The sequence below is a fragment of the Dipteris shenzhenensis genome, chromosome 3 (genome assembly GCF_047967505.1).
Source record: "Dipteris shenzhenensis isolate YYH24624 ecotype China chromosome 3, Dip_SZ_1.0, whole genome shotgun sequence".
Taxonomy (NCBI): Eukaryota; Viridiplantae; Streptophyta; class Polypodiopsida; order Gleicheniales; family Dipteridaceae; genus Dipteris; species Dipteris shenzhenensis.
The window spans coordinates 57,899,532-58,187,889 of NC_141598.1; the positions used below are offsets into that span (position 1 = coordinate 57,899,532).

General features: G+C 44.4%; 3 protein-coding genes across 6 annotated transcripts; 2 read left to right on the forward strand and 1 right to left on the reverse strand.

The window, feature by feature from the left end:
- Nucleotides 1-2,216: 2,216 nt before the first annotated feature.
- Nucleotides 2,217-51,055, reverse strand: LOC147904069 (BRCT domain DNA repair protein). Of its 2 annotated transcripts, none has more exons than XM_087370352.1 (11): nucleotides 49,837-51,055; nucleotides 42,843-42,935; nucleotides 42,619-42,720; nucleotides 7,096-7,358; nucleotides 6,523-6,654; nucleotides 6,301-6,423; nucleotides 6,065-6,216; nucleotides 5,686-5,931; nucleotides 4,896-5,049; nucleotides 4,523-4,766; nucleotides 2,217-2,859 (listed from the first exon to the last, which is right to left on the reverse strand). In XM_087370352.1, the coding sequence occupies exons 1-10, from the start codon at nucleotides 50,030-50,032 to the stop codon at nucleotides 4,548-4,550; spliced, it is 1,680 nt and encodes a 559-aa protein (XP_087226478.1). In that variant the 5' UTR covers nucleotides 50,033-51,055; the 3' UTR covers nucleotides 2,217-2,859; nucleotides 4,523-4,547. The 2 variants fall into 2 exon arrangements, with proteins under 2 accessions (XP_087226478.1, XP_087226477.1); XM_087370351.1 differs by having other exon boundaries at nucleotides 2,321-2,859; nucleotides 5,686-5,939; nucleotides 6,070-6,216.
- Nucleotides 51,056-72,902: 21,847 nt separating this feature from the next.
- On the forward strand, nucleotides 72,903-220,260 carry LOC147904070 (dual specificity protein phosphatase family protein). 3 transcript variants are annotated; one of them, XM_087370357.1, is made up of 11 exons: nucleotides 72,903-73,103; nucleotides 73,198-73,287; nucleotides 73,598-73,779; nucleotides 74,049-74,256; nucleotides 84,562-84,738; nucleotides 140,409-140,569; nucleotides 140,933-142,025; nucleotides 142,114-142,260; nucleotides 190,240-190,470; nucleotides 219,399-219,556; nucleotides 219,743-220,260. In XM_087370357.1, exons 1-11 carry the CDS (start codon nucleotides 73,080-73,082, stop codon nucleotides 219,987-219,989), a joined length of 2,718 nt encoding a protein of 905 aa, XP_087226483.1. In that variant the 5' UTR covers nucleotides 72,903-73,079; the 3' UTR covers nucleotides 219,990-220,260. The 3 variants fall into 3 exon arrangements, with proteins under 3 accessions (XP_087226483.1, XP_087226487.1, XP_087226493.1); XM_087370361.1 differs by having other exon boundaries at nucleotides 190,243-190,470; XM_087370367.1 differs by lacking the exon at nucleotides 190,240-190,470.
- Nucleotides 220,261-263,045: 42,785 nt separating this feature from the next.
- Nucleotides 263,046-265,149, forward strand: LOC147904071 (11S globulin seed storage protein Ana o 2.0101-like). The gene is made up of 5 exons (XM_087372381.1): nucleotides 263,046-263,346; nucleotides 263,483-263,676; nucleotides 263,793-264,167; nucleotides 264,297-264,514; nucleotides 264,720-265,149. Exons 1-5 carry the CDS (start codon nucleotides 263,046-263,048, stop codon nucleotides 265,147-265,149), a joined length of 1,518 nt encoding a protein of 505 aa, XP_087228507.1.
- Nucleotides 265,150-288,358: the final 23,209 nt, after the last annotated feature.

A 288,358-nucleotide genomic window follows, 5' to 3' on the forward strand; every position in this document is an offset into this window, starting at 1 on the left:
TCTCCTTGATTATGCAGGCTTTTTGTATATATGGCTTAACTGCTGTTGGTCTTCATGTGAATTTTCAAAAATCCAAGCTATTGACGTTGCATGATAAAGACTGACATAGTCTTTTGTGGCCTGGGGAAATTGTTCCAACTTCTCAATTGATTCGACATCTTGGCTATCCTCTAGGTTGGGAACTCACTCGTTCTCAACAAACTGATTGGGTGCTCACCAAGTTGAGGACAAAACTTGAATATTGGAAGCTTGCAACTTGGCCATTACATGTTCATTTACGAATAACGCAATCCATTTTGATAGCATACATACAATTCTATCTGCCCCTCATCATGTTTACTAAGGCAGATCTGGTTTCCTTTATTTCTGCTATCATGGAGATTTTATGGTGTTCAAAAAATGGCAAGAAAAGTCTCAGATTACTCTCTATGCATCGTATCTGTTCTCCAAAGATGCACGGGGGTTTGAACATACTCAATATTTAAATGCATATACTTGCTCACAGGAAGAAAATGATGTTGCAGTTTATGCAAGGGGATCAGCCTTGGGCTTTCATGATCCGCTCTCTTTTGTTGCATATTGATACTTCTGCATTTGGGCATTGGCAACCTACATAGTGGGATTTTCTATTTGGCTCTATTCAAGGTAAGATCAAAGGCTGCCATTTTGTCTCTTGTTTGCTTCTTGATTAGAAGCACATTTTATCCCACTTGGAATGGAATGGCAGGGATTCTTTGTCAAGAAATTCCTTGACGGCTGAGAATATTTATTGGTCCAAAGTATTCCACCCTCCTTTGGCCATACAAGAACCCGGGTGTTCTTAGTTTATATCTTTCAAAGGTATTTCTTCTGTGGCGGATGTACTTCAAGATGATGGCACTCTTTTATCTTTTTCTCCGGCTGCTAGCAAGTATGGTTTGGGAGCTCATTATCGTCCTTTATGGCACAAAATTTCAGAAATGCTTCAACCTTTCTTGCCGGTACCTCATTTGGAACTTCAAGATAGGCTTGAGGATTAGACTCTCCATTCTTCCTCTTCTTCAGCCCATCCTTTGAAGCTCTCACATATCACAATGCCTTCTCTGTATAAAGTGTTGTTACCTCCGCCTTGGGTTTTTGACAAAGCCAATTCTGTTTGGCATATGGATCGCCCATCAAAGTGGTGGAGAAAGCGGCTGCGTCTCCTTTGGCATTATAAAGTCCCTCTTCGGCAACAACTTTTCCTCTGGAGAGTCCTACTTGGCATTTTTCCATCTGGTCAGTTACTTGCGCAGACATATTGCCCCACCTGTTTACTACAGATGTCTACATTTTGCTGAATCTGTGCTTCACACTTATGATCAGCCGCTCAACACCATGTCAGCACAGTGCAATGCCATGTTAGCAGCCAAATGGCAGTTGATGGTTGGATCAGACTTCCAGTCTGGTCACGCAGATTTGACTCTGAGGTTGGTCCAATGGACTACCCTAGTTGGTCAGTTGAGGGACCAAGAGGGCCTATATAAGGACGGCCCCTTGGCCTCTCCATTCATCTACATTCCAGGCTGTTGGTGTAGCAGTTCTCAGCAACAGTTCAGGGTTGCAACAGATCTGCCCCATCCTTGCTATCTACAGGTTCACATACAGGTTCCGAACAATGGCAATTGAGGTTTGCATCGCTCTCATTCGTCAAGGGATTCAAGCAAGATTTCCTACTGTTACTTTTGAGAAGTTCTTCTGGTTATTTGATTTTCATCCCACTAGACAAGGTTTTGGTTTATTTTTTGTCTGGGTGCGCTACTGGGCACTTTGGACTCTATTGATGGACTGAAATCATAGAGCCTTTGGTGATCCTACTTTTCCATCTTTCGTTTTTTTTCAAACGATCTTTGCGGCAATCGTTTTATGATTGCTTTCAGACTCATTTGATTGATCATGATGTACATATGGCTTATACTGAAACTTTCAGTTGAGTAGTAGTTACTCCGCTTTTGAAGTAATTATGAATGTAATTATTTCACAGCAATAAACGACAGACCAAAGGATCTACGAGGCTGAAAGAGCCTGATACAAAGCATCGAATGGGCTCTGAAGTTTATTATAATAAAGTCTTTGAAAGACCAAAGGATCTGCGACACTGAAAAAAAACTGATGCAATGAGCTGAATGGATGGGTGGAGCCTCTAAGCGGGCATCAACACCCAAGACAAATACATGTTTTCATGTACTTTACACATTATTTATTTTACACATTTTAAATAAGTGAGGAGCAACTCTCAGGATTCACCCTCAGTTCTTACATCCTTCAAAATGTAACATTTAAGACCATGATTCATTGAAACTGTAATTAGCCTCTTGTAATTGAACGATGCATATTAGCTCAATAAGAATTGTATTAACATGAAGCACAGCCTTCTGCAAGCACATGTGCATTGAGCTGCTGACACTGACAAATATTACTACTCTGATTTTTATACATTTTTTTCCTTGCAATACATCTTGGCTAGGATATACAATAATTAAATCATGAAACAAGACAAACACCATACAACAAGATGTTTCTCAGATACAGATCAACAAAAACTCTTATCTACTTTTTTCATCCGTCCCTTGAACCATCAATAATTTTCCCTGAACCTAGATTTTGTGCTATGGGCCTGTCTATGTAATAATCTTCAATATTAAATCTCCGAAGAGCCAACGGGATACTTTCGCCACCTAGGCAAGGCTACAAGAACAGGGGTTGCTGCCTTAGGTTTCGTAATCGCACCTCTTAATAAGGCCCTGGTATTGTTTGGCATCCTGTATAAAAGAAACCGTAATATACACTAGTAGTACAATTCTGTGGATCAGTCATCTGTAGCCTGATACACTGTTGTACCTGCAAAGTAGACATCAACCCATGAAGCTCTACTGATAATATCACACTAAATTCTCAAGAAACCCCTTCCCAAAAGGAAAGCGGTGCTCTCTCTCTCTCTCTCTCTCTCTCTCTCTCTCTCTCTCTTTGCAAGAAGCAGTATTCATTAGAAAAATATACGTGCATAGCTGTCTCAAAACGAGATAGCTACTACTCAAAACTAAAAACAGTAGTAAAAAATGTCTAACTACACCAAAGGAAGGTCTCCAAGAGAATGCGCATCTTGGAGAAATCGATGCAAGGAGGAACAGAAGAAATGATAAATATCCAACCAAGAGTGCTCGTACAGTCGAATGTTATAGCATGATATAACGACCACAAAGCCCAGTAACGGCACCAACTGAAGAACTGATCATAATCAAGGCTAGAGAAATATCTACCGAATAACCAAAACTTCCTGCGAAAGGCTCTCTCTCTCTCTCTCTCTCTCTCTCTCTCTCTAGCTCTGAGCACTTGATATCTTCATGCCACTCTCGTGCTATTTTGCTATTTTGTACTAATATAGCATTTTAGTACTCAGCAAGGGCCTTAGTGAGCCCTTTGCCCCAGCCCACAGTGGTCTGTATGAGCTACTTGATTCCGTACTTTGTCCCATAGGCCCGCGAGGCCTCTTGTGGATGTTAATATATCTTTCTTTCTTTCTTTCTTTCTTTCTTTCTCACTCACTCACTCTTTCTTTCTTTCTCTCTCTCTCTCTCTCTCTCTCGTTGATGATGTATTTTCCTTTCGGATGATTTTGTGTCCCATAGGCCATGTATGGCCTTCCGTGGACCTTTAATAAAATTTCTTTCTTTCTTTCTTTCTTTCTCTCTCTCTCTCTCTCTCTCTCACACACACACACACACTTTCTTTCTTTCTTTCTTTCTTTCTTTCTTTCTTTCTCACTCACTCACTCTTTCTTTCTTTCTTTCTCTCTCTCTCTCTCTCTCTCTCTCTCTCTCTCACACACACACACACAAGCGCACATACATTGTGCAATTTAGAAAAGCTACCTGTAGAAATGTAAAGGCATGCATTTAGGCAATGAGCCACAACTCATAGACCGGGCTAGTGCTCTCTCTCTCTCTCTCTCTCTCTCTCTCTCTCTCTCTCTCTCTCTCACCCACTTAAGGACGCAGAGTTCATGCACAACACGGAGAGTGACTAGAGCACACACGATCGAGGTTCAATCTATCTCTGCCCTCCTCAGAGGGGACCGACCGAGACAAGGAGTCACTCTTAACATAGCCCATTGGATGCAAAGGTCGAGGAGACGCCACAGCGTGAAACAGCTCTACAAGCGCAGATCCAGGAGATCTTGCAGCCCACTGGAGAGCCACCACGGTGCCGGGATTTGGTTTCTGAGTTTGTCTCTCAGCTCCAGCTTTTGTCTGAGCTTTGAGCGCTATAGCTTAGTTTAGCATAGCTCTCAACAAGGGCCCTAGTGCGCCCTTTTCTTCAGCCCTTTGAGGCTTGTATAAGTTTTTTTCCTATTTGGTGTACTTTGTCCCATAGGCCCATGAGGCCTCCCGCAGACGTTTAGGCTCCCACGGACATGAATCTCTCTCTCTCTCTCTCTCTCTCTCTCTCTCTCACACACACACACAAACACACACACACACATTGTGCAATTTATAAAAGCTACCTGCAGAAATATGAAGGCATGCATTTTAGGCCGTGAGCCACAACTCATAGACCTGGCTTGTGTTGTCTCTTCCAGATCGTTTGAGTCCTTCAAAACTTTTCCTGGCCCCCAAAAATTCACACCTTTTTATGGGAATAGAGCCTTTCTCTATAGCTTCTCTATCAGCATATGCAGTTCGTAGTTTGTCTGCATGTTTAGAATCTGAATAAATAGCCACTTCCACTTCCCCAGGCGACATATGTTCCTGCAACCATGTGAAATCAACATCTATCCAGAGAGAGAGCATATTTTCATTGTCAGCTACAAACTGACTGAGCTTGACTGTATGTATCAAAAGGAACCTGAAATGCTCTTTACGTTGGTAGAATCTTACCTGATAGAAAGCCCATACAAGTTGTAGTACTTGTTGTCTTCCAAAACCCTTCTCACTGAAAAATGTTCTGGATGAAGGACCAATTTCAGCAAACCGATCTATGGGGAAAAGTATTGTCAGGAAAGGTGCTTTGTACACCAGCTCCATTTTTTCACTGTCATAAATTGAGATGCGTCGAAATTAGTAGATTTTCCTTAAAAAGAAAGAGTGTACATATAAAACCTCACATGAAAATGTAGCTGCTTAAAAATAAGAAGTCAACGAAAACACATTGGCTCTTATAAGACAATGATTATTTAAGTTTGTATGTCAAGGCCTAGTTGCCAAAATGGCTGTGTCTTTGAAGGATATTTTACAACGGTTCACCAACTGGTCAACCTCAGGAAAGGTCAAATAAAACAAGAAGAACCAACCACCTGTCCTAAGAAAAACCCACTGAGGAGGGGAATATCTCCATCTCACAGCATACTCTATGCTGACTATTTGTAAAAGGATGCTTTCGACAATTGTTATTTAATTCAACATTGCATCAAAAGCCCAAAAGTTACAAAATGGGTCATCTGAAAAGCCCTTTTTTGTCCCCAATAGAAGTCCATTCATTGCAACACAATGCTTATCCTCCTGTTCCCCAAAGTTGCATAAAAATCTACCAGCGGCAGCCACAATACCAGAGCGACAGCAAACAAGCCTATTAGGCACAAGGAAAATGATTTCCATCCCTGCCCAGATTTTGTGCGTCCTATGGAGCAGCCATGGTTCTCAAAAAGCCCCAAAATATTTCGATCATTACCTCTCACTCATTGGCCTTGTATAGATTGTATCCTCTGGTATGCCGCTCAATGCTTGCCTGTCTTGTCCATCCTCACGAGCCTTGAATCGGTTACAGACTTTCTCAGAAATTTCATCCTCTATTACATTCCCAACCGGAGTACCACCAGAGCTATCAATATAGAAGCATGCAGCCGAGGGTGGCTCTGTGATTGACCAGCATAGTGATTCAAGAAGGATGCTTGGAGTAATTGGTCTCGGTATTGTTCTGCACGGCTACAGAGAAAACCACCTCTCAAGATGCGTCTATCCAAAAGTTAAGAGAACTTTCTATAGCTTAAAACCTAGAGAAGCTTCCTTCTTTTACAAAAAAAGGTTCAATCAATACCCTAATTCTGCACCTTACTTGCATGCGAGGACCACGGCGCCTTCTCACAGAAGCTTTTGCAGCATTTGCTTTCTCTTCTCGTTCATGTATTTTAGCTTGCAGATTCCACTCATAATCAGGTTCACAAAGAGCTAAAACCTTCCTTCCGTGGATGTTACTGGCATCCTGCATGCAGATGTCTTGCCATAATGAGATCAAAATCAAAGAAAATTACCTACATTGCTCACAAGAGAACCACCATGAGCATACCTTCAGAACATGGCTTTTCTGTGTGGCATCAAGCAATACAGAAACATGCCTAGCCAAGTCTGCTGATAACTGGACTAGACGTTGAAGGTGTCTCTCTCTCACAGACTTCATCACCCACAAAGGCTGCATATTCATCACATGTACAGGTCATTGCTTGTTACCTCTACGTAGCAGTTATTTGACATAACTCACACGATCACATACAACAAATGCAATAATTACCGTGACCAGATTTACGTTGAACCCCAGATACTTCAACATGAGACTCCCTTCACATACAACATGAGTCGTCTCAGACCCAATGAACCAATGGTCAGCAAAAGATGCACCCTCCTTTACTGCAGCTTGGACTACCTGAGGAAGGAGTAAATTGCTTAGGGTTCATACAAATATACCAAAGGTACAAGTTACATCCAAATTAGTTACATAATCTTACAGACAATGAAACATCATGAGTACTAGTGCAAAATGAATCAACTCTTCATTACATACTAAATGTAGTTAAGTCTCCAAAACAAAGCATTGTGCTTTAAATTCTTTTAAAAATGATCTCATGGGATCATCCTTTGCATATGCTGAAATTTTCCTTCTTGCCTATTTCATTTTTTCCCATCTCCTCACCAATTCGTCACTCCAGCTAAGAAGCTTCTTTGCTCTATACCCAAGACCTACCTGCCTTTTGTCATACTGCTGAAATTTTCCTTCTCGCCTATGTTGACAAGCTTCTTTGCTTTCGTCTCAGAATAAACATACTGGAAATACATTCTATTGAAGTGATGAAAATCACTTAATTACCTTTGCTTGCAGCTCATTTGATGAGTCCAAATCAATGAAGAAGCGCATGCCTGAAAAGAGGGCACCATGTCTTGACAAGTCTTTATCCCAAGGTTGGGAAAGAGACTGTAGTGGAGGGTTAAATGATTTGCTTTCTTGCTGAGGTAAAGCAGGCAAACAAGAATGCTCTCCATTCGTAATTCTAATAATATTGGATAACCCCTCAAGTGGAGCCCCTATATTCACAAGGTTTTTTGCATTGTAAAGTGATTCGTCCAACCTTTCTGCACAAAAGAGCAGTCATGAGTCACAACGCAAAGGACAGATATTTTGACATTTAAAGAAGAAATAACAGGATTGATGCTTTACAACTCTAGTTGTTAGTAAATATTATCAAGATACTAGTTCCTATCTTTGAAGACGGCTCACTCAAATGTATGATGTGTTCCATCCTAGACCATAGTAATATTAAAGGCTCCCAAGTACGGGAAACAACTGTAAAAGCAGCTTTTCACAGTCACAAAGATTCATAGTCAGATCATATGCCAAAGTATCTGCTTGGCCTCTCTACATTCATACTGCACCTTCTCTGCTCCTGGATATTTGAATGTGTCATATACTGGAGGCCGAAAATCATGAAACTATTGGCAGGCGTATTGTCTATAGCCTTTCATACAGGACGTTCAATTTCCATATAAAATACTGGAGAAGGAACACTATAACGTCTCAATTGTGCAAGAAATGGTATATAGTCTTATGACCCTATTTACGCTTCCTGTCAGATGTGTAATTAAATACAATAAAAAAAGGCCCCCAATTTAAAAAATAATTGCTTGGGGAATCTTATTCCTACCTATTTAGAGAGCCTACCTGAGGACTAATACTTTACCCAAGCCTTGCAAGACTATTGAAAGCTCCTTGTCATTCTGAATTGAACCTTCTTTCGTTTGGGGGGGGGCAAGAGGGGGGAGGGGGGGGGATGCGGCTTTCGATAATTCTAACATTTTTATCAATATTATTACTCAAGAAGACTTCCATGCAGCTGGGGTAAACTGGAGACGCCTACTGATGTGGTATTGTCCAGAAAGGACACTGTTTGTCTCTGAGATATGTAGGTGGGCCACTAGTACTCCCCGAGAGTCCTGCTGGAAAATATCTAATCATGTACATCTAGCTCAAAACCTAGCTTTCGGTACCATGTTAGAGTATGCAGCTGAAAATAAACCCTCCACAAGCCACAGCTGAGAATTCTAGATTCTACTCTGGATGTGCACACATACATATAAATGGAAACCACGATCAGATCTAGAATAGACAGCAAGATATCACATACTTCCAGTTTTGAAACTGAATACAGGGCAGCCTTTACAACTACAGTAGAGAGTGTCTGGCTCCGTAAGCTACTCGAAGACCTTGACATTAGCCAGCCAGCTCCTACTACCATCTACACTGACAGCCAATGTGCTTTGGCTATTGCGAGAAACCCAGTGTTTCATGCGCGCACAAAGCACATTGAGGTTCATTATCATTATGTTCGAGAGCGACTGTCAGCTGGAGAAATACAGTTGTCCTATGTTCCACGGAGGAAAACTTAGCAGATCTCTTCACGAAGGCTCTACCACTGAAGTTTGAGGCCTTTTGGCATGCCTTACACTTGGCACCATTTATTATGTGATGCTGATCTCCTTGTATTATCATAGGTTGCTATATCCATTTTGGACGAATATGTGCAACCATGATATAGTTTCCAGGTATACCTAAGATGCAGGATACTTCAGCCATACCATGGAGGGGGTTTGTTAGCACTTAACCCTGGTATGGCCTTAGCCCTTAGGTTGACTTCACTGGTCAACCGTATGGTTGACTTTGGGGCCATATAGACCACCCCTTTGTACTTTCTCATTATCCATTTGCAAGTACTCACCTTTGCTTCAGCTTGTTGTTTGCTCCCTTGCATTCCTCTCTGTTTCCATTGCTCCCCGCACCCAACACTCACAAGTGCACGCCAGGGCACTAGAGAGAGCAGTGCAAGGAAGCAGAGACTGCAAGGTCTGTTCCAGCCTCTAGAAGTGCATGTGTGCACTATAGAAAGTGGAGACGGGGTGTTCTAGCAGGGTACAGCAGAGGCACTAGAGAGACCGGCAGCCCTTAGCCATTGTGAAAAGCTCAACTAGTGAGCAGATCTCATAGGGCAGAAAGGGTGTTCACCGAGAATTTTGAGCCCCTTCCATAGCCACTAGAGGTGTGCAGCAGATTGGCCAACACTGTGTGGCCTTAGTTCCAGCCCTAATGGGCAGCACCCCGCTTAACCTAAAGTGTGGCTTGGGAGTGCACCTTTTGTAAACATTTTAGGTCCTCTCTTTGGACATTCTTATCACTGTCCGTGAAAGCATGCAAGACCAGTGGAGACTCATCACCATGGAACAGCCCCAAATTTTGTGGCCTTCAAGTAACGGGAGACCCGCTTCATTGGTTTCCAATGTTGTGTACTAAGCATGCGCATGTACCTGCTCAACTGAGAGACGGCATACTAAAGATCAGGTCGGGTATGATATAAACAAATAAGAGCCCACAACCTACTGATAAAGGGTGGCATCAAAGGGTGCACTCCCACCTCGGAGGAGAAATGAAAGCCAGGCTCCAATGGTGTAGAAACTCGCTTGCAATCTTCAAACTGGAAGCGGTCTAAGAGCTGTCCAATGTACTTGGATTGACTCATCATTATACCCCCTTCAACATATGCAAACTGGATGCCCAAGTAATAGTGCAACCGGCCCATATCTATCAAAGCAAAAGATTTTTGCAAAGCTTCCTTGAAATCTGCAATTTTCTGCAAGTCTAGCCCAGCAACAAGCATGTCATCCACATATGGAATCAAAATCAGAAATTCTGATTCACTCTTCTGGACATAAAGAGTAGCCGCCGTAGGGCTGTTTTGAAACCCAAGGCACAGCAAAAAAGAATGTATCTTGGCATACCATGCCCGTGGTGCCTGCTTTAAACCACAAAGAGCCTTTTTAGGCCAGTATACCTTAGTTTCACACCCTGAGAGTTCAAATCCTGGAGGCTTAGTGACATAGACCTCTTCCACTAAATCCCCGTGAAGGAAGGCGGTCTTGACTTCCAACTGATGGACCTCCCAATGCCTGTGAGATGCAAGAGCAATGACACAGCGAATGGTCCTGATGCGTGAAGTGGGAGCAAATGTCTGTTCAAAGTCAACACCCAGCTTGAAGATTTCGTGAGCGCCCCTCACAAAACCGTACGTAACCAGCTGCAGCTCGCCAAGGTACCTATAGACTTCCTGTTGCCATGCTGCTGGGCATAACCTTTCGCAACAAGGCGAGCTTTGTAGCGATCACCACTACCATCAGCTTTGCGCTTCAATTTGTAAACCCACTTTGTGCCAATGGCACACTTGCCTGCAGGCAAATCACACAAGTCCCATGTGCCATTTGCTTGAATGGAATCAAGTCGTTGTCCTAGCTGTCCCTGTTGCTTCTTCTCGGAAGCAATACACTTGCGGCACTCAGAGATGTCATGACCTAGTTTCCTGCAATAACTGCAGCGTTCCTTCTTCTTCCCATCGGCGGGAGAGGAAGAGGATGAGGTACCAGATGTAGGTTTGGGCTTGCTGTAATTTCCCCCCCCTTTTCCTTTGCCCTTGTGATCAATAGCAAAGGCTTGATATGCATGAGTGGAAGCAAACCTGTTTTGGCGACTCTGCTCCTCCTACAAGAGTAGGGAAACAAGTTGATCAAAAGAATAGTGGTTGGGGCTACCCACGGCCACTAGTCAAAGTGTTGTAGCAAATCCCTGATACGAGTCAGGAAGCCCATCAAGTGTGGTACAATCTCATCAACATTGATGAGCTGCTCTCTGAAGTCTTTGACTTGTCAAATAGGCATCCATGCTGCCCCCTTCGCAGCTGCCTGCACAAATAAGCAACTCTAGCCTCATTGCGTATCTGATAAAGACTCGCCAAAGTGTCCCATGCAGCCTTGGCTGTTTTGCAAGACCTAATGTGAGGTGTAACTCTCTTGCAATTCATGGCAATCACTGCACGTGCATGTGCATCTCACTGATCCCAACAAATCTGTTCTTGTGTAGGAGGGTCAACCGCAGGCACAGAGGGAGTAGTGGTAGATGAACCAAAAGTGGCAGGCGTGGCTGCCGTGGCAGCAAGTGCCTGTGATGAAGAGACAGGTCTAGTCTCCGATCCAGATACAATTCCCCAAAAGTTCTTGGACATCAACGGGTGGCGCACCAAGTACAACCACATGGGATAATTGGTGCCATGAAGCTTGTCCTCAGCAGCAAGCATCCCAGAAGATTCATGGTTTGCCATTGCAAATGAAAATCCCCAAAAAAAAAAACAAGTGCCCTGCAAATGTCACAGTCTCAAGGCTACAATGCAAAGAGCTGGCTGCCTAAGTATCGCACTGCTTGCTGCAAATGTCAAACCAAAAATGACAGCAAATGTCTGCAAGTGTCAATGCCAAGATGGCTGTCACCACAATGTAAATATCCTAAGTCAAAGTACAGTTGACCATTTATTTGATCATAATTAAAGAGTTTTATATGTGTTAATTATGGTCAAAGAGTTCTTTTAATGGTCAAAGAATTGACTACGGTCAAAGATACTTGACTATGGTCAAGTAAGCATGACTTCGGTCAGGAAGACTTGGTTTATTACCAAGAGGGTTAACTACGGTTAACCAGAGAACTACAGAGCTGACTACGGTCAGAGAGTGTTGACTTCGGTCAACGAGACTTGGCATGCGCCAAGAGGGTTAACCACGGTTAACCAAGATGTGCCAACTTCGGTTGGAGAGACTTGACTATAATTAAGGCGCCTCGACCCTTGGTCAAAGCCTCTTAATTATAATCAAGAGTGTTGACTCCGGTCAACCAGAGAATAAATATATATTTTTATATTTGTTATGTGTGCACATGTGTTCAGTGGGGACGCCCACCGTGACTAAAACTAGTCCACAGTGTGTTAGTTGCATGCAAAGCGCTAACAATTAATGGGTGCCATGGTGGTGCGCTTTAATTAATTGTTGCAGGTACTAGGAAGAGTTATTTTCCTAAGCGCTACGGGAGCCTAACAAGCATCCAGGAGGCGGTTCGCGTGACCAAGTGCTTCGAAGACTCCAGAGTTGCCCTTAGTGGCATGTAATAGGACTTAGTCTAGATTTTTAACAGAAAAGTGATATATTCCATTCAAAACGAATCATACAACAGGTGGGAGAGAAAGTACTCTATCCCTAGCCTCAACAATGTGGCAAAAAAGCCATGGTGGTGGTCTAAAATGCCACGACATCCCAAAAGGGGTCAAATGAAAAAATAATGAGCATTCCCATGTCCTCATGAAGGATAGAAGTCTCCCACGAGCTGCCAAAGAGGTGCCTGTACACCGCTCCCACTGACTCCTAAGAGTGAAGATAATCTCCGCCCAAATGGAAGCAAGAGTGTCAGCCTCCGTGCATAAATGGCCCCCAAGGACAAAAGAACATCGCGAACACCATATCCGCCATAGAGTAATGCTGGAAATCACCTCCCAGGCTGACCCTGCAGGTGAAGTAGGCATGGAATCCTGAGCAGGTACACGTACCAAAAGTAAATCCTGCGGCTCCATGATGCTGACATCTGTGGGACCCCGTCTCTGGCGACGCTGCATGAAGAAACCGTGGACTCTTGGCTCTGACTCAAAGAGAGCAAAGGCTCCAGATCCTCTCCCCCAAAGGGCAGCACCCCATGTCATCAGAAAGGACTCGGATGTAACATATGAGAACAACCTGAATATACCTGTCCATAGCACTCTAGAGCTGGGGCAGCTCCATAAACAATGCTTACTAGATTCCTCTGCAAGCTGACAACGCATACACAAGGAGGGTCTACCCATCTGTTGAAGCCAAGTACCCACAGGTATACCCCTATGTATAGTGAGCCAAAGAAAATAGGAGACTTTCCTGGCTCTACTGATGCCCCAAAAGTGAGTCCAGTAGCTCAGCAAGAGCTCTGCAGTAAGTCCCTGTGCGTGCCAATGCTGTGAGGCAGATGGTAGGTGATGAGAGTCTCTTTGCTGAAGCCTGTAACTTGCCCTCGTCGAGCACTGGAAAAAGGGAAGAGGATGGCCGCCTGCCACCGAAGCAGGCCACGTCCACTCACCTGGGTCCCAGTCAAGCTCCGCGAGAGGTCGACCCTGAAAAATCCAAAGTCTCCATCTAGGATCCTCTGCAATGGTCAACCTGGAAGGATCTGTGGCCCATTCCTTACCCAGGCAACCAATGACCCTGACCCTCTGCCAAAGGCGCTCCTGTCGATCCAGGGGCTGAGTGGGATACAATCTGTGAGAGGAGTCCGACTCAAAATAAGTAAACGGTGCCGGTCCTAAACGAACTCCAATGCATAGCCCAGCCTCACTAAAACAACCTGACCAAGTAGAGATGGGATGAACATAGGCTGGATCTGTAAGCATATCCCTCCACTCCTGAGGAATAGCTCTCATGATCAGTAATCTGGTGGCAGCAATCTGTCCAAGTGGCCCGTGTCTCTCTGATCTCCTCCTCTAACATCTCCACATCTCCCCTGAACCAATCTCCGACTGTCACAACCCCCTGAGCATGCCATCTAGCCAAGCGAGTCCTAAGTTCTGTACCAAGGGAAGATCCCTGATACCGAACCAGGGGGTTATGATAAAGTGGCTGTCGAGCAATTTCCTCTCTGGAGGAGGGAACTGCTCTGATGAGGTGCTGTCGAAAATGATCCCATATCTGAATAAGCCTTTTCACAAGTGGTGAGGAAGGCTGAGAATGCTGGTCCGTCAGGAAGATCCAACTGACTCTACCTGCCCACTGGCCTGCCGCTCTAGGGGTGCACTGGTGAATCCCATGCAGTAAGAACTACTTCCACGGCTGATCTCCTGGAGTCAAAGCTCTAACAAGAAGTTTGACTAAAAGGGCTCTGCTAGGAGGATAAAGTGATAGTATCCCATGAAACCCTGGCCCTAGTGTCCTCAAAACCGTCGCCATCACTCCACAGAAAGTTCCGGAGCAATCTCCTCACCTGACGGATCGAGTCAGCATGAAAGCACCAACATGATGCAACGTACCACATAGTCGCTAGTAGAACCTGGTTGAGTACCAGCGCTCTTCCGGCCAAAGAGAGTCTAGCCGTACTCCAGTAGGCTAGCTTTCTCCGGATACTCTCAAGAACTGGGGCAAACTGTTGCGTTGGGGACACCTCAATGCCAACCTGGAAGCCTAGATATCTCGTGGAGGTGCCTCTGGGAATCCACACAAAGCCTCTGTCTCCTCCCCATGCTGGGGTATCCTGCTGAGCTCCAGTCCAGATGCCTTTTGATTTGTTCCAATTGACAAGTCCCCCTGAGGCTAGGCAGAACTTGTCAATTGAATCCGCAGCAGTAGCGAGACTAAACGCATCTCCTCTGACTGTCAGTGCCGTGTCGTCAGCAAACTCAGTGTCCAGAAGCTCCTGCTCCTGCCAGATAGGCAAATGGAGGCCCAAAGTGCCATGACTGGTAGCCTGCATAAAGTATCCCATAGCCTCTACTACGAAAAGGAAAAGGTAAGGTGCAAGCGGGCATCCCTGTCGTACCGATCTGGATAGCTGAAAGCCCAGTCCTCTGCCTCCATAGACCACCATCCTGCTAGAAGAGTGGGAGTAAAGTGAGGAGACCCAGGAAATCCATCTATCACTGAAGCCTAGCCTCCTCATAGTGCCCTCTAAGAAACCCCAGTCCACCCTATCATAAGCCTTCTCAAAATCGAGAAGAAGAACTGCAATCTCCTGCTGACTCTCCTTCGCCCAGTGAGTGGCCTCCCAAAAAGTAAAGATGTTATCCAAGATACTCCGATCTTGGACAAATCCTGTCTGAGTATTACACTTGTCAATTTAAAATGAGCTTGAAGCTCTTGTAATATGGATTTTCATGTTGGATTTTTCATGTAGCAGGCAGCTCTATGCTGAACTCTTGTAACGGGTTCTCTCTTTAAGAAATAAAATACCTTCGGGGGGGTCCAGCCCGACATGTTGTCTTGGGCCCTAGCTGTGTGTGTGTAGAGAGAGAGAGAGAGAGAGAGAGAGCTCTTATGAGTGTTTCTGCAGTAAATTATGAGCGTGAGGTTCCACGAGAGAGCTAGCGATTGCATAAAGAAATGAGAGTGTCTCTGTTGTCTTTTACGAGGGAGTATTTCATTGGTATCAGAGCGTAAGGTCTCATTTCCTTCCTAGGAAGTGACGATCCAAGTAAAATTGAAGAGTGCAAGCTTTGGCGTAGAATAGTGACAGCATAGCGTAAGCCCAAAAATTGAAGGTGTAGTGTTGATCACTAGCACAAGGCGGGCGGCATCACACGGAATACTAAAGTTATAGTGTATGAATTCCGTCATGCTGGTGTAGAGCTGCCAACAAAGTTGTCTGTCTGGAAGTTGATGCAAGTAGCGAACAGACGACGATGTGGCTATTGATAGCGCAAATGAGCTCCACTGCCATAGGTCCGACGACAGCAAAGGAAGGAGAATACGCCGGCGATAACTGATACGACAGGCGTCATATGCAGACGAGGAGCAGACGATTGCTTGATGCTCAGGGCGGACGGCTAGGAGGGATTACTGATGCTGTCACGCGGGCACACATGGTCCCCACGCAGGACGTAGTGTAGCATGGCGTTGGCGTGACGAGTAGCGACGAGATTCGTAGGTTCCGTCGACCATTTCCTTGCGCAAGGGTTGCTGAAGGGACTAGGGTGCCGGCGCGACGCTGCCCAGCCAGCCAAGGTCTGAAACCTTAGGCATACGTGGCTTTTGCTGACGTGGCCAGGGTGCCAGCTAGGAGTACACGTGGCTTGCACAGGCACTGGCGTGGCAGCCAAGCAGCAGATTACGTGGCAGACAGCTCAGCAGATCTGACACGTGGCAGGTGACGGGGCAGTGAGGACACCAGCTGATGTGGCAGACCCACATGCAGGGATGATGTGCATGCACGTGTGAGATGACCTGGCATTCTAACAGGTGACATGGATGCTAACATGGCTGACCAGGGGTTAATCTAACTCAACCTTGGTTAGTGGACTGGTTAGAGGTCCAGTTAGTTGACCCAACCAGTCTAGTGACTAGTCTGGTCACTGTAACCAGACTGTGACCAGTCCAGTTAGTCCAGTTGCAGACTAACCAGACCAGAACCAGTCAGTCTGGTTAGAGTAACCAGCCAGTTACTCCATCTGGTTACTGTCCAAAAAAAAAAGAAGAGACAGTTGCAGAGACTGTTTCTGTCAGTAGTCTTCACCTATCTGAGAGAGCATTTACTGTCAGAAAAGCACCAGAAACACAGTAAAATCAGAGATTTGCAGAATAAGAATATGCATGCCTTTGTGCCCAGGAAAAGATGAGTCAGATGCATTCTGAATGCTTTTTGCAATAGCCAGAAAAGGGTCAATATAGTTATTGATGCCTTGGCAACTTTGTGGGTATATGCCTTGAGTTGACAGCCTGGTACTGGCATAAGTTGTGAATGCAAGACACCTCTTGTTGAGGTAATTTTTCCCTTTGAAAAGCAAAGACAGTGTGCATCAGTTGCATACACAGTGCGTGAGAAACTTGCAGATCTCAGACAAGTTGAAGGAGAATGGCTCAATCACCTATCCAGTGGGATTCACAAGATAGGGATGTACATCCAAGACAGAGAAGTGTGCAACAAACTCAGCAAGAATTTGAGCAGATGGTACGCACTCGTATACAAGAGATGGAAAATCTCAGAAAGGATCCAAGGGCTCAGCATTTGTTTCAAGTAGAAGCTATGCCTAATGCAGCATATGATGTGCCAATGCCAGAGGCACACTCTTGTGTACAGCCAGAGAAAGAGAGATCTCATAGGGGACGGTCTCATAGCAGGAAGAGATCGAGGCATCATCACCGATCTCCTAGTCCATCACCGTCTACCTCGAGTTCGACTTCTGTATCTTCTTCTTTATCAGATAAACCATCAAGGAAAAGAAGGAAACACAAGAAGTCCAGGAACAGTAAGTCTTCCAGAGAGACCAAGGAATTCAAAGAGGGAGGTAAATCTGTCAAGTTTATGACCTACAATGGACAGTATGGTCATACAGACAAAGCATTGCAGTTTATCAGGCAGTTTGATGTTGCATTCGGTATAGAAAAGTTTTCAGAATCCTCCAAGTTAAGAATGGTCAGTTTGCACTTGACAGCGACAGCTAGTGCATGGTGGAGTGCACAGACCACAGATGGGTCAGCCCCAAAGAAGTGGAAGGACTTCAAGAAAGCCTTCTACCAGCAGTTTATGCCTAAACAGTTTAGAGATCATGTTCTTCAAGATTGGGATAGTTTGCATATGGATGCAGGAGATACAGTGGATGTGTACAACCAAAAGTTTTGAGATGCTTATTTGCAGGTTGCACCTTTCAAAAAGATCTCCAAAGGAACCCAAATGAGAAAGTACAGAGTAGGTCTCAGTCCAAGAATCCAGGCAGTAGTGAATGCTTTGGGGGCAAAGAACATTCAAGACCTTATGCATTCAGCTTCAGTAGCTAGTCTTGTGCCATTACAAGATCCATCTACAGTACTATCCTTGCATGCAGGACGTGCTGAAAGAAAGAAAACTGATTTTTCAAAATCAAAAAAGAAAGAGTATCCCAAGGTTGAAAAGAAAGGGTTTCAGCCTCAGAAGCCGAGGGGTACTCAGTTTTCAAAGTCATATAAAGGCAAATCTCCATTCACCCCTGAACAGATAGCTGAATTCGGTAGAGATGGGAAATGCTTCAAGTGCGGCAAAGAGGGGCATGTGGCTGCCCAGTGCCCAAAAAAGCCAACTTCGAAGGGAAAAGAGGCAAAGAAGCCACGGGGACCGCAAAAGCCAATGGCAGGAGGAATTCCTGACATACTGGGTCATGTTTCAAACCCAGAAGAACGAGAATTGCTGCTATCATGGGGCAAAGTCAAAGACCAGCAAGCGCTAATTTTATTTGATCCAGGGGCTACTGATAATTTCATATCAGAGGACCTAGCCCTGAGGCTAGGAATAAAGACGGAGGAGTTGGGCAGGGCTTTGGATGCCGATCAGATGTTCTGTGGGAATCCTGTGCCAGTCACTCCCTTGATAGGGAAGCTCCGTCTTCATGTACAGAGTTATGTGGATCAGGAAGACTTCTTCATTTCTCCACTGAAACATCATGATGTAGTCTTGGGAATGCCTTGGTTTCATCGCAAGGCAGTGAAGTTGACTCTTCTTGAAAGAGTGCTGAAGTTTGTGCATAGGGGAAAAAACCAGCGTTTAGTTGCCAGGAATAAAGGGGAGACTATCCCCATTGTATCTGATGTTACATGTGGTAAAGCAATAAAGTCTGCAATTTCCGCGTACATGGTTTTTATAAAAGAAAAAGAAAATGATATGCATGCTGAAATGAATGATGCAGACAAAGATAAGTTTCAGTTTCTTGTAAACTTTAAAGATTGCTTTTCCGATGCTTTGCCAGGGGAGTTACCCCCAGAGAGACCAGAAGATCATTAGATAGAGTTAATGCCTGGTAGCGAGCCACCCAATAGGCCCCCATACAGAGTTAGTGCAACTCAGCGAGAAGAGATTATGACTCAGGTGCAGGACTTGTTGTCCAAGGGGTTGATTCAGCCCAGTTCTTCTCCTTTTTGTTCCCCTGTACTGCTAGTACAGAAGAAAGATGGTTCATTCCGTATGTGCGTCGATTACCGCGCACTCAATAAAATGACCATCAAGAACAGATTCCCTATTCTGCGCATTGATGATGTGCTAGATCAATTAAATGGAGCTTCAATTTTCAGCAGGATAGACTTAAAGTGGCTATCACCAAGTGAGGATACAGCCTCAGGATGTGCACAAGACAGCGTTCCGTACTACTTTGGGGTTGTATGAATATCTGGTGATGCCTTTTGGATTAACAAATGCCCCAGCTACCTTCAATAGGATGATGGATCGTATCTTCCGACCCTACAGACAGTTCACTGGTACCTTCTTCGATGACATAATTGTCTTTTCTAAGTCCGAAGAAGAGCACAAGGAACATCTTGCTATAGTGTTTCAAGAGCTGAGAAATCATCAGCTCTATGCCAACAGCAAGAAAAGTGAATTCTTCCTGGAAGAAATCCATTATCTGGGGCATATAATATCCAAGAATGGGATACAGATGGATCCAACAAAGATCCGTGCCATTCAGGAATGGCCAGAGCTGAAAACTGTGCATGAAGTTCGAAGTTTCCTCAGCCTGTGTTCTTACTACATAAGGTTTATCAAGCATTTTGCGGATATAGCCGCTCCACTCCACAATCTTACTAAGAAAAATGCAGCTTTCACATGGGGAATTCCTCAAAAGACAGCCTTCACCACACTCAAGGAGAGGTTGACTACAAAGCCAATCTTAATCATTCCAAATTTGTATCAACCATTTGATGTGGATTGTGATGCTTGTGGAGAATGTGTTGGGGCTGCATTGCATCAGAATGGTCATGTAGTGGCCTGTGAGAGTAGGAGACTCTGGGATGCAGAGAGATATCTAGGAATCTATGAGAAAGAGTTATTGGCTGTAATCCATGCCATCCATACATGGAAGCATTATCTTTTGGGTGCAGATTTTACTGTTAAAACAGATCACCAAAGTCTGAGATACTTTCTAACTCAAAATTTCCGAGAAGCATATGAAATGGACAAACATGCTGTCAGTGTATCATTTTCAGATTGTCCATACCCCAGGAATTCGGAACACAGTGGCAGATGCCTTGTCCCGAAGACCCCAGGTCAATAATGTGACTATTGCTTATCATCACGACCTAGAAGGCATGAGGGAGCAATATGCTAGTGATGCAGATTTTGGTGAGATTTTACAGCAAATGCAAGAGGGACAATATTCCCTGAAAGATGGGTATCTAATGAAAGATGATTGCCTATGCATCACCCAAGAGATGAGGAAAAAGATTTTGGAGGAATGCCATGCACCTCCCTATGCTGGACACACAGGAATTACAGCAACAACTCTAGCACTAGAGAGGTGTTTCTGTTGGCTAGGGATGTGGAAAGATATACATCAGTTTGTTCCTGAATGCCTTACGTGTCAGAAAGTGAAGTATGATAGACGGAAGGCACCCGGCCTACTTATGCCTCTTCCCGTGCCTCAGGCACCATGGGAAAGTATTACAATGGACTTTATTTTTGATTTGCCAAGATCAAAGTCAAGGAATGATGGCATTTGGACTATCATTGATAGATTCAGCAAGCAAGCTCATTTCATTCCGGTTCGCAAATCCATAAAGGCAGATCATATGGCTAAGCTTTTCATGGCACAGATCTTTAAGCACCATGGTATGCCTAAGTCCATTGTCAGTGATCGAGATCCCATAATGACCAGTCTATTCTGGAGAGCTTTATTTGATAACATGGGGACGAATTTGAATTTTTCTTCTTCTTTCCATCCCCAGACAGATGGTCAAAGTGAAGTAGCAAATTCTACAGCATTGGATATGCTGAAATGCTACGTGGGTGACCAAGGTTCAGACTGGGAAAAGTACCTACCATTGGTAGAGTTTGCTTACAATAATATAGTACACAGCTCTACAGGGAAAGCCCCCTTTGAGGTCATTTATGGGAAGGTGATTTTGCCACCTATCCTGAGGACCAAGGATGAAATATTTGCAGCTGATCAGTTTGTGAGAGACCTCCAGACAGCTCACAGCCAAGTCCGGATAGCAATCGAAAGGTCTCAAGAGAAACATGAAAAAGCTGCAGATAAGCATAGGAGACAGTTAGATCTCAAGGAAGGGGATTAGGTACTTTTGAAGTTTGAAAAAGCTAGGCTCCGCAAGTTTAAAGGCAAACAGAAAGTGTATGCAAAGTTATCTCCCAGATACTATGGCCCTTTCAAGGTTACAGAAAGAATAAATGAGGTTGCATACAGGTTAGCATTGCCAGAGCATTGGAGGATTCACAATGCATTCCATGTGAGTCTTCTAAAGAAATTCCAGGGGCCAGAGCTTACAGAACCAGTATCAGAGGATCCACCAAAAGTGGATGAGCTGGAGGAGGTCCTTCAGCCAGAGCAGATTGTGTACCATACTATACGCAAAGGCCCTCAGGGCAAGGAGTTTTACAGGTATCTTGTAAAATTCAAGAATTATACGGCATTAGATGCCAAGTGGATAGACGAAGACATGTTATCCGATCATCCACAGCTTTTGGATGTTTACAAGGAAGCTTTTCAGTTGAGGTCAACTGAATAGAAGCCGAGGGGATGTCACCACAATGTAAATATCCTAAATCAAAGTACAGTTGACCATTTATTTGATCATAATTAAAGATTTTTATATGTGTTAATTATGGTCAAAGAGTTCTTTTAATGGTCAAAGAATTGACTACGGTCAAAGATACTTGACTCTGGTCAAGTAAGCCTGACTTCGGTCAAAAAGACTTAGTTTATTACCAAGAGGGTTAACTACGGTTAACCAGAGAACTACAGAGCTGACTACGGTCAGAGAGTGTTGACTTCGATCAACGAGACTTGGCATGCGCCAAGAGGAGGGTTAACCACGGTTAACCAAGATGTGCCAACTTCGGTTGGAGAGACTTGTCTATAATTAAGGCGCCTCGACCCTTGGTCAAAGCCTCTTAATTATAATCAAGAGTGTTGACTCCGGTCAACCAGAGAATAAATATATATTTTTATATTTGTTATGTGTGCACATGTGTTCAGTGAGGACGCCCACCGTGACTAGAACTAGTCTACAGTGTGTTATTTGCATGCAAAGCGCTAACAATTAATGGGTGCCATGGTGGTGCGCTTTAATTAATTGTTGCAGATACTAGGAAGAGTTATTTTCCTAAGCGCTACGGGAGCATTAGGAAAAAAGGGAGCTCATTTTGGGGCCCTGTAAGAAATTCACTATCTTCTCTTTTCTCTCTCTACAAAAGCAAGAAAATATGGATACTTGCATGAGAAATGTCAGTGTGAAAAGGAATAAATATATTCTTTCACATGCTTTACATTCAATGTTCATATAAGAGCAACACTTTTCTGTGCAGAATTTGGTGATTCTGACACCGCAGACGCGTCCGGAACGGCCCAAAACCCCAAGAATGGCACTGGAAACGCTGGAATCGGACATCCGGAGGCCCGAGGCCCGGAAACGGCCAAAAAAGGCCGAAAAACGCGATTTGTAGAAAAACGCGATTTGGTACTTTTGAGATTTCAAAAGTACCAAATCGCGTTTTTCTGCAAACCGCGTTTTTCGGCCTTTTTTGGCCGTTTCCGGACCTCCGGATGTCCGATTCCAGCGTTTCCAGTGCCGTTCCGGGGGTTTTGGGCCGTTCTGGACGCGTCTGCGGTGTCAGAATCACCAAATTCTGCACAGAAAATAAATTTTTTAAAGATTCAAATTAGATCACCTCATTAATGTGACATGCTTCTACGAACATATAGTACTATTTCTTTTTCTTATTTTCATCTTCTTTTGATGAATTTTCAACGTTACGTTGGCCCACTCCTGATTGGTTGAGAGCCTATTTTCTCTCTCTTCTAAAAGGCCCCAAAATGAGCTCCCTTTTTTCCTAATGCTGCCTAACAAGCATCTAGGAGGCAGGTCGCGTGACCAAGTGCTTCGAAGACTCCAGAGTTGCCCTTAGTGGCATGTAATAGGACTTAGTCTAGATTTTAGACAAGTGGCATGTTGCCAATTTGAAATGAGCTTGAAGCTCTTGTAATATGGATGTTTCATGTAGCAGACAGCTCTACACCGAACTCTTGTAACAGGTTCTCTCTTCAAGAAATAAAATACCTTCGAGGGGGTCCAGCCCGACATGTTGTCTTGGGCCCTAGCTGTGTGTAGAGAGAGAGAGAGAGAGAGCTCTTATGAGTGTTTCTGCAGTAAATTATGAGCGTGAGGTTCCACGAGAGAGCTAGCGATTGCATAAAGAAATGAGAGTGTCTCTGCTGTCTTTTACAAGGGAGTATTTCAATGACTGCTCAAACACTGAGCAAAATGCACAAGCTCTTCCCAAAATGACCTGCGAGAAAATGTATGTCCAATCAAAGGACCCCCCTACAGATAGCTGTCCTGCAAATAACAAGCCCAAAACAAGGGCCAAATGACTGCAAATATGTCCAATGCATTTCTGAGCTGAATTTGTCCCAAATAGTGGCTGTATGCCCCAAATTTGAAAGGACAAATGGGCCAAAACAAAGGGCAAATGCAAATAGACCCCAGTTTTGACTTGCTCAAGAAAGTATCACTGCAAATGTTAGCAAATTGAGAAAAAGCCCCAAATTTTGAGAGGGCAATTATGCCAAAAAGAGGGCGAATGTTGAAAAACCCTAAATTTTGCTGAAATTTTGCAAATGTGATTAGTCTCCTACAATGTGACTGCAATGTCCTACAAATGACAATGCAATGTCTACCAAAAGCCAGATCAGAACTGCTAAAAATAGCAAATTTATGTATTACGCACTCAAGCTGAGTGGAAAAGTGCAAGCAAATCTGCCAAAAGCCTTGTCCTATGCAAAATTGAAGCCCAATGTGAAAAGCCCAAATTTCTAAACAGCAAATTGCAACAAAAGAGGGTTAAAGCAAGAAAAGCCCCAAATATCTACAAATTTCCAACTCTGCCTGCAATGTCCGTCAATGTACGTGAAATGCCCCAATTTGTGACAAGTCAAGCAGTCAGAGAGTCAAATGAGATGACTAGATCTGCAAATTTAGTCTATGAAAAGAAAAGAGACGTTGTACAGAAAATGTATGCTGGTGTACGATAGGAATTCCTAAACCAAGCGTACTGCCAATATCTAAGCGTATGGCAGATTTATGCACCTGTACGGCAGATGGACGGATAGCATACAGTAGCTTGTACATGTAGGTGCAGAGGATGTACAAATAATTGCATGGACTGTTGGCGCCTTGTACAGGACAGGTGTCATATATTTGTACGGACAGAGGTACGACAGTACAGCGCATGTACATGCGCATGTACATATGAATCGTACAGTGGACCGCAAATGGCTGTGCAAACCTGTAAATCTTTACCGACGACCACATGCAGACTTGTACGGATGTGCATTGAAGGCGTTATGGCACTGATGTACGAGATGTACGTCTGTTTGGCAGCACATGTTGCGACACGCAGATTCTTATGCAGAATGCAAATACACCACGTTTCATGTGTTACATCAAATTCCAATTCACAAAGTCTAAAAGGTTCTATCCTAGAAATCACGGGCGATGGCACAATATCAATCCACCCAGCCAATCTCTGTGTAGCATGAACACATGGTCGTCACTTATGTTTGAGGCTCCTGCATGCTAATCCACAAAGCCCACAAATCCCTAGATGGATCTAGTATGCCACATGTCATTCTAGGGTATCTCTTAAATGCATCATTTACCCCTCTCTTGGGATAACATTAGGCACATTTACACATTAAATGCATTTAAGACCCATAGCCTTAGACCCATCTAGTCTGTGCCATGTCACTCTCATCAAGGACCTTGACATCGATTCCTTTGACCATTTACATGAAACACAATAAAATTGAGCATAACATTCCTTCCCTCTTCAAGTGTTAGAAATTACCCAACAAAGGGTACACACAGCGGAAGACTTATAGAAATGCCCAGGAGCTCACACGGTGTGGTGTGGGTTGTGGAATCACAAACTTCTTTACTTAATGTGCATCACATAGATGTGCAGACTCATCAATAGACAATGAACCAGCCAGATAGAGAAACCACCAAAATATATTTCCGTCCAAAACTATGGACACAATACAAAAGATATAGATCCACAGTCCCACCAATGGTGTGGTCCTCTGATCTTACCACAAGGTCCTTCTCCTATCAGCCAGTTATCTCTAGACTCCAGCCCGCGTGCTCCACCTCGAGCGTCTGTAGACTTTCCGTCTAGTGTGTTCTTCTCCACCTTACTGCCTGTGAATCAGCCTAAATGGGCAGCCCCTGCCAAGCTTTGTCTGCAGCACACAAGTCCCCTTGGTCCTCCTGAATGTAGGCTCCAAGATAACTGTTCCACTGCTCCAACCTGCTTGTGAATAGCTGCTCCAGAAGATGATGATCTCAGCACCTTGCTGCCCTAGAAGACAGCCAAGGTCCAGCCCTTCCTGGCTAAGTCTGCAGCCCTTCAAGCACCCTCTCACCTCTTGGATATAGGCCCAGAGGGTGGCTTCCTGCTGCTCCTTTCTGCCCTGGAACTGCTGGCTATGCTGGATATTGAATGCCCTGCCAAAGGGCTCCTTTTATAGGCCCCAAAGGGGCTCAAAACTGACCGACTTTGTCTGTCCATCAACCGACCCCACACCTCCCCATTTATGGGGCTGTGGGCTGCCCTTTTGGGGCTGTGTGCTGGCCAACTTTGATTGGCCAGCCGACCAGCTTGCTAGCCCTATATAAAGGGCAGGGTACTGCTTTATTTGCTTATGCAGGGGGCATTCCACTGGCCAGCCCATAACCAGGCCTATCTGGATGGCTATACCCAGTCCAATCAACCTATCTACACAGGCCGACCCTGCTGCTGCACACCTGCCTTCATTGCGCCATATCCAGAGCATGTTGCAGGCCATGTGCCTGCCCACAAACCTCGCTCAATAGCTCTCCATGTAGGCTTCTGTACCTCAGGATACCCTGCCAACCATGAATGCTCCAGATCTGTCCCAGATCCACACATCCAGGTAATCTCTCTTTGGGCACATCCTGCCCTAGGTCTCCCTCCCCCACGCTCTCCTCATTTGGGGGCTTATAGATGGGGAGGTGACCTTTCCAACATCAGGCATCAATAATAAAATCTGGGAACGCTCTCCGCATCCGATACATGGATTCCCAAGTAACCTCAGATAGAGATAAACCATGTCATGCAACCAACACCGTGGGTATCTTCCGATTGTGTACTTGCATTGTTCCTCGGTCCAAGATTCTTGTTGGTTTGCACCTTGCATTATCCTCTATCTCCTGAAACAAAACAACACGCTCGATTAGTGAGTCACATGGGTGCAAAAACTTCTTTAAACGAGAAACATGAAGGACTGGGTGCACCTTACAACCCTATGGTAATTCCAACTTATAGCCCACCTTGCCTATTCTCTTAAGAATTAACCACAGCCCACAATATCGGGGTGATAACTTAGCATACTCTCCTACAGTCAAAGGCTTGGAGTGTGAAGGAATTCTGAGAAAAACTTAAATTTCCTAACGGATCTGTTTTCATCCGCATATGCCTTAGCTCTATCCATAGCCTGGCGGATGTTAGCTCTCGCAAGTGCTAGCATATCCCGCATTTGGACTGCATAGTTCGCAGCACTAGGCACTTTCTGAGGTATTCCAACCGTGGTTGGATTTACTGGTCTATAACCATAGTTCAGCTCGAACGGGCTCATCCATGTAGAGGAAAGTTTTCTATCATTGTAAGCAAATTCTAATAGTGGCAACCACGTGTCACATTTATGCTGCCTCAATGAAACATATGTTCTCAGCATATCCTCTAAAACCTAGTTGACTATTTCTATTTGACCATCCGTTTCAAGATGATCCCCACTACTCATTCCCAACTCAGTCCTTAGAGCCTCAAATACTGCAATCCAAAAATGACTGGTAAATTTAACATCCCTATCGAACACTATGGATCTCCGTAATCCATGTAGATGAGATATATGTTTAATAAACAAATCTGCAACTTGTGGGGCAATAACAGACTCCCTAGTCGGAATGAAATGAGTCATCTTGGTCAGACGATCAACCACCACAAGGATAGAATCATATCTACCTTGTGTCGTAGGCAAACCAACTATAAAGTCCATAGAAATGGTCTCCCACCTACCTAGTGGGATTTCCAAGGGCTGTAAAAGTCCGGGTGGCTTCACCTGCTTTGCCTTACTCACTTGACACGAAAAACAACGTGTCACATATTCATGAATATGTTTTTTCATTTTTAGCGAAAAGAAATCTCATTTCACAAGATCATACGTCTTCTCGACTCCTAGATGTCCCGCATATGGGCTATCATGGCACTATTGAATGACTCTCTGCCTGAGATCATTCTGATTAGGTACTACTACCATGCCATTTCTTTTCAACATAACATCGCCTATGGTATATCTTGCGGCTTTCCTCAAAGTGCTGAACACTACTCTTAAGTGTTCGCGAAGTTCAGCAATACTTTTGCTGAAAATGAGCATTGGTAAGTCCAAATGGCATTGCCAAAAACTCATAATGTCCAAATCTGCTTCTAAAAGCGGTCTTATGCACATCCTCGACTCTAATACGAATCTAATGATAGCCACACTTAAGATCTATCATGCTGAAAATTATGGTCCCATGTAATGCATCTAGCAAGTCATCGATCCGAGCCATCAGATACTTGTGCCTAACAGTGATATTATTCAACGCTCTGTAATCTATACAAAGGCAAAAAGTATCGTCTTTCTTTCTCTTCAATATCACTGGCAAAGCAAAAGGTGAGAAACTGGGCTGAATCCGTCCCAGCTGAGCTTCTTCACTAAAACTTAATCTATAGGGAGGCCTATTTACAAGTTCTATCCCCTAGATAAATTCAATCTTATGTTAAACACTCCGTTCTAGAGGTAACCCATAAGGCAACTCATCCCTAAAACAGTCAAAGAACAACTCTGCTATTTGATCAGCCAACTTGGCCATCTCCCCATCTTGGGTAATATCAGTGCTAGCCGAAGGACCATCAATCGGCTCTACCGATGCTGTATAAAGATACAAAAACTCTTCTTGAGTTTTTCAAACTTTCATTACAGAAACTAATGGTCCCTGAGGCAAATCCCATTCACCTCGTAAAACATACAGCACATCATTCATCTTGAACTGATAAATGTGCTTTTTCCAATCTATGGCTGGATTCTTCCTAGAAGCCTTACCCAAGGCTATATCTGCGTGAACAAGCCTGGTCATTTTGAAATCCAGCTTCTCCACATAGTCTTGAATTCAAAGTTACAATTGGGTAACCCTTTGGTCCCATACTTCAATTGAACTTCCATCTGCCATCCTGACTGTATATGCATAGTCAAATGGACTAGTCTTTAATTTCAATCTCTTTACGAGCTTGAAGTTAATTACATTGTGCGTTGATGCGGAGTCAAACAACACAATGACATCATGATTGGCCATTTGCCCCTTCATTTTAATTAACTCTGTATCGCTAAAGGCTGTTAACCCCGTTGCTGTGGGCTTTGATAGAATATTATTAGGTCCATTGTTTACTAGCTTACCAACAAACACACTTAACGAAACAGGTACTAACCTCTGAGAAGATCCCGCTAGCTGAATCTGCATCTGTTCTGCTCTAGGACTTCCCTCCATCTCCACATCGCATTCTAAGATCACCATCTCAGCCATCCAATGATCCTTGTTTCGTGGACAATCTTTCCACTGATGAGACTAAACTTTGAAGGCATCCAAAACATAAGCCTTCTCTCCTCGCTTTCTCTTTTTACTCTGGTGTCAAAGAAGATTTTGACCAAGCCCGAGCTGCCATTGTTGTTTCCTTTTCTTTTCACTCTAATGGTGGTACTTGGTTTAGGAGTCTCAACTGGCTTCACCTACTTGGCTTGGCCACTAGGTTGTGAGACACTCCCTTTCTTCTTAAACCTAGTTTTATTTGGGTAATCATACCGAGTCCCAACCTGCACAAACCCACTTAATTTGTGTCCTTTGGCATCCTCATAGGATGGCGCACACTTCCAAATCTTGATTGAGGGAATGCATGTGCCAAAAATCAAATAAGCAGCTGTGATACCACTATTGGGTACGAGAAACAATGGAAACGGAGAGAACAAACAACAAGCTGAAGCAAACGTGAGTACTTGCAAATGGATAATGAGTAAGTACAAAGGGGTGGCCTATATGGCCCCAAAGTCAACCATATGGTTGACCAGTAAAGTCAACCCAAGGGTTGACGCTGTGGCAGGGGACGCAGTCTTCTCGATCTCTAAACCCGCTGAGATATATCCAGAGTGACCCCTCGTCTCTGTCGATCTCCCCTAAGAAAGCTGTGATAGGTCGGACCTCAATAGAATGTGCTCAAGATGCTCTCTGTCTCGCATGTGGTCTCCGCATCCCTCTCTCGACGGCACCGTGTCGGCGAGACATCTTTAGTTTCAACAAACCTCTTCTAGGAGCATGGACTTAATATACATATTTATCTCTCTTTGGTAATCCAAGCTGCCCTCACTTCCTCCTCCTCTACTCCGCCGTGTCTTGAAGCTGACTCAAATGTATAGAAGTATGTGACACGTCATTGTGTTGCCTAGTCACCTCCTACTGCTCTCTGATCTTTCATAGTAGTGTCTCCCTGTGTCAGCACACCTCCATCAACTAGAGCCCAATACAGAGCTGGTCATGGAAGTGGATCAATTGTGAGAGTGGACCGAAGCCGCTCCCATGCAGTTAGAGACAGCGGTAGCGTCTCCGGATCTCATAGTAGGTTAGGCAGGCACAAAGAAAATACTCCTCTATCTCAACCACCCCCAATGTGCATATCACACAGATCCACTGCTCTCTAGGTACACCTACGGCTCTCCTCGCCTCACTGATGATGAATCCCTCCTCTGATACTCTCAGGAAGTGGTTGCGATAGAACTAGATCTTGGTGGGGAGCTCTTGGTCCCCCCTCCAAGTCCGAGATGTATGGAGCTGGAGGAGATCGAACCGTATGATACGATTAAACTCATCTCATGGGATCGACTAAGGTGGCGCGTCCATGCTGTACTGAAAGGGGGGAAGTCTATCCCATCTAGATACCGTGCTTGGCAAGCCATGCGGACATACGTGCATACCATGTTGTCTTCCCTACTCTCTGCTAGTAGTCTAGATGACTCCAGGGCTAGCCTCAATAGTCTCCAATGAGATAAGTCCCAAACTTTGTGGAAGAATGCCACTGTCTAAAAGATGGCATCAACCTAGAGAGGTGTCCTGGCGAACTTTGCCTGTACTATCTCATGCGGAACTGAGGGCTTACTCCAAATCATCCTAGACCCCACAGTCACCTATAGCCGCTCAAATCTCCTCCACTCAGACCTTGCGATATCACCCTCCCAAAAGGATGTTGCATTCATGGCAGTCGGCCGCACTAAAGTGTCGAAGAGCCAGCCCTTTGTTGGTGAATCCTGAAAATGTGCCTAGAAACAATGTCTCTCTAGTCGGGCCAAAGCACTCCGCCCCCATGTGGGTCGTGACATGGCTACCTGAGTCATCGTGAAGATGGGTCCTTTGAAGAGTGCTCCCAAGTATGTGTAGGACTGCTCTATCTCCACTGGCTCACCTCGGCAAGTGAAGCTATGTCGGTGAAGCACTACGCGTGAGGTGTTGAAGATCATAGCCTTGGTCTTCCCAAGGTTGACTATCAGGTCTCTCTCTATGCAGAAAATCTCTAGGGCCTCCAGGTGTCTCTGCAAACCCTCCTCTAAAGATGATATGAGGACTACGTCATCAGCCTATAGCAATCTCTGTATCGTGAGGTCAGCCAAAAGTGATCCCTTGCTCCCTAGGCGGTCTATGAAAGATGTGATCTCATCAATGTCTGAAGAGAGAGGCAGCCATGTTTCACCCCTATCGTGCTCTCAACCCAATCAGATAAACCACCTAGAGCACGAACTCTCCCTCTGACAGACTTATATAGACTCATCACACCCCAAATCAAAGTCTCTGGGATTTGCATCTCATCTAGTCTCCTGATCATACGAGATCGTGGGACGGTGTTGAAAGCCTTCCGAATTCAGTAGACTTCCTGTTATCTGGACTTTGCCTCCTCACTGATAGCTCTCAAAGTGAAGATGTGATCTAAGTGATTGCTTCCTCCGGTATCCTGCCTGCTCTAGTGCCGGCTGCCCCCGTGCCTCTGTATGACTATTGATCTCCCTCTCTAAAACCGATCCATAGTTCTTGGCCAATGCTGGGCATAGAGAACATGTCCAGTGGTACTTGCATCGGTACATCATATAGAGAGCATGCATAAGTGTGCCACACAGTCGGATCAGTGATGGGGATGGGTAGCTTTCCCTCAGATTAGAAGCCCCCATCCAGTGATCGGGTCTCCTCCTCGAAATCATCTGATAATCTCATCCATTCTGTGTGTGAGAAACGCCCATCTCTTATGGCGTGTCAATCGTCGGAACATCCGTTGTGACTCAGATGACGTCAAATGACCCAGGGCTCGCTCCTGTGTGAGATGGGCTCGCGCATCTCTGCACTCGTCGTTAAGCCAAGGGTTTTGAGGCATCCTCCCATCTCGAGCCCATGTGGATCGGGTCATAGGGAAGGATTTGGTGGCAACGTCCTGTACCACTAAGGCAAGGGTGTCCGAGGCATGGGCAAGGTCTATATATTCCCCTAGTAGGGGCGGAAGCTCTGCCGCTAAGTGACTCACATATAGTGGGTCGAGGGCACGGTCAAAGTTGATCTGGATACGAGCAGGCGTGGGAGGAGCCCTCCCTGTGACTAGCATAGTGGCAGAGATATAGAAGGTCAGGTATGAGTGGTCAGCTCCGAGTGGGGGAGGGGGTACAATGAGGTCATGTACCCGTGAGGCAAAAGCTAATGGGCCCAATAGGTAGTCCACTGTACCTATCCCACCGCCATGTGGGAAACAAGTGAGACTCCCAGATGATGGCCATCTCTAAAGGCCATTATAGATTATGAGTTCGTGGACTGCTCCAAACTCAAGTAAGTACCCTGTCACATGTGGGGCATCAGCGGAGTGTCTCAAAATCCCGAGCTCTGCTGCATCTAGCTCGAGATCCATGTGGGGATCTCTCTCATATGCGAAGTCTATCAGGCCCACTTGTCTATCTCATGTCCGTGCATTTAAGTCCCCCAAAAGGAGGGTGTCTCCCTGCTTGGAGAACTCTGCGATGTCCTCATGTATCATCTCATATGGGATGTGTCCCTCTGCAGTGACCTCGCGTGCATATGACAACATGTCTGGGGGAAAGTAGCACACCGCAATGAAGATCGGCCGGGCATCTATTGCTGGGTACAGCAGCTCTGACCTTTTGGATTCTTTTGGCCATTTTTGAAGCTCTTTGTTTCTTTCTTGTGGTTCAAATTTCTCTCCTGGAAAATTCGAGCTATAAATTGATACCCAGGCATACAAGGTGTGTCGAAATGGGTCCCAGAGGGTCAGTTTTGTGTTTCTCATCTAACTTTGAGGTTACTTGTGCATTTTTCGGGATTTGTGTTGTTACTCTATTGCCTTGAGAGGCTGGACACTTAATTTTGGGACTGCCAAACTCAATTGCAAGCTGGATGCTCTGTGGAATGCATTAGACAGCTTTCATTTGGTCACAGAAGCCTTGGAATGCCTTGGGGGTACTAGTTTGTACTTGGATTTGGATGCCTATTGAAGCCAAGGATTGGCTAGAATAGTGGAAGTATTAGTGAAGCAAAGTACGAGGGTGAGCCATTGTTGTAAAGAGCACATTCCATTAACAGAAGTAATAAAGAAATACCAAAAGCGGCGCCAAAGCGTTTGGGGTCAATCATGTCCTTTGCGTATGGTATTTTTGAGCAAGGGCATTCTAGCCTTCCTTCCAGAGTTATAAAGTTTATTTCTCAATGGTTTTAACTAAAAGGAAGTGGCTGAAAGTGATGCATTATGGCTGTAGTTAATGTGGATGACAAATTAGTTGTGGATTACTGCCCTTTAGCTATCTAGATGCTGGTTTCACCCCGTCTTCCTTATCCCCTTATTCCCCTTGTCTACTCTTTCCCGGCGGATAATCACTTTGCCATCCTTGTAAGCAGCCCATTTTCCTGCTTCCCTCGCTGCCATTACTCATGTCATCCCCTCCCTTCTGTGCTCCTGCTGTAGAAGAGTGAGGTCATCATCCACGTAGAGATGCCCTCCTGCTCACGAGGGTAGATCTATCTACCGCAGTCCGGAGTTTCAGCACTAAGGGCCTTGTTGGTATCTCCATCTTCCCTACCCCCCAAGCTGCCTCACACGTAAGGTTGACACCCATCTTGATGAATAAAGCATGAGCATCTTCCATTGCGGTATCTCCCACTGTTAAGCCTCTAACCAGGACATTCAGTGCCTTGCTGGCCCTCCTTTTCTCTTCCTCTAACGTCTCAGAGATGAACTCCTTTTTAGGAGCTGCTGATCCCTTTTTTACTACTTCTGTCCATATGAAGGAGCTGCTGATCCCTTTTTTACCACTTCTGTCCACTCAAGCATCTCTTCTTTTCCCTTAGTGAGCTGTTGTGCGAACTCAGCATGTACGGTAAGCCTGCATGGTAGCCATCTCTTTCTTAAGAGCTGCATTTTCTGCTTTGAGCTCTTCCATGGCTTTGTTGCCCCCATCTGATGTTATGCCCTTCATTTGCTGTAGCTCAACCCCAAGTGTGTGTACTTTGTCTTGAAGCTTGGTCTTCTCACTTTCCCATCCTGCCCTCTCCTTCTCCCACTCTTCTTTCTTGGCCTTTTCCTTCCTCCATTCTTCTTGTACCTTCCCTCCTTGCTTTCTGATCTCAGCTAATGTCTTGTCCACATGCGCTTTCTCTGCCAATAAAGCCATATTTGTGTTCTCCAAATTGTCTATTTTTTCTATCAACACGAGGCAAATTTTGTTAAGGCATGTGAGTACATCTGTAGTACCTTTGTGAGCTGTCCCTGTCCCTGTAGAGATGGCTGCCATGGCTGTGTCCAAAGCTTGTTTTCCCTACGTGTCTGCTACACCCGCTCTTGTAGGCATGGTATCTTTGCAAATTGTATGAGAATGCAGCAACTTTTTGTGACTTACATGAACTGTGTGAGCTGAATTTTGGATTTGTATCTTTGACTTCTTGGTTTTTCTTGGTGTTTGCAGTCAGCAGTGTTGAGGGAGGGATCTGATAGCAGAGGGCAGCACACGGAGGCCCTAGTTCTTTGTACGGAGCATTTAGGTAGGTCCTAGGCTGCTACAGCAGCCAAGCTATGGGCTGCCATTTGTGACCCAAGGCTATTGCGCCATTGGCGCACAGCTCGCTAGCGGGTGCGCAGCGCTGGCAGGCATCCCACACCTACAATGATGTGGAGCAGCAGCCCTATGAGGGCTCGAAGGCAGCATATGCCTTGGAGGGGGTGTGGTGGCAGATCCTAGCAGGCCTGTGTGCCTGTAGCTGGCCTGTGCACCTTGGAGGAGTAGTCACGGAAGGTGGAGAAGGCCCGGGAGCCTTAGAGGTGTCACGGAAGGCACTGGGAGGCGTCACAGTAAGCAGGTCCAGCCCGTGGGGCCGGGAGGCGGGGAAGGAGGGGCTGGGATGGCAGGGAGGAAGGGAGAGGGATGGCGGGGAGGGAGGGAGGGAGGGGGTTGGGATGGCGGAGAGAGAGAGAGAAAAAAAATTAGAGTCTTCAGAAGACCGATGGGTCTATGAGACTGAAAGAAAACCTGATACAAATCACAGTAAGGGTGGAGCTACTGAAACGAGCATCATCACCCGTGCTGAATCCTAAGTCTGATCATACATAATCAAATACATCTGGATGTAACAATGAAAAGAAAAGGACTGGAGCGGAGCGGAATCCTCCGTATGTCATGTCACCCTGGCTGGTGCATAGCCGATCATGGGACACTGGTGCCCGTCAAGGGGTGCTGTGCGTCTCGATCTCCTGGACGAGGCTCGACGCAAGACCAGAGCCACCGTGACTCCCGTGGGACGTATCCCGGGTCTAAACAATGACGAAAGGTCCCCCAGAGTGATATGTGTGTCCCCTCGATGTCTCATGTGTCGTGCTGCGATCGTCGGGTTGGGGTCTTTGTCACGTCGACGGCTAGAGACTGGACGATCAATGTCACTCCATGGGAAGAACTCTGTGATCCTGCTCTGAGAGGTGTCTGATGATGTGGCCAAGCCCCGTCGCCTGAGTAAGTACTCTCTATGTCGGACTCCCTCGTGAATGAAGGCCGCGAGGCATCTCTGATCTGGGTAGGCGCGACGAATCTAAAAAGGAGCCCGGAGCCGTCTCTGAAGAGGCAGTGGTAGCGACCTCGAATCTCGTAGTACACTGGGCACCTGAAAATAAAATGCTCCTCCGACTCAACCTCCTGACAGTCGCACAATATGCATACGCGATGCTCCCTAGGAATCCCCTCTGCTCTACCGCTCTCTATGCGGAGGCGGTGTGATGATACCTGAAACTGTCCGATGGAGATCGTGAGTGAGGCATATGAAGTTCAGTGTACCCCGGTGGTGTGATGAATCCCTCCTCCGAAATGCGAAGACAGTAATCTCTGTAGAAACTCAGCTTCACTGGAAGCTCCCTCAGCTCCAACCAGGTCCTAAAGGTGTGTAGCTACAGGAGATCCTCTCGAATGACCTGGTTGGTATGTGGCCCAATCGGGATGGTGGATGGGAGTACCGGAGGGACATCTGAACTGTACTGAAAAGGAGGTATCCTATCGATGTGGAACCCTAGTCTCACAAACCATCTGTGAGTCTGTGCATACCAGCACGCTCGTCTCCCTCTGCTGCCAACCTCATGGAGGAATTGAGAGCCAACCATGGCAACCTCTGTCTCCCTTATGTGCAGTCCCCATATGATCTAACCCGGTGTAGATATGTGATGGTCTGAAAGGCTGCATCTAGCTAGAGTGGAGAAGCACCAAATTCGGCCTAAATGATGTGATGTGGTACAGACGGTTTCCCCCGGATCATCCGAGAGAGCATAAGGGTCTGCAAGCGCTCCACCCGTGTCCACTCTATCTCTGACATGTCAGGCCCCCAACAAGGGCTACCATACATACCGACTGGTCAAACCAAGGAGTCGAAGAGAAGAGCCTTGGTCCGAGGGTCTTGAAAGTGGGAGTGAAAGCATTGTCTCTCTAGCCGAGCCAGTGAGGCGTATCCACTACTCAGTCTGGCCTGCATCGCTGGTCTCATCGTGAAGATCGGGCCGGAGAAGATGACTCCCAAGTAAGTGTATGAGAATACGATCTCAACTGGTGACCCACCCAAAGTAAAAGTAAACTGCTTCCGTTGCACGTTTGCTCGAGAGGTGTTAAAGATCATGACCTTGGTCTTGCCAAGGTTGACCTCCAAATCATGGGATAAACAAAAATCCTGCAGTGCATCCAGGTGTCGCTGGAGCCCCTCGGGTGTGGACAACAAGAGTGCCACGTCATCTGCATAAAGAAGAATCATGATGATGATCCCGGCAAGTGAGCAACCGGTCCCTCCGAACGTCCCCATGAAAGTCTCAAGCTCATCGATGTAGAGGCCAAACAAGGTCGGTGATAAGGGACAACCCTGTTTGACCCCTATGGTACTCAAGATCTCATCTATCCAACCTGCGCATGTACGAACTCGGCCTGAGACTCTCTCATACAGTGCCATGACTGCCCAGATGATCTCATGATCAAATCCCAGTGTCTATAGGCGTGTGATAAGACGAGCTCGAGGTACTGTGTCAAAGGCTTTGCGGAAATCCACAAAGCAACAGTATAACCTCTCCTTTCGTGATCACGCCTCCTCAATGACACTCTTGAGTGTGACTCGTGAGTATGTGATCCATAGTCCCATGGTCTCACCTGAAACCGGCCTGACCCTCTGCTCTGAGCCCTCTCATCTCTGCGAATAGGCTGACCGATGCATCCAATACAGCTGCATAGATCTTGGACATCACATGTCCAATCATGATAGTCCTGTAGTTACTCGGGTCCATGGGACCCCCTACCTTGTGGATGGGGGTGATGGTGTTGAGTGTCCAAGTGCGGGGGAAGCCAAGGCATACAGCGTCATTGAATAGCTTTGCTAGGATCGAGGCTAACGTGTCGATCCCATATGCGATAAACTCAGTGCATAGCCCCTCGTGATCCTTAGCTCGGCCATTGTGCACTTTCAATGTTGCGTCCTTGACTCCTCCTCTGGTAAACAACATGCAAGTGGTGGGACGAGGTGTGTGTATGAGGTCTGGAGTGGGCTGGTGTGGGACATCATATAGATGGTGTGCATACATGTGCCAGACTCTCGTGTCGGTGAGGGGTGATGAGGACCTACGCTCAAGGAATCTCCGCCAAAATTCCTTAGAGTTGTTGCTGTACAAGATGTGCAGCAGCTCCTCCTCATTTTGCAAAGAAAAGCCTGCTTCTTCCGACGTACGAGACGTCAGTACTTGCGTACCGTGTCTGGTGTGTTCAAGAGGTGACATCTGGTTTCAAGTCGAAGCTGTCGGCGATAAGCCTTGCACTCCGCATCGTACTAATTGTTGCAGGGTACAGAACCAAGAGGTGGTGGTCTAGTGGACTGTGTGGTGTGGGGAAAGATTTGGAGGGCAGCCTCGGGGAGTGTGCGACTAATCAGGGCAGCACGGTCCTCTATGAGTGGTATGTGATCGATGTAGGTTAGGAGTCTGTTTAGGTGTCCAGAGTAGGCCGGTGAGAGGCTGTGATCAAAGTGTATGTCGTGGTAGGTGTCGTGCTTCCTATGTGGTGTGTGTGGTGTGGCTAAGCGTGGGGTGGCGATAGTGAAGAATAGGTATGTGTGATCAGCTCCTGGAGGGAGTGGTGCTACGGTGAAGTCGGTGATACATGAAGTGAAGGTAGGGGATCCCATGATGTAATCTACTACACTAGTGCTCCCCCCGTGTGGGAAGCAAGTAAAACCACCTCAGGAGGGCCATAGGTCGAGCCCACTGTAGATGATGAGATCATGTATCCTGCCCAAATCAAGGAGCGTGTGTCCATATGGTGTAACAGGCCCGTGTCGGTCCGATAAGGTCCTAGTCATACCTGCTCCATCTAGGTCCATGTCTGGCAGCATAATAGAGTCATCTCGAAAGTCCATGAGTGGTGCCTGTCGCGTACTCGTCCTGGCGTTGAAGTCCCCAACAAGGAGAACTTTCCCACGGGCTGAAAGGTCTGGGATATCCTGATGTAAGGGTGCATATGGCGATGTCTCACCCTCTTCTTGTGCCACTCTGGCAAAGTGGGATGTGTCTGGCGGGAAGTAGCATATTGCTATGAAAAGGTCACGGGTGTCTGTGCGTCGGATCCGGATCCACATGAATCGGAAGTGTACGTCCTTTCTCTCAATGGAGATGGCTCCAACGAGGGAAGACCTGTACAATACTGCGACCCCGCCTGATCCTCGAACTCCTCCTGTATCCCTCGTCTCATCCCTGAAGGCTGACTCCCATGTGTATCCACTGGCTATCGATAGTGGACGCTCTGGGCTCTGGTGTGTCTCCGTGTAAAAGACTATGTCTCGTCCTGTATAAGACTCCGAGGAGTTCCCTGGGTTTGACCATAAGGTGCCATTACAGTTCCAAATGGTGCAGCCTAGGGTCTCGGAAACCTGAGTCTCATAGGCCCCGTCCCCCTAGGGGGTACGGGTGGGAGCCCGATGGGTGACGGTCAACAACCTACCATCTCGGACCACGGCCCATTTCCTCTCCTTGCAGGCAACATCCCGCTGTTGCAGAAGACCTCGTCACTCCTCAATCTGTAGTGGTGTCAAGTCCTCGTCCATGGACAGGGTGGGATGCTCTCATCGAGAGGCTCGGCGTCGGAGTGTCGCTAGTCGAGCATGTGAATCTCTGAAGCGAATGACTAGGGGCTGCTCTCGGCTGGGATCTCTCCCAACACACCATGCTCCCTCTATGCCATGGTCGGGGACCCTCATGGTGGTGGTCACAAAGGTAATCGCCTCCTCCATGGGCGTCGTAGTGGTGCTGGTGTTGTCTCATGTGATCCCTCGTATCCGAATGTTGAGGGCCTTCGAAGCCCTCTGCTACTGCTTTTGTATGGCGGTTGAAACGGTTGCCTTTGCGGGCTCCCGTTTTGCCACATCCACCCATCTAGTCGTCTCTGCTATAGCCGACTGTATCGTGGCTATCTATGCCTCCATCTCTGTGACTGGGGTCCCTCCAGGCGCTGCTCTAAGGGTCCCGAGCTCCTCTCGAAGCTGTAATGTCATGTCTGAGTCCCTGGATAAGGGTGCCCTGCTCATGTATAATGCGGGCCTGCTCCTGGGTGTATCAGGCCTGCTCCTGGGTGTAATGTGTCAGCTCTACTTGACGGGCCCGGATGCTGTGTATCTCAGCCAATAGGGAGTCCCAAGCATCTGGCGGGGGCCTAAGATGTCCTAGTCCAGGTGGGAACTGGATCTCGAGAGGGGTTGGAATGAAGGTGGGATGTTGAGGTTGTACTGAGGGTGGGGACAGTATGATCTGGGTGGAGGAGTGATATGTAGGAGTAGCGAGGTCGGACGAGGTGATGAAGGATGGCTGACTGAGAGGTAGAGGTGATACGAGGGGAAAGTACTATGGAGCCATGGCTGATGGGGCCAGTGGTGAGGCTACTGGAGAGGAGACCTGTGATGATGATGCAGGAGAGGGGGAGGAGAGAGGTGGCGTAGATGATGAGGCGGATGATGGTGGTGAAATAGTGGTGGTAACCATGGAGGTCGAGGATGTGGTGAGCGGCATGGGCTTTGGGTGGGCCCCTTTCTTCTGGGCCGCGGTGCTGTCCACTGTCAAACCGCTCCGGTTGCTGCCTTTGTTCAAGTCCTCCAAATTGAGTTGCTTTTGTGTTTTCGCCTTGTCACCGTTCCCCTTCCCCATCTCCACGCGTATGCAGATTTGGATCGAGGGGTCTCCCGCCTAGTCTCCTGTCCTCATCCCCCTGGACCTTTATGTGGAAGTACTGGGGGACTGCAAGATGGCTGCCTTGGGATGGGGAGGGATACATGTCACATGCCTCAAGAAGCGAATACCGCAGGTTGAATGGGGTGAAAATGATATCAATAGCATCACGAACAAAAGTGCAGCTACTTCAGAGAGAGGGTCTTGAGAGTCAAGATTCTCAGACCAATACATAAGTTGAAGGGTAAAAAAATCTGCATATCTAAGGAGCTCATCCAATTCAGCTCAAACAAAGGACCATTGAACTCACTAAAGTGAAGGACGCACGTAAAGTGGGTAAATGGGCGGTGTATTGGGATGGGCAAGCATTGATTAGGGATTTCAAATCCAAAATCAAAGACTCTGTCGTAAATTGATGTTATTCAAGGCATTTTATGATAGTATTAGAACATAGCTATGCTTATAAACTAGCGAGGAGCTGCTTTATGTGCTCCACCGACTTTCTGGTTAACCAAATGAGTAAGTCACTTCTTGGTGTGTCTCATAGGCTCATGAGGCCTCTTCAAGACGTAAATATCTCTCTCTCTCTCTCTCTTCTAACCCCCCCGCTAACCCCCACGCTACCCCCTGCTACCCTTCTCGCTAACCCCCCCGCCCCCTCGCTACCCCCCCCCCGGGGTCCCCGCTACCCCTCTCTACCCCCCGCTACTCCCTCCGCTAACCCCCCCGCTACCCCTCTCTACCCCCCGCTACCCCCTCCGCACCCCCTCACCACCCCCCCTCCCCCCCCCCCCTGTTTTTTTTTCTTTTTTTTCCCGGGGGGGGGGGGGGGGGGGAGCAGCTTCGGCCTCCTGCAATCCCTTCTTTGCCCCCATAATGAAGGGAACACTCTATTGAATTTGTTGTTGGCGTCAGCAACCGTTTTTTGCTTGATTGAGCTTACTTGGTTGGTGATCATCTCAGTATTGTGCTGGTGGAGATGCATTGCACTTGTGTATAACCTCTGCAATGATTTCATGCTTTCCATTACTTTCCATATCCTGTATTTTTCTCCCAAGGGCTGCAAGTTGAAGCTTGAGCTCTCTAATTTCTTCTTGCAAGTAGTGAATTTGGTCTGAGATGATCCTCCATGTTTGGTATGTCTTTACATAGGGGGTAGGTGTCGACAAGGCTGAAAAAACTGAATATGAAGGCTTGTTTGTAGGAGTCGAAGTGGCAAACATCTTCATCTGGGGAGTGAGCTCCATAGTGGCCTGCATAAATCTGAGTGCCCCACTGCTAGCTTGGGCCAAGGGTTCAGCCCAACCTGGGGTGGTAGTAAAAAGCGTATATCTGTGAGCTAAAATACGAACTGAGCAAGAGTCAACCTGAGGACCTGAGAAAGGGCTGGGCAGCACAGCAACTTGGTACCGGGAGCTAGAGTGGCAGTGGAGTGGCGGCTCGATTGTACAATGATCCGCTATCAGATAAACATGTGCGGCCCCCTTGACCTAAGTTGAGTTGCCGCTAGCACCGTGACGACCTAGCCTATCGAGGCTGAGCTATTGCTAGCGGCGCAATGCCACAGCCCATTGAAGGTGGCTGGAGACGAATGAGGGCAAGCCTAAGTACAAAGAGACGAGAGGAGCTAGATGGGAGGAGCTTTTGACTAAACGATGGGGTCCTTCATTGGTCCAGCAAATAGAACAAGAACAAAGAGCAAAAAACTTGTACAGCCCACCAATGTGTGACTATCTGAGAGAGAGAGAGAGAGAGAGAGAGAGAGAGAGAGTTGGCTATAGCAAGCAACTATCTTTATTTCTAGCATGGTGTGAGGATGGTTGAGACTCCTTAGAAGAAGATCTCAGTTTAGATCTGAAGGGTGGGTACCTTTGCGAGATTTAGATAAGTGTGCCGTGGTCAAGTAAGGGATTGCAAGGTGTTTGTATCAATTGCATCTTCCTGTGTCTATTCCAGGAGATTCAACCCAAGATACATGCGAAGATTCCAAACTGTGGAAAAGCAGGTAAAGTAGATGGGGACAACTATTCTATCCACAACGTGAAGTTGTGGAGCCACTTGGCGGCAAGGAAGTTATGGAAGGTGGCAACAAAAGGGGATCTTAAACCCCAGGACACCGTGAATGCAACAAGAAAGGTAACAAAACTTTGACCAAGGGTAGTATTCGAGCTACATATCTGAGATAAATTCATGGTAGTAGCCTACTCTACCTAGAAGCTCCAAATCTGTTGGATGTTTACAAGAGCCGGAAGCTGTCGGGTTCACTCAAAATTAACTGGATCTACAATCATTCCTCTATAGCTTATAACATCCCCTAATAAAACCCAAAAAAACTCTAAACATGCACTTTTTTGGATTCAGAGCAAAGAAATGCATTTTAACAAGTTGAAGAGGCACTCTTTAGCTTCTCTACAAGAAGGTGTGGGAGTGCTGACAGTCAGTCATCCTCTGAGAGGAGGTTCCCAAAGGAACCTACAAGATTCAAGATCAGAACTGAAACACTTTCTAAAAGTATACGAGAACAGTGAAATGAAATTTCATTTTGAAGTCTCTGAGAGTTGCATCTTCTTACAGCATAAATTGCTTGCCAAAATAAAATTTATATGCACACCACGTCGTAAGTATGGGAGTACATCATAAAGAGGTTTATAAGCTTTGAGGTCTTACTGACCAGGCCTCTTTTATGACTCAGACTCGTTTACTGCTCATAGATAATACACGAAATGTCCTTACATATGTTGTATCTATTTAGACACTTCAAAAACAATCACTCACATTCATAATATGCACTCTCTCCACAAAAATCTACTCAATAGCTGATTGCAGGATAATGGACATAGAAGGGAAATGTGTGATTCAGGGAGAAAAAAAATGTGAACAGTCAGGAGCAATTTAAAATCAACATACCATTGTGCTTCACACAATTCACAAACCAGGCAAGTGTCACAACATAAAGTCCCCTTCTCAGTCCATGCTTTAAAGCATGTTCATATTTCCTTCCTCCAAAGCTGTAAGAGAATCAAGGATTGCTTATTTGAGACAGCACATTAAAAAAACATGCTTGTCAATTTAGTCAGCTTTAGCAAAGTCGAAAAGATTCTTTGAAAAGCTGGAAAGCTTTGCTGAGGATATTTGCACAACAAGGTGAGTGCACTGCGGATGCAGATCTGGACTATATAGACCACCCATTCGCATTGTGGCTTCCTGCACTTGTTTGCGAGCATCTGCACAATGAGTAAGGATAGAGTGAGGAGTCTGGCTATGGAGCTGTCAAAAAAAGTAACTCATTGCTGCATGAATAGTGAGAATGTACCCAAGCAAAGTAAAAATAACTGGACATTCTACAAATTGAAATACCAAAAATTGTGCTATAAACACTTTGATTTTCAACAAATTCTAGCTGAAGTTGGAGTGCCTATCAGACATCCAGAGCCCCAATGGCAATATGGATGTTATGGAAGCCTACCGTCACACTTGGCCATAGCCACAGGCTGCAGCATGTCATATGCTTGAAGCATACCTATCAGCTTCCAGCTCCCTATTTCAAGGCCTTTTAAAAACCATGACCAACAGCTAAAGAAAGTCAGCCACATAATTGAGGTGCAAATTGCATAGGCTGAATCACCCACAAGGTAGATATTCATGGATCTGAGACGCATGTTGCTTATAAAACAAAAAATGTGTTGGGGGTTTGATACTTATTTCCATGCTTTGATCAACAGAATACAAGTCGTACTTATAAAGGCGAATCTCAGTGAAGAAGCTGTGTCCACATCCATGGTATTACATTCATCCACCTATCTGGCATCAAAACTGCCTCCATACACAGGTATTCTTGTTCTGCACTAAAAGTTTTACCGAAAAATATTGCAACAAAACATAAAAGACAACATAGAAGAACACGGAAACATTGAATGCAGCAGATAACAAAATTTTATTGAAAACATCATTTTATAGTCCATTCGTTTCAAGACCAACTGGCACCTAGACTTTGCATCTATCAAACCAGGTTTATTCCCATATACTATCATCATGCAGTACGTGTAGGGTGAAGAGCATCCTAGACCATGCTTCAGTTTTGCAAATGAAAAGGGAAATTTGAGTGGACAATGAACACTAGTACTAGAGAGAAGAGCTATTGAAAATCCCAATAGTCAAGCAGATGCACAATTGAGGATATAAAGATCCAGCTGCCTGGGATGTCAACTTATAGGACAGAAACATACTAGGCCTGTATCATTAGAGAAGAATATGAGAAAACTTTTCTCTCTGAGCGCCAAAACTCAGGGTCGCCAGATAGCCTAACCTGGTGCACACAAATTGGGTATAGGTTTTAGTGTGTGTACCAACATCCTGGAATTGAAGGATGAAAAACCGATTCATAAGGTGGCATGACTCAAGGTTATATGTCCTCTTAGGGGCAACGTCATCAAGACTGCAGTAATTGCACATTTAATGACACCTCATTGTATACATGGTGTATTAACCTTAGGTCATGCTTTTATAGGAGGATGCAGACTACCTAAACCTAACCCGTTTTGATAGTACTGCAACCCTAGTTCCCTGCATAAATTTTTAAGGATTTTTTTTTACTAATATTTGATGCACTTGGCAGTTTACTCCACCAGAGTAATGAGGGTGTGATTCACAAGACACTTTGGGCAAAACAACTCTAGGGATTCCCCAAGAAGGTGAACAGCTCCACCTTGAAAGAAGAAGTCGAATCAGCCCTCGAAATGGTCACTTACCATTTTTAATCAATGGCAAAATACTTCACCAGAAAAATAGTTTCAATGAAAAAACAAGACACGACGGAGAAGCTCTTAAGGAGCTTTGAGTTCCGGATACTTGACAGGGACCAGTTGGTCGACTTGCTATTTCTAGTTAGTGGCCATTAAATGAAATAGCCAGAGTTTTTGCAATAACAAGTCTTCCCCCTGGATATGAAGAGGTATCAAGACTATTCATGGTTTGGGTAATACATCAAATCTCAATTATAACTTTAATTCACTTTATTTCTATTTTTATTTAATAGAGTAATGAAACTAAGTTGGGGCATTTTGAAGATGAAGTTACCATGCACAGGTAGCTAGGATCCCAGTAAGAGTCATGGTGTCTTTGAAACACGTACGAGATCTGCTTCTGATGCTCCTTTCTGTAGGATGGCGCTGTGAACGACATGAGGCAGCCTGATGCCGGGTTGCTGCAATGATGTTGTCTCAGATGGAGCAGGTGCTAATTAACCCTCCTGCTGACTAGAACGCCTGAAAATCAAGGACTCAATGCTGTCAAATACTACTATGAAGAAGAAGTCTATGATTTGCTGCTACCAGCACATAGCCTCAAATCTCTACACTGTCTTGTGGCTACAATCCCACGACCTGCCTCAACCTAGAATCTATGATTCCGAGTTCTTGAGCTGGCCCGGGGTGATCCGTATTACATGAGAGAGATGGTTCTATGGGTATCTTGCTACCTGAATGAAGTTGTCCTCGCTCAAGTGGAGGAAATGCTCCCTATAGAAAGCCATCTTGGTCCCCATGTGGCTATGGAGGAGAGATCCATGTCCTATGGATGTATACCTACCATAAGTCAAATGATGTGATGAGTCTCCTACTGTGTCATAGGCAGGAAGGGAGTTTCTAGCGGGTACTGATATGGTAGTAAATGATCAATTAACATGTCTTGCAATCGGAACCATCTGAAGACACATGCATACCAGCATTGTTCATCTCCCTCCGCATAGACGATGACAGGACCTTCCATGGGTAGTCTCTAATGACCCGCATAGGTCTAGCCGAAATGCTTGACCTGTTCAAGATAGGTGATAATCTGGGATGAGGCATCTGTGTGGAGGGGTCTCACAGCAAACTCATGCAAGAATCCCTTCTCCCAAATCATACAAGAGAGCATTATTACATGTAGTCCCTCAAAATCAGTCCACTCGTCCTCTACTATTAGAAAGATCACTGACCCGTCTGTGAGCCACCATATGAGGAGGGCGTGAGGATAGGCTAGTGGGAAAAGTTCCTGCTCTATGGACTGTGGTGCAGACTGTAGCACGCAGTCCTGGCTATTTGGGGAAGCTTGGAGAATGGACACTGTAGGCTGTAGCATTGGCTGCAGATGGCCGACAGTTGCAGAAGTGTGTGTACCGGTGGAGATGGCTGCAGCAGGGACTACCGGGGCAGCAGAACCTTGGTGGCAGATCCAGTAGACTGACTAGTCTGAAGGGTCTGTTCTGGTCGGCTGGATTTACAGGATAAAGTTTAACACAAATCAAAGTAGCCAGCCCCTGGACTCAACTACAAAGTAGAGCCTAGTAGCCCGTGATAGTATGCTTCTTATCTCCTTCCTCAAAGCCATAGTGAACAACTGATTTTGGAGGTTGAGCACTCTTGTCAAGTTACTCGTCTCATACGTCTCCCTCAAGATGGTCCAAGCTTCAAAAGTTGATCTGCCAGTTTGATGTGAGGGATCCCAAAATCTGCCATCATCCATGAAAAGTGCCCCGGCATCCTTGTCTCCTCACTCTTCAACCTCTTCAACATTTGCAGGTGTCACAATTTTGCTTGTAGCTTAGATCTTTGGCTTTCAGCTATGACACTATGGCGACCCTCCAAACTCTCCTTGCCACCCATATCTTCAATGGGTAGTTTGTTCCATCCAACATGCCCCCCTCCTCAAAAATGAGAATAGGCATATGTGAAGCCATGGGCATAGAGCAAACAAACACAAATTTAACACCCTGCACCAAATATATATCTAGATGAATCAAGGAACATGACCAAACTCATCCTCTGAAAACACAACACACTACAGTTTCAACCTCAAACTCCATCACACATAGCAGGGACTAGCAACTATGATATGCCCACCAACGTCATCAGCACCCTACAGTGGCTGTAGACTGAATCCTCGGAACTAGAGTCACCTTCTATTGAGTAAAGGTTCGCCTTCCTTTGGTTGTTTGAGTAGAGTGCGTGAAAATAACAAAGCCATGTGTCAAAGCATAGGGTCGCAACCCTCTACCACCTAGAATATGATGGTCCCATGGCCACTTGCTACTCTCAGAGCTCACTCACAACATGTGTACGCAAATTTTAAGGAAGAACACACTCAAATCTGGACGAAGACGCAGTAAAGGATGCAGTAATGTATTACCGTGCTTCACAAGGTGTGGAGTTGTCAAGGCACAAGAATGCTCTATGTAGGCAATCAATACCTACAGCCACAAGGCTGATCTGCTCCTATCAATGCTGCATAACTCTCTCCTCTGCAAGCCTTTCTGAGGCTTCATCATCGACGCTTCAGTGGTGAATAAGAGGGAGCAGGACAAACTACCCCCTTTTACAGATTGTGAGGGACAGCCTATCCCCCCCTTGACAAGCAAACAAGCCCCTTGCTTGGGCTGACCCAGATCTAGGGCCGACAAGCAGCGTCCACCCAAGTTCCAACATATCCACACTAGGGGGCAACCAGACTCTCTACATTGGCTGACCCCTAGGTGGCCTTGCTGGACCCCTGGTCAGGTCATAGGCAGGCAAGCCTGCCCTCTTCTTACACCCCTTTTGCAGGGGCTGGAAGCCCCCACTGCAGGCTGACCCTAAATCCCAACCTGCTGCTGCCAAATTGCGCATAGACCAGTCTGTGCTGGCCGACCAGAGCCCCTGCTCTCCTCATTTGGGGCTTACTTGAGGGGAGTTCACACTTATATTCTGATGCATGTGTCTACATGTAAGTGTGGAGTCCATTTGGTCCACACCACATGTAGGACTCAGAAGTGCTCATCAGAGTCTTTGGAGCAAGCAGATCTAGGCAGCAGCAAGGTGCAGAGAATAAAAACCATTGTTCAAGACCTCAGATGTGCTTCCAGCACAAGAGAAGGTGGAGACAAGGGTACCAGCAGGGTGCAGCATGTTGGAAAACACAAATACCCTTGCCTTAAGCTAGCATAGCTAATACAACGCGTAAATAGGCTAATGTCCTTGCAATAAAAATGCAAGACATCCAGTGCAGGATATGCCACGATACAACACCCAGAGTTATCTTGCTTCAAGGCTTCTGCAGATACAAGAAGATACAGAGCACACTTCAGATCAGAGCGGGAGAGAGAATATGCAGATGTAAAGCCAAAAGAGATATCTCATCTATAGATACGGAAATCTGTATAAAAAGAGCTCCCAAAAGTTAACCAACACCTGCAGCAAACATCCACTGAGATATGGCACCAACACCAGCTTTGTTCGCTCAACCCTCTGCTGTAGAACTCCTCCTGGATCACCTACCTCTTGTAGGCTTCAATACCTCTGCTGTAGAGTCCCTCCTGGATCACTACGGAGCTCTTGTAGGCTTCAATAGCTTGCTCTAGGATGAGCTTTGCATGGTGCTCCCTCTTGCTGACACATGTGCTCTCCTACTGCATATAGATATGTACCAGTGGTACAGGCTGAGGCCAGCTGCTACATTGAGCTTAGGAGTCCACCCTCAAGGGACCCAGTCTGGCTGACCAGACTTCTACAGACTGGCGGACCCAGTCAGTCCGCCAGCCAACCAGAACAGGGCCGACTGGCCCACCTGCGAATTCCTCCACAGACTGTCGACTGCAATCTGTAAGACTGCTGACTGCTGCAGCGTCTTCTGCCTACAAACAGGCCCTTCTGCTGGTGCCTTGTACTGACCCTATGCCAGCCCATCTGCGCACCTCCGGACAGGAGCCAGACTTCTGCCGATCTGTCAGGTCCCTTCCAGGACCTGTAGAGGCCCGGCCATTAGGCACCCTGTTGCTGGCTTTGTACCAGCCCTTCCGCCCTCTTGATGGACCCATGCCTGGGCATTCCACAGCCAGCACTAAAGATGGGCATATTCACAGCCTGTAGGACAACCAGCTCTAGTGGGTTTGGTGGCCCATGTGGCTGCCCCAGGAAGACTGTTGATTGCTGCCCATGTCGGCAGCCTGTTCACCCTCCATGTCTCCCAAGCCACTTTGGAAAGGCACATGCCAAGAGGAGTAAGCAGAAGTCTGGGCAATTATACATGGCCTCAGATCTAGCAATAGTGGAACAGCATCCGGCTGTCCACATAGTGTCGATAGTAAGTACATCTCTATTCAGTTTTGGTTGCCATAACTCAATGTCTATTCAGATCTGAGAGTGATATTTATTCATATACATATGTGCACATAAGTGAGAAGCAGCTAGAGTGGTATTTATTCATATATATGAGTGCACATAGAGTTCTTAGGTGTGATCTCATGGACGATTTATTTCCAACTGCGTGTCCTAACATGGTATCACAAGCCAGGATTTGAACTAGAGGTACATGCTTAGATTTTCTGACAGTCAAGCCCTGTTGCACTCGTCATTTGGGGTCTCAGACGTGGGCCTTGACACTTACTTTAAACATTCATTGGTATTAATTTGATATTAGAGAGGACGTGACACTGATGGAGTCCGTGAAGCTGGCCGAGGTGCACACACAATTCGATGCCTATGGCAAAAAACTTGAAAGTAATTACCGAGTTCAAGGGTGCGTACTTTCAGGCACACTGGACGACGCCATGTATCATCCATGTAATGTTGAATCCTATGAATTCATGAGTTAGAAGAACTCTCTAATTTAAACCGAGCAGCCCGCGATTGCTTTCAAGATGTTGCATTGCAATCAGTGCAGTACTCGAGGGGGGGGGGCGAAAAAGAGCACTCCTGGTTCTTTGATTTTGTGCGTCCGATGTAAGGCAATGGCATTGTCGATATATATCTCGATGACCAACGGTGCAGGCTTCTCCCTTGCCGCTCCTGGACCTCGCTCAAGACGACGTAGTCTAGTTTCAGCTTGCTTTTTCACAAGTGATCCATATTTTCGTTTCAAAATTAGAGCGGAGCTTCCTTACGTCCATTAACGTCTAGGCCCGACTTCCGCGATGGCGACACAACTATCAGAAGCAAAAATTGCATTCAAAAACACTAACCCGCGAAGTACATCCCACTGTCGTCACAGAGCTATAAAATTTCCACAAGTTCGTTTCCGCGATGGATTACCAGTTCAAATTTCGATAATTCAGACGAAAACATTCAGGGACAAGGGTGGACGAGGGACATTATCGTCACAATGACAAGCGCTCACCTTTAGACAACCCTGTAACGCAGATTACCAGTCCCTGGAACGGTCCGCCTGCTGTGCTTACTCCATGAGAAGAAGACGAAAGCGGAGAAGCTGGCATTGCTCTGCTGCTATGGAATAGAGAAGCTGGTGGCAGAGCGTTCGCAACCTTCAAACAGCCCACACTTAGCACGACCTGCGGCCTGCGGTCGCACATCATGAGCGAAGGCGTGTCTTTCGACACACGGCATCTCACAAGCAGACGACCGCCATTACAAAGACGACCGCTTCATGAAATTGAGAAGCCTGCTTTGCAATTGACGTCCTGAATGGTAGAAGCTTCAAGTTCGCCAATTACACAAGGGCCTCCGAAGCAGGAGAGTTCCTGTGAATAATTCCGAGCGAGGTGCAGAGTCGTTTCAACTTGCGTGTTGTGTTGCCTGAAAGTTATCGTTTCTGTGGTGATCAAGCACACAGCTGAAAGGATGGACGATAGTAGCAGGGCACGGCTGTCTGCAAGCGAACTGACTTTTGTCTTTCGTGGGAAAGACGACAGGAAAGGGAGGCAGGCGGTTGTCTGATTGATTCAGTAGGGGCAGGAGATGCAGGGAGCCTAAGAGGTCAACGATTGAGCAATATAAGCTGCATTGAATCAACGAAGCGCAGGCCGTGAGGATGTTGGTTGGATGAAGCAGTCAGTCACCTCCTGTCTCGCTCAAATTTGCTCTTGGAGTCTTCTCCACCGATCCACCATTAATGCTCAGAACAGAGCTGCATCAATCTACCGCTCTCTCTCTCTCTCTCTCGCAATCATCCGTCGTCTGATGAAATCTCGCGAACATCTGATGAAAATTTCCCAAACTATCTGATGAAATCTGGCAAAACATCCCGTGAAAACTTGCCACGCGCTTCGATTAGACCCCTCATGCAATTCCATCAAAAATCCAAAACGGAGAACGATTGATTGTCCTGCACAGCGCCGCACCTTTTCCTCGCTCCCTCGCCGGTTCCCGTTTGAATTCTGCGACTCCAAAGTCCATGGCTGGGCCTTCCCGCGCACAATCTCTTGGTCAAGGACGCTGTCTTCGTGCGCTCTTTGCAGAAATCTCGACAGGAGCAGCAGATTCACGGGTGAAAGGCTTTTTCGCAAAGATCCGTCTTTTGCTGCAAGCTTTTTACGCCCTGAGCTCAGATGATTCCTTCCCTCTCGTGATGCATTTTCAACCTGGAGATCTGTCGAACTCAGAACTTACCCAAGAATCGTCCACTTCGATGTACACTCGTTCACACCAGAAAGATAAGATTTATATAATTTATTTATTTATTTTTTAAACATCAGGCCACACGACCAACTCAACACCTCCACACGAGTTTTTATTTCTTGCCCGTGCCCAACCTTCCCATTTGGTGCGAGTTTGGAGCTTAACACATGCGTTTTTCCGCGTGAACTAATGTCTGAAATGCATTTTTGTGGACCACCTTACTATCTGCAGAGAGCTACACTCTTGCAGCGCTCACGATCTATCTACAGGGTGCTCCGATGTTTTTATTGGCGAGCCAACGATGCATTCCCACCCTCGTGTGCACCAAGCCCAAACTGAGAACTCATCAAGACCTACTTCCTCGTTGGGGGGGGGGGGGAGAGAGAGAGAGAGAGAGAGAAAGAGAGGGGAAAGTCGCTTTTATCGATCCTATGCAACACAAATCTAACCCACACTCCCACACAAATAGGCCATTCCTAGGGGGAACATACTTGGCGGACTTCAGAACAAATGTCTCTGTCCTACTCCTCACTTCCAACATAAAGAATCAAGTTCACTACACTCGAGAACTTCACAAGGTTGTTCAATTCAAGGGTAAGGGCAAGGACATGTGAAGTCAAGTCACCATCACATGGTGAGATGAAATATCTCACTACAAGACCCGTGTCCCTTCCCTCAAGTGTAGGTCTTGTGGAGTTGCCATGTTTGGAAATTTAGAAAAAGATTTAACTATATGTATTTGATTGTTAGATTCTTTGAGTTTTTTAGGTTTTCATATCGAGCCAAATTTTAGCAACCTAAAACTTTCACAAAAGTATGCGTCCATATTAAAGCGGTTGGAATGCAAGCGTGACAACTGTTTTTGAGCCAATTGCCATGCCGCAAGGTGGCAGAGCTCTGCTCATGGGAAGAATGCACTCCCAATCCGCTAGAATGTCCTTTTTATGCACCTTTGTTTACTCGAAGGTTGCATTCTAGGGATTCCCACTAGAATGTCCCTTTCTTGCACCGTTGTTTATTCAAAAATTGTATTCTATGTATTTGTGCATTTGTTCATTCAAAAGTTGCATTCTAGGTATTTGCACATTTGTTCATTCAAAGGATTCACATTGAAGCAATGTGGCTAAAACATCCATATCCTTGCAACAAAATAACTTGCTGAGTGAGTTGAGAAAAGCCTCCACACAACCTAAACAAGGAAATCGCCAATGGGCCAAGATTTAGGCAACAAACCTTAACTTGTAAGAATAAACTTTAACGACAAGAGATTGTCAATCAAATAATCCAACGGAAAATGAGAAAGTGTTACAAAGAAAAGTCACATCAATAGTGGATCAATGTCACATCAATGGTTCTCAAAGGTCTCGGAAATCACCTTGGACGTCTAAAGCATGGAGTGTTATTTCCCATGGTTACCTCTATTTACTCTAGTTCATTCAAAAGTTGCATTCTAGGTATTTGCACATTTGTTCATTCAAAGGATTCACATTGAAGCAATGTGGCTAAAACATCCATATCCTTGCAACAAAATAACTTGCTGAGTGAGTTGAGAAAAGCCTCCACAAAACCTAAACAAGGAAATCGCCAATGGGCCAAGATTTAGGCAACAAACCTCAACTTGTAAGAATAAACTTTAACGACAAGAGATTGTCAATCAAATAATCCAACATAAAATGAGAAAGTGTTACAAAGAAAAGTCACATCGATAGTGGATCAGTGTCACATCAATGGTTCTCAAAGGTCTCGGAAATCACCGTGGATGTCTAAAGCATGGAGTGTTATTTCCCATGGTTACCTCTATTTACTCTATTTCCCATTTTGTGTACCATAACGAAAGTTCATATTTTCCCTCTTTTTCCCCTCCCTGATATAAGACCTTAAGCAGAGCAATGATGAGAAGGGGATCATTTTTGTCAAAAGGAACAATGATAATCTCACCAAATTCACTTATAAATCAATCGCGGATACATGTATGCATACATATGTGAAGTGTATGTGTGTGCATGCATACTTACCCATATATGTATGATAGTACCATGGATGCACGTTGTAATAAATGTGAAGGAAACATGAGTGGTCTATAACTCCTATCCATCACTCGCAATGCTTCCAAACTTTTGACTTGAATCTGCCTCAATAGGTTTCCCGAATTGAAAAGTAGGGGACGGGTGGGAAAGGCAAGGGGTAGGAAAGAGGAGAGTGACTAATGAATTGAAAAATTCAATAGTTAGTGGAAAAGGAAGAAGGGGATGGGTGGGAAAGGCAAGGGGGCGTAAAGAGGAGAGTGACTAATGAGAATACCATCTATTTATGAGGAGACGGGGCCCTGCCCTCTTATTTATGAGGGCAAGAATTTGAAACACTTTTATTATATTTCTTTATAACATATTTGTCTAACTTAATGGAAAGACCCTACAAGTAGGTAAAGGATTCAAGTCCCCCTCTTATTTATGAGGGCAAGAATTTGAAACACTTTTATTATATTTCTTTATAACATATTTGTCTAACTTAGTGGAAAAACCCTACAAGTAGGTAAAGGATTCAAGTCCCCCCCTTTGCATCAAATTTTGAAGCTATCCCTTTGACCTTAGCTAAATTTGGATACTCCACCTTTGCACCTATGACATAAATTTAAAAAACAAGGTGGCAAAGCCATTGCGGCCCGCTTTAATGAAATGAAGAGTAGTTGAGATACTATTAAAGAAAGGCAACCTTTAATGCTCATAATAATGATTTTCTAAAATGGCCAATGTACCTACTTTAATGAAAGGAATAGTAGCTTAGGTAATACTGAAGAAAGACAACCTTTAATGCCCACTAACAATTTATAGCAATCTCAATTTTGAAAAAGTCGTGCTAACCCAATACACACAAAAACAAACATCTAACTAGATTAGCTTTTAAAATCCCAACTTTCTATAAACCCTCAGTAGGGCCGATAGATGCCTTTTCAATTACGTCTCTCCTTAGGTTAAGCTATATGCATGGATAATTTTATTGGTATGATCCATTGCAGGGGTGTGCACTCATTCAATACACGAGTGGCAAATGTTTAATAAGGTCTTTAGAGCATGGTGTGAGACAACATTGGACACAGATTGGAGAACCAACCCCAGCAAGATTGAAAGAATGGACATAAACAAGGCACGTTTCCCTAAAAGATAGTGAGGCTCTTTAATATGGATCTCACCAAAATGCTTAGCAACATGAGCTTCTCAAGTCCATAGTTTTTAGGAAATAAGTAGTCAATGAAAAACATGCATTGTATTCATAGTATGATAACATCCATCTATCTCTATTTAGCATATGTGTGTGTAATAATTATTAAATGTATCATGTGAATGATCTTGCTAGATTTGCCACTTATTATGCTTCGATTTAGCACTCTCTTTCACAAATTGCTCACAAATTGTTATCTCATCTTCTGCATGTGAGACATGTATTTAATTGTAAAGGTAAGACCAATAGACCCAATTTGGGAAATCACATATTTTTTCTTATGTTTTAATGTGTGAATTAGTCCTCTCAATTATGCATCTTACAATTCTAAATTTGGGATTTTCTAGACTTTTGATACTACCCAGCACTTAACTTCAAAATGATATCTATTGTAGCCCTAGCAATCTTTGATACTCCTCCATTTATCAACTACATGAACCTAATATTATTTCTCAATCTTACAATTTCAACTACATGCACCTAAGATTCTTTCTCCTTTACAATTTCAAGAAGGTAGTGGAAAGTAGATACCGATGCAATACTTGATGGAGTAACAATACAAAATGAGATTGTGTCCTACAATGTCGAACCTCTTGAATTCTCACACATTAAATCATATGCTTGTTTTGTTCCCTCTACAATCCTTTTCATGAACGGTTACCTTTATGCATCCTTTTCGAAGAGCCAACCATCTACATTATTCGTTATTCACAAAATCTTAAAATGTAGCGTGAATGGTTACCCTCTATACATCCTTTTCAAAAGAGACCAATCATGTACATTATTGGTCATCTACAAAATCTGAATATGTAGCGTGAATGGTTACCCTCTATACATCCTTTTCAAAAGAGGCCAATCATGTACATTATTGGAGGGAGTTTTTATTATCTGATTCGTAAATATCCTTATCGACTGCCTCACCACTTTGCATCACTCACCTTCCCTTATGTCTCCCCTCATAATCCTCTCAGCATCTCTCATGTTCCTCCATACTTCCCTTCACAATCCTTTCAATCTCGCGTTCAAAGCTCTCCTACGTCTCAATTCTCATTTGGCTCTCCTTTCTACTCTACTACTCCCCCATATTTGCATATTCTTGTATTTTCCCAAGACTTCTTCATCTCTCTCTCTCTCTCTCTCTCTCTCTCTCTCTCTCTCTCCACACACACACACACACGTATGTACATAGATGCGAGCAGGGTGTACATATACACATATCTATTTATGTACATCATATTCATAGTGTTGTGTGTATGTGTGTGAGTGCGTGTGTGCATGCATGCATGCATGTGTGTGTATGTGTGTATGTACATACATTCATATGTGCACGAGCATGTGTGTAAATGTCATACATAGGCATGTTTGTGTACATGCAGGCATATATAGGTAGGGGGTGTGTGTGTGTACGCGTGCACGCACGTGCAGGTGTGTACATAAGTAGGTGTGTGTCTACATACATACATCCATTTGTATGTACATAGGTAGGCGTGTATGTACATACCAATGTACATATGTATGTACAGAGGTAGGTGTGTAACTATGCATGTATATATGTAAGTGTATGTGTACTACATATGCACATAGGAAGGTGTGTGTGTGTGTACCTATGTATATACATAGGTAGGTTTGTATATGTACACACAAACCTACATATGTACGTGGGTAGATGTGTACGTGTCATACATAGGTAGGCATGTGTACATAGGGAAGTGTATGTACATACCTATGTACATATGTTCATAGGTATCTACATACATATGTAGGTAGGGGTGTGTGTGTGTTTGTGTGTACATGTATGTACATACTACATAAGGGGTGTGCACTCTCACCCCAGGAGCAGAGCCCTAGAAGCTCCTCCTACATCGGGGGCTTCTCATGAATTTTATCACTTATTAGGAGGTGAATGGTAGTAGTCTTATCGATGGATCTTTTCAAAGGCCTCTCTCATGGGGAAGGGCTCCACACTGGTATGCAGCTTTCTTAGGGTTCGGTGTCAATTGGCAATAGGGTTCATTTGGCCTCGACTACAATGCAAGGAAGAGTTTGAGCAATAGGGTTCATTGGGATCAGGATGGCTGCATGCTCGGGTAGTAGACTCACATATAGGCAGACAATGGCCCAGCTAGCTCTTTTAGGATGTGGAGTAGGCTCCCCATGGAGTCAGAGGCATAGTTGGGAGTTCTCTCACATCTCCATGGGGTAGGATAGCAGATGAGAGAGATAGATGCAGCAATTCGATGTGAAGCACTTCAAACATGGGCTGATGGCAAGTGGTTGGGTAAGTTTTCCAGGATAGGGGTACCCTTGCGGATCATGATTAGGCAAGGCAGTGTGATCAAGCTAACCTTTTTACAGTGGGACAGGGTGGACTTCTCCAGCTAGTGTGACTGAGGGATACCAAGAGATGGATGGGATCCTGGAATCAACCCATCTTGCATACTAAAGGAGCAAGGTTCCTCCCAATGGCACCTCGGGCTATGGGAGGGCCGACTCCATCGGCATGGGAGATTTAGTGGGATGCCGAAGAGTGGTTGTGGCCATCCAAAGTAGGCCAGACAAAGCAAGTGAAGACGTAACCTTCATGTCCTATACAATATGGATAGGATGGAGGCTCCAAACGGACACAATGACGTGGACTCCCTCGAGTTGCCTCAGGAGGTCAGATCTAGATGCATTTATGGTCTAGAGCCTGCAGCCGTGGAAGATCTCATATTTCTTCTAGTTGGCTACCAATGGGGGATTTCCTGTGGGCCCTTCACTTGAGTAGATGAGGGTGGATGGGCGATGCCACTACTACACGAATCAAGTTCTAGAGACAATCCCACATTACTTGTAGAGCTAGTTCGGGTCCCTATGGATTTTTGTGTTGCTGCGCACAATTTAGAGGGACTTCACTTGGAGTATGATGGCCTGGCTGATAGGGGGGCCATGCCTTCCATGTCAATGAGGTCTCCCTGTCCTACAGGATACAAGGGCAAAGCATCCATACAATTGAGCTACACAAGGTGACCCCTCCCGATTGACACCATCCTCTCTCGTTTCGAGAGGATCCAGTGTGGGAGACAATAGCCAACATCACAACATTGAACATCTAAGTTGCGCGTTGCAACCTAGTGATGGGCATGCACATTATTCCACCTATGGCTACTTTGATTGTCATTTGGCAAGAAATCATCTACACCATGTGCGCTATTGGGACCGTGGGACATTAGATTCCAAAGCGACCACCAAAAGGTGAGCGCAATTTTGTAAGGCCTCGCCTACAAGTGTTTTTTACATTCTTATGCCGATAGATTTTCACTAGATAGTCCTCCTTCTTGGTTGTTAATCCATATTTCAAAGTTTCCCTTGTCATTAAGCTAGGTTCTCTAAAAACGGGCTGGTCTTCTTTTAGTAGTTTATTTTTGTTTTTGTCTCCCACGGTTAGTGCCTTAGGGATAGTTGACTTGTATGGTTGAGGTTTCCAAGCATTTCTTTTCTTTGAAATTTTTTTCCTAAAAGCATGCAAAGAAAAAACAGTTTCCAAAGCAATACCATTATGAAATTCTATGTCAGAAGCTTGTCTTTCATGTGCACACTCATAGTATCATCCTTGACCTAACAATAATTAAGCAAGACTACCAAAGACTTAAAGTTTTGGCACTACAAATCACTTTTCTATGTATAATGGCATCGACTTTAGCTTGAGGGTATGGTACAAAAAGGATGCTCATAACATAAATTGAATTGAGCAATGCATATAGCTCTCATCAAAACAATCAAGGTGCTTATTTCTTCTTGGAAATCTTCTATTTTGCCATATCTTCCCTCTCCTTGTGCCTCTGAGCAAAGAAATCCTCTTTCTCATATTGTGCCCAGGGTTCACGCCTAAACTTGTGCTCCTCAAGAGCTCTTTCTTAGTCAGCAACCCACTTTGGAGAGCTCATCATAGCATGCTCCATTATAGATATTGGTGTGTATATCTATCCATTTTAATATGAAATGGAAGGAACAACTGTAGATACTAGAGAGTGTGGAGGACAATGAAGCACAAAATTATAAAGTGAGATCAAAGTGCAAGTCGGTAGCAATGACAACAAGTAGGAGACAAAAGGAAGTGCTTTCTCAATGACAACAAGGAGGAAATAAAAGGAAGTTCTTTCTCAAAGAGTAGGGAATATGACATTCTTTTGCAATGACAAAGAAGGTGTTGTCGTGGTGATGAGATGAGAATGTTGTTTTAATGCTAGTCAAAAGCAATTTAAAGCAAAGTATTTGGAAAAATATGCCACTGGTGGGTACAAGCATGAAGTTCTTGGAGAAAGGGTTAATATAATATCATATTCTCCATTGATTCTCATCATGAGAGGTAATACAATTATAAGCCAAGGATCACCATCATGGTGCATAGAATACAATTATAACTTTGAGACAATACATTTAATACAATTATATTGCCAAGGGTCGTCATCCTAGGTCAGATTTTAGGGCTCCCCCAAAATTGAGGGCTCGAAAAAGCTCACCAAGATTTGGGGAGAGCACTAAAATCTCAACATAGAAGTCTCACTAAGAAGTATTCCCCAATGCAAAGAAGCTCCCACTCTTTGGGGTTCAAATGTTTAGTTCACTTTTGTGGTCATGTGCTCGATCTCCTTGTGTCCATGCTCCCTCAATGCTATCAGCATGTGATAGCATGATCCACCCTTGAAATCTCCCATCCTCCCATACTCTCCCTTCTCTTCATACTCCTCCCCCCATCCCTCCTCCTCCTCCTCCTCCTCCTCCTCCTCCTCCCTCCCTTGTCCTCGTCCGCCTTCTCCCTTCTCCTCCTCCTCATCCCACCTTCTCCCCAACCCTAACCCCAAGAATCCATGAATCAGACTACCTCTACACTACTCAACCTTGAAACTCTTTCTCAAACGTGAAGTCATCCTAAATCCTATACCTCCATCAAACCTCATGAACAATAGTTTTTCCCACCTAAGCTCTTTACAAGGACCAATTTCCATGCTTTATCCTACACCTCTTAATGGCATACAACTTGAGGACCTATGCTACAATTGTGAACACCTATGCTACAATGAGAAATAATGTAACTATAGGTGACCAAAACCCTTCAACTTGAAAATGAGAGAAAAACTGATAACATTTTGGTGACACTGTCAAGGACCCATCCAACCCTAGAGGGGAGAGAGGGGGGATGATGGGAAATTGCAAGGAAAGAGGGTAGTAAGGGGACTATAAGGGGGCATAGGAGAGCACAAGAGGGAGGGTGAGAGAGTCACAATAAGGGGGTGGGAAGGGGGTTGTGAGTGGTAGTGGAGAGAATAGCAAGGTGGGGTAGTTGAGGGGACTCCGCGGGGGCAGGGGAGAGGGTCAGAGGGCAAGAATGGTTAATATAATATCATATTCTCATCAAGAGACATGTATTCAATTATATGGCCAAGTATCACCATTGTGGTGCATAGAATACAATTATATCTTTGAGACAAGTCATTTAAAACAATTATATTGCTAAGGGTCATCGTCGGTCAACAGAAGAGCACAAGAGGGAGGGGGAGAGAGTCACAACAAGGGAAAGAGTTGCGAGAGTGGAGTAGGTAGAGGGTCGGGGCAAGAAGGGGATTATGAGTGCTAGGGGAGAGGGTCATTTGGGTGGGGGGGGAGGGAGGGGAAGTTCAAATGGGAAGAAGTGGGTTATGAGGGGGGAAGAGTGGCTCTAAGGGGGGGGGGGGAAAGGGATGCAAGTGTGGGAAGGGGGAGGGGGAGGCGGAGGAAGGAGGGCGGAACAAGAAGGAGGAAGAAGGGAGAGAGGACGAGGGGGAGGAGGGAGGAGGAGGAGGACAAGGAGGAGGGGAAGAAGGAGGAGGAAGAGGGAGGAAGGAGTTGGAGGAAGTGAAAAGAGGAGGAGGAGGAGGAGAAGGGGGAGGGGGAGAAGAAGAGAGAAGGGGGAGGAGGAAGAACGAAAAAGGAGGGGAAATGCAAAAAAGGGGGAATGAAAGGTGAGGAGAGAAAACTAAAAGAAGAGGGGGACGGGAATGGAATAGGGGGGGAAGCAAATGAATAAGGGGGGTACTACAAAAAAAAGGGGGAAACGAAAAATTGGAAGGGATGATGAAAAGCAGAGTGAGAGAGTGAGGCAATAGAAAAGGAGGTAAGACACAAATGGGAGAGGAGGAAAATGGAGGGCAGGAAGGGGAAAAGGAGAAGGGGTAGATGATGAAAAGTGGGGAGAAGAGAGAAAGGAAAGGGGATGGGAAAGAAAGTAAAGGGGGAAGGGGAAGATAGAACGGAATGAGATGGTGGAAAAGGGTATAGCTTGAGTGGTAGAGGGGCTCGATGCTAGACGAAAAAGAGGTGGTGGACAAAAACATGGTGGGAGAGGAATGGTTGTAGTCTAGAGTGATAAGTATTCATGCCTATCATGTGGATTACCTGGGTTCATTCCCCCATAGTGGCACCAAAACGTTGTCACTCTTTCTCATTTCCAGCTTTGAGGGTTTTGGTCACCTATAGTTATGTCACTGCTCATTGTAGCATAGGTATTTGAAATTTTAGCATGGGTCCTCAAGTCGCATTCCATTGTGCCAAGGTGTAGGACAAAGTATGGAAAGTGGTTCTTATGTGAGCTTAGGTGGGGAAAGAACGGTTGTTCATGATGTTTGATGTTTGATGGAAGTTCTCACCTCCATAGGGTTGCAAGGGTTTAGAAAACGTTTTTAGGGATTAGGAGGATAGGGTTGAGAGATGTAACTAGGGGTTCAAGGTTGAAAGAGAGTTCTAGAGTTTAGAATAAGAGAAAATTGCTGGGAGAGGAATGCAAAAAAGTGGTGGGAGAGGAATTGTTGTAGTAGAGTGGTAAGTATTCGTGCCTATCATGTGGATTACCCAGGTTCTCATTCCCCCGCAATGGCACCAATTTGACTTGAAGCATGCATCAAACTTGATGCACTAAGAGCTTGGGACTTTCTTTAAACCATAATGTGCTTTCTTCAATGTGTATACCATATGTTCTTTTCCTGTCACCATTAAATCTTTTCATTCCACCTCACATCCTTGTAGTTATCGCACTGTTTACCTCGTCTTGAAGATCTCCATTGAGAAAAATGACTTGACATCCATTTGATTGACTTACAAATTTAAAGTACGCAATTTCAATCTAATTCTTGTCATTATAATTGTTCGTGAAAAGCTGCCTTAAAATATTCTGATTTGATTGATAATGATACTTTGCAAACCAATGTTTCTTTGCATCTTTCTATTTTGATTGATAATGATACTTTACAAACCAATGTTTCTTTGCATCTTTTTAGGTATTTGAAATTTTAGCATGGGTCCTCAAGTCGCATTCCATTACCAAGGTGTAGGACAAAGTATGGAAATTGGTTCTTATGCAAGCTTAGGTGGGGAAAGAACGGTTGTTCATGATGTTTGATGTTTGATGGACGTTCTCACCTCCATAGGGTTGCAAGGGTTTAGAAAACGTTTTTAGGATTTAGGAGGATAGGGTTGAGAGATATAACTAGGGGTTCAAGGTTGAGAGAGAGTTCTAGAGTTTAGAATAAGAGAAAATTGGAAATGATCTAACCTTCTCTTCCCCCTCCTCCCTCCTCCTCCTCCTCCTCCTCCCTTCTCCCATTTCCTCCTCCCTCCTCCTCGTCATTCCTTTTCCTCATCCTTCCCCTTCCCTGTCCTCCCACCTCCTCCTCAACCCTTAACCCTATGAATCTATGAAGAAGACTAGATCACCACTCCCTCTCTCAACCTTAAACCCATAGTTAGACCTCTCAACCATATCCTCCTCCTAAACACTTGAACCCCTATGGAGGTGAAAACCTCCATCAAACCTCATGAGCAATAATAGTTCTTTCCCCTGTAAGCTCATATAAGGACCACTTTCCATGCTTAGGCCTACATCTTTCAACCGAATATGACGCAAGAACCTATGCTAAAATTGTGAACACCAATGCTATAATGAACAATGGTATAATTGTAGGTGATGACCAATACCCTTGAAATTGGGAATGAGAGGAAAATCAACATTTGGGCATTGTTGCCAAGGAGGTTAGCGCTTGAAGCAAAAGCGAACCATGTGTTTGCTTGCAAGAAAAATAATGCCCTATTAAAACCATCAATGATAAATTATTCAAGGCAAAGGTCTACAAAAGCGCTTCCAATTACTACTAAAAGTATGAAATTTTGCTTAATTACGTGTTGCAAAATGGTGACTTACATAAACCAAATTAACAACTAGTTACAAAATTACATCTCTAAACCCACACATCTATTAAAGCATCTCCCCTACCGAGCCCCTACCCCTACGTCCTTCCCCATTCACTTTTGCATACCCCCTTCTCTTCTTGAATCTCTTAAATAACTTATTTTTAGTCCACCACCAGTTTTCCATCCACCATCTCTTTTTTGTCCACTCTTCTCCACATCAACTTCCACTTTTTGTCCAGCATGTCCACCTCCACTTTCTAGTCCACACCATTCCTTTTTTGCCACCTCTTTTGCATACATAGGTATACCCTCTCTTCCACCCTCTCATTTTGTTCTCTCTTCCCCTTCCAATTTTGTTTCCCTTCCCCTTTCCTTTCTCTCTCCCCTCATCTCTCCCCTTCTCCTTTCCCCTTCTTCCCCTCCCATTTTCTATCTTCCCTTGCCTCCCCAACTCTCTTACTCCCCTTTCTATCATCCATCCTAGTTTTTTTGTTTCCCACCCTCTTACTATCTTCCCCCTTTTTTATGTTACCTCTCGTTTCATCGCTTCCCCTCCCACTCTTCTTCTTTTTGTTCTTCCCACCCTCCTTCCATTCCCCCTTTTTCCATTGCCCCTCGCTTCTCCTCCTTCTTCCTCCTCTCCCTCCTCCTTGCTCCGTCTCCTCCTCCCCTTACTTCCTCCTTCTCCTCCTCGTCTCTTCTCTCAACACACCAACCAATCACGGAATTTGCAACAAAAAACATATCTGGAAAATGCTAGAAATTGTTTTTGGCATCTCAAAGTTGAACCTTCACTATGGCTACCTAACAACAAGCCAAAAACACCCCATGTCTCCTTCAACCAAGTTTGACGATCAAGAAGGGCCACATGTTGGGCATCTAGGTTGGGATTTCATTCAGTGCGCACAGCATACCACTACAAAGGGGAGAGACAGGACACCGCAAAAATGAGAGACTCCTTGCCTTTGGCCCCTTGCCTATTACAAGTATGTCTCTTCTACTGTACCCATTTCCTTACACGAGATTTTTTCCTATATAAGAATGTGTTTAGATAATTCTATATGTATTTCAATTATTATGGAAATTATTAGATCAAGAAATGGTTGGTAACTTAGTGAAGTGTGGTTAAACAACCTCTACATGTGGTATAATGATTAATAAGTTAGAAATGAAGATTTAACAAATTGTAAAAGGCCACACTTTTTCTTATGGAGTATCTTCAAATGGTATATCATCATGTGAATGATATAGGTATTTGTGTTAATTATATATTATCATTAGCGCAAATAACTACTTGTGAAAATTAATAATATTTGTCTCTAAAACAATGGCATATCATCATGTGATAACTAGGGTTGTGTAGGCAGCCTTTAGACTAGATTAGAAGATGAGACTCCAAGCAAGAAAGCACAAATAGAGCCCAAAAAAAAAAACATAATCTCAACAACAACAAAAAGCATAATCTCAACAAAATATAGTATTGCAAGATTACGGCTCTCTTTAAATGGCTTTTTGAGTAGCATGATGCCCTGACAAACGATCAAAAATTAAAACCACTTATCATCACTTTCCTTATTTGTCCTTTGCATTTATTCATTCATTGATCACTCCTTATAATCCACAGTCCTTAGTATGTATTCATTCATTGAGTGCTCTCTACGCTTCACAGTCTCATTTTTGTCATGGAGCACATAACTACAACTTGAAATTGAACTTGAATCCTACCCTTTTATCAAATGTTTAAATGAATGAGTAAAAATATGGACATGAGACATGACACAAGGTCCATTAGGATCTGATCCTACTTGCGAATGTCAAGGAGGTGATTTATTATTGACTTGGTGATGTCCAAAGATCATTTGTGCCTTTTGAGAATTGGAGCCCAACAAATACATTAATTAGGCGATGCTCACAAGAGCGGGGATTGTTAGGATAGAGCTTGTTGTCATGCCCCTGGTACATTGTCATACAGATCTTGACTGCGCCCCCTTTGAAGTCACAAAAATCTGAGACGATGGTGTAAGCTCCCACCCATAGAAATGCCTTGTTCACTCTCATGTCCTCCCCATGAGCTAGACCATGGTAAGTTGGAACGTGCATGGACTCCACCTAGTGAGTGCGACGGCACTTGATACTTTGCCAGAAGTTGCAAAGGGAAGTGGTAGGGCGGATAGTGGATTTTCTCTTGATTTAGGAGCATTTGTTCTCAGCAGCTTCGGACATCAGCCGGTGTCGACACCTGCTTCCGAGTAGAGGCCCAGAGGTGTGGTCCCCTGTAGTTGGTAGGAGTAGAGGAGTCTACATCTCAAGCAATGGCCCCTGAGGTATGTGATCAGGGAGAGCTGATTGCCAAACGAGTAGGGTGCATAAACGTGCATGGACTCCATGACCAGGGAGAGTTGATTGCTAGATGAGCTCCCATGTGGGTGAGTCCAAGATAGAGGTTCTGAATGTTTATGCACCTACCTGTAGACAATACCACCTTGCTTTTTGGATGCAACTGATTAAGTGCCTTCCGAATGTGGACTGCTAGATTGTTAGAGTGACTTCAACAATCTTGAATTTGATGAGGCCAAGTAAGGCAAAACTTCCTTTGCTGAGAGGAGATAAGTACCTAGGAGTAGTCCATTTTCACGATCCACGGTAGGGACCTGTAGAGAGGCACTGAGTTCAGCAAACTTCAACCTCCATTTTTCCTTCGGCCAGAGGAGGCATGACAACTTGATGGAGTGCCTTGATAGGTTTTATTTTGGGGATTGGGCACTGCACAAAGGAGGTGCCAGAATCCTAGCCCCGCCCCAGATCAACTAGACCAATTCTACTGCCTTCTTTATAATGACAAAGAAGGTCCAAGACATTCGAGATTGGGGAAATGCCTTTGGCTTTTGTTGGATTTCGAGAGGGTGGATAGCATGATACCTAGGGTGCCAGAGTGGGCATTGATGTTTTAACAAAGCAGTAGATTGCCCTAGTCTAGAGAGTGTTCAGCACAATAACCTATAATGGAGCTTGTCCCACCTCTCCCTAGCAGGCAAAGCTTTAGTGGTCAACCACATCATGGCCTGGTACATAGCCTCTGGCTGGTTCTTTGATAAGGGATGCATGGGGTAGCTTAGGCATTTGGTGTGCAACTTCTCATGGGTAGGATCTGACGGAACGAAGAATACTAAAGCTAGAGTTTCATGGCATATAATGATCATGCCTCAAGCACGAGGACACTTGGGCATCATTGATCTAGAGATGCAGCAGAGCTCTATGGGCAAGCTCCTCACCCTCCTCTCCTCCTCATCCTCCCCCTCCCCGTCCCCCTCCCCCTCCTCCTCCTTGCCCCCTCCTTCATCCTTCTTGTTCCCTCCTCCTCTTCTTGGCCCTCCCTTCTCCCCCTCATAGCCCTTCTCCGCCCCTCCCCCCACAACCCCTCTTCCCCCCCTCATAGCCCTCTTGCTCCCACTCGCATCCCCATCCCTTCCCCCCCTTTCCGCAACCGACCCTCTCTGTTGCCCTCTTGCCCTCCTACGACATTCTCTCCTATCCCCTTGTAATCCTTTTCCTACCACTCATTGTGACCCTCTCTCTCATTCCCTCGAAATCCCCTCTCCCTCCCTCTCGAGGACCTCTCCCTAACCCCATCATAGTCCCCTTGCCACCCCCTCACCATGTGGTGACCCTTTCCCCTCTCTTGTGTCCCTCTCCCTAGTTCCCTCACAATCTTCTTCCCACCCCCTCATGGTGACCCTCTTCCCCCCTATACTGGCCCTCTTCCCTGCCCTAGCCCCTTACCATGACCTTCTCCCCCTCCCCCCCAAGCAGTCACTACCCTCTTGCCCCCTCATAAAATTCCATGACCCCAACCCAAACATCAACTCACCCTAAAACACTAACCTAATCCAACCTAACTTAGACTACCATAACGAAACCAAAAACTAACCCTAACCTTACCATACCTAAAAGTAACCAATCGTACTAAATAATAGTTAGTCTAACCAAATAAACCTAGGTAAGGTTAGAGTTAATCCCAAGTTAGAGAAATCTTACTAGAGTAGTTAATCTTCTAAAGGCTAAGATAGATTCATACCTAACCTTAAAGACCAAAGACCCCTCAAAAGCCCTATTTTCACCCTAATTTTGACTAACCACAAATTACTTAATTGAAACCCATATTGGACCCAGTCAATGCTATTAACTTGATAGTGAATAACTATCCCCCTTGTTTTGGTTGTTTGCTTTCTTTTTTGCTCTAGTTGCTTGCTTGTAGTAGGGCTGAAGTTGCTCTCTTCACTTTCTTTGTTGTTCTCACTAGTTTTTGCTACACCCACTAGTTTTTTAAAAATGAGGTGTTTGCTTTGTTTTATAGGGGAGCTGGTCAAACCTCTTTTCTTGGGCTCCGAGATCATCTCTGTCTTAAGCTCTAGGTAAGGCGCTTCTACTTTTCTATATTTTTATTTTATTTTTATGTTGAAATGGGCATTTGCTAGCGCCTTAAGCGCTAGCAAATGTGATGGGTGTAGAACCCTTATCTCCCTTCACTCTCGCTCCCTCTCTTTCTCTTTTTCTCTCTTCCTCTCTTTTTGACTCTTTTCTCTCTTTCCTCTCTTTTATCTCTTCCTCTCTTTCCTATTATTTTCCCTCTTCCTCTCTTTCCTCTATTTTCTCTCTTTCCTCTCTTTCCTACTCTTTTCTCTCTTTTTCCTACTATTTTCTCCCCTTCTTCTACTCTTTTCTGCTCTCTCTCTCTTTTCTCTCATTTGCTCTCTTTCTCTCTCGTTCTTCTACTCTTTTCCTCTCTTCTCCTACTCAAATGAAAATTGCTAACACCCTTCCCCCTTCTCTCAAATCCCCCCTCTTTGCCACCCTCTTCCCCTCACACCTAGTAGAACCTTCTACCACCAAACCTGGTCACACTAACCAACACAAAACCCTTGTACCCCTTGGTACACCCCATTACATCAAATTGTCCTTCATACTCCCCCCAATAAATTGATGACCTCACCCCAATAGTAGTACATGGGAAGCTTCATGGTTTGTTTACACCTAGTAACAACACTCATGAACCCATCCCGTGACTCACTTTGGTTATGGCTCTTGGTTTTCAACTGGGAGATTGGACAATGACTATGTATGGAAATCTCCCTGGGCCCAACAAGATAAAACCTTAAACATAAGACTAACAATCATTTAAGGGGGACATCCCAAGGCAAAGAATCCTTATTGACCACACACACAAACAACTTAGAAAATATATGGGTCATCACCCTTGTCAAGATTGACTTGGGTGGTGAAAGCAGTGAGAGCTTTAACATCCTCTGGATCGTCTTCTTCTTTCTCTGCTTCTTCCATAAGGTTTGCTGAAAATTTATTCTTTGTATAGCACTCTTTCCAAAAATGTTTAGGATTTCCATAAAAGTTGCACTTCATCTTACTCTTGTTGGTGGATCCCTTGAAGTTGTTTTTGACCAAATATGCCCCATGTTTTTTGTAGTCATTCCTCTGTTTAATCTTCCTTTCCTCTTCCAAGAGGGATGCCTCTATTTCCACCAAACTAATCTCTGGTATATTGGTGAGAGTAGTGACAATAGTGCCATATTCCTCAGTTAGGATTTTGAGCAAGATAGCAATTACAATGTCATCATCAAGATCAAACTTGAGCTAGCTAACTAAGTCAGCATGCTTTTCATGGAGTTTAAATGTGAAGAGATTGATTCTCTTCTATCCAATTTCATATCAAAGAATTTGATGAGCAAACTAAACTTGGAACACTTCCCCTATGCTTCAAAGACAAGCTGACTCCATGCAGTGTGAGCACTCTCACAACCATCAATGTGGTAGATAAAAGAATCACTCAATCCAAGAGCAATTATGGCTAGTGACTTTTTATCCTTAGGGAGCCATAAAGCCTCCCCTTCCCCAGTGATTGGTTTCTTTTCTTTCCCATTAGCCACATTCCAGATCCCCTTCTTCATAAGAATAAATTTAAGTCTAGTTTGCCAAGTATGAAAATCCTCTCCCTCAAACTTATCTATCTTGGTTTTGGAGAAGGTTTTGGCAATGTCTAATCCCTTTACAATTCTTCAAAATGAACCATCACCATATAGATGCATGTTACAAGCAATGAAATCTGAAAAGCCAAGGTCCTTTGCATATTGGTAATAGTGAGGGACTTGGGATTTGCCTTGGAGTTTAGTGACCTTCCTATTGGTGTATCTTGGAGTTTTATTCTTCTTTATCTTCCTAACACATTGAGTGTTGCTAGAACCACAAGAAGAAGGCATGTTCAAAAACTATCTTTCCATGAATTACAAAGCTATGAAGGAAAGATTATCAATACACCTGTCACCAAGTAGAATGTTTGTAGGTGAATGAGACTCTCATGAGTCCAATGGTTGAACTCTAGCACTCTAGCATAGTTAGTACTAAAAATTCTTGCAATCAAACTAAGAAGCCCCAAATCTTAGGTGACTTGGTCAACATCCAATTCACAAAACTATCAAAATGTGAACTCAGAAATGAGTAGAGATTGGAGGCTGAAATTCAAGTTGTAGAAGCAAGCATTGAAGGGCCTTTTGTAATGGAATGAAAGCTCTTTTACGAGAGACGAGCCCCTAGATAAGAATTGCGCAATGCTGCATCAGAACATCAGTGAGAATAGCGCCATTTTCGATTGGTTTTTTTGCCTTTTCTCCTCATACACTGGACCATTGTTGCTCAAACTTCATCAGCATGCTCCTTATAGCATCGTCCAATGGCAGCTAGAGCCATTTTATGAATGGTGGCTCCTACAGGGAGAATTGCACGAATCTTTGGTGGCTAGAAAACGTGTCAACATAGGCAAATGAAGGAAGTATTTTCTAATTCTTCCTACCGAGGGATTTCCCCAACATGAGGAAGCTTGGGCTCAGAGGGCATGGAAAATCTCTCAGTGATGGAGGAGAACAAGTCTAAGCAAAATCCGTGGGAAGAGAATGAAGAAAAGCTTCATTTGGGGAAGATGATGACATGGCACTCAAAGAGGGCTCAAGGAGGGCGAACTAAGCTTTGATACCACATGATGGAACAACAAGAAGGAATCAGCAAATGAAGCAAATAGAGTAGTTTATTCAAGAGAGGAGAGGCCCTTATAAGGGCAACTAATACAATGCATGTGCCCCAAAGGAGGAGAGCTTCTCCAGATCCACATATCACTCCACTGATCTCTCAATCAAGCCCATGAATCTCTCAATCACACCTAGTAGAACCTTCTACCACCAAATTTGGTCACACTAACCAACACACAACCCTTGTACCGCTTGGTACACCCCATTACATCAATTTGTCCTTTATCCTTGTCCTACTCTTTTCCTCTCTAATGGCTACTCTTTCCTTTGATTTCTAACTATTGGTTTCTTCTGCAAAAACATTGGATCCATCCTCTTGTGAATTTGGAGTACGCAACTACTTATAAAAACACTTTTCACATTTATCATACTTATCCATTTCTACCGTACAGAAGTCACTCAGCATTCTATTAGGTGGGGAGTAAGTTCCACATGGTGGGCTTACTCCCCATCATGTGGTCTTACCCCCTAGGTTGGGGGTGGGACACACACACACTCCTTCTTTAATTAATTTACTCCTCCTTTAAATGCAACTTTAGTCTATTGGTACATTTCCTTTAAAACTGAGTTAATGCATTATTTATTAGTGCTTTCCTTTATTATACTTTTACATGCTAGAATCTGGAGGGATGTTCTTGTTCCTAAGTAAAGTGATAACAAGCTAGGGGAAACATGCATTACTTGTCTACCCAAATTAAGCTATATTGTTCTAACATATGGTTTATTTGAATGGTGGCAGGTAAAGTGGACCCTACCCTTGGAGCCTGGACTTACCTGATGGATTCGACACTTATTTGCTTATTTTTTGTAACCCTACTGGGGTTTGGTTGTGATGATACATTTGAAATTAAACTTAATTTGAGTTCTTAAAGTATTTATTCTCCATATCATAATTATTTATAGTTAATTCTGTTTAGCTATTCTATGATTGTATGGTTCATTTATTGATGGGATTATTAAATCTAAACACACACACTTACATGTGCACATACGTATGTATGCACACACACCTACCTACTATTTACATGTGTACATATATATGAGCGCACACACCTACCTATGTACTTACATATGTACATCCACACACACACACACATACCTTTATATCTATACATGTATGTATATGCACATATGTACGTAGGTCTATACACATACACACACGTATGTACATACACAACTATGTACATACCTACTTACCTATGTATGCATAGGTAAGTAGGTATGTACATAGCAACATATGTACACATGTACATACATCATAGGTATGTATGTACTCACATACATAGGTACATATGTACGTATGTACATACATACGTTTGTACAAAGGTATGCACATAGCTACCTACATATGCATGTGCTTACATCATAGGTATGTAGCTATGCACATACATAGGTACGTATGTATGTATGTACATAGGTATGTATGTACGTAGGTATGTATGTACCTATGTATGTATATATGTAGGTATATATGCACCTATGCATGTAGATATTTACATACCTACATGTATGTATACACAGACCTACCTATTGTAAGTACTTTCGTACATAGGTATGTACACACACACATGCACACATGCACACGCACACACACTTTTCCTTTACATTTACTTTAATTTCCCCCCCCCCCCCCCCCCCTTCCCTTTTTAATCATTAATGTTCCCCTTAACATTTTCCCTTAACTTCTATCCTTTATTTCCTTTTCTACTCCCCTCATCCCCCTTTTTAAAATTTATTAATTAAAAATTTCCTCTTTTTTCTCCAGATTTTCTTGTATCCATTCTCCCTAATTTTCCTTTTATTGATTCTTTTTTAATTTACACTTACTCTCCCATTTCTCCCCTTTTTTCTATTAGTTCCACTGTTCTAATATCTAAATCTAAAGTTAAATTAAACTCCTAAAAATTTTCCTTAATTTATCTCTTTTAAGCCCTTAAACCCTAAACAACCCCCCTTCTCTTCATTCTCCCCCTCCCCCTTTTTTTTAAATCCCTTATATCCTTTTTATCCCTTTCCCCCTGTTTAACCCACCCGCCTTCTTTTTCCCTTCCTTCCTCCCCCTTTTCCCCCCTTAAATTTGCTTATATTTCCCTTTTTCCTATATATATATTTTTCCTAAACCCCCTTCCCCCCCCTTTTTTCACTTAATTTCCACCTATTTCTTCTTCCATTTTTCCCTATTTTCTACCCCCCTAATTTTCTCCTAATTTCTTTTATAGTATTTAACCCCCCTCTTTTTCTATTAAATTGTATTAAAATTTCCCTCCTTTCTTAACCCCCTTAAAACCACCCCTAGTTTCATTAAATTCATTTAAATTAAAACCCCTTCTCTCTCTCACTTATTTCAATTTATATTAATTTACGAAGGTGCTTTATTCTTACTTCTTAAAAACTGATAGTGCTAAACATTGCTCTGTATTAAACCAAAACTTTTTACAAAGGTTCATTATCTTTGCTACTTGAGCTTTATAAGTGTGGCTTAAGCATCAATTTTTATTGTGACTCCAATAACAAGGGAGGGGTGTTGATGACACCTGTCTTTCCAACCTAAGTCAAAACTGGTTCTCACTATTTTGCTTGTTGGATGGTGGCAGGTAGGCAGACTCCCCTCTTCAATAAAAGTGATGCTCCCAACGACTTATCAAAGCTCTACATTTCCTTTTTTAGAAAATTGTTCATCCTTTAATGATGCTACTTTTTTTGGGATGTTTATTGCAATGTTTATCTATTAAACATTTCTCTTTCCTTCTCCAAATTTCTCTACTCTTCACCATGGAAAGGGGTGTTGTAAATGTCTACTACTACTACTACACACACACACACATGGAAGTGCATTCATTCCCTCTCTCTCCTCTTCTATTTTTTTGGATGTGTCTCTCTCCTCTTCTATTTTTTTGGATGTGCATTCATTCCCTCTCTCTCCTCTTCCATCTCTCTCTCTCTCTCTCTCTCTCACTTTGGGCGTGCCCATTGAATACTATTAGCTTTTCCCCCCCTCTCTCTCTCTCTCTCTCTCTCTCTCTCTCTTCTCCTTCTCTCTCTCTCTTCTTCTTCTTCTCTTTCTCTTGGCAAGCCACATGAATGAAATTCATCTTCTCCAAGCTTATGCTTGGGAGACTTTCCTTGTTATAGAGTGTGGTAATCAGACGGCTCAAATCGCATAGACCTTGACGAAGGGGTAAGCATAGGGGAAGAGAGAGAGAGAGACCCCTAGCAACCGGTCGATAGACACGTGGAGCGTGCAGGCTTGCACATGTGGACAAGACACAACTCTCACTCTCACTCTCACTTCTCTCTCCACACACACACGCCTCTTCAGACTCTGCTCCTTTCTTTGGCGTAGAGCCTGGAACTTTGCTTAATTTGTAGTTGACTGGCTGCCGGATTAGCGAAGCACCTGAACATTCGCCCAGCTCCCGATGGATCGCCCACCTTGTGCTTCGCTGTCCTGAGGCGCTCCTAATCTAGAATTGGGCCCATCAATTGCCGAACAATGGATTCGCCCTCCGCTGATCAGGTCCTTGTCTGCTCGATCTATACATTTCCGTTTGTTCCTTTAAATTACCCTGTCTAAGCACAAAATCTCTTGCTATCGTAATCTAAACGTGCAGGAAAGCGAGATGGAGGTGGAACTGAGGTTGGCCTTACAGGAAGCCTCTCTCGAGGCAGGCGTCGATCTTTCTGCCGCCCTGTATCCCAGTGTAAGGTTCCTTGATAGGCTCTTTCTAAAAACGTTAATTACCTTCGGCCAATGTAAGTAGGGGAATCAAAACTGAGGATGATCAGATGTCGTATTCAAATCAATGCATCCGTAGAATGATGCCCGTTTTATCATGTATTCTTTGTCACACAAGATTATATCCCATGCCTTAAAAGCATCCATGGCGTGTGTAATGTGTGGCTGGCTGATTGCAAACACTACGGTTGTAGGTCAATCGATGCAGGTGGGAGCCACTGACATGGCGTATGATATGACTATGGCGTGATCAAGTTTTCATGTGTTTGTGACAGGCATTGTTTTGGTTGGGAGATTCAAGTGCAGTCCCAGCATACAAGCTCAGAAAATGGTTGTTATCAGCCCGAAGACAGGCTCGAAGATCAAAATCTTCAAGCTTCTCTCTTGGGGTTCGACCACAGGCAGCTCTACTTACTAAGCTGTCGAAGTTTCAGCTGGAAACTCCTGGTACTGAAAGGTCAGATCTCTCTACTTGAATGCATGGCAGTGTTTGCATGGCTTAAAACTAAGAAAGGGAGCTTTTGGATAATGGACTGTTTTAATCTTTGCCTTTATCTGGCGATCCCTCACTGTTTTATCGAGTGAATAGTTTTACTTTTGAGATCTATATTGTGGGGGGTCAGGGCAAATAAGGGTTTGGACATAGGTTTTATGGTCTAATTAGTCAACTGGCAGATTGAATTACTGAATAATCTATGTAAGAGAATGCTATTGAATTCCTTACAGCACAGTGGATGCGGAAAGATCAGTTCTGCCAACAATTACACTGGATGAAGATTCAGGGGAGTTGAGCTTACAGGAGAGGTTGAGCAGGGCTTTGGAGCTTGACATAAACTCCACTGATTTTACATGGGAGACACTCGTATCATTGCACCATAGTGAGCATGCTGCCAGCAATAAGAGCATAGAGGATTATGTGCTGAAGCCAGTAGAGGTTTGCGATCAAAAGTTTTGATCTTGGGATGTTTAGAAAACCTCTATTTTCAAGCATAAATTTGTTCTCTCATCACGTGTTGCTGGCCAGAATATGCTTATACTTGTTCTTGTAGCCCTTAAATCTGAGGGTAGTAATTCTTGAATTTCTATATTGGATCTGCTCTCTTGAAAATCAATTGTTATAATTCCAGTTTTGAATATCAGTTTAGCACTAATTGTCTTTGGCTCACGTACATTTTGACAAGGGATCACTTGTGAGCAGACTTGTGATCATAGAAGTGTCGAGATTATCAGTGTTATCAATTGCATTTTGATAACTGAATTTAATTACTCTTTTATGATTAAAGTATTGGCTCTTCTTGCTATATAAGTTCTTATATTGAAGTTCACCTTGAGATGTTTAGACCTCGATGACCAAGTAGAGTGTCAAGCAAAGTCATGTTTAGGGGGAAAGAATGCTATTCACAATATTCTTGGTAATATGTAGTTAAACTTCTATTGTTCGTTTTGTCAAGAGTAGTTAGGGAAGTGGGAAAGTCCATAAAAAGAATTTTTCGATTGAAGATTCGAAATCCTTACAGCTAAGCCTATGAACTTTTTTCGATGAAACCATCTTTCCTAGAGATTTAATATCTAGAGGTTTTATATTGGCAGGAAAGTTAGTCATCCCAAGATTGAACATGCTGGTTAAAAAAACCTATGGTTTGGGGCACTCATGCAACGCCTAAGAATGTTTCTTGGTATTGTTGTAATCCATACCAAGTGTGAAAGCCAAAAGCGGTTCCCTTTAGCTCTTCCTATTCTGCTTACGATCAGAATTGGAATGTTACGTCTTGTTCTAGACTGATGTAACAGGTTCTTTGTGATTCTCCTTACTCTCACACTGGAGAGCTTTTGCCTATAGACTTTAGAGAAGATTACAATTCTTGGATTTACTTATACGTTCCTGTGTTTGATGGTCATGAGACTTTGCAGGGATCGTTCTTTGAGTAAGGTCCATGTACTCACAACGTTTCATTAAGGTCAGACATCATTTGTGGTATGGGACTTAGATACGATACAGACTCAGGAGACAACAACAAACAGAACACAACTAATGGAATATGGACATGATTAAAATCCCTTGTTCAAAACAATAGAATTGTGTATAAATGAAACAAAAATTTTCTCACTGTACTTTACTAGTTGTATCGCAAGAGGAGCCTAAGCTTTGAGGTTCAACAAATACCTAGACCTTGAGTACATTTGAGAAGCGTGTCTTCCTCATCAGTACTCCATCTTCTCGCTTGAAACTTGCTTACAAACTAATTTATTGCTGTAGAACATTTCGAAATCTATTTTGAACAAATTTTCAGCAAATACGGGAAAGTAAGGGTACATATTCTCAATATTCATCCAAACCTCTATCTATTCCAGAAGTGACTTCCAAGTAAGGTTTCGCTAAACATTGCATCATAAAAGTTTCAAATATGCGTCAAACCATTACCTACCTAGATCTCTACTTAACTAATTATATAGCAAGAAGATATAGTTCCATGCACTCGCAAAGTCTCACAAGGGTCAAACATTGTTCATATGGTGGGGCATGCAAATTTTTGGATTTTTGACCATGCATGTTGCATTTGATAATTTTGTGCTTTAGAAAACTTCACTTGTGAAGATTTTCAATCGAGAGGCTAACATTGCTTTCAATTGAAACTATTGTTGGATAAGCCATTTAGATCTCAAGCTTGACCTCAAAAGGTCTTCCACCTTAAGAAAAGAATTTATGATCACTATATTTACTCCTCCTTATCTTGATAACATAAGTTTATTCATATATTAAGATCACCATAAGTAATGAGTGCTCTCTCATTGGAGGAATCTGGAATTATCTTGCTTCGACTATTTGGACATTAGTAGGAACCTTACAGAGCATAGACGTTAGTTATCCTCAGTAGTAGAGCATAGAAGCTAGCCATCCTTATTTGCCTTCGTTGCACTAGTAAATTGTGCTTCCTTTGTCGGAAATCCTTCAGGACATGATGTTATTGTTAGAAAGATCACTGACCCACTTGTCAGCCCCCTTATGAGGAGGACATCAGGGTGATGGATCTGTTCGCAGGGAAGGGTAAGCTGAGCTGCATCAAAAAAGTTGACAGCAGATTAAGGTTGCAGTTTGCAACCCTGACAGAGGAGAGCTGGCCACGGCAGGGTCGCCTTGTAGGGTATCAGGTTGGTAGGCCTGGCAGTCACCCGACCTGCAGATTGGGTCAAATACCAGACCAGGTCTGTGTTGCACCTGTATGCTGCGGTTTCTTCAACAACATCGGGTCAAAAGCGATGGGGTTCTCCAAGAATTCCAAGGAGGCAGGGCTATCTCCAGGATCAGCAGTGCTCTCGGAATCTCATGCAGCGTGTTGGCAGAAACTGGCCCAGGCCGAGTTGGCTGGGATAGACCCAGTCGGTGAACTGGTCAGCCAGTTAACTCTAAGGCAGGTAAGTGAGGCTCCTTCTCATTATTTGCATCCCACTGGAGCCCTTCCTTGAAGGTACGCAGGAGCAGATATCTTGGAAGGTCGGGAGCCACTTTTGCTAAGGATGATTTTGGAAAAAGCCAGCTCCTTATCATATACCGAATACCTGGTCTCGGTTGGAATCAGCTTGCGTCCCTCAAATAAAACAAGATGACCATTCTGCTCCAAGACTACTCCTATGGCATAGTCACTCGCGTCAGTCCGAACATCAAAAAGCTGATCCCACCGAGCCAATGCAAGGCATGGAGTAACATGAATGTGCCGTCTCTTGCTTTTTACCCCTCGTAGCAAATTGGTGATCGGAACCGCAATCTTTGCCAAGTCCTTGATGTGATTCCTGTACGCTTGACAAATACCCATGAACATGTGGACCTCTTGGGCTGTAGTAGGCACCTCCCACTCCACAATATCCCTCACTTTGATTGGGCACATCTAAATAGTGTATCTCCTCCGAAAAGAAGCTGCTTTTTTGGCATTGATGTACAGATGATTATCCTTCAAGAGATGAAGAACCTACTGGACATACAAAACATGCTACGCGGGATCTTTGGAAAAAACGAGAAAACCTTCGGGGGGGTCCAGCACGACACGTTGTGCTAAGCCCTAGTGCTGTGTGTGTGAGAGAGACAGAGTGACAAAGAATTTGATTTCTTAGCAATAAATTGCTCAGCCAGCAAGAGAAAGAATACGGTGACGCTGATTTTCACGAAGGTCTTTTTGGTGTGAGGTTTCATTGGTATCAGAGCCAAAAAATCATAGCCTTCCTAGGCTGTGATGATCCAGGAGACAAGGAGGGAAAGAAAGCAGAGACCCACCGTGACCACGTAAAGCATCGTGGTGAGCGTGATGTGCTTGCGCAATTGTATCCGAACAAAGAAGATAGTCGCAAATTGTCAAGGCCTATTACCACAGCAATGTATAGCCTGTTGGCAAATGCAAAGCGTTTTGATCAAATGTTTGCAGACGGAAAGCTCAGGCGGTGAGTGGTTGGGTGTATGTGACAGTCCGTGAAGGTAACAAAGCGTGGTCACGAGGCGTTTGCAGGCAACGCGAGCGTCCTTTCCGAGAACTGGCTCTGGCGTTGGGAGATCACGGAGAGCTAAAGAGCCATCATACATTCCAGGCTTGGTGTGGTATCAAAGACAGACGGAACTGGAGCATCAGGTGCTAGGCAGGCCAGAAACCAGGCGGGACCAGAAAAACGCACGGCGACGAGCTGTTGATGGCGATTTTCTGAAGCGTGACGCTGCAGGGAGATTTCCTGTTGCTTCTTGACCTTAGGGTGACGTGGCAGTACACGTGCATGGTGCTGATATGCGGATGTGACGTGGCTGCCAATTGGACGCCGACCTGGTGGAGTGACACGTGGCAGCTTTGCAAGTGCTGACGTGGTATATGCAGGCGTTGACACATGGCAAACAGATGGAGGTGACGTGGCAGTTAGCCTTGGTTCAGATAACTCTGGTTAGTCGATTCTAGTCAAGGGTGTGGTTGCACTTAGCTAGTCTGGTCAGCCTAACTAGATCATAGTTAACTATGCCCAAGCAGTTCAGAGACCATGTCCTTGTTGCCTGGGACAGTTTGCATGTGGATGCAAGAGATACAGTAGAGGCCTACAATCAGAAATTTTGGGATGCATACTTGCAGATACTCCCTTCAATAAGGTCTCAAAGAAGACCCAGGTAAGACAGTACAGGTCTGGTTTCACTCGGAAGATACAAGCTGTGGTTAATACCTAGCAACAAAGGGCATACAAGATATTCGTAATACACTTTGTGGACCCCTTCCTTTTTTGCTATGTGATTTTAAATTTTGTAATCTCTAGGATATATGAAGCAAAACGCTACCTAGGATCGAATGGAACCCAAATTTAAAAACAAAAACAAAATTGTCTTTAAAGCTTCACACTTTGGATTTTGATTCTCGATTTGAGGATTCTTAACATGCTCAAATCCCAAATCTCAAAAAAGATAATAGCTACAACATAGAATAGAGAGGAGTTTCTTTGATACTATTCTTATATTGTCGGCCTTTCCAACAAGTAAGATTATTAAATTAGCAAATTGAGAAATAAAAGCACTCTTGATTGTACAAAGTTGAGATGATACCATAAAATTGGCAAGTAATCACTCCATATTTAGCCATACCGTATATGTTTTAAGTTAACGTGAGGAATTCTTATTATATTTAGGATAGCATACTTAGGTTGTTGCTATATATCAAAGATATAACTTCTAAACTTAAAGAACCTTGAGTAATGCTAAGATGTAAGAAAAGCCAGAAACTTCTGCTTGCTGTACAACTATTCACAATCTTCACAAGAATAAATTCCTCTTGCAAAAAAAAAGAGGATCTTTGTATATAAATTATTTAAAGTTTGGAAGGTGTTAGAAAATAAAAAATCTAAGAACCTTTTAAAGGACTATCAGACTTGTCTCAGAAGAGAGAATCACTGCAAAACTCAAATTCATGAGTAAAAAGATAAGAATACAACAAAAGGTGGTCATGGCAATAAAAAATCCCCTGGAGCTATAAGAAAATATATAGAAGAAAGTTCAGCCAATGCTTTGTTGAAAAAGAATCCCCTCGAGCTATAAGCAAAATATCTACAAACCAAATTTAGACATCTTCAGTATCTACAACTTTTGTGTTTTACTTTTTTAGAGTCAAGGTCTTGAATGTTAAAAAACAAACAAGCCCCATTTTCTGACTCTTGAGATCTTTTTCATAAGTTTTCTTACTTGAAACTTCAAATCTTCTAAATCTACGTAAGTGCAGAGTAGTAAAATCAAAAGTTTTAAGCAAGATTGGGGTACACTTCTCTTCTACACTCCCAGAATACTTTAAAAACTTTATGACTTGGTACAACTCCCATCAAGTCATTCACAAGCAAATTCTACTGGAACATCTCGATAGGTTTCTCCAAAGCTCATAGACTGTCGGTAAATTGCCTTTGAAGAAACAACTGAATCATTTTGACACACCTGTTTGAGAAGCTTTGCATCCCGCTGCAATGAATCTTTGTTTCTTAAAGGGTCAATCGACTCACACAAATGATATCTGTATCACACTAAATTTTGCGCACGAGATTGAAATTGGACTATGTGTTGTGTTTTTAGACAATGAGTTTGGGCATGTTCCTGGATTCATCTACTTATATATTTATATAATACTTGTAGAGTCCCTCTTCCTCAGCAGCTTGAGCAATCAATTCATCCATTGATTTGGAAGTGATAACCACTCCATCCTCGTTGAAGATGACTCTCATCCTATTCGTAGCCAACTGGCGGACAGAAAGTAGATTTTTACAAAGATCAGATACGTACAAGACATTTGTTAATACCTTATCTTCACTGAATGGAATGCTCCCAATGCCTTTGATTGGGCAGCTTCGACTATTTCCCACAGTAATGGATGATCCAACACTAACACCAACCAGGTTCTTGAACCACTAATTTGTCTTTGAACATGTGCTTTGAGGCTCTGTTGTTGTCATACCAATCATCTCCTCCATCAGCCACTACAAACGATGAGCACTTTTCAGTGATTTTGACTAGGAAGAGTTCCTCTGTGATGGCGTTGGTGGCTTTTGATTTGGTCTCTCCCTTCAACTTGTTAAATTCTTTCATTTTTTGATCCACCTTCTTTCGGCAGTCTCTAGCAAAGTGTCCTTTCTTCTCATAGTAGAAGCATTTCTTCATTTTCTTTGAAATCTCCCAACTTGTCTTCTTTTTTTTTGGGCAATAAAAGAGAACCAACTTGTCTTCTTTGGAGTCTCCATCAGATTGAGGCTTACACTTGGTGGGCTTACTCTTGGTGTTGCCCTTCATGAGAAATGCCCTGTCATTGGATCTATTGAACTTCCTCTCCTAAGCTTCTACTTGCAAGAGTAGGGGCACTAGCTCTTCAAATGTAAGTGGTGCCGAATGTTGACTGGAAAACATGGTTGTTACAAAACATTTGTAGCTCCTGTGGAGCATGTCAAGAAAAATCCACGCTACTCAAGCCAAACCATTTGTTGACCAACTTCTACGACCTGATCCCTTTCTTTGATATTAGTGATGTACTGAGTCCCCCTCATCCATATGCATGTTGTAGAGCTCTGTATCAAGGTCAAGAATTCTAGGGGCATTGTTGATCTCATACATGTCCATTAGGATGGTCCATGTTGTATCCACAAGCTGAATATGCAAGAGACTGAGTCTACAGTCGTGCTAATGATGATGGCTAGGGCCTCTGCATCACGCAGTGCCCAATCTCTTGCTGCATCAAGATCTGCTGCTGTCACCACTACCCCGGCATTATTCTTGATGTCCACTCTTGTCATAATCTCCAAAATCATCCTTAGCAAAGGTGGCTCCAGACCTTCATCTTCCAAAGAGGATAATTTGTACCAGCGAGCTTTCCCAAGTCCCCAAATCTTGAGATGGGAAGTCAACTAGCAATGATGAGGATGTAAAAGGTTTAGGAGGGGACATGAGGCTTTACAAAATTTGAAAACTGACGTGTGCACCTAACAACGGGGTCTCCTCTTTCTCGAGAGAGTGAAACAGAGAGACAGCAGCAAAAGTACATCCGAATATACTCAGTTTATAGTCATCACAAGAGTGGATGAACTGCTTCAAGATGAAGCCACAAATATCCAGCAAAGTGCTAGGCGAAATACAGTCTGGAAAGACTGATTAGAACTGAGGTATATATGTGAAGTAAGGCTCAAGATATCTGCTTCTGCGTGTCTTCAAGGAAGGGCTCCAGTGGGATGCTAATAATGAAGGAGCCTCACTTACCTGCCTTAGAACTGGCTGACAAGTTCACCGACTGGGTCTATCCCAGCCAACTCGGCCTGGACCAGTTTCTGCCAACACACTGCATGAGATTCCAAGAGCACTGCTGGTTCCTGGAGAAGATTGAGATAGCCCCAACTTCTTGGAATTCTTGGAGAATCCCATCGTTTTTGACCCGATGTTGTTGAAGAAACCACAGCATACAGGTGCAACATCTACCAGGCCAACCTGGTCTGGTATTTGACCCAATCTGCAGGTCGGGTGGCTGCCAGGCCTACCAACCTGATACAGTCCAAAATGTTCTATTTGGCAGCCTTAGGCACCTACAAGGCGACCCTGATGTGACCAGCTATGTGAATCCATTTACAAAGAGCTCTCAGGCTCATTCATTTGGCAATAACCACTTGTCATAATTCTAGCTATTACCTAACTAGATTCTAGTTACATGCCTCAAAGGGCAAACCTCCAGGGTTTCGTAGCCCTCGGTCACATGGAAACCTCCTGGCTGCCCATTGGGTTCCATAGTGCTTGGGGTTATCAACCCCTCTTAGAACTTGCAACCATTAATTAAATGCACATCGCCATGGCACCTATTAATCGTTAGCACTTTTGCATGCAAATAAATTCTAGACTTATCCTAGTCTCTGTGGGCGTTCCCACCAAGCAAACATGTGCACATAAATAGCTAACTCTGCGGTTGACCGAAGCCAACCCTTCTAGCCATAATTAAGGACTTTGACCAGGGGTCAAGGCACCTTAATTAATGCTAGAACTCGCTGACCGGAGTTGGTAATGATCTTGGTTGACAGAAGGAAACCTGCTTTGGCCAAAGCCAAGTCTTGTTGACCAAAGTCAATTCTTTCTAGCTGTAGTCAGAGGTTCTTTGGTTAACTGCAGTTAACCCTCATCATAAGCCAAGTCTTCCTAACCGTGGTTAAGTATACTTAACCATGGTTAAATATATTTGATCGAATTCAATACTTAGACCAATAAAAGACAACTTTTTGAACATAATTAAATAAATGAGAGACTCTTTAATTATTCAATTGAAACTTTGACTTTGGAGTATTTACAACTTGGTGACACCTTCCCTCGCCCGCCCTGCTCCCCTCCCTTACTCATCCTGCTTCCATCCTGGTCGCAGTTCCCTCCTCCATGGCGCACCTCGTGGCTTCCTCCATGCCTCAGGGTCGCTCTTCCAGCCTCATGTGCCATCTCTAACAGGTCGCGGGGCTCTTCCAGCCCCCTGCGCCCCCTTGCGCCACATCTAGTAGGGTCGAGGCTCTTCCAGCCCCCGGCTTGGCACTGAGCAGGTCACGGGGCTCGTCTAGGGCCTTGCGCCTCAGTTGTACGTTGCGGGGCCACTCCAGGCCCCCCTCAGCCTTGCACCGAGATTCCTAGCCCTCACGGGGCTGCTGCTTGCACGGGACCTGTACGGGCTGTCTCCAGTAACCCCCGCCTGCAACAGGGCTACACCAAGTACGCAGCAAATTAGTAATCAAAAGCCCTGCAATCAACATCAAACAACTGTACAACTTGAACTAAAGAGCATGAGACAGACCAAGGCAGATTTCAACTTTTTGAATTCGAGAAAAGGCGGCAAAACAGTTCAACTCAAAATATAAGGGACCTTGGAATGCAAAAACAGAACCTTCTTGGGCCTCATTGGGCTGGCTTTCTGGTGGTTTGGATTGCCCCTCGCCACCCATGAAGCCTCATCCCTCAGCCTCTGTCTGCGTGTCCCTTTCTGATCCCCTTTCTCTATTAAGGAGTGACAGTGAACTTTTCTTAGGCACACACATTGGATCACTGTCTTACACACTGTAAGCAGTGAGGCCTCACTGCCTCCCACCCAATCGACTCAAGAGCAAGCATTGTGGGAGCTCAATTCTTATCAGTATTCTCTTGGAAACTAGCATGTATAATTCGACTAGGTCATTTACATCTGGGCCATTTTTAAGGATCGCCAATCAAGATGGACCACGTCATAGTTCACATCACAAAGGTCATTTTTGTATACAGACAGTTATGAATTCGAACCCTGCATTTACCAAGGAGAGGGTTGGTTTGGAGTGTGTTATCTCCCTCTCGGATAGAGAGGGAGAGGGGAGAGGAAGAAGAGGGAAGAGAGGCTGAAGAGAGGGGGAGGGGATGGGAGGAGGGAAGAGAGAGGAAGAGGGGAAAAGAGAGGGAGAGGGGAGGGAAGAGGGAGGGGAAAGCGAAGCGAGGGAGAGGGGAGGGGAATGTGAGAGTTAATATATAAGCCATGAAACCCTACAAATTTTAAAATTTCCTCTCTATTTCCTCTCCCTCTCCCTCCTTAGCATTCAAACGTCCACTCTCTCTCCTCGCCGTTCTCTCCCTCCCCTCCCCTAGAATTCAAACTTCCCTCTCCCCTCCCCTCTTCCTCTCCCCCTGCCCGAGATCCTTGCAACCCTTCCGGACCCCTCTCCAGAGAGTATTTTAACTACCACGGTTGGACGAGAAAGCACATTTTCTCCTATCTCTTTATCTTTATTCCCTAGTTTACTTTAGAGTTATATGCATGTAATGTGCACTTCAATTTTCCATTTTGTATCTCAGTGTTTTTCTAGTTGGTACTGCGTAAATTCATCTACCCTAGTTTAGGCTGCTTCTTCAGTTTTGAATTTTATCTAGGAGAGAACTCTCAAGCAAGATTTTGTATATAGGTCTTTTTCCAGTCCCATAGGCGTAAATTCATCTACCCCAGTTTAGGGTGCTTCTTCAGTTTTGAATTTTTATTCTAGAAGAGAACTCTCTAGCAAGATTTTGTATATAGGTCTTTTTCCAGTCCCATAGATCTAGACAGGTCTGCTGTGGACTTTAATACATGCATTTCATTTATTTTCTCTCTCTCTCTCTCTCTCTCTCTCTCTCTCTCTCTCCCTTTTGATTTGTAAGATTAAATACGTTCTTGTTTTATGAATGAATATGTATGCTTTAGCTAATTGTTTATTTGGATCCTTATACTGGTTTGAGCAGGTTACTGTGAATTCTGGTGGGGTGGTTTATTTTGCAATCTTCAAGGAAAACTTCATGTCTCATTTAGGGGAAAGAGAGGTTGCCGCAGTTCTAAAATTTACGTCATCCAGGTTGGCCACTCAATCAGAGCGTTTAGGCCACGAGCTGGCAAAACATGTGGGAGTTTTTTGTCCACAGGTATTTCAGTCTGGCTGTCCTTGCTTTACACTATGTGTCATAGATAACAATATCACAAGGATCTGACATAGATGTAAAAGTAGCATCATGAAAGCTTTGGAAAACCTTTTCTTTTCATCAAGTCCCAAAGAACAACAAAGTCATGCTGTTATCATGAAGAAATCGAGTATCTCAGTTGTTTTTCCAATGAAAAACTTCTACTAAATAGGGAAAAAGCCCCAATAGCAAACGCTCATGGCAAGAGTACATCATGCATAGCATGAAAAACAAAATACCTCGAGTGGGTCATAAATCTTCTCATGAAGAAGAGCTAGTAAAGCTCTAAGGTTGAGGCCTAAAACGCCACCTCAAACTTGTGATGGACTCCGAGGAACAGCGAGAGCCTCTCCACGCCTTGAGGAAGATAGTCCTCCCGGTAGAGATGGCCTGAGAAGACCCCTGTATGCTCAACCAAATGGCCATTAGATCATACCGGCCAAATTGTGAGATGGGTGGACCGGGGAGCCATCGATTGCCTCTTTGAAATGCTCGCTAAGATCTCCCAAAAAGTATCCACCAAGGTATGTGCAGGTCTATAAAGAGAAGGGGGAACGTCATCTAGAGAGGAGGACTCAACTAAATGTGATGGACTATGGCAGCCTCTCGACTCCATGAGGAAGATACTCCTCCTAGCAATGACGATCCGAGAAGACCCTTGCATGCTCAACCAAATGGCCATCACAGTGTGTACAGTGTCTGTTGAAATAGTGGCCAAAGTGTGTGATGGGTGGACCTGGGAGCCATCATGTGCCCCTGTGCATTTGGATTTCCATATATGCCATAATGAAGTGGTTGCTAAGATCTCCCAAAAGATATCCATCAAGCCATGTGCAGGTCTGTAAGGAGAAGGGGGAACATCTAGAGAGGACTCAATCTAAATGTCATTGAAACAAAAGAGACCAAAACGAGATATGCATCTCATAAAAGCTCTAAGATCCTGAAAGAGAGTGCAAAGCAATTGAGCCCCAAGTCATGAATATGGGGGAGGGAACAAAAGTACTCAAAAGTCTAGCAATCCCCTACTTTGGCTTGTCTGCAATTCCTTAAATTATGCTGAATTGACTCCTCAACAGGAAGGTAGTGAGCGAAAGTAGGGCTGATCCAAACTTGGACTTCGATAGGTTCACTACAATTTCTCCATGAATAGAAAGCTAGAAGAAAATAGTGATTTCCTATTCCCGAGGGATTTCTAGTGTCTTCTCCAAAAAGATTTCTGCAATACTGTAGAAATATGAAACACTAAAGATCGATGTAGATGCCATTCTACAGCCTCGCTGGTGCCTTTTCTTCTTAAAGCTTGAGCAGTTTTGGCGATACTACCACAGTGCCCAGATCGACCGCCGGATCCACCCCCTGTATATGCCAATGGAACAGCGATGGATTTGGGCAGAATTCAGAGAGCTCTAGCAAAAGGATCCCAATATGTTGTACAATTTTCTGAAGTATAACTTCCCGAAAGAGATGACTGTGGAGGGATTTTGCTTTTGCCTCCAGTCATTTAACTACACGTATGGCTGGGTACCCGATGCCACCATCGTGGCAGTAGTCCACTTCAATTGCCTCCTCCTCTTACTCCTCCGTGACCTCCTCACCCACAGTTGCCCCATTGACAACCGCCTCCACAATCAGATTGTCTTCAATCCCGACATCGGTCCTATGCAATTTCATGACCTCCACGGGGATGCTCTTCTCATAGTTCCCTGCATCAATCAACTCCCACTCCCCAGGGTCCCAAATACTTCATGGGAACACCTCCATAAAGCCAAGTCCTCCATTAACCCAGGGGAATGTTCTCTAGGCCTAGGTCTAGATACCAAGCTGAAGTGAAGAGACATTGCTTCACATGGCCCAAAACTTTGATAGGATGTGGATAACTTGTCTCTAGAGTGAACATCGAAAACCAAGGCATCCCGATTCGAACCTCGTTGAAGCCCTACGACTTGTAGCGGGATACTTGACCTTGTAAAAAGCCCCAATCCATCTACAGCGATGGTAAGGCCTACCATCTATGAGACCCAGTCCAGGGTAAGGCCGCATCAATCTGCCCTATTCTTCTTTCACTTCCTTTGAATTGACTTACCAACAACTGAAGCTTACGATCATCCAAAAGGTTTTTGAAATCCTTCTAAGAGTCCCGTGTCATCTCTCCCATCTGGACGACTCCATGTGACGAGAAGCACCAAGAGGTCTAGGCATGATCATCAAGTATGAGGTCGTTCCACATGACAATGTTGAGTGGGAGAGAATGGAGCAGGAAACAAGAACAATGTACTTGTATGAATGAGAATGGATAGAAAGTACAAGTCTAGCCATGTACTATATGGCCTAACTTGGGACTAACTGTCGTAAGTGTACTATATGGCCTATTTTAGGACTAATTGTCGTAAGTGTTCTAACCCTAGATAGAACTAGTACTAGCTGTACTAACTGTCCTAAAGGGGCTAAATATAGCCTACAAGGCTCATACTAGGGAAACGTGGCAACAAACCCCCTCCATGGTATGGCTGAAGTATCTTGGAAGCGTTATAGGAATACTTTGAAAATAAAACATGGTTGCACATGTTCATCCGTGATGGATATAACACAAACTATGATAGTACAGGGATAGGAGAATCACATACCAAAAGGTACCAAGTGTAAAGCCCGTTGAAAAGCTTCATTTGGGTCATAGTAGAGCCATCGTGAAGGGATCTGCAAAGTTATCCTTCTTCTTCAGAACATAGGACAATTTATGACGTAATGTTAGTGAACCTCTATGCGCTAAGTGCACGCATGAACATGGGATTGCGTGCAATATCCAAGGCATGCTGGCTACCCGTGTAGATGGTAGTAGAAGATGTCTGGCTGACATCAAGATCTACAAGTAGCGTACAAAGACTGACACACTCACAATAGTTGTTAAGGCTGCCTTGTACTCAGCCTCACAACAAGAGGTAGCAATTGTAGGCTGCTTCTTGCTGAACCAAGATATGCATGAAGTCCCAAGCATAAAATAATTGCTACTGTGCGACACCTAGTCACTGTCATAACAACCGGCATAGTCACTGTCCATAAAAGCATGCATAATCAGTGAAGACTTATCATTATAGAGAAGCCCCAAATTGCCTCAAATAACAGAAGACACGTTTCACTGCTTGCCACTGCTGTGTTTGGGGTTTGTGCATAAACCTGCTCAACTGGGAAATGGCATACTGCAGATCAGGCTGATGTGACTCAAATAAGTCAGGCAACCAACAGCTCGCTGATATAAAGTGGCATCAAATGGATCACTACCGTCTTCTGAGCAAAAATGGAAGCCAGGCTCCAAAGGTATCGAAACCGGCTTACAATTCTCAAACTGAAAGCGATGCAAGAGGTGTCCAATATACATAGTTTGGCTTGAGCAAACTGCATGCCAAGATAATATTGCAACTCACCCATATCAGTCATGGCGAAAGATTACTACAAATCAGCCTTAAAGGCTGCAATTTTCTGAGTCAATACGCCAATGATAAGTGTATCATCCACATAAAGAATAAGAATGAGCAAATCTGCTCCACACTTCCCGACACAAAGTTTTGTTTCAGTATGGCTATTCTGAAAACCAAGGGGTATTAAATGCACATGAATTTTGGCATACCATGCCCGGAGTGCCTGCTTCAATCCATACAAGGCCTTACGCCCTGAACCTCAAAGCCAAGAGGTTGGCTGATAGAAAGTCACCATGAAGAAAGGCAGTCTTGAAGTCTAGTTGATGTACTTCCCAATGCGTGTGAACTTCAATAGCCAAAAGTTTAGCCTGCTTGCTATCGTTAAGGGTGTCCAACAGCCATCTCAGGATTGCCTTGTGCTCTCTAATGATAGTCCTGTCCTCGGTGACTGCTTGCTCAACAGCCTTGTGCTGTCTAATGATAATACTTTCCTTGGTAACTGCCTTGTGCTGTCTAATGATAGCCCTGTCCTCGGTAACTGCTTGCTCAACAGCATTGTCATCATGTGGAGGCATATCAAGCTGAACATGTACATCAGGCTGAGGCTGAGAACTGCTAGCAGCGGTGGGAAGTAAACTTTCTGATGGCTGATCTGAATTTGTACCGGACTTAAAAGGGGGAAGCAGTGTGTCGAAGACGTCCGAGGCATAACAAAAGGCTGTTTTTGACAAAGTTGCTTGCTTAGCAAAGACAACATCTCTGCTAACGATTATTCTTCCTGTGTGAGGATGTGTCTGAGGGGAGGGGTTCCTATCCTTCTGGAGGTGTTACCGGAGGCCAAAGGCCGTTGGCGTGAGAAGCATGAGTGTTGCAATGCTCTAATGCAATGGATCATGCAGAGTGCACCGTGCAGTGGTGTGCGAGTGTCGTATGCTATATTGCAGTGAACGACGACGTACGAGTGCACTATGCTAAATGACAATCACATGAGAAATCCAGTACATAAGCAGAAGAAGAAAACCTTGTCATGCACTCATGAACAATCCCCATATCGGAAGGAGACAGGAAAAATGAGGAAGGGACCAAGATGGCCAAAGTACATATCACTGGACCAGCATCTACAGATCACAAGTCGCAAGTCACAAGAACACACAGGTCTATCCCCATAGTAGACAGAGAGGTACACACAAGTCTCTCCATACTCTCTCCTTGGCGAGCTCGTAGCTCCAGCCTCTATCTCTCCTCACACTCTCCTTTCTCCCGCTCCAATGCTGAACGCCGAATGCTCCATGCTCAATCTCCCCCCCCCTCTCCACCTTCGCCTTCATCCTCATCCCCACCTTCGAGGGTCCCTTCTTCGCTGAGAATCTCCCCCCCTTCTTCCCATTGGTCATCCTCTTATCTCCTTAGCTGTTGAAGATAGTCGTTGGGCTGTCGGCTCTCTTGATGGCTACGGCGACTTCCTGACTTCATGACTCGCCAGCCTCTTCTGGTCAGGATGGTGTAAATTCTTCATGTGCAGGTGAGCTGGATCACCGCAACATTGAACTATTGAACCACTGTGTAATTGTAAATACTCATGACTGCTCCATGTGCTAAGCTCACTCTCCATGTGCGTTGTTACGCTCTAGCCGAGGTAGCATGACCTCGGAAGAATCAGTCGACATTTCCCTTATAGGATCTATCTTTGTAATATATGTGTTTGCGCTTTATGTAAATGATCGGGAGGGATTAATGTCAAGGTCCTAGGTGAGGGCTGATAGCACCAGACTAGATAGGTCTGAGACCAAGGGCCTAGTGCAAAGAATGTGCCTAGGGGCAAGGAATTAAATGCATCCCAAGTGAGGGGTGAAATGTTGCATTAGGAAGGCCCTATATGGATGACATGTGGCATCTAGATCTATCTAGGGATTTGGGGTCTGTCAAGGTTAGTGAGAGAATTGAAGAATGTGGATTTACGTAATTTCGATATAGCTCTCTCTCTCTCTTGCTTGAAGACTTGGCAGAATTGGCTGGGTGGTAACGAAAGGTGCTACTCCCGTGATCTGTAGAGAAGAGAAAGGCAGAAATTTGTTGACATTTGGTATCAGAGCGAAGTTAGAGATCGAGGGATATGAGATTAGTAACGACGAACAACAGGGACGGACTGCTGAGCGTGACGTCCAACGGAGACTCAGACAGAGGGATTGTGGTCTTCACGTGACAGAACGTGGCGGGGTGTTAGGACTGGTCGTGATAAGGGAGCGCAGACACGCGATGCGTGATTGAGCGACACGCACAATCTACGACGAATTTGGTGAAGACCGTCACGTACTGACCTGTTTGTTCCGCTTTGGAATATGGCTGGTTATCAGTAAGTAGACATGGGTCGTGGAAGAGCGAGCGACACGCATAACTGATGCATCGAAGTAAAAGGTCACCGTGGTCTATTTGGAGCTACGTCGACGGACGGTAGGTGGTGGCTTGGTTACGGGTAGAACCGGAATCGTGAATCGAGAAGGGGCAAAATTGATCGCGATTTTAAGCGACTGGGAGAACTAAGTCGTGACTATAGTTCAGTTCGAGACTTCGTGCAGCTGATAGCAGCGATTCAACGGCAGTAGAGAAGCTACGAAGGACCAGAACACAGGCGCTGTGTTGACGAAGCCAGACGCTGTGACTGTGGGGAACTAAAGGTCGCTTGCGAAGGGTGGTGCAAAACCAAGACACACGAAAAAAAATCGGCTCATTGTGTGAAGATACGTTCCAAAGCACAGGGGTGAGCCTGCAAGACTGTGTATCGTGGAATTTGCATCAAAGAGCCAAGTGGGCCGTACCTGCGAATAGCTGGAGCAGCCAGAATCGTCGAAAAGATCAGGGGGGCCTTTCTTTCCGTGCAGTTTTTTTTTGTGTTGTTCTATGGTCTTGTGAATTCTGCACTGTAGAAAAAAAAAAAAAAAAGGGGACACAACAAAGAAAGAGAAAAAAAAAAAAAAAAAAAAAACCCCATCTTCCACTGTGAACCTATGGAAGCAGAAGGACAGAGTTCAAGGGTGAATCCTAGTGAGTCTAGAGCTCAATCTACACAACAGATATCACATCACGCAGCACCTACATTAATTGGTAGAATTTCAATATTAGAGGATGCTTTACAGCAGATTATGAACCAGCAACTTCAGGCGAATGCTGGTCAAAATGAGATTAGGGAGATGGTGCAAGCCTTGTCGGCTAGACCGTCTAGGATTGATAAGGGCAAAGCTCCAGCAGAGCCAGAGCCCAGTGTACATTCTTTAGAGCGCGCAAGGGTCAAAGTGCCTAATATCGCTAATTATAGACCGGAGAAGTACGCTGGTCGGATGACCGAGCGCAGCTCTGATGTGATCGAGGTTTGGTTGCACAAGTGGGAAGAAGCCTTCGCCATTTGTGAGATTAAATCCGATCTAAAGAAAATCCGCGAGGCCACACACCTGTTTATTGAGGCAGCGGACAGATGGTGGATAAAGCAACAGAAGGATCAAGTTGCTCCAACCACCTGGGAAGGGTTTAAAGCTGAATTCAAGAAACACTTTCTCCCACCTGATGAGGAATCCCGAGCTTGGGATGCTTATAGAAGTCTTCGTCAGAGGAGCTTGTCAGTGGCAGAGTACACTGACAAATTCAGAGAATGTGTTATGAAAATAACAGACCCTCTCCCTATGTCGGTTCAGTTAAAAGATTATATCTATGGACTGAACGACAAAATCAAAATGGAAGTTCGGGCTAAATATGTAAATACACTAGATGAATCTATAGCAGTAGCCCTGAACTATGAGGATGCCAGAGGCAGGTCTGGTGGATTTGTGCAGGCAGGGACTCAGTATGAGCACCCGAGGAAAGGGGGATTTCAGAGGAAATGGGTTTCAAAGACAAGTGTCTCGCAGCCAAGTGGCCAAACCAAGCAGGTGAAGCCGGTTGAGGGACCAACAAAAACAAGTACCACCGTTGGGGTGAAAAGGAAAATAACTCCAATGGCAGCCCGGGCTTGGTCAAAGTCCTCATTGACCCCTGAACAAAAAGAGAAAGCTAGGAAAGAAGGATTGTGCTTCGGCTGCCTTCAGCGACATCAGTGGAAGGATTGTCCACTGAATAAAGATCGTCGCACGGCTAATATGATAATATCTGAATGCGACGTAGAAATGCAGGAGAGTCCCAGTACGGAACATATGCAGATGCAACTGGCGGGACCTTCTCAGAGGTTAGTACCTTGTTTGTTATGTGTATCTGTTGCTAAGTTAGTGACGAGTGCACCTGATAACATCCTATCTAAGCCCGCAGCAACGGGGTATACAGCCTTCAATGATACGGAGTTAATCAAGATGAAAGGGCAAGTGGCCAGTCATGATGTCATTGTGTTGTTTGACTCAGCGTCAACTCACAATGTGATTAACTCCAAGCTCGTGAAGAGGCTGAAATTAAAGACAAGTCCATCTGACTATGCGTACACCGTCAGGATGGCAGACGGAAGTTCAACTGAAGTATGGGACCAAAGGGTTACCCAGTTGGAGCTTCGGATTCAGGACTATACTGAGAAGCTTGATTTTGAAATGACCAAGCTTGCTCATGCGGATATAGCCCTGGGAATGGCGTGGCATTCTAGTAAGAATCCAGCCATTGATTGGAAAAAGCACGTATATCAATTCAAGATGAATGATGTGCTTTATGTCTTGCGAGGTGAAAAAGATATACCTCAGGGACCGTTGGTTTCCGTGATGGAAATCAGAAAGGCTCAAGTTGAGTTTTTATACCTTTGCACAGCATCGGTAGAGTCGGTGGATGATTCTTCGACTAGCACTGATGTTACGCAAAGTGGTGAGATGGCCAAGCTGGCTAATCTTATAACAGAGGAGTTCTCTGAATGCTTTAGGGATGAACTACCTTATGGGTTACCTCCAGAGCGGAAAGTTCAGCATAAGATTGAACTGATCCCGGGGGCAGAGCCTGTAAATAGACCTCCCTATAGAATGAGTTTTACGGAAGAAGCGGAGGTGCGTAGACAACTGGAAGAATACCTCAAGCTGGGGCAGATTCAACCAAGTTTCTCACCTTTTGCTTCGCCAGTGATATTAAAGAGGAAAAAGGATGATACGTTTCGCCTCTGTATAGATTACAGAGCATTGAATAATATCACTGTTAAGCACAGGTATCCGATGGCTCGGATTGATGATTTGCTAGATGCATTACATGGAGCCGTGATTTTCAGCAAGATAGATCTTAAGTGCGGCTATCATCAGATCCGGATTAGAGCCGAGGATGTGCATAAAACCGCTTTCAGGAGCAGGTTTGGTCATTATGAGTTTTTGGTAATGCCCTTCGGACTTACCAATGCTCCAGCGACCTTCGTCATGCTTATGAATGATTTACTACGTCCGTATATCGGAAAGTTCGTAGTACATTTCATTGACGATATCTTGATATTCGGTAAAAGTGTTACTGAACATTGTGAACACTTAAGGATAGTGTTCAGTACTTTGAGGAAAGCCAGTCTTTATGTGAATAAAAAGAAAACTATACTGTGTATGGTTAGGCTTGAGTATTTAGGGTTCATAATTACTCCACAGGGGGTAGAAATGGATCCGAAGAAAGTGGCTGCGATACTAACTTGGCCAATCCCTCAGAGTCTGACCGCGCTGCGATCATTCTTGGGATTTGTCCAGTTTTATAGAAGGCATATCAAAGGATATTCCGAAATAGTATCGCCATTGACTGATCTGACCTCAGATAAAGTACCTTTTGTTTGGGGACAGAATCAACAGGAAAGTTTTAACACCATAAAACAAGCTGTGGTCTCAGGACCGGTGTTAAAAATAGTTGATCCCCAGAAACCGTTGTTCCTAGAAACCGATGCAAGTGGCATTGCGGTAGGAGCAGTCCTCCTTCAAGAGGGAAGGCCAGTAGCCTTTGAAAGCAAGAAGCTTTCTCCCTCTCAAAGGAATTGGCCAACTCATGAATTGGAGTTGTATGCTGTTATCCATGCTTTGAAAACATGGAGGCATTATCTGTATGGTTCAGAGTTTTATGTGGATGTAGATCATGATACTCTGAAACATTTTTGTAAACAACCTGACTTGAGGGGCCGCCAAGCTAGGTGGGCAGAGCTCATGCAGGAGTTTAATCTAACGATTCGGTACCGAAGAGGAAAAGACAATAAGGTAGCTGATGCGTTGTCTCGCATTATGCACAACCTGAGTTTCACGGTATTAGAGAGTGCTCTAATGACCGAGATCAGAGAAACTCAGAAGGTGGACGAGTTTGTCCAGAGCTTATGGCCTAAGGCTCATGTGTTAAAACCCGGGGAAAATGAAAAGGATGACCTGGCATCCAGAAAAGGCCAAACTTATGCAAGATATACCATAAGGGATGGTATGCTAGTTAGAAATGGCAAGGTTGTAGTACCTGGTCAGAATGATCTCAGGCAGAGAGTCATTCGACAATGCCATGATAGCCCGTGTGCGGGACATCCAGGTGTCGAGAAGACATATGATCTCGTGAAGCGAGATTTCTTTTGGCCAAAGATGAAAAAGCATATTCATGAATATGTGACACGGTGTTTCTCGTGTCAGGTAAGTAAGGCCGAGCGGGTGAAGCCACCCGGACTTTTACAGCCCTTGGAAATACCACTAAGTAAGTGGGAGAGCATTTCCATGGACTTTATTGTAGGGCTACCTGTAACGCAAGGAGGGTATAATTCTATCCTTGTGGTGGTTGATCGTCTAACCAAGATGGCTCACTTCATTCCGACTAGAGAGTCTATTAGTGCCCCGCAAGTAGCGGATTTGTTTATTAGACATATATTTCGTCTGCATGGATTGCCTAAATCCATAGTGTCAGACAGAGATGTCAGGTTTACCGGTCACTTTTGGACAGCGGTATTTGAGACACTAAGGACTGAGTTGGGAATGAGTAGTGGGGATCATCCTGAGACAGATGGTCAGACGGAGAGAGTCAACCAGACTTTAGAGGATATGCTGAGAGCATATGTGTCATTGAGGCAACATACGTGGGACAAGTGGTTGCCATTGTTGGAGTTTGCCTACAATGATAGGAAACACTCATCTACTGGGTTCAGTCCGTTTGAACTGAACTATGGTTATAGACCAGTCAATCCGACTATAGTTGGAATACCTCAGAAAGTGCCTAGTGCCGCGAACTTTGTAGTTCAGATGCGGGAGATGCTAGCACTTGCGAGAGCTAATATCCGTCAGGCTATGGATAGAGCCAAGGTGTATGCGGATGAAAATCGGTCTATAAGAGTATTTGAAGAAGGAGAAAAAGTTTTTCTCAGAATTCCTTCGCACTCGAAGTCGTTGACTTCAGGAGAGTGTGCTAAGTTATCACCTCGATACTGTGGGCCGTGGTTAATTCTGAAAAGAATAGGCAGTGTAGCCTATAAATTAGAATTGCCACAGGGGTGTAAGGTGCACCCGGTTTTTCATGTTTCACGTTTAAAGAAATTTTTACATACTGGTGACTCACTAATCGAAGGTGTGGTTTTGTTTCAGGAGATAGAGGATATTGCAAAGCGCAAACCAACAAGAATCCTGGACCGAGGAACAATGCAAATACGAAATCGGAAGATACCCACGGTGTTGGTTGCATGGCATGGTCAGCCTCTATCCGAAGCTACCTGGGAATCCGTATATCAGTTGCGGAGAGTATTTCCAGACTTTATCATCGAGGACGCTGATGTCTGAAGAGGGAAGGAATGTTACGCTCTAGCCGAGGTAGCATGACCTCGGAAGAATCAGTCGACATTTCCCTTATAGGATCTATCTTTGTAATATATGTGTTTGCGCTTTATGTAAATGATCGGGAGGGATTAATGTCAAGGTCCTAGGTGAGGGCTGATAGCACCAGACTAGATAGGTCTGAGACCAAGGGCCTAGTGCAAAGAATGTGCCTAGGGGCAAGGAATTAAATGCATCCCAAGTGAGGGGTGAAATGTTGCATTAGGAAGGCCCTATATGGATGACATGTGGCATCTAGATCTATCTAGGGATTTGGGGTCTGTGAAGGTTAGTGAGAGAATTGAAGAATGTGGATTTACGTAATTTCGATATAGTTCTCTCTCTCTCTTGCTTGAAGACTTGGCAGAATTGGCTGGGTGGTAACGAAAGGTGCTACTCCCGTGATCTGTAGAGAAGAGAAAGGCAGAAATTTGTTGACATGCGTAGCTCTCGATGAGATCCTTGGGCATGATACTCCTAGTTGACCTGTGGTTGACATGTGTCGACCCATGGTTGCCTCGAATAGTACTCCTGGATGAACCCGTGTGGTCAACTCCTCATGTCGTGTGGCTGACTTGTGTTGACACATGGTCAACATGTGGTCAACTCCTGTCGTCATGTGGTCAACGCCTATTGACTTGTGGTCAATGCATGTCGTCATGTGGTCAGGGGTGTTTCTATTGTAATAGTTTCCCCCGCCACTATCATTCACCGTCCCGGTGAATAGAAATGGAGGAGGAACCTCAAAGAAAAAAGAGCTTACAAACCATTGATATGGTGATGGAGTAGGAAAAGAAAATGGTACAGACCATGTGGTTGGCCGTGCGAGTAATTCCAAAATTTGTATTAAAATGAAACTGTGAAAATAAACTGCTGTTTGATAAGGGACATCATGGAAAATTGCAAAAAAAAAACTGAGTACATCCTGAGATAGAACACCCTGATATTTACATTTAGAGCCAATCAGCCTGGCAAAAACCTAACAGTGCAAAAAAACCAAAAACCCATGTATCAAATTACTGAGGGAGATCATCGGTAGCCTTCTCCTCTTCCGCCTTCGTATGTAGCTCTGTGGCCTTTTGCTCATTCATTTGCTCTGCCCCAGTCATATGTAGCTGTGGATGGAGTGTTTCCTCCTCAGCCTCAAGCGTGTCCATCACGTTTCTCATATTTTCATACTTGGCTTTATACCGGTGGTATCACCGGTAGTAATGATCGTTTTGCCCTTGCAAGGTGGACTGGGAAGTCTGGAGGATGGCCAACTGTGTCCGAAGGTCTTTGAATTCTTCCTCCATGGATGAACGCTTCTTTTCCAATTCAGCCACTCTAGATTCTCATTTTTCCTGGGCAATCTCTGAGGAAGACAATGACTCCTTTAACTGTGTGATCTCTTGCTGAAATCTGGTCACCTCTGTGACATGCTGGCTTTGCAAAGTTGCCAGAGCTGCTGCATGCTGGCTGCGTACTGTTGAGCATAACCTGTGGAATTGAAGACCGCTGTCCCCAGTTGCGTGAAAGTGTCATCCATGATACGCTGAGCAAGATGTAAGGACTTCATCCAGGCGTACCTATCGCTGTAATTCATCCTGTTAGCCAAATTAATCACGTCCCCCAATTCCTCGAACATGTCAGGGAGAGCTCCCTCTTCCTCCGTAGACATGTTGCCTGAAGGTGCCAATTGATCTAAGTGCACAAAACATGTCGGGGTCCTCAAGGTCTTTTTGTTCTGTGCGAGGCATTCCTCCTCTGATGCTGAAGTGGCTGATGGAGGATCTCCCGGGGAGGGGCTCCCACTCCGGTCTCGCTCCTGTCTCTGCCTTGTGGTGGTCGTGGTGGGGAGGCCGAAATGTGAAGTACGCCTTGAGAAGACAGCCCTTGAGAAAGCCCGTGGGAGTCAGGACCCAAAGTAAGATTCAGGTCCAACACATGGTCAGAGGTCGCCTGAACTGTGGTGATGACTGCATCAGTGAAAGTAGTGGCGAGGGAAGATGAAACAGTTGCAGTCCTTCGCAAAAATGCACTTTTCGAGGAAGTCATAGGTACAACACCCGTCGTCACTGGTACAACACGGGGTGTACTTAGTGCAATCAGACCCACTGAAACTTTGGAGATCCCTGGTGTGACTGATGGAGATGCAGGTCCGAGCACAGGCACTGGCGAAGTGACTGATGGAGATATGAGAAATGTCCCTGATGGGTAACCTGTAACAGAATGTACCAAAGAAGCTCTGGGGCAGATTGCATCAGTTTGCGCTCGTCGAGGTGCCCTCCTTGTTGAAAGAGGAGAGGAGGCAGGAACTGGGGAAGTGACAGTGGAAGTTGTAGTGGAAGAGATGGCAGAGGCGGTGACAGGAGGGGAGAGGGATGACGAAGGGAGGCAACCTATGACAATGGAAGGAGGGTTGGCCTTCCACTGGTGAAGTAAGAAGGTGAGGTGGGGCCCACAGATACAGGTATATGTTTCCCGACGCTTGCGGACAGTGTTACGGAAGGCAGAGTAGAAGAGTGAGGCGAAATCGTAGGGAGTGACGGAGAGAATGGAGTCTAGGGCAGAATGGATTGCCTTGGTGATGAAGAAGTATCCCGGGTCAGAGTAGAAGTGAGTGAACAAATACCTCGCTAAAAGTGCCTCTCTGCTGTTTTCCTTGAGAACCTTCTTGCACTCATGTCCCCGGTGATGAGGTTTACACGTCGACAAGAAGGACATGAATGTGAGTGAGTCGGTGTGAGGTGGCAAAAAGGGAAGTGTGGGAAGATGGAGATATGTGGATACGAGACTAGGAGTGAACATATGATGGGAATTCAAGAATCCAAATGTGTCTGTTGCAAAGTCATAAGACTGAATAAACGCAGTACACATTTGGATGTCCACCGGGGGAAGTGTGACATTATCAAACTCCATGAGAGACATGCGGGTTATCTCATTAGGTGACAAGATGCTGGACAGCTTGAGTGTGGGATCAAGGAAAGGTTTGAAAACCACCTGAATGATCGAGGAAGATGAAGCAAGGGGTGGAAGATCGCAAGCTGTACTTTGTGGGGCCAAATCACTGCCACCGGTACTGTGCCCACTGGATGCCTTGGATGGTGTCTTGATAGTACCTGTGGGGGGTAGATAGCGAGAGCCTCCATGTTCTGAATCAGAGGAACTCGAAAAAGGAGATAGCTCCTCATCTGATATGATAGTGATCCTGTTGGAGGGAGGTGAATTTGCAGTTGCTCGAGGGCGTTTGGAAGTGCTCTATGGTGTAGACCCGACACCCTGGTCATCTGCAGTGCGTTTGCCAGGTGATGCCATGGAGGGTGGTCCTGATCCTGTTTTGCGGGCTGCTCGAGCCGTATGAAAGTCAACGAATAGAGTATCTCGGGGTAACTTGTGGCGAGGGGCACGAGGAGGCATGAACGACGCTCCCTATGGAGAGGCAAAGAGCGAGGAGGTGGTGTTGATGTCGAGGTATGGAGAGGCAAGGACTGAAGAGGGGGTGCTGATGTCGAGGCCCACAAGATAAGAGGTTTGGTGAGGCAAGGACTGAAGAGGGGGTGCTGATGTCGAGGCCCACAAGATAAGAGGTCTGCTGAGGCAAGGACTGAAGAGGGGGTGCTGATGTTGAGGCCAACAAGATAGGAGCCTGTGGTCGGAAAGGCCTGTCAAGACCCGGGAGAGGAGTGTGACAGATTGATTGGAGAAAGAATTAGTAGCCAGGAAGGGAGTGGTAGGAGAGGGAGAGGGAGGGGGTTGCGTTGATATGAGGGAGGCATGGTTGGGGGGGGTTGCGTTGAAGCAGAGGCAGGAGTGGGAGGGGGGGTGCTTGCAGGAGAGGGAGGAGGGGTAGGGGGATGTGCGTTGCAGGAGAGGCAGGAGTGGGAGGGGGGGGGTGCGTTGAAGGAGAGGGAGGAGTGGGAGGGGGGGGTGCGTTGCAGGAGAGGGAGGAGAGGGAGGGGCGGTTGCGTTGAAAGAGAAGTAGGGGGGGTTGCATTGAAAGAGAGGCCTGAGTGGGAGGGGGGGGTGTGTTGTAGGAGAGGGAGGAGGGGTAAGGGGGGTGCGTTGCAAGAGAGGGAGGAGGGGTAGGGGGTTTGTGTTGAAAGAGGAGGGGTTGGCAGGTAGAGGGAGAGGGAGAGGCGCATAGGGGGGGTATGTAGAGGGGAGGGGGAGGCGGGTGAGGGGAACGTAGAAGGTGGCGGGAGGGGGTGTGTAGAGGGCTGCGGAGAGGGTGGCGGGTAGGTGGGTGTAGAGGGGTACGTAGAGGGTGGTGATTAGGGGGCTGCATAGAGGGTAGGGGAGGCTGGTGAGGGGGTGCTCACTGGTAGAAGGGGGAGCTACGTAGAGGGTGGTGAGAGGGGGTGGCATAGAGAGGCTATGAGGGTGCATGGAGAGGAGCTGAAGATAGAGAGGAGGAGGAAGTAAAGGCCCAAGGAGGAGATGATGGAAGGCCCAAGGATGGCGGAAGCAGATGGAAGAGGAGCTGGAGTAAGAGATGTGGTAGAGGAGATGGCGCATAGGGGGGGTATGTAGAGGGGAGGGGGAGGCGGGTGAGGGGAACGTAGAAGGTGGCGGGAGGGGGTGCGTAGAGGGCTGCGCAGAGGGTGGCAGGTAGGTGGGTGTAGAGGGGTACGTAGAGGGTGGTGATTATTGACTGGTAGAAGGGGGAGCTACGTAGAGGGTAGTGAGAGGGGGTGGCATAGAGAGGCTATGAGGGTGCATGGAGAGGAGCTAAAGATAGAGAGCAGGGGGTGGCATAGAGAGGCTATGAGGGTGCATGGAGAGGAGCTAAAGATAGAGCTAAAGATAGAGAGGCTATGACGGTGCATGGAGAGGAGCTAAAGATGATGGAAGGCCCAAGGATGGCGGAAGCAGATGGAAGAGGAGTTGGAGCAAGAGATGTGGTAGAGGAGATGGCACTAGCAGGAGGCGTGCAAGGCTGGAGTGGATAGAGGTGACAAAAGAAAGGGTGATACATAGGGGGGAGGATTGTCAAAAAGCAAGAGAAAAGTTGACAAAAAAGAAAGAAAGCTAAAATTAGCAGGGTGCTAAAAACAGCGCTTTTGAGTGTAATGTGTGAGGGGGTGGAGAGAACCGATGGAGGGGAGAGAGCCAAAAATCAAAACCGCCAAACTTAACCGAATCCACCAAAAATAGCATATTTGTCAAATTTAGCATATTCTCCAAATTTAGTGAAGTGCTAAAAATTAGTTGGAAGTGCATCGCAAGGATGATGGAAGATGGAAAGAGAAGGTTTTGGTAAGAGAGAGAGATGGAGTGTGACAAAGGGTGGAGAGAGAAAGTATTGGTAGGAGAGAGATGGGAGAGTGACTTAGGGTGGAGAGAGAAGGTGTCTGCAAGAGAGAGGTAGAGGTGGACAGAGGGTGGAAAGGGAATGAGTTTGTAAGAGAGAGGTAGAGGTGGACAGAGGGTGAAAAGAGAAGGGTTTTGTAAGAGAGAGGGGGGGTTGGACATACGGTGGAAAGGAAAGGAGTTTGTAAGAGAGAGGTGGGGGTGGAAAGGGAAGGTGTTTGTAAGAGAGAGGTAGGGGGTGGACATAGGGTGGAAAGGGAAGGAGTTTGTAAGAGAGAGATAGGGGGTTGGACATAGGGTGGAAAGGGAAGGACTTTGTAAGAGAGAGGTAGGGTGTCGATAGAGGGTGGAAAGAGAAGGGGTTTATAAGAGAGAGGTGGGGGGTGGAAAGGGAAGGGTTTTATAAGAGAGAGGTACGAGGTGGACAAAGGGTGGAGAGAGAAGGGGTTTGTAAGAGAGAGGTGGGGGTTGGACATAGGGTGGAAAGGGAAGGGTTTTGTAAGAGAGAGGTAGAGGTGGATAGAGGGTGGAAAGAGAAGGAGTTTGTAAGAGAGAGGTAGGGGGTGGACAGAGGGTGGAAAGAGAAGGGGTTTGTAAGAGAGAGATGGGGAGTTGGATATAGGGTGGAAAGGGAAGGGATTTGTAAGAGAGACGTGGGGGGTTGGATAGGAAGTGGAAAGGGAAGGATTTTATAAGGGAGAGGTAGAGGTGGACAGAGGGTGGAAAGAGGAGTTTGTAAGAGAGAGGTAGGGGGTGGACAGAGGGTGGAAAGAGGAGTTTATAAGACAGAGGTAGGAGGTGGACAGAGGGGGGAAATGGAAGGATTTTGTAAGAGAGCGGTAGGGGTTGGATAGAGGGTGGAAAGGGAAGGAGAAAGTGACACAGGAGGAATGTCGCACTTAGAGAGAGAAAGTGGTACGGGGTGAAAAAGGGACGTCACATTTAGAGAGAGAAAGTGGCATGGGGTGAAAAGGGGAGATTGCACTTAGAGGGAGGTCTCACTTAGAGAGAGAAAGTTGCACGGGATAAAAAGGGAGGCCTCACTTAGAGAGAGAAAGTGGCACAGGGTGAAAAAGGGAGGTCGCATTTAGAGAGAGAAAGTAACATGGAGTGAAAAGGGGAGGCCGCACTTAGAGAGAGAAAGTGACACTGGGTGGAAAGAGGACCCATGTAGAGAGAGAAAGTGGCATCAGGTGCAGAGAGGAGGACCCATGTAGAGAGAGAAAGTGGCACCAGGTGGAGAGAGGAGGGCCCTTGTAGAGAGAGAAAGTGGCTCTCAGAAGGAGAAGATGTCACTAGGAAAGGAGAAGGCAAGAGTGTATATACAAGGACTAGGAGGGTGTTTCCTCATTGATCATGGTACCTCTTGATGCGTGACTCATTCACTGGTGCAGGTAAGAGTCTGCCTTCCAAAGTGGCCAAGTAGATTCGCCACTTGGGATAAGCTTGGCAATGAAAAATAGGCTTGTCCAACCATTTACAAACTTAGGTTTGTGTTTGAGAAACTTACTGGAATACAAGAGTACCCAACTTTGAAATCCCTTTTTTGAGGTTCCGGTCATGCCAAGCTTTCTGTCGTTTCTGCCACACTTCTTGAGCGAAGACAGCTTCACGTCATGCTCTACTAGTGCCTCCAAATCCAACAAGAGTTCCATTGTGCAGGCTTCAAAGTTGTCAATTTTGTATGGAAGAACCTTGTGGGTGTCAAGATGAAAAACCATGTGGTGTCAAGCTGAAATTCATAAGGCATGACGGCCTCCAGTCCATAGACCAGCTCGAAGGGTGAATACCTAGTACTCGCCTTATAAGCCGTTCGGTAGGAAAATAAAGCAGCTGGAAGTATATCATCCCAATCTGCTAAAGAACGTAGGCAAAGACGATGCATGATCCCGCACATTGTGTGATTTGAGCTCTCAGCTAGACCATTGGCACGGGTGTCATTTAGAAAGTGAGATCCACTATCACTCATCAACTCAATAGGACAGCCAAATCGAGAGATGATCTGGTCATACAGAAATGTGGCTACTACCTGGGCTTTATAGTTTTTGATTGCCTTGGCTTTGACCCACTTTGTTCCATAGTCGGTGGCAAGCAGAGCATACTTGTTCCCTCGGCGTGTGGCAGGAGAGATGGGTCCAATGAAATTAAATCCCCAACGATAGAAGGGGGGCACCGGAGTGAATGGTTTGAGAGGAAGGTACTCGCGCCTTGTAGGCTTGGGGTGTGCTTGTTGACATGAATCACATCGGGTCACATGAGCATGGCAGTCGCGGAAGAGCTTGGGCCACGAGAACCCCGCATGCATGATCTTTTGAGCAGTAGCATCTGAGGCCATATGCCCTCCACCTATGCCAGCGTGTGTCTCGTCAAGAATGGATTGTGTGTCGTGGGGGAGCACACACCGTCTCAAGATCTGGTCCTTCCCGAGCTTGTATAATTGACTTGCAATCAACTTAAAAGGAGCAGCTTGAAGGATCCGCTTGCGTTTCTTTGTTGGAGTTAGACCTGGAGGAAAGCCACTTGTAGACAAGAGGTGTATAGTGTTGGCATACCATGGTGGGAAGCAGTCCACCACAAATAGGCATTCATCAGGTAGTGCCGTCACCTTGAAACGGCCCGCAACGGGTAATTCATCGGTGATACCACTAGCTGGTTTCCCGGAATGTAACCTGGACAAGTGGTCTACAGGTTGATGCAGTCTGCCAGTCCTCACCACAATGTCGAATTTAAATTCTTGAAAAAGAAGAATCCATATGCTTAATCGGCCACCAAGAGTAGGTTTATTCAATAAATACTGAAGAGCTTGATGATTAGTGATGATCACAAACTTGTTGCCCAAGAGGTAGTGATGATACTTGGTCATGGCATAAACCATGCCGAGGCCCTCCTGACAAAATATGAAGAGGGGAGAGGAGAAGAGTGGAGATGAGGAGAGAGGGCACAGCTAGAGAGCACACCACAAATGACTAACTGTACACTAGAATTAGTTGAAAAAATAGAATATATACAAACTCTTTTAGGGTTAGGGTTAGGGGATCTAACCCTTTCCTTTATAGCACTCTATAAGGTTAGTGCTATGCACATATGATCACGTGATGGTGCTATGCACACATGATCACATGATGTTGAGCGTGAACTCTCAACACCTTCCCTCAAGATCAACATCATGAAGTAGGCCTTCCCTCAAGATGATGATTCTGGGGAATCGAAGAAGGACTGAGCATTACATTCCATCACACCCCTTTAATGGGAATGTCCTTCCTCTGCGTCAAACCAAGAGCTAGTCGGTGTTTCTCAAATAGCTCTTTACCGAGTGGTTTGGTAAAGATGTCTGCAACATTTTCTTTGCTATCACAATGCTGCAGTGTGATGTCACCAAGTAACACTCTTTCTCTGATGAAGTGCTCTCTGACATCAATGTGCTTTGTCCTGGAGTGATATACTGGATTTTTGGCCAATGCTTGAGCCGATTGATTATCACAGTATATTGTTGTTGGCTTTGACTCATCAAAGTAATCTGTTTCTGACAATAGTCTTCTGAGCCATATAGCCTCACATGCACCTGTAGTGAGTGCTCTATATTCTGCTTCAGTTGAGGACAAAGAAACAGTTGGTTGTTTGTTTGACAACCATGATATAGCACCTTGACCAAGGAAAAATGCATATCCCTGTGTCGATCTCCTGGTCTCATGATCTCCAGCATAGTCACTATCACAGTATCCATGCAACCGTGGATGACTTCCTCTGTATTCTATCCCAAACTGTCTTGTACCTCTGATGTATCTCAAGACTCTTTTGGCTGCATTCCAGTGAGACTGTTTTGGATTTGCCATAAACTGTGCTAGTGAGCTTACTGCATAACAAATATCTGGCCGTGTGATTGTCAGATATATAAGAGATCCAATGAGTTGCCTGTAGTATCTGTCATTGACTGTAGGCTTTTCTGAATCTTTAGTAAGTTTCAAACTCTGTTCCATGGGAGTGGCTGCAATCTTGCAATGTGCTATATGAAACTTCTTCAGGAGACTGTCAACATGCTTGAGCTGACTCATGAATGTGCTATCTGAATCTCTCCAGAACTCAATTCCAAGACAATAGTGCATAAGTCCAAGATCTTTCATGTCGAACTCTGCAGATAAGTCTTGTTTTAATTTTCTGATGAAGCTATCCTTGCTTCCTGTCACAATCAGATCATCTACGTACAAAAGTGCAATAGTAATATCTTCCCCTTGAACTTTGTAGTAGAGAGTATGATCTGCATTGGACTTCATGTATCCCAGATCAGCAAAATACTTGTCAATTCTGCTGTACCAACTTCTGGGTGCTTGTTTTAAGCCATAGAGACTTTTCTTGAGATGGCAAACCTGGTTCTCCTTTCCTGGTTCAACATAACCGGCTGGTTGTTGCATGTAGACTTCCTCGTCTAGATAACCATTGAGTAATGCATTCTTGACATCGAGCTGATACACATTCCATTTACTGAGTGTCGCTAGTGATATCAAGAACCGTATGGAATCCATCTTTGCTACTGGAGCATAAGTCTCATCATAGTCTTGGCCATATTGTTGTGCAAATCCTTTTGCAACTAATCTGGCTTTGTATCTCTGAATACTGCCATCGGGATTGTACTTCACTTTGTATATCCATTTGTTGGCTATGGCCTTCTTTCCTGGTGGAAGGTCGCATAATTCCCAAGTGTTATTTTTATACAAAGCATCCATTTCTTCATTCATAGCAGTTTGCCATTCGGGCTTGTCTACTGCGTCTTCGAAGTACACTGGCTCTTCTGTAGCCATGATGGTAGTCATAAGAGCATAGTTGGTGGTTTCCACCTGAATTGCTTTGCCTTTCTGAGCATATGTCAATCTGGCTGGTGGTCTGCTTTCCCTAGTAGACTGTCTGAGTTGCTGTGGCGCTGCTTGGGGTGTTGCTGGCAATTCTTGCTCTTCTTCATCAACCTGTTCTGTAGATGACTGTGAAGTCGATGCTTCTATCTCCTGTGTAGGTGAGGTTTTCCATTCTGATTCCTCATCAAAGATTACATCTCTGGAGATAATGACTTTGCGGTTGATGGGATCATACAATTTGTATGCTTTGCTTTCTTCACTGCAGCCAACCATGATGCATTTGCGTGACTTCGCATCCAATTTCCTGCGATGATCATCATGTATGTGGGCATATGCTATGCAACCAAATATGCGGAGATGCCCAATGCGTGGCTTGTGTCCAGTGAATGCTTCATAAGGAGTCATACCTTGTATCGGTTCGGTAGGAAGCCGATTAAGCAAGTAGTTAGCTGTAGCTATTGCTTCTGCCCAATACTGATTCGGAAGATGCTTTTCACTAAGCATTGCTCTAGCACTGTCTGCTAAAGTCCCATTCTTCCTTTCAGCTCTTGCATTTTGCTGAGGAGTATCTGCACATGTGAATTGTCTTCGAATGCCGTGATTTTTGCAAAAGTTCATGAATTCTGAAGACATGTATTCATCTCCTCTGTCTGATCTCATGACCTTGATCTTTCTGCCTGTTTGGTTTTCTACCATGGCTTTGAATTCTTGAAATCTGGCAAACACTTCAGATTTCTCTTTCAGAAAGTAGACCCAACAATATCTACTGTAATCGTCGATGAAGGTCAAGTAATAAAGTGAACCATTGATGCTGCGGGTCTGGGCATAACCCCATACATCTGTATGAATCAAATCAAGAATACCTCGTGCACGAGAGGTACTTCTGACAAAGTTGGTTCGCTTTTGTTTGCCGAAGCAACATGCTTCACAAACTTTTCCAAGAAAGTGTAGCTTCGGAATCCCAATTGCCATATTCTGATTCCTGAGATCTATTAAGTACTTGAAGTTGACATGACCATATCTCTTGTGCCATTTTGCAGATAGTGGCATCTGTTGCATTTGAGCTGACATGGCATGCTTATCTGGTACTGTAGCTAGCATCCTGTATAAGCGTCCTTCCTTGACACCTTTTGCTACTAGCTGACCTCTTTTGGATTTGTCTCTGATAGTGCATTCATCACCGTCGAAGATGACTTTGTAGTTGTGTTCCGTCATTTGACCTACTGACAAAAGGTTCTTGCTGAGCTTCGGAACATAGAGCACATCTTTGACTAATCCTTTTGTACCAGTGAAATTGTTCATAGGGATAACACCTGTCCCTTGAACCGGATTCGGTGTATTGTCTGTTGTGTAGATGACATTCTTTTGACCTTCTAATGGCTTCATTTCTGTGAACCATTCCTGATGATTTGTCATATGAGATGATGCACCGCTGTCGATGTACCAAGGATCCTGTTCCACTTGGTCGACTTGATAGCTGAAATCCTCTTTGGGATTGAAATCAGTGTCTAGGTGCATTGTATCAGTCTGATGCAATTCCTCATGCCATGTGCACGGATTGGTATCTGACGTGTACTAGGTACACAGAACTAGCTCAGGTTAGCCTGGGGAGGCTTAGAGCTAGGCAGGCTTGATTCTCGGGTTGAGTGGCAAGGGTACGAACTATTTATAGGTCTTCGCTATTTTTGGCGCCGGGGCCCAAGTCTATAAAAGAGGCCCAGGGGGTTCAGTTCTCAGTGGTGCAGTTGGGAGCAAGTCTCGTTCCCAGGTGCTAGGTCTGATCCTGGATTGAGTCGCGGATGCGCGCATTGGGAGTTCGTGCCAGTAGCTCAGCTCGTGGCTCGGAGGGGACATCTTCTGATTCGGGATCACACCCCGTAGATGTCATGGTTGGGTGGTGAGCAGCCTGCTCAGATCTGACGTTGTGTGTGGTTTGCTTGCAGATCAGGGGTTTCAGGAGTGCTGGGACGTGTCAGTTGGTATCAGAGCCAACTCCTGAGGTAGGAACTTCTGATGCGAGAACTTTTGACGAGTTTTCCTTCCAGGTATGCCCTAAATTTCGAAATCTGTTGCTGCATTTTTGCTGGCTACCTGGGATAGAAGGGGTGGAGAGATATCTGGGAAAAGAAAGAAGAAAAGGAGAGAGAAAAATCGAGATCCCTGAAGGCCTGTGAGAGAAGGCTAGAGGAAGGGGAGAGAGAGCAGAAAAGCAGGAGAGAGTGGCGAAAAAAAACAGCAAGGGAGGCGTGGAAGAGGCATCTGGGATGGTACGGAATAGGCTGGGGCAAAGAGAGGCTCGTGAGCCTGCGCATAGGGCTGCGTGCAGCCTGCGCAGGGGGTGCTTTTTTCAAAAAAAGCACCCCTCCAAAGCTAGGGGGGCTTGGCCTTTTTTGGAAGCACAGCTTCCAAATAAGGCTGCCCTGCACCCATATAGGTGGGGGCAGGGTACCAGCCTACCCACAAGGCAGCCTACAGCTTCGAGGCAGCACCTCGATTTCAGCGCCAGCCTGCCTCATCTGACCCTGCCTGCGCCAGCGCTGTCCTGCATCGAGCAGACTGCAGCACCAGTACCCTGCCTGTGTCAGCCTGCGACAGCCATCGAAGGCTCTGCATCAGCACCGTACGGACTGTACGGAATACCTGCGCCAGCCCAGCAACAGTACCGTACGAGCTGCGTCAGCCCTGCACCTGCTGCTGCGAACCCCGACTGCGCACCTGTACCTGCAGACTGTACGGACGCCGTACAGCCACGTCAGCAACTGTACGGCCTCTGTCAGCATCTGTACGGCCTGCGTCAGCAGCCGTACAGCCACGTCAGCAGACCGTACGGCCTGCGTCAGCAGACCGTACAGCCACATCAGCAGCTGTCCACCGCAGGATTTCGCACGTGTATCGGGTGGCGGGATCAGTGAAATTCGGGGATTCGTGGGCTTCCGGTTCGAGTTTCCAGCATCTCTTTCCGTCGGCATCTCTTGGGATGGTTTTCCTCTGCTCCATTCTCCTTTGCGCTTCGTTTCAGTCAGTTATCTCTCTCAGTTTATATTCAGATCAGATTTCAGTTATGTCTGATGCTGCAAATCCCGAGTTCACCATGGGAGAGCAGGACTTGGATTACACTCCTGTGGGAGAGGAGGATCAGGGTTTCTATGATGACCTGATAACAAAAAAGGCCTTCAGTGAATTTACGACTGCTCTAGATGGAAAATTCGAGTAGGTCAATGCTAATCAAACGGGGTTGACACAGCAACTCTAGGGGATTCAAGCAACTCTCACCCTTCTGGCTAGCACTGTACAGGCACTCACGCATGTGGATGCCATGGCTTCAGTGCTAGGCCCGAATATAACTCCAGACCCTTTTTCGGGCGGTCAAAAGTCTAGAACGAAGGAAGTAGTTGACACTTGGTTACACAAGTGGCAGGTACACTTTCAGTTCCACCCATACCCAGATGAGAAGAAGATCCAGCTTGCAGCGGGGTTCATGTCAGGTAAAGCATTGCTATGGTGGAAGGAACTCCAGCCTAAGCCTGATACTTGGACAGATTTTGAAGGGGTCTTCAGGAAGGAGTTCCTGAAGAAGGAGGATGATTACGATATCGTTGGCAAGCTCAAAGCCCTCGATATGTCAAAATCAAACTTGACCTTTGAAGTTTATCTTCAAAGATTTCGGGATCTGCAAACCAGGGCCACTAAGATGGATCCAGTGACCTTGTTAGGTTTCTTCGTGGATGGTTTGCCAGATTCATATAAGTTGCAGATTAAGAACAACAAATGCACAACGTTGTAGGAGGCCATGACTTATGCGCGCATATACGATGATACCATGGCCGGTGCCAAAGCAACCACAGTTTCTGACACGAGTGGAAAGAACAAACACAAGTTCTTTCAGCATACGACTAGTATTGGGGAGACGAAGTCTACGGACAACGCCTCCAAGAAAAACTTGACTCCAGCAAAGAATGGTAAAGCCCGTTTCCTTCGCACTTTGAGGCTCAAGAAAGAAGGACGATGCTTCTATTGCGAGGAGCGGGGCCACACAAAGAATGAGTGTCCCAAGCGTAAGAACCAAAAGTTGATGCTTGGATCGAAGCTCCAGGCGGGTCCACGTACCGCAGCCAAGGGAGCGAACGAAGTCACGATGACAGGTATTTCAGTAAATGTCATTACCTGCCCACTCTCTTGTAATTGTACTTTCAATACTTCGTTGTTTGGTTCCCATGATCTTTTCCGAGTTTATGGAGAAGTTATGGACCAACAGGTTCACATTCTCTTTGATCCGGGTAGCTCTCACAACTTTGTTAATTACAAATTTGTGCAGAAGATGGGGCTGTCCACAGTACCTAGTGACCACACCTATGAGGTGCAGCTTCCAGCTGGGAAGCAGTTTTGGGATCGCAAGGTTGAAGCGCTTCCTATCCGGATTCAGGCCTACACAGGAGCTCTTACATGTTATGTTATGCATCTGGAGCATGGAGACTTGTTGATCGGAATAGAGTGGTTTAAAACCCACAATATTCAGATTGGATGGACGGAGCATACGCTTTCTTTTGTAGATAAGGACACCCAATTTTGTATTCAGTGTGATAAAATTCCCTCTTCTCAGGGGCCTATTGTATCTGCGATGCAGCTTCGGAATATATTAAACAATTCTCATTATGATGTCTATCAGTGTGTTTTGATTCCACTTTCTTCATTTATTGTTTCAGTAATTAACAAGAATGAATTAAGTGTGTTTGAACACCGTGAATTGAGAATGTTGTTAGATAATTTTAAGGACGTATTCCCAGCTCAACTGCCGGAAGGTTTACCTCCAGAACGGGCAGTAGATCATCGCATAGACTTAGTCATGGGAAAGTATTTCCATGGATTTTATTACTGGTTTGCCTCGAACGTGCAAGGGTCATGACTCCATTTGGGTCATAGTCGACCGTTTGACAAAAATGGCTAGATTCTTACCTACTAGAACAACTATTTCAGCTGTTCAGCTGGCTCACGAGTTTGTGGACCACTTGTTTAAGCTGTATGGTTTGCCATCTGACATAGTCAGTGACAGGGACTCAAAGTTTATAAGTAACTTTTGGACACTTGTATTTGAGAAGTTGGAAACTACTCTAAGTATGAGTTCCTCGGATCATGCACAATCCGATGGCAGTACAGAAAAGGTCAACCAGTTGGTTGAAGACATGCTTCGGGCATATGTATCTAAGAGACAGTCTTCATGGGAAGATTATCTACCTATGATTGAATTTGCTTACAACAGTGCAAAGCATTCTAGTACTGGTTACAGTCCTTTTATGCTTATGAACGGGTTTCAACCTAAGTCACCAGTTATGGTTGGATTAAAAGGAATTCAAAATGATGCTGCTAAGAATTTCTTGCTAGATATGCAGGAAATGTTGCAGTTTGCCAAGGAGTCTATTAGGAGTGCCCAAGATCGGGACAGATATTATGCTAATAGACATCGTTCACCTAGAGAGTTCTCTAAAGGAATGATGGTATATTTGAGAATTCCTAAGGAATCCAAGAGCCTCAGTACTGGTTTGGTTCCGAAATTATCCCCCAGATACTGTGGCCCATTCAAGGTCATTAAAAGAATTGGACCAGTTGCATATCGACTAGAATTGCCTCCTGATGTTAAAATACATCCAGTCTTTCATGTCAGTAGACTGAAAGAAGTCTTGGGTGCAGAAGATCAACTTGTTTCTCCTCATGAGATTATAGAAGTTACAGATTTAACTTTTATTCCTCACGAACCTGAAGGAATTCTTGAATTTCGTGGAAGACAGATTCGTAATCGTACTATCACGGAATACAAGATCAAGTGGAAGGATCGTGTTGAGGAGGATGCAACATGGGAGACATTACAAAACCTCCAAAGAACATTTCCAGATTTCTTAGCGAACTCAGGAGTGAGTTCTTAGAGGAGGGGGAGTATGTCATGTGCACGGATTGGTATCTGACGTGTACTAGGTACACAGAACTAGCTCAGGTTAGCCTGGGGAGGCTTAGAGCTAGGCAGGCTTGATTCTCGGGTTGAGTGGCAAGGGTACGAACTATTTATAGGCCTTCGCTATTTTTGGCGCCGGGGCCCAAGTCTATAAAAGAGACCCAGCGGGTTTAGTTCTCAGTGGTGCAGTTGGGAGCAAGTCTCGTTCCCAGGTGCTAGGTCTGATCCTGGATTGAGTCGCGGACGTGCGCCTGCATCTTAGCGTAGCCCAAGGCCCAGTGGCAGATCCAGGGCTTCACAGTGCCACCTGGTGGTATGGGACACTAGGCTGGTTTGGATCTGATTGGGAGTTTGTGCCAGTAGCTCAGCTCGTGGCTCGGAGGGGACATCTTCTGATTCGGGATCACATCCCGTAGATGTCATGGTTGGGTGGTGAGCAGCCTGCTCAGATCTGACGTTGTGTGTGGTTTGCTTGCAGATCAGGGGTTTCAGGAGTGCTGGGACGTGTCACCTCACTTGCAAGAAACATATTTCCATGTTCATTTGCAAAATGATTGTGACTAGAATGTCCACCACGATGATTTCCTCTTCCTCGGGAATTCCCTCGATTACTGCTGGATTGACCGCCTTGGTCGTACTGCTTCTTGCGGCAATCTCTTTCATAGTGTCCAAACTTGTGACAGTAGTTGCACTGGATGTTTGACACATTGGTGGATGCATTCCCTCGTCCTTGAAATCTTCCTCGGTTGGAATGATTTCCTCTTTGCTGATTTTGATGTTGCTGAGGATGATGCTGATGCTGATTTTGATTTTGTTGATGATGACTACTTTTCTGATATGATCTACCTCTGTTTCTGCCTTTGCCTCTGCTTCTGTCTGAAGCTGTGAATGCCTGATCATTAGAATGACCTTTATGTGCTTGAATGGCCTGAGTCCTGAGTTCTTCACCAAGTAGAACTGACTGAAGTTCTTCCAGTGTTGGAATTTGCCGTTGGATGGCAATACTCTGGACTAGATTCTCATATCCTTCTCCTAGTCCATTCAGGATTACTTGAACCATTTCTGCGGGATTCATAGTCTCTCCTGCTGCTGCAAGTTGATTGTTGTAGTCTTTGATGCGGAGTACATAAGCATGACCGGTTTCATTGCTGTTGCGGAAACTCTAGTTGATCTGGTTTCTCGGGGTGAGAATCCTGGATGTGTTCTTGGACTCGTAGAGAGCTACGAACATATCCCATGCTTCTTTTGATGTCTTGACTGTGTTGAGCTGTCCTAGCATGACATCTTGCACATTCTGCTTGATTAGGTGATAGGCATACTTGTCTTTCTTATCCCATTCTGCTTGAGCTCGGGCAATGGCAGGATCTTCTACTGGTGCGGAAATTGTTTGTGTAGATGTAGATCTCGATGTAGATCCCGTTGCTGGTGCTGTGACAATAGATGGAGTAGAGCTACTGGTGGCTGGATCGGCCAATGGTCTAGGTATAGATCCATCGACATACTCCCATTTGTCCTGAAGCACAAGAATGGTCTCCATTCGGTATTTCCATGTACCATAATTGGAGTTGTCTAACTTAGCAGATGCCTCCAGATTGAGGTTGCTAGTCGACATGGTGCAAACAATGTACTCAAAAAGTGTCCTGAAAAACTCTGTATGAATCAACTGCAAATACAGTGAAGATGCCAAGTGAAATCTCTGTACCGTCGGTGAAGATAGAACTGCAGTATATAAAATCTGATCTATGTTACAAGGCTTGTGGCAATGATGCCGGGAATAGCCAAGAGGCTTTACAAGGCTAAAAAATGATGTGCACGATGCCGTGAGATAGCCAAATAGGCTTTACAATGGTGGCATGTGTGTGTGAAATCAAATGATATCTGCCCACTGAATCAATCTGCAATGCCTCTGAACTCTGAAGTCTGCTCACTGAACTGATGAACGTAAGGTTTCAGGTAATGTAATGATGTGAAATCGGATGTGAGCGTATGGACTGACTCCGAGTAGGTACTAGTCGGGAATTTCGGGCATGGCTTAGATTGGCAACTTGGGGAAATTCAAAGCGTCCCCTCTATGGCGATCTAGTCTACTCTGATCTAGATCTAAACCAACCGTCGATCGATGAAAGAGCAGCAAATAATTCCTTTTCTTTTGTTCTTTTTAAGTGCTGGGTCAGATGCGTCGATGTAGAGGCAAATGTGCGTGAAGGAAGTGGTTTTGTCGGCGAGGCTCAAATGTGAGTGTAACTTGCGCCGAAATGTGCGCGTGATGTGACGAGCGCGTAGAGCACGAAAAGCCGAGCGACTTTCCTTTTTGGAGCGCCCTCAAATTCTTCCTGGATCAAGAGATATGACTTGATCTAGGTGGAGGGGCAAAAGGAGTGCAAATGGTGCTCAATGATGATGTGTCACTGTGAGTCACATGCAGTGATGATGTGACACTGTGCTTAGCAAGAGGTGTGCCAGTGAAGCTCTGTGCTGAGGTGGCAGGAGTGTGCACATGCAGTGTGTGAACAGTGTGCCTGGCAAGGGACTGTGCCTGCAGGGGATAGTGTTGAGGTGGCACTGCTGATGTGGCAGAGGTGACGTGTCACTGATGATGTGGCAGGTGACGTGGCTGATGACGTGGCAGGTGACGTGATTGATGACGTGTCACTGATGATGTGGCAGGTGACATGACTGATGACGTGTCACTGATGACGTGGCAGGTGACGTGGTTGATGACGTGTCATTGATGACGTGGCAGGTGACGTGGCAGGTGACGTGTCACTGATGACGTGGTAGGTGACGTGGCAATCGGTGATGACGTGGCCTGATGACGTGGCACTGGTGACGTGGCCAGATGACGTGGCTGTCGGTGCTGACATGGCAGATGACGTGGCCAGATGACGTGGCAGATGACGTGGCACTTGGAGATAAGGTTGCCACGTGGCACACTGGAGACCTAGCCTACGTGCTATCTTATCTTGCCACGTGTCGCTTGGAGAAGCTCATGGAATCTGCTGAGATGCCGACGGAATCTTGAAGATTCCGTCGTCGTTTCCGTTGGAGAGGCCGATTGGAGCTCTGTTGAAGAGGAGGCCCTTCGTTGGAGGATCTCGTTGTGGGCTGCTCTAGTCGTTCGGATGGAGGCTTGTAGGGGGCCGTTGATGGAGCTTCTGCTAAGGAGCCATCGGTGGGCTGGAGGCGATGCAGTCCGTTGGCTTGTTGGAGGCGCGCTTGGATCGCAGCAAGGCTTTGAAGGCGGCTATTCGTCCGTGGCGTAGCTACTTGGTCGCTGCCATTTGGGTCGCTCTGCAGCTGGTTATGGAGCTGGCTCGTGAGCCGCGACTAGAGATCCTTGGAGCTATTGTGATGCTGAAGCTGTCGATGGTCATTGGTTGCCCGTGTGCACTTGCGAAAGAGAAGATTCGTGGGCAAGGTCGTTGCAGTTCGGAGTAGCCGCGTATGGAGAGAGCTATGAAGGGATAGTCGCTAGTCACTGGAGGACTTAGAGGTCGCTAAAGTTGGCAGCTGAGCGTAGGAAGCCGTTGTGTGCGCTAGAGTAAAGAGCTAGCCGGTGAAGTCGCTAGTGCTTGTATGTAGTTTGTAGGGGAAGCAATGGCTTGCTCATTGATGTGCTGCAAAAGCGCTGTAGATAGGAGTCGACTGGGACATCCGAGATGGAAACGCTTCAATAGAAGTGGAGGCAAGTCGAGCTGCTGCTTGCAGGTCAAACAAACAAAGCTTCACGAGAAGCAACAGCAAGTTGAAGCAGTTGCAATCTTTCTCTTTCTCTCTACAAAGGTCCTCTCTCAATTCTCACAGAAAGAATAGAGACTCTTCCTCAATAGAACTCTCATGAAGTGTATGATCTCTCCCTATCTCTCTCTTAGAGTACTATCTATCTCTCAAGAACTAGATCTCTCACAAAACAAGTGAACGGAAATCTTCAACTCAATGGACAGAATTTTCTCTATCACTCAACGGAAGTGAAAGAACACTCAATCTCTCAATCTCTCGATCACTCTCACAATGATCTCAATGCCTCAGCGGAAGGCAAGGAAGCTCTGATACCATGACAAAATATGAAGAGGGGAGAGGAGAAGAGTGGAGATGAGGAGAGAGGGCACAGCTAGAGAGCACACCACAAATGACTAACTGTACACTAGAATTAGTTGAAAAAATAGAATATATACAAACCCTTTTAGGGTTAGGGTTAGGGGATCTAACCCTGTCTCTTCCATCACCCCTTTTCCTTTTGCCTGGGCAAGACTAGGTCTTTTCCCCATCGCCCCTTCTCTGTTGAGTGCGGTTGGGGACAAAGTGGAAGGTCTTACTTGTGCCTCATTCTCCTTGTGTTGTCTGAGGGTTGTCACTTCTGTTGCAAACCTTACAATTCTAGACTTGTTGAGTAGCTCGAGAAGTCTAGCTCTGTTGGCAGGATTGAGAACGGCCATCCCCACCCGAGAGGCTGAACCAGATGCAAGAGTTGGAGGGAGTCCCGATGGGGCCGTAATGAGTGTGGGTGCTCCAGAGGAGGAGACCACACCAGCAACACCCCCTATGGAGGACCACAATGGGGAAGTCACTACTGATGTAGCCATAGAGGAAGTGTACACAGATGGTTGTGCATACGCGGAGGGTCTCGGTGTTGCAAAGGGAACATAGAAGATGTGGAGGTTAAAGAGGATGGGAGAGCATTTGGGAAAGAGAGGGACGAAGTTGAAGTCATGGATGAGTAGGCAGTAGGAAAGGAAGGAGGTGGTGGAAAAGGCAGCACCGGTGTGGATGGAAAGGGAGATGAAACCATCATGGCAGGTAAAGGCATGGCCGGGAGCAAAAGTGCCCCCGAGTGGGATAGAAAGATTAGCTAGGAGCCCGGAGCTATGCATAACAGATGAGGTAGCAGCTTGTCCAGCACAGGTCGAGGCGGCGGGAGCAGATAGAGTCACCACTCCAACAGAAGAGGTGGTTGATGAAGACATCGTTGCAAGAGGAGGAGAGGGGCTGGCTTGACCTTGATGAGTCCTTGAGGAGCCCTCGTCCTTCGTACCCTCTTCTTTCACTTGTTCTCCGCTTTGCACTTCTTCTTCTCCGGAGTTTGGCTCTGACCACCAGGGTTGATGAGAGTGTTGATGAAGTTACTTGCTCTGGCTACTACTGCAATGGGCTCACTTTGTGCTCGAGTTGAGGACTTCGCAAACTTACGTCGCACGTAATGCTTCTTGTACCGAGTTTGGTCTGCCGGAAGTCTTTTCTCCATTTTTTTCAAGTACCTCCTAGTTCTCTCACTAGCTCCTTCAAATGTTTCAGAACTACTTGGCATAAGACCTCTCTCTAGAACCCTAGATCGCCACTTCACTTGTGCTACTCAGCACCAGCAGTGTTCCACCGTGATTGCCATAAACTGTCTGAGGGGAGGGGTTCCTATCCTTTCGGAGGTGTTACCGGAGGCCAAAGGCCGCTGGCGTGAGAAGCATGAGTGTTGCAATGCTCTAATGCAATGGATCATGCAGTGCACCGTGCAGTGGTGTGCGAGTGTCGTATGTTGTATTGTAGTGAACGACGACGTACGAGTGCACTATGCTAAATGACAATCACATGAGAACTCGAGTACATAAGCAGAAGAAGAAAACCTTGTCATGCACTAGTGAACAATCCCCATATCGGAAAGAGATAGGAAAAATGAGGAAGGGACCAAGATGGCCAAAGTACATATCATTGGACCAGCATCTACAAGTCACAAGTCGCAAGTCACAAAAACACACAGGTCTATCCCCATAGTAGACAGAGAGGTACACACAAGTCTCTCCCCACTCTCTCCTTGGTGAGCTCGTAGCTCCAACCTCTATCTCTCCTCACACTCTCCTTTCTCTCGTTCCAATGGCGAATGCCGAATGCTCCACGCTCAATCTTCCCCCCCTCTCCACCTTCGCGTTCATCCTCATCCCTGCCTTCGAGGGTCCCTTCTTCGCTGAGAATCTCCCCCCCTTCTTCCCATTGGTCATCCTCTTATCTCCTTAGCTGTTGAGGATAGTCATTGGGCTGCTGGCTCTCTTGATGGCGACGGCGACTTCCTGACTCGCCAGCCTCTTCTGGTCAGGATAGTGTAAATTCTCCATGTGCAGGTGAGCTAGATCACCGCACCACTGAACCACTGAACCGCTGTCTAACTGTAAATACTCCTGACTGCTCCATGTGCTAAGCTCACTCTTCATGTGCGCAGCTCTCGATGAGATCGCCTTGGGCATGATACTCCTGGTTGACGTGTGGTTGACATGTGTTGATCCGTGGTTGACATGTGTCGATGCATGGTTGCCTCGGATAGTACTCCTGGATGAACCCGTGTGGTCAACTCCTCGTGTCGTGTGGCTGACTTGTGTTGACACATAGTCAACGCCTGTCATGTGGTCAACGCCTCTGTCGACATGTGATCAACGCCTGTCGTCATGTGGTTAGGGTTGTTTCTATTGTAACAGGATGGTACAGTTTTTTGCCTTTACTTTGTCAGCTATAGCCAATGGAAATACACTTCACTGCCTTGTCCTCCAACTTGTGCCATGGCTAAGATAATATATGTGCATATGCCAAACAACCAAAGACTTCCTGCCTTGGGAACCAGAGGAGGTACATGCATTTCAGTTTCAGACTCTATTCTCCCTCTGGTCCAACCATCCTTTAAAAAAAAATACCTAAGTTAACGTTTCATCCATAAATAGACATCCATTACATAAAATTCCTTCTCTTCTTAGCCATTGCCCAAAATCGACAAAATCTCAAACAAAGATATATAGAATGTCATCAAAATTGACTCATTGTCTCTTCCAAGAATTGAGGCTTTATCTAAAATGCTAATGGGTTTATGACCTAGAAAATGTGAAAGGGATCATAGTACCTTTTCCTCAACTTGATCGTGAGATGATGTTTCTTAGGTTCAGCAAGTTGCATGCCGAGCTTGCTTATTGAAACGATCAATGATGGTCAATATTTGGTCAACACCATTGGGCGTCCTACAAAAAACCATTCAAAAGGAACAAATAGCTACACGAAGCTCATCCAAGACTTGTAATGTTGTAGCTCCTATATAAGAATTGAGTTTTGGAATGCGATCCAAAATAAATTCAAAACAACTCAAGTGCACATTGGGTGTGAAAACCCAACCATATGACCTATGGAATGTCTTCCTTCAAATATATACCCATGAGATACATAAAGATAGGTCTCATGGTTTGGAAGGCATGTATAAATTGCTCCTTTCAAAAGATCTACTCAATCATTTATGACCTTTACCCCTTGAAGATGTGCTATTGCAACTAAGTCTCTTCCAAACACAAATGTTGTGCATCATTGGGGTCTCTTGGTAAATGTCAATCAGAAGGCTAACAAATGGGTAGTTGGAGATGTCACACCTAGACAACACTCATATCTCATAGCCTAAATGAGAGTGTTTGTACTAATGGGATATATCTAGCAAGGATATCCCAATCTATTCTTGCTAGTTAAAACCAATCCTTGAGATATACATAACAATGTTTAAATACCTATACCCAAACTAGGAATCAACATTCTATAATACTATATCATCTTGAGCATCATGGGACATTTCTTGGTACCATAACCCCCTCCAGGGCCCAGTGGGTTTTACTTCTGATTGACGGACGTAAGGTTGGTTTCCTCAACCTTTATGCTCCGAACAACAGAGGGGACCGTGTTTTGTTTTGGAAAGAGTTACTCCCGTGGGCTGACGTTGCGGATTCGTGGATTATTGGAGGTGACTTCAACATGGTTGAGGCACCTTCTGATAAGAAAGGGGGCAGAAAAGGTGGTATCCACTCCCTTGAGAGAGCAGCCTGGGATGCCTTCTTGTTCAGGTTCAGTGGCAGAGATGTTTGGTCAGATGATGCATTTCTTGTTCAGTCTCAGTCACTTTTGTTTTCATGGTCGAACCATAGGGTGCAGATGCCTATCCATGCTCGGATTGACAGATTCTATGTGGGTGACTGGGCTCTTGATAGAGGGGGGACAGTTTGCATTGCACCCGGTGTTTCCACTTCAGACCATTTTTCGGTAAGTTTTTCCATCTCAGAGCCTCATTTGAGAGGACGATCTCACAGTATCAGGATCCCCGATGCCTTATACACGGATGAGACTCTCACAGAGGCAGTGTTGGAGATCTGGGTTTCTCATATGCAGGGGGGGGTGGCCAGTCCTTCACATGTGGCCATAGCACTTGCCAGTATCAGCGACTTCTATCACTCCGTTGCTAGTGCTCGGCGAGGTGAGGTACTCAGGCGAGAGATCGGTATCCGCCGGCAGTTGGCAGTCCTACAGAGGGAGGAGCAGAAACGACCATCAGATGCTTGGATATAGGAGCGCCTTGTTGCGGCAAGGGCTCACTTGCAGACCTTGCTTGATCAGAGAGCAGAGTATGCCTTCCATGCACGGGAGTCCTTTTGGATACAGATGGGAGGGAGAGTCAATAAACATTTTTTCTCTACACTTGGTCCCAGACATAGTAGAGAGAGAGTCAGGCAACTTATTGACTCTGACGGCGTTTTGCAGTCCCATTTGGAAACCGTCATGCATTTAGCGACAGCTTTCTATCCCTCCCTACTTTCCGCAAATCCGAACTCACAGGCCAGAGAGGTGGCTAGAGATGAAGTTTGGCAGAGTTTACCTGTGTTGGTCACCCCAGAGATGTTATGCTCACTTGATGCACGCTTTACCAACACAGAGTTCAAGATTGCTCTCTCTGCCCTTCATAAGGGCAAATGCCCTGGTTCCGATGGTCTTACTCCTTTTTGTATAGCCTTTTGGGATATGATCGGTGATCATATTAGTTCAGCCCTGTAGGGCATTTGGGACTCGGGTGAGATGGCTGACTCACTGACCGAGGGACTCATTCACCTTATCCCGAAAGGTGGCAACATGAATTTTGTATCCCATTGGAGACCCGTCACTCTTTACAAAATCCTTGCCAAGGCGATCATCATTCGATTACAGCCCCTTCTTCCAGACCTCATCCATGATACTCAGACAGGCTTTGTGCATGGCAGGAGCATTTTTGATAATATCTTCTCCTTTTGGGAAGCCATAGAGTGGGCTATGCAGAGTGGGCAGAGGCTAGCAGTTTTACTCTTGGACTTCGAGAAAGCCTATGACAGAGTAGGTAGGGGTTTTCTAGAGGGCACTCTTCTACGGTTTGGATTTTCAGATGCTTGGATCAGAGGGGTGGCCTCCCTTTACAGATCAGCCCACAGCCAGGTTTTGATTGGAGGGGTAAGGGGTGACAGGTTTCAGATTTCCAGATCAGTTCGTCAGGGATGCCCTTTAGCCCCCTTCCTCTTTCTTTTTGTGGCAGAAGCTATGAGTATCTTCCTTAGATCTCAGGCTGAGCTTTTTGGGCTGAGATTGCCCTTGAGATAGGAGGAGGGGCTTTTTGACTATGAGTTGGCTGATGACACTGCTATTTTTATTGAGGCCTCTTCGCAGTCACTTGATTCTTTCCGGACAGCCTTGGATATTTTTTGCTCAGTTGCAGGGGCACACATACTGGCATAAATCCTTTGGATTTTGGATCAGTGATGAGGACACTCCAGGCTGGGGAGTTGACATTGGTTTTTCTTGGATTCAGAGGGGTGTTCCTATCAGGTATTTGGGATGCCAGGTAGGATTGGACATCTCTCCAGCACAGCAGTTTGCCCCAGTACTAGAAAGTATAAGGAAAAAGCTCCTTCTCTGGAGCTCTGCCAAACTCGACCTTGCGTCTAGAGTTGTGGTAGTGAACCAGGTTCTCTTGGCCAACTCCTGGTTTGTGTTCTCTTGCTGGTGCCGGTTTAGGGACCGCATCACTCAGCTCATCAGACCAGTCAGGAATTTTTATGGAGTGGACTTGATGGCACAACAGATGTTGCAGCAAGGGTGGCCTGGGAGACCATTATTCTCCCTACATGTGAAGGGGGCCTTAATGTCATTGACCCGGACTTGCAGTGCAGGCTTGCAGTGCAGGGCATTGCTTTGTAAGATGGTGGTGAGGGGACTCATGCCTGGGCAGGAACCTTGGAAGGATTTCTTTTTTGGATGCATTCAGGCTTGCACACCAACCTTGGGAGATGATTGGGTGGACAGCCCTCGCTGGATTTTCACTTCAGCCCCTCTCAGATCTCCTGCCTCTCCTCTCATGACTGCCATCTTGAAAGCTTGGGGGAGCTTCAGGAACACTCTTGGAAGGATTCCACCTTCTACCGTCGAAGAGATTGATAGGCAGCCGATCATTTGGAATGATAGTATTCTTGACGAGCATGCCAGACCTGAAAGCTTGGGGGAGCTTGGGGAACACTCTTCGAAGGATTCCACCTTCTACCATCGAAGAGATCGATAGGCAGCCGATCATTTGGAATGATAGTATTCTTGACGAGCATGCCAGACCACTGGGCACTTCCCATTACATGCAGTGGTCTAAATGGGAGAGAGGCCCCACCTACACAGTAGGCACTTGGAAATCTTCTATCAGGCTACCTGAGGAGGCTACGTGAGGATTAGAGACTGCAGTCCGTGAGTCACCTCAGAGGGGTAGCACGCAGGATTCAGCAGATAGATGCAGCCATCCCGGTGGAATGGACAGTTTAGTTGCCTATTACTTCCACCACTTGGATGGGGGCTTTTTTGAGGACATCAGTTCCTTTACAGGTGATCGCTCTCCGAGGTCTCCGGAAAGACGCACTGGTCTTTGATGTTGGGGATGGAGGTTTACTTTCTACATCCAAGGATGGCATTATTCTTGAGGTTGCCTTTCAGCCTGTCAGGATTGCTGGTTTTGTGGATCATGGAGCGGGCTTGCAGTGGTACTTAGACCCCGACCCTCTGCTCTTGGCCTTGGGATCCTGGAGGTTGTGGTTATATGGAGGTGTACCTATCAGGTGCTTGCAGTGGGACCCAGGCATGTGACAACAAATGCCCAATCGTCAAGAGTAATATTTGCTATCTCATGGCTGTGTTCACCTGCAGTAGGAGCATCTAAAACTACATGTCCTTCTCTGAAGCAATGTGTTTTTGGCATTCTGAAATGTTATGTCCAGGCTTCCTGCAGTGATTGCATCTCTTTTTCTTCTTGCCATCACCTTGGCTATAAAGAGATAAGGCACCATCATTATTCTTAGGCTTGCTGAAATTCTTGTCCCCCTTACCTTCACCTTTATGGCTAGTGGAAAAAGCTTGATTTGTGTTCATGGAGGCAGGTAAATTTTGCACGGCTCTACTCCTCTTGCAAAAGCAATGTGACAAGCCGATCAAGAGTATAGTGGTTGGGATTTCCTGTTGTAGCAAAGCCCTGATAATAATAGGAAGTCCACTAAGCATAGTAGACATTAACCATAATATCTAGCACAATCTCATCAATATTAACAAGCTCCTCTCTGTAGTCTTTTATCTTAGTCAAGTATGTTAGAAATGACCCAACACAGGGTACGCACAGCGGAAGACTGATAGTATTTCCCAGGAGCTCACACAGTGTGGTGTGGGGTGTGGAATCACAAAATTCTTAACTTAATGTGGATAGATGTGCAAGCCAGTAAATAGACAATGCTCAGAGACTATAACAAACTTTCTTCTATCACGTCGTTTCTCACAAGGTATCTCTAACCTCGTCGTGTATTAATATTATCACGGGCGATGGCTTTTGATTTATTCCTCCCAGCCAACTCTCAGGGATCGTTGATACATCATATCGTAACATCCATCGTTGTTTTTCTTCATCCTTATCCCTGAGACCCACAATTCCCTAGATAGTTCCTGGCCACATGTCTTCATTTTAGGCCCCTTCTTAGATGCATCCTTTTTTTACCCCTCTCTTGGAGTTCATTTAAAACCAATTGCCCCTTGGCAATTTGCACATTTAGATGCACCTAGGCCCTAGCCCTATTAGAACTACCTAGTCAATGCCATTACGCCCTCACCTAGGACCTTGGCAGTTACTTCTCTTGACCATTTAATTACGCACATTAACTATTACAAAAGTTGGTCATCTAAGAGAAAATGCCCACCGATCTATCCGAGGTCATGCTATCTCGGCTAGAGCATAACATTCCTTCCCTCTTCAAGCATCAGCGTCCTCGATGATGAAATCTGGGAACGCTCTCCGTAACTGGTATACGGATTCCCAGGTAGCTTCCGATAGAGGCTGACCATGCCATGCAACCAACACGGTGGGTATCTTCTGATTTCGTATTTGCATTGTTCCTCGGTCCAAGATTCTTGTTGGTTTGCGCCTTGCAATATCCTCTATCTCCTGAAACAAAACCACACCTTCGATTAGCGAGTCACCTGTATGCAAAAGTTTCTTTAAGCGCGAAACATGAAAAACCGGGTGCACCTTACACCCCTGTGGCAATTCTAATTTATAGGCTACACTGCCTATTCTCTTTAGAATTAACCACGGCCCACAGTATCGAGTTGATAACTTAGCACACTCTCCTGAAGTCAACGACTTCGAGTGCGAAGGAATTCTGAGAAAAACTTTTTCTCCTTCTTCAAATACTCTTATAGACCGATTTTCATCCGCATACACCTTGGCTCTATCCATAGCCTGGCGGATATTAGCTCTCGCAAGTGCTAGCATCTCCCGCATCTGAACTACAAAGTTCGCGGCACTAGGCACTTTCTGAGGTACTCCAACTATAGTTGGATTGGCTGGTCTATAACCATAGTTCAGCTCAAACGGACTGAACCCAGTAGATGAATGTTTCCTATCATTGTAGGCAAACTCCAACAATGGCAACCACTTGTCCCATGTATGTTGCCTCAATGACACATATGCCCTCAGCATATCCTCTAAAGTCTGGTTGACTCTCTCCGTCTGACCATCCATCTGATCCCCACTACTCATTCCCAACTCAGTCCTCAGTGTCTCAAATACCGCTGTCCAAAAATGACCGGTAAATCTAACATCTCTGTGTGACACTATGGATCTAGGCAATCCATGCAGACGAAATATATGTCTAATAAACAAATCCGCCACTTGCGGGGCACTAACAGACTCTCTAGTCGGAATGAAGTGAGCCATCTTGGTTAGACGATCAACCACCACAAGGATAGAATTATATCCTCCTTGTGTTGCAGGTAGCCCTACAATAAAGTCCATGGAAATGCTCTCCCACTTACTTAGTGGTATTTCCAAGGGCTGTAAAAGTCCGGGTGGCTTCACCCGCTCGGCCTTACTTACCTGACACGAGAAACACCGTGTCACATATTCATGAATATGCTTTTTCATCTTTGGCCAAAAGAAATCTCGCTTCACGAGATCATATGTCTTCTCGACTCCTGGATGTCCCGCACACGGGCTATCATGGCATTGTCGAACGACTCTCTGCCTGAGATCATTCTGACCAGGTACTACAACCTTGCCATTTCTAACTAGCATACCATCCCTTATGGTATATCTTGCATAAGTTTGGCCTTTTCTGGATGCCAGGTCATCCTTTTCATTTTCCCCGGGTTTTAACACATGAGCCTTAGGCCATAAGCTCTGGATAAACTCGTCCACTTTTTGAGTTTCTCTTATCTCGGTCATTAGAGCACTCTCTAATACCGTGAAACTCAGGTTATGCATAATGCGAGACAACGCAATAGCAACCTTATTGTCTTTTCCTCTTCGGTACCGAATCGTTAGATTAAACTCCTGCATGAGCTCTGCCCACCTAGCTTGGCGGCCCCTCAAGTCAGGTTGTTTACAAAAATGTTTCAGAGTATCATGATCTACATCCACATAAAACTCTGAACCATACAGATAATGCCTCCATGTTTTCAAAGCATGGATAACTGCATACAACTCCAATTCATGAGTTGGCCAATTCCTTTGAGAGGGAGAAAGCTTCTTGCTTTCAAAGGCTACTGGCCTTCCCTCTTGAAGGAGGACTGCTCCTACCGCAATGCCACTTGCATCGGTTTCTAGGAACAACGGTTTCTGGGGATCAACTATTTTTAACACCGGTCCTGAGACCACAGCTTGTTTTATGGTGTTAAAACTTTCTTGTTGATTCTGTCCCCAAATAAAAGGTACTTTATCTGAGGTCAGATCAGTCAATGGCGATACGATTATGGAATATCCTTTGATATGCCTTCTATAAAACTGGACAAATCCCAAGAATGATCGCAACGCGGTCAGACTCTGAGGGATTGGCCAAGTTAGTATCGCAGCCACTTTCTTCGGATCCATTTCTACCCCCTGTGGAGTAATTATGAACCCTAAATACTCAAGCCTAACCATACACAGTATAGTTTTCTTTTTATTCACATAAAGACTGGCTTTCCTCAAAGTACTGAACACTACCCTTAAGTGTTCACGATGTCTAGTAACACTCTTACTGAATATCATGATATCGTTAATAAAATGTACTACGAACTTTCCGATATACGGACGTAGTAAATCGTTCATAAGCATGACGAAGGTCGCTGGAGCATTGGTAAGTCCAAAGGGCATTACCAAAAACTCATAATGACCAAACCTGCTTCTAAAAGCGGTTTTATGCACATCCTCGGCTCTAATCCGGATCTGATGATAGCCGCACTTAAGATCTATCTTGCTGAAAATCACGGCTCCATATAATGCATCTAGCAAATCATCAATCCGAGCCATCGGATACCTGTGCTTAACAGTGATATTATTCAATGCTCTGTAATCTATACAGAGGCGAAACGTATCATCCTTTTTCCTCTTTAATATCACTGGCGAAGCAAAAGGTGAGAAACTTGGTTGAATCTGCCCCAGCTTGAGGTATTCTTCCAGTTGTCTACGCACCTCCGCTTCTTCAGCAAAACTCATCCTATAGGGAGGTCTATTTACAGGTTCTGCCCCCGAGATCAGTTCAATCTTATGCTGAACTTTCCGCTCTGGAGGTAACCCATAAGGTAGTTCATCCCTAAAACATTCAGAGAACTCCTCTGTTATAAGATTAGCCAGCTTGGCCATCTCACCACTTTGCGTAACATCAGTGCTAGCCGAAGACTCATCCATCGGCTCTACCGACGCTGTGCAAAGGAATAAAAACTCAACTTGAGCCTTTCTGATTTCCATCACGGAAACCAACGGTCCCTGAGGTATATCTTTTTCACCTCGTAAGACATAAAGCACATCATTCATCTTGAATTGATATACGTGCTTTTTTCAATCAATGGCTGGATTCTTTCTAGAATGCCACGCCATTCCCAGGGCTATATTTGCATGAGCAAGCTTGGTCATTTCAAAATCAAGCTTCTCAGCATAGTCCTGAATCCGAAGCTCCAACTGGGTAACCCTTTGGTCCCATACTTCAGTTGAACTTCCATCTGCCATCCTGACTGTGTACGCATAGTCAGATGGACTTGTCTTTAATTTCAGCCTCTTCACAAGCTTGGAGTTAATCACATTGTGAGTTGACGCCGAGTCAAACAACACAATGACATCATGACTGGCCACTTGCCCTTTCATTTTGATTAACTCCGTATCATTGAAGGCCGTATACCCCGTTGCTGCGGGCTTAGATAGGATGTTATCAGGTGCACTCGTCACTAACTTAGCAACAGATACACATAACAAACAAGGTACTAACCTCTGAGAAGGTCCCGCCAGTTGCATCTGCATATGTTCCACACTGGGACTCTCCTGCATTTCTACGTCGCATTCAGATTTTATCATATTAGCCGTGCGACGGTCTTTATTCAGTGGACAATCCTTCCACTGATGTCGCTGAAGGCAGCCGAAGCACAATCCTTCTTTCCTAGCTTTCTCCTTTTGTTCAGGGGTCAACGAGGACTTTGACCAAGCCCGGGCTGCCATTGGAGTTATTTTCCTTTTCACCCCAACGGTGGTACTTGTTTTTACTGGTCCCTCAACCGGCTTCACCTGCTTGGTTTGGCCACTTGGCTGCGAGACACTTGTCTTTGAAACCCATTTCCTCTGAAATCCCCCTTTTCTCGGGTGCTCATACTGAGTCCCTGCCTGCACAAATCCACCAGATTTGCCTCTGGCATCCTCATAGTTCAGGGCTACTGCTATAGATTCATCTAGTGTAGTCACATATTTAGCCCGAACTTCCATTTTGATCTTGTCGTTCAGTCCATAGATATAGTCTTTTAACTGAACCGACATAGGGAGAGGGTCGGTTATTTTCATGACACACTTCCTGAATTTGTCAGTGTATTCTGCCACTGACAAGCTCCTCTGACGAAGATTTCTATAAGCATCCCAAGCTCGGGATTCTTCATCAGGTGGGAGAAAGTGTTTCTTGAATTCAGCTTTGAACCCTTCCCGGGTGGTTGGAGCAACTTGATCCTTCTGTTGCTTCATCCACCATCTGTCCGCTGCCTCAATAAACAGGTGTGTGGCCTCGCGGATTTTCTTTAGATCGGATCTAATCTCACAAATGGCGAAGGCTTCTTCCCACTTGTGCAACCAAACCTCGATCACATCAGAGCTGCGCTCGGTCATCCGACCAGCGTACTTCTCCGGTCTATAATTAGCGATATTAGGCACTTTGACCCTTGCGCGCTCTAAGGAATGTACACTGGGCTCTGGCTCAGCTAGAGCTTTGCCCTTATCAACCCTAGACGGTCTAGCCGACAAGGCTTGCACCATCTCCCTAATCTCATTTTGACCAGCATTCACTTGAAGTTGCTGGTTCATAATCTGCTGCAAATCATCCTCTTATATCGAAATCCTACCAATCAAAGTAGGTGCTGCCTGATGTGACATCTGTTGTGTAGATTGTACTCTAGACTCACTAGGATTCACTCTTGAATTCTGTCCTTCTGCTTCCATAGATTCACAGTGGAAGATGGGGTTTTTTTTTTTTTTTTTTTCTTCCTTTGTTGGGTTTTTTTTAAAAAAAATAAAATAAAATGATGGATTTCCCCCTTTTTCTTATACACAGAAAAGATAAACGACAATCCCTGCTGTATAGAACGAATTAACTGCAACTCAGAATTTTTTTCGAAAGAGGGAAAAAAATGCTTCCTGGATTCAAGTCTGCCGTCACGTGTGCTCTGATCGAAAACCTTTCATCGTCGCCTCCTGCTCCGCTATCCCGCTCTCAACTAAGATCTCCCGGGACTCGCTCCCTTTGAAAAGAGCTTTTGTGCATGGCTGCGAATCTGGACAGCACTCTTAGTCCCAACGTGTTCTTCAATAAGTCGCCAAGTTCTACCGTAGAGTTTCAAAGCTTCAAAAAACTTTTCATGTTCTTCCTGTGTCCATCGTTCACGCTGCTTGTCAAGGACTCAAAATAGTGGGGTGTCCAGATTTTCTGCATGGTCGACAATCTACATCGTCGATGCAGGTGAATTGAAGCGATGCGACGCAGACCACACGCTCCGTTGCGAAGGCATCGAAAGCACGAAAGAGAAGCTGATCAAACGGAGAACGACGAGGTATCGCAAGCTTTGCCTAGGAACGCAAAAATAAATAGATATCAAAGTGCGCTGCTTCTTTTTCGTCGATCTCTAAGCTCTGATACCACAATATAACAAACTTTCTTCTATCACGTCGTTTCTCACAAGGTATCTCTAACCTCGTCGTGTATTAATTATCACGGGCGATGGCTTTTGATTTATTCCTCCCAGCCAACTCTCAGGGATCGTTGATACATCATATCGTAACATCCATCGTTGTTTTTCTTCATCCTTATCCCTGAGACCCACAATTCCCTGGATAGTTCCTGGCCACATGTCTTCATTTTAGGCCCCTTCTTAGATGCATCCTTTTTTTACCCCTCTCTTGGAGTTCATTTAAAACCAATTGCCCCTTGGCAATTTGCACATTTAGATGCACCTAGGCCCTAGCCCTATTAGAACTACCTAGTCAATGCCATTACGCCCTCACCTAGGACCTTGGCAGTTACTTCTCTTGACCATTTAATTACGCACATTAACTATTACAAAAGTTGGTCATCTAAGAGAAAATGCCCACCGATCTATCCGAGGTCATGCTATCTCGGCTAGAGCATAACAGAGACAAATATAGAAGCAACACTTTATATTTCCGTCCGTCCACAAAGTAGGACAGGATACAATACCAAAAGGTTCTCCTACTAGATGTCAAGCACTTCTAGATCTCTGAGCCCGCGTGCTCCACCTCGAGCATATGTAGACTCTCTGTCTAGATCCCTTCCACCTTGCTGTCCGGAAGCCAGCCTAGGTGGGCTGCCACTCTAGCTCAGTCTGCAGCTTCTCCTGGGTCACCTTGTCCTCCTGAATGTAGGCCTAAGGCTCCCCCTTTGCTGCTCCTGTCTGCTGTCCTGAGGGATGCTCCAAGGAATAATTATGGAGGCCCCTAGGGCCCCCTTTTATAGGGCAAAAGCCCTACTCAAAATACCCGATCCAAACTGGCCGACTTCAGGGTCTGTTTGGGCCGACCCTGGTCTGTAGGAATACATGCTGTAGGCAGCCCCTTTTAGGGCTCTTGTGGACCCTGCCTAGCCACGTGGCTTTCAGCCATTGGCCCAGGCAATGCAGCTCTATATCCCGACCTGCAATGGTCCTCTTTTGCTGCCCAAAACCTGTCCATCTGTTGCGTCTCTTGCCTCTGTTGGTTCTGCCTCTGTTCAGCCTCCTTCTGGCCCTAGAGTCACCTGCCCATGCTCCGTACACCCTGCTGTGTGCACCTGCACAGGTCCGTGCATCGGCTGACGTCAGTGCCACCTCATCGCAGCCTTTCCAGCCTGCAAACCCTGCTGGATTCCCTGCACAGTCTTGTTCCAGCCAATCCCCGCTAGCCATGTGGCATACCTGCAGTCCTGCCCTCCATGGAGGCTGATAACTGCCTGGTGCTGTCCTTGGCAGCCCCTTTGTTTTTCTCTCTGGGTGTGTTGCCCACATGGCATCCAATCAAATGCCCATTTGGCAACCTTGACCCTAGGTCCACCTCCCCTACGCTCTCCTCATATGGGGGCTTACAGATGGGGAGGTGACCTTTCCAACAAAGTAGGCATCCATGTTGTCCCATTCTTTCATCTTAACCATCCGGCTCTTACACAAAAAGGCAACTCTAGCCTCATTCCTTATTTGATACTGAGATGCCAATTGATCCCATGTAGGATTCACTATCTTGCAAGACATGATATGAGGAACAATAAATCTCTTCACTGACAAGGCAATCAAGGCACGTGCCTGTGGATCTCTCCCATCCCATTGGATTTGGTCTTGAGGGTAAAGGCAAGAGATTTGGCGACGAAATGCAGAAACCATATGCCCTAAACCCTAAATTGGCGGCAGTTTGATCTGAAAACGAGCTGTTTTTGGTCCAAAAAGCTCCACAAAGGTGGGTGACGCCACAGGGAAGGAGAGTGACTGCTGAAGATGACTGTTAGATTAACGAAGGAGGGTGTTTGCTGAAGACAAGTGTCAAATTCTTTATAGTCTGTATGGACTTTATAGACGTATAGGCAGCTATAAGGACAACGTGCGGATTGAAAGCGGTGACTGCAGCAGCTCCACAACCACCTTTGAGGCAAATGCTATTGTAGCTATTGAGAAAGAACACAAGGGCAATGAGAGGCTAATATAGGTACGTTCGTAGCCGCTCTAATACCACTGCTCAGTGGGAGAGAATCGAGCAGGAAACAATATCAATGTACTTGTGAGAATGAGAATGGATAGAAGTACAAGTCTAGCCATATACTATATGGCCTAGCTTAGGACTAATTGTCTAAAGTGTCCTAACCCTAGATGGGACTAGTACTAATTGTACTAACATCCTACAGGGCTAAATCTAGCCTACAAGGTCGTACCAGGGTATATGCAACGAATTAATAAATCTTTCCAAGGTTCCGGCCCTGGCAAAAGCCCCCTAACCATACCCTTGCAAAGCAAGGACCTGCATTGGAAGTTTGGATCAATGGTATTAAGGCACCTTCTTGAGTGGGGAGAATCAAGGTCTCCCAAGCCACTCAGGCTCTGTTATGTGTGGAATCATCAGGCCCACTACGTGACAAATTCCTTATCGGCCTTTTGAGCTGAGTGATGCATTCCCTAGAGTGGCACCAACAAGAACAAATAAGCTAAGATGTGGCCAGCAGTACGTGGTTAACAACTACCACTCTAGTTGAACTCCAAAAAAGGAGTTTTCTTGTGATCCTCTTCAACATAGAAGCAAACTATGGCGATGGAGAGAATATCCATGCTGGTTTGGCAGCCCAAATATATGATAGAGACACTAATTGAAGCCAAAATCACCCCCTTCAATTTGGGGCATCCTTGTTATTAATCCAAAAGCCATTGGATTTATTCCAATTGATATGTGCATGTGTTGTAGAATAAAATAAATCCAAGGATGTCTTGAAAGATGTGAGAGTCAGGGAAGTGGCTGTTGGAAAGGTCACCTCCCCATTTGTAAGCCCCCATATGAGGAGAGCATGGGGGGGGGGTGAACCTGGTGTCTGAGAGATGACCACATGGGCAGCATCATGGCTGCCATAAGGGCAGGGATCAGACAAGAAAAGAGAGAGGAAGGGGCTGCCACATGGGCAGCACCTCACAGCCAAAAGAGAAGAAAAGGGGCTGCCACATGGGCAGCAAACAGGCTGTCATGTGAACAGCACAAAGACCAAGCTTCCATGGAGGACTGCAGCAAAAGCGCTGAGGTGGAGGATCCCTGCAGGAACAGTACGGAACAGCAGCGCCTCTGGTATGGATGAGTACACGTGGCTGTATGGGACTGGTGCAGGTCCTTGGATGCATGGACATGGCGTAGCAGAAGGCAGAACCAGCAGGTCTTGGAGGCGCTTGCATGGAGGATATGGAGGGGCAGCAGTGGCCCTTATATAGGGCTGGAAGGCAGCCAACCAGCTGACCATCTGGTCGGTTGGTTAGGTCTGCAACCAGCTAGGCCAGTCGGCCCATTTAGGGATGGCTGGTTGGTCAGTTTGAAGGGGCCTTGGGCCCTATAAAAGGAGAGGCCCTGAGCCTCATTTTGTATCCAGCAACTCAGCAAAAACAGGAGCAGACAGGAGCAGCCAGAAGCCACTCCCTTGGGCCTTACACTGGGGGTGAAGGAGAGTTGAAGGTGTGCTGCAGACTGAGCTGCAACCAACCAGGCCAGTCGGCCCATTTAGGGCTGGCTGGTCGGTCAGTTTGAAGGGGCCTTGGGCCCTATAAAAGGAGAGGCCCTTGGCCTCATTTTGTATCCAGCAACTCGGCAAAAACAGGAGCAGACAGGAGCAGCCAGATGCCACTCCCTTGGGCCTCACACTGGGGGTGAAGGAGAGTTGAAGGTGTGCTGCAGACTGAGCTCTCTAGGGGCTGAACCTTGGCTGTCTCTCAGGGCAGCAAGGTGTTGTGATCTGGACTGAGAGTCTAAATACGCTTGAGGTGGAGCATGCGGGCTCAAGTCTAGAGATATCTGGTAGATAGTAGAAATACCTTGTGGTAAGATCAAAGGACCACGCTCTGGTGGGACTTTGGATCTATCTCTTTTGTATTGTGTCCATAGCTTTGGTCGAAATATATTGTTTTGGTAGCTTCTATGTCCAGCTGGTTCATTGTCTATTGATGAGTCTGCACATCTATGTGATGCACATAGGAGTTTGTGATTCCACTCCCACACACACTGTGTGAGCTCCGGGGCTATTCTATTAGTCTTCTGCTGTGCGTACCCTCTGTTGGTTGATTTCTAACAGTGTGTGGAGGAGGGGAGGACATGACTAGTTGTATACTACATTGAAATAAAATAGAATGGAGTTATATATATCCCTTAGGGTTATGGTTAGGGTTTCCATCCCCTTGAGTACTCTCTACGGTAGTGTATTCCATGTTGAGATTGCATCCTTGAGAAACCTCAACCTCGAAAGGGATATACATTTTAGTTTTTTAAACTCACTTTTTCTTAATGAATGATCTATTATCCACAGGTGTTCACAAAGAGTAGGAATAGTGAAACGGAATGTAGATTTTCTCTCTCTCTCTCTCTCTCTCACACACACACACATAGCACCCCAAAGGTCTTTATTTCTCGTTGAGATTCAGAGTACAAGCTTCAGCGCATAGGCTCATATTTAAAACCATACATGAGAAAAATTTACAAAGAGCTCTCAACTCACATCTTGGCAACATGCCACTTGTCATAATCCTAGACTTATTCCTAATTACATGCGTCAAAGGTTAACTCTGGAGCCTTCGTAGCACTTGGTCACTGGTAGCCTGCTTGGCTCCATAAAGCTTGGGTTTTCAACCCCTCTTGGTACCTACAACAATTAATTGAAACGGAATGTAGATTTTCTCTCTCTCTCTCTCTCACACACACACACACATAGCACTAGGGCCTAAGACAACAATCCCCAAAGGTCTTTATTTCTCGTTGAAATTCAGAGTACAAGCTTCAGCGCACAGGCTCATATTTAAAACCATACATGAGAAAAATTTACAAAGAGCTCTCAACTCACATCTTGGCAACATGCCACTTGTCATAATCCTAGACTTATTCCTAATTACATGTGTCAAAGGGTAACTCTGGAGCCTTCGTAGCACTTGGTCACTGGTAGCCTGCTTGGCTCCATAAAGCTTGGGTTTTCAACCCCTCTTGGTACCTACAACAATTAATTGAAGCACATAACCATGGCACCCATTAATTGTTAGCGCTTGCATGCAAAAGAAATAAACTCTAGACTAATCCTAGTCTTTGTGGACGTCCCCACCAAGCAAACATGTGCACATAACATAGAAATACTCTGGTTGACCGAGGTCAACCCTCTTGACCATAATTAAGGGGATTTGACCGTGGGTCAAGGTGCCTTAATTAAAGCCAAAACTCTTCGGTAATATTTTGGTTGGCTGAAGTCAACCCTCCTTGGCTAAAGCTAAGCCTTGTTGACCAAAGTCAACACTCTTTGACTAAAACCAGCTCTATAATGCTTTGGTTAACCCCTCTTGGCCTAAGCCAAGTTTTCCTAACCAATGTTAGGCTTACATAACCGGAGTTAGGGATCTTTGACCAATGGAAAATAACTCTTTGACCATGATTAAATAAATGAAGAGCTCTATAATTATGATCAAATAAATGGTCAATTGGAACTTTGACTTGGAGTATTTACAACTTGGTGACAAATAGTATAGTAGGCTTGTGAGAGGATGCTTATAGGTTACGCTGGGACATAGAGCACTAGAATATCCATCCTGAAGTTTTACTTAGGGAGTGTTTGTATTTCCATTTTCTAGGATTTTCTTTCTTGAAACTTTTTCATTTTCTAGGAAAATAGACCTTTGTAAAAGCACTGCCGGCATGCTTAATTTTACTTACTTTTCTCTACACAGGCTATTGCAATTTGCACATGTAGCCCGTGTAGAGCATCAACAGATGAAATTTTCACTTAATGACTTGTGAACCTCCTTGCAACCGAGCCTGATTTTTATCATTTCCATAACCGTCTTATCAAAGGTGGTCCATGCTTTTCCTAAATTGCTTTCTATGACCTCCTTCACAAAATGAAGCTCCTTGAAAGAATGGATCCCTTAAGTTTGTGGTTATGCTATATACTTACGAAGGGGTTTGTGTGTGTGTGCGCGTGCACACACACTTTTGTTTCTATAATGAAATCCATTGAAGATTATGTCACAAGAAGCAGTCCCAAAGTTGGGATCTCTAGTTACAAGCATATGAAGATATCATTATAGGACAAGAAACGAGGATAATCTAAATCCCGTGCATGTAGACAATCATAAAGCGATTGCCGTAGAGCTGCCTGGAAGAACTGATATTTAGCAAGGGTGGGATTACCAAAGATCCATAGCGCCCAATAACGAGCTCAATAAAAAAGGAGACGAAAACCTTGCCTAACCGAATGAAAGCCAAACAATAAAAAATGCTTCCCAAAAGAAGCACTAGGGCTCGGAAGCGAGCGTGAAGCTGTTGTTGGGCAATGCTAGAAGAGATGAGGCATAGACTCCCTCAAGGATAGACATCGTCTACAAGTGGCAAGTGCAATGTGATAACGAGCACACACGCTCTTTTTTTTTTTTGGGTGAAATCTTTGATTGATTATATTATATGAGTAGCAACCTCAAAAAAAGGTGCTACAATTACATTAACTGAAAATTTCAGTATATGCCAAAAGACCTCATGATCTATGCAGCGGATCTGCAAGCAATCAAAGAAAGATTGCTGCAGAGAACGCCTTAAAAAGCCAAACAGAGAGAAAGTAGGATCACCAAAGACTTTACAATTCCTATATGTCCATAAAGTCCATAGTGCCCAGTAGCGAACCCAAAAAGATCAATGGCAAGTAAAATTGAATATATGCCACAAGGATGGACTGCACTATTCGAAGACGAACGTGCAAAGGCCAGGTTGCCAGTTTCCAATACTCAAGCTTTTTCCGAAGCTTAGCCAAAACCCAATCAGTTTATTGTCGGCGAGTGAGTTCCCACCCCAAAGGGTAACCAAGATGACGAACAAACTGAGTGGGTGGAATGATATCCCCGGGCCATAATAGACTATGCCAGTCTTTGGAATGCAAAGGGAGCAGCTTAGATTTCTGAAAATTAACATGAAGACCAGTTGCCAAACCATAAATAGAGAGGGCCTGCATCAAGGCACCAAGATCATGGGGCGTATTCTTCGGGGTAAAGAAAGAATCATCAGCATAAGCTTGAGCAACCATGCTGCGATTAGCATCCAATTCCAAGCCATGAAGTGATCCTATAGCCACAAGATGATCAATATATTGCAGCATAGGATGAGTAGCAATGGCATATAGTAAAGCACTGAGAGGGCATCCCTGGCGGACTGAACAACGAAGAGTCCACTCATCAGAGATATCCCCAGAAATAATGCAAGCCGCATTGCTATCTCTGCAAAGCCAGTAAATAACCTGCTGCATTTTTTGTCCAAACCCCAAAGCTCGCATAGTTTGCGAGATGAAATCCCATTGAATTGTGTCAAAGGCTTTTGCAATATCTACCTGCAAGAGTAGAACATCCTGCTGCGTGTATTTGGCATATTCAATCCAAATATAAGCATTGGCAATGTTATCTGTGATATGGCGACGTGGAACAAAGCCATATTGGGAGGGATGCAACCCATCATGCAAATAACCTTTAATCCGATCAACCACCATTTTGGCAATGATCTTGTAAATGACTGGCATGAGCGTGATTGGCCTCCAATCACCCAATGAATCACATAGCTGCTTTTTTGGAATCAGCTTGAGAAGACCCTTTTTTCATGACAAAGGCCTCTACTGATTTTGCCATGCTGTATTTACCATTTGCAGCAAGGTGAATTTAAGAAGATCCCAGAATGCAAGAAAAAATTCAACAGTGAGACCATCTCATCCTGGAGATTTCCATCTGCCACAGGATCTCAGTGCATCAGACAATTCCCTTTCAGTGAAGGGATGTTCAAGTTTCAAAGCCTGAGCATCAGACAGAATTGGATGAATATGCTGCAAAAGAAGCTGACGTGCAGACACGACCCGAGGAGAAAGAGTATCCAGATGCCCAAAATGAGTGGAGAAGTGCTGCACACATAAATCAGCAAGCTCTGAACGAGATGTGGACCAAGAACCATCAGGCATCCGGATCCGACAGATATTGGCAGCCTATCTTTTGTAGTGTAAACTCTTAAAATATTGCTTGGAAGAGCAGCCTTTATCCAAAAATGCCTGTTGTCTGGATTGAGTTTCCCATTTAGCAAGCTTTCTGCGATCATTAGATTGAAGAGAGAATTGAGCCTGACATAAGAGTATGCTTTCCTATGAAGACAAAGGGCGAAGATGAGCAAGCTCAGTCACACTTTGACATGTAAATTTGGCATGTGCTACAGTCTCCCTTGTGGCTTGCATATAGGATTTGCCATAATCTCGAATAACTGCTTGCATCCGAGCAACAAAAGCCTGCCAGGCATAATCCAAACCAATGCGTATCTAATGAGAGAGAGGCTGAATAGCATCAGAGACCAAGGCTTTAAAGTCAGCATGCTCCAGATAACTATTATTAATCAGCAAAAGCCTTCGGCAAGGCAATTTGTCAGTGGGAAATTCATGTAAGGAAAGCCTCAACCAAAGAGGAGCATGATCTAAATGTGTGAAAGCATGATCAACCCAAATTTGACAAGTAAAGGCATCACAATGCTGTGGATCAATCTGATACCATCTGTCCAAGCTTGCCCGATAAGAAGATTGAGCATTATGCTGAAAGGTATAACCCGGAAGCATGCGATGTAATTCCTTCCAGAGATTAACCAGGCACACTGAAGCAAAAAATCAGATCATGCCTATGTTTCAGAAGCCAACATATGAGTGTGGCCTGAGGTGTTGTCACCCGATTGAGGGGCATTATTAAAGTCACCACAAATGAAGGCATGTTGTCGCCATGGATAAGTATGCATGGCAGCCCAGATCAAAGCTCTATCACGAGAAGTCTGGGGGGCATAAACCGTCGTGCTTTACTAAAAAAGCCACACCAGAAAAGGAGTGCTCTCCAGCATAGAAGATATCATAACCAGCAAAATGGCCTCTTTGACCAGCATGCATATGCTGATTATGCTCTTGCAAAGCAATTATATCAGGCTGCAATTGCCTGGTATACATCCAGACCAGTTTCCATTTGCGACCATCACACATTCCCTGTACATTGAGAGTAACACACTTCAGATGATCAATCATATTTACAGTTATGGGACAGGTATGTACAGCAACTAACGGGCTGTCTACGTCGGCATTTCCACCTCAATGTCCGGGCCTCTGCCCTGGGATGAAGCATCAGCCTGAGGAGAGGACAAAAGTGCAGCAACTTCTTCTTCAGGAAACAAGGTCCGATTTGCAATCATAGCAGCCCAGGTCAAGCCAACACCAGAGTTTTCAGCAGGTGTTTTCCCATGAGAGGATGCACCACTCCAAGTCCGAGAAGGCAAAGGTCGCCTGGGGGAGATCACTTTGCGAGGAGTTTGCCATCCATCAGTCAAAAAATTTTCCCCCTTCCCTTGAGGTGGAGAGGACAAAGGCACAGGAAAAGAAGCATTACCATGTGAGACAGCCAGGGCTTTGCCTTTGTCTTGAACAGAGAAAAACTGTTTGACCCCTTTGTTTTTGACCACAGAAGAGGCATTTGCATTCTTATTCAAAGGCTGAACCATTTCAGCTTGCACTGGCATCCGTGGAGCTTGGGAAAGGCATTGTGAAGCCATGTGCCCAAATTGCTTGCATTCAAAGCAAGCACCTGCAAACAGCCCCCACTTGAGCTTGTAAAAGGCACTCCCCATGGAAACATTATTCACAGTAACCGAGTATGAAGCTGGAGTGGGATGATCTGTATCCCACAAAATGCAGAAGCGATTCGAATTTCCATTGGGTCACGGTGGACATACCACCTTACTGAGGGAAGCTGCAATTTTAGTTAGAAGAGAAGACAAGCATTGAGGAAAATCCACAACTTCTACCCAAACAGGGCAACGATGCCGAATCAATGCCTGATAATCCCGGGTGGAAGGCCAGGGCAGAACATGGACCATCTGCTGGCCATAGAAAAGAGGAGAGTGCTCCAGCAAAACCTGACGGTGCTCCTCATCAGCCATGATGATCTCAAAAAAGCCCCTCGCTGCATAATGAACTTTTTTGACATAAGAACCACCCAGGGTTTGAGTCAACCAATTCCCAACATCTGCAGCAGCAGGCATTCATCCTGGGAAGAAAATTATAATGGCATGCTTTGCATACTCCTTAACTGGATCAAATATATCATCCACTTCCACCATAATGCCAATGGTGGGAAGTGGATCTTTCCAACCTTTACGGGTGTCTTCAAACCCTTCATGCATAACCTCATAAACAAGCTGAGCCTCAGCACAGTCATGAAGGGAATCATCTGAATCCATCAACTGTACGGACAAAACTGTACGGACTGTACGGAATTTTCTGATTGTACGGACAAAATCGTACGGATTTTTGACAATAAAATTTTTTTTTTCTGACAGGCAAACTGTACAGACTTCCTTGACTGTACGGACAAAACTGTGCGGACTGTATGGATTTTTCTGACTGCACGGACAAAATCGTACGGATTTTTGACAGTACGAAAATTTTTTTTCTTCGGATTTTCTGACAGAGCGTATGGACACAAAACGGATGTCAAAAGGAACCTCGATGGTGTCAAATTGAGGGAGAAACAAGCAGCTGTAGCGTGGGAGGGGCTAGCACGGAATCTCACACTCTCTCTCTCTCTGCCTCTATATGTGTACACACCTGGCAAGTGCAATGTGATGATGAGCGCACACGCTTTTTTTTTTTTCTACATGCACGTGCACACACACACACACCCCTCATCAATGAAACAAAAAGATGAAGTCCATAGCAATTTTATTAGCCATATCATCTAATAGGACTCTAGCATACATATTTTGTATAACCAGATCTATAAATACTAGTATTGTAGTGATCTTTTATTTCAATTTCTTGAGCAGTCTCGAGTGATTCACAAAAAAACTTCAGAATGGGGGCAGATTCAGAAAGCAGCAGAAAGATGCCTCAATATTGCAAAGGAAGATGGAGATGGAGAAAACATGGCAACTTGTACAGAGTTGCTTGAAGTGATGAATTTAAGCCAATGCTTACTTCTAATGGGGTATGTTCCACTAATATTTCTACAATTCACCAGGTTCATTTGTCATGATATTCCAGTAGAATGTGTTACTGAATGCTTCACATGATTCTTGTTTATTAAAGCTGCGTTCTTATGGAACATGAGAAAAAATGATCTTCATTTTTAAAGATTAAATGATTGTAATGTACTTGTTCATTTTTAGTATAAGATGCAGAATGTATGCAGTCTGGTGACATTCGGTGATTTGATCATGTCTACTTTCTGATAAATAAAACCATTATTTTTTCGTGCTTTTAATGTACACAATTGTTTTTTTGCACTTGCTTAATCCCTCTTCCCACATCTAGCAATGTGTTTGCTTAATTACTTAAACTGGTTGTACAGGTATATGCGGGGATGCCCTTTCATTGATAGTTCAGATGCTTTCAAGACACAAGATGCAGGTGAAAGAACGGCTGCACTATTAGGCAGAGTTTTGCTTCTAGACCTAGTGCTCCGCAATGAGGACCGTCTGTTCAGTTCACAACTTGGATGGCGTGGGAATCCAGCAAACCTTTTGTGTACTCAGGATCCTCCATTAGGCCAGGAAACACTACAGGCAATACGGGGATTTGCACATCTGTCATCCACCAGTAAATATACAAAGGCCTCAAACAGAAAGTCTGGGTCCTCTCCTCCTAGAGAAAGAAAATTTTATTCCTTGAGCAGTTTGCATGATTTGCAAACCAGTGACTCCCTCCTATCGAAGAGTAATGTGCATGATAAGCAGGCACAAGTCCCTAAGAAGATGGGGCAAGAAGTTTGTAGATTTCACCTTGTTACTATTGATTCAGGGGTTCCTCGCCGGCCTCCAGCAGGGAAGCAGGCACATGATAGACTCCACTATCCGGAAGTAGTTGAACTTCTTCTCAACAGCATGGACTATGCTGCTGGTTTACTCCATGACATCTCTGGAGCTAAACTTGGTTTTTTGACATCAGAAACAGAATCTATAAATGTGATGCCCCAGAGAAAAATTGTAAGGGCCTTCCAAAATGGCTTCAGAGGAGCTGTTGAAGACATGCAGAACCTCCATGTTTTCTTGCTGAAGCTCTACAGAATGCTTGAAATTATGTTGAGAAAATTTTTTGGGGCTGTTAGTAAATCTTATCCAGAAGAGGAAGGGAAGATAATATATACAAATAATCTTGATTTGCCGTGTTCTTCAAGCCTAGCAATTAGTCATGGTGAGGCCCCTGTTTCTGGAGTTCACCCTCTTGATGTTCAGCAGGAAGGCAATGAATATGTTTTGAAAGATAATGAAATAGGTGAGATCTATGCTAAGCAATGTGACGAACATTTTCCTTTAATGGGATCTTCTTCCAGTAGAATCATTTCTGAAAAAGTACCCTCCCAGAAAGACTTGGGGAACTGTGGATATCCACAGCTAACTAAGAGGCTTACCCTGAAGTTGAAGAATGTCAACAAAACTGCAAAGGTATGTTATTGATTACAAAAGGTTTTGATAGTGGAGGACATAGCTTTTATACAAGCTCTCACTCTCCATTTTGGGAGGTCAAATGCAGGTTGATGCTGAACTAAATGAAGTGCTCAACCATTGGAATGAAGTTCTCTACTCAGAAGGACGGCGTTTCTGTCAAGAATATGGTTTTGTGACTGGCTTTCTTGAAGGAGGTGGTAGCCATAGTGTTGTGGACAGTTATGAACTTAAGGTCTCTCTCTTTCTCTCTATCTCTTAGTGCTCTCTCTCTCTCTCACACACACACAAACACACACACTTTTTTTGGTAAAATCCAGTGTATTTATATCCTCATAAATTTACAATATGGGAAGTCTCCCACACACTAGCAATGAACTCCGAAAGAGAGCCCAATAGAAGAACTCAAAAACAAGTAGAGAACACTTCAAGGCTAGTAGCATCCAAATCCCTTGCAGCAAGACTGTCATGAGGAAACTGTTGACCCATCCTAGAATGCAGTCTCTGTGTCCAAATAGTCCATAATACCCAAAAGCGAGTCCAGTGAAAGAAAAGGAGTAATGGAGACATCTGAGATGAGAGGCATCCAAACATCCAGAAAAGTTTCCCAAATCTGATAGAAGGGAACCGAAGCCGCAGTAAATGAGAGACATGAGTGATCAATGTGCGAGAGTGCGGGCAAAACCATAATAGGTGAGGAACTGTCTGGCAGGGATGAAAGCAACGGGGGCAGAAAGGAGAAGCAATGCGGCGTGCTGCCAATTTCACCCCAATGGAAAAGGCTCCCACTATACATCTCCAAAAGAAAAGCCTCTGTTTCAATGGCAATTTGGCTTTCCAGATTTTCATGAGTCGGGATTGCCACCAAGATAAAGGCCTATCCAAATTCCAAAGAGTGTTGGCATGCTTGTCAATCCATGGCTGTGGAAGAAGAAATCTGTAAACCTTCGAGGAGGTCAGATTGTGTATTGAGAGCGTATGGGTAGCAGGAGGTATGGAAGTCAAATTCCAGTCCATTAATCTGTCCTGTGCAAACAGTGGAGGAACCGGAACAAATGGCTGCAACATAGTTGAAAGTGTTCTCCAAATGGATCTATGATGCAGACCCAAGGAGAATGTCCTGCAAGCTTGTGGAAATGAAAGTATATAGCCTTGTTGATCCACAACATCACCAACAAATCTTATGCCCAATTTCATGAGATTGTATGCTTTAATAGGTGCCTGTAAAGCGAGAGGCGATGCAAACACCTTGCTCCAATGGATGCTTTCCAATCGAAAAGAATTACCATGATGAGAGGAAGCACCTGTCCATTTTGCATATGAAAGAATTCTCTTCCAATCATGAATAAAAGCAGTAGAAACAGGGCAACCAGGAAAGAGAAAACTGCTTCCCAGTGATCTGTAATCCAATGCCCATATGCATGGGAGGCCATGTTTCCACACATAGCTGCTAACATAATAGCCCATGGTTGTTTTTGCTGAAAAAAATCAGCAATCATAGTGCTCTTTCTTGCCAACATATGAACCTGGAGATTGAGAATATTCAGCCCCCCATGAGTCTTGGGTGAACAAATAAACTGCATAGGTAGTAGTCGCAAAGCTTTTTTATGAGATTTGCTTTTCCAAAATATCTCCATAGCTTGGGACATATAGGAAGCCAAATGCTTGAAAGACCAAGGAAGAAGAGGCAAATAAAATTGCACATATGCCATAATGATGGATTGTACTATCCAGAGTCGAACATGTAGAGGCCAAGTGGACAAATGCCAGTATTCCAGCTTCTTGTTGATCTTTTGAAGCACCCATTTGAGCTGTTGTTGCGGAGTAATATTCCAGCCAATGGGGTATCCTAGATGTCTGACAATAGTAAGGGAAGAGATAATGTGGCCTGGCCAAAGAAGTGCATGCCAATCAGCTTCTTTCAAAGCTAGAAGTTTTGATTTCTGAAAATTGATATGCAGTCCAGCAGCTATGCCAAAGTCATTCAGTGTATGCATCAAGCGAGAAAGATCACTTTGAGAATTCCTTGGCATGAAGTATGAATCATCAGCATAGGCCTGTGCAAGAAATGACTGTGCCCCTGGAATTTGCAAGCCATGAAGTGATGTGTGTAACTAGAGATCTAATCATAAGAGCCCAAGGCTGATCACCTTGCAGAAATTGCAGCAACATTTTTCCCTTGTGAGCAAGGATGTGCACCTAGATATTCATGATGTTCAAACCACCATGCATCTTAGGAGAACAAAGTTGATGCATTGAAAGCAGTTTGATACTTTTTCTACCATGTTTGGAACGTACACACACACACACACACATATTTTTTTTGGTAATTCCACAGTCATAATATTACAGTTTCAATATTTTACAAAGAGATTCTCGAAAGAGTAGAATCTCAAGCACATCAAAAACACAAGAAAACAATCTCCATGCAAGAGCTATGAAGATCACCCTCCTGACAAGCATCATAAATAGATTGCCTCAAGGAGGCTCTGAAGAGCTGATATGGCTGAGTAAACTGTCTGTGCAGATACACATGTTATGTTCAGTCCACAAACTCCAAAGAGCCCAATATCTAATCCAAAAAAGGAGCAAAGAATATAGAGTTAGTGGAGTAAGACATCTGCCAAATAGCCAAAAAAGTTTCCCAAAAGTTGAGTTAGGGAAACAAAGCCTCAAGAGTGTCCAAATCTGCTGAAGCAATGACTTTGTGTAGGGGCAATGCCAAAACAAATGAGCTAGTCTCAGTTGGTGAAGTACAACGGAGAGAAGAGGCTGTGGCTATACACATACACACACACACACACACTTTTTTTTAAGTGAAAGCTTTGATTGATTATATTAAAAGAATAGTCACCTCAGAAAAGAGGCGCTACCTCAAATGGGCTTGAAATATCAAGATACCAAAGGAAATTAGCATGCTTAACAGCTAGTATTGGTGCCCAAGTAATTTGAGTCCTGGCAATGTGCATGGTCTTCGGCCTCTCCATCGTATCCTTTGGCTCCCTAAAAATTTTTATTGCAATAAGCTAGATTGGCGGAAACACACACACACACACACTTTTTATTTTTGTGGAATCTTTGAGTCATTATATTACAAAAAAAAGCTATCCTAGAAAGGGAGAGCTATAATACATCAAGAGAAAATCTCATTGTAGGACAAATATACATCATGATCAAAGACATGAGATTGCAAGCAATCAAAAAGCGATTGCTCCAAAGAGTGTTTGAAGAAAGAGAAAGTGGAAAAAACAGGATCACAAAAGACCCTATGATTACGATCCTTCCAGAGAGTCCAGAGTGCCCAGTACCGAACCCAAACAAAAAAGAAATCAAACTTCTGTCTGGGTGGATGTACACCAAAAAGCCAGAAGAACTTGCCAAAAGCAATATGAGGAAACTGAGCTCTCAAAATCTGCCCAAGGAAGTCCAAGAAAGCACGAGAGGAAGGACAATGCCAAAAGAGATGAGGCACAGTCTCTCTCGGAGCCAGACATCTACGAAAAATAGAGGAAGCAATATGTCGTCGTGCCAAGAGCTGTCCATAAGGAAGAACACCCAACAAAGCTCTCCACAAGAAAACCTGCTGACAGAGAGCAATCTTAGAATGCCAAATCTGTCTCAAATGTTTCCGCCACCATTTCATAGGACGATTAAGATGCCAAAGCTGATTTGCCTTTTGTGAGATAAATGGCAGAGGAAGTAGAACTTTATAAAGAGAAGAGATAGTAATATGTGCAAACTGCAAAGGACAGTATGATAAGCCCATAGAAGAAAGTGTCCAGTCTTGAAGACGATCCTGTAGATGCAATGGAGGAACTGGTTGAAAAGGCTGGAGCATCAAAGTAATATTATGCCAAAGTGGACGACGATAATGCATTCCAAGGCCAAATTTGGCAGCAGCCAAAGGAAAAGTAAGGGGAATTCCAGCATCATCAACAACATCTTGACAGTTTGGAAGGGAGTCATGGGGATCTTAGCGAGGGCTGCACCTGAGTTAGGACCGGTCACTTGGGGAGCCGTTTGCTGGTGCAGCACCGAGATGGGACATCACTTGGCTTATGAGTTCTCTAGGCAGGATCCAGTTTTCTTCATCACGTAGGCCACCTGGGCATACATGGACAGCTTCCCTTGGCATCTGATAGAGACAGATGCCGGAGCGATGAGTCGGCACCCAGTTTGGGAGATCATAGGGAGCATTGCAGGCTGGCATATCTGGACTTCCAGATGCGCGCAGACCTTAGGAGATCAGGCTTCTTCTGCTACCCAGACCCTAGCAGACATTTGGAGCACGATCATTCACACGCTCAAGGGTCAGTGGGATCAGATTCAGGGGGAGTCCCGGGCAGGGAAGGAGAAGAGACGGCGCTTCTTTCGCGACTGGGACCACCGAGAGTTGTTCTTCCAGCACTCTGCTCAGAGTCTTCAGTGGCATTACTCCCCCCCATCGTGGCTATTTGTCCACTCTTCGATGATTATGCCCTGAGAGGCTTGTAATTAGTATTTTGGTTCCTCGGGCTGTATCCATTTTGTGATTGCAGCCCGCTGGCCTTTAGGCCCTCTTGTACTCCCGTGTTCAAGTAATGTAACTAGCACCACTTTTTGCGCAAAAAAAAAAAAAAAAACATCTTGAACCAAACGAATCCCCTTGAGACTCAGAAAATACGAACGTCGAGGCTCCTGCAAAGCCATAGGAAGGGTGAACACTCTAGACCAATGTATACTTTCAGCTCTGAAAGAGTTGCCCTGCAAGGAATCATTGCCATGCCAATCCAAGTGAGAAAGGATATGTTTCCAATCCATTAACAAATGGGAAACCAAAGGACAGCCGGGGATTTTGCCTGTCACAAAACCAAAAAGAAAATCCCACTGGGAAAGCTGCCAATGACCAAAAGCTGGAGATTCAACATGCAAGAGTAAATGATGAATCATGGCAGCCCATGGTTGAGAACCTTGCAAAAACTGCAGCATGAGTTTCCCCTTATGAGCAAGAATGTGCATATGGATATACTTAAGAATATTAAGACCTCCATGCATCTTTGGAGAACAAAGCTGCTGTACCGGAAGCAAACGCAGGCTTTTTTTGCCATGGCAAGAACACCAGAAGATTTCCAGCACCTCAGACATAAAAGAGGCAAGATCAGCCTTGCTGAACATAAAGAAGAGAAGACAAGCATTGAGGAAAATCCACAACTTCCACCCAAACAGGGCAACGACGCCGAATGAATGCCTGATAATCGCGAGTGGGAGACCAAGGCAGGACATGGACCACCTGCTGGCCATAGAAGAGTGGGGAGTGCTCCAGCAAAACCTGACGGTGCTCCTCATCAACCATGATGATCTCAAAAAAGCCCCTCGCTGCATAATGAACTTTTTTGACATAAGAACCACCCAAGGTTCGAGTCAACCAATTCCCAACATCTACTGCAGCAGGCATCCGTCCTGGGAAGAAAATTATAATGGCATGCTTTGCATAGTCCTTAATTGAAGAGATCTAGTAGCTAGCTAGGAATGGAATGGAAATGTGGAAAGCATAATGAAAAGCAAAATGGAAATGAAAATGAAAGAACAAATGCTAGGCAATGATAACCAAAATACTCACATGTAGATAGCTTGATGTTGACTGATGTAATAGACAATAGACAAGTACAACACTATATAGTGTGACACTAGACTCTAGAAAGTCACAATGTCTATGGGATATCTCCCAATATGACACGTGGCACGTCTAGAACTCACTAGACTATAAAACACCACCTAGACCACCTAGAACATATATTTTTGACTCACTTTGGCTTCATATTCAAATACCCCCCCCATGAAGGCAAGGTGAGAGACTACTAGAATGGAACCAATAACAGAACATGACAATGACGGTCATCAAAATTGTGCATGCCGGTCTAGAATTAGACATGGCTCCCACACAATCTCAGAGGCTAGTGAGCATAACATAGAAATCTCATCTAGCATGGCTCAGAGGCTCATCATGCATGGATGCATGATCAACTCAGAGGTCTAGGAGACCAATGCACCAACATCCTGGAACTCTCAAGCCAAGCCTGATAAACAAATAGACCTATCAATGCCAATACATGGCTCCCACAGTACATCGCCCCTTGGCTTTATAACAAGACATGTTAGGAAGCCACACACCAAAATAGGAAAACCAATACATCTTTTTAGGAGGACTATCCAAGGCAGAGGACCTTTAGACTCAATGACAACCAAACACTCAGTTACATATCATTTTAGGGGGACTACCTAGGGCAGAGGATCCCAAAATACATCAAGCTATAAGAATAATAAAAATAGATCTCTTAGGAGTAAGAGATGTCCTCCAAGTAGCCACTGCACATGTGTGCACATAGATGTCAGATTATGCTTGGGTACAGGTGAGAACATAAGTGTAGCTTTGCTTATTAAGTTATTATTATTATTATTTTCTCATTCACTCATAAATTGTCTAAATTGGCAAAATCCCTTTGTTCTTCGCTTGTTCTACAAAAAATTGAAATTGTAAGATTGGATATATTCTAGTCTTATGAAGGTATGTATATATTCGAAAAAAAAAATGTATTTACCAAGCTTCTACATCCCTTGCTAGCTGGGGTTCTTTGCAGCCTCCTTGTAGTGTGCCACCATCACTAGATGGTATGAGATTAGTTAAGGTCTGCTTGTACACACTAACTAGATAGTTAGATTAACTAGGTAGCCTAATGATCAGTTACAGTAACTGAGTCTCAACTAACTAGTAGTTAGCTCATAACCCTAGTTAGGCCAAAGGTCTAGGTCCATTCACACTTGGAGCTAAAGACCAAAGGGCCCCTAAATTTCCCTAACTTTGAGGGTCCATAACTTGCTTATTTAAGACCCGAATTGGATCCAAATTGAACCACAAATTCACACACAGAACCATTGAGCTACGGGAACTTTTTCTAGCAAATCCCACACCATTTAGGCAACCATAACACTCATCAATTTGCGCTCCCGTGTGGGCCTCTTTTTCGCACCATTTCACTCATAAGATTTTGCCATGACCTCCGATTGACAATCCGTCTATACCGGCACATTTTTTCACTCACGTGGGACAATCCTAGGCAAATTGTTAACACAATGATCCCTACTATACTACCGCATCTCTAACCCCCTTAACATTTTTTACTCCTCCTTTGGGAGCCCGTAACTAGGTTGTTTGAAGATCAAATCGCACCCAGTTTGATGCCAAGATCCACTCACGCAACGTCCAATCTCAAACGATAATTCTTAAGTCTTTTTACCATGATTTTCATTCTCGATAGTCGCTGTTACGTAGGCACATATTTCGACTCGTCCATTGCATATTTTTTGCCATTATCGGGCTACGAAGGTCGAAATCAATTGTGAATTTTAAAGTCAAAGGTACTCACTTAAAGGATACACTGAAGCATTGTGTATGCACCTCAGATTTGGACGAAGACTAGCACTTGCATACTTTCGCGAGCTTTCTTCGGTCCTCGACGCTCTTCAAGAATTCAACCTTTCACCATCGACAAGCAACATGGAGGACCTAACAGGTGAAGAAGAAATAGGTAACGATAATTTGCATCCTGCAAATCCCTTGGAGAACAATGCAACTGCAACCACAACAACAATGACAGATGACACTTTGATAAATTGAAAATGCCAGAGTACAATGGACGAGGTACCCCGTCAGGTTCCTTCAACTCTCCGACGCAGCATGTTGTGCTGCAGGCGACCAGTCAAATCAAACAAAAGCCGCCTGGTTCTCGATGGCCCTAGCCGATGAGGCTTCGGAACAATACTTCGACCTTCTCGTAGAGGAAAGAGTCACATAGGCACTGCTATTTGAGCAATTCAGAAGAAGATTCGAAATAGAAAGGCTGCAAGATGAGCTCGCATTACAACTAGGCAATATATCTAGATATGCGCAAGAAAGGAAAGGCGAGAAGATACTTAAGAAGAATGGAAAGATTAATAGTAAAGTGTGATCCCTGTCCAGACGACAAGTACCTCATAGCATGGTTCATCTCTGGCCTGAAAAAATCCATTCGCAAGGACATGAAAAAAGTCAGCAGCTATGCACATTTCAGCGACGCTCATGAAGCTGCAATTGACATTGAGGATGGCATGATCGATTTTGACAGCGACAATGATGGCTATAAATTAAGTCAACGCGATAAGAAATCTTCGAAGAAGGGCAGCACTTCCAACAAAGATCGCACCACCGAGGACAGAGTGGAAGCCATGGCCCTAACAGTAAAAGATGAAAGGATCCAGGCCATCGAGCAAAAGCTGCGTGTCTCTCAGCCACCATAGTACCCACGGAAAGAAAATGTTTGGTGCCCACAGTGTATGGCCAACCATACAGCCAATGAATGCCCAATCTTGAGGAACAGACTAAACCCACCTGAAGTGGCTCAGCCCCCATGATTATGGTGTCCCATTTGCAATGTTGCAGAGCATGATGTAAATACTTATTTCTACAATATGAGGGTAACACAACCCTGGTCCCAATAATACTAACAGCCGCCAATCCCAGTGTACAGACAACCGGCATTGGTAGCTAATGCACATAGCCACGTCTCAACCCACTCCCGGTGAGAACACAATCTTCTCAACTAATGAGGAATCCCAATCCTCTGCAATACCCATGGGCTCCCAATCTTGCTCCGGTAGTTTCAGTGCAACAACTCCAACCTGAAGAGCTGGAACCTCATTACGAGTATGAAAGAGAATACCCTATGTACTACATGGATGGTGCCAAAGGACTCATCCCGGTGTATGCTAATCATGTCAGACCCACCACATTTCGAACATCCATCAAGTGTTTTGGTTGTGGAGAAAACCACCGCATAGTAGAATGCCCACACAAGGATAACCCATTACATTCTGCAGGGAATGCGGAGTTGGGCATGCTTGCATGGATTGCCCACTAAGAACAAAGTCTCAACCAACCATGGAAGTAAAACCTAATGTATCCCTGGGAATGATAAGTGTGGTAACACAAAGTGTGGCATCACAGCCAATCTTGATCATAACAAGACAACAAGCAGCATGGCAAAAACTCCTTTCTGCTCAAAACTTAAAAAGCCCTCTGGCAAAACAAGCCAGCCAATCCCACAACACAAAAAGACCATGCCTAGCACATCCGCGGAAAGTGCCACCTAAGGAGCCAAGGAAGCATATCCCAAGGCTGAAACTGAAAAGATGCGTTACCAAGCCTTGAAGCAATGGATACAACAAGAGCAAGAAAAATTTGAGTCAGATAGGATGGCAGCAGCAAAGTTCAAAGCACCATTAGCACCCAGCATTGACACGGTGATTGATCCCAACAACTTCCAACAGGTAATAGAGCAACATGCAAAACATTCCCAATTGGATGGCACCACACTAGCAAGCTTAATAAGCTGCCTCGTCACGATGTCAATTGGGACATTACTAAGAAATTGCCTCCAATGCGGGAGAGTTTCAAGGGATGGATCGGATCTTCACAATACTCTCCCCCACTTGAAGAAGAGGAAAAGGAATAGAGAAACTGCTGTCAAGATAAATCTGGGAACAGGGAAAATCAAACCCACTATTTCTAGAAATGTTGAGGACACTTCTTCCACTACAACCACCAGTCATGTCTACCTACCAATGTACTAAAGCCCATAGAAGGGGATACTCAAAGTGACATCAATAATTGGATACAGATGCTGGCTACAATAGATAATTGTAAAACAACACATCTAATGTTGCTTGTTGTCTTGTTATGATCAAGATTGAGATGCTCTAATGTGGTCATGTCGAGGCCTCGTCCCGTTGGGATCCATGTGATCTAGCTGAAAGAACTCCGTGATAGAGCTCTGAGAGGGATCAACCGAGGAAGAAGTCTGCTCCTGTCTCCGTGCTCGGAGTATCCTCTCACGGTGTCTAAGTGCCTCATGAATGAAACTTGCCAAACACCGCTGGTCTGGGTAGGAGAGGAAATGGGCTAAAATCCCATAACTATCTCTGAAGAGGCAGTGGAAACGTCCTCGGATCTCATAGTACACAGGACACCTGAAGATGAAATGCTCCTCTTTCTCAACCTCATGTATGTCACATAGTGTGCATATGCGCTGCTCCCAGGGTAGTCGCTCTGCTCTGCCGCTCTCGATGCGAAGTCTGTGTGAAGAGACCCGGAACTGTCCAAGAGAGATCCTCATCGAGTGGGGCAGGTGAATCTGTGTGTATCCTGGTGGGTCAGTGAAACCCTCCGCTGTGATATGTAAGAAGTGATCTCTGTAGAAGCTAAGCTTCACTGGGAGTTCACTCGGTTCCAACCAACTCCGAAAAGTGTGTAGCTGTAGTAGATCCTCACGGATAACCTGGTTGACCTCGTGTGATAAGAGGGGAGAGAACGGAGCATCCATGCTATACTGGTGGAAGGGAGGTAGTCTATCCATGTGGAGCCCCAGTCGCTCAAACCATCTCTCTGTACGTGCAGACCAACACCTCTGATCTCCGCCTGCTGCAAGTGCCATAGAAGAGGATAAAGCTATCCATGGTAGCCTGCTACGCCCCGACGTATAATCCCCATATTCCCTAACTCGGTACAGATATGTGATGACCTGAAATGCAGCATCTAGCTGTAAAGGGGGTGACCCAAACTCAGCCTGAATGATTTGGTGAGGAACGGATGACTTACCACGAATCATCCGTGATAGCATGAGAACCTGTAGCCGCTCCACACGGGCCCACTCTGTATCCGATAAGTCTGGTCTCCAACAAGGACTGCCGTACATCCCCGCTGGGCGAGCCAAGGAGTCAAAAAGCAACCCCTTGGTGCGTGGATCCTGAAAGTGTGAGCGGAAGCACTGCCTCTCTAGCCTGGCCAATGAGGCATACCCTCTACTCAAGCGTGTCTGCATCGCGGGTCTCATAGTGAAGCTCGGTCTGGAGAAGATAACCCCAAGATAAGTGTATGATGAAACTATCTCAACAGATGACCCCGCGAATGTGAACTGCTCCTGACGCATGATGGCTCAAGATGTATTGAAGATCATGACCTTGGTTTTACCCAGGTTGACCTTCAAATCATGAGACTCACAAAAGGACTGTAGTGCGTCTAGGTGTCTCTGAAGCCCCTCTGCTGAGGAAGACAAGAGAGCCACGTCATCTGCATAGAGCAAAATCTGGATCAATGTGCCTGCAAGAGAGCAACCTACACCCCCCTGTGTCTGCATCAATGTCTCAAGCTCGTCAATGTAGAGGCCAAACAAGGTAGGCGACAAAGGACACCCTTGTTTGACCCCGATGGTTCTCATGATCTCGTCTGTCCACCCGGATCCTACCTGAACTCTGCCAGAAACTCTCTTGTGAAGTGCCATGACAGCCCAAATGATCTCCTGGTCATAACCCAAGTCCTGTAGGCGCCGTATGAGGCGGGCTCTCGGGACTGTGTCAAATGCCTTGCGAAAATCCACAAAGCAACAATAAACCCTCTGCTTCCGTGATCTCGCCTCCTCGATGATACATCTGAGCGTCAGAATGTGGTCCATGGTTCCATGATCACGCCGGAATCCGGCCTCTGTCCTGCTGCTCTGAGTCCTCGACACTCTGCAAGGCTGCTAACCTCTGAGTACTGATGCATAAATCTTGGACATGACATGTCCAATCATAATGGTCCTGTAGTTCTCCGGGCTCATGGGATCCCCTGCCTTGTGGATGGGTGACACCCAATCTGGTTTCATTTATGAGATCGAGCATACCGATTGGGTGTCACCAATTGTGATTGTTCCTAAGAAAAACAAGAAGCTCAGAATATGTGTGAATCTTAAGAATGTCAATGCAGCAAGAATCAGAGATCATTATCCTGTATCATTGACTGAAACAGTTTTAGAAAGGGTAGCGGGATCTGAAGTGTATAGCTTCTTGGATGGGTTCAGCGGGTGTAAGCAAGTACAAATTGCACCTCAAGATCAGGCAAAGACAACGTTTTTCACAGAATGGGACATTTTTACATACAGAGTCATGCCATTCGGCTTATGCAATGTCCCATCTACTTTTCAAAGGATAATGTGCACCGCCTTCAAGGAATTTCTCAACAAATTCCTACAAGTCTTCCTCAACGACCTGTGCATACACTCAGGAAAAAAGGATCACTTGAAATGCCTTGAAGAAGTCCTTAAAAAATGTAGGGAGTATGGAATCTCTTTGAATCCTCTAAAATGCCAATTCTTGGTCACACACGGAGTAGTCTTGGGACACAGTCTCTCGACATGGGATTGCAAAACTGACATGGACAAAATAAAGATCATCATGGAACTTCCCCCCCACTAAATGCCAAGGGAATCCAAGTCTTCATGGGACATGCCGGATACTATAGAAGATTCATACTGAGGTATGCCATGATTGCAAGACCCCTATATAAGCTCCTAGTCATCTTCATCTGGACAGACAAATGCGAACAAGCATTCGAAACCCTCAAGTGGAGATTGATCACAGGCCCTATTCTAATGGCACCAAATTGGGACATAGAATTTCATGTACATACTGACGGTTCCAATTATGCATTAGGGAGTGTGTTATGTCAACCTGGCAAACATAGCAAAGACTACCCAGTATACTTTGCAAGCAGACAACTAAATGATGCGGAGGTGAATTACACCACAACAGAAAGAGAAGCCTTGGCAATGATCTACAGCGTGAAGAAATTTCGACACTATCTATTGGCTAGTGACTTTATCTTTTACACAGATCATCAAGCCTTATTTTATATCTTGTGAATCGGCCATCTACCTACCACATGCCGAATCACTCGATGGCTTCTACTGCTACAATAATTCAATTTCAAAATCGTGGTGCGAAAAGGAGCTCAATATTTCATTGCCGATCACATGTCATGATTGAGGATAGGAGAAGAGCCGGAGGGGATAGAAGATGATCTACCAGATGCTGCATTATTTCAAATAGACGATATGCTTGATTGGTGTGCAGACATCATTGGGTACTTAATGGCATGAAGAACACCTCCTGAAATGAAAGCAGTGGATGCTAGGAAACTAATTCTAAAAGCTGCACCCTCTCAACTCATTGCAGGACAACTATACAAGATGGGTAAGGACCAGGTTTTGAGGAGATGTGTAATGCCACATGAGATCATGCCAATCCTCAATGAAGCACATGAAGGCATTGCAAGTGGACATTTCAAAGGGAAAGCAACATCAAGAAAAGTCCTTCTCGTAGGATATTGGTGGCCAACACTTTGGTCAGATGCCTATGAATATGTCAAAAGCTGTGATGTATGCCAACGAACTACTAAACCACAACACAAAGACTTCAATTTCCTAACAATAGTTGTTGCACAAAAACCCTTTGAAAAATGGGGGATTGATTTTGTGGGTCCCATCCATTCACCAGCAAAGGGAACACAGGCATGCTACATCATTGTGACCATCATTGTGACCATTGTGACCATTATATCCAACAGCAAAGGGAACACATACGCGCTACATCATTGTGACCTTTGATTACTTTACCAAATGCACTGAAGCTAAAGTAGTCAGAAAGGCAGATGCCAGAAGCACAGCAAGGTTCTTGTACAAGAATGTGATCACCCAATTTGGATATCCCATTGAAATTGTGTCAGATAGAGGCACACATTTAGTCAATGAGGTCATCCAAGAACTCTTATCTGGCTTTATGGTGATCCATAGAAAGAGCACACCTTACTACCCCCAAGGGAATGGACAAGCCGAATCCACCAATAAAATTTTATGCATTGTCTTCACCACAAGGTAGTAGAACCAAAGTGTTCTGATTGGGCAAAGAAACTAAATGCAGCCTGATGGACATACCGAACCACACTCAAGGTCAGTACAAAAAATACACCTTTTCAATTGGTGTATGGTCTTGAAGCTGTGGTCCCACTAGAATTTGTAATACCTAGTCTACGCATAGCAGTATAAGAACGTATGGGGGATCATGCATCGCTAAAAGGTAGTAGAACCACAAGATAGTAGACCACATTGTCTTCACCACAAGGTAGTAGAACCAAAGTGTTCTGATTGGGCAGAGAAACTAAATGCAGCCTTATGGGCATACCGAACCACACTCAAGGTTAGTATAAAAAATACATCTTTTCAATTGGTGTACGGCCTTGAAGCTGTGGTCCCACTAGAATTTGTAATACCTAGTATACGCTTAGTAGTACAAGAATGTATGGGGGATCATGCATCGCTGAAAGAAAGACTCTACCAATTAGAGATGCATACAGAGACCAGATTAGTTGCCTACCATGCCATGACAATAGAAAAACGAAGAAGGAAGACATGGTTTGATAGAAACCTCAAAGACAAAGACATCAAGGAAGGTGACTTGGTTTTGTTGTACAATAGCAAAGTCCATAAGAGCAAGCTCAAATTTCTAGGTCAAGGACCTTATAGAGTCAAAAAATGAATCCCATCGGAGCTGTGTTGCTAGAAACACTGGATGGAGTCCAATTCACAACAATAATAAACGAGAGCTGTCTGAAGCGCTACTACATCGACATGCAAGCCATCCTCGACAATAATGAATATTTGGGGACCCCAAGTCTTCCATAGTTAGAACTAGATTGTATCACGAGCACTCACTAGCATATGTACGCCTTCGCATATGTAGGTAGTTTCAATTGATTTCAACCTAGGGCTCATAGGTGATGACTGAGTCCTAGTTGCCCTATGATTCCCTTAGCAAATTAAGCATATAGGAGGAATGCCCACCTCACTAGTCATGCATAGCGCACCCACACGTTTCGAGCACCACGAATAAATTGCACAAATAAAAGCCCCAAGAGATACTTGTTTTGATACACACACACGGCACCCTCATTACAAAAAGAGTAAAATGCATTAGCCACTCACAAAAGAAACATGCACTCTTAGAACATGGCACTATATTGGCACTGTCAAACTGGGACCTAATTCATGTGTGCAATACTAGGGTGAAGAAAGTCCAATAACATGGGAAAAAAGCCTACAACGCCATCGACAAAGCGACACCATGCCAAACGGCCCAAGCCTCAACCTCAACAGCCCTCCTCAAATCACCAACCTGATGAAGGACACGGTCTAGAATCACCAACCCAGAGGTCAATACCAAAACAACCACGGCTAGTGGTTCTGGACAGTGATACTGATGAGCAAATAAATGCAACACACCAAGAAGATATGCCACAGAACCGAAGGACCCTAGAGGCAAGAGAAATTGAGGCAAAGCAATTGACTATGCAAGATGCAGGTGCAGAACACCTTGATGACTAGACCAACAAAGAGCTAGCAATAGATGGAACAATACAGCTTGTATGTTCGCCATGTCACCCGATGCTTACAACTTCTTGTAGTCAAAGGGACTAGGTAGTCTTTTTGAGAAGCTAAAATCCTACTTACCAACACTTGCTATGACAGAATACATTTGTCAATTCATAACATCATATAAAAGCAAAGAGTTGGAGAAAGATAAGTATGGCACAATAACATATAAAGAAAATCCCTTACAAATCTACCTTAGTAGATCCACTATGCAGGAGGCTTTTTCATTTCCAAAGGCACAAGAAGAATATCCAAGGAAAGATTGAATGCAAGATTCTTTGAAATTCAGGATTTATTCCCACCTAGCACAAAGTCACAAAGCGAGGAAATACGCCATGATATGATTCTGTGTTGTGAGATTGGCATGGCTTGTTTTGCCAGAGGGCTCTTTGCTTTTTGAGCGGAAAGGAGTTTTTGCCGTGCCACTTCTCTCTGTTGTCTTGTTATGATCAACACTGGCTGTGATGCCACACTTTGTGTTGCCACACTGTGATTTTCCACACTTATCATCCCTAGAGATACATCAGGTTTTACTTCCATGGTTGGTTGAGGGTTTGCTCTTAGTGGGCAATCCATGCAAGCATGCCTAACTCCGCATTCCGTGCACACAGGTTGGAATGTAATGGGGTTACCCTTGTGTGGGCATTTTGCTATGTGGTGGTTTTCTCCACCACCAAAACACTTGATGGGTGTTCGAAATGTGATGGGTCTGACTTGATTAGCATACACCGGGATGAGTCCTTTGGCACCATCCATGTAGTACATAGGGTATTATGTTTCATACTCATAATGAGGTTCCAGCTCTTTAGGTTGGAGTTGTTGCACCGGAACTACTAGAGCAAGATTGGGAGTCCGTGGGTATTGCGGAGGATTGTGATTTCTGATTAGTTGAGGAACTTGTGTTCTCACCGGGAGTGGATTGAGATGTGGCTATGTGCATTAGGTGCCAGTGCCGGTTATCTGTACACTGAGATTGGCGGTTGTTGGTATTGTTGGGGCCGGGGTTGTGCTACCCTTATTGTAGAAACAAGTATTTACATCATGCTCTGCAACATTGCAGATGGGACACTATAACCGTGGGAGCTAAGCCACTTCTGGTGGCTTTAGTCTGTTCCTCAAGATTGGGCATTCATTGGCTGTATGGTTGGAAGTGCTGCTCTTCTTTGAAGATTTCTTGTCGCGTTGACTTGACTTAGAGCCATCACTGTTGCTGTCAGAATCGATCATGCTGTCCTCAAAATGTCAATTGCAGCTTCATGAGCGTCGTTGAAATGTGCATAGCTGCTGACTTTTTTCATGTCCTTGCGAATGGATTTTTTCAGGCCAGAGATGAACCATGCTATGAGATACTTGTTGTCCGGACGGGGAATTACACTTTGCTATTAATCCTTCCATTCTTCCTAAGTATGTTTTGACGTTTTCTTTCTTGTGCATATCTATATTGCCTAGTTGTAATGTGGGCTCATCTTGCACCCTATCTTCTTCTAAACTGCTTAGATAGCAGTGCCCATGTAGCTCTTTCCTCTATAAGAAGGTCGAGGTACAATTCTGAAGCCTCATCGGTTAGGGCCATCAGGAAACAAGCGCCTTTGATTTCATTTGACTTATCGTCTCTAGTGCAACGTGCTGCATCGAAGAGTTGAAGGAACTTGGCGGGGTCTCCTCGTCCATTGTACTTTGGCATTTCCAATTTACCAAAGTGTCGTCTGCCATTGTTGTTGTGGTTGCGGTTGCCTTGTTCTCCAAGGGGATCTGCAAGATGCAGATTATCATTACCTATTTCTTCTTCGACTGTTAGGTTCTCCATGCTGGTTGTCGATGGTGAAAGGTTGAATTCTTGAAGAGCGTCGAGAGCCGAAGAAAGCTCGCGAAAGTATGCGGGTGCTAGTCTTCGTCCAGATCTATGGCCATGAGTGCCTGTAGTATTGCCAAGTCATTGTCAAATACTTAGCCCTCCAAGGTTGCATTATCAGCTTCTGTTTCCATATCCCAATCTATATTGGCACCATAGCCTTCTATTATGAACTCTTCAGGGTCACTGTCCCATTCGACTTCTGTCATGAAGACTGGCATTCCACTACTTTTGATTCATCGTCCCAGATTAGTGCTTTTAGTTATATCATTTGGGCATCCACATCTGGCAACATTAGATGTGTTGTTTTACAATTATCTATTATAGCCAACGTCTGTATCCAATTATTGATGTCACTTTGAGTATCCCCTTCTATGGGCTTTAGTACATTGGTATGTACACATGACTGGTGGTTGTAGTGGAAGAAGTGTCCTCAACATTTCTAGGAATAGTGGGTTTAATTTTTCCTGTTCCCAGATTTATCTTGACAGCGGAAACTCTATTTTGGATAGTGATTCCATCATTTGGAAATCCACATCTGGCAACATTAGATGTGTTGTTTTATAATTATCTATTATAGCCAATATCTGTATCCAATTATTGATGTCACTTTGTGTATCTCCTTCTATGGGCTTTAGTACATTGGTAGATACATGGGATGCATGACTAGTGGCTATAGTGGAAGAAGTGTCCTCAACATTTCTAGGAATAGTGGGGTTTTTTTTTTTCAAGAAAGAGACTTCTATTAAGTAAGAGAAAAAACCCGCGAGAGCAAGCTCAAAGCGGAATACATCATGAAATCATGAGGATAAATAAAAAACCCCCTCAGAGTGAGGTGGAAAACAACCAAGGCTGAGGTTGAAAGTGCCACCTCAACCCTGTAGTAGTCTCAGAGAAGAAAGGAGAATTCTTCCATTCCCTGAAGAAAGAAGCCCTCCTAGCTGAAGCTGCACGGGAGTCTCCCTGCATACCCGTCCATACGGCCATCAAAGTAATGATGGTGTCTGTCCAGATTGTCTGTCCAGATACTAGCCAATGTGTGCGAGGGATGAACCTGAGTACCCTCCAAAGCCTTTGTGCATCTGGCTCTCCAGATATGCTAGGATGCTATGCTCGCTAGAATCTCCCAAGAAGTATCCACAGAGGCAAGTACAGCTGTAAAAGGAAGGTGTGGTACCACATCCAACGAACAGGACTCAGTCTGATGATGTCAAACCGAAATGGCCCGAGAGGAGTCGAATCTCTCATAGAATACCTGAGGCCCTGTAAGAGAAAGCCAAGCCACTGAGCCCCATGTCATAAAGAATGGGGAGTGGGCAAAGTGACTGAAAATCCTGGCTACCCCCATCCAAATTATCCTCGCCTGTCGGCAATCCCATAAGCAATGCTGAATAGTCTCCAAAGCAGAGAGGCAGCGAGGGCAAGTAGGGTTGGCTCCGAACCTGGACCTCCAAAGGTTCACTGCAATCCCACCATGGATAGAGAGCCAAAAGAAGATAGTGATCTTTCTATTCCTGTGGGATTTCTAGAGTCTCCTCCAGAAGCACCTCTGCAGATCCGTAGTGATATCAAATGTCTCCCAATGAGGAACTCTGGAAGGTCTCCAACCTCTACTACTGAGCTGAAATCTCCTGGCATTATTGACCGTGTAACGAAAGAAGGGGATGCTCTTCTCTCGATGCCCTGCGTCAATCCACCCCCACTCTCTGGGGTCCCACTGCAAATACCTGATGGGAACTCCCCCATAGAGCCAGAGTCTCCAAGACCCGGTGGAGAGTAGCCGGGGGTCTGGGTCTAGGAACCACTCTGAATCTGATCCCTGCACCAAAAGATCTACAACCCTGATAGGCTGAAAAGCAGACTCAAGCAAGATGTCCTCTGTGGACCTGAGCAATCTGCCACCATCCTGGACACTAAAAACTAAAGCATCCTCCTGTGCATCTCGAAAGGCCAAAACCTGAAGCGGAACACCGCCTCGTAAAAGTACCTACCCAAGTGGAGGAAGTGAGTGGCATATCATCTGTGTCTACCCAAACCTCTGGAAGGGCTGCCTCAATCTGCAAGATCCTCCCTACACTCCCTCTGAGATGTCCTGTCAATCTTGATTTGGTCTCCTCTGGAAGCCTGCGGAAAGCTTTCCAAGACCCCATAGATGATGCAGGTCCCCTCTCCCACCTGGACCACTGCATGTAGAGTGAGGCACCCAGAGGTCTGCCATGATCATCTAAAATATTGTCATTCCACATGATGGGTTGCCTATCAATCTCTTCACGAGAGGAAGGAGGAATCCTCTGAAGAGTGCTTCTGAAACTGGCCCAAGCTTTCAGAATGGCAACCATGAGAGGGGATGAAGGTGATCTGAGGTGTGATGTGGTGAAGATCCACCTCACACTGCTCATCCAGTCTCCTCCTGAAGAAGGTGTGCACCTCTGTATGCTGCTAATAAGAAAGTCCTTCCACGGTTCCTGCCTTGGCATAAGTCCTCGCACCACCATCTTGCAAAGTAAAGCTCTGCACTGTAAATCTGGATCAATAATATTGAGGACCCCTTCCTGTGTAGGGAGGATGAGGGTCTCCCAAGCCACCCTGGCTAAGGCATCTGCTGTGCCATCAAGCCCACTCCAAAGAAAATTTCTGATCGGTCTTCTGAGCTGAATGATGCAGTCCCTAGAATGGCACCAGCATGAACAAACAAACCAGGCCGTGGCCAAGAGGACCTGGTTGACCACCACAACTCTAGAGGCAAGATCCAACTTGGCTGAGCTCCAAAAAAGAAGCTTCCTCCTGATGCTCTCCAAACCGGGAGCAAACTGCTGCGTGGAAGAAATATCCAAGCCGACCTGGCAGCCCAAATACCTGATAGGCACACCCCTCTGAACCCAAGTGAATCCTATGTCAAGCCCCCAAACTGGAGTGTTCTCATCACTGATCCAAAAGCCATTGGATTTATGCCAATTTATCTGCGCTCGTGCCGCCAAGCAAAATAAATCCAATGCTGTCCCGAAAGAAGTGAGCGTCTGTGGAGTGGCATCCAAGTAAACTGTTGTGTCATCTGCCAGCTCACTGTCAAGTAGCTCCTCTTCCCTTCTGATGGGAAGTCTCAGCCCAAAGATGTCAACTTGAGATCTAACAAAGATACTCATAGCTTCGGCCACGAACAAAAAAAGGAAAGGAGCAAGGGGGCATCCCTGACGGACTGATCTCGAAATCTGAAATCTCTCACCCCTTACCCCACCAATAAGTACCTGGCTGTGGGCTGATCTGTACAAAGAGGAAACACCTCTGATCCAAGCATCAGTAAAGCCAAAGCGTAGAAGGGTGCCCTCCAAAAAACCCCAAGAGAAAATGTTATAAAAAATGCTTCTGCCATGCACAAATCCCGTCTGAGTGTCATGAATAAGATCAGGGAGAAGGGGCTACAATCGGAGGCTGATTGCCTTGGCCAGAATCTTGTAACAAGTCCCCAGAAGTGTGATAGGCCTCCACTGGGACACTAAATTTCTGCAACCTCCTTCCGGGATAAGGTGGATGAGACCCTCTGTAAGCGACCCAGGCATCTCGCCAGAGTCCCAAATGGCCCGCAAGGCTGAAGTAATGTAGTCTCCAATCATATCCCAAAATGCAATGAAAAAAGACGGGGTGAGGCCATCCGAACCTGGGCACTTGCCCTTGTGAAGGGCTGAAAGTGCAATCTTGAACTCTGTGTTGGTGAAAGGTGCATCGAGCAAAACATGCATACCCGGATTCACCAACACAGGGATGCTCTGCCAAATAGCATGTATAGCATCCTCTCTATCATGTGTCTCAGGATCAGCAGTAAGAAGGGTGGCATAGAAATCTGAAGCTATGCGTAAGACATCATCAGGCTCTGTCTGTAAAACCCCTTGTGAGTCAATAAGCTGGGATACACTCTCTAGGGCCAAGAGTAGAGAAAAAGTGTTTATTGACTCTACCACCCATCTGAATCCAAAAGGACTCCCGTGCATGAAAGGCATACTCTGCTCTCTGATCAAGCAATATCTGCTGATGAGCCCTTGCTGCAGCAAGGCGCTCCTGAATCCAAGCATCTGAAGGCCGTTTCTGCTCTTTCCTCTGCAAAGCTGCCAACTGCTGGCGAACACCAATCTCACGTCTGAGAATATCTCATCTTCTGGTACAAGCAACTGAGTGGTAGAAGTCGCTAATACCAGAAAGGGCAGTAGCTACATGTGATGGATATGGCTGCCCACCCTGGACATGAGAAACCCATATCTACAGAGCTGCCTCTGTAAGGTCCTCCTCTGTGTAAAAGGCATTTGGAATCCTGATGCTGGCAGACCGGCCTCTCAAGTGAGGCTCTGAGATAGCCAGCACAATAGGAAAGTGGTCTGAAGTGGAAACCCCAGCAGCAATGCATACCGATCCACCTCTGTCTATTGCCCAATCATCTACATAGAATCTGTCAATGCGTGCATGAATAGGCATCTGCTGCCTCCTGTTCGACCAAGAGAACAGGAGGGACTGTGGCTGAATAAGAAAGGCATCGTCCAACCAAGTATCTCTGCCACCGAAGTGAAAAAGGAAGGCATCCCAAGCTGCTCTCTCCAAAGAGTGAAGTCCGCCTTCTCTATCCCCCTTTTTTGTCTGACGGTAACTCAACCATGTTAAAGTCACCTCCAATCACCCATGAATCCGCAATGGGGGCCCAAGAGAGCAAATCCTTCCACATAAGGACACGTTCCCCTCTAATGTTGGAGGCATACAGGAAGGAAACCAACCTTACGCCCTCTAATCAAAAGAATAATCCACTGAGCTCTAGAGGGAAGAATGACTCCGTGTCCAACAATTAAGGGGAGAACTGACTGTGAAACTGAAATAGAAGTGTCCCCCTTGGTGCCCAAGGCAGGCGACCAAAAAGTATGGCCAGAAAGCAACTTGCCTGACTTGGCACAATCTCTAGAATCCAGTTTGTGCTCTTGAATAAATAAGATATCAATGGAACCCCTAGTAACACCTGGATGAAGCTGATCCCGAATTCAGCTGTCTACGGCGGCGATGTGGGACACCACCTAGGCCCTATATGTTCCAACTAATAATCCTCATCGACGGGAGGATGTAGAATGGAACACCTTACCCGACCTAGTGGCGGAAACAAACCCCTCAATAGGGGAAGACCTCCTGCTCGAGGAGGGAGGAATGGAACCAAGTGGCGGAAAATCAACAGGGGAAAGAACCCTGCCACCTGAAGAAGAAGCCCTGTCAACAGGAAACCCAATCACTGGCTCCCCAAAAGTAGCGGGCACAAACTCCTCCTCTGGGAAATCCGAACCATCTGCCAGGGCTGAAAATGAGTTCCTGTGAAGCAAGCCAGACAGCGGAGTGCGAATACCCATCGGTCTTCCGAAGACTTTAATAAACTTTCTTTCTTTCTTTCTTGAAGAGCGTCGAGAACCGAAGAAAGCTCGCGAAAGTATGCAGGTGCTAGTCTTCGTCCAGATTTGAGATGCATACACAATGCTTAAGTATATCCATGAAGTGAGTACCTTTGACTTTGAAATTGGCAATTAATTTTGATCTTTGTAGCTCGATAATGGCAAAAAATATGCAATCGATGAGTCGAAATCAGTGCCTACGTAACGACGACTATCGAGAATGAAAACGATGGTAGAAAGACTTGAGAATTATCGTTTGAGATTGGACGTTACGTGAGTGGATCTGGGCGTTAGATTGGGTGCTATTTGATCTTCAAACGGCCAAGTTACAGGCTCCTAAAGAAGGAGTAAAAAATGTTAGGGAGATTAGAGATGCGGTAGTGTAGTAGGGACCGTCGTGTTAAAAATGTGCTTAGGATTGTCCCACGTGAGTGGGAAAATGTGCCTGTGTAGATGGGTTGTCAATCGGAGGTCATGGTGAAATCCTATGAGCAAAATGGTGCGAAAAAGGGACCCACATGAGGGCGCTAACTGGCAAGTGTTATGGTTGCTTAAATGGTGTGAGATTGGCTGGAAAAAGTTTCCGTAGCTCAATGGTTCCGTGTGTGAATTTGTGGTTCAATTTGGGTCCAATTCGGGTCTTAAATAAGCACGTTATGGACCCTTTGGCCTTTAGGTCCAAGTGTAAATGGACCTAGACCTTTGGCCTAACTAGGGTTATGAGCTAAGTGCTAGTGAGTTGGGACTCAGTTACTATAACTAGTCATTAGGCTACCTAGTTAATCTAACTATCTAGTTAGTGTGACTGAGTTAGTCTAACTAACTATAGTTAGTTACTAAGATCCATAGTTATCTTTAATCTAACCTCAAGCTAAACTAGCCTATGCTTAGCTAACCTAATCGATGGTGAGCTAACCTAAATGATGGTCAGCTAGCGTAACCTAGGTTTCACTAACCTAACTAAGGTTAATTAATTAGGGTTAGTTCTCTCTCTCTCTTTTTTTTTTTGGAGGGGGAGGGGGGGGGTGGCTGAGTTTGAGGGGGGCGGGAGGCATGAAAGGAGGGAGGGGAGAGCTTAGTGTGGAGGCTTTTAAGGCCTTCTGTGGCTTAGAGCACTGTGCAGGTGTCTCTGGTGGGCGTCGCCCTCGGCCGAGCTGTCCCAGACAACTAAGCCTCAAGGCCTTAAGGCCTTATAGTTAGGTAGAGAGGGGAGGGTGGGAGGGAGGGGGGAGAAAAAAAGGGAAGGGGAGGAGGAAAAGGAGGGGGCAGGGGAGGAAAAAGGGGGGTGGTGGTAGAGGTGGAGGAGGGGAGGAGATGGGGGGGGGGGAAAGGAAAAAGGGGGGTGGTGGTGGGGGTGGAGAGGGGGAGGAGATGGGGGGGTTGGAGGAGATGGGGGGTGGAGGGGGGAGGGGAAAAGGGGGGTGGTGGTGGGGGTGGAGGGGGGGAGGAGATTGGGAGGGGTGGAGGAGATGGAGGGGGGTGGAGGAGATGGGGGGGCGGGGGGGAAGAAGATGGGGTGGTGGAGGTGGAGGGGGAAAAGCAGATGGGGGGTGGAGGTGGAGATGGGGGGGGGGAGGGGGGGGAAAAGGGGAGGAAGGGAAAAAGGGGGGGTGAAGGTGGAGGTGGAGGGAGGGGAAGGAGATAGGGGTTGGATGTGGAGATGGGGGGGTGGAGGAGATGGAGTAAAAGGGGAGATGGGGTGTAGAGAGAGCTAGAGAGATAGTGGAGTAGAGGGTGATGGGGGTGTACAGAGAGAGAGAGAGAGAGAGATAGTGGAGAGGAAAATGATGGTTACCTTGAGTGGGGGAGATGGGGGGTGGACAGAAAAAGTGGAGGTGATGGTGGTGGAAATGGTGGGAGGTGAGGATGGAGATGGAAGGGGGGGTGACGGAAAAAGTGGTGGTGGAGGGAGGGTTGAAGGAAGTTGGAGAATGAAAAATAGAGATAGACGGATAATATGGAGGCTTAACAGAATTTGGAGAAGGAAGTGGCTAGCAAAAGTGTGGGGAAAGAAGTGAGGGGGGTTGGTGTTGCTTTTGTAGGATGTGGGGGGATTAAGGGTTAATTTTGGGTGTTTAGGGTATTAATGTGATTTTGTAAGTTAACATTATCCTTTAGCATCATTTGGAAGCATTTTTGCACTCCTTTGCCTTGAGGGATGTCTCTTGAATGGTTTTTTGAAGGGGGTTCTTTTTCACACATGCAAACACGTGCTCCGCTTTCGCGCTTTAGGCGCTATCCTCCCCGACAGCGGCGCCAAATGTAGTCTCTCGTTCTCCCAAGTGTAGGTTCCGAGGGTGTTGGTCACCTTCAGTCGTGTCGTTGCTCGTTGTAGCATAGGCCCTCGGGTCGTGTTCCAGAGAGGTGTGTAGGCTAAAGTGTAAGCAGATCTTATGTGCACGTGGATGAGAAAGAGAGCTTGATCATAACAATTGATGGAGGCTCTCGCCTCCACAGGAGTTCAAGGGTTTAGAAGAGGATTTCAGGGTTCGAAAGGGAGATAGGGTTGAGAGAGCTAACTAGGAGTTCCAGGGTTCAGAGGGGGTTGCAGGGTTTAGGAGGAGTCCAAGGTTAAGGAGTGGAGAGCTAGTCTCCTTTGTGGATTCGAGGGGTAAGGGTTGAGGAGGAGGGACAAGGAAGGAGGAGGAAGAGGGAGGAGAGTGGAGGAGGAGGGAGGAGGAGGACAGGGAGGAGGAGGAGGAGGAGGAGGGAGGAAGGAGATTCGTATCACCGCTACCTCTCAGCCAGCCACCCTTCCCTTCATTAGCAGGTCTTGCCACGTCCACGTTTCTCGCCACGTCCATGCTTCAGAGGCCTTTGTCACCCACCGTTCAGCTCAGTTATCCCTTATTACAGCCACCCACTATTCAGGCCCATCCTGCCACATCTTTACCAGCTCCTTTTGAGTTGGCTGCCATGGGGGACCGGCTTCCCCAGAGCCACTGCATGCTTGGGAGAACCTCTTGGTGGAGTTACATAGTGTTCGAGCATGAGAAGTTGAGCTGCCCCGTTTCCTTGAGGAGTAGACCTATTTCGCCCAGGAGCTCGCCCAGGAGCTGGCTCACATTATACACGAGCAGGGGGAACTCATCCACGGAGTCAGACATGATATTATGCAGCTCAAAGAGGAGGTGACCACACTGAGGACAGCACCAAGAGATGCTCCAATGTCTATAGAGGCTCAAATAGCCACGATGCACTCCTTGGAGTCATCTCAGTGGAGAAGAGGGATGCACATTCGAGATTCCTATGGGTCCAAATCCGTCGTGCATATAGCCATGATCTTTATATGCACCTGAGACATCCCACTTTGCCAGGGATATACCAGAGGAAAGCAAGCACACGCTAGGTACCACTTTTGGACTTCCGAGATGATGCCATATTCCAGATATTGACCTTGATGAGGCAGGCTTGACATGAGTATCTGTTGACAAACGGCGGGGACCAGTCGCATCATACGATCACACACTTTTGGATATGGGCAGGATGCACAGTCTTGTCATATATAATGGTCTTAAGCTCTGGCCCTCCTCAGGTGTCTTTAATTGCTTTCCACATGGGGGAGGGTCTAGCGCAGTTGACTACATCATGGGAGCCCCTGCCTTCACATCGCACATAACCGAATTCTCCATTTCACCACCCCCCCAAGGGGAGACTACACTTTCCTCTTTTTTAGCATCTCCACACCCCATCTCAACCACATCGATCACACACCACTTATCTTGATATACGCTTCAATCATGACCTAGCACCTGTATACTTTGCACGGCTGTATACTCTACTCATACATTGATCACATACCCTACTAGAGGATCGTGCTGCCTTGATTAGCCACTCACTTCACGAGGCTGCCCTTCACACCTTCCCATACACCACGTGCTGCACTAGACCCCCACCTCTTGGTTCTTTACCTTGCAATAGTTGGTATGATGAGGAGTGTAAGCCTCTTCGCCGACAGCTCCGATTCGAGGCCAAACATAACCTTTCCAGTGAACCAGACACAATACACGAGTACCGTCGTCTAGTACATCGGAAGAAGTAGGCATTTGTCTGCTGAAATGAGAAGTTACTGAACATGTTGTTTAGCAACAACTCCAAGGAGTTTTGGCACAAATTCCTTGTGCAGAAATCACCCTCACCCCTTGCTTGAAGGCTTAGGCACCAGAGGAGGTTGGGACTTTGGGTGGGGAGGGTGAGAGGAGGAAATGGGAGGAACCGTTGTAAGGGGGGGACGCTGAGAAGAGACGGGTGGAGGGAGGGTGGCGAGAGTGTCTGCAACGGGGGGGGGGGGGTTGGAGAGAGGCAGAGGGAGAGGGGGTAGAGAGATCGGGGGGTAGGGGAGCTTCTCTTGAGGTCTAGTATGAGTACTCCAGGCCACTACCTCTGGCTCATTTGCTGCGAGATCGAAGAAGATCTCACCCTTAGGAGTGTGGGGATGCCCCGAGGGGGATCCATTTGTTTGCTCCGCCTAAGGCAGGGAAGCTATTGTTAGCACTTAGCCCTGGTATGTGCCTTGTAGGCTAGGTCAACTCATAGATTGGCTTCAGTGGTCAACCATATGGTTGACTTGGGGGCCATATAGGCCACCCCTTTGTACTCTCACTATCAATTTGCAAGTACTCTCAGTTTCCTTCAACTGTTGTTTGCTCCCTTGCATTCCACTCCCTTTTCATTGCTTCCCATGCCCAACAGTGGTATCAAAACAGGTTCTCTTGCTCCTACTTGCCTCCCCCGGTGCTCATTACTCGGCCTCCTATTGCTTCTATTCAGTCCAGTGCCTCATTTTGGCTGTTTTTTGGCTTTTTCAAGTCCGATTTTGACGTTTTTTGAATTTTTTGAGCTGTTTGAGTACAAATGACACTGTCGTGCACCATTTCAAACAGATTTGTACAAGTGTATCGATGCCGTTTTGTCCCATCAAAATTTTAATGCCGAAAAACTCCTTTTCAGACATGGAAAAGGATGCCATGATGCAAATGAAACAAAATCCCAAATGCTAGTACTTGCAAGAGAGAAATCACACCAAATACTAGGTGCACCGAAATATGTTTGCCTTAATGAAGGATAGTGTCACCAAAACTCAAGGCTCAAAGCATCAAAATGCAACTGACTGATGTGCATATACTATGCATCCATATGAGCAAATCTGGCCCAAAAGAAAATGCCAACTGCAATGGCAAAACAATGGCAATTCCAATGCCAATAAGTGCCAAAATGTCTCAAGCATAAATGTTGTCCATGAGCATATGCATCAACAAAGTCTCATCCAAGAGATCATAGCACAATTAGTACAGCCGTAGAGACATCAATCGATGGTGCGAGAGGAATCTGTATGACCTGCTAGAGGTTGGTTTCTTGCATTTTTCAGCTATTTTTTTGGGGTTTCCTTGCTCAAATTTGGACTTTTTCAGTCATTCGAGCCTTATTTCAGCCAGCTCTAGTAGCATTTGCTGGGATTAGGTCCTTCTTGACTCAGATCTGCCTGGCTTGCAAGATATTCAGATTTGAAGGTCATTTTGTCACATTTGTGCAAATAGTAGTGACATTTGCCTGCTTGATATGAAATTGGGGCTTATTCAGTGAAATTTGCAGGACATTGTAGGAGATTGGTCACATTTGTAAAATTACAAAAAAATTTAGGGCTTTTTCACATTTGTCCTCTTTTTGGCATATTTGCTTTCTCAAAATTTGGGGCTTGGGTTTTCCCCAGTGGGGACCTCGAGAGCTGCTGCTCCTCCCCGTGAAGCCTCCTGCCCACTCCGTCAGCCCCTCCCTCACCCTCCTCCTCCTCTCCCTCGCTGCCCTCTCCCCTCCCTCCCCTCGCTGCCCTCCCCCCCCCCTTCGCTGCCCTCTCCCTCCCCCACCTGCTGCCCGTGCCTTCCCTGCCCCCTCCTTCTCCCCTGCCCCCTTCCCTCCCTTCCCCCTTCCCTCCTTTACCCCCGCCCCTACCCTCCCTGCCCCTCTCCTCCCTCCCCCTTCCGCCCCCTCCTTTCCCCTCACCCGCTCCCCTCTCCTCCCCCGCCTGCTGCCCCTGCCCTCCCCGCCCCTTCCCTCCCCCCCCGCCCCCTCCCTCCCCATCCCCCGCCACCTCCTTTCCCCTCACCCGCTCCCCTCTCCCCCCCGCCTGCTGCCCCTACACTCCCCGCCCCCCTCCTCCCCCCCCCGTCCCCTCCTTCAACCCACCCTTCCTAACCAGCCCCCTCCCTTCCTCTCCCCCGCCCTCCTTCCCCTTCCCCGCCAGCCCCCTCCCTCCCTTCCTATCCCGCCCCCTCCTTTCTCTTCTTCTCCCCCACCCTCCCTCTCCCTCCGCGCCCCCTCCCTTCCTAAATTCTCCCCCCCGGCAGCCTCCCCCTGCTCCTCTCCTCCTTCCCTCTCCTGTTCTCCTTCTTCCTGTGCCCGTGTTCCAGGGCATCCTGGGCAGTAGTTTCACGGAAGGAGCTTTTTCAGTGTTTGAATCGGCCCTTTCACTTTGATTGGCGAATGGATCCCCACTCAGCCAATCTTCGTCCACCTCCACCAACTGCGAGAACCGTCATTTTCTCAGATTACGAGTTGCAGCAGCTCAAGAAAGATGTGGAACTAGAAGGCTCCACATCACTTTTCGCCCACATCTTTGGGTCACACCCTTCCAGATCACAGGCCAGAGACTGGATGCTAGCGGCATTACCCGGAGATCTCGCCCCACACCTCAGGGATATTCGACTTTTGGGACGTGGATTCTTCCAAGTGATTTTCGACTCCCACGAGTCCATAGCCCTTGTTCTCAAAGCTAATCCCCTAGCTTTGGGTTCGAGGAGGATTTTTCTTTTACACTACACCTTGGGCTTCGATCCGGTCAAGGAGGATAGGCAGGTCACATCACTGTTTATTAGATTTCCTGGTCTTCCTCAGGTCTACTATCAATTGCTCGTCACTATCGGAGCCACATTCGGAGTGATAAGATTGGTGGCAATCTTACCCTTCCTGGCATGTCTTTTTCCTTGGCAGAGGCAGTCAGTGCAGACGGGGTGCCTCGTGTTAGGGTCATTGTCTCTGACCCTAACATCTCAGATGACCACATCATGCTTCAGCGTCCAGATGACTCTCTCTTTCGACATAGAGTCAAGATTTCAGATAGACAGGACCAATGCAGGATTTGCAAGACCCTTGGGCACTTTGCTAGAGACTATGCAAGGAAGAGAAAAAGACCCAAGAGGTCTTTTGGTGCCTCCTTCACATACTACCCCGACTGCACGCCCCCAGTACCTTGTATAACGCACTCCAGGATCACCAGGAGCAGCAGGGAGCCCTGCTTCGCACACCCCAGGACCACCAGGGGTAGCAGAGTGCCCAATGCCCACAGCACACCCAGTACCACGGTGGAGAGCTATCAGAGCCGCTCCCTTACCTCAGGAGGAGACCTCTGATCCTGTTCAGGCTGACGCCTTCCAGACTCCAGAGGTGGATGTTGCTGCAGCCCTAGACACTACAGTTCCACATCAGGAGGAGCCTTTAGATGCACCAGCCCCAGTCACCTTGGTTGCTGACCACGAGGGGGCTACATGCACTTCTTTCCCACAGACTGTTCCTGCCACAGTCAGGACGATTGAGAAAGTGCAGGCATAGATGAGGACTCCAAATTCCTCTTCAGCCCAACCACAGGCCTCCTCAGCACCCAGCTCCAGTTCTGCTGATAGAACCCTGGCAAGTCCTTCTCCTCCTCCTTCCACGAGTGCAGGTCTTCTTCGCACTCCTCGGCCAGAATTGCTTTCAGGAACTCTTTTTCGGCACTGGCAGATTGGGCAACTTTCATGGATGAGGCGGAGTTTGTGCCCTCCACCTTAGGGGTCCCAGTCATGGGGATTCCATTTGATAGGGCCTCCCCTTCAGCAGGTGTGGGGATCCTCTCACCTGTTGAGTTTCCTACCCTCAGCAGGAGTGTTTTGGCCTAGGGGAAGATGGTCTCCTCTACTAGGTCGGGTAAGCCTTTCCATCCAGCATCCTCCTGTCGATGAGGATAGTCAGCTGGAACATACAGGGCCTAGGCGGAGTTTCACACCGTCGCCGTAGGTAGCTGATCCAGAATCAGCTTCATCCAGGTATCACTGGAGGTGCTATTGATATCCTTTTTATCTAGGAACACAAGTTGGATGCCAGTGATTGCTCTAAATCGGACAAACTGCTTTTAGGACATACCTTCTGGTCGCCTGCTTTGGGCACAAGGGGAGGTACTTGGATTTCGGTCTCTCCCTCTATTCTCCCCTTGGTTGCTAGTCATGGTATTATTTCCCCCTTTAGAGCTCAATGGATCATTATTCTGATTGGAGGGTGTAAGATTGGTCTTCTCAATCTTTATGTGCCTAACAACAGAGCGGAGCGGATCTCCTTTTGGAAGGAGTTACTCTCTTGGGCCCCTATTGCAGATTCTTGGATCATTGGTGGCGATTTCAACATGGTTGAGTTGCCATCAGACAAAAAGGGAGGCAGACATGGTGGAATTCATTCTTTGGAGAGGGCAGCCTGGGATGCCTTTCTTTTTCAGTACAATGGCAGGGACACTTGGTTGGATGATGCCTTTCATGTTATGCCACAGTCACTCCTGTATTCTTGGTCGAATAGGAGAATACACATGCCTATCCATGCACGTATTGACAGATTTTATGTAGACGATTGGGCACTTGACAGAGGAGGATCTGTATGCATTTCTACTGGGGTTTCCACCTCAGATCATTTTCCAGTGGTGTTGCAGATCCTTGAGCCTCATTGGAGAGGACGTTCTGCCAGTGTCAGGATTCTGGATGCTTTTTATGCAGAGGAGAGCCTCACGGAGGATATTTTACAGATTTGGGTTTCTCACATACAGGGTGGAGCTGTCCACCCATCTCAGGTAGCTGCAGCCTTATCTGGAATTAGTGACTATTATCATACAGTCGCTGATTCTAGGAGATGTGAGATTGGTATACGCCAGTAGTTAGCGTTCCTTCAGAGGGAAGAGCAGAAGAGGCCCACAGATGCTTGGATTCAGGAGCGCCTTGCTGCAGCAAGGGCTCATTTGCAGACATTGTTGGATCAGAGAGCAGAATATGCCTTTCATGCACAAGAATCCTTTTGGATTCAGATGGGTGGCAGGGCCAACAAACACTTTTTCTCTACTCATGGGCCTAGACACAGTGGAGATAGTGTCTCGCAGCTTGTTGACTCAGATGGGGTGTTACAGTCAGATCCTGATGCTATCATGTGTGTAGCTTCAGATTATTTTGCATCCCTTCTTACTGCAGATTTGGGCACACAGGCTATAGATGTTGCCAGAAAGGTTATTTGGTAGTGTATCTCTGTACTAGTTAAGGATGAGATGTATGTTTCTTTGGATGCACCTTTCACCAATGTAGAATTCAAGATTGCATTACTTGCCCTTCACAAGGGCAAATGCCCAGGTTCGGATGGACTTACCCCTTCATTTTTTATTACTTTTTGGGAGCAGATTGGTGATCACATTACATCAGCCCTGCAGGGCATGTGGGACTCTGGTGAGATGCCGGACTTACTTACAGATGGTCTCATTCATCTCATCCCAAAGGGGGGTAATAGGAATCTAGTGTCTCAATGGAGACCCATCACTGTATTGGGCACTTTTTATAAGATTCTGGCGAAAGCCATCAGTTTGTGGTTACAGGTTTTTCTTCCAGATTTGATTCATGACACGCAGACAGGGTTTGTGCATGGCAGAAGTATATTTGACTTCTAGACCGACAGGACCAGATGGTTCTTATCTCAGAGGAAGTGCAGGGAGAGTCCAGCAGATTGATGCAGCCTTGCCCTTGGATTGGGTGGACACAGATGACATGCCTATTACTTACTCCACTTGGATGGGGGCATTTTCCAGATTGGGAGTTCCTTTACAGGTGATTGCTTTTCATGACACACATGAGGATGCCTTAGTCTTTGATGTTTCTTTGGGGGGCAGGCTGTCCAGATCCGCAGATGATATCTTGTTGGAGGTACCATTTCAGCCAGTTATGATAGTGGGCTTCATGGAGCATGGCTCTCTTTCACAGTGGTATTTGGATCCTGACCTGCTTCTCATCGCCCTAGGCTCATGGAGGCTATGGCTCTATGGAGGTGTCCCAATTAAGTTTTTGCAGTGGGACCCTAGGGAATGGGAATGGATAGATGAAGGGCACCGAGAGAAGGGCATCCCCTTCTTTCGTTACACGGTCAGTAATGCCAGCAAATTCCAGTTCAGCTGAGGGGTTGGAGGCCTACCAGAGCTCCTCATTGGGAGAACTTTCAAATTTCTGCTGACTTACATGAATTTTTTTGGCAGAGGCTCTGGAAATCCCATCGGAATAGAAAAATCACTCTCTTCTTTTGGCTTTCTATTCATGGTGGGATAGCAGTGAACCAATAGAGATCGAGGTTCTACCAGTACTACTGTAGTGTTCCGTCTCGTAGACCCTCCATCACCTGAATAGATTCGTTGGGATTAGAGAGATGCACATGCACATGCAGCTATTGCTATGAATAGCAAGAGGGAGGTTATATCTCACATTTGGTTTTGCAAGACACCCATGTTGCCTATTTACGCAAGCAGCTGGATAACGTTAAGATGAATGAAGGGGGCAGCATGGATGCCTATCTCACCAAGATTAAGGATTTTAGAGAGCAGCTCATCAATGTTGATGAGATTGTCCCAGTTTCTACGACACTTGATGGGCTCCCTTATTTGCTACGACATTGAGGCTGATGTCCATTGGTAATACCAACCACTATAGCTTCAATTAGCTTGTTTCCCTTCTCTTGCAAGAAGAGTAGAGCTGCACCAATCGGACTGCCTCCATTGATGCAGATTAGGCCTTTGCTACAAATCACAGAGGCAATGGCAAAGGGGGCAAGAATTTCAGCAATCCCAAGACTTTTGGACCTTCATCAACTTGTGCCTCGTCAGATGGGAAGAGAAAAACCAGCAAGCGATGTAATTATTGGAGGAAGCCAGGTCATGACATCTTTTCAGAGAAAGAAAAACAGCAAACAGGTCTTGCTGTCACAAATGCCTCTGCTGCCCCTGAACGCGCTCATGACGCAGCAAACATTGCTTAGGATGAGTGGGCATTTGTTGTGACATGCCAGTATCATCCGGAGAAACATGCTACAGCCTTTTTTGTCTCAAATTTTGAGTTAGATTGGTACTTTGACAGTGGTGCTTCTAAGCACATCACTTCCTGCATATCTCTCTTCCAATCTTTGGGGGCTGCTCCACATGGTGGCACAGTGACATGTGCCAACAATGCATCTTATCCTGTGAAAGGGATTGGCCAGGTTGATGTCACCTCAGTATTAGGGGAGAAGTGTTATATGTGCCATGTAATAAAAAGAACCTCATTTCTAGCTCAGCCATCTCCTTGAATGGCTTTCAAGTTCTTTTTTATGGTTATCGTTGTGCCATGTATGACAACCAGTGCATTGACTGTATTGTACTTACTAGTCACTTTCCAGTGGGTTGTACCACCTTGATGTTTATGAAAAAAAGCCAGCTATTGAGGCAAACTTAGTGACAGAATCTGTAATTTCAGATTCTCACTTGTGGCATGAGAGATTGGGGCATTTTAATTACAAGAGTCAAGTGAAAATGCACTCAAAGGATATGGTGGTTGCACTCCCATCCATGCATGCACATTGTAAACATGTTTGTGAGGGTTGTTTATTGGGAAAAATGCACAGGTTCTCATTTACAAAGAATGGGGCTGTTGGTGCATCCAGAAAGGTGCATCTTGTATGTATTGATGTATGCAAGCCGATGCGGATAGCATCACTTTGAGGCTACTTATACTTTTCCACATTTGTGGATGACTTCACAAGGTTCATGTCTTTGCTGAACAAATTTTGGTTGGATGCCAATATGTGTTCCAACTATGTACTCAATAGAGTACCCACTTGGGCATTGAAGACTATCACACCCATTGAGACATGGACCGGCCGGAAGCTTGTTATTTCACATATGCGGCTGTTTGGGCCATTGGCATATGCGCATGTTCCATCTCAATTGAGGCATAAACTTGAGGACAAGGCCATCAAATGCATATTTATTGGCTACATTTCAGAAAGCAAGGGATATCGATTGTATCAGTCTTAGTATAGGCAAGGTTATCATCAGCACGGATGATGTTTTTGCTGAGAATGTGCCTTTACCTTGGTTGGACTGCAAAAAACAGCCATCCATTGAGGCCGCAGATATCTTTGATTCCGGGGATCACAAAACTTGGTGGTTGTTCCACATATACCTCCTCCTTGAGATCTCCATTCAAAGGATGCATGCTCTCTCAGTATCAATGAGGCACTGAATACTTGGTATTTTGATAGTGGTGCTTCAAAGCACGTCACTTCCAAGAAGAGCCTTTTTGCATCTTTGCATCCTCCACCTACTATAAAGAAGGTGACTTGTGCAAATAATTGTTCTTCTTTAGTGTGTGGAGTGGGGGACATTATTCTGACATCCAGTGATGGCACAGATTTCAGAATTTCAGATGTTCTCTATGTGCCATGCATAAAGAAGAATTTGCTTTCAGTGTCCTCTCTTAAAAGAGGAGGATTTCAGGTTGTATTTGATGATGCTAAATGTGTAGTCAGAGACAAAGAGAATGACTATATTTCATGTTGTCTGGCACTTTGTATCGGGGTCTCTTTCACCTTGATTTATATGAAAGAAGATCCGATCTTGCATTATCAGTGAGCACTCCCACTACTGCGATGCAGAATGCGTAGTTATGGCATGCCAGGTATGGGCACATGAGCTATGGCATGTTAATGAAACTTTAGAGGCATGATATGGTTGATGCATTGCCTCCTTTAGAGTCACCTCCTCCTCATGCATGTGAAGGTTGCATTCTTGGCAAGATGCATAGATTTCCTTTTAAGAAGGATGGTGCAGTGAAAGCTACACGCAAATTACAGCTTATTCACAGTGATGTCTGCGGTCCCATGAGGACACCTGCTTTTGGGGGTTATCTTTATTATGTTACATTCATAGACGACTTCACCAACTACACTTGGGTCTATGGTCTCAAGGTAAAATCAGAAGTGTTTATGCATTTCAAACACTTTGTGGCTATGGTTGAGAATGAGACAGAACTCAAGGTGTAGCACTTGGCACAGATCGAGGGGGGCAATATATGTCTCATGAGTTTGAGGCATTTTTGAAGGAGAAAGGCATCACGCATCAGCTTACAGTAAGGCTTACACCTCAACAGAATGGAAAAGTTGAGCGGAAGAATCACACTCTTATGGAGATGGATAGATGCATGCTTACCAGTAAGAAGTTGCCTCACAAGTTTTGGCTTGAAGGCCTCATGTGTCCCAACTATGTTTTGAATCGGGCTCCCCCAAAGGCTTTGAAGACAATCACTCCCTATGAGGCATGGCATGGAAGAAAGCCTTTAGTGGACTATTTCAGAGTTTTTGGTTGTGTTGCATATACCCACGTGCCTGTGGAGTTTCGACACAAGTTGTCAGATAAGGCACTTAAATGCATTTTTGTGGGATATAGTTCACAAAGCAAAGGCTATCGTCTCTACAATCCTGCTTCACCCAAGATTTTTGTTAGTAGAGATGTTATATTCTCTGAAAATTCAGCACATACACATGCTGAATTTCAGATTCCAGCTTCTTCAGATGATGTTTTTGAGGGGATGCTTCCTATAGCATTTGGTTTCCTGTTATATTCCCTGAAAATTCAGCACATACACATGCTGAATTTCAGATTCTAGCTTCTTCAGATGATGTTTTTGAGGGGATGCTTCCTATAGCATTTGGTTCCCTCGCTGAGGTTCATGCTGAAAATCAGAATTTACAGCAACCTCCTCCTGATCCAAATGCCCCGATTCAGCCATCGGCGGATTTTGTACCTCCACAGGGTGTGGATGTAGTTGTCAGGCAAGAGATTCAAGAGATACACGCAGCCAAAACAGTCCCAAATTGGTTGCTACAAACTCTCAGGGAGAGTAGGCTTGAGGCCCCATTGCCTGGCAGGACTCGTAGTGCAGTAAGGCACGCAGGGGGAGCTCTTTCAATTGAGACAGCTTATGCAGGGACTTTTCTTGATAAAGAGGAGCCTGACTCTTTTGAAGAAGCAAAGGATAATGTGCATTGGATGCATGCCATGCACAATGAGTTGCAGTCCATAGAGAAAAATCAGACTTGGGATGTTGTGGATTTGCCACCAGGTAAGCATGGCATTGGTACCAAGTGGGTTTTCATGGCAAAAAGGAAGCTAGATGGGTCTATTGATAGGTACAAGGCAAGGCTAGTTGCCAAAGTCTATGCACAAAAGAAGGGCATAGATTATGAGGAGACTTTTGCTCCTACATCCCGGATGACCACCATACGGTCAGTTATTGCAATGGTTGCAAATTTTGTTTGGAATGTCCATCAGTTGGATATAAAAATAGCTTTCCTTAATAGGGACTTGCAAGAAGAGGTTTATGTCAAACAACCTCCTGGATTTGAACTTTCTGGCAATGCACTTAGGTTTGCAAGCTTAATAAAGATTTATATGGGCTGAAACAAGCCCCACGTGCATGGTATGCCAAGATAGATGCATTCCTGGCAAGTAAGGGATTACATAATAGTCCCATGGAAAGCACCCTCTACATCAAGAAGGATGGGGGGATATTTTGGTCATCATTCTTTATGTAGATGACATGCTGCTCACAGGGTCAAATGAGGATATAATTGCAGATTTTAAGGCTGAGTTGAAAGCTGAATTTGACATGATAGATTTGGGAATGTTAAATTTTTATTTAGGGATTCAGTTTATACAAGACAAGCGTTGCATCGTTATGTCTCAATCCAAGTATGTACAGAAGCTCTTGGATAGGTTCAACATGGATGATTGTAAGCCTATAGCCACTCCCATGGAGCCGGGGCTGAAGCTTACTATGTATGATGCTGGTGAATCAGTGGATGTCACACTTTATAGCCAGGCTGTTGGGTGCCTCATCTACTTATGCAATACACGGCTCGATATTCAGTATGCAGTATCTCAGGTGAGTAGATATATGCACAACCCAAAGACAACACATTGGTAGGCTGTAAAACGCATCTTCCGTTATTTGCAAGGCACAAAGTCTTATGGTTTGATGTTTCCTAGGGGGGGTGACTTGCAGATGCATGCTTACAGTGATTTAGATTAGGCTGGAGACTATGATACCAGGCAGTCCACTAGTGGTAATTGTTTCTTTTTGGGCAAAGCTTGCATTTCTTGGCTGAGCAAGATTGCATCTAGGAAATTGGGGCTCGGTGGAACTTTGCAAGCAGGAGCTTTCACGTAATTTTTTAGACTCTGATGAGTTTGCTACCACCGAGGTTGGCTGGGAGGAAAGTGTGTGTGCCTATGCCCGTGATTTACAAAGAAAGTTAGGCGTTAACAGTTTATATACGTAAGACTCCATTTCCCCTTCTTTCTTTCCTGCCGCCTCTTCCCACCTTGTAGCTTGCTCCAGCCGGTTTCCTTGCAGCCTGTTGGATAAAGATTGGACTAGGAGAGTGTTTTTGCATTCGTGTCAATTCTTGGGTGCTTCTTGGGTGCTTCTCAGCATCCTTGCAGCTAGTGCTTGAACCAAGAGCTCATTTTGCCGCTCGCACCTGGCTACTGAGCTCTACTGGTCATTTTCATAGTTCCGGATCCTTAGCACATTTTATTTCTTGCTGCTTCCTGTGCGAGTTGCAGCTCCCTTTGTGGTTTGGTTCCTGGTCACCTTTTTATGGCCTATTTGGTAGAGCTTTGAGCAGCCCCTTCTTCCCAAGCCCTAGGTTGCCCTTTGTGTGGATCTTGGTCCTCTTTTTCCCCTCCCCCCCCCGGTCCTTTTCATAGCATAGAGTTTTATTTTATTTTTAGCCCCAGGGGAAAGAAGCTTGGTGGTGACCTTTGGTCTGGCAAGAGGGGCTCTCATGGCAGCTCCTCGATTCCCTCAGCCGTTAAGGTTCTACTTTCTCCAAAGGAATGCAGTTCAGGCACTTTAAGAGCAGAGCCTTGGTAAGCAAGATTGTTGGACTCCTGCCTTGGAGGAGCCAGGTGCGGGATTGGATCCAAGCAAGCTTAGCATTAGATGGGCACCATATTTAGGAGGTCACCATTTACGGGAAGGGAATCTTCGTTCTCCAATTGACCTGCCCGAACACCACCCTAGCCCTAGTGGAGTAGAGTCCCATTTTCCTTGGCCCGCACCTTGTTTATTTCGTCCCCTGGTACAATGGGTTCACAGTTGACCGCATGGAATCGACACATCATGTGCATCATTTTCTGGTGATGCTCCACTTCACGGGGCTTCCGAGGGAGTACTGACCCATTTTCCCTCCATCAAGGGGTGCTTTTGGCACAATGTTTCCTACCATCTTCAATAGCCTCATCGTGGCAGATGACGGGGTCCTCAATTTGGGGTGATTGTAGAGTGTTTTGAGAGTCGAGACCCTTCCATAAGGGATCTTCCTCAAGACTCTTGAAGGAGGAGAGTTTTGACAAAGGATTGAGGTTTCTGGCTTATCAGGCGAGTGCCTTCGTTGCAGACAAATGGGCCACTAGGCACGGGCTTCCGCAGTCTCATCAAGGGCAGCAGAGGGATTTTCATGCGGACACAGCTCAATGTGAAGGAGTTTCATGCAGAACAGAGCCCAAAGTTCGTCTAGGCAGCAGCAGGAGTCCAAACACTTGAGTAGAGCCTTCAGAGGGGGTTCGGACTAGGGTGGAGAGAAAGAAGTCTAGCAAGAGGACCGCAAGACCCGCAAGCAGTGAGTCAGACTTACAATGGTCGATGGCAGATTGGGCAATAGCTTTTAGGTAAAGGATCAAACAATAGCTAAAGGAAACCAAGAGTACTTGCAAATAGATAATGAGAAAGTACAAAGGAGTGGCCTATATGGCCGCCAAGTCTACCATATGGTTGACCAATGAAGTCACCTCTATGAGTTGACTTGACCTACAAGGCATATACCAAGGCTAAGTGCTAACAAACCTCCTCCATGGTATGGCTGAAGTATCCTAGAAACATCTCAGGAATACCAGGAATCTATATCATGGTTTCACATGTTCGTCCAAGATGGATATAGCAATCTATGATAGTATACGCAAATCATCATCACGTAATAAATGGAGCCAAGTGTAAGGCAAGCCAAAAAACCTCAATCTGGGGTCACGGTAGAGCCTTTGTGAAGAGATTTGCTAAGTTGTCCTCCATGGGAACATAGGACAATTGTACTTCTCTAGCTTACAGTCACTCTCGAACATAATGATAATGAACCTCAATGTGCTTTGTATGCACATGAAACACTGGATTACGCACAACCGAAAAGCACTCTGGCTGTCAGTGTAAATGGTAGTAGAAGCTGGCTAGTTGAGGAGAAACAAAAGCCTGCAGTCCTCAAATTGGAAGGGGTCTAATGTGAGAAAATGAAAGCAAGAGCAAGAGTAAGCAAGATGAAGAGTGAGCTGAACGTAGGTCACTCCCAAAGTGTACTGAAATGAATTGAAGTACAAGACAAGAGATGAGGGTTTTGTCTAAGTCACAAACCCTATCTAATCACTAACCGTAGTTAGAGATTAAACTGTGGTTAGGGGGAAAACCTCTAAGAGCGAAAAGTGCCCCTAATTCACTTATTACATTACATTGGCCACTGCCTAGAATATAATAATAATTATAACACCCCCTTGCAGTGCCAATGTGGTATACAAGGTAGTGATGAATCACCAAAAGAAGATAAGTTTAGGGCACTGCGAAATGCCTCAAACTTCTCACGTGGAAGTGCTTTGGTGAAGATGTTTGCAACATTGTCATGTGTTGACACATAGATCATACTCATCTCCCCTACATGCAACTTCTCTCTAACAAAATATAATGAACCTCAATGTGCTTTGTGCGAGCATGAAACACAGGATTCTTTGCCACTGCTATAGCACTCTGACTATCGGTGAGAATTGGAGAAGGACCCTCCAATAAGAGACGAAGATCAGCGAACAAACGTCGCAGCCAAACACACTCAGCTGTCGCTGTGAAAGTTGCCCTGTACTCAGCTTCACATGAGGAAGTAGTCACTGTATCTAGTATGCTACATGTCTTCATTCTAGGGTACCTCCTAAATGCATCATTTACCCCTCTCTTGGGATATCATTGAAATCATTTGCCCCTTGGCACATTCAATGCACTTAGACCCCTTAGCCTTAGATCCACCTAGTCTTGTGTCATGTCACCCTCACCAAAGACCTTGACCTTGATTCCTTTTTTATCATTTACATGAAGCTCAAATAAATATAATACAAACATTGATCCTTTAAAGGAAAATGCCGACTGACCCTTCGAAGGTCATGTTGCCTCAACTTGAGTGTAACATTCCTTCCCTCTTCAGGCATCAGTGTCCTCCATGATAAAGTATGGGAACACTCTCTGTAACTGGTATACGGATTCCCAGGTAGCTTCTGATGGAGGTAAACCATGCCATGCAACCAACACCGTGGGTATCTTCCGATTGCGTACTTGCATTGTTTCTCGGTCCAGGATTCTTGTTGGTTTGCGTCCTGCATTATCCTCTATCTCCTGAAACAAAACAACACCCTCGATTAGTGAGTCACTTGTATGCAAAAATTTCTTTAAACGAGAAACATGAAACATTGGGTGCACCTTACAACCCTGTGGTAATTCTAAATTATAGGCTACCTTGCCTATTCTTTTTAGAATTAACCACGGCCCACAATATCGGGGTGATAACTTAGCACACTCTCTTGCAGTCAAAGACATAGAGTGCGAAGGAACTCTGAGAAAAACTTTTTCTCCTTCCTTAAATTCTCTAATGGGTCTGTTTTCATCCGCATACGCCTTAGCTCTATCCATAGCTTGGTGGATGTTAGATCTCGCAAGTGCTAGCATCTCCCGCATCTGAACCACAAAGTTCGTGGCACTAGGCACTTTCTGAGGTACTCCAACTGTAGTTGGATTCGTTGGTCTATAACCATAGTTCAGCTCAAACGAACTGAACCCTGTAGAGGAATGTTTTCTATCATTGTATGCAAATTCTAACAGTGGCAACCACTTGTCCCATGTATGTTGCCTCAATGACACATATGCTCTAAGCATATCCTCTAAAATTTGGTTGATTCTTTCCGTCTGACCATCCGTTTCTGGATGATCCCCACTACTCATTCCCAACAGAGTCCATAGTGTCTCAAACAGTGCAGTCCAAAAATGACTAGTAAATTTGACATCCCTGTCTGACACTATGGATTTGGGTAATCCATGCAAACGAAATATATGTTTAATAAACAAATCCGCCACTTGCGGGGCACTAACAGACTCTCTAGTTGGAATGAAGTGAGCCATCTTGGTAAGACGATCAACTATCACAAGGATAGAATCATATCTACCTTGTATCGTAGGCAGAGACCTATAATAAAGTCCATGGAAATGCTCTCCCACCTACCTAGTGGTATTTCCAAAGGTTGTAAAAGTCCGGGTAGCTTCACCTGCTCTGCCTCACTTACCTGACATGAAAAACGACGTGTCACATATTCATGAATATGTTTTTTCATTTTTGGCCAAAAGAAATCTCGCTTCACAAGATCATATGTTTTCTCGACTCGTGGATGTTTCGCACATGGGCTATCATGGCATTGTTGAATGACTCTTTGCCTGAGATCATTCTAATGAGGTACTACTACCTTGCCATTTCTTTTCAACATACCATCTCTTATGGTATATCTTGCATAAGTTTGGCCTTTTCTGGATGTCAGGTCATCCTTTTCCCCGGGTTTGAACACATGAGCCTTAGGCCAAAGGCTCTGGACGAACTTGTCCACCTTTTGAGTTTCTCTAATCTCGGTCATTAGAGCACTCTCTAATACCGTGAAACTCATATTATGCATAATGCGTGACAACGCATCAGCAACTTTATTATCCTTCCCCCTGCGGTACCGAATCGACAAGTTAAACTCCTACATGAGTTCTACCCACCTAGCTTGGTGGCCTCTCAAGTCAAGTTGTTTACAAAAATGTTTCAGAGTATCATGATCAACATATAAAACTCTGACCCATATAAATAATGTCTCCATGTTTTCAGAGCATGGACAACAGCATACAACTCTAATTCATGAGTTGGCCAATTTCGTTGAGAGGGAGAAAGCTTCTTGCTTTCAAAGGATACTGGCCTTCCCTCTTGGAGGAGAACTACTCGTACCGCAATGCCACTTGCATCGGTTTCAAGGAAAAACGGTTTCGGGGGATCAACTATTTTTAACACTAGTCCTGAGACCACAGCTTCTTTTATGGTGTTAAAACTCTCCTGTTGATTTTGTCCCCATATAAAAGGTACTTTATTTGAGGTCAGATCAGTCAATGGCGATACTATTTCGGAATATCCTTTGATATGCCTTCGATAAAATATGACAAATCCCAAGAATGATCGCAAAGCGGTCAAACTCTGAGGGATAGGCCAAGTTAGTATCGCAGCCACTTTCTTTGGATCCATTTCTACCCCCTCAGGAGTAATAATGAATCCTAAATATTCAAGTCTTACCATACACAGTACAGTTTTCTTTTTATTTACATAAAGACTGGCTTTCCTCAAAGTATTGAACACTATTCTTAAGTGTTCGTGATGCTCAACAATACTTTTGCTGAACACAAGAATATCGTCAATAAAATGTACTACAAACTTTCCGATATACGGACGTAGTAAATTATTCATAAGCATGACGAATGTAGCTGGAGCATTGGTAAGTCCAAACGGCATTATCAAAAATTCATAATATCCAAACCTGCTTCTAAAAGCGGTTTTATGCACATCCTCGGCTCTAATATGGATCTGATGGTAGCCACATTTAAGATCTATCTTACTGAAAATTACGGCTCCATGTAATGCATCTAGCAATTCATCGATCCGAGCCATTGGATACCTGTGCTTAATAAAGATATTATTCAATGCTCTGTAATCTATACAGAGGCGAAAAGTATCATCTTTTATTTTGTTAAATATCACTGGTGAAGCAAAAGGTGAGAAACTGGGTTGAATCTGCCCCAGCTTGAGGTATTCTTCCAGTTGTCTTCGTACCTCCGCTTCTTCGGTAAAACTTAACCTATAAGGAGGTCTATTTACAGGTTCTGTCCCCGGGATTAATTCAATCTTATGCTGAACATTCCGCTTTGGAGGTAACCCATAAGGTAACTAATCCCTAAAACAATCAGAGAACTCCTCTGCTATTTGATCAGCCAGCTTGGCCATCTCTCCATTTTGGGTAACATCAGTGCTAGCTGAAGAACCATCAATCGGCTCTACCGATGCTGTACAAAGAAATAAAAACTCTTCTTGAGCTTTTCGAACTTCCATTACGGAAACCAACGGTCCTTGAGGTATATCTTTTTCACCTCGTAAGACATATAGCACATCATTCATCTTGAATTGATAAATGTGCTTTTGGCTGGATTCTTTCTAAAATGCCAAGCCTTACCCAAGGCTATGTCTGCGTGAGCAAGCTTTGTTATTTCAAAATCAAGCTTCTTAGCATAGTCCTGAATTCGAAGTTGCAACTGGGTAACCCTTTGGTCCCATACTTCAGTTGAACTTCCGTCTGCCATTCTGATTGTATATGCATAGTCAGTTGGGCTAGTCTTTAATTTCAGCCTCTTTACAAGCTTGGAGTTAATTACATCGTGCGTTGACGCAGAGTCAAACAACACAATGACGTCATGATTAGCTACTTGTCCCTTCATCTTAATTAACTCCGTATCGTTAAAGGCTGTATATCCCGTTACTGCAGGCTTTGATAGGACATTATCAGATGCACTAGTTACTAGCTTAGCAATAGACACACATAACAAAACAGGTACTGACCTTTGAGAAGATCCCGCTAGCTGAATCTGCATCTGTTCTGCTCTGGGACTTCCCTCCATTTCCACATCACATTCTGAGATCACCATCTCAGCCATCCGACGATCCTTGTTTCGTGGACAATCTTTGCACTGATAAGGCTGAAGGCATCCAAAACACAAGCCTTCTCTCCTCGCTTTTTCTCTTTGCTCTGGGTTCAAAGAAGACTTCGACCAAGCTCGGGCTGCCATTGGTGTTACTTTTCTTTTTATTTCAATGGTGGTACTTGGTTTAGGAGTCTCAACTCGCTTCACCTGCTTGGCTTGACCACTAGGCTGTGAGGCACTCCCTTTGCTAATCCACTTCTTTTTAAACCCAGTGTTCTTCGGGTACTCATACCGAGTCCCAACCTGCACAAACCCACTTGGTCTGTTCCCTTTGGCATCTTCATAATTCAGGGCTATGGCAATTGCTTCATCTAGCGTGTTCGCATACTTAACCCGAACTTCCATCTTGATCCGATCATTCAATCCAAAGATAAAATCTTTTACCTGGATTGACTGAGGTAGGGGTTCATAAACTTTCATTACACTTTCTTTGAACTTATCAGTGTATTCTGCCACTGATAAATTTCTCTGACGAAGGTTTCGATACTGATCCCAAGCTTGGGATGCTTCGTCAGGAGGTAAGAAGTGTTTTCTAAATTCTTTTTAAAACCCCTCCTAAGTAGTGGATGCCACTCCATCTTTTTGCTGTTTTATCTACCACCTATCCACTGCCTCATTAAACATATGGGTGGCCTCGCGGATTTTCTTCATATCATTCCTGATTTCACAAATGGCGAAGGCCTCGTCCCATTTGTGTCACCAGGTCTCTATGATATCGGAACTATGGTCAGACATCCGACCAGAATACTTTTCTGGCCTATAATTGGCAATATTAGGCACCTTAGCCCTCCTAGGCTCGACCGTATGAACACTGGATTCAGGCTCCATTTGGGCTTTACCTTTCTCTTCACGAGATGGTCTGGTAGACATACTATGAACCATTTTTCTAAGCTCAGATTGCCCTACATTTGCTTGTAACTATTGCGCTAAAATTTGTTGCAAGGCATCCTCCAATAATGCAATTCTACCAGATAGTGTATGGCCTACTGGGCGCGACACCTGCGGGGTCGGCCGGACTTCCGATTCTATGGGATCCACCCTAGAAGCTTCTTCTTCTACTTCCATTTAGGTCGATGGGGTTGTTTTTAAAAATAAATAAATAAAACACCGCCTAAAACTGTATTTACAAACTACTTTTCAATCTTATAACCACAAAATGTGCCTAAACAGGCGTCACCATCAACTGAAAATAGCTGAGAACCAAGATGAATATCTTTTCCCTATACTAGGGAAATATCTGCAATCTCAAATAGCTCAAACACCGAGGGCAAATAACTAGCATATACTACAACAAAACTTAAAAGGCATAGAAAGCTCCTTGGTCATATTTTTGTTGCATGAAGAGATCCACTTGTCCCTACACGCCACTCCCAATCAGTATTTATCACCTGTCTTGTGACCACGAACATGTGGGACCACCTACCCTTTCCTCAAGCTCACGCACCAACGAGATCACCTGTGGGAGAACTTAGACGCCTAGAAGTTTCTTGACGATGAGTCTTTTCTGATCCAAAGCGTTTTATCGAACTTGGGCAAAAGGCGGCACAAATTTTTCAGTGCATTTATAATTTCAACCTTAGCGCTACACACGTGAGGTAAGAGTTCCGAGCACCAACACTCGCATGACCACAACTCGGAGGAAATGGGTTCCCTGATGACGACCAATGAGCAAAGTAGGATCGACGTCCACAAAGCTCCTTTCCACTAAACAAATGGACCTTGGTATCGAACTCCAAGCGCCCTTCAAGTAGCACATGCAAGTCTCGTGGCGACACAATAGCCCTCTGCTAGCAGTCGTGAACTCCTGCTACCTCACCTTCAAATCGTCAACCGCTCATTAGATTCCCGTCACAAAGCCCATGCACAGCCTTCATCTTTGACTCCAATCCGGTGCGGCTTTGTGTGCATTTCTTCCTACCAAACCACTAGCTCACACGATTCGCTGACGATCTACACCCGCACGACAGACCAAGGCAAGCCCAACACAACACCTCAATCGTACTTTGCACTCTGAGCGAAGCGTTGCTCCAAACTCCCACAGTCTGATGCAATCATGTGACCAGCACTCTGATACCAAAATCCCACAGCCTGATGCAATCCTGTGACCAACACTCTGATACCAAAATCTTACGTATATAAACTGTTAACGCCTAACTTTCTCTGTAAATCATGGGCATAGGCACACACACTTTCCTCCCAACCAACCTCGGTGGTAGCAAACTCATCAAGATCTAAAAATTTACGTGAAAGCTCCTGCTTGCAAAGTTCCACTGAGCCCCAATTCCCTAGATGGATCTAGTATGCCACATGTCTTCATTCTAGGGTACCTCCTAAATGCATCATTTACCCCTCTCTTGGGATATCATTGAAATCATTTGCCCCTTGGCACATTTAATGCATTTAGACCCCTTAGCCTTAGATCCACCTAGTCTTGTGCCATGTCACCCTCACCAAAGACCTCACCTTGATTCCTTTTTGATCATTTACATGAAGCTCAAACAAATATAATACAAACATTGATCCTTTAAAGGAAAATGTCGACTGACCCTTCCGAGGTCATGTTGCCTCAACTTGAGTGTAACATGCAGGAAGAAGGTGAAGGAAGGGGTGGGAGAGGCGACATGAAGTGAAGTGGCGGGGAGGCTAATGTGGGTGGGATCAGCATGGGAGAAGGGAGGGTGGAAGGGGTAGGGGAGGCGACATGAAGTGAAGTGAGGGGGAGGCTAATGTGGGTGGGATCACCATGGGAGAAGGGAGCACAGTAAATAGTCAAGACTGATCTTGAAGCCTCATTTGAGAAGTCAGATTTGGGACCATTCCATTATTTCTTGGGAATTTAGTGTATGCAGTCAGAAAGGGGTATTATCATGAAACAGTCCAAGTATATAAAAGGGCTGCTGCACATGTTCGACTCCAGAATTGTAAGCTAATTTTAACTCCGGTTGTACCTGGGTTAAGCTGTCGATGTGTAATGGATGTGAGTCTTCTGATGCTACATATATACAGCAAAGCTGTTGGCTGCCTCATTTACCTATGCAACATATGTCCAGACATTCAGTTTGGGGTGTAGGACAGATCAGCCTGACCTATTGTCCTACACATGACAATTTCGCAGATCTTTTCACCAATGCATTATCTAGAGGAAAGTATGAAGCTTTCGGCAAAGCATTAGGCTTGATTCCTTGTGACGTGATTGATCTACTCCCTGTACATGTTTACATTGCTACTACAGGGGGCATTAGTTGAATATTGATAGTGTGGCGTGAACACTCCTTGGGGCACTTTTTACCTCCAACTAGGAGGGTTCCCCTCCCTTAGGATTAGGTCTTTATGTCCCATTTTACCTTTTGACATTTCATATTAGCACTTCAGCTTTCTTGTGCTCTTCACAACTGTTTTGTTCTACTCCACTCTCTATCTTCCTATACCCCAAAAGAAACTAACCAAGCACCAACGTAGAGTTGTGTATGCATATTCGTGCATCTTGCATGTGCACCTTGTGTCTCTGTCTACGGGTGCATGTGCCAATGGGTAACTGCATCGATGGCTGTGAGTATGTTGGAGATAATAGTGGAGGTTGTTTTGGGTTCTGGTTTACAAGATTCGCATACTCAGCCTCTAAGTATGACTTATCTTAATTTGAAAATTAAGCAGGTACGATTAGAACACATACTTGAAAGAATGGCATCCATTTTACAAGGTGCAAACACTGAGAGACCATCACAAGTCTTAGACAACTTGTACATTGGAGGGGCTTTGGCAGCTAGGTCTCTACATACTTTACAACATATTGGTATAACTCATATTTTGTGCCTTTGTCCAAGTGAGATTGAGGCATTTGGAGGGGAGTTTTCACAGGCCTTTCAGTACAAGGAAATCAAGGTGATCAGTATGGCTCTAACTTTCATAGATAATCACTGTGTTTGAATGGAATTTTCCTTGTCTATATTATCATATTGCTATTTTAGGACTTCATTTTCTTTTGATATGTATGGATGAACGCACTCCTGAGCTTCTCCAAATCTTGAACAGTAGAAGCTGGGGAAACTTTACTGTGGTGATGCTTTGCAAATTTATACTTCAATTGTAAATTATTCACTAGGTCTTATTAAGTGCTTTGTTCCATGCTCTTTACCAAACTAATGTTTTAGGAGGTGAGTGCTTGGTTTTGGTTTGTCTGTGCATGTAACTATGTTAAAAGGAAGATAGCAAATGACTTCCTCCTAAGCCTGAGCGAACCCAAGGGGCAATCACGAACTGCTAGAGAAGGTCGAAGAGGGTGTGAACTGAAACGAAGGCCTTGCTAGCTTCAGAATTGAATGAGCACCAAGCTGAGACTGTCGTGAATTCCAAGAAGCTGATCACAAAATGGGGAGCAGCCAGACATGCTTTCCAATAACACCCAAGCTGCACTGAAGAACTTGAGCTTCCAATGCGGGATGAAGGCAAAGGGCATTAACAACAGACGAACATGCTATTGCGGGGAGGGGGGGGTTGCAACAACGAGTAGGGAGCAGTTGCTGGGTCTTCCCTTTGAGGATTTCGATTAGGCAGCTCCGTGTTTCCTCACACTAGCCACACATTGAGATTGGCGGGTCGAGCGAGTGGGCCCTATGTGATCTGCAAGAGATTGAGTCAAAGGAGCACTTTGCTTTTAGAAGCCGTGTGTACTATGTGATCTGAGGTCATCACCTCTGTCTTTTCTAGGATGGATTCAGACCCCTCTGTAGCCTCTTGTCTCACCAAGATCGAAGACATTTGGCAACTTTCATTCATGAGGCCATATGACACAATGACCAGTTGCTCAAGGTGCATAGACAAGATCATGGCACTCAATGAGACACCACCCAGAGTGAGATCATTGAGTTTTTCTTATCGAATAGCACGGACTAGGAGGCCCAAGGGAGATGGCATTGCTGAGGCCCGGAGCAAGAGATATGATAGACCCACTAACATATCAATGCATAAATCAAGCTTGGGGAACTCCCTCTATGTTCAGTTGACCTGAGGCATAATTGACAAGTGTGATAGCTACACTTGTCGTGCGCAGAGCCATAGCTAGGAGACCACATTGGACCAATGCATATTGACCAACGCTAGTGCTCTATCACAGGTCTTATGCTGTAGCTGACCAAAGTAATGCCACACTATAGCTGCTATCGTTTCCATGGGCTCAGACACTTTTTACTAGTGTTTATGTTTATGTTGTATTTACTATCACCCATTCAGCTCATTGTATTTGGTTTTCCCCTTTAGTCTTACGAAGAATTTAATAAGATCTCTCTCTCTCTCTCTCTTTCTCTCTCTCTCTCTCTCTCTCTCTCAGGATGGTCGGCCCACTATCACCAATTGATCCACTTCCATGACCAGGTCTGTATTGGGCTCTACGTGCTTGAGATGCGCCGACACAGAGAGACCCTACTACATCAGATCAGAGAGTAGCAGGAGGCGATCATACCACAGGATACACAGGCTGACCAAACATAGCGGCATGTCACAGATTTCTATGCATTTGAGTCAGCTCTAGGACACACTGGAGTGGAGGAGGAGGAGCTAGCTGCTATGCGGGCAGTTTGGATTACCGAGAGAGGATTGCAGAGACCATCCACGACACGGAGAGCGACTAGCGTGCACTTGATTGAGGTCCGCCCTATCATAGCGTTCCTCAGAGCGAACCGCCCGAGACGAGGGGTCACTCTGAACATAGCTCAACGGGTTTAGAGATCGAGGAGACCACACCCCCCTTTGACACCACAGCATGAGACAGTCAGACAAACTCAGATCCGAGACATTTTCACCGCTCAGTGTCGGGTTACGGTTTCTGAGTTCTAGCTCTTGCTCTCAGCTTGCTCCAAATAACAGATAGCACACGATATCATATGATATGATATGTGTTGTAGTTGACTTTGCTTGAGCTACTGAGCTCTCTTTATTTCAGCATAGTACTCAGCAAGGGCCTTAGCGCACCCTTTGCTCCAGCCCTTTGTGGCTTGTGTGAGTTTTTTCCCTTTTGGTGTCACTTTGTCCCATAGGCTCGCGAGGCCTCCCGTGGACGTTAATATATCTTTCTTTGTTTCTTTCTCTCTCACGAGTGATGGACTACGAGGATCAGCATTGCCTAGCTCTTTATGTCAGGGAGGCCACTATGCTTCGACGAGACTACCTTAGAGACCATCAGCACAGACCGGAGCGTGATAGAGCCCAGCCTGATAGAGCTCAGGCACACGCTATACCAGAGGACAGAGACCAGGAGGAGCACGAGGAGGTCAGAGCTCACACAGGACACATGCCTCCACCCTGTGGATGTACATATGAGATGGTTTGTAGACGCCGCAGGATCTTGTTACATAGGGGACGTACTCGTCGCTTCATCTCCAGACGATCCAGGATGATGGCAGCTTTTCGGAGGAGACTTACTCATGGAGATCTCGCCCCACCAGCCGCTCACCTCACCTTTGCTCAGATTTGTACTCTCATAGCAGGAGGCAGAGTCGATGGATAGGATTTCCAGTATTATTTTGGTTCTCAGACTCCGTGACACCTGGACTTGTATCTTTGCATTGGCATATTGTACTCATCCCCCCATTTTGCACCCAGGGGCGGTTTCCTTGCATCTAGTTTACTTTGTATTTAGGCTCAGATTTGACATTATGTACTTTCACTTGCATTGTATTGCGTAGCACTTAGATGATATTCGACGATGCCTCTTCTTTGTGGCACGTTGATTTTGTGCTATCTTGTATGCAGAGTTCTTGATGTCCCATGGGCCCATTTTGGCCTTTAGTGGACAATAATACACTTTCTTTCTTTCTTTCTTTCTCTCTCTCTTCGTGATACATGGACTTGTATCTTTGCATTGACATATTGTACTCATCCCCCCATTTTGCACCCAGGGGCGGTTTCCTTGCATCTAGCTTACTTTGTATTTAGGCTCGGATTTGACATTATGTACTTTCACTTGCATTGTATTGCGTAGCACTTAGATGATATTCGACGATGCCTCTTCTTTGTGGCACGTTGATTTTGTGCTATCTTGTACGCAGAGTTCTTGATGTCCGATGGGCCCATTTTGGCCTTTAGTGGACAATAATACACTTTCTTTCTTTCTTTCTTTCTCTCTCTCTCTGTGTGTCTGTGTATCTGTCTGTCTGTCTGTCTGTCTCTCTCTCTCTCTCCCCCCCGTGGCTGCTCCAGCTCACCTGTCCATGGCACTTTGGACCTCATACCTCTACTGTGCATTCCTCCAGCACAAAAAACAGAGACCAGTCCACCATTACATCAAGATTCCAAGCAAGGATAGTGGTGATCTACAAGACTGTTTTGCACAACGCCTACACGAGGATGTGTAGAGGGTACTTGGGGAAAGCAAGCCTTAGAAACTGCTATGGCAGCCATCTCAACAAGAACACCTCATAGGGGCACATCGGATGTGCTCACCTGCCTGAACAAGATATGTCCTGCATTTATAGAAAAGATTGACAGCTTGGAGGCCACAAATGTGGCACTAATGATGGAGAAAGCTCATGCGGACAAGACACTAGTTGAGATAAAGAATCAGGGAGGGAAAATACAAGAAGAATGGAGGAAAGAAAAGTCCAAGAAGGAGGATTGGGAGAAGGAAGAAGTGGGGTGGGAAACTGAGAAAACCAATTTCCAAGGCAAGGTACATGCATTGGGGATTGAATTGCAAGAACTAAAATATTTGAAAGCCACTGCAGAGGGAGGCTGCAAGGCCATGAGAGCTCAAAGAAGAATGCAACTCTCAAGAACGAGATGGCAGCCAAGCAGGCCACCATGAACAGAAAACATGCTCACTAAGAGGAACGAGGAGGTGATTGAATGGACTACAGTGGTGAAAAAGGGATCAACAGCCCCTAAGGAGTTTATTTTTTAGGCTTTGGAAAAAAAAAAGAGAAGGACCAGCAAGGCACTGAATATTTTTCTAAGAGGCCTAATAGTAGGAGAAACCCCAATGGCAGAGGCCAAAACCTTGCTCACTAAGATGGGGGTCAACCTCACATACGAGGCAGCTTGGAGGGTAGGCAAGGCAGAGATACCAACTAGGCCATTGGTGGTGAAACTCCGGACTGCAACGGACAGGTCTACCCTCATGAGCATGAGGGCAACTTTGAAAGGGACTAGAATATATTTAGATGATGATCTCGCCCTCCTACAGCAAGAGCACAAAAGGGAGAAAATGATATGCATGATGGCAGCAAGAGAATCAGGGAAATGTGCTGCCTACAGGGATGGTAAAGTAATTATCGTGGTGAGAGTAGATAGAGAAAAGAAGCAAGAAGGGGAGTGTGGACAGCATGATGGTGTTGGGCCCATGGGATGAGTGCACAAGGTAGACTGAAAATGGCAATATGGAACTGCAATGGCACCCTCCGGTCCAATCTGGGAGGTTTCTCAGAGACATCCACCGATAGAGACATGATTTTTTACACATAGACGCATTAGAGCAGGATTCAGGGTTTTGGAGGTGTAGCTGTCCTTTTTAGATCACATCTGAGAGCATTCATAGCTATGGTACATAGACAGGAGCATGCACGAATGTGGATCAGAGTCCGGCTACCGGATGCACGACCGATCTTCATTGTAGTGTGCTATATCCCCGTAGATAGAGAAAAGAAGGAAGAAGGGGAGATGGACAGCATGACGGTGTGGGGCCCATGGGATGAGTGCACAAGGTAGACTGAAAATGGCAATATGGAACTGCAATGGCACCCTCCGGTACAATCTGAGAGGTTTCTCAGAGACATCCACTGATAGAGACATGATTTTCTACACACAGACGCATTAGAGCCTAGAGAGAGGGATGCCCACGGTGACAAGATATACTTAGGAGTCAGCCCATAGGAGAGAGATGAGGAGAGATAGTGGGATTCGGGGTTTTGGAGGTGTAGCTGTCCTTTTTAGATCACATCTGAGAGCATTCATAGCTGTGGTACATAGAGAGGAGCATGCACGAATGTGGATATGACTCCGGCTACTGCATGCACGATTGATCTTCTTTGCGGTGTGCTATATCCCCACAGATACATCATCCTATGCACATGAGGTCAATGGAAAGGGACACAGTCCATATGAAACGCTATATGATGACATCACATAATTTTTGAGGCAAAGAGACATCCTCCTCCTAGGTGACTGCAATGCACGCACAAGGGATATATAGGTGGGCTTGCTAGACTTTGCATCTCATTGCCTCATAGTATCGGAACTAGACCCTGTAGAGCTTGGGATAGTTAGGGACTTAGCAGATGCACCACATGTGACAGGGTTTCCCACATGGTGGTGGGACTAGTACAAGGGATTATTTAATGGGTACCCTAGCCCTTGTACCACAAATACATGACTTCATTGTGTCCCCCCCTCTCCCCCACTTGGTGCTGACCACCCTTACCTAGCTTTTAGCATCTCGACTACCATGCTAGCCATAGGGAGAGCTCCCTCCACACCCACTCATGTCCAGATTCATTTTGACTGTGCCCTTGATCCAGTCCATATGAGCCACTTGGCGACCCGATCCATAGCACATACTCCATTGGGGAAGATGCCTCAGAACTCTTGGTATAATGATGAATGTAGGGAGCTGAGATCTCACCTCACATGTGAGCGAACCTTAGGACAGTTGATGACACACGAGGTGCAATGGATTTCATGACGTTTGACACGTTGTAAGAGGCATGCTTTCCTCACCCACAGGATGGAGGAGGTGATCCAATCATTTTGAGGGGGTGATCCTACGATTGGATGGGGGCGTTTATATAAGGGGAAGCCACCTATTCCCATCACAAATCCAGAGGTTTGGCACACATATGCGAGATCACTTTATGATGTTCCGATGCAGGCACCACGTGATATGTCCTCCATACCCAGGCCCATGACACATCACTTGTTTACTGCACAGAACGTAGAGACAACACTTTGTCGGCTCCATACCTGAAGAGCTTAGGTTCATGAGGGATTAAGGACTGAGCATTTCGCACATGGACAGGAGGTCCTAGCTCCGATTCTAGCGCGGATGTTCAACCATGCCGTATGCCATGGCTTTCCACCTACTCGGAGCACTACCACCCTTGTGTTGATACACAAACAAGGGAACCATTGTGTCGATACACAAACAAGGGACCCCATGGACACTAGGAACTACCACACTCTTATGATTGGCCACACTTTGGAGGGGATGTAGAGACATCTAGAGGCCCTAGAGGTGTTTTGAAGGGAGAGAGATCTGACAGTCAACCTTGGGAAGACCAAGTTAATGATCTTCAATACCTCATGTGCTATGCTGCACCGACATAGCTTCACTTATCGAGATAAGCGAGTGGAAATGGTGCAATCTTATACATACTTCATAGTGCCTATTTTCAGGATGGTCCATGCAGTCAAACCACAACTCACACATGGACAAGGAGCTTTGGACCGACTAGAGAGGCACTGCTTTTAGGAGTACATTCAGGATCTGCTGACGAAGGGTTGGCTTTTCGACACCCTAGTGAGACTGACAACGATGCATGCTGCACCCTTTTCGTGGAGTGATCTTTTGGCAACAGAGTGAAGGAGATTTGAGCGGCTACAGGTGATTATGGGATCTAGAGTCCTCCTAAAAGGCTCTCCCACCTCTATTTCATGCCTCTCTCCACCCTTCCCTCCTACAAAAACCACTTTTAAATTTAGAAAAAGAGGCCCTTATGCCCCAAAACTAAGAAATAATTTTGTTAAAAGCCCCACTAACCCTCGCTCAATCAATGTGGAAACAGAATCATTTGAAGGATGATTCGGAGCAAGCCCTCAGTCCCCCGTCAGATAGTATCGGCAAAGTTTGCCATGACACCTCTCTAGGTTGATTCCATTTTCCAGACAGTGACATTCATCCATAGAGTTTGGGCCTTACCTCACTAGAGACTAACGAGGCCAACACTAGAGTCATCTAGACGTTTAGCAATGAGTCGGGTCGGTACTGTGTGGTATGCACACATATCCACTTGGTTTGCCAGTCACGGTCTCCAGATGGACCGGCTTCGCCCCTTTCAGTACAACATGGATGCACCACTGGAGCTGATTCCTCGAGATGAGATTAACGGTATCATACGCTAGATCTCCTCCAACTCCATACATCTCGGACTGGGGGATGGACTAGGAGTTCCCACCAAGATCTAGTTTTATCTCGACCACTTCTTGAGAGTATCGGAGGATGGACTCTAGTACCTTGAGGACCGAGGAGTCTCACATGCATTGAGGATTGCTATTGGACAGATGCGGGTCTCAGCTGGGGATTGAGGTTGGGAGGGCTGCAAGCATGCCCATACTGTAGCGGATCTGCACGCTATGCATGTTAGGGGAGGTTGAGATAGAGGAGCATTTCTTATGTGTCTGCCCAACCTATTATGAGATGCAAGGGAGATATCACTACCTCTTTTAGGAGGGGCACGGATTTGGCCCACTTTCATCATGACAGATCCACTTCCACGACCAGGTCTGCATTGGTCCCTATCTAATTGAGATGCAATGACATAGAGAGACGCTGCTTCGATAGATTAGACAGTAGCAGGAGGCAACCACACAATTGGAGGTTGAGGTAGTCTGAGCACAATGGCTTGTCACGGATTTCTATGTATTTGAGTCAGCTGGTGCAGGACATAGTGGGGTCGAGGAGGAGGAGCTAGTTGACATGAGGGTAGTATGGTCAGTGCGGAGAGATGGCACGACGCTTTCGAGCCAAAGATGCAGAGGCCACACAGGACACGGTGATTGACCGGAGCACTTGGCGGTCTCCTCTAAGAAGAGCTGAGATAGAGTGAACCTCCATCGTGCAAACGAGGTGTCAATCTTGACATAGACCATCGGATACAGAGGTCGAGGAGACCATGTCCTCCGCCAAAGTGAGAGACAGCTTGACAAACACAGACCTAGAATATCTTTGCAGCCTGCCGGGGAGCCACCACGGCACCGGGCTTTGGATCATGAGTCTCAGCTCTCAGCTTTTGAGCTTTTGAGCTCTTCAGTTTAGTATAGCACTCAGCAAGGGTCCTAGCACACCCTTTTCTTCAGCCCATGGAGGCTTGTACTTCGTCCCATAGGCCCGTGAGGCCTCTCAAGGACGTTAATATAAATTTCTTTCTTTCTTTCTCTCCATGTCTCTATATACCATGCTTGTGCAAACAAGGATCCTCTATGGATGCCCAGCCTGGCCGCGTGCTGTCTAGAGCTTATTGGAGAATAATAGAAACATTACATAAACATTTTCTCATAGGAGAGCTAGGGGTAAGGTACAGACACGCTATCCCATCCTATTGGCTGAAATTGGTATGATACCCCTCTTGAAGGGGAGGCATTATGCCAATACATGGTTTACCTCAACAAGTTTGAGAAGATGAATGCAAGCATGATACCACACAAAGCAATGGAGGCTACAAAGACCATTGGATGGCATAGAAAGGGGGAAAATGGATGGAAGTATGGCTGCTGATATCTTAGAAGATGGTTGAAATCAAGAATCTAGTAATGCAGAAAATGCTACAAAACTATGACAAGACCTGGAGATGGAAATGCACTTCTACAAACAAGAAATTAATATGATGGACAGATATGAATTGAAAAAATACCTCGGGGAGGATATATAAATGTTTAGAAACATTTAATATGCAAAACAAGGACTAGAAACCTAGAGGTGGAGAGAGACAGGTGGGCAAGGCCTAGGATCGCAAGAAATGGAAGAATCTACAAAATCACAAGGGAGATAGAAAATGAGCAGCATATGCTCCTACAGTGTTGAGGCTATGCATATATCAGGGGGAAAAATATTGACAGTAGTGACAGCCTAAAAACCTGTTGGAACAACTAGCCAAAAAGATGGGGGGGAAGCCTTGGAACACTGCAACAAAGTCCTTGGGCTAGCACACAAGTTAGCTAAACAAATACTCACAAAATAGCAAGCTTTCTAAAGATTTATTTTTGATTCTTCTGCATGTTAAATGACAACTATTAGTTAATAGTGGTCACCAATAGATGATGTGGTACTCTTATCTTCCTCTGCGGAGGGTCTCCAGAGACATCTAGATGCATTGCAGTCTTTTTGAATCACATGACTTGAAGGTCAATCTTGGTAAGACCAAGGTTATGATCTTCAATACATCTTGAGCAGCCATGCATAGACCACGGCTCACCTTTGATGGATCCCGGTTGAGATTTTCTCGTCTTACACATACCTAGGGGTTCTCTTTTCTAGCCCTATCTTTATGATGAGACCGGTGATGCTGGCCCATTGGAGCAGAGGATATGCCTCACTAGCCAGACTAAAGCGGCAGTTCCACTCACAGTTTCCAGGACCCCCAGACCAAGGCCCTTTTATTTGATTCCTTGGTCAGACTTGCTGGGATGTATGTAGGGGGCTGGAGCGCCTACAGGTTCTTATGCTATCACGGATGATTCACAGTAAGCCATTGGCTCCCCACTAGATCATCCAGGCCAAGTTTGGATCTTTCCCACTGCAGCTTGACACAAAATTCTAGGTCATCACATATCTATGGCATGTCAGAGGATAGGGAGAATGCACTTCAAGATGTCGTCGACTACCATGGTTAGCACTAACGTCATCTATGGCCCTAGCAACCACAAGTGACCGGAGATGCTGGTATACACATACAGACAAGTGGTTTGAGAGATTGGGGCTTCACATGGATAGACTCCCTCCCTTCCAGTACAGCATTGATGCGCCGTTTCTCCCACTTGGGTATCACGAGGTTAACTAGGTCATACGTGAGGACTTCCTGTAGCTACATACCTTCTGGACTTGGTTGGAACTGAGTGAGCTCCCAGTGAAGCTCAACTTCTTTAGAAATCACTACCTACACATTTTGGAGGAGGGCTTTGTTGATCCTCCATGATATACTCAGATTCATCTTCCTTATTCAATGAGGATCGCTATTGGGTAGTTTCGAGTTTCTTCGCATCGACTCCACATCCAGAGTGGTTGAGTTGAGGTAGTGCCCTGAGAGAGGCGCATATGTACCGTATGTGATCTACAGGAGATCGAGTCAGAGGAGCATTTTATTTTTAGATGCTCAGTGTACTATGAGATCTGAGGGCACTACTTTTGTCTCTTCAGAGATAGTTACAGGATGCTATCCCGCTTTCTCTCTTTTCCGGATAGAGATGTTTGACCACTTACATTCATGAGACAGTCAAACACCAAGAGTGCTTACTTAGATCACAGAGATAGGGACGAGAGACACTAGCAGACTCTTCTTAGAGTATGATCATTGAGTTCTTCTAGCCAGACCACATAGGTTCTCACCCCACGGGGCTCCGATACGGACATGATCCATAGCTGTCGACGTGACACACCCGATAGAGGACGGATACACAGATTATGCTTGGGACATTCCCTTCATGTTCATGGTTGGAGTGTGGCCGACAGGGGTCACCATAGCCCTTGTCAGGCGTAGAGCCACAACCAAGAGACAGTGCGTGGCCGCGCCCACGGGCAGTCAACAACACTCTATATTTGATTCATGTTACCATTTCCCCACGGAGGGCTATAGCTGTGATATGGACTAGATGTCGCCTTCTACTCTGATGACATATAGTGGTAGCGATGATGGATATGGCCACATGGATATTGATATGATGCTAATTTGCACAAGCTTTTCACACTTTTGGACCCTTAAAACCATCACACCCATACACAAGGTAGGAAATCCCATGAGCCCTAAAAAATACAGGACCATTATGATTGGACATGTTATGTCCAAGATCTTACAGAGGCTAGCTTGGTCGCAGAGCTTAGGGGGATTTAGAGCCATGGGACAGGAAAGCTTCCGGGTAGACCACGGGACCATGGACCATATACTTACACTCAAGGGGTCATTGAGGAGGCCAGGGCATGGAGATAGAGGGTACATTGTTGCTTTGTGGATTTCTGCAAGGCTTTTGACACGGTGCCGACAGCTCGACTCATTAGACACTTACATGAGTTGGGATACAATCAAGAGATCATCTGGGCAGTCAGGGCACTCTATGAGAGAGTCTTAGGGAGAGTTCGGATGGTGCAAGGTGGATGGAGGAGATCATGAGTACCATTGGGTCAAACAAGGTTCTACTCTGTCACCGACCTTGTTTGGCCTCTACATAGGCGAGCTTGAGATCTTTATCAGGACCCTAGGGGGGACTGTTTGCCCTCTAGCAAGATCCTTGCTTCAGATACTTGTATATACAGGTGATGTGGTCCAGCTATCTTCCTCAGCAGAGGAACTCCAGCGACACCTAGATGCACTACATACTTTCTGTGAGATACATGTCTTGAAGGTCAACCTCGGTAAAACCAAGGTCCATATTTTTTTCCATACGTTACCATACGCATATGTCATACGAGTATGGAAGTATGATTGGAGTATGGTTCAGCCCTTAGGACTGAAACATACGTGACCCTAATTTTACTCAAAAACATTTAGAAAAATATACATTGTACACGTTACATTGACATAGAGCTACAAACTTTTAAATTGAAACTTCGGACTTCAAACTTGTAATAATATTGAAGTCATGATTCATGAAAGCTCAAAGAGTCCAGCCTCGGCCCTCGAGAGACCAGAGGCATCTAGAATCTGGATTCTGATACATAGTGTCAATGATAGATCAATACTACACCAAACATCATGATCAAAGATAGTAGGTAGTAGAAACTTGGAACTAGGTACTACACCAAAACATCATAGAAGAAAAGGATGCCACAGCCCGGAAATAAAGCTGAAAATTAAAATGCATCACGATTCACAACCGATGAGGCTCAAACCTCAAGCTGCAGCCTGCATCCTCGTCCTCATTCTCTTGCTCATCCTCATCCTCATCATCACCTGCATCAGTGCGATCCTCCTTCTCCTCATTCTCCTCCTCCTTTAGACCATCCTTGAGGCCAACCACAGCCAAAGTCGGCCAACAGTGTACGGAGTACGGATTAGAATAGTGCTAAAAACGTGTTTTCCAAGGTTTTGGCCAAGCACAAAATCGATCCCCCCCCTACAAAATAAACAAAACCCACCCCCCCCCCCCCCCCCCCACTTTTTTTTTTATTACAAGAGTAGCAACCTCAAAACGAGACAGCCTAGCATGTGGTGAAATAACTGTTTCTGATGAATACACGGCTGCTGAGCTCCCTGTCCTGCTTCGCCCTGCTGCCCTCTGTCCTGCACCCCTCTCCCCTCCCTCGCAGTCCTTCCCTTCCCCTCCCTCCTCCTCTCCCTGCCAGCCCCTCCTCCTGGGCTGCTGCCCCCTCCTCCCGCTGCTGTCCCCTCTCGATGCCTCTCCCGCTACCCTCCATCCCTCTCTCCCTCCCTACCCCCGCTACCTCCTCTCCCTACCCCGCTACCTCTCGCTCCCTACCCCGCTCCCTCTCTCCCTACCCCGCTAGCTCCCCCTCCCTTCTCTGCTGCCTCTCCCTCCCTACCCGGCTCCCCCTCTCCCTACCTCGCTAGCTCCCCCTCCCTTCCCCGCTACCTCTCCCTCCCTACCCCGCTCCTCCCTTGCTTCTCACCCCGCCTCTCCCTACGACCCCGCTGCCCTTCCCTCCTTACCCCTTGCTCCCCCTACCCGTCTCTACCTCCTACCCTGCTGCCCTCTCCCCTCCTTCTCCCTACACCCCCGCTGCCCTCTCCCCTCCTCTGCCTACCCGCCTGCTGCCCCTCCTTCCTCTCCCCCTTCTCCCTCTACTCCCTGCTCCTCCTACCCCACCTCCCTTCCCCTCCCCCGCCCCTTCCTTCTGCCCCTACCTCTGCTTCACCACCTCCCTCCCTCCCCCTCACCCCTCTTCTTCCCCTAATGGAACAAGAGAGTTCTCTCTCTGATAGCAGGTTGTCGGACGGATAGAGCATCCTCGTGTTTGTGTCAGTCCTTCCACCTTGATTGACGAATGGGTTCCCATTTAGCCGATCCTCAATCGCTTCCACTGGCCGCAAAAACAGTCACCTTTTCCAAAGACGAGCTTCAGCAGCTCAAGACAAACTCAGAGCAGGAGTATGCCACCTCACTCTTTGCTCACATCCACGGTTCCCACCCCTCCAAGCTACAGGCTAGGGATTGGATGCTTTCGGCTTTACCTGGAGACCTCGCAGGGCACCTCACTGATGTTTGTTTGCTCGGACGAGGGTTCTTCCAGGTGGTATTTGATTCTCTAGAGGCAGCATGTTCAGTACTCAGGGCTAGTCCTTTGGCATTGAGCTTGAGGAGGATCTTTATAACACCCTTCACTTTGGGTTTCGATCCAGTAGAGGAAGATAGCAGGGTTACCTCACTTTTCATCAAGTTCCCCGATCTTCCTCAGGTCTACCATCGACTCTTACCATTCATAGGAGCTACTTTTGGGTTGGTCACAAAGATCCCTCTCCTCCCTGGCATGTCCTCTTCAGTGGCAGAGGCTGTCAGATCGGATGGGGTGCCACGAGTCAGGGTTATCATCTCTGACCTTGATATTACAGATGATCACATTATGCTTCAGCGACCAGATGGTTCCTTTTTTCGACAGAGTCGAGGTTGCTGGGAGACAGGATCAGTGCAAGATTTGCAGGACCCTTGGGCACTTTGCTAGGGATTGCCCAAGAAAGAAGAAAAGGCCCAAACAGTTTATTCCGCCTTCTCGTCCTACTTCTTCTACATGCGCTACTAGAGCCCCCCCATCTCGCCCAGGACCTTCGGGACCAGCCCCTAGGCCTGGACTCTCTTCTTCAGCACGGACAGTACGATCAGTACCCCGTTGGATGCTTGTGAGGGTTGCTGACACTCCGCCACCTCTACGAGGCACCCCGTACCATTCTCAGTTACAGGCAGGTGATATTACTGCAGGCGTAGATGTGGTTGCCCCAGTCCCCCCACCTGCTCATCAGGAGGGACAACCCATTTCTTCAGGTCCTATCATTGATGTGCATGATCAGCCCCCTCCTTCTGTTAGTCACACTTCACCTCTTGATAGAGGTAAGGGGGTTTTTTTTCCCTCTCCCTTGGGTGTTGGGATTCTTCACACTCCTATGCTAGTTCCCACCTACATGAACTCTTTTGCAGTACTGGCAGATTTGGCAGAGTTTGAGACAGAGGAGGAGTTTGTACTCTCGAACCTGAGGGAGCCAGTTATTGGGATTCCGTTGGACAGGGTTTCCACCTCTGCTGGAGTGGGTTTTCTTTCACCAGTTGATTTCCCTCCACTTGTCAGGAGGGCTCTTTCACAGGAGAGGATTTTCTCCACCACCGGGTTGGGTAGGACCTTTCACCCGGCCTCCTCCTCCTATAGGCCGTAGGCGGCTGATTCGTAACCAGTGATTTGTAACCAGCTCCATCTAGGTGTTTCAGGTGGTCCCATTGATATCTTTATGCTCCAAGAGCATAAGCCGGATGGTAGAGATTGTGCCAAGTTAGGTAAGCTTCTTTCTGGCCATACTTTTTGGTCACTTGCCTTGGGCACTAAGGGAGGTATTTGCATTTCTATCTCTTCTTCGATGCTCCCCTTGGTCATTGGACATAGAGTCATAGTCCCCTCTAGAGCACAGTGGGACTTGGGTGAGATGCCGGACTCACTCTCGGAGGGTCTCATTCATCTAATCCCAAAAGGAGGTTGCAGAAATTTAGTGTCTCAGTGGAGACCGATCACCTTACTAGGCACTTTGTATAAGATCTTGGCAAAAGCCATCAGCCTGCGATTGTAGCCCATCCTGCCAGATCTTATACATGACACACATACAGGCTTTATCCATGCCAGAAGCATTTTTTATAATATATTCTCATTTTGGGAAGCTTCTGAGTGGGCTATGCATGAGGGCCATAGACATGGAATTCTACTCCTGGATTTCGAAAAAGCATATGATAGGGGTTTTCTAGAGGGAGCCCTTCTTCGCTTTGGATTTTCAGATTTGTGGTTTAGAGGGGTTTCTGCTCTTTACAAGTCAGCCCATAGCCAAGTACTCATTGGTGGAGTCAGGGGAGACAGGTTTTAGATATCCAGATCAGTCCGACAGGGATGCCCTCTAGCCCCCTTTCTATTCTTATTTGTGGCTGAAGCTATGAGCCTCTATATTAGAGCTCAAGCTGATATTTTTGGGCTGAGACTTCTGTTGAGACAGGAAGAGGAGTTGCTGGACGGTGAGTTGGTAGATGACACAGCTATTTTTTTGGATGCCACTCCACAGGCACTCACCTCTTTCAGGACAGCCTTGGATTTATTTTGCATTGCAACAGGGGCTCACATTACCTGGAACAAATCCAATGGTTTCTAGATTAGTGACGAGGACACTCCAGATTAGGGTGCTGATATTGGATTTACTTGGATTCAGGGGGGTGTCTTCGTTAGGTATCTTGGATGCCAGGTTGGGGTGGGCATTTCTCCAGCACATCAGTTCGCTCCCGTGTTGGAGAGCATCAGGAGGAAACTCCTATTTTGGAGTTCGGCCAGACTTGACCTTGCATCCAGAGTGGTGGTTGTAAACCAGGTACTGTTGGCTACAACCTGGTTTGTTTGCTCTTGTTGGTGCCGATCTACAAGCAGTATCACTCAGCTCAAGAGACCTATCGGGAATTTTTTGTGGAGTGGATTAGACGGCACTTCAGATGTGATAGCCAGGGTGGCTTGGGAGACTCTTATTCTACCCATTGAGGAAGGGGGCCTCAATATTATTGATCCAGACTTGCAATGTAGAGCCTTGTTCTGCAAGATGGTGGTAAGAGGTTTGATGCGTGGTCAGGAGCCTTGGAAGGATTTCTTCTTACGCAGTATATAGACATGCACATCTTCTCAGGGAGGAGATTGGATGGACAGCCCTAGATGGATCTTTACGTCAGCCCGTCTCAGATCTCCTACTTCCCCTCTCATGGCTGCCATTCTGAAAGCTTGGGACAGCTTCAGAAGTACTCTTCGGAGAGTTCCACCCTCCTCTCGTGAAGAAATTGATAGGCAGCCTGTCATGTGGAATGATTGCATACTAGATGAGCATGGCAGATCACTGGGCATGTCACATTATATGCAGTGGTCTAGATGGGAGTTGGGACCTGCATCCACGGTGGGTGCTTGGAAATCTTTCAAGATGCTTCCAGAGGATTAAAGAGCTCGTTCAGTTAGTCACCTCAGAGGATGTGCCACCAGGATGCAGCAGATAGATGCAGCCATACCAGTGGAGTGGATGGATACAGACCATTTGCCTATTTTTGAGTCCACCTGGTTGGGGGCTTTTTCGAGGACAGGTATCCCTTTGCAGGTTATAGCCTTGTGGGATGCACATGAGGATACCCTTGTCTTTCAGGTTCATGTAGGAGGCAGACTCCACAGATCTTCAGAGGACATTCTTTTGGAGGCTCCTTTTCAGCCTGTCAGGATTGCAGGATACATAGAGATGGGTAGAGACTCACAGTGGTATCTTGATCCAGACCCTGTTCTCCTGGCTATAGCATCTTGGAGGCTTTGGTTGTATGGAGGTTCCCCTATTAGATCCTTGCAGTGGGATCCAGGGGAATGGGAGTGGATAGTTGCAGGGAACCGAGAGAAGAGCATCCCCTTCTTTCGTTACACGGTCAGAAATGCCAGGAGATTCCAGCTCAGTTGTAGGGACTGGAGGCCCTCTAGCATTCCAATGAGACTGTTTTGGATTTGCCATAAACTGTGCTAGTGAACTTACTGCATAACCACACCCATAACCCAAAATATTATTATTAAAATATTTATAAAAAAAACTCGTACGGATGGGATATGGAAAAACCACCCGTACGCGTACGGATGCAACTATGCCAAGGTCATGATATTCAACACATCTGGACAGATAGCATTTCACTTTGGATGGATTGCCAATGGAGGTAGTTTCATCTTACACCTACCTGGGGGTCCTGCTCCCCGGCCTGATCTTTACGATGCAACTAGCACTACAGGCTCGACTGAGCAGGGGGTATGTTGCGCTGGCCTAAATCGAGCGACAATGCTTTCACTCTCACTTCAAGGACCCTCAGACCAAATCTCTCCTCTTCGATTGTTTGGTTCTATCCGCAGGTATGTATGGTAGCCCTTGTTGGAGGCCTGCTGATCTATCACAGACGGAGTGAGCTCGAGTTGAGAGGCTTCAGGCCATGATCCGTAGTAAGCCTTCTATTCCACATCAGATAGTTCTGGCTGTTTCGGGGCATCTCGATGCCACTTGAAACTAGAAGGTAATTCTTTTCACACAAATTCACCACCTTAATCAATTGGAGAAGAAGAGCACAATCACACCATGAGAACAATAGCAGACTGGGTACAATCTCCCCCCCCTAGATGAGTGGCTCATACTTCCTCATCTAGAGTATTTATGATATTCCATAAAAGCACCAAGGAGCCAAAATTATCCCTCTCATCCAAAAATGAGGGATTTGCTTTACATAGCCATCTTAGGGCCTAAAAATGAATTATGTCCACTAAAATATATTGCTCAAACTTGCAATAATAAAACAAATACAAAATTGGCCCATGGCCATATATAATGCGCTGTGCGACACCTCGATCGGTACCCTCGCACTAACTCCAATCCTTGCTATGAGTTCCATCACCTGTACTCAAGCCGCCAATTATATTAGTTATTAACAATCGATTGAACGAATCACCGAATCAACCGATCCCAACATAACTGCGCTCAAAGCACAATAATCAAGCACAACACCAATAACACTAGCAACATCAGTATTAACATGGAATCACCCACAATACCGATCATCTAGCATGGCAAAGCACAAGCTAGTCAGGCGTCCCCAACTAACCACACAAAGTATTAACTAGGACCCCCGCCGCGTCCGGTGCGCTCCTATGGAGTACTTTGTCATAGTCTCACTCGACTAAAAATAATAATGTCCAAAGCAAGATATATCAGAAATATAATTTCCGTAACATCCCTCTTGCTTGGATTGCAACTGACCTCAGTTGCGTGTTTGATTATAGGAACTAAGGAGGTCTAAAAAAGTTCGAAAGAACCGCTCAGGCATCCACTGAGCATCATCTCTTGGATGATTCTTAAATTTGAGCAAGTATTTAGTATAGACATTTCCTTTTTGGGTCGAGGTCTATTGATGATCAACAATGCATTCGAGTTCCATAATTTCTTCTTCATCAACAATCAATGGAGCCTCTTCATAGATAGGATGAATAGGTAAAGGCCCTTTGAAGGGCTTTAAGAGGCTGATATGGAAAGCATTATGTATTTTTCAATTATCAGGTAATTCAAGCCTATAAGCTAGATCATTGATTTTCTGAATCACCTTGAATGGTCCATAAAAACGTGGTGACATCTTGATTACTGGCCATTTCTCAACGCTCCTCAATCTTCTTTTCTCAATCTGAAGAAGCACATAATCACCTTCTTTAAAAAGCATGTGTTTCCGTTCCTTATTAGCTTGTTTTGTGTACTTCTCTTGAGCGATTGCAATGGCTTCTCGAACCTCTTTGAGAATATTTTGATAGACATGGGTAAATGCATTTGCTGCCTCCACTCTATGGGTCAATCGTGTGATAGGAATAGGTAAAACCTTCCCATAGATAATCTCAAAGGGTGCTCTTCCAGTTGCAAAATGAGGAGTATTATTATAAGCAAACTGTAAGAGATGAATGTATTTGTCCCAAGTCTTTGGTTGACTTCCCGCACAAGCTCTTATCATATCCAGAATAGTACTGTTTGTAACTTCAGTTTGTCCATTCGATTCTGGATGAAAAGCTGATGAGAAGTCTAATTTAGTGCCTAGATTATGAAATAATGCAGTCCAGAAATTACTGCAAAACTTCGAATCTCAATCAGACACTATAATCTTTGGCAAGCCATGATGAACAAAGATATGCTTGATGAATAAATGTGCAGCTTGCTGAGCTGTTAAAGTCTTCTTGCATGGGATGAAATAAGCTTGCTTACTAAAGCGATCTACTATCGCCCAAATCATATCATTTTGATTCGCTGTAGTAGGAAAACCTGTTATGAAATCCATGGATATTTGTTCCTAAGGTTGCGAAGGAATAGGCAAAGGCATTAGCAATCCTGGGGTCTTTCCTTTGTAACTCTTGATCTTCTGGCAAGTGATGCATTCGGCTACAAACTTAGCCACATCTTTTCTTATAGTAGGCCAATGAAATTCTCTTGCTATCACTTGTAAAGTGGCAGTCACTCCCCTATGTCCCATATATGGTGGTTGGTGCATTTCCTCCATTACAATTTGTCTAGACTCTAAAGGGTCGAGTGATGCATAATTTCTTTTGATAAAAGAGGTATCCACCATTGCATGAATAATCCAACATAGGATTCCAATTATTATTCTCTAATTTGTTCCATATATTGGAAAAGTCTGGATCCCCTTGATAAGAATTCTTCATACTTTCGAAAGGCTGGGTCTCTACAGCAGTGATGTGATTAATACTTAGCTTTCTACTAAGAGCATCAGCAACTACATTCTCTTTTCCAGGTTGATACTGAATCATGGGCTGAAAACTCTGTATAAATGACGCCCACTTGATGTGCCTATCAGATATCAGTGGCTGAGTCAACAAATGCTTGATACTTTGCTGATCGGTTTTGATAAGAAACTCAGATCCCATCAAATAATGTTTCCACGTTCGTAAGGCATGTACAATAGCGGTTAATTCTTTATCATATGTACTATAATTGCATTCTGCTAGTTTTAATTTTTGGCTCTCATATGCTATTGGATGTATAAGCACGGCTCCAATTCCATATCCACTAGCATCGGTTACAACTACAAAGAATGGTCTAGAGAAATCGGGTAGTTGCAACATAGGAGCTTGTGTGAGAGCTTCTTTCAAAGCTGTAAAAGATTTATCTTGACACTCAATCCATAAGAAATGCTTAGCTTTTCTAAGAAGGTCTATCAATGGATGTGCAATGTATGTGAAATTCTTGACAAAATTTCTATAAAAGCTACACAATCCCAAGAATGATCTTAATTCATGTATATCTCGGGGTTTAGGCCATGTGACTATGCACTCAATCTTCTTTGGATCTACTCGAATCCCATCGACGGATACAATCTGACCCAAATACTCTATCTGATCTTGAAAGAAACTGCTCTTTTCAGGATATATGTACAATTGATTTTCTTTCAAGAGTGAAAAGACTAGCTTCAGATGTTCCTTATGCTCCTCAACATCTTTGCTAAAGACCAGAATATCATCGAAAAATACTACCACACAATCTTGGTGTTTAGGAAAGATTCGGTTCATCATTCTACTAAAAGTAGCTGGAGCATTAGTTAGCCCAAAAGGCATAACTAGAAACTCATAATGTCCCGTTTGAGTTCTAAAGGCAGTCTTGTATATATCCTCTTCTACCATACGAACTTGATGATAGCCAGATTTGAGATCTATCTTACTGAAGACCTTGGCCCCTTTAAATATGTCCAAAAGATCATCAATCCTAGGGATTGGATATTTGTTCTTCACTGTGATTTTGTTTAGTGCACGATAGTCTATGCACATTCGATAAGTTCCATTTTTCTTTTTGACTAATAAGACAGGTGTTCCATAAGGAGAACTGCTGGGTCTTATCAATCCTCTCTCTATCAGTTCCTCCACTTGCTTTTGTATTTCTTTTTGCTCTAGCTGGTTGATTCTATAAGGAGCTTTGCAAGGTGGAGTACATTTCAAAATTTTGATGGAAAGAAAGAAGCACGCACTGTCTTGTCTTGGATCAGTCAGCTAGATGATTATTTTCAGGGGAGAAATTTTCTGAAAAAGACAAGATTAAATGTGCTACAAATCATTTAGTAGAGAGTGCTGCACTTTGGTGGAACATCATTAAGCACAGTAAAAGGCGACTAAAATCTTGAAAGTCTTTTCAAAAGCTCATCAAGAGAGATTTTCTTCCCTCACACTTCAAAGCAAAAACCAGACAACAGTGGGATACTTTTAGGCAGTTCGATAAGGAAACGATCTCCACATATACTGATAGATTTTGGCAAACGTTGATCCAATTACAATCCTTGGAGAAAGTTAATGAGCGAGTTCAACGCAAAAAGTATGTGGCAGGTCTAAGTTGAGAGCCGAGATTAACATGTTTCATCCTCGCTCACTAAGCTATGCAATTTCTCTTGCAATGAATTGTGAAAGGAAGGAAGAATGGGATCCCAAAAGAAGGAAAAGATTCGGAACGGCATGTACCCTTTAATAAGAAAAAGAGATTTGATAAAAAGCCCTTCTTTAAATCTAAAAATGGTTTTGCTCCACAGAAGACAGATTCTTCTTCGAAGCCGAACGAACTGTGGAAATTTTCCAAAGAAAGAAATGGAATACCACCATCCAAACTCTTACTAGGTGATCTATTGATCACATGCACTACAGTCTTCATTGCCTCAGCCCAAAAACCACCAGAAAGACTTGCATTGGAAAGCATGCATTTTCAAATGCAACAAAGTGGGACACATAGCCACTGAGTGTCCCGAAAGAAAGAAGACCCTGACGGCGAAACTGCACATGATTGACGACGAAGCAACCAAGCAAGAGGGAGGTAAGTATAATTGTCATGCTCTTCTAAAGATGAAAGGTTTCATTAATGGCAAAGAGGTGGTTGTTTTGCATGACGATGGTAGTACACATGATTTCATTTCGGAAAGAACCTTAGCAAAGCTAAACCTAGAGTCTTTCCCATCTAACTATAAGGTCAAAGCTGCTTTTACCAAAACAAAATACAATTGCACTAGAGAAGTCAAGAATCTTGAAATCTCAATCAAACCCTACAAGGATAAACGAGACTTTCTAGTGGCACCCCTACAGGGAGTGGACATCATCTTAGGAATGCCATGGAGGCATCAATACAATCCTAAGATAGATTACAATTCACATCAGATGTGGATTGAGAAGGACAGACAAGAAATATGTATGAAAAGCTTAATGAAATCTGAGGTCAGTCCTTTACTCAACCACACACAAGCCAAAAGAGCAATTAGAAAACGTGAGAAGACATATCTTATTTTGGTGAATACGGTAACGGCTACTCAGTCAAACACTAAGCCTACATACCAAAAGTTTATTTCTCAATTTTCTGATTGTTTCTTAGAGGATTTACCGCTTGGACTACCATGTTCTCGACGTGAAGATCATAGGATAGAAATCCTACCAGGCAAGAAAGCTTTTCTACTTATCTTACTCTCCTTCCTCGAATTTTATGCTCTCAATGTGGCTTTGACTGTCCTGATAATAGTATCATCATCGGATGACTCATCGTCAGATGAATGTCTTTACCTTTTCTTACCATTGATTTTCTTTTCCAATCTCTCCCTATGCTCACGCTCATCGGCCAACTGTGCCTGAAGTGCGTCTAACTGCTCTTGGAGCGTGGGTGGTTGTGGTTGATGTGCCATGATAATGCAATAAGTACAAATAAGCGGAGCGGAGAAAAATAAAGATACTAAGTGTATGAGAATTAAACGGATGAAAAAGTGAGATTCAAGTGTATGGTAAGAAATGGATGGCGGAGATACTAAGTGTATGACATATAAAGCAAAAGAAATCACTTATCTCGCTCTCTGATTGGAGGTGGAAAGGACTAGAGTGGGAGATATGTGACCGATGATGTTGCTCGTAGTCGTTTATGCGCTCGACTGATCTCCAATTAATTGCTCGGTGATTCGTGGTTCCAATCGCCTTCTTGATTTAAGCGTTCAGAATTGGCGATGGTCTTCGCTTGTTGAGCTCCGATCACCTTGTTGAGCCTCGTATATGACTTGTTGCATTCTCCTCTTCATCTCTTTCTTTCTTTTCTTTTCTTTAAAAAAAAATTAAAATAAAAATAAAATTAAAAAAATAAAAAATTTATAAAGGCCTTAGAACCTTTGATGCAAAATTACAAATAAAATAACGATACGGGCCGGTGGCTTATAGTCTTGTAAGCAATGATCACGATCTGCGTAACTCCCAAAACCGGCGGCGCTATTGAAGATTTGCAGGACCGTGAGACCTGACGGTAGGTCTGCACGCTGCAGACGGGCGCGCAACAGAGATGAGACTCTCAAAATACTTCAACGAGGGCCTGCCGACGGCGGGCTCGCACGGAAGAAGACTCCCAAGTCCCAAAGTCTCTAGAGGTTGCTGACTACGTGAACACTGGCTGGCACGGATAAGGGAGGGCTAGAGGCGATGGATTGAACTTTATGGTGCCCGAGGAAGAGAAGAAAATAAATCATGGCCTTGTTGCAGTCCACAAGAGACCAATGCGCACACAGCGGGAGTATCTCTCAGAAGACGTGACCGTTTACTGCATGGGCAGCATGGCGATGGCCCCTTTAGACTCCTAGAGTCCTCTGTGAACAAGACGCCATAACTACTGCAGAGTCCAGACTGTGTTGAGCGTGCGAGCAGAGGAGAAAGATACGCGGGCCACTATGGTTCCATCCATGAAAATCCACTGCTGCAGAGTATTCAAGATGACCATATACTCCCCTTAGTGATTTAAAATACCTCGAATTTTTTTTTAAAAAATATTTTTATTTTCTCTTTCTGTAAGCTCTCTCTTCTTCGTCCTTCACAAGAACTTCTCCTTGACTTCCACCACGTGGGAGCTTCTCTTTAATTCCTTCACAAGAGCGTGACCTAGGCTCTGATACCACTGAAACCAGAAGGTAATTCTTTTCACACAAATTCACCACCTTAATCAATTGGAGAAGAAGAGCACAATCACATCACGAGAACAATAGCAGACTGGGTACAATCTCACCCCCCTAGATGAGTGGCTCACGCTTCCTCATCTAGAGTATTTATGATATTCCATAAAAGCACCAAGGAGCCAAAATTATCCCTCTCATCCAAAAATGAGGGATTTGCTTTACATAGCCATCTTAGGGCCCAAAAATGAATTATGTCCACTAAAATATATTGCTCAAACTTGCAATAATAAAACAAATACAAAATTGGCCCATGGCCATATATAATGCGCTGTGCGACACCTCGATCGGTACCCTCGTACTAACTCCAATCCTCGCTATGAGTTCCATCACTTGTACTCAAGCCGCTAATTATATTAGTTATTAACAATCGATTGAACGAATCACCGAATCAACCGATCCCAACATAACCGCGCTCAAAGGACAATAATCAAGCACAACACCAATAACACTAGCAACATCAGTATTAACATGGAATCACCCACAATACCGATCATCTAGCATGGCAAAGCACAAGCTAGTCAGGCATCCCCAACTAACCACACAAAGCATCCACTAGGACCCCCGCCACGTTTGGTGCGCTCCTATGGAGTACTTTGTCATAGTCTCACTCGACTAGATCTCTTACACATTGAGCAGTATGGATCTTGCACCTCAAGACGAGGCAGACTTCCTTGCTCCTCCATGACAGTGGTAACAGAGGCGGACTAGAGGTGTTGGTATGCCCGTACTCGTATATGGTTTGAGAGCCTTGGGCTCAATATAGATAGGCTACCCCCATTCCAATATAGTGTTGAGACCCCCTCTATCCCACTCACGTATCACGAGGTGAACGAGGTCATCCGAGAGGATGACCTGGTATAGACATTCAGGACTTGGTTGGCACCCCGTGAGCTCCCTATGAAGCTCAGCTTCTACAGAGACCATTGCCTATGGATCTCAGAGGAGGGCTTCATCGACCCACCAGGATACACACACAGAACCACCTCCCCCACTCCATGAGGATTTCTATCGGGTAGTTCCGGGTCTCATCACACCGCCTTTGTGTAGAGAGTGGTCGAGCGGAGGGCATACACAGAGAGGGCTGAATTTTCACCTCTCGAGAGATCGAGTCAGAGGAGCATTTCGCTTTCATGTGCCCGGTATACTACGAGAGCAAAGGTCGATAGCATTTCCTTTTTAGAGGGACAAAGCATGCCCTACCTAGTTTCCAATCTTATCCAGACGAGAGATGCTTGGCAGCCTTCATTCGTGAGGCCGTACGACACAAGGAGAGGTTGCTCAGGGCACGTAGGGGAGATCATCCCAGAGCATGATTACCGAGTTTTTCCAGCAAGACAGCACAGACCAGCAGGAGTCATAGAGATCCAAGCCAGAGTCAGAGACACGTCAGGCTCACCAGTGCATTCATTCTCAGATCATGCTAGGGGACCTTGCTTCCATGCTTACTAGACCCTATGCACAACCCACAGGAGTGACTGTGGTGCCAGGATACTTCAGCGAGCCGCACATGCCGACAGTAACCAGCGCCCTATCACAGGGTTTTTGCAGTCACACACATTGACACCCCCTGCTAGAGCTGGCACTCTCATTGGCTTCCACTTAGGGAGTTTTTCCCTTCTATGTACCGACGCCGTTATGGGCAGGGTTATGAATTATGGATTTTGGATTTTGGCTATGGATTTTTGTATTTGTCCTAGGTGTTGATAGACTTTTTTTCTTTCTTTCCTTCTTTGTGTCTGTTTTGCCAAGTCAAGGCCCATCCATCTGCGTGCCCTTTTTCCTTACAGTTTCTTCCCTATTTTCAATCTTTTTTTCCCTTTTTCTAGTCCTCGCACTTTCATTTTTCCTACATTTCAGCATCCTCTAACACTCCTTTCCGCATGGCACCAAGGGGCACCAAGTGTAGATACCGACCTTGTATGGCCATAGGAAGGTTGTGCGGCTTTAGGAGAAATGCGCGTTCACAACTTCAAAAGGAGAAGTACAAGACCTTGAATTTCAGGCCATACTGATGAGGCCGGGGCATGTACAGGGGCGGCTAAAGCATTGAGGAAGCAGGACATCCAGGCCATATATATTTATACTCATGAGTTTTGGTAGCAAGGTTTATGATGAGCAAGAGGTTTGTTCAGAGATGGAGCCATTTGAAGTGAGGAGTGACTCAGATTACCTCCCCACCAGCATGGATAAGCAACTTCAAGACACACTAATGTGTGCAGCTATCAGGATGTGTTTGAATGGTTACTTCCACTGGGCATCGAGAGGACTTCAGAACAACCAGTCAAACATCAGTAATTATGGCCTGCACATGCCGATGCACAGTAGCCTTTGGATGCTCCCAATCAGATTCAGGATCAGCTTGTCTCACATGATGATGTTTGAAATTATTGTTAGAGAAGAGAGAGCTTCTTCATAGGAAGCTAGAGCAGTCTTGAGGTGGCTGTTCAACGCTGTCCTTTCAGCCCCTCCCTCTAGGAGGACAAGGGTTGGTTCAAGAGGAGCAAACTATGCTGATACAGCTTGGATGAGTTCACTATGTGATATAGAAGAATCTGACAGTTTTGAAGATGCTCAAGGTAGTGAGCATTGGATGCTCAAGTGAGTGTGGGTTGTGGGCATGTATGTCTAAGAGCATTTGTCATGTGGTTCAAGTTGTGCTTGGTTAGCTTTGTGGCCCATGGGCAATCTACCGTGTTCTGGAATGGATGTATGTTAGTGACTGTGAATCCCAACATCCAAACAAAACTTCTTGATAAACTGTGCATGAAGACTCGAGTGCTAGCCATGGGAGTCTAGATCATCATGATATAGAGTCTCCCATGCTGAGATCTCTACATAAAGCTCATAGTCTAGGAGGCTGCATCTAACTTCATGGGATGTCCACAAACTTTGCAGAATAATCCAACATGGTATAGTTTGATTTTGATGAGACTAGACAACATAAGTACTTGTAGCCACCCAACGTGTGACCAATCCTCGTCATAACACCTTGGTCCCCAAATTTTGTTCCAGTTGAGGGGTGTATGCCTAGAGTTGCATAGATCTTAGATGATCCATGAGAGGCTCAAGAGGGGGCCAATTGAAGGCTCTAGTGGTCCATGATGGGCTTGACAAGAAGGGGTGTGCTCTTGTAGGGGCCAAGTGAAGCTCTGGTGGTGCCTAAGGAGCCAAACAAGTAGGTGTGAAATGCCAACCTTTCAAATGTACTTTACTAAACATGATAAATAAGACGCATGAAAGTATCTTCAAGAGCTTATTGAATGATGTTGGCCACGTGTGTTGCCCCATAAGCGTGCCAAGGAGGGGGGTCCCACTCCCCCTCCCTCCTAGCCATGTTGCCTCTCTCACGCCCCAAAAGGCCCGGCGGAGTATTGAGGGAGGCTTCACAACCTTCTTTATATACCTTGAACATTGAAAGCACCCCATGCTTATGGGATTAGTCTCCTTTTCTTCCACGTGTCACACAGCACTAACGGCCTCTTTTAGCTCCTTAATTCCATAAATTTTCCAAGGTAGCACGAGGGCATTAGGAGCACACCAAGGCCCAATAGGCCCATATTTCCAACACCCCCCCATGGGCCTAACACCACAAGAGAACTGATCAGCCTATAAACACTGAACACCCACCAAGGGCCAGATCAACCAATAGAAACCTGACCACCAACACATAGGGCTGGGTCAGACAAACATTGGCAACCACCCACACAAAGGGCGTGTCAACCAGCCAATCAAATGCTAGAAAGTTCACAACCAGTTCATGTACTATCGCAGGCCATCAATTCCATTGCCGCCTTGGAATCTCTATAATCGCTGAGTAGGGGGGGTCCCACTCCCCCTCCCTTCTAGCCATGCTGCCTCTCTCTCCCCAAAAGGGCCGGCGGGATATTGAGAGAGACTCCCATGCCTATGGGATAGTCTCCTTTTTATCCACGTGTTACACAGCACCAAGGGCTTCTTTTAGCTTCTTAATTCCACAAATTTTCCAAGAGGGGGTTAGGACCATGCCAAGGTTCAAGAGGCCCATATTTCCAACAGGCACGGGAATGCTGCACATTCTATACCTGGCAGTGGGAATACGTAATCGGGAAAACAGGCTAAAATAAATTGTGTGCATGGTTCTTGTATACATGGCTGCTGGTCTCACCAAATAGTCAAATAAGAGGGATTTTGATTTAGGAAAGCACTACTGCTGTTTCCAATAAAAAAAGGAGAACCCTATGCTCTTTGGAGGTATGAAAAATCATTGCTTTTGTTTTGCAGAGATTCACTGAAAGTTTAGTATGCTCACAAAATGACCGGGTGCATCCAAGTTGTCTTACAACCCTTACAAGCGGGCTTGCAAGCCTTATGGGGTAGAAGAGACTTGAATCACATGGTCAGCATAGAGCGAAATCAACATGATAATTCCTGCAAGTGTAGACCCCATCTGTCTCCAATCTATCAATGTAAAGCCCAAAAGTGTGAGAGATATGGGAAGCCTTGTTTCACACCAATGTTGCTGGAAATTAGTCTGGTTAATCCTGTCGGTGAGTGCGTTTGACCCTTCAGTTGTTCATATAAAGCCATGACAGCCCAAACACATTCATGGGGAATCCCCAAGTCCTACAGTCAATGTGTGGTTGCATGGGTCACAGAGCTGAAATCTTTTTCTTGACATTCATGAACCAGCAATGGATCTTTGTGCTTATGGTGTTTAGCTCCTACAAGGGCTTAAAGGGTGAAGACCTGATCCAATGCAGAGGACTCTTGATACCTGAGCTCTTGCTGAGCTCAATCCACGACTTTTAAGACCCATTAATGAATATTTTGAGTGTAGTCCCAAACAACATAGCCATGATTTTCCCAATTATGATTGTCCGATGAATGGATGGGTCCAATGGATCCCTTATCTTATGTATCGGCTGAATCGTGTTCATTTTCTGGGTGGAGGGGAAACGAAACTCCTCATTGAACAGATTTGCAATCACATGTCTGATACATTACAGCTGTGTATGAGAGATTCTGCCTGCAAGCCTTGTGGTCAATGTGATCAGAATAATTAATTAGTCTGACATCCATATCCCCCTTAAAAGATGCAGTGAAATGTAATGAATTTCTGGTGGGTTGGAAATGGGTTTTTATGCATTTCTGAAGTGAATAATATTGTTGGTCAGGTACTTGATCTGGAGACCACTGATATAAGCTGTATTTTCAAGGAAGCATGTGATTTTATAGAATTTTCCGAAAAAAAGGGTAGAAAGTGTCTCGTGCATTGCTTTGAAGGGAGAAGTCGAAGTGCAGCAATTGTGCTAGCATACTTGATGCTTCGGAAGTGAGAGTTTCCATCCTCTCTAGACTTGCTTTCAATAAGCTTTTGCTCTATTTGAAAATTTAGTATTGTTCTATATTTAATCATTGCAGCAGCTATTATGTGACCAGATAATCGCAGGACTTGCATGTTTAAAGCAGTCACTTTCTATAACTTCATGTGGATGTGTTTTCCCTGTGTTGATTTCAGAAATTTGACACTTTTACAAGCATGGGACCAACTGAAAACTGTACATCGTCGTGCCCAACCAAATGATGGGTTCATGAATGCCTTAATAAATCTTGATAACCAAATCCATGGAGTTATTTCTATGGATTGGAAGCAAAGGAAACCTTCTGTTCAAATATGCCCTGTTTGTGGCAGGGCTTCTGGCTTCAGCATTTTTTCATTAAAAACCCACTTGCAAAAGTCACACCCTGGCTGCAACAATGCTTGATAAGTAAAAGCTATGGGTTAGACACTTCCACAATGAAACATCTGTATGGTACAAAGGCTCGTCATACTTCCAGATGGATGGAGTTACTCAAACAGCACTGATTCCATTATGCATTCAACTCTTTGGTGTCTTGATTATTGCATATAAAAAGTCTTTTGACATTCCCTGATATTATGCAGACAATTAAGGTGCCTACCACGACTCAAGAACACAGGGCAGAGAAAGATTGTATCTAACTAACAGCAAACTTTTATCCCAATGGTCTCTTTATCCCCATTCCTGATAGAAGTGGATGTGTAAGATTCTCAAAACTTTTGGTCCGCTATATTTTTAATTAGCATGTCCATTGTGATATTTCTGATCAACTAAAGAAGTAAATTTAGGCTTGTTAGAATGTCAAATTTTATGTTCCAAAAGAAAAACCTCCTCCCTCTCCCTCCCCGCCCCCTTCCTTCCTAACTCAGCTCCCCACGCCTCCCCCTCAGCCTACCTCCGTCTCCCCCTTCAGTCTATCCTCTCCTTCCCTTCCCCTCTCTCCTACCCTCTCTTTCTCCTTCTTCCTGCGCCCGCGTTCAGGGCGTCCTGGGCAGTAGTTTCACGGACGGGAGCTTTTTTAGTGTTGGAATCGGCCTTTTCACATCGATTGGCGAATGGATCCCCATTCAGCCAATCTCCGTCCACTTCCACCGGCCACGAGAACCGTCACTTTTTCAGAATACGAGTTGCAGCAGCTCAAGAAAGATGTGGAATTAGAGGGCTCCACATCACTTTTCGCCCGCATCTTTGGGTCACACCCTTCCAGATCACAGGCTAGAGACTGGATGGTGGCGGCGTTACCAGGAGACCTCGCCCCACACCTCAGGGATATTCGACTTTTGGGACGTGGATTCTTCCAAGTAGTTTCTGACTCCCACGAGTCCACAGCCCTTGTTCTCAAAGCTAATCCCCTGGCTCTGGGTTCGAGCAGGATCTTTCTTTTACCCTACACCTTGGGCTTCGATCCGGTCGAGGAGGACAGGCAGGTCACATCACTGTTCATTAGATTTCCTGGTCTTCCTGAGGTCTACCATCAACTGCTTGCCACTATCAGAGCCACATTCGGAGTGGTCACTGAGATCCCCTCCCTTCCTGGCATGCCTTCTTCCTCGGCAGAGGCAGTCAGTGCAGATGGGGTGCCTCGTGTTAGGGTCATTCTCTCTGATCCTAACATCTCAGATGACCACATTATGCTTCAGCATCCAGACGGCTCTCTCTTTCGACAGAGAGTCGAGATTTCAGGTAGACAGGACCAGTGCAGGATTTGCAGGACCCTTGGGCACTTTGCTAGAATGGGCCCAGACATAGTAGAGATAGTATTTCGCAGCTTGTTGACTCAGACGGGGTGTTACAGTCAGATCCTGATGCTGTCATGTGTGTAGCTTCAGTTTTTTTGCATCCCTTCTTACTGCAGATCCAGGCACATAGGCCATTGATGATGCCAGAGAGGTTATTTGGCAGTGTATCCCTGTATTGGTGAAGGATGAGATGTATGTTTCTCTGGATGCATCTTTCACCAATGCAGAATTCAAGACTGCATTACTTGCCCTTCACAAGGGCAAGTGCCCAGGTTCAGATGGACTTACCCCCTCCCTTTTTATTACTTTTTGGGAGCAGATTGGTGATCACATTACATCAGCCCTGCAAGGCGTGTGGGACTCTGGTGAGATGCCGGACTCACTTACAGATGGTCTCATCTCATCCCAAAGGGGGGTAATAGGAATCTTGTGTCTCAATGGAGACCCATCACTCTATTGGGCACTTTTTACAAGATTCTGGCGAAAGCCATCAGTCTGCGGCTACAGGTTTTTCTTCCAGATTTGATTCATGACGCGCAGACAGGGTTTGTGCATGGCAGAAGTATATTTGATAATATTTTCTCATTTTGGGAGGCCTCAGAATGGGCCATGCAGAGCCGCCAGAGATTGGCCATTCTACTCTTGGACTTTGAGAAAGCTTACGACAGAGTGGACTGGGATTTTTTAGAGGGTACTCTATCTCGCTTTGGTTTTTCAGATGCATGGATTAGAGGAGTATCCTCTCTCTACAGATCAGCCCATAGCCAGTTGCTCATTGGGGGGGTAAGAGGGGACAGGTTTCAGATTTCCAGATCCATCCGCCAGGGATGTCCTCTTGCCCCATTTCTTTTTCTGTTTGTGGGTGAAGCTATGAGTATCTACATTAGATCTCAAGCTGATATTTATGGGCTGAGGCTTCCTATCTACTGGGAAGAAGAGCTCATGGATAGTGAGTTGGCAGATTACACGGCTGTTTTTTTGGATGCCTCCCCCAGGATACTCACTTCCTTCCGGACAGCCTTGGATTTGTTTTGCACGGCTGCAGGTGCACACATTAATTGGCATAAATCCAGTGGTTTTTGGATTTGCGAGGATGACACCCCGGATTGGGGTAATGATATTGGCTTCACTTGGGTACAGAGGGGCGTCTCCGTCAGATATTTGGGCTGCCAGGTTGGGGTGGGCATCTCTCCTTCACAACCGTTTGCTCCGGTGCTGGAAAGCATAAGAAGAAAGCTCCTTTTCTGGATCTCAGCCAAACTTGACTTGGCCTCCAGGGTGGTGGTGGTTAACCAGGTTCTTCTAGCCACAGCATGGTTTGTATGCTCTTGTTGGTGCCACTCTAGGGATTGTATCACTCAGCTTAAGAGGCCTGTATGAAACTTTTTATGGAGTGGTCTAGATGGCACAACTGATGTTACAGCCAGGGTGGCTTAGGAGACCTTAATTCTTCCTACAAGAGAAGGGGGTTTGAATATCATCGACCCAGATCTACAGTGCAGAGCTTTACTCCGCAAGTTCGTTGTGAGAGGGCTTATGCCAGGGCAAGAGCCTTTCTGAGAGACTTGATTCCTCTTGGGCTCTTCACATCCGACAACACCTTGTGGAGTCGTGCTCTCTAGAGGATGTTCTGGCCACTCTTTTCAGGGCTGCTCACTCCTCGGTCGACTCTCCATGGGAGATCCTAGCTAGCATTGTAGCATGGCACATTTGGAGAGCCAGATGCATTGAGGCTTTGGAGGGTTCTCAGGTTCACCCTTCTCAGATCTTGGCCAGTACTTGGACAGATACGATACACACTCTGATGGCCATTTGGGCGACCATGCCGGGATCATCTTGAGCAACCTCCTCCAGGAGAGTTACTTTTCTTAGAGATTGGAGAGACTCTCCCTTCTTTGTTGAGACTTCTACAGGGTTGAGATGGCATTTTCAGCCTCAGCCTTGGTTTCTTTCTACCTCATTCCTCTGAGGTGTTTTTTATTACATGCTTAGCATGGTGTATTTCCACACAGAGCTTGCTCTAGCGGGTTTCTTTCTTACTTAATAGAAGTCTCTTTTTTGAAAAAAAATAAAATTTATTTTCCACTGCTGTTGTAGTTTGTACTGTAGTATTTCAGCTGCTGTCTGAGTTACACATTCCATACATTTGATTCTCTTTTGGGTGCATCCTCCTGTAGTTTTCTACTGCCAAATCTAATAATGTAAAAATAACTGGGTGATCTCAATTGGTTAAGATCATAGATCTCCATTTTGCTTTCGTGGCGAGATGGAGTCCTACCCATGGGATATAGTGGAGGCTTTCTGGCTGACCGTTTCTTGGACTGCTTCGACTAGGGTCTTGTTTGTTATGGACAATTCCATTTCTTTGGTTGGTCTGTGGGGTTCTGATGGAATGCACAATGGGTCTGATGTCCTTGTGGGCTTGATTGGTGCCTGTAACCAAATGTTGGAACTATATAGCCCCATCTGTGCTGAAACAACATGATGGTCTGAGAACAACTAACATGTGCTAGCGAATTGGTACTCCCCCATGTATAGACATTTTAGGCAGTCAAGTGACTACTGTTATAATTCATTGAAGTTTTTGTAACAATCATTCCCCAAAGTCATGGAAACAATTGTAATGGTAGAATGTAGAATTGGCTTTGAAATTGGGTGGAATACCATCAAATCCCCATCTGTACTACTCAAGATTCTTGTTGGTGGTTGCCAAACCACATACAAGTTGGGGTCATTAAATCCTTGTGTAAACTCTGCTTCTTCACAAATTTTTAGCCAGTCGAAAAAAAAAACACCTTCCTGAAATAAAGGAAATGGTTACTAGGCTTTCTTCCATCGATGATATTAGTGTTCCAAATTTGTTAATGCTTGAGAATGTGTGTTTTTCGCTCCAATAGCCACCTACTTTGGTGGTCCTTGAGATAGCATTTTGATGTTGGTCACTTTGGATGTCTTGCACATTAGGTAAATGCCTTTCGGGCTTTTTACAATACTGTCAATATGGCAGTACAGGTTGCAAGTAGCAACACAGCTTGCCTTCTATTCCAGCATATCGTGGATGGAATTGAGAGTTTTGCATGTAGAGAGAAGGCCAGGAGGGCCCTATCTTAATCATCTCCTACAAATAAGAGTGGATCTATAGAGAGATGGAGATTGAAAGGCTGCACATAACATCGTAGACCTTTAACAGATCACACAGGTGAGATGTGAGGGCAAGGATAGGTGAAACATAGTTGTGAGAGGAGTAGGAGTCATGCTTTGGAGCCTAAGTACTTCATTCAAGGTTAACTCCGATGGGAGCATATTGCAAGACAAGAATGGAAAGGAAATCTTGAACAGCATGTACTCCCTATTCATGACCAAATAAATGACGTGATGATTGATTTTTGCAAGCAGACGGCAAAGAAAAGGGAGTTATTCTACATAGGAAAGAGACCATCTAGAAGGTAGCTAGCAGATGCACTAAAGCCACCTGCATGCAGCTCTAGGGATTGGAAGGCTTCTAAGTAGCTTGAAACAAACCCAAACTTCAATAAATAGAGAAGGTGAAAAGGTACATGAATTCGACACACCCCACTTGGTTTCAATAGGACAGCTCGATTACACATTATTTTCAAGTTCTGTCCTTCGCTACCCCTTCAACTGGTGTTGTCTTTAGACGTTGATGCATGTAATTTCTAAATCCATTCTTTGCTAAAGCTTGTTCTTTTATAGAAATCAAATGAAGATGGGCCAAGAACGCACTCTCAAGAAGCACAACTATGCCTATAAGGGACAACGAAGCCCTTCAGAGAGCCTTTCACTTATGTAAGATGCAAGGGGATGAGCATCTCAAGACTCATAGGCGCATGCAAAGAGGCACAAGGGTCCATGGTGATGACAATGATGAGGATGAGGAGGAATAAGAGGAGCAGGATCAAGAGCAAGAAGGCATTGAGAAAAGGGGGACATTAAGGATGAATAAGAGGAGCAGAATCAAGAGCAAGAAGGCATTGAGAAAAGGGGGACATTAAGGATGAGAGGGATGATTCCTCTCTGGCATAGGCTTTCATGTATGTAATATATATATCATACATTTGGGGGTTTTTAGGGAGCTAATACATCTAATATTCCCAACTTTTCGTATTGTATAGATAATGTAGACATGTCACACTTCATAAAAATTGGGCGGATTGGGGCGTTGCCCTAATTTTCCCTTTTTGGAAACATTGCACAGAGCCTTTTGTAGTTTTTGGAGGTCAACATGAACTCATTGTCTGAGTCTTGCACATAAGCATATATTAAAAGGGCAAAGGCTCTTCCTCTCTTAGATGTTGATAAAGTTTATCAATCCATCAAGATTGATCACGATAAGTGGATGGCAGAAATTTTGGGTGACAGCTCTTCTACTTCTTGATAAGTTTTTAGAATGTTAGTCCTTAGAACATTGATGGTAGCTAGCGCATGCATCCAATTGAGAACATCCTCATCCTCTAGTTAAGTGGTTGGTCTAGGTAGTTTTTCTACTTCCAAGTTTCAGATAGTGATGCCAGATTTTATGTCGATTAGTCTTAGGTTGACTGGCTTGATATTCCATGGGTCGAATTAAACTTTGACTGATTTCTCTATATTGAATATGGCCACACACAATTACCTCCCTAGTGTTGGAAAAATAGATGAAATATGGACTTAGCTCACTAGATTACCCACCCTTGGCGTAATTTTGGGTTAGGATTAAGAAAAGGCAAAAAAGAGTGATGGGTAGACCTCAGTGTTGGAAATATAGAGGTCACCTCCCGTCTGTAAGCCCCATATGAGGAGAGCATTGGGGGGGTGAACCTAGGGTTTGAGAGTGAGACATGGGCAGAATTGTGGCTGCGATGTGGTCACCATTCAGACAAGGGAAAGAATTCAGGGGCTGCCACATGGACAGGAAGCAGGCTGTCATGGGGCAGCAAGCAAGAGGAGTACCTTTTGCCTTGGTGGGCTGTGTCATCAAGGGTATGGCTGATCTGGAGCAGGCTTGACTTGGAAGGGCCGGGACTGTCCGGAGGCCTGTGTCATAAGGTACGGAGCTGATGGAGAAGATCCAAGGCTTGGACATGGCCAGGCAGAGAAACGAGAAGAAGATTGACAGATTTCATCATTTGAGGTCATCATAAAGGTCATTGAAGGTATTCTCTTTGTTTTGAGTGGTGCTAAGGGCACATTAGCTCGCCATCAGGTATATCTCCCAAGCCTTTCTTTTTCGAGGCACTCTTTTGCGCTTCTTGAGAACCACAATTCAGGACTTGGGAAGATACAACATTGAGAGCCAGCCTCTTTCACTTGTTTACCTTGGTTCATTGATTGGTTGATCCTCTGTTCTTACAGAAAAGGGAAATACACGCTGCAAGTTGTTTTTACATGGGCCTTATTGCAACCGCTTGATCCTCATTCACGAAGAGCTACCCTCATGTAATTATATATTGTTATCCTCTCATAATGAGAGAAGTGCTTACAATAGCCAGGAGATCCTCTTACACTGAGACGAGCACCAGTTCCTTAGAGGTGGTTTCGGGTTCGACAGGGAGCATCATCATCATCCTTGGTAGACTTCAAATAGAGATAAGGACCTAAGTCTTATTCCTATTTGTTTTGCTTCAATTAGAAAGTGTCAGGGCGTCATTACCTCATTTGATTGATCTCTCTGAAAGCACACACGATACTCATATAGTCTATGCGATATGTTAGTTAAGACACGCCAGGTCAGATCAATGAATGTCTCCTTCGAGAAGGTGCTAGGTTGGATGGAACCAACTTTAGGATCTAGAAATCAAAGCTTAAGAATATTCTCAATTCTCGAAAGTTGTGGGGTATAATTGATGGGACTGAAAAACGTCTAGGAGAGAATTACAAAAGTTATGATGAGAAGAGACAACATGCATATATTCTCATGAATCTGAGCATTAAGGATAACATAATCCCTGTTGTTAAAAACCTGAAAAACTCTAGTTGAAGCCTGGAAGAAATTGCAAACCACCTATGAGGATGCTAGTACGCAATAATCCTAGTCTTTAAAAAACGATTGAGTAGGATTAGAATGAAAGAAGGTCAAAATGTAGATGACCATTTGAATCAACTCAAAGACGTGATGGATCAACTAGCAATGCTTGGTGAGAAGATCCCTATCCATGGATAAATGATCTTCTTCTCGATAGTCTTCTAGACTCGTGGGACAAGTTTGTCACCATGCTCTCTTACAGAGAGCATCCTCCCACCTTAGCTACATGTTTCCTCATTACGGAGGAAACCAAAAGGTAGAGAAAGAAGTTAGGTAATCAGGATGATACATGCTTTATGGCTAAAAGTAAAAGATAAATTAGAAGCCCAGATTCAGCCCTAAACCTAAGCAAAAAATTCACTTCTTAGTGTCGACAAGATCATCATGAACAAAATGATACAAAGAAAAAATAACCTTGCTTTTACCTTGGAAAGCCTAGCCACTTAGCTTCTGATGTTAAAAGAGAAAGGTAGATCTGGTTAAACGTGGCTCTAAGAGTAGTGGTTCAGACAACACTAATGAAGCCATGTACTAGACTAGTAATATGAGAAAGAAATAAGCTATCTCAAAACCAAATAAGTCTAGACAAGATTAGGAGTCATGGGTCATTGACTCCGACGACTCTAGTCAATTCACTCCACACATTAGGGGAGAAATAGGGTCTCAAAAGGGCCTCGAATTAGTGTTTCCTAATTTCGAGGGATTAGAAAGTGATTTGAAGTGTACAAATGAAAGTGCTCTGAAGTGTGGGGCAATGGTATGTTGAGGTGGCATGTTGCATTTACTATACTAGGTCCATAGGTGGTTTTGATTTGAAATAGATGGTTTTAGTTTGAAAAAGGAGAGGCAATACCATGGATTTTGGGAGAAAAACCACCACGTTTGGGGAGGGAGCACCATGTGGTGCCATGTGTCCCAAATTTGAAAAGGTGGGAGAGGGGATGCATTAAAGGCACACCATAGAAGTCAAAAAAGGTGGCTAGAGGAGAGGGGATGCATTTAAGGCGGCTGCAAGGGTCGGACACTGTACAATGTGCAGAGGAGAGAGAAGATGCACGCTTGCCACGTGTACACCCAAAATTTGGGCACCATTTGGGGAAGAAGGGCACGCCCACCAAAAAGTAAATGCACATTTTGGCTACTAGCAAGAATTGAACCTCTGACCACTTTGGTACCCCCACTCTAACCACTAGGCCATTGAGCCAATTATGGAACTCCTCTTTGCCACGTTTTATATATTCTAATACGGCTTTTTGCTACTCCATCATAATTATTTCCAAAACCATGTATGGTTCACCAAAACCACCTTAGCCTCCGTTATGACCCCTCCACATAGGATTGGATTATGAAAACTAATCCTTCACTAATCCATTCCTTATGAGGCCCATTTGAGACCCCAATTCTCCCCTAATGCAATGAGTGGTTTTCTCAATTCAAGAAAAGTGGTAGTGATCATGTCAACTAGGAGACTCTAGACTTCATTAGAATCAAGGGTACTGGTAATATACCAATACAAATGCTGATTAAAGATACATGGGACATACATAACTTTTTGTAGAGGGAATTGAGAAACAAGGTCTTTATAAATTGACATCATCTATATCTTACTTAAAGGCCTACATCTCTCAATTGAGCAAGAAATAAATCTTGTGGCATGAAAATTTTCACCATCCTTCCTCAGCTCCCTCTTCGTCAGAACCTCCTTCTTCAGCGGGCCCAAAAGTCACCTCGACTGCAATAGTGGATCCTAACCGGATCATTTCTCCTCTTGTGCATCCCTTCAAGAGGCCAATTTCGCATGCAGATCCTTCCACTGTCTCATACAAGGTTCGTCGAGAAGCACATATTGGATGAATTCAGGGAAAGAATGTGTAACCTCATCGCCTCTCCACCAGCTCTTATTGCCGCTCCTCTAATTCCTTACGCCTCTCCGTCAAATCCCGTTGAAGTCAAAGAAGAACTAGCCTAGATGTTTATCTTACGAGAAAATCTTCTCGGAGTAGTTGATGTTCTATTACCTTCCTGATGTCTATATGTGTGCACTCACGTTTCCCTCCTGTGATAGTGTGTATGATGCCTATCAGAGAAAGTTTTTCTGCTGATAACGCACTGTTGTATAAAATCTTTTGATATTGTAATAAAACCCTCATTTTTGGGGGAAAAAAATTCACCATTTGAACATGCAAGGCCTAGCTCTCATGAAAAGGAAAGGTTTTGTGAATGGCTTGCCTCATCTTTGCCAAGAGAAGATAATTTGTAAAGGATATATCATGGAAAATCACAGCCATGAAAACTTCTTGATGAAAGATTCGTGAAAGAAAGATACCCTTGAGCCGATACACTTTGATCTATGAGGTCCTTTGAATACCAAATTAGTAGAAGATAAGGTTTACTTCCTAACATTCATAAATAACGATTCTAGGAAGAGATGGGCGTACTTCTTAAAGGAGAAGTGTAATTCCCTTAAGATCAAGGAATTCATGGCCATGGTTGAAAACAAAACTAGCAAGCATGCTAAGGCTCTTAGATCAGATAAAGGGGGAGAATTTGAGTTTGCAAAATTTATTGCCTTTTATAAAGAGAGGGGCATTGAAAGACAACACTCTACTTTTCATACTCCCGAACAAGACAGTGTTGTTGAGAGCATGAACCGTACTCTAGGTGAGAAACCAGGAGTATGATGAAAGCCTTTAATATACAAAATATTTGTGGGACAAAGCAATAAATACAACTACTTAACTTCATACCAGAGTGCTACGAAAGCCATACTAAACAAAACTCCTAAAGTGGCATTTACAATAGTAAATCCTAGATTAGATCACCGAAGAATATTTGGCTACATGGCTTACACTCATATCTCTAATGCCAATTGAAGAAAATTGGATAATAAATCAATTGAAGGTAGATTTGTTGGCTATGATGATGATCACAAGGCCTATAGGCTTAGGAATTTTGAAGCATGCGATTTCATCACTAGCAACGATGTGATCTTTGATGAAGGAGGAACTGGTTATACTTCAAAACAAGATATGTCATTCTATCCTATCATCGATCAAGTGATAAAAAGAGAGATTGAACCATTTATTGCTAAACAACCTTCATAAGATACTAGTGAGGGCAAGTTATCAATGAGCCCTCAACTAGTGCGGAAGGACTTAGAAGATCTATAAGGATGCGAAGGGCACTTGATAGGCTCAATGTGAGCCATGCATTAATGACCACTATGAAAGATAGAGCTGAGCCTGATGAATATGAGGATGTCAAGGATAAACCCAAGTGGTAGGAAGCCATGAAAGAGGAGTATGATAGTATAATACAAAATAAAACTTGGGAGTTAGTAGATTTACCATCGGTAAAAAATTGGGCCCATCAAACTAAAATGAAGAGTGATGTAAGTGTGGAAAAGTATAAATCAAAGGCTAGTTGCAAAGATGCCCAAAAAGAAGACATTGACTATGATCAGACCTTTGCGCTAGTAGCCAAACATAATATTACCATATTGATAGTAGCCTTTGCCAATTGTTACCACTGGCCTCTTTATTAAACGGATGTTAAAACTTCTCGAATTGGTGATCTAAAAGCAAATGGCTATATGGACCAAGCACGTGGGTTTGAGGCTAAAGGGAAGGAGAAAAAGGTTTGCAAGCTACAAAAAGCTCTGTATGGTTTGAAACAAGAACCTCATCCTTGGTAAATTGATGAACATTGTACTGAAAAAGGATTTAATAGGACTTGGTTAGATTATAATCTATATACAAAGCATGATAAAATAGGCAATATAGTTCTCATTGCCTTGTATGTTGTTGACATTGTTATTACCGATAATAATGAGGAACGGATGAAATAGGCCAAGCAGGACCTTAACAAAGCCTTTGATATGAAAGATATGAGTTTTGGAGAGACCACGATGAAATGGTCATATGCCAAACCAAGTATGCCAATGAAAGCCTCAAACGGTTTGATATGGAGGATGAATATAGATGAGAAATTATTGAAAGACCAACATAGTCCTAGAGTAGATGGCACCTTATATAGGTAGCTTGACAAAATATAAAGAGGGGAGAGGAGAAGAGTAGAGATGAGGAGAGAGGGCATAGCTAGAGAGCACACTACAAATGACTAACTGTACACTAGATTTAGTTGAAAATGTAGAATATATACAAAACCATTTAGGGTTAGGGTTAGGGTATCCAACCCTTTCCTTTATAGCACTCTATAAGTGTTAGTGCTATTCACATATGATCACATGATGTTGAGAGTGATTTCTCAACACCTTTCCTTAAAATCAACATCACGAAGTAGGACTTCCCTCAAGATGATGATTCTTGGGAATTGAAGAAGGACTGAATATTATATTCCATCACATCCCTTTAATGGGAATGTCCTTCCTCTATGTCAAAGCAAGAGCTTGTCGGTGTTTCTCGTAAAGCTCTTTACTGAGGAGTTTGGTAAAGATGTCTGCAACATTCTCTTTGCTATCACAATGCTGCAGAGTCTGATGTCACCAAGTAACACTCTTTCTCTGATGAAGTGCTCTCTGACATCAATGTGCTTTGTCTTGGAGTGATATACTGGATTTTGACCAATGCTTGAGCCGATTGATTATCACAGTATATTGTTGTTGGTTTTGACTCATCAAAGTAATCTATTTTTGATAATAGTCTTCTAAGCCATATAGTCTTACATGCACCTGTAGTGAGTGCTCTATATTTTGCTTCAGTCGAAGACAAAGAAACAATTGGCTGTTTGTTTGCCAACCATGATATAGCACCTTGACCAAGAAAAAATGCATATCTCTATGTTGATCTCATGGTCTCATGATCTCCAGCATAGTCATTGTCACAGTATCCATGCAACCTTGGATGACTTTCTTTGTATTCTATCCCAAACTGTCTTGTACCTTTGATGTATCTCAAGACTCTTTTGGTTGCATTCCAGTGAGACTATTTGGGATTTAACATAAACTGTGCTAGTGAACTTACTGCATAATAAATATATGGCCGTGTGATAGTAGTCAGATATATAAGAGATCCGATGAGCTGCCTGTAGTATCTTTTATTGACTGTAGGCTTTTCTGAATCTTTTGTTAAGTTTCAAACTCTGTTCCATTGGAGTGGCTGCAATCTTGCAACCCGCCATATGAAACTCCTTCAGGAGACTGTCAACATACTTGAGCTGACTCATAAAGGTGCTGTTTAAATCTCTCCAGAACTCAATACCAAGACAATAGTGCATAAGTCCAAGATCTTTCATGTTAAACTCTGTAGATAAGTATTGTTTTAGCTTTTCGATGAAGTTATCCTTGCTTCCAATCATAATCAGATCATCTACATACAAAAGTGCAATAGTAATGTCTTCCCCTTGAACTTTGTAGTAGAGAGTATGATCTGCATTGAATTTCATGTATCCCAGATCAATAAAATACTTGTCGATTCTGTTGTGCTTTAAGCTGTAGAGAATCTTTTGGAGATGGCAAACCTTATTCTCCTTTCTTGGTTCAACATAACATGCTGGTTGTTGCATGTAGACTTCCTTGTCTAGGTAACCATTGAGAAATGCATTTTTGACATCGAGCTGATACACATTCTATCTGCTGAGTGTCGCTAGTGATATCAAGAACCGTATGGAATCCATATTTGCTACTGGAGCATAAGTCTCATCATAATCTTGACCATATTGTTGTGCAAATCCTTTTGTAACTAATCTGGCTTTGTATCTTTGAATACTTCCATCTGGATTGTACTTCACTTTGTATACTCATTTGTTTGCTATGGCCTTATTTCCTAGTGGAAGGTCGCATAAATCCCAAGTATTATTCTTGTACAAAGCTTCCATTTCTTCATTCATAGCAGTTTGCCATTCTGGCTTGTCTATTGCATCTTTGAAGTACACTGGCTCTTTTGTAGCCATGATGATAGTCATAGGAGCATAGTTAGTGGTTTCAACCTGAATTGCTTTGCCTTTATAAGCATATGTCCATTTGACCGGTGGTCTGCTTTCCCTAGTAGATCTTTTGAGTTACTATGGCTCTGCTTGGGGTGTTTCCGGTAACTCATGTTCTTCTTCATCAACCTTTTTTGTAGATGACTGTGAAAACGGTGCGTCTATCTCCTATGTATTTGAGGTTTTCCATTCTGATTCCTCATCAAAGATTACATCTCTGGAGATAATGACCTTGCGGTTGATGGGATCATATAACTTGTATGCTTTGCTTTCTTCACTATAGCCAACCATGATGCATTTGCATGACTTCGCATCCGATTTCCTACGATGATCATCATGTATGTGGGCATATGCTATGCAATCAAATATGCGGTGATGCCCAATGTGTGGCTTGTGTCCAATGAATGCTTCATAAGATGTCATACCCTGTATCAGTTTGGTAAAAAGTCGATTAAGCAAGTAGTTTGTAGTGGCTATTGCCTCTGACCAATACTGATATGGAAGATGCTTCTTACCAAGCATTGCTCTAGCATTGTTTGCTAAAGTACCATTCTTCCTTTCAGCTCTTGCATTCTGCTGAGGAGTATCTACACAAGTGAATTGTCTTCGAATGCTGTGACTTCAGTAAAAGTTCATGAATGTTGAAGACATATGTTCACCTCCTCTATCTGATCCCATGCCTTTGATCTTTCTGCCTGTCTGGTTTTCTACCATGGCTTTGAATTCTTGAAATTTGGAAAACACTTCAGATTTCTCTTTTTAGAAAGTAGACCCAACATATCTATTGTAGTCGTCGATGAAAGTCAAGTGGTAAAGTGAATCATTGATGCTACGAGTCTGGGCATAACCCCATACATTTGTATGCATCAAATCAAGAATATCTCTTGCTCGAGAGGTGCTTCTGCCAAAGTTGCTTTGCTTTTGTTTGCCGAAGAAGCATGCTTCTCAAAATTTTCCAAGAAACTGTAGCTTTGGAATCCTGATTGCCATATTCTGATTTCTGAGATCTAGCAAGCTCTTGAAATTGACATGACCATATCTCTTGTGTAATTTTGTAGATAGTGGCATCTGTTGCGGTTGAGCTGACATGGCATGTAAATCTTATACTATAGCTAGCATTCTGTACAAGCGTCCTTCCTTGACTCCTTTTCCTACTAGCTGAAATCTTCTAGATTTTGTCTCTGATAGTGCATTCATCTCCGTCGAAGATGACTCGGTAGTTGTGTTCCGTCATTTGACCTACTGACAAGAGGTTTTTGCTGAGCTTTAGAACATAGAGTACATCCTTCACCAATCCTTTTTGTATTAGTGAAATTGTTCATAGGGATAATGCGTGTCCCTTGAACTGGATTTAGTATATTATCTCCTGTGTAGATGACATTGTTTCAACCTTCTAATGGTTTCATCTTTGTGAACCATTCTTGATGATTTGTCATGTGAGATGATGCACCACTGTCGATGTACCAAGGATCCTGTTTTGCTTGGTCGACTTGATAGCTGAAATCCTCTAGGTACACTATATCAGTCTTCTGTATTTCCTCGTTTGCAAGAAATATATTCCCATGTTCATTTGCATAATGATTGTGACTAGAATGTCCACCACGATGATTTTCTCTTTCGCAAAAATTTCCTCGATTGCTACTTGATTGATCGCCTTGGTTGTACTGCTTCTTGCGGGGAAATCTCTTTCATAGTGTCAAACTTATGACAGTAGTTGCACTAGATGTTTGACATGTTGGTGGAGTCCTTGGAATCTTCCTCAATTGGAATGATTTCCTCTTTGCTGATTCTGATGTTGGTGAGGATGATGCTGACTTTGTTGATGATGATCACTTCGCTGGAATGATCTACCTCTGCCTCTGACTTTGTCTGAAGTTGTGAATGCCTGATCATTAGAATGACCTTTGCGTGCATGAATCGCTTGAGTCTTGAGTTCTTCACCAACTAAGACTGACTGAAGTTCTTCTAGTGTTGAAATTTGCCGTTGGATGGCAATACTCTGGACTAGATTCTTGTATTCCTCTCTTAGTCCATTCAAGATAACTTGAACCATTTCTATTGGATTCATAGTCTCTCTTGCTGCTGGGAGTTGATTGTTGTAGTCTTTGATCTTGAGTACATAAGCATGACTGATTTTATTGCTGTTGTGAAAACTCTGATTGATTTGGTTTCTCAGTGTGGGAATCCTGGAAGTGTTCTTGGACTCAAAGAGAGCTATGAACATATCCCATTCTTCTTTTGATGTCTTGACGGTGTTGAGATGTCTTAGCATGACATCTTGCACATTCTGCTTGATCACATGATATGCATACTTATCTTTCTTATCCCATTTGCCTGTGCTCGCAAAAAATGGCAAGATTTGCTACAGGTGCGGAAACTATTTGTGTAGCTGGAGATCCCGCTATAGATCCTGTAGTTGGTGCTATGACAACAGGTGGAGTAGAGCTACTACTGGTTGGACCATCCAATGGTCCAGATATAGATCCATCAACATACTTCCATTTGTCCTGAGGTACAAGAATGGTCTCCATTCGGTATTTCCATGAGCCAGAATTGGAGTTGTCTAGCTTAGCAGTAGATACCTCTAGATTGAGGTTGCTAGTCATAGACATGGTGCAAGAAATATACTCAAAGTGTCGTGAAAATCAGAGTTTGAATCAATTGTAAAACGCTGAATGTGGCAAGTGAAATCTGAACTGTCGGTGAAGGTAGAACTGCAATATATAATCCGATCTGAATGACAAGGCTTGTGGCAAATGATGCTGAGAATAGCCAAGAGGTTTTACAAGGCTGAAATAAAGTGCACAATGCCATGAAAATAGCCGAATAGGCTTTACAATGATTGCATGTGTGTGTGAAATCAAATCATGTGCTATCTGCCCACCACTGAACAATGTGCCAATACCACTGAAGACTACTCACTGAACTGATGAACATCAAGTTTCAGGTAATGTGATGATGTGAAACCGTATGTGAGCATAGGGACTGACTTAGATCGGCAACTTGGAGAAATTTAAAGCGTCTCCTCTATGGCGATCTAGTCTACTCTGATCTAGATCTATTCCAACTGTCGATCAGCAAATAATTTCTTTTCTTTGGTTCTTTTTATGTGCTGGGTTAGATGCGTCGATGTAGAGGGTTCAATATGTGTAAGAAGTGGTTTTGATGTCGAGGCTTAAAACTGTGATGTGCAAGTGTTGAAACATACATGTGATGTGATGACAGCTCGAAAAACTGATCGTTTTACCTTTTTGTAGCACCCTCAAATTCTTCCTGGATCAAGAGATACGGCTTGATCTAGGTGGAGGGGCAAAAAAGGGTGAAAATGTGCTCAGTGATGTGGCAGGGTGAGTCACATGTCAAAGGGAAGAAAATTGTGCCTGTGGAGAGATGTGCCAGTGAAGCAATGTGATGTGGCAACTGGGTGCACATGCAGTGCATAGTGTGCTTTTGCAGGAGGTAACTATGCATGTGGAGTAGTGTGTCTGCTTGTAGAGGGTCAGTGACATGTGGCACTATTGAGGTGGCAGGATGACATGGCAGTAGCAGCTGGCTAGTAGGTGATGTGGCCTAATGATGTGTCACTAATGATGTGTTTGATGACATGGTAGTTGAGCTGGCAGGTGACTTGGCCAGATGACGTGGTAGTTTGTATACCTAGGGTTGTATACCACCCTCTCCACCAGGGTTAACTTGACCTAATCAAGCTACAGTTATGGTAACCAAACTTAGTCAAGGTTAACCAACCTTATCTACACATGTCAAGTTAGTTAGCTAGCCCTAGGGTCATGAGTGCACCACGTGTCAATTCATAGACCAAGTCCAGTCATTGTGAGGATAGGACGCCAGAATCTCGCATGATCTGTCAAAATCTCACTTTGGAAGCATTGCTAGAGCGGTCGTTATTTGAGGTGCTACCCGTGGTGTCTGCTTGTTGCTGGGACATAGGAGCATATGAGAGTGTCCAACTGCCAAGAGCATCTAGCTATTGCTGTGTAGGACTCGTTGGAGGTTGGAGCCATCACTCGTAGATGTGTTGTAGTGTTGGAGCTTGGTTGGGAGCAGCTAGTTGCTTATAGGTGCTATCGGCTAGCGGGAGGCTGGAGCCAACGTATGGAGGTCGTTGGGAGAAGCGGGTTTGCTTGGCACAGTGGCGGTTGACAGAGGCAGCCTTAGTCGAGTCAGATGTTTTTGCTAGAGTCGTGCGTAGGGAGCTGCAGAGTCGGTTGACTTGGCAGAAGTTGAGGCTGCTAGTCATTGGAGGCTCGTCCGTCAGTGGTTGCTAGGGAGCAGATTGTCTCTGTTGCATAGCATAGAAGTCGGTTCCTTGTTTATTGGAGGCTCAATAGTTGTTGGTCGTGTTGCTTTACCTTGAGAGCACCGCTTGAGGCTTGCTTGCTGTAGATAGCCTTTGAGCTAAGGTCGTCTCGCTGCTCTATAGAGGGGTGCTTGAGATGGCAGCAGCTAGAGCTGGCTTGTCGAGTGCTTTGTTGTAGACTTCGATTGCTGCGTCTCAAGTGCTGGAGTTAGTAGCAGTCGATAGGCATATGAGCCTTGCTTCAGAAGTCGTTAGAGGCCTAGCTTGGATGATGGACCGTGGGTGCCAGCTCTTGTGTTTAAGCCTTTCCAATAGTCCTCATGAGTTGCCTTGTAGCTTGGAGATGGTGCCCCCTTGTTGGAGCTGTTGAAGCCAAGAGTTGAAGAGGCTAAAAGAAGCCTTTGCCTCATAGGAAGCAAGTAGTATCCCTATCTTTCTCACAAACTCAGCTGAAAGTCTCTACACTCTCGCAATGAAAATCTTTCAAAGGAATGGGCTCTCAATGAATGGAAGTCTCTCTCTCTCTCTCTCTCTCTCACACACACACACACACACACACACAAACATGGACGGAATTGTTTGATGGAAAATTTCTAACAAGTGAACGGAAGTCCTCTTTCATCAACAGAATGAAAGATCTCTCAATCTCTCAACCACTCTCACAAGAAGGATGGTGCCTTAGTGGAAGGCAGAACCATGCTTTGATACCATGACAAAATATAAAGAGGGGAGAGGAGAAGAGTGAAGATCAGGAGAGAGGGCACAGTTAGAGAGCACACCACAAATGACTAACTGTACACTAGATTAAGTTGAAAGTATAGAATATATACACACATTTAAAGTTAGGATTAGGTCATCTAACTCTGTCCTTTATAGCACTCTATAAGTGTCAGTGCTATTCACATATGATCACATGATGTTGAGCGTGATCTCTCAACTAGCTTGTTGGTAGCCTGATATGTTTGATGACCAACAGACCGGACATAGCGTATCTGTCCATGTAGTATCCCAATATATGGATGATCCGAAAGAAATCCATTCAAAGGAAGCCAAGAAAATACTCAAGTTCATATAGGGAACCTTGACTCATGGGATTGAGTAAAAAAAAATCAGTGATATGGAATTGTCAGGATTTACTAATTGTGATTAAGTAGGATGCTTAGATGATAGAAGGTCTAAACTTGGATCTAGCTTAGTATCACAGAGCTAGATCCAACATTGGATCTAGCTTAGTATCACAGAGCAGTAAGAAGAAAAGTATTTTTGCTTTATGCTACACAAAAGCTAAATATAGTGCACCCACTATATATCTTGTGAGACTATCTAGTTGAGGAGAATCTTAAGTGGCATTGGACTTATTACACCCACTATATTAGAGGGATCATGTTGAAGGCATAGCCTCCACCCACATGGACACTAACCATGGGATAGATTAAATACACCTCTGGTAAGAGGGAGTTATTAGAACAAGGTAGTGGATCATTTTAGAATTGTAGCGAAAGTTGTATCTATCCCTAACAGCACTCCCTAGTGGCCTGATCCACCACACAATGTTTTTGACTAGGACTGTTACATTTTGAAACTTACTGCTACCTTACAACAGTCAGACTGATCTCGGATGGCTATAAAACCTTGTATTAGCTCCTTTTGAGAGTGGGGAGGCAAAAACAAGACTCACAAGTGCCAACACTCACCTTTTATTTTTTGTGAACTACCTCCTTGGGGTATTTCCCTAAGGACTTCCACCCCTACCCCCCCACCCTCTCCCCGCTTTCTGAATCCCATAACCCCTACCCCCTCACCCTATACTACCCCCAATCCTTTGTCTAATTTTTCCCACCTCTCTCCCCATTGGGCTGCCCCCCCTCACCACTATTCCAACACTCACTAGTTACCCCACTAATCTTGGACCATTGGCCTAGCTTACAACCTACTCGTCATGGCCTTGGGTTCTCTCTTCACCATCCTCCCTAGGGTCTTCTCTCATAGACTGCTCATCCATCACCCTTCTAGCACCCTTTCATACTCGTTTTTCCACAACTTTTCTTCCCTGACTCTTCACCTTCCTCCTCTCTATTCCTTGATTGAAAGAGTATCAACAATGGTCAAACTGGAGTAGCTTCTAGCATATGAATGGGACCTACTTGTGGATAGTTATGTTGCTTGATTCATTGGAAAAAACTTCTTCCTATTTAAGCATATCCTGATTCCTTGAAGGGTTTTGTAATTATATTTTGGGTTGCGCTTATTTTTCTATTGGGTGTTGGTATTGGCAATCTCTTGAAGCTCTTTTTTTTTAATGATGAATATTTTAAATATTACTACCCCACATGGATTGATTTTCCAAATCCACCTACATCGTTGGGGGGTACTATATTGAATGGATTGCACGTTCTTTGTTTCACCTATGGCAAAGTCAGGTCTTGGCCCAAAGTGGGCATGGATTTTATAGGATAGAGCTCAAAAAATCTTAGATTTCATTGAGGTTCATCTAGGAAATCTTGCTACTGCTGCTAACAAACCGCTCTCTGGCCGCACCCATTATAATGGTGTGTTGTGTGTATTAGTCAAGCCATAGGAACTCCACAATCATAGAGGTACCACCCCATGTGGGGGGCCTTGCACTACATCACCACTTGTGTCGTGGCCTATGGCACTAAGTGTGCCTCTTCTACACACACACATAACCATATGACTGCTAGTAGATGCACACATGCACCTAATAAGCCCTTGATCACACATATCCGAACACTTTGTACACTCAAGTGCTTTGAGGTGATAGCCTCTGGTTTTTTGTGTTTCAACTAGGTTAGTTGTGTTTGCAAATTGACCTCTTTGAGGGAAGGGAGATATGTTGCTCTAGTCTAAGATTCTTGGAAATCAAAGGAGGTTTTTAGAGATAGTGGGGGCTGTTTAGTCACTATGGAGCTCTCTATTGCTAATTTTTCTTTTGTGCTAGTGAGTGTTTATATTCCAAACAATTTGGTCAAGAAGGTAGAGTGTTGGAATTTGCTACTTGAAAAGGTCCCTCTAGGGAAATGGATCTTATGAGGTAACTTGAATATGATGGAATATGTTGTGGATAGATCTTACTCAACCAAGTTAATGTTAATTGTAGAGTTGGAGTGATGGGAAGAGTTAGTTCTTCTGAAGAGAGTGGGAGAGAAGTAAGGAGTCTCACTTGTAGCTTTCTCACACACACAATGGGGGAATACACACAAAGGTGGAGGCTGAAAAACAGTTTTCCTCTTCTTAGTTGTGAAAGCCAAAAGAACTCTCTCGCTTAGTACAAAAGGAATAGATGAACCCTATATGTGGGTCTCAAACCAAACTCAGCTAGCCTAGGTGGCATACTAACTGAGCCACTAACTAGAGTACATAAAGATAGTTGTCCTCCAGCTATTATTCAGGGGCGGTGTACCAATCGCATCTGCAGCTAACAAGTCAGTGACATAAATGCACAACGGTCACCCTGGCATATCACGAGTGGAGCTCGATATCTCAACACTCCCCCTCGAGCTCAATCCCAATTCCTACACACCAAGTAGGTCTTTGAACTTGCACAGCTTCTCTGCACCCAATGCCTTTGTGAATATGTCAGCTACCTGATCCTCTGTGCTGACATAAACCAGATCAATAAAACCTACTAGAACCTTCTCCCGCACATAGTGATAATGCACCTCAATGTGCTTTGTTCTAACATGATAGACTGGGTTATTTGCCAAGTGTATACTACTCATGTTGTCATAATAAATGACAACTGGCCCATCTGTAGACTGATGCATATCATAAAGTAGCTTACGCAACCAAGCTACCTCACATGCAGCCATTGTTGCGCCCCTGTACTCAGCCCCTATGCTCGACAAGGCAGCTGTAGGCTGTTTCTTGCAGCTCCAAGTGACTGTAGCACTCCCAAAAGAGAACACATATCCACTGGTAGATCGTCTATCAGAAATACTAATAGCCCAATCAGCATCAGTGTATCCATGCAACTGTATCTGAACTCTAGTGTCATAAAATAGTCCATACTGCAATGTGGACTTCACATACCTCAATATGCATCTAGCTGCATCCAAATGCGGTTTCCTTGGAGCCTGCATAAACTGACTTACCAACCCAACAGCATAGCTCCTGGTAATAGTCATATAAATCAAACTTCCTATGCACAATAGGCAATATCATCACTAGTCTCCACAAATCCTGGTCTTTCCATTTTCCTGCATCCATTCTGCATGACCTGTCATGTCATTTGACGCACCTGAGTCAACATACCACACATCATTGCTTTCTTCTGCACTTGTCATAGAATTGGTCATGTGCTGCACCATAAACAAATGCTCATTTCTGTCATCATCCTGTCTACTAGAGGATGCATAATTGCCTTGTTGCAATTTTCCATTCATGATGTCATTCTGCTTTTTATAGTAGTCTTTAGCCATATGACCCATTTTACCATAGTAGTAGCATTTCACATTTGGCCTCTCTGCCGTCCACCATGACCTCTTTGGCTCCCCCTACCTCTAAAGTTACCACGTCCTCCTCCATAGGATTGGTTTTCTTGAATTTGCTGCATATTCTGATTTCTGCTATGGCCTCCATATCGGCTTGCTCTACCTCTGCCTCTACCTCTTCCAGCATTTGAGTAGAAGATAGTTTCTTTTGAAGTTCCTCCTAAAGAAGATGCATCACCATTTCTCTGATCTTCAGAAATTAGAAGAGACATCAACTCCCCAAAATTAGGAAAATTCTCACGGATGGCAATGGATGTCCAGAACTGTGCATAATCCTTTCCTAGACCATTCAAGGTCACAGAAACTAAATCATCATCTTCCATTGGCGACCCAATGGAAGCAAGTGCATCTGCAATCTTCTTCACCTTCATGTGGTAGTCATTGATGCTCATATTTTCTCTTTGCACATTATGCAACTCCTGCTTGAGCTGCATTTTCCTGGCTTGCGTATTTGTGCTATACATTTTTGTCAAAGTATCCCACGCCTCCTTCGTTGTGCTTGCATCCTGAATATGCACAATCATAGAATCTGAAATATTGATAGACAGCCAGTACATAACTTTCCTGGCTCTCTCATGCTAGCCTTTAAATTCTTGCAACTCGTGTTGATTGGGAACATTAGGAATAACTGGTTCTTGTTCAGCTCCAGTAATGAACTCCCAATAGCCTTTTCCCTTAAGGAAATTCGTCATTCTAAACTTCCATGCTGGGAATTTGTTCTTGTCAAGCTTTTCAGTGACTATCTGTGAAAGAGCATCAGACGCCATTACAAAACACTGCAAAAATATTCTGTCACTGCAAAAAACACAACTTCTGCCTCACAAGGGCAATGCTGCAAAGCTGACGAAAGTGGTATTTGACCACACAGTCACTTCCTAGTGACGATTATGCATCAATAGGCAATACGAATGATTCTGTCACTCCCAATAGCTCTGCGCATAGGCATACGATGCAATTTCTATAATAACTTTTCACCAACCTGCAAAACAGTGGTCGCATAGCAAAAACAGGGCACCTTTCTGAGTGCCTACAGAAAACTTCCACCACCAAAATGGGCCTTGAAACGGCCTTGAATCAAAAAAATAATGTCACCAAGGGCTTTGTCTCTTCTCGTAGCATATACTACCCTCTCGTCGCACCATGAAGGGCGTCCCAATCTGAGACAGTGCACTCTTGCACTTTTCGGCCATGCTACCCATAGAGATTTGCTCCCAAACTCGAAAAAGGAAAGCAACACTGATCCTCTTACCAAGACACCACGAACTTGGTTTGCTTTCTTGAGCTCCTTACCACGAACCAAGCTCTAATACCATGTGAAGAGAGTGGGAGAGAAGTAAGGAGTTCACTTGCAACTTTCTCACATACACAATGGGAGAATACACACAAAGGTGGAGGCTGAAAGTAGTTTTCCTCTTCTTAGTTGTGAAAGCCAAAAGAACTCTCTCTCTTAGTACAAAAGGAATAGAAGAACCCTATATGTGGGTCTCAAACCAAACTCAGCTAACCTAGGTGGCATACTAACTGAGCCACTAACTAGAGTACATAAAGATAGTTGTCATCCAGCTATTATTCATGGGCGGTGTACCAATGGCATCTGCAGCTAACAAGTCGGTGACATAAATGCATAATGGTCACCCTGGCATATCACGAGTGGAGCTTGATATCTCAATAGTTCTTGAATGGGATCTTATTGATTGCATAGAGTTTGATCAATACGTCTAGATAGATTCTCTTGGAATGTGGGGTGGGAGTTTAGAGTGGGAGAATGTTCTCTCTGCGGCAACAAGGATAGAAGAAAGATGAGATCAATCTATGTGTTGAGTAGTGACAAATATCTGCTTGTAATATACTTGTAAAATCAAGATCTAGAGAGAGAAAGACTAAAACTAGAGAGACAAAGAATAAAAGACTTCACTCTTTGAGGTATCTTCACAAGTGAAGGGACCCAAAGGTACCTTCATAAGGTACCTTCACAAGGTAACATCACAAGTACCTTCACAAAGTACCTTCATAAGTGAAGAGACTCACATGTATAAATATCTCTCAATGGAATGAAACTCCCACTCTTTGGGCTTTAATGTTCAGCTTCACTTTGATGTTCATGTGCTTGTTCCTTGGGTCCATGCTCCCTCATTGTGATAGCATGCTCTAACCTTGCAATCTCTCATCCTCCTCCTTCTCCCCTCCTCCTCCACCCTCTTCTCCTCCTCCTCCTCCCTTCTCCTCTCTTCTCCTCCTCCTCCTCTTCCCTCCTCCCCCTCCTCCCCCCACCCTCCTTCTCCTCCTACTCCTCTCGTTTCCTTCTCCTTCTCCCTCCCTCCTCCTCCTCCCTCCTCCTCTTTCCTCCTCCCTCTCCCTCCCTCCTCCTCCTTCCTTATTCCTCCCTTCCTCCTCCTGAATCCTGGTACCTCTTTCTAAACCCTTAACCTTGTGAATTAGGGAAGGAGACGAGCTCTCCACTCCTCAACCCTGCAACCCTCTCTCAACCCTAGAATCCTTTTGAACCCTGGTACCCTTAGTTTCCTCAACCCTATCCTTTTCTTAACCCTACAAATACTTTTCTAAACCCTTGAACTCCCATGGAGGTGAAAACCTCCACTAATCCATGTGATCAACTCTTCTTTCTCGCCTAGCACATGTTGGAACTACTTTCCATGCTTTAGCCTACACCTCTCATCGGAATACGACTCGAAGACCTATGCTAGACTTGCGAACACCTATGCTACAATGAGCGATGGCACAATTGTAGGTGACCAACACCCTCGGACCTTGGAAATGAGAGAAAAAGGGACAACATTTAGTGCCACTGCCAGGGAGTTTAGTGCCTAAAATGAAAGAGGAACATGTGTTAACTTGTGTGAGGAAGAAACCCCTTCAAAAAATTGTTCAAGACGCATCCCTCGAGGACCCATCTCATCGTCTAACAAAGTAGATTTGTGAAGGAGCTTGAGTGACGAATCTTGTGTTTTAGAAGGCAAGGGAGTTGTAAGGCACAAACTATGTTTTGGAGCCATTTGAAGGGAAGCTTGAGTGCAAAAGAGTGCAAAAGCCGTCATTCACTGGACTTGTTTGGAGATTCACTAGGAGTCTCGCATGTGTCGGGCTCGCAATATGAAGTGTCGATTGGGTGTATGTATAATCCACCTCCCATCCCTCCTTGCTTATATGAGTTTGCATCATGGGGTCAATAAGGCATGCGTCAGTGATGATGCTTTTCCTCATGGTGAGGGCGTCATTTGTGTGAGTAGCCTTGTCAAATTTTGTATCATTGATGCTGTGTACATATGGGCACTGATGGGTTGGTACGGCTAGTACAGTGTGTTCTATGAGTTGGCGAACTGAGGGAGGAGTGAGGTCGGATAGGCAGAGCATAGTTGGACTTTGCTGCAATGCATGTGGAGAATCGGAGTCGCATTGTAGGGTCGAACAGTGGGCGGACATGAGAGTCGGATGGAAGTTGGACTAGAGTGGGATCGGGATTGAACACACGAATAATGCGTTGGACTCTAAAAAGTCAAAAAAGACACGTGCAGTAAGTTCTCAGTTGATTTTGCTGTTCTTCGATCCGAAACACGTCGAAACCTTGTTGGAGCATTGCATCTTCATCTTGTTGTTGCTCCATCTTCTCACTTGCAAAATCACTTTTGTTTATGGTAGGGTAATTTGAGTATACATGAATAGTATTGGAAGTGCGGCAAAGTCTTTGCTACATTGTTGGCGGAATCGAGTTGGACTGTAATCGTAGCCACTGTTCATGTGATTGCTTGCTATGTTGTTGCTCAGAGCTGTCACAAACTCTTTTGTATTTGTCTTTGAAGGCTTCTTTGGAAAGCTGCATGATACCCCATTGGTGAGTAGATAGGTTAAAACAGAGAATATATAGCCGTGTATCTTAGAAGGGTTCTGCAGTGAGATTGTGTTGATCTTTGCCTATGTGGGATCAGGGCCAATGTAAGGCTTAAGTCAAAAACCATTGACTGGTTTTTCAAAGGAGTTGCCATGTAGGTATGCCAATAGAAATGTCCCTTTCTCATATGTATCAATCACCTTGAATGGACCATCATACCTTAATTTGAATTTACCTGACATTTTGCCCAGTTTAGTGTTGAACATCAACACTAAGTATCCTTTTTTTAAAAGCTTAAATTTAATATTTCTATTGATCTAGGTTGCTCTTCTTTTCTGGATAATGTCATCTGTATGGGAGCTACCCAATTATCTTCATCCAATTGTAAAAGTTTCTCCAACCTAGCATTGATGGAGTCTTTTGGTGAAAGTTTGTGCTGTCAATTGCTACTCTGAGACTACCTGCAACAAACTCCATGGGTACCACTGCTTCACAACCATACACTAGCCTGAAAGGTGTTAATCCTGTGGCCACCTTGTGTGCTATCCTAAGTTCCCAAAGTATTGAGTCTAAATGCTGATCCCAATCCTCTGGGTGATTAGCAATTGTTCTTCTGTAAACCTTTTTCATGAGCTTGTAGGAGCTTTCAGCCAATCCATTGGCTTGTGGGTATTATGCTGTGGATTTTTTGTGCAGCATCATGTGCATCTTGGTCATTTTTTTGATGGTTTTGTTAATGAAATGGGTTCCTCTGTCAAATACAATCTCAATAGGAACACCAAACCTAGTTACAATATTGTGATACAAAAAATAAATGACTATTCTTGCTTTGCATGTCTTCAATGCTGCAGCCTCAACCCATTTAGTGCAATAATCAGTAGCACCAAGAATATATTAATTACATGAGAATTTGGGTGCAGGTTTGATTGGTCCAATAAAGTCCAATCCCCACTTTTGAAAAGGTCCCAATGGAAGAATGGGCTAATGTGGCATCCTGTCACATTGGTCTATCATCCCTTTGACATGACAAGCATGATTTGGCATAATTGTGTGCATCTTTTAATACTGTGGGCCACCATAATCCAGCCTGCAAGATTTTCTTGCTTGTGATATCACTTGAGAAGTGGCCTCTTGCTGGCCCTCCATGTGCCTCTGCTAACACAGCTTTTTGCTCATGGTCTTGGATACACCTTTTGATGACCTTATCAATTCCTCTTCTGTACAACACTCCAGCAATGATAAGGAAAGGCCTGCTTTGCAATACCAAATTTTTTCTTTGATCCCTATTCAATGTTTCTGGAATCAATCCATTAGTAAGGAAAAATAACACCTTGTCATACCAGTTTGGTGGTTCTTCTATCCTTACCATAAATATACCTGCATCAGGGAGTTCATCTGGGATGCCAGTCAGAGCTTCTCCTGAGTGGAATCTACTCAAATAATCAGCTATGGCATGCTGTTTTCCTGGTCTATTCACCACAGTTCAAACTCTTGTAACAAAGCATCCATCTTGCAAGCCTTCCTGTGAGTTGATGTTTATTGACCAAATAAATCAAAGCCTGGTGGTCAACATGAAAATTTACCTTATTAGCCATTAAATAATATCTAAACTTATGCAATGCATAAAATCATACCAAGTGCCTCTCTTTCTGTAACTGCATAGTTTCTTTCATGTTTGGTTAAGATCCTGCTAGCATAGTACACAGGTAGGAACCATTTTGGTGTTTTCTGTTGCATTAGTACTGCACCAACTACTAAATCTGAAGCATCCAAAATACTTCAAAAGGAAGAGACCAATCAGGGGGTTGTAGGATAGGTGCCACTATGAGCATCTTTTTCAAAATGCTAAATGCATATTCTTGAGGGCTTCCCCAGATGAATGGTTATGTATCTCTAGGCAACTTTGTGAGAGGATAACAAATATCTGCAAGGTATCTTAGAAATCTACAATGCCATTTGATTTGGCCTAGAAATCTTTGAACTTGTTTGATGTTTTTTGCATCTTTTGCATTCTAAATTGTTGAAAGCTTGTTAGGATCAGTCTCCCTTCCTTGTTGTGAAATAATATGTCCTAGTAGAATTCCTCTACTAATAACAAAAGCACACTTTACTGGATTTAGCAAATTTACATCTAGCAAAGCATAATTCTAATTGATTTAAGTGTTCCACCATTTTTCCAAAAACTAAGAAATCATCCAAAAATACCTTCATGAAGGATGTGAGGTACTCTGTAAATACCTCTTGTATATATTTTTGAAAAGTAGGTGGGGCATTCTGTAATCCAAAAGTCATCACATTTGATGCAAACACACCCCATTCTGTGACAAAAGAAGCTTTATCTTTGTCTTCTGGAGCCATTATGATTTGGTTGTACCCACTAAAACCATCTACAAAACTGTAAATTTCATGTCCAGCTATAGCATCAAGTAATGAATCACAAAATGGTAGTGGGAATGGATTAGTGATAGTGATTGCATTTAACTTTCTATAGTCTACATAAATTCTTAGTTTCCCATTTTTCTTTGGAACAATGACAATAGGAGATAACCATGTGACATGTGTCAGCAGGATATATGAAACCAACTTTTAATAACTTGTCAATCTCCTCTTTGACCAGCTTGGCACAATTTGGATTCATTCTATATCTGCTTTGTATGATTGGTACTACATTAGTCTTCAGATTGATTCTATGTTGGCAGAATTTAGGATCTACCCCTTTCATATCAGTGTAGTGCCATGCAAAAATATCTTTGTACTGCATCAATAATTCTTTGAGTGCCATTTTAAAAGGTGGAGAGAGATTTGTACTTACCATAACTGGTTGTGGGTTGTCACTATTTCCCAAGTTCATTTCCTCCAAGTCATCCTGCCTGACCCTGGCACTTTTTTGCAAATGTTCTTCAAATTGTATTTCTGCCTCCATGATTGATTGCTCTGCTGACTTAGAAGTGATATGCTTCGGTGTATCATGTTTGTTTGCATCAGCGTCTTTTGTTGTTTTTTTTTAAAATGAAAACCTGATCCGACTGGTTTCTAACTTTGTTTTGTTCTACAGCAGTCGGGGATCTATGTAATAGTTAGTGCCAGGGTTAGTCATCTTGCCTGACCCTGGCACTTTTTTGCAAATGTTCTTCAAATTGTATTTCTGCCTCCATGATTGATTACTCTGCTGACTTAGAAGTGATATGCTCCGGTGTATCATGTTTGTTTGCATCAGCATCTTTTGTTGTTGTTTTTTTTAAATGAAAACCTGATCCGACTGGTTTCTGACTTTGTTTTGTTCTACAACAGTCAGATCTATGCAATAGTTAGTACCGTAGCTCTAATCGATGTAATAGTTTCAGCCAGTCTAGGAAAAGTTCTTGGAGCCTTATCAACTCCAGCAACTATCCTTGTAGCTCCAAAGGCAGCCACACATGCCATGGACCTGTAGTAGTACTCAAGTCTTTCAACAGCAGACCCTATAGCTTCTCCAGTGACCCTCCTCTCATGGGGTCAGTTCTCCCCTGGCATCTATAGCATTGCCTCATGTATGGACATTCTCATAGCCTCATAAGTGGGGAGTCAGAGACATGCCCTCTTCAAGGAGGGGACCAACAGTTGTATAGAGGGATATGATGGGTAAATGCTAGGCCCCAACATAAGGGACAAAGTTTACAGTTAGCATAACCTTTAGTATCTATGATGTGATGTTTTCATGCAATATATATATATATTGCATGAAAACATCACATCATAGATACTAAAGTTTACAGTTACAATATATATATATATATATATATATATATCCCCCCCCTAGACACTTCCACACTAAGTGGTTAGAACAGGAACAGTTATGAAGGAGTATTCTAGGCACCTCCATTAAATGTCTTGTGCTTGCTTGAGATACATGAGCTTAGATTAATTTAGATGGTGCAAACCAAGTGTCCTTGTGAGCTTGCTCTAGTGTATGGCCTTAAACATTTCCATAGTCTTCAAAGAGACCACCCACATCATTGTGAATGAGCTGCAATTTCCTATGGCATGTTCTTCCCGCTACAGTTGTTTGGATGCTCTAATTAATTGCCTGCTCGATCCCCATGCATGGCTCTTTTTATGGGCCCTTTGGCTGGTTCCATTGCCCTGTGGCAGCCCACAAATCCACTGGATACCTTCAGCATTTGTGCCAAATAATTTTGGGTCCATACATAGCCTCACATTCTACTGGATAACCTATATCTCCCTAAAAAGAAGGCACACTGATGGGGGATATGCCCATCCACACGAACCTCGAGGACTTCCATGTGTATCCCGCCTCCAAGTCTCACGTTCAGCTTCACAAATGCCTCACAACTCACTTTGCATTCTACACACTTTCACTCACTGCACTCAATGCCTTTATTTGATTGCACCCTACTTGAGCACACAACTATTCCACACACTCTTCTCTAATTACTCTGTTTATTCATGCTTAGAGTATCCATTCAATTATGCAGTCATGTCTCGTCTCACACATCTGTACTATCACCCATTCTCTAGCTAGCACACCTTGCATCACTACTCGTTTGAAATTTAAATGGATGGTGAGCTCTAAAAATAATAACAACTCTTATAATAGAGTTCTAAAAAACCACCAGTATTACCTAATTATGCAATCTTTAACTTCATTGTATGAAGCTTTTTACAAAGGATACAGAGGGCTCTATTATTACATTAAAGGATGAGAGGGACAATAAGATTTCTAATGGATTACCACACAAGACACACCTTACTAAAGTGCACAAGCTCTAACCTATAGCCTAACTTTATTTCATCAAATGAGCTTTACACATTGTCACTACTATATGCATCATATGCATATGTTACATATTTTCCTTTGGCATGTGGCACTGATTTGTCATATGTCACAAAGCCACACTGAAAATGAAAATTCATCACTAAAATGAGTCAAAATACTCATACTCACCTGGAAACAAATTCGTGCATGCCATGCCGCAAGACAGAGGCCCAAGCATTGCAAACAGAATTCAAAGATTGGGAGGAATAGGACTACAAGAGTAGAAATGTCAACCATAGTTATTGCGAATCCACATTGCTCGGCCATGCATATCCTCGCCTGGCATGCAAGTTGAATCCGTGCAATCAAAATCTCCGACAAAAATGGACCGACCAATGAAGCAATGCCCTAGAAGAGACTATCTGAGGCTGCGAGGAATTGATAAGTCGCTGCAGGGGGAGCTGCTCAGAAACTATAGAAAGGGAGGCGGGTGGTGGTGGGGACTATTCCACAAGGCAAAAAAGGAGGGATGGACACGGTTCTGTAGGGCGCAGGAGCTACGCTAGAGCAAGTGAGAGAGGTCACGAGCTCCTCCTTTGCTTGTGACGCTTCAATCCCCCATGGAGCTACCAGCCTTTGAAGTTCTTCTTCTACTCTCCTCCTTCCAATCCCTCATGCCATTTCCACTTTTTGAATAGTGCACTAGCGGCCCTCCTCTTCCCTCTCACTGCCTCATTCTGCATAGATCCACCCCTCCTTTCTCACATCTACCTCAACCATTTTCTCGTCTTCTCGTTCACTCCTCTCCCAATAGTCGAGGTGGGCCGCCTCACCTAGATGTGTCGTAGGGCCACACTATCATAGATCTGGCCGATTGCCTACCCTAAGGACTTCCCCTTCCTTGCATCACCCCCTTGCTGGTCTTCTATATGCCAAGCACCTGCTCATTGCATGGCTTCGATAGCTGTGGCCACCCATGAAATCTATCAGTAGTGATTTCTTGGTCATCCAACAAGACGAACAAGTTTTGGCAAGCTCCCAAAAGCATGGTAGCAATAGATACCAGTAGGGAGAGGGGATATACCGCCATGAAAGCAGGGGTTCCTTACTTTGAGGTAGCATCTAATGACTCATCGACCTTCAATCAGAAGTCGATGAGCTTAAACGTAGACCCCGCGAAAGAGTCTTGGAGGAATGACACTAATGGGAACTAGCATTTTGGTGCAACAATTTTGACTGCACACGCTACTATTTCTATATCAAGAATGACCCGTTTCGAGAGAGCAGAGCTCCGTAGCAAGCTGAGGCAGGAGCTCGAGCAATTCGCCGCTTCATGTGCTCTTCCACTTGCTATAGATGGTGTAGCTCAAGCAGGGGGAGAGCAAGAACGTGGTTTTTTTTTCCCAAAACCTATTTGCCCCCACAAACCCAACTTCCACCCCCTTTAACTCTGCAATCGACTAAAATTAGCTTCAAAATTAGGTAGTTTCTTGATTTTCCCCCACAAACCCGAGTTGCCCCCCTTTAACTCTACAATCAACTAAAATTAGCTTCAAATTAGTGGTAGGTATAGGAACCTCGAGTTATACCCTAGCAGAGTCTACCCCAGTAGTGACATGATATGTTCAGGCTCTCGATTCGATTGAATGAATCTTGAATCTATGGTATGAATCTTCTTTGGGTTATTAGAAAGATTACTTATCACCTAGCCCCACCTAGGAATCTTACTTTCCCAACCATAACATAACAAAACATAGCATAGTTATAACCTAACATAACCTACGTGCATAGCATAAGCATCACATAACTTCATATACACACACAACAAACATGAATTCAGTGTTTGATGACAAACAAACCCTATACTCTTCTAGTTCCTTAGCACATGTTTCCTTTTCCTTGGTCAATCAAACTTTTTATCATGATGTTTATTCACTGCCTAAACAATTGTTTGCCTTAACCTTAGGTTGTGATTCGCTTGAGAAAAATCATGCTGTCCTAGATTTTTGAAATCATACTGTAGTTGTAAGTGGTAATGTGTCCATTCCATGGCAAAGTTGGGGAACATTTGAGTCTGTTGTGTGCTCTCAATTAGCTGAAGTTGTGTCTGTATCAACCCGTGTCCATAAAATATGTAACCTTCTAGCCCTGTTTCCTAATGTTGTGGCTAACCCCCTCATACGCTTCATAGGCCACTATAAACTAAAGTAAAGTTCTCCTTCAAGGAGTACAAATTGCATTTAAAAACCGACCACAATGCATACATATAGAGTCTCCCCTCCATTGCACAACTACATATATAATAATGATCCCCTTTGCATTCCCAAAACATGACAAAGTATCTTGAAGTGGAATTACAAGTTGGATGCACATATTCGCATGTGGATGCTATGTAATATGAAGGAAAAATGCGCAATGGACACCGACATCCGTATATCCCACTATCAGATCAGAACCAAACTTTGCAAGGGTCTTAAAACAAGTTATTTTAATGTCCTTGTAAAGTGTAAGGTGCATCAAATGCCGAATGTGACACCGGGGAGCAAGAATGCCCATATTTGCATGTGGATGCTATGTATGTGAAGGAAGCATGCACAATGGACATCTGCATCCATATATCTCTCCATCGGATCAGCTCTAAACTTTGTAAGGGTCTTTAAAAATTTGGTTTTAATGTCCTTCCAAAGTATCACATTGATCGGATGGTGTATGTGCCACCGAGGAGAAAGAATGCACATATTCGCATGTGGATGCTACGCAATATGAACGAAAAATGTGCAACGGACATCGACATCCGTAAATCCCACCAACGGATCAACACCAAACTTTTACAAGGGTCTTAAAACAAGTTATTTTAATATCCTTGCAAAGTGTAAGGTGCATCGGATGCCGGATGTGACATCGGGGAATAAGAATGCCCATATTTGCATGTGGATGCTATGTATACGAAGGAAACATGTGCAACGAAACCGACATCCGTATACCACACCGTCGAATTAGCACCAAAATTTGCAAGGGTCTTAAAACAATATTCTTTAATGTCCTTGCAAAGTTTAAGGTGCATCGGATGTTGGATGTGACACTAGGGAACTAGAATGCCCATATTTGCATGTGGATGCTATGTATGTGAAGGAAAAATGCACAATGGACATCCGCATCCATATATCTCATTATTAGATCAGCACCAACAAACTTCTCAAGGGTCTTAGATACATTGCTGTTAATGTCCTTCCAAAATATCAGGTGGATCGGATGTTGTATGTGCCACCAGGAGCATGAATGCACATATTCGCACGTGGATGCTACGCGATATGAAAGAAAAATGTGCAACGGACACTAACATCCATATAGCCCACCGTCGTATCAAAACCAAACTTTGCAAGGGTCTTAAAACTAGTTGTTTTAATGTCCTTGCAAGGTGTAAGGTGCATCGGATGCTAGATGTGCCACTGGGGAACAAGAATGCTCATATTTGCATGTGGATGCTATGTATATGAAGGAAACAAGCACAACGGACACTGAGATCCATATACCAAACTGTCAAATCAGAACCAAATTTTGCAAGGGTCTTAAAACAAGTTGTTTTAATGTCCTTGCAAAGTGTAAAGTGCATTGGATGCCAAATGTGACACCGAGGAGCAAGAATGCCCATATTTGCATGTGGATGCTATGTATGTGAAGGAAAAATGCACAATGAACATCCGCATCTATATACCCCACCGTCGGATTAGCACCAAACTTTGCAAGGGTATTAGAAAATTTGTTTATAATGTCCTTCCAAAGTGTTAGGTGGATCGGATGCCATATGTGCCACCGGGGAGCAAGAATGCACATATTCACACCTGGATGCTACACAATATGAAGAGAAAATGTGCAACGGACACCGACATCCATATATTCCACTGTCAGATCAGCACCAAACTTTGCAAGGGTCTTAAAACTAGTTGTTTTAATGTCTTTGCAAGGTGTAAGGTGCATCAGATGCCAAATGTTGCACCGGGGAACAAGAATTCTCATATTCACATGTGGATGCTATGTATATGAAGGAAACAAGTGCAACGGACACCGACATCCATATATCCCACCATCGGATCAGCACCAAACTTTGCAAGGGTATCAGAACAGGTTCTTTTAATGTCCTTGCAAAGTGTAAAGTGCATTGGATGCCGAATATGACACCGGGAAACAAGAATGCCCATATTTGCATGTGGATGCTATGTGTGTGAAGGAAAAATGCATAATGGACATCCGCATCCATATATCCCACCATCGAATTAGCAACAAACTTTGCAAGGGTCTTGAAAATTTTTCTTTTAATGTCCTTCCAAAGTATCAGATGGATCGGATGCTATATGTGACATCAGGGAACAAGAATGCACACATTTACTCGTGGATCCTACATGATATGAAGGAAAAATGTGCAACAGACACTAACACCAACATCCGTATACCACACCGTCAAATCGACACCAAAACTTGTACGGGTCTTAAAACAAGTGGTTTTAATGTCCTTGCAAAGGATCAGTTGCATCTAGTACTATCACAACAACACAAAGCAATTATAGACAAGCTTGATAGACGTGCAAAATAGCGGGCGCATCTATAGGCATTGCTTGAATAGAGAAATTACGGGCGTATCTAATAGCATATCTAATAGCGCATCTATTTATGTGTGTATTATCGCATCTATTAGCAGATCTAAACTGAGAAAATATGGGCCCGTCTATCACTGCGTTTAACAGTGTGTCTATTTGCGCGTGTATTAGTGCATCTATTAGTGCGTTTACACTGAGAATTAGACGCGTATTTAGATGCAAAATAGAGAATACAAAAAGTGAGATTTTGGTGTACATCACTGCTTTCCAAACATTGCCCATGATTACCAAAGCACATAATTTTAACAAAAACATCAATGCTTTTTTGCAAACCCACATATACAAAAATTAAGTGAGGTGAGGAGAATGAGATAGTATGTAAAATAGTTTTGCCAATATTAATGATAGGCTACGGTGGGCTATGGTTCAATCTCATCCTCAATGAGATAAACCCTTACCAAACTATCTACTTCAAAATCCAAACAAGTGTTTAGATCTACAAATACATTCAACTCACTACTACTTGTGCTACTCCTGTGCTCATCGAAATCAACATCACCAATGGTAGGCTCGTCCTCACGGGTAATGGCCTCAATATCTATATCTCCTATCTCATGATCATCCTCCTCTCTCGTATCAAGGTCATCATCACCTCCATGGCCATGATCATCCTCCATATGCTCCATATTAGTAAATGTACTATACATCATTTTGGAACGTGGCATAATAGGTATGACATGCCACCATCTATTATTATCCACCATTGGTTGATAGACAACCTAATTCAAACACAAATACAATCATATTATTTTCCTTGCATCGAAGGTATCAAATATTTAAAAGTGAGTATTTTTATATGTGTGTACAGTACCTGTTTACATTGTTGTGGTAGTACTAGTGTGTCCTTCTTACTTTGCCAAAACTTTGTGGAGTTAATAGTTACAAAGCCACTTGCATGGCATTTGATTGTTGCATTAGGGCCTCTTTCCACCATGTCCTTAAACCACTTTACATTCAAAACATACACAAAGAAGCGTCGAAAGTCAAGCTTAATAATATCTTGGATTATGCCACAATAATCATCCATGGCTCCATTGGCTCCCTCGAAGCTAGCAATGACACCGCAATCTTGTGTGTTTCTCTTATCATCAATCCGTTGTGTTTGAAAATGCTTGCCCTCACACCATATAGCATTGAACATAGTGCACTACACCAAGACAAAATCAATTAAATAAGCAATCTAAATTATTGAAAGCTCCTAACTTATGCATAACATTCTATATACTGACCTTGCTCATGCATCCCCTAGCATACTCCCATTCTTCCATTGTGGTATGCATCCCTCAGCTTTCTCTGCTTTCTCCATTTTGTCAAGTAGCCAATCCACATGAATATCCTTTGGAAGTGCTCTTAGATACTGAGGGTATGGCACACGAGATCCATGGTGTGTATGAAAGAGGGCCCTTTCTTCTTGTCTTCTTGCCTTTGCATCCTCATATCTTGTCACCCATCTTTTCATCACATCACTATTAAGTATGAATAGAGGTTGATATTATTAAGCAGCTTCGTGTCTATTACTTTGTTGCGTCCTTTCCCTTGAGGTAGAATAGAGGTCATCCTTAGGTCTTCATCATCTCTCCATAGTTGTGGGAGAGAGCTATCCACATCAACAAGAAACTCAAAAATATATACAAGTGACTCTTGTACCAACCAACCCTCGGCCATGCTACCTTCTGGTCTTGCATTTTGTCTCACGAAACCCTTCAAGGTCTTCATGAAGCAGTCGAGGAAGAACAACCATCGTGCATGTATAGTACCGCATATAGCAATCTCATCCACCAAATGCATTATGAGATGTAGTTGGCTTGTGAGAATAGAACGAGAAAATGTATCCTCCACTAAACAAACCACCTCCACTGACATAACTCGAGCATTCTCAAGCTTGGTGCGATCTATTTCCTTTGAGCTCACATACAGGTCTAGAAATGAAAAAGTACACCATATTAGCAATATGAACACCTTGCATGGAGCATTAATATGCATCACATTTTGTATCATGTAAAGTACCTCACAAGCTCACCCATCTTCTAAATACAATCCTTCACGTCCTTCGATGCACTATGAGAAATGCTAGTAGGTAGTATGAACTGAACACACGAGGAATGGTTGATTAGTTGCTTCTAATTCACTCACAAATTTGAAAGGAAAAAGATATTATGAACATAAAATACTTACTTGGAGCATCTTGTGCCAATCATGAGATTTCAAGCCATATAATTGCTCTACGCCTCTTTTCTTGCTCTTTGTAAAGGCCCCCTTCAAACACCTCATGCATCCAGTGGGAGTACGAATTGTAGTAATAGCGTGATTCACTGCCACCATCTCTAGCTTTGATAACCTCCATGGTGCACGAGGTAAAAAAACATGCCCATTTGGTCTCTCTTGTGGCCAAGTGTCACGCATCCTCCATGTGGTACGTAGATCCTCCCTTATGCCTACGGAATCTCGTGTCCCATTCAAATGTTCCCAAATGGTAGATGCCACATTCTTAAAGATATGCATGGGATCAAGTAGGTGATTGATCTTGAGGTGGGACCAATATGGTAAACAATAAAAGATGGAGTATCTAAACAAAAGCTAGTGTTAGTGGGCAATCTTTATTTCCAGCCAATATAGTACACAATAGTTACAAACCCTTACCGGATCATGCCAAGTGGTGGAGGAGTCGTGGAACCATCCCAAATTCTCATCCAATCTCCTGCAGTAAGTGATTGTGGGAGGACTTCATTCCAAGGGGCAACATATCTAGGATGATCAGGTGGGAGAAATCGATGGTGATTCTCATAGATGACCTTATTCAATGTGTCTGCCCATGAGGCAACAAGCGAAGGACCATAAACAGGACATGCATGGTAATCTGATGTAGTGAGACCTGAACAATAGACACAATTAAGAGTTGAAGGTGGGTTTAGGGTGCCACATCCTTTGCCTACTCATAATCAGAAGTGCAATGCTTACCTGAACACTTGCCATAGCCTGGGAAGTCATGCGTCGTCCACCGGAGTTCTCCACTTTACGATCTACTATGACATCACTCAGACAGGAGATGCACAGGGGAAGGACATCATGGCCTTCATGCACTCTGTAATTGCTAACAATTATAGAGATTGCTTTATTCACTACAAAGACCATCCAAAGAGGTTGGTTGATGAGACCCTCACTTCTATTCGCTCTAGGTGTCCTAACCCCCCCAATGTTCAGTTCATAGATAAATGGGTCAAGTCTAAGATTGTTACGATACTTGGCAATAAAAGATCTTCGCTTAAGAGGCAGGCACTAGCGGAGCTTGCCAGGCTCGAGGGAGGTCAACCACCAAGGGGCCTACCCCACACCGCTCACAAGCGTGAGTGGAAGAAAGCAATGAAGTCAGTGAAGGAGGAACCCAGTGTGCAACACATGGAGGCACGAAGGATCCAAATGGAGTAATATGGAAGCGTGCATTTTGGAGCAGGGGGTGTTGAATCATGGAAGGCCCAATTTGTAAGTATCGATCTCAAATTATATTGTTTATGTAGTTTATTAGGAGGTTGTTTCTTTGTACTAACCCCTCCGCAAATTGTTTCATCTTGCAGCTTGATATCATGGGCAGGTACCCTACTCCTGTCGAGATAGCCTACCACTGCCACCATTACAGAGGAGATACATGGAGGCACTTCTATAATGATGGGTTGATTACTGAGGAGCAATATATCCGAGCTACCGGAGCACCCCCCGAGGTATTTGAAAGTAATAAAATAATGTCAATATTATAAGTAAAGATTTGATTTTTCATACATGGATATATGTTGTCCCTTGTTTACAGGACCCTGCATAAGAAGATGAGGAAGAAGACAAGGAAGAAGGAGGCAAAGAAGGGAGCAAGGAAGCGTAGAAGGGAGCGAGGATATGGAGAACTTAGATTAGTTGTAGAAGTAGTGCTAGCTACTCTTTTTTGTACTTAAAGCCACTGGCTTGGCTTCGTGCCTCTTGTATATACACTCCTCTTATTTTTGGTACTTGAAGCCATAGGACGTGGCTTAGCTTCTCGTGCTATATGTACATACAAGCACTTTTTGAGCTATGAATTAATATACACTCTTTTTATTTTTTTGGCTTTCAATTTTCTTGTGCAACGTTCTATCAATTAATGCCTTGTGAACTAAATGTTTTGGAGTTGTAATGTTTTATTTGGAATTGTAATTGTCAGCTATAGATGTGCTTGGAAGAGTGCTAATTAAAATACGGTTGGCTGTAAGAATTGAATTACACAATGTGGAAATGGGATTCTTGTAAGTACATAGCATACACAGCATTCTGTTCAAGCACACAAAATTTAAAAAATATTATATAGTTCATCTATCAGGGCGTCTATAAACGGATCTATATACGCGTCTGTCTATTCAAGAGGCGTCTATTTGCGCGTCTATAAATGCATCTATAAACGCGTCTATAAACACGTTTAAGAATGCGTCTATCTATTTTTAAAATTTTCTAGCAAAGTTTTTATTTACGCGTCTATATATGCATCTATAGGCACATCTGTCTGCTATATAGACACGGGTCTATAGACACGTGAATAGACGTGCAAATAGACACGCCCGTAAGTTTTTTTTTGTTGAGTAAACATGTCTATGTGCGCATCTGTAGGTGCTTTGTCTTGTTGTGTATTTGTGCTCTAGGGAAGGCAGTTTGCTCCATTTCACATGTGGATTTGAATACGCATGTGAAGGAAAAATACACATTGGACAAGGACATCAATCCATATGTCCCACCATCAGATTGGCCCTACATTCTACACAAGTCTCAAACTAATTGTTTTTAATGTCTTTGCAAAGTCTCAGATGCATCAAATACCGAATGTGCCACTGGGGAACAAGAATGCCCATATTCACATGTGGATGCTATGTTTTAATGCCCTTGCAAAGGATTAGCTACATGAGGGTTTAGGGTTTAGTTTTTAGAATTTAGGGTTTAGGGTTTAGGTTTTAGGATTTAGGGTTTACGGTTTAGTTTAAATTAAGATTTAGGATTTAGGGTTTAGGGTTTAGCATTTAGGGTTTAGTTTTTAGAATTTAGGATTTAGGGTTTAGGGTTTAGGGTTTAGATATTAGGGTTTAGGGTTTAGCTTTTAGGGTGTAGGGTTTAGGATTTATAATTCAGGGTTCATGGTTTAGGATTTATAATTTAGGGTTCATGGTTTAGGGTTTAGGATTTATAATTTAGGGTTTAGGGTTCAAGGTTTAGGACTTAGGGTTTAGGATTTAGGGTTTAGGGTTTAGGGCTTATTGTTTAGGGTTTAGGTTTAGGGTTTAGGGTTTGAATATTAATTTCATTGTATTCTTAATTGACATTTTCATTTAAATATCAAATTACATTACACACTGTATTTTTATAATTACACATTATATTTTATTTTTATGATTATACATTTGGCAATTCAAGTATTGTCCTTAGAATTAAATCGATTTTATTTTAAATTCTTTTAAATATTTATTAGATGGATATAATAAATAAAATAGTATTTAAAATATAGAATCAAGATAATTCTCCTATAATTTAATTAATATAAGATTCTTATGTATATTGTAAAATAATCTGATTCAAAAACATTTTATGATCATTTTTAAAATTGAAAAAGCTTTTTAACATTTAGAATACAATGTTTTTGCTTATTAATATTAATGACTTATTATACCATGCATAGTAGAAGATACATTCTTGGATGCTAATTTCCTAGTTAAATACTAATATATATAGAATCCAATTCACATTTGGTTTTTTATGTGCCATGTCGTCTAATTTATCTCTTACATAAAAGAACTTTTCCTTATATATATATATATAAGAATAATGTAACACACTCTTCTAATTTCCTAGGTGACCACCCCTTTTTCTAGATAGAGGTATATATCTTAACTAGAGAATGAGATTTCCTATATAGGAACGCAACACACAGATCTTATTTTGTAGGTGAAAACCTCGTGAAAACCTCTTTTTCCTATATAGAGGTATCGATTTCCTATATAGAAATGTAACACACTCATCTAATTTCCTAGATGACAACCTCTTTTCCTAGATAGAGGTATCGATTTCCTATAAAGAAATGTAATACACTCATCTAATTTCCTAGATGACAACCTCTTTTTCTAGATAGAGGTATGCATTTTATCTAGGGAAGGAGTTTTCCTAGATATGCATACCAAAATGCCTAGTTATATCTAGGAAATTTCCTCCTTTTTCCTAGTTTGTGAGGTTTTTCCTATATAGTGAACGGCTAGAAGTTCCTTGTGCCGAACCCTCCTACTGTCCCATCTCCGTCTCCATCTTATATCTCATTACTCAATTCCTTCACTCAACTATCGCACGGAATACCCTCATCTACCCTAGAGAGTTTAGTACTACCCATACCCTTCTTTCCATATGCCCTCTAGATGTCGAACATGCACCAGTTGGCCTCGAGCATCCACTAGCACTCCCCTCCATGCTCTCCTCTACTCTCAAACTAAGTCGAGTCTTTCATACATATGACTATTACTCAAAGGTAATACTTTTGGAAACAAATATCTTTATGGTAGTGTTCCTAATTGATTTCCTTTAGTAGAGATCTACTATTCTACTATTTCAACATATCTTTAACTTATTATTCATGGGCACGAGAAAAATAAAGAGAGGACATGTGGCAGCTTGGAGGAGAAGAGCTTGCCACATTTCACAAGAAGGAGCTCTTGGATGGAGGCTTGGAGAGGGGAGGAGGCGGAAAGACAAGAGGCAACTTTAGGGGGAAAGAGGAGACACAAGGTCAATGGAATGGAGGAGATGGAAGTTCAACTTTGGGAGGAAGGAGGAGATGGAAGGTCTCAGAGCCATGGGTTAAGACAACCAAAATTTCAAAAGCCAACCCAAGTATACAGGGTGAATTCTCGGTGAATTGATTAGCAATTTAAGCTCATTCTATTGGCTGGCTGAGGGAAGATCCACCTTTAGATAGGGAGTCATGCATCTTTGCTCGTGCAAAGCACGGTTCAGCGTGTAAAACACGGGTTCAGTACTGGTTTTAGTTTAATACCCTTACTCCTAAGTACTTTGGCTATGTGGAAAACTTACTATGGCATAAGTGAGGGCGTGAGAGAAACAAATGTTTGCTGGTTGCCGAGAGTGTGTAAGCTCTGTAAGGTAGTTGCTGGTTGCCGAGAGTGTTTAAGCTATAAAAGGTAGTTTAGCAAGTGGGTAGTTCTCTCAGGCCTTGTGGTTAACAATATTGCAGGTAGCACTACGATGTACTTAGGTGATGTATGTAGTTTGAAGAATGTCAAGTTCTCAACTTAGAACTGGCAACAAATGTCTCTTACGTGGAATCACCCAGTCTGCATGCCAGACGAGTTAGATGCGTTGGACCGGTACTCTAGATATGGAAGGCAATCCCTTGCGCGTGCAGCCGAATCCGCTGAAAGAACTCGCTTGTTTCTGCTCTACAACCTCAGGATTTAGCTGATCGCCTACATTGATTCTCAATCTTCACCAACTGCCATATAACTTGGAGATCCGACTTATATAACAACCGCACACCTAGGGCTTGGAGGTTGTGTTCCATGCATGTTTTTCTGATCACAGAAGGCTGTTACGACTAGCGTATATGATCGGCAACCGCTGACCACTTTCCGGAGGAGTGCACGGTTTTATTGAGCAGCAAAATGAGCGGCAAGTTCGTCGTCTTTTGTGCGTTTCTTATCGTCTTAGGCGTTGAAGCTGCTCGTACTAAGTATGACGGATCAGGGAGACACTGGAGGAGGGAGAAGAGCGGTGAGGATTACGATTTAAAGCTGAGTGAACCGAGGGAGGATCTCAGAACTGAAGTAGGCTGTGTAAAAACTTGGGGCGACAATAGGATTCTTCAGCAAACCAATGTTGCAGTGCATGAGGCTGTTCTTGAAGAGAATGGTCTAATGGTACCTAAGTATTCGGATGCAGCTAGTGTTGCGTACGTGATGGAAGGTGAGCGTTCAGAGGACTAAAAGGCCATGTTTACTTTTGCTAGGTACAATAATGCTGGATTCGGATGGTGGACGTTGCTAAGTTTTAAACGCGTTCGATCAGAAATGAACATCCGTTGTTTATATGGATTTTATAGGTTCTGGTTTGATGGGTATCGCACAATCACGGCATGGTGAGTTTCGGCGCCGCTATGTTCGTCGAGTAAGGCAAGGGGACGTGGTTGCAGTGCCACGCGGAATGGTGTTTTGGTTATACAACGATGGGAACGAGCAACATCGCGTTCTATGCGTCTCAGAAACTTCCCGCTCGTTTGAGCAGGGGCGATACCATGTGAGTGAGTGAAATTTCGAAGAACCGAAGTAACGATTCGGCGAAAGTGAATGAGATAAAGCTTGCCTATGCACTGCTGTTTGTTGACATCTTTCCTATGCACTTATTGTGATCAGGCATTTCATCTCTCTGGAGCAAGACAAGAACGTTACGGAGGATTGTTGCATGGATTCTCCAAGGATGTTCTAGCTCAAGCTTGGGGTGTTGATGAGGAGACGGTGATGAGACTGCTAGAAAGCCAGCAAGAAACTGCTATCATAAGGCCGCATGAGAAAATTAGACTACCTGAGGTTTACTATGATAACGACATGAATGGCATATATGACGAAGACAAGACTGCTCTTGAGCTAGGGGAGTTCAGATTCAATTCCGAGTGTAGCAAAGCAGATCTGGTTGTAAGAGACGGTGGGTGGTTGAACATGGTGAACCGCTACAAGCTTCCCGTGCTAACAAACGTGGGGCTTAGCCTCGTCAGGGTCAGTTTAGAGCCGGTAAGGTCATCTAGCAGTTAGCTTATATCTGTTATATCTGTTATTTGTTAGAAAAACTTCTGTGGAATTCCATGAGACTAGTCCTAGCTGTGCGGAACTAAAAATCTAGCTTTATCCTTGGTTTGGCAGGACGCGATGCTCGCTCCTTTGTGGACCATGAACTCTCATCAAATTCTCCGAGTTCTGCGGGGCAGTGGTAGAGTGCAAGTCGCAAGCAATGATGGAGAGCGCCTTTTGGATACAAATTTACACGAAGACAGCATGGTGGTGATCCCGAAATTTTATCCATCTATAGTGATTGCCAACAAAGATGGGCTTGAGTTTATCAAATTCTTTACTTGCGACAGGTAGGGACTAGCAATCAGAAGATCAGAGTGATGTTAAAGGATTTTACACGATAGTAAACCAGAAATATTCTAATTACTTGGATAAGGCTTCAACGCATCATGAAAATGCTTGTTTCCTTCCATAGTTTTGCACGCTGCTGAAATAGCCATAGTTTGCGTGCTGGGCAAATTTCAACAGATGTTGATTAATTTGGAGGTGGTACAGGCCAACGGCATCTTTCATGGCAGGGGCGAATTCCGTGTACAAAGGCATCCCAAAGGAAGTTGTGGCGACAGCATTTGGGATCGACATAGCTCTGGAGAGAGAGATAAGGAGGAAACGAAGGAGGGAGGAGGTAATTCTTCCGAATCGAAGGTCCTATGATGGGCCAGAGAACCATTGCGACAGATTGCATGCAAGGCGAGATGATGCGGGACAAACAGAAGAAATGGGCATTGCAGCTGAGCCGGCAAGCCAACTCCAGGATGCAGCTGGAGAAGCTTCAGATGATGATATCCAAAATGGTTGTCCTGATACAAGCAAAGATGATAGGAAGGGTGGATGGTTGGGAGGATATGTTAGAACACGGGTGGAAATGTGGGTGCAGCAACACATTGACGCTGCCAAAGATCTCATGCTCTTCGAAGCTAGCTAGCCCATGCATATCCATCTAGTATTTCTTATTACTTACATCATCGTAAGAATCTTACTTCATGTCATAGAGTTCTTAATTCTGAAATGGATGTTGTGCCTTCCTCTAATTTGAATTTACATGCCTCATCCTTTCATCTTTGCCAACCTTCACTTTGCGTGAGTCAATGATGGAATAAAGTTCAAATGCTAAGCAAAAATGAAATCATCTAAATAACTTTCACATGTTTTTTTTAAAAAATAAATAAACATGCAAGACTTATTAATATTAAAGAGGGAAAATAAAGATTTACAAAAATGGGCCAAAATAAAAGGGAGGGAAAAGAGAGATTTACAAAAATGGGCCAAAATGAAAGGGCCAAGCCCAAGGCCTGCCTACCTTCACGTGCTGCCAAGGCAAATTTACCTCACAAGCAAGCGTCTACTATAACTTTCACATCTTAAGCATCTACTATAACTTTCACATCTTAAGGGTGAATTGAGGCATGCAAAGCCTTAACGCCACTCTAGATTGTTCAATCCGGATAGTTGTTTCTATCATCCACAAGTATTTAACTTTGATAGTTGTTTCTATCATCCACAAGTATAAATGTTAACTTTGTGTGCCTTGATAGGCTAACTAAAGCGGTAGCTTAGTTATATAAATGTTCACATTAAAACTTTGAGTGCGTTGATAGGCTAACTAAAGGGGTAACTTAGTATAAATGTTATGTAGGAGTATCAATGTTAACTTTCATTGGTAGCTAACTAAAGGAGTATAAATGTTAAATTTGATTGCCTTCACATTAAAACTTTGAGTGCGTTGATAGGCTAACTAAAGGAGTAACTTAGTATAAATGTTATGTAGGAGTATTCCCTTTCCCTGTGAAGTTTTGAGATTATTCTAGTTTTTTGGGGACTTTTTTGAAATTCCTAAGCTCCACTTTTGGATGGGTGAATTCCCTTTTATAGAAGACATGGCTCTCTCTCTCTCTCTCTCTCTCTCTCAAAATCTGCAAGGAGTTGCAACCGCGACATCATACCTCCATTGCGTTTTGGACAAGTGATTGTGAGGCAATTGTATCTCCTTAGATTACAGTTATGAACTTCGACCGATCAATTATTTGCAAGCTTGATCAATCGATTAGCTTCTCATGAACAAGAACAAAAGACCTCGTGCAGTCCATCCATTCTACCTTTGATTCCATCCAAAGCTATGGTAGGATCCTTTTGGCGATTAAGGTGCACTTTGCTTCTACTCCCAACGCCGACTTCCCTCTATCCTCCACATTGGGGCGAACGTTTGTGATTATTCTAGGCTTTTGGGGACTTTTTCGAAATTCCTAAGCTCTACTTTTGGATGGGTGAATTCCCTTTTGTGGAAGTTGAGACCTGGCTCTCTCTCTCTGGCTCTCTCTCTCTCTCTCTCTCTCTCTCTCTCTCTCTCTCTCTCTCTGAGAATCTGCAGGGAGTTGCAACTGCGACATCATACCTCCATTGCGTTTTGGACAAGTGATTGTATCTCCTTAGATTACAATTCTGTACTCGGCAGTCATTACTTGACTAATCAATTATTTTGCAACGAATCGATCAGCTTGTCATGAACGAGAACAAAAGACCCCGTGCGGTCCATCCATTCTGCCTTTGATTCCATCTTCACAAGAGGAAGGGGGAATCCTCCAAAGAGTGCTCCTGAAGTTGTCCCATGCTTTCAGGATGGCAACCATGAGAGGGGATCAAGGAGACCTGAGGTGTGCTATGGTGAAGATCCATCTAATACTGCCCATCCAGTCTCCTCCTGAAGAAGGTGTGCACGTCTGTAAGCTACTAACAAAAAATGCCTTCCACGGCTCCTACCCTAGCATGAGTCCCCACACCACCATCTTACAGAGTAAAAGCTCTGCACTGTAAATCTGGATCAATGATATTGAGACCCCCTTCCTGTGTAGGGAGGATGAGGGTCTCCCAAGCCACTCTGGCTACAACATCTGTTGTGCCATCAAGCCCACTCCAAAGAAAATTTTTGATCGGTCTCCTGAGCTGAATGAGGCAATCCCTAGAATGGTGCCGGCAAGAACAAACAAACCACAGGCCATGGCCAAGAGGACTTGGCTAACCACCACAACTCTAGAGGCAAGGTCTAGCTTGGCTGAGCCCCAAAAAAGGAGCTTCCTCCTGATGCTCTCCAACACGGGAGCAAACTGCTACGTGGAGGAAATATCCAAGCTGACGACCTGGCAACCCAAATATCTGACTGGCACACCCCTATGAACCCAAGTGAAACCTATGTCAAGCCCCCAATTTGGAGTGTCCTCGTCACTTATCCAAAAGCCATTGGATTTATGCCAATTTATCTACACCTTCGCCGCCAAGCAAAATAAATCCAATGCTGTCCTGAAAGAAGTGAGCATCTATGGTGTGGCATCCAAGTAAACTACTGTGTCATCTGCCAAATCATTGTCAAGTAGCTCCTCTTCCCATCTGATGGGAAGTATTAGCCCAAACATGTGAGCTTGAGATCTAATATAGATACTCATAGCTTCAGCCACGAACACAAAAAGAAAAGGAGCAAGGGTGCATCCTTGACGGACTGATCTGGAAATCTGAAATCTCTCACCCCTTACCCCACCAATAAGTACCTGGCTGTGGGCTTGATCTATACAAAGAGGAAACACCTCTTATCCAACCATCTATAAAGCCAAAGCATAGAAGGGTGCCCTCCAAAAAACCCCAATCTACTCTGTCATAAGCTTCCTCAAAATCCAAGAGTAGAATGGCTAGATTTTGCCCTCTGCATGGCCCACTCTGAAGCTTCCCAAAAGGAGAAAATGTTATCAAAAATGCTTCTGCCATGCACAAATCCCATCTAAGTATCATGAATAAGATATGGGAGAAGGGGCTACAATTAGGGGTTGATTGCCTTGGCCAGAATCTTGTAACATGCCCCTAAAAGTGTGATAGGCCTCCACTGGGACACTAAATTTTTGTAACCCCCTTTCGGGATAAGGTGGATGAGGCCCTTTGTGAGTGACCCGGGCGTCTTGCTAGAGTCCCAAATGCCCTGCGGGGCTGATGTAATGTAGTCTCCAATCATTTCCCAAATGCAATAAAGAAAGAAGGGGTGAGGCCATCCGAACCTGGGAATGTGCCCTTGTGAAGGGCTAAAAGTGTAGTCTTGAACTGCATCAAGCAAAACATGCATATCTAGATTCACCAACATTGGGATGCTCTACCAAATAATGTGTCTAGCATCCTCTCTATCCTATGTGTCAGGATCTGCAGTAAGAAGGGCAGCATAAACATCTAAAGCTATGCACAGGACATCATCTGGATCTGCTGTAAAACCCCATGTGAGTCAATAAGCTGGGATACACTCTCTCTACTATTTCTAGGGCCAAGACTAGAGAAAAAGTGTTTATTGACTCTGCCACCCATCTGAATCAATAAGGACTCCCGTGCATGAAAGGCAAACTCTACTCTCTGATCAAGCAATGTCTGCTGATGAGCCTTGTTGCACCAAGGCGTTCCTGAATCCAAGCATCTGAAGGCCTTCTACTCTTTCCTTTGTAAAGTTGCCAATTGCTAGTAAATACCAATCTCACGTCTGAGAATATCTCATCTCCTGGTACTAGCAATTGAGTGGTAAAAGTCGCTAATACCAGAAAGGGCAATAGCTACATGTGATGGAGATGCTGCCCACCACCCTGGACATGAGAAACCCATATCTACAAGGCTACCTTAGTAAGGTACTCCTCTGTATACAAGGCATCTGGAATCCTAATGCTAGTAGACCGGCCTCTCAAGTGAGGCTTTGAGATAGCCAGCACAACAAGAAAGTGGTCTAAAGTGGAAACCCTACCAATAATGCATACCAATCCACCTCTATCTAGTGCCCAATCATCTACATAGAATTTGTCAATGTGTGCATAAATAGGCATGTGCTGCCTCCTGTTCGACCAAGAGAATACGAGGGACTATGACTGAATAAGAAAGGCATCATCCAACCAAGTATCTCTGCCACAGTAGTGAAAAAGGAAGGCATCCCAAGCTGCTCTATCCAAAGAGTGAAGTCATCCTTCTCTACCCCCTTTTTTGTCTGATGGCAACTGTTACGAGAATTGGAATTATCCCATTAATTTAATCCTTCAGTATTTAGTTTAGTGAGATCCAACATTTTTGTCATACAGCTGATGCATGTGTGCTCGCTGTTTTGTAGTGATGCATATGTGCTCCTACATGGTTGGATATACAGCTGCGGCTGTATGAGTGTGTAGCATTGTGTGCACCACTTACGTGGTGACAGTATATGTAGCATGTGTGCACCATCCGTACAATTTTATTCATGTGTAGCATCAGGTGCACCATGAGATGGTATGTGTCACATGTGTGCACCATTCATCTGTGATTTATTGATTTCGTGTTGCTATGATACTGAAAGGTTGATTGATTGTGGTGATTAATTCCAAGGTTATCTTATGCTTGAAATATTTGATTACTATTGATCGTGTGAATCTAAGGGAAGAGTAATTGATTGGGCGATGGCATCTGGCAAGCATGATCTGCCATATTTTGGGCACATAGGCACAACTCCAGTGATGCGGGGATGAATAAGGCTTATGCCTAATTTCTGATATTACAAAAGCTTATGTACATAATTGAATTTTGGAATATTATTGGCTTGGCTAAAAGAATAAACTAAAGTTAGAAAAAGCTTTATTTTTAGAACAAGCCAGCTATTCTAGAAGGTGGATGGGTTTTTTGTAAAAGGGTGCATGGAGGAAAGCACAGAGGCTTTTGTATGATTTTTGCTCGAAAAATTTTTGGAGGAATATACATAAATACATAGGAGGTAGAAGGAGAGCACCACTCCTATGGGGGGAGATTGTACCCAGCACGCTTGTTCTATCTCTTTCGTTTGTGAGTTTTGAGAGTTTGTGCATATTTTCGAAGAGTGTTGCTGTGTTTTTTAAGGATTTGCAGGTTCCGCGAGCGTTTCTCATCGTAGTGGTAGTTTCATCATCCATAGAACGGGAAGCACACGCACCCCACATCCTTGAACAAGAAATCACAGCATGCATCAGATTGCAGACACCATGTACATGAGCACAACAAAGTTCGAAGCAACAGAAGCGAACAGTGCAGAACCGCTCATAGGTAGGAAAACGTGCGGCGAAGGAAAAAAAAATCATAGTAAAAGAAGTCGGTCGTACGTAGACAGGTTGAAGCTTGCGAACACACACCCGCACCCTAGCTCCTCCAAGCATATGACCAAGGCGACGACCAAGGCATAGTCCTTGGCATACCTGGCACCGAAGGCACCATTGGCGCCGTTGGCTGCATGCGAGGAAGCCTTGGGAGATTGCTCTTAAAACTTCTCGAGAGGTTCCCCATCTCGGAACTATTCTAGCTCAAGTCTACTTAACAATTGGTGACTTATCCACTAGATCAACTCACTTTGTTGCTCTATTCTTTGAAGTTCCTAGTCATAAAGATATCCTTCAAGGCAAAAGTGCAAACAAGGGAGCAACCCAACGGATTTTGAAAGAGGAGAATCTCAAAAGCAAGTGTTCACAAGAGCAGGAGGTAGTCTACAAGTGCTATCGGACACGAGCTTTGCTTTGTACCTTACAAAGTGGATTCACTTGTTAGAATCATGTGAGTTCGAGAGCCCACAGAGATATTATTCGATAAATAGCCACTTTCAAAGCTTGGAAACTGAATTGAGATAAGTCTTGTGTTTGTGTGTATTTCCTTTCATAGTGATTTCTTCTACTTAACTATGTCTGGAAGGCATATTCCATCAGAGATAGGTTATCCTGAAGATCTACATCATGATGAGGATGTGAAAAACGATCACCATCGATTAAGAAGAAGTTCAACACCGATGACACCTCCTTCTCTCCTCCCCACTGTTTCACTCAGATTTGAACCAAATCCCACGCATTTTCACTCTTTCCCCTCTTTCTCTGCTCCCTCCTGCTCTGGCCTTCTTGCTACAGCTCCTTTCTCTCTCTCTCCTATGCCTCTGTTGGAGCTACTCTGTCCCTCTCCTTCTCCCTCTCCTGTGCCTCTGTTGCTGTAGCTCTATCCCTCTCCTTCTCCCTCTCATGTGCCTTTGTTGCTGCTGCTACTCTGTCCCTCTCCTTCTCCCTCTTTTGTGCCTCTGTTGGAGCTGCTCTGTCCCTCTCCTTCTCCCTCTCCTATGCCTTTGTTGCTGCTGCTCTATCCCTCTCCTTCTCCCTCTTTTGTGCCTCTGTTGGAGCTGCATTGCCTTGTGTAGGAGTCCCATTCTTGCTGTTGCAACCTTTGCAAGCATGGTGAGGAGAAAGGCTACAAGACCACGCAATGTTGTGACCTCTTGTGTCTTCCACAACACCAGAAATGCATTGGATGAGTGGATCCCTTGCACCTACAGCTTAAATGACTGGATAGTGATGAAAGGATCAGCCAAAGTTCCACATAAGATTCCCAAGAGCAAGAGAGGTGACATCTTGCATGAGTGGAAGGGGCGCATCTTGAAGTTCAAGTTTGGGAAGAAAGGATGGCTCGCAAAAGTGCAACATGTTTACATGGGAAAAGATATGCAGCTTCCTCCATCATTCAATCAATCTAGGATACCATCACACTCATGTGAGCCTTTCTATCTATGTACCTTTTTCACTTGTAAGTGTAATGAGTCCATTTGGAAATTTTGTGTTTGGTTTCTAAGAGCTCTTATTCATGGTGGCAGATGTTTTCCCTTTGGACCTCAAGAAGTGGGAACCAGTTGAATCATTCATAGGCAAGCTCACTGCGATTTTTCTACAGCAAATCTTTGCTCTCCTACAGGAGCTTTTTTCCTCTTTCTTTTCCTTCTCATATAGGATACAATTGCTCTTTCCTCTCCTACAGCTATTGTTTTCCCAACAGGCATGGTCTGGAACACAGTGACACAAGCTAGTAATGATGTGAGCTCTAGTGTATTCTGGAGGCATGGTTAGGAAGAAAGTGACACAAGTTGGCAATATTGTGAGCTCTAGTGTGTTGTAGAGGCATGGTCAAGAACAAAGTGACTAAAGTGGCCAAAGATGGCAATATTATGAGCTCTAGTGTGTTCTAGAGGCATGGAAGTGATAGAAGTTGACAATATTGTAAGCTCTAGTGTGTTCTAGAACATGAAAAATGCATTGGATGACTTGAACTTATAGATTAACTAACTAGATAGTCATGGAAGGTTTTGCCAAGGGTCCACATAAGCTTCCCAAGAGGAAGGATGTATTTCTTAGACTATGTACCTTCCTTGCCTATCTTCTTTACAAGATCCTATTTTAACATAGGAGTGGGAAGTAGTGGAATCTTTTATATAACTGACAATGGACTATCTGCAAGTTATGTGCAAGAATACCTTTTAGTCATGGAAAATGAAATGTATAGTCCTTCAACTTTACTTGAAATGGTGAAATAGTAGGCAAGAATATAGAGAAATGCATGAAAATGTCCATTTTATCCCTCGTGCAACATCAAACAATGTGTTTGACTAGTACAACCTGTCCATAAATTGTAGGTTGGGCATTTTGGAATTTGCATAGTTTTCTTCATAACTTGGAGGACATTAAAAGCATTGATGAATTTTATTTTGATGGTTTTATTGTGTGGTTTCATGTCCAAAGTTTCCAGGCAATATATATAAAGTTTTCATGCCTAAAGTTTTCATGTCTAAAGTTTACAGTTTATAACTATTTGCCTTGCTTGCATCATTAAAGGAGACAATGCCATGATGGTAGGCATCCTGTGTATTGATTTATATTTTATGGTCTTTTAATGTAATCTGCTTTGTTAGGTTTATGGTTGTTGAATTGATGTAGGAGGCATTTGAGATCTCTCATTGGTGCACTATATTAGTCGAGCAAGAGGATACGTTATGGTCTTCCACATCCAATTTTTAGAATGGCCTACTTAACTATTGAAGTGCATCAAAGTATTGACAGCTTGATCATTGTGATCCACATCACATGGCTTCCCCTATTGCATTGAATCCCATTGGCAATGGTGTTAAAAACTTTGTGCCCGGCTACCCTGAGAGGAGAGCCTTAATGGTATTGGTATTACGATCTTACTTGGGGATTTCAAAAGCCTCTTTTTTCTATGTATTAGAGGTAGCAAAGAGGAGGTACAAGTAATGAAGAGTCTTTGTATTTTAATGGAGAGATCATAATACAAAAGGTACATTTTATCACATTCTCTTCCTTGCAAGATACCATGTCATAAGCAATAATTTTGATTGAGTCATCATTGGAATTTTGAATGTGTTGTTAATTCAATATAAGGTAATGTCGCTTTGAATTGTAGAGTATTGAATACACCACCTCCAAGTTTGTTGTGTAGACAGGTGAAATTTTTAGATGCAAACTTGTCTCTTTTCCTTCATTTGTATCCAAAGTAATTACAAATTTATGACCCCCTCAACTTGTGACTAATTTTTGAAGGTCTTCTACATTGAATTTGAACATTTGGGTCCAATCAAATATCATAGAGCTACTCATGCTCTCGATTTTGAACTAAAAAAATTTGCAATTGGAGTTATAGGGCAAAAGTTATAGCTATTTTACTATTCTCTTCATATTCCATGCAATTAAGTTCTATTACTTGTATATATATTTTTATAAATTTAATTTAGGAAAATATTATGAATATTCCAAGTCAAAATAATACTCTTGACCAAGTTTGGTAATTTTAGTAACCATTTTTGGCAAATGTAGGAGGAATTTGACCACGGCGCAGAAGGCAAAGTTGGTCAGGACATCATGGGGTGTCCAAAAATGCACAAACCCGCCACGGCGTGAATTTGGCCATTTGGAGGTTTGTGCACTTTTGGACAGATGGCCAAATTCGCATCGTGGCAGGTTTGTGCATTCCAAATTTGTGCCGTGGTGGATTTATGCATTTTTGGACACCCCATGATGTCTTGACCAACTTTGCCTTCTACATCGTGGTCGAATTCCTCCTTTATTTTGCCAAAAATGGACATCAAAATGGCCGAAGTTGTCAAACTCCTTCATCTACCTCTTTAAAATCTATATTTCTTCATAGGAAATCATGAAGTGCAACAATCCTTTACAAGATGATATAGTAGCCAACCTAAAAATTAAAATAAAAGATACATGGACATAGCCAACCTCCATGACTAAGAAAACATAGAAAATGAAATTTTTAGATTCCTCTTCAAAATATATATTTTCTCATGTAATGCATCAAATTATTTCAAGGTGATTTAATGATATGAAATCAAATATTTCATTGGCATAGCCAACCTAAAACGTGGCTCTAAAGGTAAGATAAACAAAGAAAATGAAAATTTACAAGGTGATGTAGTGGAAGATCAAAGTCCTCTGGATTAATAAAAAATTTACATTGGCATAGCCAACCTACAAGGTTCCTCCAAAGCGCAAGAAATTATATAGAGAATATATTGCCTAAGGGTCTTACCAGAGCTGTGCTACAAGGCACATAAGTTGTCATATTGACCAACCGTCATTTGCTAAGTTACTTTGTAAATATTTTCTTTTCCATTTTTATCTATGTTGAAGTTGATGCATCTATAAAGACACATGGATTTCAATTAGGTAGATGAAGGAATTTGACAATTTGGGCCATTTCAATGTCCATTTTTGGCAAATGTTGAAGGAATTTGACTGCGACACTAAAGATAAAGTTGGTCGAGATGTCATGGGGTGTCCAAAATGAAAAAGCCCACCACGGTGCAAATTTGGCCATTTGGACACCCTCCAAATGGCCAAATTTGTGTCGTGGTGGCTTTTGCATTTTTGGACACCCCATGATGTCCCGACTAACTTTGCCTTCTCCGCCATTGAAATGTATCAATCCTTTACAAAGTGATGTAGGAAAATCTCAAATTTTGATTGTTAAACACTCCATCTAATCAATGTGGTGCCATGGTCAAATCCCTTCTACATATGTATTGGAATGGCCAAACTTGGCAAACAACATTTTATTGACTTGTAAGTTACATCAAAATGTGATATAACTTTTGTGTGCAAGGTTTTTAAACACTCCATCTAATCAATGTGGTGCCATGGCCAAATCCCATCTACATATGTATTGGAATGGCCAAACTTGGCAAACAACATTTTATTAACTTGTAAGTTACATCAAAATGTGATATAACTTTTGTGTGCAAGCTGATATAAAAAAAGATGCAATATTAAAAACAACAGATAATTAAAATAGAGTCTAGCGATGAAGACAACGTGGGAAAGGCCATCTTGAAAGCACTCAAGCTTCGTGATAAGGAGAATTCTGGTAAGATTAATCGCAAAACTTTTTCTTTTCTAAAATATGATGGTAAAAGAGATGAACAAGCCTTACTTGCGTGGATTAGTTCTTTCAATCAATACTTTTTGGGAGAATGGTACGAAGAGATCGAGAAGGTAAAACTTGCTGCAAGTCACATGACAAGCAGTGCACAATTATGGTGGAGTGTGGTTGCCGAAAGCACTCATGTTCCAAAGACATGCGAAGCATTCAAAGATAAAATCAAGAAGCACTTCCTACCTACATAGTTTGAAGAGGATACTCGTAGGAAATGGCAAAGATTGATGTAGTTGGATAATGAGAGTGTGGACGCATACACCAAGAAATATCTTTCCTCTCTACTTCAATTGCAAACTATTGAGAAAGTGTCCCGAAAGGAGCAATGTCGTACCTTTGTTGAGGGTTTATGCCCTACTATTTGTGTTGATGTACGTATGCTTCGACCATCTACAGCTTTTGATGCTATGGACTTGGCATTAGAGTCAGAAAGAAAGCAAGGAAGAAGCTTTGCTACTCACACCCCTCGAGCAAAGAAGCATACTTCAGACTTCAAGCAGGAGGGTGTAAGAGGTAAAGTTGGTAGATATGATGGTAAGTCTAATTGGAAACCTGCTAAGTCATCATCATGTATTAATCGAAGAACCAAAGAGCTTATCACATGCTACGAATGCAAAGAGAAGGGACACTACTCTTATGAATGTCCAAAGAATCCACTTGCTACACACAAGATAGGTACCCAAGCAAAGAATTCTACCAATAACAATGGAGGCAATGGAGGGAGAACCAATGGACGTACCAACGGTAATAGTCAGCACTTGTAACAACTCTGCATGGATCAACTACATTGATGATGGATCCCATGATAAATCTTTCAAACAAGAGGGCGAGGATGAGGACAACGACATTGAAGATGCCGACTACTCCCCTTCAGGTAAGTGTTATTCAGGTAAAAGTGCATCTTATTTTGGTACTTCTTTGTTACATATGACTGTACTATTGCACGAAAAAGGACATAATGTCTTATTTGATGATGGAAGCACCCATGATTTATTTTCACAACGTTTAGTTGAAAAGTTAGGGCTCGCAACCAATTAAAACAAAATATAAAGTCAAATCAGCTTTTCAAGGATCGAATTATAATTTTTTGCAAATGGTTAAGGATCTTGAGGTGACTTTAGAGCCATTAGTTGAGAGCCATGATTTCTTAGTCGCTCCTTTTCGTGAGCAAAATCTCATTCTAGGGATGCCTTGGTGCATCGATCATAATGCCAAACCTGATTATCTTGAATGCACCATTACTGTGACTCAAGGCACTGAGACTATGACTCTAAAATGCGACAAGAATCTTCCCTCTTGGCCTATATTGTCACATACCCACGCTAAAAGAGCTTTGCACAAACGTGAGAAGACATATCTAGTTATGGTCAATAAGATTGAGGCTAGTCCTGAGACTAAGAAAACTAAGTAAGAGCCTTTGGATCCTTTTCTAGCTACCTATGACGACTGCTTTATGGAAGACTTACCCCCTGGCCTACCTCAATCTAGACCTGAGGATCATAAGATTGACCTTATTCCAGGTAGCGCACCACCATGTAAATCACCATATAGACACAATCCTACTGAGCAGCAAGAGATTCAATCCCAAATAGAAGATCTTTTGGCTAGATGCCTAATTCGACCTAGGAGCTCACCATTTGGGGCATCCGTTCTCCTTGTCAAGAAGAAAAATGGAACTTTATGAATGTGCATCGATTATCATGCCTTAAATAAAATCACAGTGAAAAATCGATACCCCATTCCGAGAGTTGATGATCTACTCGACAAGTTGAAAGGATCCACAATCTTTAGCAAGATCAATCTTAAGTCAGGATATCATCAAGTGAGAGTGATCAAGCCCGATATTTTCAAGATTGCTTTTAGAACCCAAACTGGTCACTATGAATTTCTTGTTATGCCTTTTGGATTGACCAATGCACCTGCCACATTTAGTCAGATGATGAATCATATCTTCCTCCCCTATCAAGACTTTGTGGTAGTTTTCTTTGATGATATCATGATTTATAGCAAGAGTCGAGAGGAACATGAGAAACACTTGGATCTTGTTTTCTCTCTCTTACGTGAGAACCAACTATATGCCAACCCAGAGAAAAGTTCTTTTTTCCAGCCTGAAATTGAATATCTTGGACACTTTGTTTCAGCTGAAGGCATTCGAGTAGATCCCAAGAAGGTAGAAGTGATAGTAAACTAGTCACAGCCTAAAGATATCCATGAGTTACGATCTTTTCTAGGCCTGTGTAGTTTCTATTGCAGATTTGTTAGAAATTTTGCACACAAGGCACATCCATTGACCGAACTACTACGTAAGACTCGTGCTTTCTCTTGGGGTGAGCAGCACACTTTAGCTTTTCAACGACTTAAGGGTGCAATGATGCACACACCAGTTTTGACCATGCTGGACTTTACGAGACCCTTCTTTGTCATGGTTATTGATGCTAGTGGATAGGGTTTTGGGGCTATGCTCATGCAAGATAACCATCCAATTGCATTCGAGTCACGTAAATTAAAACCAGTAGAGCTGAACTATTCCACATATGATAAAGAATTAGCCACTATGGTGCATGCCCTTAAACTCTAGAAACAGTATCATATGGGTTTTGATTTACTCATTAAGACTAATCACCAGAGTCTTAGACATCTCCTTACTCAGTCGATGATCTTAAATCGGCACATTAAATGGGCTACCTTTATTGACAGCTTTAAACCGATGATCCAATATCAACCATGCAAAGACAATGTAGTTGCCGATGCACTGAGCCATCGACCTAGCATAAATAATATCTCAGTCATCGAGGGAAACCCTTTTGAGCCTATGAAGGCGGACTATCCTACTGATCGAGACTTTTTAGAAATTTGGCATAAGATTAAGCAAGCTAATAGCACCCCTATGGCGTCGTATTCCATTCATAATGACTATCTATTCTACGAAAAGCACTTGTGTGTCACTGCACCATTTCGATGCTTGGTACTAGAGGAGGTACATCAGCCACCCTACATGGGACATAGAGGTGTTGCTGCTACGTATCAGACTATAATTCAAGATTTTTTCTAGCCTAAGCTTAAAGTTGATGTTGCAACTTTTGTTGCACAATGTCTTATTTGTCAAAAAGTCAAGAGCTACAAGGGCACATATCAAGGTTTACTTATGCCTTTACCAATTCCGGATGGCCCATGGGAGCAGATTTCTATGGACTTTATTACTGGATTTCCTACAACTAGCTCAGGTTTTGATATGATTTGGACTATCATTGATAGATTTAGCAAGCAGGCTTACTTTATTCCTTGTAAGAAGACCTTGACCGTAGATCAGGCTGCTCATTTGTTCATCAAGCACATCTTTATACACCATGACCTTCCAAAAGTAATCGTGTCAAACCGGGATAGTAAATTTTATAGTAACTTCTGGACCGAACTCTTTGACAATCTTGGTACGAAGTTAGATTTTTCCACTGCTTTTCATCCCGAGTCTAATGGCCAAACCGAGGTCACACAAAATACTATTTGTGACATGTTATGTGCTTACGTGTCTGGTCAGCCAGGCAAATGGGACAAATTTATACACATATTACAATTTGCCTACAACAACACTAAGCACTTTGCTACAAGCAAATATCCATTCCAAATTGTCTATGGAAAGACCATTCCTACTCCATTGACCCACCTTAAGCACCAAGTAGAGGCTGCTGATCGATTTACTGAAGATTTCTCTAGCATTTTGGCTACAGAATATCGAGCATGCTCAAGCTATGTATACTGCACGTGCAATCAAGGGTAGAAAGAAAGTTGTATTTGCTGAAGGTGACCTAGTCATGTTACGTATTGAGAAGCGCAGACTTAAGAGTATTGAGACACACCCTATAGTTAAGTTTGCCCCTAAATCCTATGGTCCCTTTAAAGTTTTGGAGCGCATTAATGACAATGCTTATCGGCTCCAAATACCACCCGATTGGAAAATTCATAATTCTTTCATGTGCACCTCCTGAAACCTTATGGAGACCCACCAGTTCGACCTATTTTAGACGATGTACCATTGCTTCAAGGAGAGACCCAGCTCTTAGAGCCAGACCAGATCATTGATCAACAAATCACTCAAACAAGATGTGGAAACTATTGAGATATGGAGCTCCACTCGTGATATGCCAGGATGACCATTGTGCATTTATGTCACCGACTTGTTAGCTACAGATGCAGTTGGTACACCGCCCATGAATAATAGCTAGATGACAGCTATCCTTATCTACTCTAGTTCATGGCTCAGTTAGTATGCCACCTTAGTTAGCTGAGTTTGGTTTGAGACCCACATATAGGGTTCTTCTATTTCTTTGTACTTGAGTTCTTTTGGCTTACACCACTAAGAAGAGGAAAACTGTTTTTCAGCCTCCACCTTTGTGTGTATTCCCCCATTGTGTATGTGAGAAAGCTACAAGTGAGACTCCTTCCCTCTCTCCCACTATCTTTACATGGTATCAGAGCTTGGTTCGTGGTAAGGAGCTCAAGAAAGAAAACCAAGTTCGTGGTGTCCTAGTAAGAGGACCAGTGTTGCTTTCCTTTTTTGAGTTTGGGAGCAAATCTCTACAGGTAGCACAGCCAGAAGTGTAAGAGTGCACTGTCTCAGATTGAGACACCCTTCGCGGTGTGGCGAGAGGGCAATATATGCTTTATTTTTCTGATTCGAGGCCATTTCGGGGCCCGTTTTGGAGGCGAAAGTTCTTCGTAGGCACTCAGAAAAAGGCCCTGTTTTTGTTGTGCGACCACTGCTCTGTTGGTCGGTGAAAAGTTATCACAGAAATTGCATCGTATGCCTGTGTGCAGAGATATTGGGAGTTGCAAAATCATCCTTGTTGCCTGTTGTTGCAAAATCGTCACTAGGAAGTGACTGTGTGGTCATATACCACTTTCGTCAATTTTGCAGATCTGCCCGTGTGAGGCAAAAGCTGTGTATTTTTGCAGTGACAGAATATTTTACAGTGTTCTGTAATGGCGTCTGATTCTCTTTCATAGATTGTCACTGAAAAGCTTGACAAGAATAACTTCCAGGCATGGAAGTTTAGAATGACGAATTTCCTTATGGGAAAAGGCTATTGGGAGTTCATTACAGGAAATGAAGAAGAAGCAGTTCTTCCTAATGTTCCCAATCAACAGGAAATGCAGGCATTTAAAGGATGGCATGAGAGAGCCAGAAAAGCTATGTATTGGTTGTCTATCAGTATTTCAGATTCTATGATTGTGCATATTCAGGATGCAAGTACGCCAAAGGAGGCATGGGATACTTAAGCAAAAATGTAACAGCACAAATACGCAAGCCAGGAAAATGCAACTCAAGCAGGAGTTGTACAATGTGCAGAGAGAAAATATGAGCATCAATGACTACCACATGAAGGTGAAGAAAATTGCAGATGCACTTGCTTCCATTGGGTCACCAGTGGAAGATGATGATCTAGTTTCTGTGACCTTGAATGGTCTAGGAAAGGATTATGCACAGTTCCGGACATCCATTGCCGTCCGTGAAAATTTTCCTGATTTTGAGGAGTTGTTTGCTCTTCTAATTTCTGAAGAGCAGAGAAATGGGGGTGCATCTTCTTCAGGAGGAACTTCAAAAGAAATTGTCTTCTACTCAAATGCTGGAAGAGGTAGAGGCAGAGGTAGAGGAGGCTGATCTAGAGACCATGGTAGAAATCAGAATATGCAGCAAACTCAAGAAAACCAGTCCTATGGAGGAGGATGTGGTAACTCTAGAGGCAGGGGGAGCCAAAGAGGCCGTGGTGGATGGCAGAGAGGCCAAAATGCAAACAGCAATGTTGAATGCTACTACTGTGGTAAAATGGGTCATATGGCTAAAGACTGCTACAAAAAGCAGAATGACATCATGAATGGAAAATTGCAGCAAGGCAATTATGCATCTTCTAGTAGACAGGGTGATGACAAAAATGAGCATCTATTTATGGTGCAGCACATGACCAATTCTGTGACAAGTATAGAAGAAAGAAATGATGTGTGGTATGTTGACTCAGGTGCATCAAACCACATGACAGGTCATGCAGAATGGATGCAAGATGTAAAGAAAATGGAAAGACTAGGATTTGTGTAGACTGGTGATGATATTGCACATCCTATTGTGCAGATTGGTAAAATTCCTTTGTCTATGCAGGATGGGAAAAAGAAATACCTGTCTGATGTATTTCATGTCTCGAACATCACAAAGAACCTAGTTTATGTTGGTCAAATGGTTGAGCAATGCTTGCAGGTCAGATTTAATCCTCATGGATGCTTTGTTGAGGATATGAAAAATAATGGTCGCTTGATAGCAAAAGGAAAGAAGAAGGGCAAGATGTTTATGTTGGATGCAGAGATGCCTGAATTGAGTGCAGCAATGTTTGCACATGGGACCGGTGTAGTTGCAGATATTGATATCTGGCATAAACACATTGGTCATGTTAATATACAGCGACTTAAATCAATGCAAGCCTAAAATATTGTTGTAGGATTGCCTAAATTCAAGGTTGCAAAAATGCATAAGGTTTGTAAAGCTTGTCAATTTGGAAAACAGAAAAGGAAACCATTTCCTAGGCATGTTCAAGAGAGTAAGAAGCCATTGGAATTAATCCACTCTGATGTGTGGACTACTAAAGCTGCATCTATTGGAGGCTGTCATTATTTTGTTACTTTTATTGATGACTACAGTAGAAAACTTTAGGTGTATTTTATGAAAAAGAAAAGTGAAGTGTTTGGGCACTTCAAAGCTTTTAAAGCTATGGTTGAAAAAGAAACAAGCCTGCAAATAAAATGCCTAAGGTCAGATGGAGGGGGAGAGTACCTCTCAAATGAGTTTGCAAGGTTCCTACAGGAGCATGGCATAAAGTAGCAATATTCATGCAGTCATACCCACAGCAAAATGGACTTGTAGAAAGGAAAAACAGGCATATTGGAGAGGTATCTCGGGCCATGCTAAATGAAAAAGATCTACCAGATTATTATTGGGCTAAAGCAGTTGCTACAGCAGTTTACATAATGAACAAGACTCCCACTATAGCAATACATGGCATAACACCAGAGGAGATGTATACTGGTAGGAAACCAGATATTTCTCATTTGAAAATTTTTGGTTGCATTGCCTATGTCCATGTGCCAGATGAGTTGAGGTCCAAGTTGGATCCAAAAGCTAAGAAGTGCATCTTTATTTATTATTCTCTGTAGCAGAAAGGGTATAGATGCTATAACCCTTCTACTCGTAAGTTTACAGTGAGCAGAGATGTTGTTTTTGGTGAGATGAGCAGCTGGTATAAAGCAGTAAATGTGATGATTGATGTAGATGCACAAAATGGTAATGCTGCACAGAATTCACAGCAGCAATCACAAAATATTAGTGGACCTGCAGTGTCCTCTAGCAGTGGTTCACATACTTCACCATGGATAGGTAGATTGAGATCAGGAGAATCTCCTCAAAGCAACGCAGATAGTGGCATGCAGGTATCACAAAAAGGAAAAGAGAAGGTAGATCAGCCCATGTTTGATGTGAATGCAGTCACTCTTATGTGGATGGTGAATCCAGTGGCTCAAAACAGAGCATTGATGATGAGTTGGGTATTCCTTCTGTTGTTACACCTGGAGTAAGGAAGACCAGGGATGTTTTGAGAGCACCTGGAAGTGAGCCTATTTTGTGCAGGTCTACCAGAGCTAGGTATCCTATGGATAGGCTGAAATATGATGGATTTACATCCATTCACTATGCCTATATGGTCAAAGTGATACAGGAACCAGAACCCAGTTCTTTTGAGCAAGCCATGGGAAAAGAAAAATGGGAGAAAGCCATGGATGAAGAAATGGATGCCTTGGAAGCAAATGCTACATGGGAATTGGTGCCTTTGCCTAAAGACAAGAATGCAATTGGCTGTAAGTGGGTTTATAAGGTGAAGCACAATGCAGATGGTTCTGTGAACAGATACAAGGCAAGATTAGTTGTGAAGGGGTATGCACAAACATATGGGATTGACTATGAAGAAACATTCAGTCTGGTTGCAAGGATGGCAACCGTAAGAGCAGTCATTGCTATGGCTACATCAAAGGGATGGTCTTTACATCAGATGGATGTAAAGAATGCTTTCTTGCATGGTTATTTGCAAGAAGAGGTCTTTATGGAGAGTAGTCATTGCTATGGCTACATCAAAGGGATGGTCTTTACATCAGATGGATGTAAAGAATGCTTTCTTGCATGGTTATTTGCAAGAAGAGGTCTTTATGGAGCAGCCACCAGGTTATGTTCATGCTGTCCATCCTGAGTTTGTTTGTAGGTTGAAGAAAGCCTTGTATGGCTTGAAGCAAGCACCTAGAGCATGGTCTGACAAGAAAGGATAGTATCTTGTCACTATTGGCTTTCAGATTTCCAAGGCAGATTCCTCACTTTATGTGAGAAAAACAGAGAATGGTATTATGCTGCTTGTCATTTATGTTGATGATTTGATCATCACAAGTGATAGTGATGAACATATCCTTCATGTGAAAATGCTATTGAAGCATAAGTTTGAGATGAAGGATTTGGGAGAGCTGCGTTATTTCTTGGGCATTGAGGTGATTAGATCACCAAGTGGGATATAGCTCTTGCAGAGGCAGTATGGATTGGTGGACATGTTGTCCAAATATGGAATGACAGGCTGTAAGCCTATTTCAGTTCCTTTGGAGCAGAATGTGAAGCTGAGCACAGATGCAGGTGAGCTTTTGGAAGACCCTACTATGTATAGGCGCATAGTAGGAAGTTTGATTTATATGACTATTACCAAGCCAGATTTGAGCTATGCTGTTGGATTGGTAAGTCAGTTTATGCAGGATCCAAGGAAACCGCATTTTGATGCGGCTAGATGCATACTCAGGTATGTGAAGTCCACATTGCAGTATGGACTATTTTATGAGACTGGGGTTCAGATACAGTTGCATGGATACACTAATGCTGATTAGGCTGGTAGTATTTCTAATAGACGATCTACCAGTGGATATGTGTTCTCTTTTGGGAGTGCTGCAGTCACTTGGAGCAATAAGAAATAGCCTACAATTGCCTTTCAAGCATAGAGGCTGAGTACAGGGGTGCAGCAATGGCTGCATGTGAGGTAGCTTGGTTGTATAAGCTACTCTATGATATGCATCAGTCTACAGATGGGCCAGTTGTCATTTATTGTGACAACATGGGCAGTATACACTTGGCAAATAACCCAGTCTATCATGCTAGAACAAAGCACATTGAGGTGCATTATCACTATGTGCGGGAGAAGGTTTTACTAGGTCTTATTGATCTAGTTTATGTCAGCACAGAGGATCAGGTAGCTGACATATTCATGAAGGCATTGGGTGCAGAGAAGCTGCGCAAGTTCAGAGACCTGCTTGGTGTGCAGGAATTGGGATTGAGCTCAAGGGGGAGTGTTGAGATATCAAGCTCCACTCGTGATATACCAGGGTGACCGTTGTGCATTTATGTCACTTGTTAGCTCCAGATGCGGTTGGTACACCACCCATGAATAATAGCTGGATGACAGCTCTCCTTATCTACTCTAGTTCGTGGCTCAGTTAGTATGCCACCTTAGTTAGCTGAGTTTGGTTTGAGACCCACATATAGGATTCTTCTATTTCTTTGTACTTGAGTTCTTTTGGCTTACACAACTAAGAAGAGGAAAACTGTTTTTCAGCGTCCACCTTTGTGTGTATTCCCCCATTGTGTATGTGACAAAGCCGCAAGTGAGACTCCTTCCCTCTCTCCCACTATCTTTACAGAAACTCATATCCTATTTATCTTTTTACATTTAAGAACCACCCCATTGAGGATGCCCGAGCGATATCTTCGCCAAGACCCTGATTTATTGACTACCTTTTTGTCGTGCAATTGAGGGCAATTGTGATTTCAAGCAAGAGGGATGTTACGAGAATTGGAATTATCCCATTAATTTAATCCTTCAGTATTTAGTTTAGTGAGATCGAACATTATTATCACGCAGCTGATACATGTGTGCTCACTGTTTTGTAGTGATGCATGTGTGCTCCTACATGGTTGGATATACGGCTGCGGCTGTATGAGTATGTAGCATTGTGTGCACCACTTACGCAATGACGGTATGTGTAGCATGTGTGCACCATCCGTACAATTTTATTCATGTGTAGCATTAGGTGCACCATGAGATAGTATGTGTCGCATGTGTGCACCATTCATCTATGATTTATTGATTTCGCGTTGCTATAATACTGAAAGGTTGATTGATTGTGGTGATTAATTCCAAGGTTATCTTATTCTTGAAATATTTCATTACTATTCATCGTGTGAATCCAGGGGAAGATTAATTGATCGGGCGATGGCATGAGGCAAGCATGATCTGCCATATTTTGCGTGCATAGGCGCAACTCGAGTGATGCGGGGATGAATAAGGCTTATGCCTAATTTCTGATTTTACAAAAGCTTATGTACATAATTGAATTTTGGAACTACATAATGACATGTTCCCCTCTAATATTGGAGGCATACAGGTTAAGGAAACCAACCTTACACCCTCCAATCAAGAGAATAATCCATTGAGCCCTAGAGGGGATAATGACTTCGTGTCCAACAACTAAGGGGAGAACCGTCGACTATGAAATTGAAATAGAAGTGCCTCCCCTAGTGCCCAAGGCAAGCGACCAAAACGTATGGCCAAAAAGCAACTTGCCTGGCTTGGCACAATCCCTAGAATCCAGTTTGTGCTCCTAAATAAATAAGACATCAATGGAACCCCCAGTAACGCCTAGATGTACCTGATCCCGGGTTAGCTATCTGCGACGGTAATGTGGGATGCCACCTAGGCCCTGTATGTTCTAGCTAATAATCCTCATCAAAGGGAGGATGTAGAATGGAACACCTTACCTGACCTAGTGGCAGAAACAGACCCCTCAAATAGGGGAAGACCTCCTGCTCGAGGAGCGAGGAATGGAACCAAGTGGTGGAAAATCAACAGGGCAAAAAAACCCTACCACCTGACGAAGAAGCCCTGTCAACAGGAAACCTAATCACTGGCTCACCAAAAGTAGAGGGCACAAACTCCTCCTTTGGGAAATCTAAAGCATCTGCCAGAGCGTAAAATGAGTTCTTGTGAATCAAGCCAAACACCGGAGTGCGAAGGATCTCTTTTGAGGGAAGAGGATCAATAGTGTAAACCATCCCCTTCCCCCTATCCACCAAGGGAGGAAGTGAGGACTACTCAAGATGACCCACGGGGAGAGGGTTTGGCACCGAACAAGATAAAGGTGGACCCGCTAAGTCCAAGGGAGAAGATACAACCGGGGAGGAGGTCGAAGCTAAAGTGTCTTGGACTGTGTGAGGTGAGACTGGAGGGACAGACCGACAGTAGAGTCAACTTATGCATCCTCGTGAACTGAAGGTGGAATCTGCACATAAACCAAAACCCAACGAGGTGTGGTAGATGCCCCTGAAGGTCGTGAGGCACCAGAGGCAAAAGGCGATGATACCAAAGGAGCACTCTGTCGATGAGGAGCATGCTAGCATGTAGGAGTTGTACCACCACTCTGAGGAGAATCACCCTATCGAGGTTGAGGAGTAGATGCTAGACTTTTACCACCCCCCTATTGAGGCCGAGGAGCAGGTGCTGGACCTATACCACCCCCCTATCGAGGCCATGGGGGGGCTGCTGTACCATAAGGCTTCTTGGGCCTTTTCTTCTTCCTGGGGCAATCCTTGGCGAAGTGTCCAATGGTCTTGCATATGCTGCATTGGTCCTACCTGCCTACAATTTCTACTCTCTGGCGAAAGAAAGAACCATCCGGGCACTGAAGCATAAGATGGTCCATCGTAAGGTTAGGATCCTTATGGAGGACCCTAACTCTCGGTACCCCATCAGCCTTGGTTGCCTCTGCTATAGTCAACGGCAACCCAGGGAGGGGGGGATCTCAACAACCATGCCAAAATGCTCCCCAATAATAGGAAGAAGTCAATGGTAAACCTAGGGAAGCCCGAGAAATCTGATGAAAAGCGAAAAATTTTCCTTGTCTGCCTCCACTAGGTCAAAACCAATATTAAAGGCATTAAAAAAAATCTTCCTGTGTCTCGTGTAAAATCTCAGCTTTGAGCAAGGTGCTCACAGCCTCTGGAGTGTCAAAGGCAACCAGAAAAAAACCTCATCCCAGAAGACGAACATCTAAAAGTTGTGGAGTGAGGTCTGGGGGAAGAGCCGCAAGCATCTAGTCTCTAGCTTGGGATCTGGAAGGGTGAGACTTGAAGATGTGTGCGATCAACGTGGTAGAGCATTCAATCTCTACATCCTTCTTGAGCTGCTGCAACTCGTCTTCAGAAAATGTAATAGTTTTCACGGTCGGTGGAGGTGGAATAGGATTGGTTGACAGAATATCCATCACCAATCGAAGTGAGGAGGCCGATTTGAACACTTTTGAGGCTCCGTCCATTCCAAAAAGTGTTGCAGAAGAATGAAAGAGGGGGGAGACAAGAAGCAAAAGAGGGGGGAGACAGGAAGGGTAGAGGAGGGGGGTAGAGGAGAGGGCTGCTTGGCAGGGGGAAAGGAAGCGGGGGAGAGGAGAGGGGGGTAGATGAAAGGGCTGAGGCAGAGGGTAGGGAACGGGGGAGAGGAGAGGGGAGAGGGGTGAGGTGGGGGTAGGGATTGGGGTAGAGGAGAGGGGGTAGAGGCAAGGGGTAGGGAGCGGGGTAGAGGGAGGATTGAGGTGGAGGGTAGGGAGTAGGGGGAGAAGTAGGCTCAAGTGAGGGGTAGGGAGCGGGGGAGAGGAGGGGGCGGGGTAGAGGGAGGGCTGAGGTGGAGGGTAGGGAGCGGGGGGAGGAGCAGGCTGAGGCAGGGAATAGGGAGCGGGGTAGAGAGAGGGCTGAGATGGAG

Excerpts from the sequence above, each read along its gene's own strand:
- LOC147904069 (XM_087370351.1), bottom strand. The coding sequence starts at position 50,032 with ATGATGTGCGACCGCAGGCCGCAGGTCGTGCTAAGTGTGGGCTGTTTG. Across the intron at positions 42,936-49,836 it reads CGTTACAGGGTTGTCTAAAG|ATGCTCGCAAACAAGTGCAG; the intron begins GTGAGCGCTTGT and ends CTCATTGTGCAG. Across the intron at positions 5,050-5,685 it reads ACAAGGCCAATGAGTGAGAG|TGAAAAAATGGAGCTGGTGT; the intron begins GTAATGATCGAA and ends AATTTATGACAG.
- LOC147904070 (XM_087370357.1), top strand. The coding sequence starts at position 73,080 with ATGGATTCGCCCTCCGCTGATCAG. Across the intron at positions 73,780-74,048 it reads GAAACTCCTGGTACTGAAAG|CACAGTGGATGCGGAAAGAT; the intron begins GTCAGATCTCTC and ends AATTCCTTACAG. Across the intron at positions 190,471-219,398 it reads TTCAGTACAAGGAAATCAAG|GTACTTGATCTGGAGACCAC; the intron begins GTGATCAGTATG and ends ATTGTTGGTCAG.
- LOC147904071 (XM_087372381.1), top strand. The coding sequence starts at position 263,046 with ATGAGCGGCAAGTTCGTCGTCTTTTGTGCGTTTCTTATCGTCTTAGGC. Across the intron at positions 263,677-263,792 it reads TTGAGCAGGGGCGATACCAT|GCATTTCATCTCTCTGGAGC; the intron begins GTGAGTGAGTGA and ends TATTGTGATCAG. Across the intron at positions 264,168-264,296 it reads TCAGGGTCAGTTTAGAGCCG|GACGCGATGCTCGCTCCTTT; the intron begins GTAAGGTCATCT and ends TTGGTTTGGCAG.